We start from the raw sequence: 288,358 nt of genomic DNA on the forward strand, positions 1-288,358 counted from the left end.
TTGATTGTGAGGAGTTCTAGATCAGGTGAACAGAATGACTTGAGTTCCTGTATGTTGTTATGATCACACCACGTCTCTTTAATCATAAGGCATACACCCCCGCCCCTCTTCTTACCAGCTGGCTGCACCGACTCCGTTAGCGTCTCTTGAGTGAGCCATGTTTCCGTGAAGCAGAGAACGTTACAATCTCTGATGTCTCTCTGGAATGTTACCCGTGCTCGGATTTCATCAACCTTATTGTCAAGAGACTGGACGTTGGCGAGTAGTAAGCTAGGGAGTGGAGCGCGATGTGCCCGTCTCCGAAGCTTGACCAGGAGACCGCTTCGTTTGCCCCTTTTTCGGCGTCGCTTAGGGTCGCCGGCTGGGATCAGATCCATTGTATTGGGTGGAAGGCAAAACACTGGATCCGCTTCGGGAAAGTCATATTCCTGGTTGTAACGATGGTGACTTGACGTTGCTCTTATATTCAGTAGTTCCTCCCGACTGTATGTAATGAAACCTAAGATTACCTGGGGTACCAATGTAAGGAATAACACATAAAAAATAAAAAAATACTGCATATTGTCCTAGGAACGCGAAGCGAGGCGGCCATCTCGGTCGGCGCCGAGATAGGTTAAATAGAGGATAGTGTTACGGAGAACAATTGATGTCAAGTAAAGGACAGATGCAATCCTTGTTGTGTGTGTGTGTGTATGTACTGTATGTGTGAGTGTGTGCTTGCGGAGGTATATTTAAGCAATAAGGCATGAGGGTGTGTGGTATATGGCCAATATACCACAGCTAAGGGCTGTATCCAGGCACTCTACGTTGGATTCAGCCTTGCATGAGAACAGCCCTTAGCCGTGGTATATTGGCCATATACCACACACCCTCATGCCTTATTGCTTAAATATACCTCCGCAAGCACACACTCACACATATTGTTCTCCGTAACACTATCCTCTATTTAACCTATTGTCTTTTTCTTCTCTTCTATAATCCCATCGCTTCCACTTCCCCCTCATCTTCCCCCTCCTCAGGGATGCTGGGACCTTAGCGTGTAATCTCTGTCCCACCCAGTTTATAGGTCAGGGGATAAGCCCATAAAAGGGCATGACATGACAGATCTGTTCACTCCTACAATACCTCACTAACCCTCCTGTCCTCTGGTCTCTGATGAGAGTTGCTACATCCTAAATGGCACCCTATTCATGACAGAGTGCCTATGGCCCTGGTCAAAAGTAGTGCACTAGGTAGAGAATAGGGTGCCATTTAAGACACAAAAAGAGGTCAATAAGCAGGGTGGTGTACAGTATCAACAGTGTTACAGTATGTAACACTAACCCTAGCCTCAACCCCAATCCTATCTCTTTGACTGAAAGTAGAATCATCTGTTCGTAGTCTTTGTAGACAACACACCCTGTACTGTAACATCTTCTAAACAGACAGACAGCACCACAGAGACCTCCAGTGGTGACACAACATAACCCTGAGGAATCCCTCATATTTGACACAGATCTGGGATCAAATACATGGAAATATTTTCAAATACTTTGAGCGTTTGCTTGAGTCTGCAGTGCCAGGTGGGCAAGTTTGCAGATTTGTGACTTTTCTTTTGTCCATAGGGCTCTGGTTAAACGTAGCGCACTATATAGGAATAGGGTGCTATTTGGGACACAACCTATGTCAGTCAGTCCCCATGTGGAGGCAGAGCCCTGTAGGGCACAGGTGGTACAAATTATCCCCAGCTACAGGCAGCCTCAACCGGGTAGACAAACGGTGACACACCCCTCACAGGGCTGGATCTCTTCCATGGCCATGGGCAGGGCTGGGTAGTGGGCAGAAAGACAGGCAGCACCATGGGACCATATGGCTGCCCTGTATCACCAGCTACATATAGCTCCTCAGAGCCAGGGGTGAACGATGGCTCATCTTTCTCCAACAGATTATATAGATTTGGTGTGGGTTTTTTTTTGTCTCACTACTTCACAATTTTGATAAGACAATAGGTCATTAACTAAATACATTCTAACCCTGAAATGTGAGGTGTAGATTTGATGTGCATATAACTGAGACCTCTCAGAAAGTTCATAATCAATCACTTCTAAACTGATGCGCTGGCCCTTCATCCAGGAAATGTGGTAAAGCTCTACAAGGAAAAGGTAATACTCAAAATTAACCATGCATAATGACCCTCAGAAGAACCCGAGGCTCTGGAACCTGGTAGTTTAGTTGTGGGCTTTCAGCAGCAGCACTGGCAGACTGAGTGGCAGACCAGGGACCTCAGAGGTGGAAAATACCCCTGAAGACCTTCCAAAAAATCTCTAACAGCCTTTTCCCCCCTTTCCATAAATCCTTTGATATTTCAAACCTGAAAGCAGCTTCATATTCTTGATTCATCTGCCTGTACTGTACCCGTTTTAGTACGTCCCTCGTGTTGCTGACTACGTTTCCTTTCACAAATTAGATTCAGAGGAGCCTCTGCTTTATTCACAGTGGGATCGACATCAATGCCTCTCTCTCTCTCTTCCCCTGGCAGAAGGTACAGAGAGAACAGAGAGAACAGAGAGAGCAGAGAGAGAGAGAGAGAGATAGAGAGAAGAAAGAGAGAGGACAGGGAGAGGGGGAGAGAGGCCAGGCTGCTGGCGATACCTTTCCTAGCCTGCATTTGACTTAGTACTGTGCCCCCTGATAATGTCAATGTCGATCGATTAAGGGGCCTGGGTCAAAAATAGTGCACTATTTAGAGAAAAGGGTTCCATTTCGGGCGTGTCCAGAAAGGCCTTCTCTGCATGTTCTTCTTCTTATTTCCATCACACTGGTAGTATTCCCCTGAGTGCCTGGTTGTTTGACGAAGTGCTGAATAGTAACATGGCTCTAGCATGTTTCACAATCGTGGCTGTCAAGTGACAACTTTCTTGCTAAATGTATTATATTACATCATTGTAAAGGGCTTTCATCATGACATAAGTTAAATATGTTTCTATAACACATTGGATACATCAGTCTGTTGCAGGTTGGTTTCATTTAATATACTGTAATCCATCTCCCAAATGAGAGAATATATTTGTGTTGGAGGACTGTCCTGACAGACCTCAAGGGATGTGTCCCAAATGGGCCCTGGTCAAAAGTAATGCACTATATAGGGAATAGGGTGCCATTTGGGACTCATCCAAGGTGTTGGTGATTGGAGATTATGGAGTGGAACCCTGAGGGGACGTTTTGCATTTGTCAGCTGAAGGAGGTGAAGGAGGGAGGAAGGAGGGATGGAGGTAGGGAAGGATGGAAGGAGAGCTGGAGGGCCCCGTCTTTTCTCTCTTCACCTGAACTAATGGCCCTCGTCAGCCTGACAGTTCACTGATTACCGCTTTTGAATCAAGCCTTTTGAGGAGAATGAGTGAGAGAGAGAGAGAGAGAGAGAGAGAGAGAGAGAGAACAGCCAGGTCACCCATGATACAAGTCAGCATTCGACATCCATGTCTGAGAATGTCTGGAAATTACGTGGAAATCAGACACTAGGGGCAACAGTGAGCGCTGTTACCTTCAAGTAGGTTCCGGCTTTGCTTGGGAGTTGTGGACAGGGATGGCGGATGGGTGTAAGCATCTGCCTCTGGTTGCAAGTTCTAATCCTGCGATAGAAAGTTGTTTTTAATTGTTTTTAATTAAGCCCATCCCAAACCTTAACCATTCTGATTTAATGCCTGAACTTAACCTTATTTTTTTTTAACCTTTATTTAACAAGTCAGTTAAGAACAAATTCTTATTTACAATGACGGCCTACTCCGGCCAAACCCGGACGACGCTGGGCCAATTGTGCGCCAGCCTATGGGACTCCTAATCACGGCCTGTTGTGATACAGCCTAAATTCGAACCAGGTTGTCTGTAGTGACGCCTCTAGCACTGAGATGCAGTGCCTTAGACCGCTGTGCCACTTAAACACTTCAAAATTTGATGTTTGGGTTCAACTTTGAAATTGTACATTTGAGAAACATGTCTAATTTGGACATGAGACTGTGACAGAGAAAGGGGATACTTAGTCAGTTGCACAACTGAATGCGCTCAACAGAAGAGTGTTCTGCATTTAACCCAACCCCTCTGAATCAGAGAGGTGCGGGGGGCTGCCTTAATCGACAGCCGCGCCAGGGGAGCAGTTGTTGTTGGGGGTTAACTGCTTTGCTCAAGGATAGAACGGCATATTGTTCCACCTTGCCAGCTCGGGAATTTGAACCAGCGACCTTTCGGTTCCTGGCTCAACGCTCGTGTGAGAGAGAGAGAGTGGGAGATGGAGAAAGAGGTGAATAGAGAGAGCGAGGAGAGAGAAAAAGAGGGATGCGAGAGAGAGGAGCAAGAGAGCGTAGTATTGGAGGGGGGGGATGACAAGTTGAATAATTCAAATCAGACCACGAGCCGCTGGGAAGAGGTGTCCTCTCACAAACCACTCCATCTTCCTGACGTCCCTCCATCCCGCCATCCATCCATCCTTTCCTTTTTCCTCTCTCTCTCTCCCTCCCTCAACCCGGTGGAGAGGAGTGTGGTTTGGAGGGGAGGGGGTCAGAGTTCAGCCTGGGCAGTGCTTCTCAGGGGGAAGAAAAGGACAGACAGGTTGCTCAGAAGAGAGAACAGAACAAGAAAATACACTTTTTCTCACTTAGCCGCCTGCCACCATGGTACACTCTCCTTCCCTCATCTCCTTTCCATCCATCCTTCCCCTCTCCTCCTCCTCCCATCCTTTCCTGCTTTCAGGTGAAATTGATTAGGCAGGTCATTAGTCACCGTCCACTCACAGTCATTCAGTCTGCCAGCAGCTCACCACTCATCTACAGTCACTGCTGTAATTTACCACTCACTCACCTCATCTTCCCTGTGACTCATGCTAACACTGTTGTTGATGCTCGGTCTGGCTGTTATTACTTCACTCTCTCTGTGGGGAACAGGAGTGTGTAATCGCATCATTACCATCAATATCACCATTGTGATCATCGTCAACATCGTCATCATGGTCATCATAAACATCCTCATCATTATTATCATCATCAATGGTCATCATCAACATCATCATAATCATCAACCCCATCATCATGCTATGCTTTTGTTTTGCATGTCAATGTGACCATCAAGCAGCTGATGTTCTGAAAGAGCTGCAAAATCTGGAACCCTACAAATCAGCCGGGCTAGATAATCTGGACCCTTTCTTTCTAAATTGATCTGCTGAAATTGTTGCCACCCTTATTACTAGCCTGTTCAACCTCTCTTTCGTGTCGTTTGAGATTCCCAAAGATTGGAAAGCAGCTGCGGTCATCCCCCTCTTCAAAGGGGGGGACACTCTTGACCCAAACTGCTACAGACCTATATCTATCCTACCCTGCCTTACTAAGGTCTTCGAAAGCCAAGTCAACAAACAGATTACCCAACATTTCGAATCCCACCATACCTTCTCCGCTATGCAATCTGGTTTCAGAGCTGGTCATGGGTGCACCTCAGCCACGCTCAAGGTCCTAAACGATATCTTAGGTCATCTCCAGGTCATCTACAAGACCCTGCTAGGTAAAGTCCCACCTTATCTCAGCTCGCTGGTCACCATAGCAGCACCCACCTGTAGCACGCGCTCCAGCAGGTATATCTCTCTGGTCACCCCCAAAACCAATTCTTCCTTTGGCCGCCTCTCCTTCCAGTTCTCTGCTGCCAATGACTGGAACGAACTACAAAAATCTCTGAAACTAGAAACAATTATCTCCCTCATTAGCTTTAAGCACCAGCTGTCAGAGCAGCTCATAGATTACTGCACCTGTACATAGCCCATCTATAATTTAGCCCAAACAACTACCTCTTTCCCAACTGTATTTATTTATTTTGCTCCTTTGCACCCCATTATTTCTATCTCTACTTTGCACATTCTTCCACTGCAAATCAACCATTCCAGTGTTTTACTTGCTATATTGTATTTACTTCGCCACCATGGCCTTTTTTTTGCCTTCACCTCCCTTATCTCACCCCACTTGCTCACATTGTATATAGACTTATTTTTCTACTGTATTATTGACTGTATGTTTGTTTTACTCCATGTGTAACTCTGTGTTGTTGTATGTGTCAAACTGCTTTGCTTTATCTTGGCCAGGTCGCAATTGTAAATGAGAACGTGTTCTCAACTTGCCTACCTGGTTCAGTAAAGGTGAAATAAATAAATATCTGGATCTAGTTCTCCAAACTGTTCACTGACTTTATTTTCGTAAGACAAGATCCGCTCAAAAAATGTATCCTTCAGTTTTTTTTCTCATTTGTGAGATACAGATAGTTATTTCATAATATTTTGTCTTGTTCCAAGACACTGACTGTTGTCGATGAGATTTACTCATTATGTATCTAAGTGTACGTGATAATCACTGAGACAGGAAGGTGCTGGCTGCAAAGTTCCATTTCGCATACACACAGTTGATCTGCTGATGTACGCACACACACACACGCGCGCACACGCACACAGCCCAGCTTCCATCCATCTGTTTCTGCTTGTGAAAAAGAGCGATTGAAAACACATTTCTGTAATTTGGCGTGTTCTTTCAAATGGAAATAATCTGCAGTCCTGTTTTTCTTTCCAAAGGGAGGCACCCACCTCTATCGCCGGGCGGCTTTCAAGGTAAGATTGAGAGGACGTTTTTATTGCTCAGGTTTAGTTCTTTTCCTGAGGTAATTTTTCTTCCCCTCTTAACTTGATTTTGAAATGTTCGGGGCACAATGCATTTATAAACAGCACTTCTGGCTGCTTAAGGAACATCCATCACACAAAGCAGAGAGGGAAAAGAGAAAGAGGAAGAAGGAAGTTGCAAAACACTTTCCTTAAACATCCAAATAACAACAGGATTACAATAGGGAACGAGGACCGAATCATGCAACAAAGAATGCATTTCTCTACTCCTCGTCATCCCTCCCTCCATCCTTCTCTCTGTTTAGCAGCCCTTCCCTTCTCCTCTTCTTCTCCTCTATGAACGCAGAGGACATTGTGTTCTAACCCCTGCTGTGTGAGGTTAATTAGAGGGAGAGAGAGAGATAGAGGGCAGATTGGCGCTCAGATACTTACTGGCCAACCACACACAGAGTGACTTACAGTTAAGTGTATTAATCTAAAGATAGCTAGGTGGGACAACCACATATCTTGGTCATAGTAACTTAATTTCCCCTCAATAATGTAGCTATCAACAAAGTCAGGGCTAGTCGGTGAGGGGGGGGGGGGCACCGTGGAGTTGTCAACCTTCTTGGAAAGGTCTTGGAGCGGGCAGGGCTTCAAGGTCGAGGTTGAGGTGGTGTGACAGCATCCAAACCGAGAAATCTGCCAGGCACGCAGAGTTGCGTGTCACCACCTGGGTGTCAGAAGGGGGGAAGGAGAAAAGTAGTTGAGTGTCATCCGCATAGCAATGATAGGAGAGACTATGTGAGGTTATGATGGCGCAGAGTGACTTGGTGTATAGAGAGAAGAGGGGGCTTTGAACCAAGCCCTGGGACACACCAGTAGTGAGAGTACGTGGTGCAGACACAGATCCTCTCCACGTTACCTGGTAGATGCGGCCTGCCAGGTAGAATGCAATCCAAGAGTGTGCAGAGACGCCCAGACCTGAGAGGGTGGAGAGGAGGATGGTTGGTTTACAGTGTTGAAGGCAGCCAATAGATCTAGGAGGATGAGAAAAAGAGGAGAGAGCGTCAGCTTTGGCAGTCTGGAGAAGAACAGCCTCGGTTGATTGACCCGTCTTGAAGCCTGACTGGTTAGGGTCAAGAAGATTATTCTGAGAGAGATAGAGAAAGTTGGTAGGGACAGAACGCTCAAGTGTTTTGGAAAGAAAAGAAAGAAGGGATACCGGTCTGTAGTTTTTGACGTCAGAGGAGTCGAGTGTTGGTTTCTTGAGAAAGGGAGCGACTCTGGCCATTTTTGATGAGGGAAGTGAGTTGATGAGGGAAGTGAGAAGGTCTCCAGAGATGGTCTGGAGAGGAGGGGATGGGGTCGAGTGGGCAGGTTGTCGGGCATGGTCTTTGCATTTTCTGACCCATGTCACTGACAAATTGCAGAGGTGAGGTTTTCCCAGATGAGAACAAATTGATTTTACTGTTTCATGCGGCCTCTCCTCATTCAAAACATCTCTACTGAGCAAGGACACGGACGCCTTTTTCTCGAAATGTTTTGAAATGCAAGACATCTCATGCCACTATCTGCTCAGGCAGACGGCAGACCCAAAGACACAGACGGCCGAGGGAAAATATCAATGCCTTATATCCTCTATCACAACTCCAACACACACACTGAACACATCATCATAAAAACACACAGCTCAGACTGTAGGTTCTGGCAGAACCGTCCAAACTCACGCTAAAGTAGAGTTCCACTGAGGTCTGACTGGCAAGAGAGAGAGAAAACCCAGACTCCAGCCGGATCTAATCATGGTGGAACCAATGTGAAACAGATCTTAAAACCATGTTGCTTCTGCTCCGTTCTCCATTCTCTCTCACCTAGGTGAGACACACCGCCCTTCACACTGACGAGTGTAAATCTTCCTGTGTGTGTGTGTGGTTGTGCGTGTGGTTGAGTGTGTGTGTGTGAAGGCACGCCTGACACTTTTTTGGGGATAGGTAGATAGATTGTGCTATCTGACTGTGCTATCCCTGCCGGTTAGCTGGTTGTCTGAAGCCATCCCCCTCCTCTAAAGGGTAGATAGAAGATGGCAGCTTCACAGTCGTGTGAGAGCAGAAGAGGAGAGAGGGGAGCGTGGTGTTTTTACAGCCACAGGGTTTTTCATTTGCAGCCAGGGAAGACTGGGACAGAAATTGTCAAAAGTAGTGCACTACATAGGAGATAGGTTGCCCCTGTTGCTAGCCTGGCGGCTAGTCAGCCACACAAATGGCCGACACAGCAGAATTATCATTCTCGTCTCTTCACATCATTTAGCCTGTAGCGCTGTCCGTGTCAGCTACCTGGGTTTTACAGCAAAACCCCTCATTTCTCCTGTTCTCTCTGAGGCTAAAGAAAGAGAGCATGTGTGTGTGTGTGTGTGGGGGGGGGGGGGGGGGGTCAAATCAAATCACATTTCTTTGTTACGTGCTTCGTAAACAACAGGTGTAGACTAACAGTGAAACGCTTACTTTCAGGCCCTTCCCAACAAACGCAGTGAGAAAAAAAGATACCTATTTTTTTTTTTTTTTAAATAGCACAGGGAATAAATACACAATGTGTAACAATAACTTTGCTATACACGGGGTACCAGTACCGAGTCGATGTGCAGGGGTACGAGGTAATTGAGGTAGATATGTACATATAGATAGGGATAACGTGACTAGGCAACAGGATAGACAATAAACAGTTACAGCAGTGCATGTGATGAGTCAAAAGAGTTAGTGTGTGTTTGTGTGCATGCCTGCAGTGTGTGTGGTCTTTGTGACACTAAAGAGGACAGGCGGAGTCTCCTGTGTTGTGCTGCTCTGTCGTCCCAGCATGCTAGCCAAGAACAGGTCACCCTGGCTGTGTGAGAGCGACTGTTTACTAGATACTGCAGGGCTCAGGCCCAGCACTGCCCTGCCCTGTTGTGAGCACAGACGGGCTAACACTCTCTCTCATCACTCCCTTCTGCCTAGTGTGCGAGCGTGTGTGCCATGTGAGAACGAGAGAGAGAGGCAGAGCGGGAGAGAAGAGGGAGAGAAGAGAGGCAGAGCGGGAGAGAGTGGCAGAGAAAGAGAGAGAGGCAGAGAAGGAAAGGTAGAAAGCAAGAGAGAGATGGCTTGTTAGGGCTAGCTGGCGGCTCACGAGTTACAGTACCATGACACCGGCAGCTTAAAAAAACTAAATTGGTAAGGAAATAGGAAACAACTGACACACCAGGTAACGTCCTGACTCACCTGAGATCTCTTACAGGGCAGTGCTTGGAAGGAGTTTGTTTTCCTTAAGGTGTACCTAAATAGATGACATGCCGTAGTGCTGCACGGCACAAGAAAAAGTTATGCTACTCCCTCCACTACACCGGAGGCCCTCACCTAAAAAAAGCTGAAGTATTTGTTTTCTTTCTTTTTTCTTTTCGCTAAAGATTCCTCGGCACACTATTTTCTATGCCAGAGAAAACTGAATCATTGTTGGTTTTAAAAGGTTATTCCATTCCATATGCCTGTTTTGATCCCCAAAATTGACAAAAAAATACTGCTAAAAAAAATGTTGAGACTACTTAAATAAATGAAATGCTTTATGTTATTTAGGTATTCTTTTCTAGAGCTATTACTTTTAAAAAAGCGAGACATTTTCCCTAACATTTTTCACCGCTCAGTTTTGATAGAAATGGACATATTGTGGAAATTAATTCCCTTGACTAAATATTTTAATAGCATGATGCATGTACAGTACCTTGACTTATTCCACATTTTGTTGTTACAGCCTGAATTCAAAATTGATTCAATTGATGTTTTACACACAAAACCCCATATTGACGAAGTGAAAACAAGTTTAGGAATGTTTGCAAACTTATTGAAAATTAAATACAGAAATGTCTAATTTCCATAAGTATTCATACCCCTTTGCTTTGACACACAAAATTGAGTTCAGCTGCATCCAATTTCCTTTGCTCATCCTTGAGATGTCACTACAACTTGATTGGAGTCCACCTGTGGCCAATTCAATTGTTTGGACATGATTTAGAAAGAAGCACACCGGTCTATATAAGGTCCCACAGTTGACAGTGCATGTTAGAGCAGAAGGAACTGTGTGTAGATCTCGGAGATGGAGGCATATATCTGAGGAAGGGTATAAAATAGAGTGTTGAACATTTCCAAGAGCACAGTTGTTTCCATCATTGGGAAATGGAAAAGATATGAAACTACCCAGACTCCAACCAAACTGAGCAACCGGTTAAGGCAAATTATTCTGTGGTCTGATGAGATAAACATTTGACTCTTTGGCCTGAATGCAAAGCACTATGTCTGGAGAAAACCAGGCACAGCTCATCACCCATTTAACACCATCCTTACTGTGAAGCACGGTGGTGGCAGCATAATGCTATGGGGATGCTTTTTAGTGGCAGGAACTGGATATGGGAACAATGAATGGAGCCAAATACAGGGATATCGTTGATAAGTGCAAACAACCTTCGACTGGGGGGCGAAGATTGACGTTCCAACAGGACAAACACCCCAAGCATACAGCCAAAGCAACGCCGGAATGGCTTCAGAACAAGAATGTGAAAGTCCTTGAGTGGCCCAGCCAAAGCCCAGACTTGAATACCATAAATAATCTGTGGAACGACTTGAAGATTCCCCATTTAATTTAAGAGAGTTTGAGAAATTCTGCAAAGAAGAATGGGACAAAATCCCCAAATCCAGACGTGCAAAGCTGATACGGACATACCCAAGACGACTCAAAGCTGTAATCGCCGCCAAAGGTGCTTCTATAAAGTATAAAAAGGTGCTTCTATAAACTATAAAGACTCATGGGTGTGAATATTTACGTAAATGAGATATTTGTATTTAATTTTCTATACATTTGCAAACATGATGGGGTATTGTGTGTAGAGGGGGGTGGTAAAAAAAAAGTAATCCATTTTGAATTCAGGCTGTAAAACAACAAAATGTGGAATAAGTCAGGGGAAATGAACACTTTCTGACAGCACGGTATTTGTAGTAAATATCACCCAAGAGTTTTCTCTTGGGTCAGGCATGACATATCTTTATAACATGTGTAATACATGGTGGCATTTTTTGATAACGGTCGCATTATAGCCTGAATAAACAATATTAAAGATATCTATTATTACGGGTGTTTTGAATATCAAATGTCGGAGTGATATTAAAATAAGTTGACTGAGGACTGAAGAAAATGTGCTCCACGTTACAATAATCTTGTATATCTTGTATCATCTTGGCCAGAGGTGAACAGCAAAAGCACATCTGAGCCCGCACCCTCCCCATTAACCATTCAGAACGCCCCCACCCCATTTTCCATCATGGTTTTAATTTCCTGAAACTCAGAAGAAAGGAGTCTGAAGGATCCATGGAACATCATGTGTTTTTTGGTTTACACAGAAATCATATGCAGTTGTGGGGAGGGCACTGATTTAGCAACAACAGGTACTTTAATCATTTTTATGGGTAGTAGGAGTTTGCAGCCTTTCTATACATGTATATTCTCTGACCAGTTGTGTTGAGGATAAATCATATTGCTATCAGGCTGGAGGGAAAAGGTTGGAGAGAGCGGAGGGAAGGCGGAGAGGAGAGGGGAGAGGAGAGAGGCACAAGAAGAGAGGAGAGAGGGAAGATGGGAGAGGAGAGAGGGGAGAGGGCAGAAGAGTGGGAAGAGGTTCTGACAAAACAGAGGAAAGCCAGACTGCATAAGCACAAGAAGGGTACGTTACACAGTTGAGATAATGTTGGTAAAGTTTAATATTATCTTCAAATATTGACATTGAACGTTTTTCTCTCAGGTACAGGCGAATTATATTAGGAGGGGACAAGAATAGGTCATCATGATTTCCAATATGATCACGCTGCTAGGCCTCCCTCATCTTCCTCCTGGCAAATTTCATTGAAGCAACATGACCAGGCTGATTTGAAAGAACATCCTAGTTACTCACCTTATTAGAGACTAATTAGGCATCAGACAGAGACCAGCTGTTTAGCACGCCACCATTTGTGTGTGTGTGTGTGTTGGACGGGAAAACAAGGCTTTTGTCACCTGCAGTGAACTAGGTCATAATAGAGATGTTAAATGTTGAGGGCTTTGCGCACCTGGATTGTAAGATATTTGCACATTATTATTTTAAAGAATATTCAAGCTCTGTCCAGTTGGTAGTTGATCATTGCTTAGACAGCCATTTTCAAGTCTTGCCATAGATTTTCAAGCTGATTTAAGTAAAAACTGCATTTTTATGTATTTAACCAGGTAAGTTGACTGAGAAAACATTCTCACAGAGAGGAGAGGGGATGAATAAGCCAATTGGAAGCTGGGGATGATTAGGTGCCCATGATTGTATGAGGGTCAGATTGGGAATTTAGCCAGGAAACCCAGGTTAACACCCCTACTCTTATGATAAGTGCCATGAGATCTTTAGTGACCACAGAGAGTCAGGACACCCGTTTAATGTCCCATCTGAAAGACGGAACCCTATACTTTGGGATCTTTTTTTAACACCAGAGGAAATAGTGCCTCCTACTGGCCTTACAACACTTCCAGCAGCATCTGGTCTCCCATCCAGGGACCAACCCTGTTCATCTTCAGAGGCAAGCCAGTAGTGGGATGCAGGGTGTCAAAACTGTAACTAGGCCACTCAGGAACATTGAATGTCCAGTGTATATTTGTCCTTGTGTTTTTGGTTATTGTCCTGCCGAAAGGTGCATTTGTCTCCCAGTGTCTGTTGGACAGCAGACTGAACCAGGTTTTCCTCTAGGATTTTACCTGTACTTAGCTCTATTCCATGTATTTTTAATATTTCATATTTAACACTTTGTATTCAAGAATTAAAGTTAATTTCTTTTCCACAGTTTTACTTTAGTACCTTATTGCACACGGGATGCATGCTTTGGAATATTTGTATTCTGTACAGGCTTCCTTGTTTTCACTCTGTCATTTAGGTTAGTATTGTGAAGTAACTACAACGTCGTTAATCCATCCTCAGTTTTCTCCTATAACAGCCATTAAAATCTGTAACGGTTTTAAAGTCACCATTGGTGAATTACTTGAGCGGTTTCCTTCCTCTTCGGCAACTGAGTTAGGAAGGACGCTTGTATCTTTGTAGTGACCATCCAAAGTGTAATTAATAATTTCACCATGCTCAAAGGGATATTCAATGTCTGATTTTTTTTTTTTTTTTTACCCTTCTACCAATAGGTGCCCTTCTTTGCGAGGCATTGGAAAACCTCTGTGGTCTTTGTGGTTGAATCTGTGTTTGAAATTCACTGCTCGACTAAGGGACAGATATTGTATGTGTGGGGTACAGAGATGAGAGAGGTAGTCATTCAAAATAATGTTAAACACTATTATTGCACACAGAATGAGTCCAAGCAATTTGTTAAGGGACTTGTTAGGCACATTTTTACTCCTGACCTTTAGGCTTGCCATAACAAAGGGGTTGAATATTTATTGACTCAAGACATTTCACTTTGAAATGATGGGGTTTGTGTCTAGGCCAGTGACATAAAATCTCAATTGAATCCATTCTAAATTCAGGCTGTAACAACCAAATGTGGAAAAAGTCAAGGGGTGTGAATACTTTCTGAAGGCACTGTATTTTCTGTAGGAATGTACAGTAGTAGAGTCAAAGTAAAAGTTGTCCAAAATACAAAGAGTTATATAAATTGACAGATACCCCAAAACCGACTTATGTAGTACTTTAAAGGAGTTTTACTTAAGTACTTTACACCACTGCTGCCAATGAAACAGGATACCGGGCATCAGTTTGGACCTCAGGTTTTAAAATAAACAGCAGCGGCCGGTCAGACCTTGGGATCTAAAGTTGGGACAATGTTTTTGTTTCCTTGGATCTGGGCTGTGAAAGAGAGGAGGGACAGTATGAGAGATAGAGAATGAGTGAGAGGAGGAGAGGGAAAGAGAGAGAGAGACAGAGGGTGAGAGAAAGAAAGACTTTGGCCGAGTCACTCTCTCCATGGTAACACACCTTTGTGATTTTGTTTTTCTCCATGTGAGTCCCAAACCGCACCTGACTCCCTCTCTCCTTTCCTAAAAATACTCACCAAGAAATGTATATTGTCAAGTTAATGTATGTTGTCCACACTGGTGAAATTATAGAGATGTTATTTAAAAAGGATGGAAGGGTGGAGGAGAGGAGGATGGAGGTAGGACTCAGGAGGGAGGGACAGAGAGCAGAGAAGGTGGAAGGCAAGGAGGGAGGGGAGTGGAGGGGTGGAGGAGAGGAGGATGGAGGTAGGACTCATGAGGGAGGGACGGAGAGCAGAGAAGGTGGAAGCCAAGGAGGGAGGAGGGATGGAGGAGAGGGGGATGGAGGAGAGGAAACGAGAGGAGAGGGGGTTGGAGGAGGAGTTCTGTTAGTTCTTGTTGATTAGAGAAGCAGGATCTGTAATGATGCCAGGTGGCAGTGGGAGGGCAAGCTCTTGCATCAGGTCCAACTACTGGGTTCGCATCTCTGTGTGGCACACGCACATATATGGGCACGCACGCACACACACACACAGTGATGGAAAGAGGTGATTGGGTCAATGATTAGATGGAGAGCACTGTTTGAGTTCTCCTTGTGCCTGAGATCTATGTTGACTGACCTGCTGTCACAATGTATTCCTGCTAATTAACAGTATTATTAAACAAAATGGCAGAGGTTGAGCTGAACTGGAAGACAAGGATGTTGTCCCAAAAACAGGGCCCGGGGTAAAAAAAAAAAGTTGTTGACTACATAGGGGATAGGGTGTGCACTGTTAGTTACAAAGGGATCTACAACAGGCAGGAGGCTATAGTCCACAATCAGACTCCATCCATGCAACATAGCTAAATCCAGTCAGGTTTAAATCTGGGGTAATAAGTACAGATCAACACAAGGACTGACTGAGAGGACTAAGCTTGGGCAGGAGTGAAAGGAAAGAAAACATTTATTTCCCATAAATAATTTCACTTGTTCAGCTCAGGGTCTTTCAGATGTGGCTTTCCCTAGGCTATGTCCCAAATAGCACCCCATTGCACTACTTTTAGTGCACTATATAGGGAATAGGGTGCCATTTGAGGCAGTCTTATTCTTTGGATGGTAAACTCTCTGGCTCCAGGGGGCTTTTCCTTTCCAACCATAAAATGAGGGAACGAGTTGGAGGAAGAGAGGAGAGAACGCAGGAGGAGAGAAGGAGTAGAGACAAGCAAGAAACATAGCTCTTTTGTGATGCATGGAGGATCTCTGTGATGCTCCCAACCTAAATAGAAACTCAAACAACAAAACCAAAACAGAAGCAATGAAGAATATCTGCTCAACCTTAGTACGCCTGTCATTGTTATGGGCTTGTGATCTTCTATAAATTCTGGAAAGAGGGGTGAGATGAAGCGAGGGAGGAGAGGATTGTTAGAGGGAAGAGAGGAAGAAGAGTGGGATTAGAGATGGAGAGGGAGGAGAGCGGCACCAGGCCAAATGGCAAATATCGTGAAAAAAAGGTGCTAAAACTCAACTGTGCCACTTCGCACCTCAAGCCAGCGTGTTGAATTAACCCTTATCATAAACATTATGTTCTCGTGGAAAGGGCCTAAGTAACGACAGATGGTTAAGAGCATTATGGAGATAGCTGCCAAACGCTGTGTCCCAAATGGCACCCTATTCCCTTTGTAGTACACTACTTTTAACCAGGGCCTGTAGGCCCATAGTGCATTATATAGCGAATAGGGTTCCATTTGCTTCCCCCTACATTTATTCTATTAGTAGTGTATAGATGAGCTAGGCTAAATATTTACTGATATGTTAACTATACTTTGCATAAACTAATAATTCATCACAAACAGTGCTGGAGATTTTTTTTTAAAGTGGTGGAATTCCCCTATAAGAGAGTAGGCAAAATAGAGGAATCATGTCTATTTGATAAGAAACTTGAGGTAATGATAATGTGCGTGGCTGGCAGTTGCTTGGATTTGTTCCATTCTACTGTTGGATAATTTACTCTAATGCTGTTTACCCGGAGACAGGCTCTTACCCGGAGACAGGCTCTTACCCGGAGACAGGCTCTTACCCGGAGACAGGCTCTTACCCGGAGACAGGCTCTTAACCGGAGACAGGCTCTTACCCGGAGACAGGCTCTTAACCGGAGACAGGCTCTTAACCGGAGACAGGCTCTTAACCGGAGACAGGCTCTTAACCGGTGACAGGCTCTTAACCGGAGACAGGCTCTTACCCGGAGACAGGCTCTTACCCGGAGACAGGCTCTTACCCGGAGACAGGCTCTTACCCGGAGCAGCTTGACATGTGAATGTGATGCCAAGACGGACTCCTGGCTGTGATACAGAGTCACTCATGCATAGGAGTAACACACAAACACATAAGAGACCTGCTTTAAGACGGACTGGATGTGCAACAATTCTACCCACACCTGGGACTACCTACAGTTCTTTTATGTGTGTCTCTTTCTGCACGGTATTATGGATTATGGATGGTACACAGAAGAGAGGGGGAGGGAGGAGGGTTGCAAGGGAGGGATGAAGAGTGAGGAGGGAGAGAGCGAGGTGAAGAGGAAGAGAGAAACAGAGGAAGAGAAAGGAGAGAGCGGGAGAGTCAGAGCATCATACAGTGAGTGGGTGGTAGAGTGGGAGGAATCACATGTCGCGTATCAAAGCCCTTAGAGGGTAGACTGGGATGAGCTCAGAAGAGACTTCACAAACCGACTGGAAGTTTGGAGCTGCTGCAGTGCATCAGGAAATGTGGCACGCTAGTACACGCACAAATAAACACACAGTAGATCTGACATTGTTGTGTTCAGCACTGCGTGTGTGTTTGTGTTGGTGCGTGTGTGAAGAGACAGAAAACTGTGCCATCCTGCGCGCAGGGAGGAGACGTCAGTTTCAAAGTGTGCGCTGCCTGTCAGACAGAGACCCTGTGAACTTTGTGTAATGTTGAAGCAAACAAACGCCCTGCCCATCCAATGAAAACAACAGAACAGTGATGGATCCACAATGAGCAGAACAGAGACAGCTACAGTAACAGGTTGTGGTGTATACTGTATTGTGCTGTGATTTGCACCAAACTTGATCAAATTGGCCCTCATTCCTCTTTCGTCACAATCTCAAAGACATGCACGCGCTCAGACACGATCATGAGTACAACATGAAAGCTGAGATCTTGACATTTCTCATCCCCCCCCCTAAAAATAAAAAAAATAAGATCTGTAATATTATCATCTTCCACTTTACGAACTTCTACTGCATTGCAACATTTACCTGGAACCAACTCCGCAAATAGCACTGCTGGGTGACCTGAAAAGCCATAGTCAATCGATCAATAATACACTGCTCAAAAAAATAAAGGGAACACTTAAACAACACAATGTAACTCCAAGTCAATCACACTTCTATGAAATCAAACTGTCCACTTAGGAAGCAACACTGATTGCCAATAAATTTCACATGCTGTTGTGCAAATGGAATAGACAAAAGAAATTATATGCAATTAGCAAGACACCCCCCAAAAAGGAGTGATTCTGCAGGTGGTGACCACAGACCACTTCTCAGTTCCTATGCTTCCTGGCTGATGTTTTGGTCACTTTTGAATGCTGGCGGTGCTTTCACTCTAGTGGTAGCATGAGACGGAGTCTACAACCCACACAAGTGGCTCAGGTAGTGCAGTTAATCCAAGATGGCACATCAATGCGAGCTGTGGCAAAAAGGTTTGCTGTGTCTGTCAGCGTAGTGTCCAGAGCATGGAGGCGCTACCAGGAGACAGGCCAGTACATCAGGAGATGTGGAGGAGGCCGTAGGAGGGCAACAACCCAGCAGCAGGACCGCTACCTCCGCCTTTGTGCAAGGAGGAGCACTGCCAGAGCCCTGCAAAATGACCTCCAGCAGGCCACAAATGTTTAATTTACAAATCTGTAGAAACTATGAGAATAGAACGGTTCAGAACTTTAGCAAAACATCACAGCACAGTTGAAAAATATGGCAATTAGAAATGAAAACGGGGTGGTTTTCAGAGACAGATGGGAGGGGTTGAAGGTAGCTGAACGGTGGGACTAAAAACAACAACAAAAAAGATAACTAATGTAAAACATCCTGTGTCCGTAAAATGTATGTAGTATGTATAAGCTGGAAGTAGAAGCCCAAGTATTGTTGTCCATTAGTTTAGTCCAATTACGGGAGGGGTGGTAGGGTTTGGGGAAAATAAAGGAAAATATATTATAAAAAAATATATATTCACAAAAAATATATATGGGGGATTGGAAATGATGCAGACAATACAGTATATGTGCAATATTAAACCTGATCTACCCCCTCTCAAAAAAATATTTGGGGCTGATAATGAAAAAAAGTCTATGTGATGACATTCTAAAGCACGGTCTAGTCTGGTCTGTATGCCCGACACTGAGCTACAGAGACCACCAGTCAATGCCAAATTTCAGATGTCCATTTTACATGAGACAATCATGATGTATGTAGTCTGGAATAAGAACATTTAATACAGGACCTCAAACTACAAATTGTGGGTGTACTATTCAAATCAGACTGCACTTTACGCAGTGACACCATTAGTTATGTCGGCAAAACAAACAAGCCTGCAATTTACAGCAACCTGACTTGACTCACGCAACACCCTGAAATGACCCCTATGACTCAACAGCAACCAAGAGGAGAATCTCAATTGAATTTTCTTCATTCACTGAGTGTTCGTGCCTCCTTCTCAAAACCCATCCAACGTGATTTGAGAAGTTGAGGAAAGGAAATGGAATTGAGATTCTCCCATAGTATCTATCTGTGTTTAAGCATCATCCTCTCCACTGTAGAGGTGACAAGAACATACTTTATAAACAGTCTTTCAGCGCACTCTGTTGGAGAAACTGTGCAACAACATACCCTTGGAACAAAATACTTAAGCTACATACTAAATACACAATCAATTGACACATATGCATAAACCTCTGTTTTTAATCTGAGAGAACATACCAGACTTACCAGTTTTCTGTGTCATTGAGGGTTTAGGCATTATATGGAAACTGAAAGCCTAGGGATTAAAGAAAGAATGTGTATGTCCCAAATGGTACCCTATTCCCTATATAGTGCACTACTTTTGACCATGGCCCATAGGGTTCTGTTCAAAAGCTGTGCATTATGAAGGGAATAAGTTGCCATTTGTGACATATCCATTTAGATCATTTCAGGTGATAAAGATGTAAAACAACATCCTTGGATTTCATTTCAGTGTTTATTTCTCTAATATCCTTTATATCACAAAGAGAGTCTATAAAACACAGACTAATATTGTTCTGTATATAAACTGTACATAAAAGCAAGGCACTATACAATGTTGAATTTATAAGATTCTGTAAAGTCATGCCTGTAAAATACAACAATTCTCTTCAATCGGAGCACCTGAATGATGCAGGACAGCCTAGCAATGACATCAGAACGTGGCAGATGCATGATTTGTTCAATAAAATGGCAACATGCACAGTCTCTTGGGAAAGGAGCATTATTGTCCAACTACTTATCAACATATGACAACCTCAACATGAATATCAATACAATGTATTTCATTTCTTATCTCACAGACAATACTTAAAAGGCTTTTTATTCCTAATATGGAGTAAATATAAATAATTTATTCTAATGCGCAAATGCACAAAGAACAGCTTGCAGAGAGTCTGTTTGGGGTGTGTCAAACAGAGTGGTTCTCCTGCTCCCAGACAAACTGACAGACTGCTGTCGATACTGTAAAAGCATGGTCACACCCACACACACACACACACACACACAGACATACGAGCACGCAAGCACACACACACACACACAGACATACGAGCACGCAAGCACACACACACACACAAGCGCACACAGAGACATACGAGCACGCAAGCACACACACCCACACACAGACCCACACACACACACAGTGTGGATTTAAAAAAAACGGGTGCCGACATTACGTAAACATCCACTCAACATTCACTCACACGCACCTCTGAACTACCTACATTGAGAATTACAAAACAAAACTGATAACACATACAAATAAAATAAAGAAAAGATTAAAACTATACACGAGGCTGGCACAAATCTGTTGATCCTCACTCCTTCCACCACTGCATCTCTCCTCCTCTTCCCTCCCTCCAACCAGGGTAGGGTTCTCAGAAGTGTGTGTGTGTCCCAAGCCCTCTCCAGTCCGGAGATGAAGGGGTATAATGTTCAATTAAAAAGTTCTCAGTGGCGGGTTCCTGTTACAACTGAACCACGATGCACTGACCGTCGCTTGCTGATGATGTCATCCGCTGGTCAAGCCTTCTGTCCAAAGTACTAAAACAATCCTTTGGCTTTCTTCACGTTCACCTGCTTCCAACCTGGCAACACCTCATACTCATCCCTCGACATCTCCAGAGCGTTCTACAGGGGGGCCAAATACACATTGTTACCACACAATAAACACAAAATCTGTCAACCGCTATGTCAACTCTTGTGAAATTACTTTAACGCATGAACTGCAAAAAACAATATCCACAAGTAAATTCAAGGTCACAACATGGTCAGTGGTCCAGCTCATCACTCCAGGAGCATCTAGTACAGAAAACTCACACAGCTATTACTTAGTGAGTGGAAACAGACCAAACCATGCAAGAGAGGTTTCAGAGTGAGAGTGTGTTGATCCAGACACAGAGTGAGGAGGGTGGTGAGACAGAAAGCAACACACACCGGATTATGGGTGATGTAGTTAATCAGTCAAAGTGAGGATGCTGTGTACATATCTGGGGCCACCTGTGCTCTCAATTTAAAGAACTCACCTTCCCATAAGCCCCTACACCCTGGCAGAGTTAAACACATGATGAGTCAGAGAGAGAAAATGAGGACAGAAGGGGATGAAGGGATGGAGAACATATTATTTACATAAAAACACAGACAACAAAAAGTTCAAGGAGACTGAAGGACACGTCAGTGTGACTACTGTATGGATTTTAGAAAGAAGGACTGTTTTAGACTCGTTTGCCTTGACTACCAGTGTACAATGTTCCAGTATGATTCCTGGTCACACACACTGGAGAGAGTCTCATTATTGCAGGCAAACATAGCTCAACCACAGACTGAGTAGACATACCTGTAATAATATGGTTTGAACCAAGGCAAACCTAGACAAAAAAGTCATAATTCACCAGGGAGCTGATGGTACCGTAGGTGTGGGCGTGGCCTCACCTCAAAGTCATCATTGTCTAGGTAGATCTCCAGGCGTAGGGGGTCGACTCCCTCGGGTAGGGGCCGTGCCAGCAGGTCTGCCAGGGGGTAGGTGGTCTTACACAGCCGTGCCAACACATCCTCTACCAGAATTATCTGGTTACAAACCTCTGCCTCCTGGGACACACAAGGATATAAATACAACGTCATGGTCAGTACACACACACTTTCAAAATCAATCCCATCCCTATCCTCAGTACCCTGAGGGTTGCCAATTTGAAACCTCGGGATGGCCAGGAGGAAATCAGTCTGGATTAAGTCGGCAACAGGAGGAGTTGGTTACAATATAGATCTAATGGATATTTAGGTGGATGATAGGGATGTGTTTGGTGTAATGGGTATGGGATGGGAAACAGGTGATGGATAGGTGACCCACCCTCTCAGTGATCTCAGCTATGTCCTCTCTGTGTTCCCAGCATGGAAACATGTTGGTGAAGGTTAGAGGTTCAAGTCCCGCATGGATCAGATACGCCTTGGGTGGCTTCTTCTCATTCTTTTCTGTGGAGGGGGGGGGGCAACATTTTTTATGTTTAGTATAAATCAAACAGTTCCACATTGCCTCTCTCTTTTGATGATATACCTAGAACAAGGTATACCATCCTTGGCATGGTGTATGGCCAGTACTGACTGGTATGCCACTGATGAGGTGGAGAGCGTTCATGCGAAGGTGGTGACGTTCAACTCCTGCATTCAAACTGCACTTGAACGCATGCATGCCAATCATAAATAAGAAAAACATCAACACTGGAGAAGCTCTGGATGACCGAACAAACAAAGGCTGCCATCAGGAAAAGACAGAAAACATTCAACAGATGGGGAAAACCATGAAATGGAGAAAATACAGAAACACAGTGCAAATGCTTATCAAGGAAACAAACAAAAACTACTACAAAACTGAAATCCAGGACCAAAAGAAGAAAAATCCCAAGGAATGGTGGGACTTCATTAACAAAAGGACTGGGACCAAAGAAAACATCAGGAGAGAGCATACAGGTCGAGGGTTGAAGACGACGTGGCTGATGTTTTAAATGGCTTCTTTGCTGAGGCATGGACAAGCACTACACCTCTCGCCACCATCCCCCTGCCCATGCCTACCAGGCAGGTTGAGCTGTGCAGCAATGGCCAGATAAAGCAAGCTCTGATCAGACTCAGCCCAAGGAATGCATGTGGGCCTGATGCCATTCCAGCCTGGCTACTAAAAGAGCATGCCCTTGTCATCACACACATTGTTAACACCGCCTACCGATAGGGGACTGTTCCTGCTGCCTGGAAGACTGCCAATGTGTGTCTCATACCTAAAGTGTCAAACCCATGTACAATGAGATGAGTGTCTGGAGGCCCATCTCTAACTTCATGCCTTGGAAAAATCCAGAAGAGCTTCATCATGAAAAAACTCATGCCAACAGTCCTCTCTGAGTCCACGAACCAGTATGCCTACCTCCCAAAGCCAAGCATTACTATCCCTAGTGAAAGCCAAACACTCCTGGCTGACATCTTCAGACTCCAGAAAACCAAACAATGGTGAGGGTGTTACTTTTTGTCCAAAGCCTTTGATAGAGTAGATTACGCAAAGCTCCTGACATTGAACTGTCCAGGTTACTAGTCTGGCTCCACAGCTACACCACCGGAAGAAGGCAGAGGGTGATGGCGACTGGCACATTCAGCCCGTGATCAGAGGTGGCCTCTGGTGTGCCACAAGGGGGCGTGGTCTCACCATATCGGTTTCTCCTTGAGATGTCCACCCGAAAAGCTGTCCTCAGTGACACTCTGGACACTGGGTATGTAGATAATGTAGGGCTGTCCCGAGCAATACCACTAAACAGCATCCAGGAGGACACATACATGGGCTTGGAGGCAAACCAGCTGGAAGTGTGGGACACATCCAACAACATGCTCTTGAATGGGGAAAAAGTCTGGAAATCCAGATATGATTTTTAAGAGACCCTCCACAACCTTCACCACTCGTTCTAGATGGACAGGAAGTACCAGTGGCAACAACGTCCAAGTATCTTGGTTTTCATCTAGACTCGAACCTCAGTGGTGAGACACATGTGGAGCAGTCAGTGAGGAAGGCCTCAAAATGCCTGCACTTTTTTGACTGTTCTTGCCAGAAATGACCTACCCACTGAAGATCTGGTCACATAATACACAACACTGGTCAGGCCCTGTCTGGAATACGGTGGAGTGTTAGTTGGATGCAACAAAAAGCAGCAGGCCCAACTTGACAGGGTGCAGCGGAGGGCCCTGTGGATCATCTCCAGAGGTGAAGCAGTCTAACCACAGCTCCCGTCACTGCAGAGCAGGCTGCAGTGCACCTGGTGAAGGAAATGTACACTCTTGAACACCCTCTGCATGACCTGCTCCCTCCAAAAAGAGGCAACTACACTACCAGGCTCCTGAAAATAACCACAAACTGTCCTGTATAAGTGCACTTACGAACCGCCTGAAAAAACGACGCTCTAACCACTTTTGTCAGACTGTACAACAACTCTAGCTCATAAATGTTTTCCCTAAAATTATATTTTTAACTATCACATTTCAACATTTGTTTCCACCATGAAAACATTTCCTGTAATGTTTTATGTGTTTAGTATTCTATTTATGCCGTGTAATATGTATTTGAAGTGATTGCGTAGCAATTTTTTTATTATGTAAATTCTAAATTTCTTCAGTTTTATCTGTGAGCAAGATTCATTAAACTCAAACTCAACTAAGTCAATAGTAACACTTAATATCTTATAAGGGTTTATTTTGTTTGGTTTTGTTTCTCTTTTTTGACATTTTCAGTGGTATTGTTGACAAACACGCCCCCAGGTTCAGCCCCTGGTTCGACCGTGATCTTGCAGAGTTAGTCCACCTCAAGAATTGCATTTGGCGAAACGCTCGGCACATGCATACTCAGGGTGACTGGCTCTCGTTCAGGCAAATGAGAAATAAGTTCACTCAGGTTATCCGGAAGGCCAAAGTTAGTTACTTTAAGGGGGACGGCAGCCAAAGTTAGTTACTTTAAGGAGCAGATCTCTCTCTGTGGGTCTAACGGCAAGAAGTTATAGAAAACGGTTACTAAAGGAGAATAAAGGTCCTAAATGATGTCACCATTGCCCTTGATTCTCAGCAATGTTGTGCTGCTATTTTTATTTTCTTGGCCAAAACGGTAGACCATTCCATTCTTGTGGGCTAAGGAGTATTGGTGTCTCTGAGGAGTCTTTGGCCTGGTAAGCTAACTACCTCTCTCAAAGAGTGCAGTGTATAAAGTCAGAACATCTGCTGTCTTAGCCACTGCCTGTCACCAAGGGAGTACCCCAAGGCTCGATCCTAGGTCCCACGCTCTTCTCCATTTACATCAACAACATAGCTCAGGCAGTAGGAAGCTCTCTCATCCATGTATATGCAGATGAGAGTCATGCTCAGCTGGCCCCTCCCCGGATTTTGTGTTAATCGCTCTACAACAAAGCTTTCTTAGTGCCCAACAAGCTTTCTCTACCCTTGACCTTGTTCTGAACACCTCCAAAACAAAGGTCATGTGGTTTGGTAAGAAGAATGCCCCTCTCCCCACTGGTGTGATTACTACCTCTAAGAGTTTAGGTACAAGTACTTGAGGTACAAGTAGTACAAGTAGTATGGCTAGATGGTACACTGCCCTTCTCTCAGCACATATCAAAGCTGCAGGCTAAAGTTAAATCTAGGCTTGGTTCCTCTATCGTAATCGCTCCTCTTTCACCCCAACTGACAAACTAACCCTGATTCAGATGACCATCCTACCCATGCTAGATTATGGAAATATCAGTTATAGATCGGCAGGAAAGGGTGCTCTCGAGCGGCTAGATGTGCTTTACCATTCGGCCATCAGATTTGCCACCAATGCTCCTTATAGGACACATCACTGCACTCTATAGTCCTCTGTAATCTGTTCATCTCTGTATACCTGTCGCAAGACCCACTGGTTGGTGCTTATTTATAAAACCCACTCCCCCCTATCTGAGATATCTACTACATCCCTCATCCTCCACATAAAACACCCATTCTGCCAGCCACATTCTGTTTAAGGTCCCCAAAGCACACAGATCCCTGGGTCACTCCTCTTTTCAGTTCGCTGCAGCTAGCGACTGGAACGAGCTGCAACAAAACACTCAAACTGGACAGTTTAATCTCTTCATTCAAAGACTCAGTCATGGACACTCTTACTGACAGTTGTTGCTGCTTTACGTGATATATTGTTGTCTCTACCTTCTTGCCCTTTATGCTGTTGTCTGTGCCCAATAAAGTTTGTACCATGTTTTGCGCTGCTACGGTTGTTGTCATGTTGTGTTGCTATCATGCTGTGTTATGTGTTGTTGCCTTGCTATGTTGTTGTCTTAGGTGTCTCTTCATGTAGTGTTGTCTCTTGTCGTGATGTGTGTTTTGTCCTATATTTAGATATATTTTTTGTAAATAAGAATTTTTTCTTAACTGACTTGCCTAGTTAAATAAAGGTTAAATATAACAATAAAATAGTGTTCAGGTACCTGTGCAGTACTGCAGCACCGTCTCCATGGCACACTTCCTGTCTGCGTCCCAGCGGATACGGGCAGAGCCGGGGCTCTCGCTGTCCTGGGGCCACCAGCCTTGCCACAGGTAGACCTCGTGGTGGTTGTCGACCAGGAAGAGGGCTACAGGAAGATGAACAGGAAGTAATGTCATGATAGACATACACAATGAGAGCTCCAATCTATGTGACATGTTGTAGTGTAGTCTTTAGCCATGTTGTAAGATTTTCTGGTGTATGTGTATTAGGGTTGGGCAGTATCCCGATTTTCATACCGTCATACCGTGTCTGTACTACACGGTATTACTGAATGTGCACACAAGGGGCGCTATTTAAAAAAATGTAATAATAATAATAAATACATAAAAAAATTAGGCCGGTTGGACTGCCAAATTCTCTAAAACGACATTGGAGGCTGCTTGGTGTAGAAAAAATTATATTCAATTATCTGGCAACAGCTCTGGTGGACATTCCTGCAGTCAGCATGCCAATTGCACCCTCCCTCAAAACATCTGTGGTATTGTGTTGTGTGACAAAACTGCACATTTTAAAGTTGGCTTTTATTGTCCCCAGCACAAGGTTCATCTGTGAAATTATCATGCTGTTTAATCAGTTTCTTGAAAGGTCACACATGTCAGGTGGATGGATTATCTTGGCAAAGGAGAAATGCTAACTAAGAGGAATTTTAACACATTTGGGCACAAAATTTGAGCATAATAAGCTTTCTGTGCGAATGGAACATTACTGGTATTTTTTTTATTTCAGCTCATGAAACCAGCACTTTACATGTTGCGTTTACATTTATGTTCAGTGTAGGTTTTCTCCATTTGCTGCAAATCAACCTGCAATTGCCACGATAGCTAGTGTATCTCTATGGAGTTATATTATTGGGGTCATCACTATAGGACTAGCTTTCTGTTAAGATTAGGTCTCCATGAAATATACTGTCATTTCTAGAACTAGCTATATCTCTGAAATATACAGAATAATTTCCATTAACTGCAGTTTTGCAGAAAAGCACACAGCAATTGCAAGCTGTACGTACGTACATTCATAAATCCTTACGTACGTACATGCATACATACAGTTGAAGTCGGAAGTTTACATGCACCTTAGCCAAATACATTTAAACTCAGTTTTTCACACTTCCTGACATTCAATCCTAGTAAAAATTGACTGTCATAGGTCAGTTAGGATCACCACTTTATTTAAAGAATGTGAAATGTCAGAATAATAGTAGAGAATTATTTATTTGAGCTTTTAATTCTTTCATCACATTCCCAGTGGATCAGAAGTTTACATACACTCAATTAGTATTTGGTAGCATTGCCTTTGAATTGTTTAACTTGGGTCAAACGTTTCGGGTAGCCTTCCACGGGCATCCCACAATAAGTTGGGTGAATTTTGACCCATTCCTCCTGACAGAGCTGGTGTAACGGAGTCAGGTTTGTAGGCCTACTTGCTCGCACACAACTTTTCAGTTCTGGCCACATATTTTCTATAGGCTTTGTGATGACCACTCCAATACCTTGACTTTGTTGTCCTTCAGCCATTTTGCCACAACTTTGGAAGTATGCTTGGGGTCATTGTCCATTTGGAAGACCCATTTGCGACCAAGCTTTAACTTCCTGACTGATGTCTTGAGATGTTGCTTCAATATATCCACGTAATTTTCATCCCTCATGAAACCATCTTTTTTTGTTAAGTGCACCAAGCCCTCCTGCAGCAAAGCACCCCCAAAACATGATGCTGCCACCCCCGTGCTTCACGGTTGGGATGGTGTTCTTCGGCTTGCAAGCCTACACCTTTTTCTTCCAAACATAACGATGGTCATTATGGCCAAACAGTTATTTTTTTGTTTCATCAGACCAGAGGACATTTCTCCAAAAAGTACGATCTTTATCCCCATGTGCAGTTGCAAACCGTAGTCTGGCTTTTTTATGGCGGTTTTGGAGCAGTGGCTTCTTCCTTGCTGAGCGGCCTTTCAGGTTATGTCAATATAGGACTCGTTTTATGTCAATATAGGACTCGTTTAGATACTTTTGTACCAGTTTCCTCCAGCATCTTCACAAGGTCCTTTGCTGTTGTTCTGGGATTGATTTGCACTTTTCACACCAAAATACGTTAATCTCTAGGAGACAGAATGCGTCTCCTTCCTGAGCGGTATGATGGCTGAGCGGTCCCATGGTGCTTATACTTGCATACTATTGTTTGTACAGATGAACGTGGTACCTTCAGGCGTTTGGAAATTGCTTCCAAGCATGAACCAGACTAGTGGAGGTCTACAAATATTTTTCTTAGGTCTTGGCTGATTTCCTTTGATTTTCCCATGATGTCAAGCAAAGAGGCACTGAGTTTGAAGGTAGGCCTTGAAATACATCCACAGGTACACCACCAATTGATTCAAATGATGTCAATTAGCCTATCAGAAGCTTCTAAAGCCATGACACCATTTTCTGGAATTTTCCAAGCTGTTTAAAGGCACAGTCAACTTAGTGTATGTAAACTTCTGACCCACTGGAATTGTGATACAGTAAATTATAAGTGAAATAATCTGTCTGTAAACAATTGTTGGAAAAATGACTTGTGTCATGCACAAAGTAGATGTCCCAACGACTTGTCAAAACTATAGCTTGTTAATTAACAAGAAATTTGTGGAGAGGTTGAAAAACAAGATTTAATGACTCCAACCTATATGTATGTAATCTTCTGACTTTAACTGTGCATACATACATCCGTACACACACACACACACACACACACACACACACACACACACACACACACACACACACACACACACACACACACACACACATACATACATACATACATACTACCGTTCAAAAGTTTGGGGTCACTTAGAAATGTCCTTGTTTTATAAACAAAAGCACATTTTTTCTCCATTAAATAACATCAAATTGATCAGAAATACAGTTTAGACATTCTTAATGTTGTAACTGACTACTGTAGCTGGAAACGGCAGATTTTTTATGGAATATCTACATAGGCGTATAGAGGCCCATTAACAGCAACCATCATTCCTGTGTTCCAATGGCACATTGTGTTAGCTAATCCAAGTTTATAATTGAATAGGCTAATTGATCATTAGAAACCCCTTTTGCAATTATGTTCGCACAGCTGAAAATGGTTGTCCTGATTAAAGAAGCAATAAAACTGGCCTTCTTGAGACTAGTTGAGTATCTGGAGCGCAAGCATTTATGGATTTGATTACAGGCTCAAAATGGCCAGAAACAAAGGACTTTCTTCTGAAATTCACCAGTCTACTCTAATTCTGAGAAATTAAGGCTATTCCATGCGAGAATTTACCAAGAAACTTAAGATCTCGTTCAAGGCTGTGTACTACTCCCTTCACAGACCAGGCAAACTGGCTCTAACTAGAATAGAAAGAGTGGCAGGCCCCGGTGCACAACTGAGCAAGAGTACAAGTACATTAGAGTGTCTAGTTTGAGAAACAGACGCCTCACAAGTCCTCAACTGGCAGCTTCATTAAATAATACCCGCAAAGCATCAGTCTCAACGTCAACAGTGAAGAGGCGACTCCGGGATGCTGGCCTTCTAGGCAGAGTTCCGCAGTCCAGTGTCTGTGTTCTTTTGCCCATCTTAATCTTTTCTTTTTATTGGCCGGCCAGCATCCCGGAGCTGCCTCTTCACTGTTGACGTTGAGACTGGTGTTTTGCGGGTAGTATTTAATATATTTTAGATTAATCAAAGTAGCCACCCTTTGCCTTGATGACAACTTTGCATATATATATTCTTTTTTTTTTTTTGGGGGGGGGGGGGTGAGTATAAGCAACTGCTTAAAATGTAATTAGAAGTATGACTATAAGAAATCCAAGATGTGTCAAATTATATCCAGCTCAGGGCTCAAGCGATGCATTTGGTTTGCTAACTTGCTAGCTAAGTGGCTAGATGTCAAGCTTGTAACCAAGCTTCCTGGTTACAGAAGAGACAATCAATCCCTCTTGGATAATAATCCCTTTTTTTTTTTTTGCACAAAACAATTTAGACAACAGAGATCTTGATCCAAGAAGGGATTGAATGTCTCTGCTGTAACCAAGAAGCTTGGTTGGTTAGCAAGTTAGCAAACCAAATGCATAGCTGAAGCACTGAGCTGGATATAATTACAGTTGACATCTTAGATCTAAAAAACATTTATGGTATTGAAAATTATACCATCTGTATTTTGAAATATACCATTATACCATACACCAGGGTATCGCCCAAGCCTAGGTTGTATGTGTGTGTGTGTGTGTGTGTGTATATCCTGTACAGTACCTGGTTGAGAGGCAGTGTAGAGGTCCTCCTGTAGGAAGGGCAGTGAGTTGACCTCCTCCGTTATTCTGGCTGGGTAGAAGAACTCCATTGCAACAAACTCTCCAGACGTACTGCTCAGCTGGTAGAGACGAGGGGTGAAGTTGAACTTCCCTGGATCTGTGGATCAAAGGTTGAAGGTCATCACATCAACCAACCAGGAGGATCATGGACTACCAGAAATAGACCCTTAATTAAAGAAAATGACTCGAACCTTGGAGCATGCAGTCGTAGGCCTTCCTATCTCTCCTTCCCAGAGCTTCCCAGAATCCCGTAGGCTCCGCCCCCTCGTCACACTCATGGATGGTCACCTTACTGCTGCTGTGGAGCCCCGCCTCCAACGGACACCTGCATAAAAACAACTGGCTAAACACCTGTGGAACGGAACCATCAACTACACCAACTGTGACATAAATCCCGTTGACCTTGGAGCGTTCAACTAACTCATACCCAGGTACTGTATGGCTCACACACTCATGGCATGCATGCGCGCACACTGTTAAAAGACTTATGCCTGACCCAGGCTTATTGAACACAGTTATACTAATGAGATCAAATGATTCAATTGGATTGGAGACATTAACATTATTTAGACTTCAAACAAGTCATATCAGAGAGTGCTCAACATCAGTCTTCATGATGAGCCCTTTGACCTCTCACAGTGGCACGGTAGGCCATTACCCTAACCCTAACTGGACAATAACACGTCAAGGAGAATAAATGTGCCGTCTTCTGCCTGCCATGTCAGAATACTAGGAAAGAAATCGTTGTGAAGTGTTGTGAATGTTGGTACTCACTGTTCTTTGATCTTGTCGGCGGCAGTGCGCCCCACTTCGCGTGTGTGGAGCTGGGCCTTGCAGCCGTGCCACACATACATGGTTGCTTTAGAGACGCTGAGAAGCACCATAGAGGTCCGGGAGCGCAGACTGCTGCAGTGGCATGCTACCTCCAGCAGGTGGCCCTCCACCGGGACCTCCCCCCGCACACAGTACAACCGCCAGCCATCTGATTGGGAGAGAGGAGTAAGAGGTCAGAAAGATGAAGCCCTGGGATTGTAATAACCTATATAACAATGTAATTACATAGCAGTTTCTATGTAACGAAACATTGTTACTACAGTTAATACTATGCAGTTACGTACATATGCAGTTACTATGCAGTTACGTACAAATATAACAAACACGAACATACACACAACGTACAGACACCCCCACCGATGACAGGTGAAAGACCATACATAAATCACGCCTGTGGAGAAAAATATATTTTTTCATTGGGTTTCCATTGGAGTTCTACACCTCTATGCAGTTTCAAACATGTCATATCTAATAGACAAGAGCGGAAAGATAAGGCAAGCGTATCATCCATCTCTCTCTGACACACTCACAGAAAGAAAGAGAAAAAACAGTGGGCTGATCGGAGGAGAAAAGAGGATAGTAATAATGAGAGGGAAAGGTGTGGCTGGTAACTTACTCTGTGAGTTCTCCTCGTCCTCTTCTCTCTTCCCTGCATGGACCACCATCCCTCCGTTGAAACACTGAAGGAAACATGGAGGCTCCTTCCCCTGCTGCACCTGGACCTGTAAGAGCAGAGGAGAGAGTGGTTACATACACACACGGACAAGGAGGCGCGCGCACGCACACACACCGATGACTGTATATATGAATGGACAAAGCCATCGATGACATGACACCATTCATTCCTATGTGAAGACTCAACAGCGCATTGAAGGCAAATGGTTGTTAAGATGGCGTGCGTCTCATGGAGACATAACATGAAAAGTTTGACCTACTCCAGGAAGTGACATTGTAGGTACTTCCGGCGCCGACCAAGATGGCCGCCTCGCTTCGCGTTCCTTGGAAAATATGCAGTATTTTGTTTTTTTATGTGTTATTCCTGACATTGGTACCCCAGGTAATCATAGGTTTCATTACATACAGTCGGGAGGAACTACTGAATATAAGAGCAACGTCAACTCACCATCGTTCCAACCAGGAATATGACTTTCCCGAAACGGATCCAGTGTTTTGCCTTCCACCCAATACAATGGATCTGATCCCAGCCGGCGACCCTATGCGACGCCGTAAAAGGGGCAAACGTAGCGGTCTCCTGGTCAGGCTTCGGAGACGGGCACATCGCGCTCCACTCCCTAGCATACTACTCGCCAATGTCCAGTCTCTTGACAATAAGGTTGATGAAATCCGAGCACGGGTAACATTCCAGAGAGACATCAGGGATTGTAACGTTCTCTGCTTCACGGAAACATGGCTCACTCAAGAGACGCTAACGGAGTCGGTGCAGCCAGCTGGTTTCTTCACGCATCGCGCCGACAGAAACATACATCTTTCTGGTAAGAAGAGGGGCGGGGGGGTATGCCTTATGATTAACGAGACGTGGTGTGATCATAACAACATACAGGAACTCAAGTCATTCTGTTCACCTGATCTAGAACTCCTCACAATCAAATGTCGACCGCATTATCTACCAAGGGAATTCTCTTCGATTATAATCACAGCCGTATATATTCCCCCCCAAGCAGACACATCGATGGCCCTGAACGAACTCTATCTGACTCTTTGTAAACTGGAAACCACACACCCTGAGGCTGCATTCATCATAGCTGGGGATTTTAACAAGGCCAATCTGAAAACAAAACTCCCTAAATTCTATCAGCATATCGATTGTGCTACCAGGGCTGGTAAAACCTTGGATCATTGTTATACTAACTTCCGCGACGCATATAAGGCCCTCCCCCGCCCTCCTTTCGGAAAAGCTGACCACGACTCCATTTTGTTGCTTCCAGCCTACAAACAGAAACTAAAACAACAAGCTCCCTCGCTCAGGTCTGTTCAACGCTGGTCCGACCAATCTGATTCCACGCTTCAAGACTGCTTCGATCACGCGGATTGGAATATGTTCCGCATTGCGTCCAACAACAACATTGACGAATATGCTGATTCGGTGAGCGAGTTCATTAGAAAGTGCATTCACCATGTCGTACCCACAGCAACGATTAAAACATTCTCAAACCAGAAACCGTGGATTGACGGCAGCATTCGCGTGAAACTGAAAGCGCGAACCACTGCTTTTAACCAGGGCAAGGTGACCGGAAACATGACCGAATACAAACAGTGTAGCTATTCTCTCCGCAAGGCAATCAAACAAGCTAAGTCCCAGTATAGAGACAAAATAGAGTCGCAATTCAACAGCTCAGACACAAGAGGTATGTGGCAGGGTCTACAGTCAATCACGGATTACAAAAAGAAAACCAGCCCCGTCGCGGACCAGGATGTCTTGCTCCCAGACAGGCTTAATAACTTTTTTGCTCGCTTTGAGGACAATACAGTGCCACTGACACGGCCCGCTACCAAAACCTGCGGGCTCTCCTTCACTGCAGCCGAGGTGAGTAAAACATTTAAACGTGTTAACCCTCGCAAGGCTGCAGGCCCAGACGGCATTCCCAGCCGCGTCCTCAGAGCATGCGCAGACCAGCTGGCTGGTGTGTTTACGGACATATTCAATCAATCCTTATCCCAGTCTGCTGTTCCCACATGCTTCAAGATGGCAACCATTGTTCCTGTTCCCAAGAAAGCTAAGGTAACTGAGCTAAACGACTACCGCCCCGTAGCGCTCACTTCATTCGTGCTTTGAGAGACTAGTCAAGGACCATATCACCTCCACCCTACCGGACAACCTAGACCAACTCCAATTTGCTTACCGACCCAATAGGTCCACAGACGACGCAATCGCAACCACACTGCCCTAACCCATCTGGACAAGAGGAATACCTATGTGAGAATGCTGTTCATCGACTACAGCTCAGCATTTAACACCATCGTACCCTCCAAAGTCGTCATCAAGCTCGAGACCCTTGGTCTCGACCCCGCCCTGTGCATCTGGGTCCTGGACTTCCTGACGGGCCGGGCCCCAGGTGGTGAGGGTAGGTAACAACATCTCCACCCCGCTGATCCTCAACACTGGGGCCCCACAAGGGTGCGTTCTGAGCCCTCTTCTGTACTCCCTGTTCACCCACGACTGCGTGGCCATGCACGCCTCCAACTCAATCATCAAGTTTGCGGATGACACTACAGTGGTAGGCTTGATTACCAACAACGACGAGACGGCCTACAGGGAGGAGGTGAGGGCCCTCGGAGTGTGGTGTCAGGAAAATAACCTCACACTCAACGTCAACAAAACAAAGGAGATGATTGTGGACTTCAGGAAACAGCCGAGGGAGCACCCCACTATCCACATCGATGGGTCAGTAGTGGAGAAGGTGGAAAGTGTTAAGTTCCTCGGTGTACACATCAAAGACAAACTGAATTGGTCCACCCACACAGACAGCATTGTGAAGAAGGCGCAGCAGCGCCTCTTCAACCTCAGGAGGCTGAAGAAATTCGGCTTGTCACCAAAAGCACTCACAAACTTCTACAGATGCACAATCGAGAGCATCCTGTCGGGCTGTATCACCGCCTGGTACGGCAACTGCTCCGCCCACAACCGTAAGGCTCTCCAGAGGGTAGTGAGGTCTGTACAACGCATCATCGGGGGCAAACTACCTGCCCTCCAGGACACCTACACCACCCGATGTCACAGGAAGGCCATAAAGATCATCAAGGACAACAACCACCCAAGCCACTGCCTGTTCACCCCGCTATCATCCAGAAGGCGAGGTCAGTACAGGTGCATCAAAGCAAGGACCGAAAGACTGAAAAACAGCTTCTCTCTCAAGGCCATCAGACTGTTAAACAGCCACCACTAACATTTAGCGGCCGCTACCAACATACTGACTCAACTCCAGCCACTTTAATAATGGGAATTGATGGAAATTATGTAAAAATGTACCACTAGCCACTTTAAACAATGACACTTAATATAATGTTTACATACCCTACATTACTCATCTCATATGTATATGTATATACTGTACTCTATATCATCTACTGCATCTTGCCATCTTTATGTAATACATGTATCACTAGCCACTTTAAACTATGCCACTTTATGTTTACATACCCTACATTACTCATCTCATATGTATATGTATATACTGTACTCTATACCATCTACTGCATCTTGCCTATGCCGTTCTGTACCATCACTCATTCATATATCTTTATGTACATATTCTTTATCCCTTTGCACTTGTGTGTATAAGGTAGTAGTTGTGGAATTGTTAGGTTAGATTACTTGTTGGTTATTACTGCATTGTCGGAACTAGAAGCACAAGCATTTCGCTACACTCGCATTAACATCTGCTAACCATGTGTATGTGACAAATAAAATTTGATTTGATTTGATTTGAGGCTAAATCAGTGCCGCCCCTTCTTATTGAGTAATTCAAGTTGAAGGCCAACCGGGGTACTGCAGGCTGCAATTAGTAACTACATTATCCTTATAACTTATTCTGAATGCATTTTTAAATGTTTTTTATAAATCGGTTCAATGACATACATCTGGGGTAATAGAAGCAATTATTGGTACCATGATTGTCTTAATGAAAATATTGACATTTTTACATTAACTATAATGGGGATCCTGTTTTCTGCTAACCATGCCTGCAGTACAGCCTTTAACTTCAATGAGAGGGGGCAGTCATTTTCCCCTGGCGCGCACATGAAATGCGCACACACACACTACCTGTGCTCCTCTCTCCTCGTCCAGTTCAACAGTCATTAGCGCTGACGTTCCCTTCTCACTGACGGTAGAATTCCGTCCCTGCCAGAAGAAATAGGAACACTTCTCCTTCCCAGCTCCTGCTCTCCTCACCGCGTCCGGATTCTGCCTCCTCCCAACTAGGATCAACAGACAGAGACATGGATTCACAAACAACTCGAATGAGCAACTATAAATAGTTGTGACATACTGTTATGAGACTCGAAATTGAGCGCAGGTGCATCCTGTTTCCATTGACCATCCTTGAGATTTTTCTACAATTTGATTGATTGTAGATTGTAGAGGATCCTCTTAAAGACGAAGTTACAGGTCTGTGAGAGCCAGAAATCTTGCTTGTTTGTAGGTGACCAAATACTTATTTTCCACCATAATTTGCAAATAAATCCATTAAAAATCCTACAATGTGATTTTCTGGATTTCTTTTTCTCATTTTGTCTTTCATAGTTGAAGTGTACCTATGATGAAAATTACAGGCCTCTCATCTTTTTAAGTGGGAGAACTTGCACAATTGGTGGCTGACTAAATACCTTTTTGCCCCACTGTATTCCCACAGTTGACAGTGCATGTCAGAACAAAAACCAAGCCATGAGGTCGAAGGAATTGTCCATAGAGCTCCAAGTCAGGATTGTGTCGGGCATAGATCTGGGAAGGGTACCAAAAAACTTTATACAGCATTGAAGATTCCCATAAACACAGTGGCCTCCATCATTCTTAAATGGAATAAGTTTGGAACCAACAAAACTCTTCCTAGAGCTAGCCAAACTGAGCAATCAGGGGAAAAGGGCCTTGGTCAGGGAGGTGACCAAGAACCCGATGGTCACTCTGACAGAGATCCAGAGTTACTCTGTGGAGATGGGAGAACCTTCCAGAAGGACAACCATCAGGCCTTTATGGTAGAGTGGCCAGACTGAAGCCACTCCTCAGTAGAAGGCACATGACAGCCCGCTTGGAGTTTGAAGGCACTTAAAGGACTCTCAGACCATGAGAAACAAGATTCTCTGGTCAGATGAAAACAAGATTGAACACTTCGGCCTGAATGCCAAGCGTCACGTCTGGAGGAAACCTGGCACCATCCTTACGGTGAAACATAAACAAGAAAAATCTAGGCTGTAATCACTGCTTTAACAAAGTACTGAGTAAAGGGTCAGAATACTTATGTAAAAGTCATATTTCCATTTTATATTTTTAATACATTTGCAAAAATGTCTCCAGGTGACTGTCACAGGGAAGGAAGACCCAGAGTTACCTCTGCTGCAGAGGATTGGTTCATTAGAGTTACCAGCCTCAGAAATTGCAGCCCAAATAAATGCTTCACAGAGTTCAAGTAACAGACATCAACTGTTCAGTGGAGACTGCGTGAATCAGGCCTTCATGGTCAAATTGCTGCAATCAAAAACCACTACTAAAGAACACCAATAAGAATAAGAGATTTGCTTGGGCTAAGAAACACGAGCAATGGACATTAGACTGTTGGACATCTGTCCTTTGGTCTGATGAGTCCAAATTTGAGATTTTTGTTTCCAACCGCTGTATCTTTGTGAGACGCAGAGTAGGTGAACAGATGATCTCCGCATGTATGGTTCCCACCGTGAAGCATGGAAGAGGAGGTGTGATGGTGCTATGCTGTGACACTGTGATTTATTTAGAATTCAAGGCACACTTAACCAGTAAGGCTACCACAGCATTCTGCAGCGATACGCCATCCCATTTGTTTTGCGCTTAGTGGACTATCATTTGTTTTTCAACAGGATAATGACACAACACACATCCAGGCTGTGTAAGGGCTATTTGACTAAGAAGGAGAGTGATGGAGTGCTGCATCAGATGACCTGGACTTCACACTCACCCGACCTCAACCCAATTGAGACAGTTTGGGATGAGTTGGAAAAGCATTCCAGGTGAAGCTGGTTGAGAGAATGCCAAGTGTGCCACGCTGTCATCAAGGAAAAGGGTGGCTACCTTGAAGAACCTAAAATATTTTTTTATTTGTTTAACACTTTTTTGGTTACTACATGATTCCATATGTGTTATTCCATAGTTTTAATGTCTTCACTATTATTCTACAATGTAGAAAATAGTAAAAATAAAGAAAAACCCTGGAATGAGTAGGTGTGTCCAAACTTTTGACTGGAACTGTATATATTTTTATTATTATTATTTTTCTTTTTTGAATAGCACCCCGTGTGTGCACATTCGGTGTATCTGTGAAATCATATGCACGACAATGGTACATCAGTGTGCCTGTATCTGTGTACTATGTAAGATAGATGAAAGATAATACTCTATTACTGCAATCGGCTGGCATGTTTTGCAGCCCATACATTGACAGGTCCTATGGTCTCTCTCTCTCTCTGTGCGGAAGAGAACTAGCCGTACTACTGCTAACCACTAAAACTAAATCACAGCCACTTGCCAGCGCCCCTTTCGAACTCTCTTCCCACTAGTAGTGATATGAATTACTGTTTGTTTGCACTGGGCTGGCCCTGCCATGGCAAATTATAGAACATGGATTCCTACAGGTAGCTAGGCTTTTAAACAGCACGGACGGTATCCATGAGTTTATGTGATGGTTAATTATTACCCTAACATAGCGAGGGAGAGGAGGGGGGAGGGTGACAGGGGGCAATCTTTATATGGTCTTTACATGGAGAAAAAAAGTGTATAAATCAAAGAGGATATGTTCAAGCTTACTCAAAGGTCAGATGCGCTCAGTCTAAGAGAGGAACACAGGGTGTCTTTCCGTTAAATAACCAAGGTAAAATCCAGATTTTCAAACACCTGCACTGGTTTAGGGTGTGTCATCAGCGACAGTAGCAAAAGAGACAAAAAATAAATTAAATAAAAAGAGAGAGAGAGAGAGAGAAAGAGAGATAACTTTGTGGTGTGTGATGGTGTAGAGATGTGGGCAACGGTGGGTCGATACTAACCTGCTGTGCTCACCATGTACTTCCATTTCACCACATAGGTGTCTCCCTCATGGAACTGTCCGATGCTCTGCCTGGGCAGCCGGCTGTAGGATATGAGATATACTTTGTCAATTGTCCTTTAACCCAACCGCACAGAGTCACACACATAGTACGCATCCCAAATGGCACCCTATTCCTTATACAGTGCCCTATGGGCCCTGCTCAGAACTTACATGTAGCGCATTATGTAGGGAATATGGTGCCATTTGCTACACAGCCATACACACCCACCTGTAGTCAAACTCTAGTATGTGCCAGATGTCCACGGCGGTGGTGCTGATCTCAAAGTGCCTGCGGTCATCCCCCGCCACCGGGCCATAGCCCCGGCCCAGGTCCACCCCATCCAACACCGTACGAACCGGGGTCTGGAGCAGCGGCAGCATCAGGGAGGCATCATAGGCCCGCATCATGTTCTGTTCTGGGCTCTGCTGCTCCTGGGGGGAGGGGAAAGCAACAAAGAGGGTTTAGAAAGAGAAGGGTGAGTAGGGAGGTTAAGATGCGTGTGATGGTTGTTGTGAGGGAGGAGAGGTGGAAATGGGCGATGGGTTGTTGGAACAGAATTAGGTTTTGTTGTCTTGTCTAATTTGGCCAGTATTATGGCTTACCTTCTAATAAGGAATGCTTGAGAAGCTACAGGACAAAGGTTTGTAAGGAGGTGAACGAAATAAAATGTGTTAAAAACTATTTGGAGCTGTACCTTGTTGTTTTCGTTGAGGTGCTCCTGGCCGTTCTTGATGGTACCTTTCTTCTTGGAGTCTGTCCAGTCCAGGAACTTCTCCTTGAACAGGGTGGTCTCGTTGTGTTGCGTCAACCTTCCAAACATAGCCCAGTCTGGACGGCCCTGGCCTTTCCTGCACTCGACAGAGGGAGATAGCGGACATATGGAAAAGTTGAAATGGGAGAGGAGAGGTAGAGAGGTAAAATAGTTGGAATGGGAGAGGTAGAGGTGGAGAGGACAGAGGCTATTTGTAGCTTTTAATTTGATATTTTATTTAAAGGCCCAATGCAGAAGTTTTATATCAATAACATGTCTGTAAAAGATTCCCATTTAAATGGCAAACTTTTTCTAAGCAAAAAACTATTTCTCAAGCAATAATTTTGCTAGAACTTTCAGAGTGGTCTGAGTGGGGAGGGGAAAACTAGCTGTTATTGGCAGAAAGGAACTCTCTTTCTTATTGGTCTATTAACCAATTTACCACATGATGATGTCACTACGGAGAGCTAAAACACCTGCACATTCAAACCTGCTGATTAGAAGGTCCTGTGTAGATTGTATTTTCAACCAACAACTATCAGGAAATAACACTGATCAAATGTTTTCACAGTTTTACAGTGTTAGTTTTCACAGCTGTTGTACAATATGATATAAAACACAGGAAATAAATATGTTAACCTTTATTTTTCCAGGCATATAAGTTCAGAACTATTTCATATTTCCAATGACAACATGGCAAGTGCGATTAAAGAAGCCTACCAACTTGTCCATGGGCATAGATTTGTAAACGCAAATTAACTGAAAGTGGTGGACTTTAAAGAGAAATGTTTTCATGGTAATTATTATACTTTGTGTGTTGCGTGTTTGTGTGGGAGACAGAATATGAGTGGATATATAGCTGGGTATGAGTGTCTGAAACATACCTGAGTATAATTGTCTGTGAGCCATACCTGGGTATGAGTGAGTTGCACTCTCCAGGGTCCAGGGGGTTAATGTCACAGTTTGTGTAGTCGAAGGTTCCGTTCCACAGGTGTTTAGCCAGCTGGAAGGCAACTTTTCTCTGGGCCAGAGTCACCTCCTTACCGTGCCACACATACACCTCACTGCCAAAGTCAAACACCAACACCTATAGGAGAGCAGAGCAGAGAGGCAGCAATCAGTACCAGTTCAATGCTATTATGCACTTCAGCTCAAAATGGTCATTTGGAAGTGAGGAATTGTAGCAGGTCAGGTCAGAGTAGTGTACCTGTCAGTGTCTAACAATCTCTATTAAGGAGTTACAGCAGTGTCTGATCAGCCAGGTTCCTTTTTCTCTCTCTGTCTTAACTGGATTGGGATCCAGTCAGAATGGAAATCTAAATCCAGCCCAAACAATGTTAGTAGAAGTGATGTCTGACCTGTTTGGGGCTGAGCAGCGTGCATCGGGGAACCTTCCCCCAGAAGTCATCATCGGGGACCAGTTTGTCGTCCACTAGGCGGTAGATGCAATTGGTTTCTACGACGGCGCTCTCATACAGCTCATCCTCGTCTGGTGTCCCCGCGGCTACAGGAAGTTAGAAACGGTCACGAAATTCATAAAACTATCATCAATGTCAGAAACTGACGATACCGGGAAAACAGGGAAGCCTTTCTGGGTACCACTTCAGTTGGAAGGGCACCTACATAAGGACTTCATAACACATTCATAACCCCTACATATCACATTCATAAGAAGTTTCTACTAATTTGGGATTGCTATTACATAGCAAGACAAAAGGGGCGTCCGCCAAACGGATTAAAATATGAACAGACAGTTAAGCCTTACACTGGTAGCTGGTCTGTCCGCCCAGAATCTTCCAGAACTCCTTGGCAGCGTAGCTGTGTGTGTTGATACCCTCCTCGATCAGCTCTACATAGTTGGCACGGCAGCCCAGATCTCTCTTGGTCTGGATGAACTGGGCCAGCTCAGCAGCCTGAGAAAGAAAGACACAGACAATAAGAAAACGGTTCATTCGAGGACTAAAATAAGTAATTCACCACTGATGATTTGATGTGTCATTGTTCGACAGTTAGATATTTAGCTATTGGTAAATAGATATGTTCTTAGGAAGCATATCCTGAGATGGGCCTCCTATGCAAGAGTTTTGAACAAACCCCCAGGGGGTTTTGCAGGTTGACAAAGTGTAGTCAACTTTGTTCTAAGGGCTGAAAGAATCTGTTTGGTTTAGGGCAGATCAGATCTAATTGATTTCTAAAAGGTCAATGGGCATCTAGCAGATGCACAACTTTTAAAAACATTTTTTTAAAAGGTTTTAACTGAGAATCTTGTAAATAAAACTACTTGTAACATTGTTTTATGCTACTTGCTCCTAACAATGCAGTAAAATAAAACATTTTAATTAAAAAAATACAACAAATCAAGAAATCTCAGAATCCAATTAACAACCCAATTAGCACTAACAGTAAACCAAATTCAATCTATACATATATATACTGGATGAATTTACACAACATATACTAAGAATGATATGTACAGCAGTAGATAGAGTGGGCTATGTCAAGAATCCAGTATATAAATACATATACGGTGTATATAAACAGTAACTAAAATGCAATGTACAGTAGTAGAAATATTAGAATGAGCCATGACGAGAATGCAGTATTTACTGTAAATACACAGTACACAACCCCATGGCAAAATGGATAGAATTGCAGGAAATTAGCTTCCTAACCCGAGTCAAGAATATAAATATGCTATATGAGTCATGACCAAAAGTATGCGGACACCTGCTCGTCGAACATCTCCTTCCAAATCCATGGGCATTGATATGGAGTTGGTCCCCCCCTTCCACAAAGTTGGAAGCACAGAATCATCTATGGGCTATGTTACTGAGTATGTTACAGTCCTTATGTCTCTCTGAAAGGAGATCCTCGCCCTGAGCTAGTCTACTTTATTGTCCAGGGACTGAACGTCAGCAAGAAATATACTCAGAAGCGAGGGATGGTTTGCTCGCCGCCTGAGCCTGACAAACACCCCACTTCTCCTCCATCTTCTCCAGCATCAAAGTTTTGGTGCAGCACCCGGGATGAATGGGGCTGCCTCAGGAAGTCTAGACAAAGAAGCCAGGTCAGGAAAGTCGAATTTCTGGTGAGTGACCGCAATCTAACATCCCAAAAGTTATTTTCAAAAAGTAGGTAATAATACTAAAAACATTCACAAAAATAATGTAAGAAATAACAGACACAAATTTTTGCAAAGTTAGCTAGGAGCTAAAAACAGGGTGACCGTGTTTGTCAGCACCATCATTTCTAAAGAGCATAAGAGTCAAATGTAGCACGCTAGCAGCAACCAATCGAATTTGTTCTGCCCTAAACCAATCAAATTATTTCTGCCATTAGAACAAAGTGCACTACACTTTATGTCAATCTGCTTGGGGTTTTATAGTCTGAATTATAGTTTTTTTTAATAGAATTTTAGAATGAAGTCTGTGTTCCTCCTGGCCATACAGAGTTTAGAGTTCAGTTTGAGCAGAGTATGTCTAAAACAATGGCTCTAGGTCTGGGTTGATGTGTCACTGTGTGGCTTCCTGTTACTGCAGCTCCCCACACACACACACTTCCTGTGTTGCTAGCTCCCACTACAATGCAGTACATTAATCAAAAATAACAAGCAAAATAGTATTTACTTCCTACACGTGATGTAGCACACGCCTAATAATAACAAAGTCCCTTTAAACCTCACTGACAGATGGTTACTCGCGTTCATCTATGGAGTATAGAAACATACCTAATGTAACTACACTGAACAAAAATATAAACGCAACATGTTTATGTTTCATTAGCTGAAATAAAAGATCGCAGAAATTTTCCATATGCATAAAAGGCGTATTTCTCTAAAATGTTGTGCTCAAATTGTTTCGCATTCCACAGGCCACAACCAACAGCCTGATCAACTCTATGCGAAGGATTTGTGTCGCTGCATGAGGCAAATATTGGTCACACCAGATACCGACTGGTTTTCTGATCCTCGTCCCTACCTTTTTAAAAAGTTATTTGTGACCAACAGATGCATATCTATATTCCCAGACATGTGCAATCCATAGATTAGGGCCTAATGAATTTATTTAAATTGAGCTACTTCCTTATATAACTCAGTAAAATCTTTGAAATTGTTGCGTTGATATTTTTGTTCAGTGTAAATAAGACAACACTGAGCAGCAATCCTTACAATATACGTATGACAACATTGGTGCATGTGTTTTGATCAGTGTGTCTGATAAGCCTGTACTTTTATCATGTTACCCCTGCTCATGAACCAAATTTCCCTCTAGGGACAATAAGTTACATATAACACCAAGAGCAAGAAGACTGAATGAAAATTAACATGGCAGACTCACCTTGGCCTTCTCGATGACGTTGGCAAACTCTCCGGTCCAGACAAAGCAGTGATGGGGAGTGATGAGCAGAAAGCAATCCCCGCTGTTTAGAGAGGACGCTCTGGGCTCCACTAGTCTGGTCTGGACGTGCCGACGGCCTGGTTATTATAAACCAGACAGAAACAAACAAACACAGACAGACAGGCATATATTATCAAATGTTTTGATCTCGATTTTAACGGCATTTAAGAAGAAATCATTAATAGAGTCATTAACAGGGCTCGGGTCAAAATAGTGCACTATATAGGGAATATGGGTGCGATCTTGGACATTCCCTAAGGGTGTTTTTAAGATTAGAATACCACTTTAAATGTGGTCTGGTTGGTCTTATTGGATTTGGGCTGGATTAGGGAGGGGGGGAGGATAGGCGGGACAGGCTAGCCCAGGGTAGAGCGAGGTGACCTGGGTAACATGATTAAGCACCAGAGCTGCATGGAAGAGGTGTAGAGAACATTTTTACATTTTAGTCATTTAGCAGACGCTCTTATCCAGAGCGACTTACAGTAGAGTGCATACATTTTATTACATTTTTACATACTGAGACAAGGATATCCCTACCGGCCAAACCCTTCCTAACCCGGATGACGCTATGCCAATTGTGCGTCGCCCCACGGACCTCCTGGTTGCGGCCGGCTGCGACAGAGCCTGGGCGTGAACCCAGAGACTCTGGTGGCGCAGGTAGCACTGCGATGCAGTGCCCTAGACCACTGCGCCACCCGGGAGAAGGAACCAAAACAACCACAAAAAAACACAAAAACATCCTCTGGAAAAGGACACCCTTCAAGAGCATCCTTCGTTGCTTTGGGTAAAAATTGCCAATTAGGCCATTTTTCTCTGTGGACCCAAGCACAGCAGCACTAGGAAATGGGTTACTACTGTGACAGATGTGGCTGCAATAAGCAGTGCAAACAGGCACAACGTACACAATCCTTTCTTCTTTCCCCAGACTAGAAGACAACAAGGACAAAACAATGATATCATTTAGTCAATTAACATGCAGCAGCAGACAGCCATCTGCATCCCAAATGGCACCCCATTCCCTTTATTCCCAAAGGGCTCTGGTCAAAAATAGTGCGCTATATAGGGAATAGGGTGCCATTGAGGATGTAGCCAACGTTTTGCTGCTCACTGTTCTGGATGGTTTGCCTTAGCATGCTTGTTATAGGCTACAGTCTCCTTGATACATGGAAGATGTGCTTCCTGCCCTCAATATCTGTCTAATCTAGGCGAATGACCTCTCTGATGACTGAGGCTGCATCCCAAATCCCAAATCCCCTACATAGTGCACTACATAATGAATAGGGAGCCATTTGAGACACAGCCTGAGATATTTTTCTCCTCAATGTGACGCGACAGTCAAAGAAAACACTGCCTTCCTTCTTTGTGAAGATGAAACCATTATCAGAATACTACACATAAATGATTACTCCAGTCCCTTTCTTGTCATTGTAAGATGATATACTATGAGACTATCTGTTACTTTGTGTGAAATGTGTTTGGGATTCCAGCTCAGATTTATCCTCTAAACTGTTGTGTTTACTGTAGCATTGTTGACCTGCATGTCTCTCCAAAGAACTACTAGGAAATGGCAGTGGAGGGAGTGCGTGGTTGGTTTCAAGGCCGTTTCTTTATTTAACCTTGACTTTGATAGGGAGTCATGCTGAGACCAAGGATTATTTTACAGATGAGCCCTGTAATTACAGAAATACAAATGAATAAATATAAAAAGCAAAACAGATACAAAGCAATCATAGAAAACAAATACTCTTCATTCAAAATATCCTCAACAAGAACATTTGTCTAGAGCAGTGGTTCCTAAACTTTTTATAGTCCCGTACCCCTTCAAACATTCAACCTCCAGCTGAGTACCCCCTCTAGCACCAGGGTCAGCGCACTCTCAAATGTTGTTTTTTTGCCATCATTGTAAGCCTGCCACACACACATACAATACATTTATTAAACATAAGAATGAGTGTGAGTTGTTGTCACAACCCGGCTCGTGGGAAGTGACAAAGAGCTCTTATAGGACCAGGGCACAAATAATAATATAATAATCAATCATTTTGCTCTTTATTTAACCATCTTACATATAACACCTTAATTGTTCATCAAAAATTGTGAATTACTCACCACAAGTTACTGAGAAGGATGTACATAAATCTGCAATGTTGGATTGTATTGGAGAGAGTCTCAGTCTTAAATCATTTTCCTGGATGAGCTAATTTCCACCTTTTGTCTATTCCATTTGCACAACAGCATGTGAAATGTATTGTCAATCAGTGTTGCTTCCTAAGTGGACAGTTTGATTTCACAGAAGTGTGATTGACTTGGAGTTACATTGTGTTGTTTAAGTGTTCCCTTTATTTTTTTGAGCAGTGTATGTATTGTGTAACATGATGTTATAAGACTGTCATCTGATGAAGTTGGTCAAGGTTAGTGATTCATTTGATATCTTTTGCTGTTTTTTTTGCGATCGCTACCTTTTGCTGCTGATAAATGCGGTTGTGTGTTTGGCTATTGTGGTAAGCTAATATAATGCTGTATTGTGTTTTCGCTGTAAAACACTAAAAAATCTGAATTATTGGCTAGATTCACAAGATGTTTATCTTTCATTTGCTGTACACCATGTATTTTTCATAAATGTTTTATGATGAGTATTTAGGTATTTCACGTTGCTCTCTGTAATTATTCTGGCTGCTTTGGTGATATTTTTGATGGTAGCTGCAATATAAAACTATGATTTATACCTCAAATATGCACATTTTCGAACAAAACATAGATTTATTGTATAACATGTTATAAGACTGTCATCTGATGAAGTTGTTTCTTGGTTAGTGACTAATTATATCTCTATTTGGTCGGTTTTGTGATAGCTACCTATGCGGTAAAAAAATTAAAATATGCGGTTGAGTCTTTTGCTATTGTGGTTAGCTAATAGAAATACATAGTGTTTTCACTGTAAAACATTTTAAAAATCGGAAATGATGGCTGGATTCACAAGATGTTTATCTTTCATTTGCTGTATTGGACTTGTGATTTCATGAAAATTATGTTATATGATATCCCTGTGGCGTTAGGCTAGGCTAGTCAGCTTTTTTGATGGGGGGATCCCGGATCCGGGAGAGAGAAGCGGTAGAGGTTAACCTTCATTTAACTAGGCAAGTCAGTTAAGAACAAATTCTTATTTACAATTATGGCCTAGGAACAGTGGGTTAAATGCCTTGTTCGGGGAAGAATTACAGGTTTTACCCTGTCAACTCGGGGATTCAATCCACCAACCTTTCGGTTACTGGTCCAACGCTCTAACCACTAGGCTACCTGCCGCCCCGATCCCATCTGGACAAGATGAATACCTATGTAAGAATGATATTCATTGACTACAGCTCAGCATTCAACAGCATAGTACCCTCCAAGCTCATCATCAAGCTGGAGGCCCTGGGTCTCAACACCGCCCTGTGCAATTGGGTCCTGGACCTTCTGAAGGGCCGCCCCCAGGTGGTAAAGGCAGGAAGCAACATCTCCACCCCGCTGACCCTCAACACTAGGGCCCCACAAGGGTGCGTGCTCAGCCCCATCCTGTACTCCCTGTTCACCCACGACCGCATGGCTATGCACACCTCCAACTCAATCATCAAGTTTGCAGACGACACAACAGTAGTGGGCTTGATTACCAACAACGACGAGACAGCCTACAGGGAGGAGGTGAGGGCACTAGGACTGTGGTGTCAGGAAAACATACTCTCACTCAACGTCAATAAAACAAAGGAGATGATCGTGGACTTCAAGAAACAGCAGAGGGAACACCCCCCTACCCACATCGAAGTGACAGCAGTGGAGAGGGTGGAAAGATTAAATTCCTCGGCGTACACATCACAGACAAACTGAAATGGTCCACCCACACAGCCAGTGTGGTGAAGAATGTTCAACAGCACCTCTTCAACCTCAGGAGTCTGAAGAAATGTGGCTTATCACCCAAAACCCTCACAAACTTACAGATGCACAATCGAGAGCATCCCGTCGAGCTCTATCACAGCCTGGTACGGCAACTGCACCACCCTCAACCACAAGGCCCACCAGAGCCACTGCCTGTTTACACCGCTACCATCCAGAAGTCGAGGTCAGTGCAGGTGCATCAAAGCTGGGACCAAGAGACTGAAAAACAGCTTCTATCTCAAAGCCATTGGACTGCTAAACAGCAATAACTCATAGAGGCTGCTGCCTACATTGAGACCCAATCACTGGCCACTTTATTAATTGATCACTAGTCACTTTAAACAATGCCACTTTAATAATGTTCACATTACTCATATCATTACATTACTCATATCATAAACTCAGCAAAAAAAGAAATGCCCCATTTTCAGGACCCTTTTTTTCAAAGATAATTCGTAAAAATACAAATAACTTCACAGATCTTCATTGTAAAGGTTTCCCATGCTTGTTCAATGAACCATAAACAATTAATGAAGATGCACCTGTGGAACGGTTGTTAAGACACTAACAGCTTACAGACGGTAGGCAATTAAGGTCACAGTTAAACTTAGGACACTAAAGAGGCCTTTCTACTGACTCTGAAAAACACCAAAAGAAAGATGCCCAGGGTCCCTGCTCATCTGTGTGAACGTGCCTTAGGCATGCTGCAAGGAAGCATGAGGACTGCTGATTTTCTTTCTACCTCTTTCTTTCCACTCCTTTCCACTCCTTTCCTCTTTTGACCTTACCCTTCCCAGTTTTGACCTTACCCTTCCCAGTCACCTCCCACCCACAAGGTAAGCAATACACTTGACCTCATTTTCACTAGAGGCTGTTCTCACCTACTAACCTCACTGCAACCCCATCCATGTCTCTAATCACTACTTTGTTTCTTTTTCTCACCATATTTAGTCCAACCGTACCCACTCAGCCTCGACCCAGATGGTCATGTGCCGCCGTAATCTTTGCTCTTGCTCTCCCACTACTCTCTCTTCTATCCTTTCCTTTTGCCTCTTTTGCTAAATTCTTCTCCCTCCTGTCTCCTTAATATGCCTCTTCATCCTACTCTCCTCCCTTTCCGCATCCTTTGTCTCACTGTCCCCTTTCCTCTCCTCCCAGCTGATTTTATTAATTTATTTGGATCCCCATTAGCCGACCCCAATGGCGACAGCTAGTCTTACTGGGTGCTGACACATAACGAAAAAGCTTTAGAGATGTTTAGGACCAGTTTTTTACTGGCCACCCATTCCAAAACAGACTGCAACTCTTTGGTAAGGGCAGTGACTCCATTAGCTGTGGTTGCTGATGTGTATATGGTTGAATCATCAGCATACATGGACAAACATGCTTTGTTTAATGCCAGTGGTAGGTCACTGGTAAAAGAGTAGAGGGCCTAGAGAGCTGCCCTGTGGTACACCACACTTTACGTGTTTGACATTAGAGAAGCTTCCATTAAAGAAAACCCTCTGAGATATATAAGATAGACAGGTCTGAATCCATGATATGACAGAGGTTGAAAAGCCATAACACATACGTTTTCTCAACAACAGGTTATGGTCAATAATATTAAAGGCTGCACTTTCAGCCAACCATCAGTCATTTGTGTCAGTGCAGTACAAGTTGAGTGCCCTTCTCTACAAGCATGCGGAAAGTATGTTGTTCATTTGTTTACAGAGTAATAGCATTGTATTTGGTCAAACAGGCTAATGCTAAGATCTGGCAGCAAGCTGATAGGTCTGCTGTTAGAACCAGTAAAGGCCGCTTTTCCACTTTTGCGTAGCGGAAGTCTTTGGGCTCCCACCAGGCTTGAGGACAAAGACTTTCCTCTAGGCTCAGATTAAAGATATGGCAGATAGGAGTCAGCTACCATCCTCAGTAGTTTTCCATCTAAGTTGTCAAAAAATAAATATATATTTTACCTTCATTTAACTAGGCAAGTCAGTTAAGAACAAATTGTTATTTACATTGACGGCCTAGCATGGAACAGTGGGTTAACTGCCTTGTTCAGGGGCAGAACAACAGATTATTACCTTGTCAGCTCAGGGATTCAATCCAGCAACCTTTCGGTTACTGGCCCAATGCTCTAACCACTAGGCTACCTGCCGCCCTGTTAATGCCAGGAGGTTTATCATTATTAACAAATAACAATAATTTGTTTTTTGTTGTTCCGTTCTGTGGCTGAGTGATTCACTGCTTGCTAACAGAACAGGGCTGCGGACCGCTGAGCGGAATTCGAAACTTCCGGAGGACTTATCATCCTCCCACTCCCTCCTCTCTACCTTCCTTTCCTCTGTATCGCCTATTTCTGTCACTCTACATTCAAGCTTCTGCCTCCAACCCTGAAAAACTTCTCCAAACACCTTAATCCTCCTCCACCTCCTCTCCTCCCCCTAAGCGGACCACTGAAAAAAAGTTGACGACATCCGCTCCTCATTCACTCAGCCTACTGAGCCCACTCACACAGAACTACGTTTCCCTTACTCTCCCTTCTCTCTCCAGATGAAATCCTGCAACTAGTGATGTCCGGCCGCACAACAACCTGCCCACTTAACCCCGTTCCCTCCTGTCTTCTCCAGACCATCTCTGGAGACCTTATCCCATTCCGCACTTCCCTCATCAACTCATCCCTGACTACTGGCTGCATCCTCTCTGACATTAAGATGGCCAGAATCTCTCCCCTCCTCAAGAAACCAACACTCGACCACTCTAATGTCAAAAACAAGAGACTGTTATCCCTTATTTCTTTTCTTTCTGAAACACTTGAGTGCATGGTCTCTGACCAACGCTCTCATTATCTCTCTCAGAATGATCTTCTTGACCCTAACCAGTCAGGCTTCAAGGCGGCTCACTAAGACCACTGTCCTTTGTGTCACAAATGCTCTCCTTCTCTGCCAAAGCTGACTCGCTCCTCTGCTCCTCTGTCCCTCTCAGGGTTGGGCGTCTCAGGCTCTGCACACTCCTGGCAGGTCACTCCTACCAGGTGGTGTGGAGAGGATCTGTGTCTGTACCACGTGCCCTCACTACATGTGTCCCCCAAGCTCGGTTCTAGGCCCTCTCCTCTTTACACCAAGTCACTCGGCTCCGTCATATCCTCACATGGTCTCTCCTATTATTGCTTTACGGATGACACAACCACTTTTCTCCTTCCCCCCCTTCTGACACCCAGTTGGCGACAGGCCTCTCTGTGTGCCTGGCAGACATCTCAGCTCGACAAAACAGAGCTCCTCTTCTCTAAAATGCTAATTAAAAGCGTCACTGATAAAAATACATCTCAGTAGTCTGACAACTTGCTTAAGCAGGGAAGGAGAGGAATTTCCGCGCTTCAGTGCATTAACTGTTTTCCAGCATTTTGACAGAGCACAAGCAGAGTCGAATAAAAAAAAAAGTAACTTGATTTGGCTTTCTTAATTGCAGAGGTGCATCTATTTCGCAGCTGCCTGAAATGCTGCCAATCAGCTACAGAGTTTCTAGCTTTAGCACAGGCCTGATTTCTCATCATAAACAGATCTGTAAATTCTACAGAGAACCAAGGATTTGTTCTATTTTTGACTCCAAGGCATTTAAAAAGGGGGCGTGTGTCTGCTAAAAATCTAAAAATAGATGAAATAAATGCAGGGTCAGGCATAGAGAGTAATACATATCATAAAGAAACCTTTGGGCAGAAAATATGTTATAACCCCATGAAAGGTGAGAGTAACATACCTGTCAGTATCTAAACATTTCTGCTTAGAGGGTTGTGTGTGTGTGGGGCTAACCTGTAACGATGTACGCTGAGAGTCGGGAAGCAAGTTCAGGGAGGGAATCATTGAATAAATAAATTAAAACATAACACAAAACAAGAAACACAAACAACGCGCAGACACGAAACAGAAACAATGACGACGGGGTGAAGAAACCAAAAGGGAGTGACATATAAAGGGCAGGTAACAAAGGAGGTGATGGAGTACAGGTGAGTGTCATAATGCGTTGTTGCGCGTAACGGTGGTGACAGGTGTGCGCGATAATGAGCGGCCTGGTGACCTAGAGGCCGGAGAGGGTCCTGTTTTTGTTTTTATCTGGGCATGACTGACTGATGACCTTGGACCTTTGGTGGGGGGGGGGGGGTGAGCGGTCATCTGTCCATCTCACCTTTGACTTGCAAGAGCATGAGTTTCTTGTAGGGCACGGCGCTGTTGTTGGACATCTGGTCGGAGATGTTGACACTACGCAGGTTGACACTGCTGAAGTTCTCCTTACTGGCCAAACCCGCCAGAGCCACCTCAGAGAATCCACTATTTTTATTCACTGGAACAAAGAGATGGAGCCATAAGTTAGAGGAGTTATAAAGAAACACAATATACCATATAATTAGGAATCGGAACACTAGAATGGAAATGAACCTTCTTACGATGGCATAGATGTGGTAAGGGAGTCATTGGAACGCAGACGTTCTTAACTGTAAACGCAGTTGATTTGTAACGATGACATGAACATATGTTGGGGTTGACATCCATACAAGCATCATACGCAGATTTTTACCTCAAAACAATATGAAATACACATTAAAACAATAGCCTAAATGTATACATTTTGCTGGGGGGCAATGAGGCGACTCGGGATCTTTCCCCCACATGTTTCCATGGCAATTCCACTGTTTTGGTTGATTTCGATTGACCTCTTTACCGCATCTATAAAATGTCAGCCATTATGGTATGGAAGTTGGTCAACCATGGTTTGCCGGTGCAATGAATATGAAGAATGTTTGTTAACTCTCCAGACAGTTTTAGTGGAACGATTCCATTGTTTTCTAATTAACTGCCAATATGCCAACATTTCGTTCAAACAATGCGGTCAATCCACAGCCAGATACTGGCTGAAATCAGTTGACTTACAGACATGTAAGTATTGTATTGTATTGTATTGTATTGCAATAACACACAGCTTTCCAAGACAAGAATTGAGACATTTATGGCCTGTTTACACCAAGGCCATTTATCAAGGCCATTTATACAGAAAATTGGTTTTGGCATGAAAAGAGTGTTCCGCAACACAGCCCAAAGCACGTTACCCAACCAATAATAGTAGAAAAACAACAGTGAACATTTGAATGATTGCTCTGCACAATACCAGGAAATTAAGGCAAAGTTGCATCCATAATGCGCTCTAATTCCCTATGAAGTGCACTACTTTTGACCAGAGCCCCATGGGCCCTGGTTAAAAGTAGTGAACTACATACGGGAATACTGTGCCAGTTTGGGACTCAGACAAGGCTTTTAATGTAGGTCACTTTTACAGCGTTTACGTCTGCTATCCCAGAATGCAATGTGTGAATGTATTTATAGAATAGAACTACAGTACAAGGCCTGAGTACCAGCTCCTCCTTGACCTACTGAAGCTGCCAACCGCACTCAAACTCACCCATTCAGCCTGATTTCAATCAGTTAAAGTACTGTAGTGTAGGGAGGAAGAGAGTTATTAATATACGATTGAAAGTGTGCTCTGGAAAGTTCTGTCGTGGGAAGTGTTAGAGAATATTTTCTCATAGAGCTGTTGTGGTTCTGTTAATGTGTGTGTCTCAACCACAGTCTCACATACTGTAAAGCAAGCAATTTAAAGCACAGCACACAGCACCCACCTCTGCATAGACTGACAATGTATTTACAACTGAATACAAGCACAATCAGATCAAAAGCTTATTTCCCCTATATTCCTAGTCATCCAAACTCCCCCAACCACAAGCACTTTTGTAGATCTGAAGGGATGGATAGGTATAAGTTAAGCAATATGGCAAACACATATTGTGGACTAACCATAACCCTTCTAAGCCTTCATCCTCTTGCTCTAGATCAGGCCTATGTTGAGTCTCTGCTCTATGTACTCCCTCTCGTGTACTCACTCTTCTCTTGCTTCATCCTCTTGCTCTCCAGCAGGCCGATGTTGAGTCTCTGCTCTGTGTACTCGTGTCGGATGTCCTCTCTGGCCGCCAGCATCTTCAGAGGGTTCCTGGACGACTGGACGTTGCGCACTGGACGCACCGACCGCTTGTGCTCCACCATGGCTGAGGTCAGCCTAGGTCAGAAGTTAGGGTTCAACAGAAAGCAGGTGACGGGTTTTAACAGTGTTGACTCCTTCCTGACCTCTGCACTGTGTATGTGTGTGTGTGTGAGTGTGTGTGTGTGTGAGTGTGTGTGTGCGCACATGCTTACTTGGGCATCTGGGTACCGCCGAAGATGTCGTCAAAGTCGTCATTGATGTCCACCTTGCTGTTCATGTTGAGGGGCATCTCGGTCATGTGGCGGTAAAACTTGTCGAACATCTCATCATCCAGATTCATGACACCTTTGACCGTCTTCTTCGTCACTGTGATGGTGGATTCCTGCAGGCCGCCCACTGACGGGAGAAGCATGGAAGACAAGATGAGTCTTGACATGACCCAGTCACTAAGGCCTCAATAGACAGAGACCGTTGGTCACAATTCGCTCCCAACCCCTCCCCCTTGGCTTTAAATCTTCAATTTTTGCAGATCTGTAGGGTCTGGACAGGAATAAGCAGTGTAGTGGTGGAGCTTCCACCCTATTCCTTCCACCTTACAGATCTGCAAACATCCCAGAGTTAGTGCCAAAGCGGAGGGGTTGGGAGTGAATTGGGAAAGACGGAGACAGTGTACTAGAACAAGACACTTACCTTTACTGTTCAACCTGCCCAGGAAAGACTCCAGCTTATCGAGTTTCCTGTCCGACTCCAGGTTCATGTCCGGTTTGGCCTCGATCTCTGCAAAGCAACACACAAGAGTTACTCTATGAATGGAGAGAGACTGACATCTACACTTAGTCAGCACGGGAATAGGGTGCCATTTGGGACTCACATTTCAATTAAATCAGAAGACATGTCAATCACAATAGCAATGAAGATGACATCTGTCTCATGCATCAACACAGCGTTTAAGTTTGAGGGCAACCAAACACTATCCCGGGGATCATATTCTATCAGACATTGGTTGCCAGATAACATTGACCACAATGATTAATGTCACAGGGATTACACATGACAAGTACAGGCGATATGATGCACACAATACAACAGCAAAAGGAATTTTAAAACACCTTCAGTATCAGATAAATCCTCCATTTCTTAAAGAATAAAAAACAAAGACAATTGATTATAACCAAATGTTAGCATTGGCAAAATATGTATTGCACTGTGGTTCGATCGTGAGTCAAACTACACAGAGGCTACAATGGCTACGCAGTGATTGGATTACGTCGAGGTGATTCTTGACATATCAGTGTTAGTGTATTTTCTATTGAATGGCTATTGATACACACATTTTATGATGAAGATGAGTAATATAACATTATTCACAAGAACTCCTCAGTAGCGTTTACATTTGAGTCGGCATGCGTCTAATGACAGTAAAGGACATAACCCAGTCAAAACCTTTTACCCCAAACAACATAATGCAGTCACAACCAGGGGTTGGAACTGAAATTATTTTCCAATCGTTCTGAACAGAACAGCGCATTAATTTACTCGACACATTAGCATGGATAGAGAAGCTTGCTAGTTATTTACGTACATGTTTGATTGGTCAGATAAATGCATGCGTGAGATGAGACTGAAATCTCACCAGAGAGGAGAGATCGACGGCAGGAAGCCTAGTGGTTAAGAGCACTGGGCCAGTAACCGAAAGGTCTCTTGTTTGAATCCCAGAGCGGACTAGGTGAAAAATCTGTCAACATGCCCTTGAGCAAGGCACTTAAGTGTAATTGCCCCTTTAAGTTGCTCTAGATAGGAGCGTCTGCTAAATGACTAAAATGTCAAATGAGGGGTGGACAAGGAGGGGGCTCGGCTTGAACATCATGACATGACGTGAACTGGAATGTGTTATAACGTTACAGAGTTATATACTAGATATTAGGCATATTTTTGGAACAAAAAAATTACATGAACCGGTTCTCAAGATCTTAAAATAACAGTTCTATTCTGGAACACTAGAGATCACTTTCGTTCCAGGTTCTGTTTCTGTTCCTAAAATGTTTGTGTTTGTGTTCTTTTTCAGTTCTGTTCCCTGAACCGGTTCCAACCCCTGGTCAAAACTATTTACTGTAAATAATATTAAAGGAAAATTCCACCAAAAACAATCTTTTTGTATTTGTTTCAATAATCCATTGTTGACATAGTCCCAACCTGTTTTGCTTGCCATCAATCAAGGTTTCAAGATATGTAACTTTCAAAATAGAGAAATTATCCCCTTATGATACATTTTGCATCATATGATGCTGCGTTTTGTATCACATAATGCAAAATACATCATACATAGATGATTCCTGTATTTTGAAAGATAGTTTTTGGGTAGAGTTTCCCTTTAAGGTGACTCATAGACCAGAGAGGAGAGAGAGGTTGTTGTCCAATTATGATTTTTCCCTTTCTCACAAAAACGTGAACTCGTTCAATCCCACTCAAAAGTTTAAAGCTTTGGATTGGTATAATAAACATGGTAGACAATCTGTCCAATGCTTTTGAATCCCTGAGGGTGAGGGAGAAAGGGGAAAAACTGAATTGGGACTACTGACCTTCCAGGGGCTTGGAGATGGCAGGAGTGGTGTTCTTGGGTTTGGAAGGGAGAGACGTCACAGGGTTCAAGAGAGCAGAAGGAGAAGCCAGACCTGAAACACACACAGACAGACATTAACAATATAATTGGATATTCCACCACATGGAACAACAGAAGAGACCTGAAAAGTTAGGGCATAATGTAAATTAACTACTGTAATGTAGATCATGCTGCAGCTCCTATTTTACAGACTTATATATTTATATATATAGTGTTTGAGCTACTGTAGCGATACGCTAGCCACCCACCTAGCAGCAACAGTAGTACTGTAACAGTATGTCAGTGTTTGTGTTCTCTCCCCCCTCCATTTCTTACAGTAATGCACCGTGCTTCACTCAATCTCACTCAGCAGTAAACCTGACTGTACCAGGAACCGACAAGACCCTCTATAGTACTGCTAACTGGACAATAGGAGACCAACTATATAGTTTTCGGCCCGAGTGAAATACACACTGACTGCTGCTACTCTATGGGAGCTGGGAAGGCTGTAGGGAGAATTGTAGTCACTGGCTGCCAAAACAAACTGCAGGGTTATATGGAATGAGTGTAACTGAATTGCGAATTGACACTGAAGACCACTATCCACTGACTGACACAAACCCTGGCTCCGTGTGCGCTCAGATGCGTGTGCAAATATGTGTTTTTGTGCAAGTGTGCGCATGAATGTGTGTGTGCATTAGATGACCTGACCTTTCTTGACCATGCGTGCGGCCACAGTGAACTGTGTGGAGTCGTTAGCGGCCCCGTGGCCCTTGGACTTCCAGGCCTCTTCTCGGGCCACGATCAGCTGCTTCCTCTCATGGATAGACATCTCCATACGCTGGTTCTGGTTTTCTGTAGTCTCCTCTCCCCCTCCCATCCTCTGCTTGGAGAACACAGAGACATGGGGATAGGGAGACTCTGGGTGTATTCAGTGATGTGAAATATTGTCTGTGTCCCAAATGGCAGCCTATTACCTACAGTGTATTCGGGAAAGTATTCAGGCCCCTTGACTTTTTCCACATTTTGTTACATTACAGCCTTGTTCTAAAATGTATTTTTTTCTCCATCAATCTACACACAATACCCCATAATGACAAAGCGAAAACAGGTTAATAATTTTCAGCAAATGTATTAAAAATAAAAAAACAGTAATACCTTATTTACATAAGTATTCAGACCCTTTACTATGAGACTCGAAATTGAGCTCAGGTGCATCCTCCTTCCATTGATCATCCTTGACATGTTCCTACAACTTGGGGTCCACCTGTGGTAAATTCAATTGATTGGACATGATTTAGAAATATAGACAGGTGTGTGCCTAAGGTCCTACAGTTGATAGTGCACGTCTGAGCAAAACCAAGCCATGAGGTCGAAAGAATTGTCCTTAGAGCTCCGAGACACGAATGTGTCGAGGCACAGATCTGGGGAAGGGTACCAAAAAATGTCTGCAGCATTGAAGGTCCCCAAGAACACAGTAGCCTCCATCATTCTTAAATGGACGAAGTTCGGAACTACCAAGACTCTTCCTAGAACTGGCCACCAGGCCAAACTGAGCAATAGGGGGAGAAGGGCCTTGGTCAGGGAGGTGACTAAGAACCCGATGGTCACTGACACAGCTCCAGAGTTCCTCTGTGGAGATGGGAGAATCTTCCAGAAGGACAACCATCAAAACCAGCAGTCCATCAATCAGGCCTTTATGGTAGAGAGGCCAGACGGAAGCCACTCCTCAGTAAAAGGCACATGACAGCCGCTTTGAGTATGCCAAAAGGCACATAGACTTTCAGACCATGACAAACAAAATTCTCTGGTCTGATGAAACCAAGATTGAACTTTTTGGCCTGAATGTCAAGTTTCACATCTGGAGGAAACCTGGCACCATCCCTACATTGATGCATGCTGGTGCCAGAATCATGCTGTGGGGAAGTTTTTCAGCGGCAGGGACTGGGAGACTAGTCAGAATAGAGGGAAAGATGAATGGAGCAAAGTACAGAGAGATCCTTGATCCTGCTCCAGAGCGCTCAGGACCTCACTGGGGCAAAGGTTCTCATTCCAATAGGACAACGACCCTAAGCACACAGCCAAGACAATGCAGCAGTGGCATCAGGACAAGTCTCTGAATGACCTTGAGTGTCCCAGCTAAAGTCTGAACTTGAACCCGATCAAACATTTCTGGAGAGACCTGAAAATAACTGTGCAGCGACACTCCCCATCCAACCTGACAAAGCTTGAGAGGATCTGCAGAGAAGAATGGAAGAAACTCCCCAAATAAAGCTGTGCCAAGCTGGTAGTGTCATACCCGAGAAGAATCGAGGCTGTAATTGCTTCCAAAGGTGTTTCAACAAAGTACTGAGGGTCCAAGGGTCCAAATACTTATGTAACTGTAATAGAACTTTTTTTTTTTTTTAAATATATATTTTTCAATCCCAGAACAGCAGCAAAGGACCTTGTGAAGATGCTGGAGGAAACCGGTACAAAATATACATATATACACACATATAAATATATACACATACAGTTGAAGTCGGAAGTTTATATACACTTAGGTTGGAGTCATTGAAACTCGTTTATCAACCACTCCACAAATTTCTTGTTAAAAAACTATAGCTTTGGCAAGTCGGTTAGGACATCTACTTGTGCATGACACAAGTCATTTTTCCAACAATTGTTTACAGACAGATTATTTCACTTACAATTCACTGTATCACAATTCCAGTAGGTCAGAAGTTTACAAACACTGTGCCTTAAACAGCTTGGAAAACTCCAGAAAATGATGTCACGGCTTTAGAAGCTTCTGATAGGCTAATTGACATCATTTGAGTCAATTGGAGGTGTACCTGTGGATGTACACTGCTCAAAAAAATAAAGGGAACACTTAAACAACACAATGTAACTCCAAGTCAATCACACTTCTGTGAAATCAAACTGTCCACTTAAGAAGCAACACTGATTGACAATAAATTTCACATGCTGTTGTGCAAATGGAATAGACAAAAGGTGGAAATTATAGGCAATTAGCAAGACACCCCCCAAAACAGGAGTGATTCTGCAGGTGGTTGCAGACCACTTCTCAGTTCCTATGCTTCCTGGCTGATGTTTTGGTCACTTTTGAATGCTGGCGGTGCTCTCACTCTAGTGGTAGCATGAGACGGAGTCTACAACACACACAAGTGGCTCAGGTAGTGCAGTTCATCCAGGATGGCACATCAATGCGAACTGTGGCAAAAAGGTTTGCTGTGTCTGTCAGCGTAGTGTCCAGAGCATGCAGGCGCTACCAGGAGACAGGCCAGTACATCAGGAGACGTGGAGGAGGCCGTAGGAGGACAACAACCCAGCAGCAGGACCGGTACCTCCGCCTTAGTGCAAGGAGGTGCACTGCCAGAGCCCTGCAAAATGACCTCCAGCAGGCCAGAAATGTGCATGTGTCAGCATATGGTCTCACAAGGGGTTTGAGGATCTCATCTCGGTACCTAATGGCAGTCAGGCTACCTCTGGCGAGCACATGGAGGGCTGTGCGGCCCAACAAAGAAATGCCACCCCACACCATGACTGACCCATCGCCAAACCGGTCATGCTGGAGGATGTTGCAGGCAGCAGAACGTTCTCCACGGCGTCTCCAGACTCTGTCACGTCTATCACATGTGCTCATGTGCTCAGTGTGAGCCTACTTTCATCTGTGAAGAGCACAGGTCGCCAGTGGCGAATTTGCCAATCTTGGTGTTCTCTGGCAAATGCCAAACGTCCTGCACGGTGTTGGGCTGTAAGCATAACCCCCAACTGTGGACGTCGGGCCCTCATACCACCCTCATGGAGTCTGTTTCTGACCGTTTGAGCAGACACATGCACATGCGCTGGCTTGAGCAGCTTCCTTCACCTTCCTCATGATCATTGATGCCCCACGAGGTGAGATCTTGCATGGAGCCCCAGACCGAGGGTGATTGACCGTCATCTTGAACTTCTTCCATTTTCTAATAATTGCGCCAACAGTTGTTGCCTTCTCACCAAGCTGCTTGCCTATTGTCCTGTAGCCCATCCCAGCCTTGTGCAGGTCTACAATTTTATCCCTGATGTCCTTACACAGCTCTCTGGTCTTGGCCATTGTGGAGAGGTTGGATTCTGTTTGATTGAGTGTGTGGACAGGTGTCTTTTATACAGGTAACGAGTTCAAACAGGTGCAGTTAATACAGGTAATGAGTGGAGAACAGGAGGGCTTCTTAAAGAAAAACTAACAGGTCTGTGAGAGCCAGAATTCTTACTGGTTGGTACGTGATCAAATAATTATGTCATGCAATAAAATGCAAATGAATTACTTAAAAATCATACAATGTGATTTTCTGGATTTTTCTTTTAGATTCCGTCTCTCACAGTTGAAGTGTACCTATGATAAAAATTACAGACCTCTACATGCTTTGTAAGTAGGAAAACCTGCAAAATCGGCAGTGTATCAAATACTTGTTCTCCCCACTGTGTGTGTGTGTATATATATATATATATATATATATATATATATATATATATATATATATATATATATATATATATATATATAAAAATCTGCTAAATTTATAAAAACCTCTTTTTGCTTTGTCATTATGGTGTATTGTGTGTAGATTGGATTTACAAAAAATCAATTTTAGAATAAGGCTGTAACATTACAAAACATGGAAAAAGTCAAGGGGTCTGAATGCTTTCCGAATGCAATGTATAGTGCACTACTTTTGATGGACCCTGGTCAAAAGTAGTACACCACATATGGAATAGGGTGCAATATGGGACACACCCCTTAGGTGTATTCAGTGAGGTGAAACGTTCAGAACATGTAAGGTGGAAATATTTGTGCGGTTGTGGTGTGGTACTGACTATAATCACCATTCTCTTAATGTAGCACACCATTGAACAACATTAAAATCATACCCGGCATGCCCATAGATTTCCCTATTACAAAAATGCCTTGTCTACTATAGCATATCTACAGACTACCCTTTATAAAAGTGCCTTCAATTCATATGAATTGACTGGTTCGACAGACGTGAAAAAATGTACAGTGTATGGGATGAAATGGCATGAATGCACAATATTCGTTTACAGTTCATTTAATGAGAGAGAACCCAATCACATGACAGAATGAAGCAGAGCATGGGAGTTGGACGACCATGTCAGGACGAGCACAAAACGAAAGCAACCACACAAATATAAACATCGAGAACAAGTTAATTCACATGAGTACACACACAGACACACTCGATTTCTGCAGCCAACATCAAAGCTGTACCGTCTGCACTGTAAGCCCATGATTAGCGCTGAAGTAGGCCTATATACAGTATATCTGTGAGTGAGTGACTGTTGGACTATTGGAGCGGGTGAATGGTTCACCTTCCTTCTCCAAGGGTGCCTTTCATCGCTAACAATAGAGGGACTGGTCACTCTGGACAAGTGGGGGCTGAAGATTCCAGACAAGTGGGGGCTGTTGACTCTGGACATAAAGGGACTGGTAGCTTTCACATGACCGGGAAGATGTGTAATGGGCGGAGGAAAGGAAAGAAGAGAGAGGGTGAAATGAGAGGAATGACTGAAGGACAGAGAGGAGAGGATGCAGCCTAGCTAGAAGATGTGACATTTCATCTCACCATCACCATAGAGTGTCAAAGCTATGTAGCGTCACATCTATTTAGCATCATGGGCTACAGTACCAGTCAAAAGTTTGGACACACCTACTCATTCAAGGGTTGTTATTTATTAGAATAATAATTTAGACATCAAAACTGGAATCACGTAGTAGCCAAAAAATAGTTAAACAAATCTTAACATATTTTAGATTCTTCAAAGTAGCAACCCTTTGACTTGATGCCAGCTTGGCATTTCTCAACCAGCTTCATGAGGAATGCTTTTCCAAAAGTCTTGAAGGAGTTCCCACATATGCTGAGCACTTGTTGGCTGCTTTTCCTTCAATGCGGTCCAACTCATCCCAAAACATCTCAATTGTGTTTAGGTCAGGTGATTTTGGAGGCCAGGTCATCTGATGCAGCACTCCATCACTCTCCTTCTTGGACAAATAGCCCTTACACAGCATGGAGGTGTGTTTTGGGTCATTGTCTTGTTGAAAAACAAATGATAGTCCCACTAAGCGCAAACCGTATGGGATGGTGTATCGCTGCAGAATGCTGTAGTAGCCATGCTGGGTAAGTGTGCCTTGAATTCTAAATAAATCACTGACAGTGTGACTACCACAGCACCCCCACACAATCACACCTCCTCCTCCATGCTTCACGGTGGGAACCACACATGCGGAGATTATCCGTTCACCTACTCTGCGTCTCACAAAGACACGGCGGTTGGAACCAAAAATCAAAATGTTTTACTCATCAGACCATTTCCACCGGGCTAATGTCCATTGCTCATGTTTCTTGCCCCAAGCAAGGCTCTTCTTATTGGTGTCCTTTAGTAGTAGTTTCTTTGCAGAAATTCTGTAGCAATAGAAGTAATGGTGCATGATGAGATGTCTGCCGTTTTACGATCTCCTAACCAAATGTGCTAATGTGTGTTTTTTTGCGTTATTTGTAACTTATTTTGTACATAATGTTTCTGCCACCGTGTCTTATGCCCGAAAAGTGCTTCTAGATCTCAGGACAGCGATTACTCACCCAATACTGGAGAAATACTTTTTCTTTCACGAGTCGGACGGGAACGATTTACTTCAGACGCTCGACAAGGCCCTCATCCCCGTCATTCGCATGAGAAAGTGACGCAGATATCGGAGATGAAGGTCTGGGTGCCTTGTAAGGATCCGACGTCGAGCGGGTAATCTCCCCTTACCATCGATCCTATTAGCCAACGTACAATCAATGGAAAATTATCAGACAAACTACGATCACGTATATCCTACCAACGGAACATTAAAAACAGTAATATATTATGTTTCACCGAGTCGTGGCTGAATGACGACATGAATAACACACAGCTTGGCGGGTTAAGCTTTTTCGGCTGGATAGGACAGCGGCCTCTGGTAAGACAAGGGGTGGCGTTCTTTGTATATTTGTAAACAACAGCTGGTGCACGAAATCTAAGGAAGTCTCGAGGCTTTGCTAGCCTGAGGTAGAGGATCTCATGATAAGCTGTATACCAAACAATTTACCAAGAGAGTTTTCATCTATATTCTTCGTAGCTGTCAATTTACCACCACAAACCGATGCTGGCACTAAGACCGCACTCTGTATACGGCCATAAGCAAACAAGAAAACGCTCATCCAGAGAAAGTGCTCCTACTGGCCAGGGACTTTAATACAGGGAAACTTAAATCCGTTGAACCTAATTTTTACCAGCATGTTAAATGTGCAACCAGAGGGAAAAAACTCTAGACAAGCTTTACGCCACACACAGAGATGCGTACAAAGTTCTTCCTCGCCCTCCATTTGGCAAATCTGACCGTAATTCTATCCTCCTGATTCCTGCTTTCAAGCAAAAACTAAAGCAGGATGCACCAGTGACTCAGTCAATAAGAAAGTGGTCAGATGAAGCAGATGCTAAGCTACAGGACTGCTTTGCTAGCACAGACTGGAATATTTTCTGGGATTCTTCCAATGGCATTGAGGAGTACACCACATCAGTCACTGACTTCATCAATAAGTGCATCAATGACATCATCCCCACAGCGACAGTACGTACATACCCCAACCAGAAGCCAGGAATTATAGGCAACATCCACATTGAGCTAAAGTGTAGAGCTGCCGCTTTCAAAGAGCAGGACTCTAACCCGGAAGCTTATAAGTAATCCTGCTATGCCCTCCAACAAACCATCAAACAGGCAAAGCATCAATACAGGACTAAGATTATTTATTTACCTAGGCAAGTCAGTTAACTTCTCTAGGATAGGGGGCAGCATTTTCACTTTGGATGAATAGCGTGCCCAGAGTGAACTGCCTCCTCCTCTGTCCCAGTTGCTAATATATGCATATTATTATTACTATTGGATAGAAAACACCTTCTGAAGTTTCTAAAACTGTTTGAATGATGTCTGTGAGTATAACAGAACTCATATGGCAGGCAAAAACCTGAGAAAAAATCCGAACAGGAAGTGAGAATTCTGAGGCTGGTCGATTTTCAACTCATCGCCTATTCAAATCCCAGTAAAATATGGATCTGCTTGCACTTCCTACGCCTTCCACTAGATGTCAACAGTCTGTAGAACGTTGAATGAAGCCTCGACTGTGATGTGGGGCCGGAAGGCAGCCGTTTCAGTCAGTGGTCTGGCAGATTGCCAGTTCCTGGTCATGGGCATTCCACATGATATTGCCTTGCGTTCCATTACTTCTGTAGACACAAAGGAATTCTCCGGTTGGAATGTTATTGAATATTTATGATAACAACATCCTGAAGATTGATTCTCTACTTAGTTTGACAAGTTTATTCGACCTGTAATGTAACTTTTTGAAGTTTTCGTCCGACGTTCGCCTGGACCTGCGCGAGCGTTTGGACATGTGTACTAAACGTGCTAGCAAAAATAGCTCCTTGGACATAATTAATGGACATTATCGAACAAAACAACAATTTATTGTGGAACTAGGATTCCTGGGAGTGCATTCTGATGAAGATAATCAAAGGTAAGGGAATATTTATGATGTAATTTCGTATTTCTGTTGACTCCAACATGGCGGAGAAATGTTGTTTATATCTGAGCGCCGTCTCAGATTATTGCATGGTTTGCTTTTTCCGTAAAGTTTAAAAAAAAATCTGACACAGTGGTTGCATTAAGAACAAGTGTATCTTTAATTCTATGTAAAACATGCATCTTTCATCAAAGTTTATGATGAGTATTTCTGTTATTTGATGTGGCTCTCTGCAATTTCTCCAGATATTTGAGGCATTTCTGAACATGGCACCAATGTAAACTGAGATTTGTGGATATAAATATGCACATTATCGAACAAAACATACATGTATTGTGTAACGATGTCCTATGAGTGTCATCTGATGAGGATGTACAGTATAATAGTCTCTAAAAGGAAAAAATATTACCACCGTCTCTTGCGCATGTTGTTTTCCTTTCATAATGCATCCTTATTTACAAAGCTATTATTATTATTATTAGATATTCTCACAGCGCACATTTGTAAATCCCAAACTCTACCTACATGTACATATTACCTCGACTAACCGGTGCCCCCGCACATTGACTCTGTACCGGTACCCCCTGTATTTAGCCTCCCTATTGTTGTTTTTCTGCTGCTGTTTAATTATTTATTACTTTTATTAAATTTTTTACTTATCTATTTTTAACTTAACACTTCTTTTTCTTAACTTCTTAAATCATTGTTGGTTAAGGGCTTGTAAGTAAGCATTTCACTGTAAGGTGAAATGTCCCCTGTTGTGACAAATACAATTTGATTTGAATTCGACCATGAAGGCCTGAATCATTCAGTCTCCTCTGAACAGTTGATGTTGAGATGGGTCTGTTACTTGAACTCAGTGTAACAATTAATTTGGGCTGCAATTTCTGAGGCTGGTAACTTATCCCGAACTTATCCTCTGCAGCAGAGGTAACTCTTGCTCTTCCTTTCCTGTGGCGGTCCTCATGAGAGCCAGTTTCATCATAGCGCTTGATGGTTTTTGCGACCGCACTTGAAGAAACTTTAAAACTTCTTGACATTTTCCAGATTGACTGACCTTCATGTCTTAATGTAATAACGGACTGTCATTTCTCTTTTCTTATTTGAGGTGTTCTTGCCATAATATGGACTTGGTCATTTACCAAATAGGGCTATCTTCTGTATACCTCCCATACCATGTCACAACAAAACTGATTGGCCCAAACGCATTAAGAAGGAAAGAAATTCCACAAATTAACAAGGCTCACCTGTTAATTGAAATGCATTCCAGGTGACCACCTCATGAAGCTGGTTGAGAGAATGCCAAAAGTGTGCAAAGCTGTCATCAAGGCAAAGGGTAGCGACTTTGAAGAATCTAAAATATATTTAGATTTGTTTAACACTTTTTTTGGTTGTTGTCTTCACTATTATTCCACAATGTAGAAAATAGTAAAAATAAAGAAAAACCCTGGACTGACCAAAATGGTACTATATGTAGCGTCACAGCTATCACGCAACAAAGCTATGTACCGTCAAAGCTACAGATGCATAGAACCAAAGCTCCAGAAGCACTGACCGTCAAATCTATAGTAGCTCATAAATAACCATGCTCTTCATTGGCAGAACTAGGCGTTTGGAAGAGTAGGCATGTTTTTAAATAGGCCATGAAAAAAAGTTGCCTCAGAATGGTGCTGTGGCGGTAGGACAGGGAGAGCAGCAGCCGAGCAACATCATTACAATGGCTGCAGACATATGGATAGCACTTTAGGAGTAAGGACAACTATAGAGACCTTATAGAACTGCAGGGTAGCGGATTTAACACACAAGCTCACAGCAAAAAAACAGGGCTGGGCTTTTTTTTGAGAGAGTATACAGTAATGGATATAGTGAATAATATGCATCCATATAGTAGATGCGCTTGCAATGCAAAGCCTACAGATGCATGATCTTTGGTGTAGATACTAAGCACATTATTACTCAATAACACTAACTGTATAAAGCAGGTAGGTAGGCTATGCAGGCTGGCTATAGTATGCAGGTCAAACTGGATGCATGATCTCACCTGGCGGTAATGATCAAGACACTGACTAATATCATTGTCAGGGTGATCAGGAGGAGAGAAAGTGGCGGTAAAGACGGGCTCCTACGGAGGGAGGGCCATGGAAGACAGACAGAAAGGTCAAATGGAAAGAATCAATGACAGAGGGGAATAAAAATTAGATGGGATACCATCAACCCAATATTTCATAGAGCTGCATATGCAACTGTACTTTGACAGAGGTTTGTAAATGTGGATTGTTGTCATAGCCTGCCCGCACAACTTCATCCAACACAAACAATGTCATGCAGTTTATGAGTCTGGATTTAAATGGCTGTACAGACAGGGACTACGAGCTGGTGAATTGGTTTCAGAATTACGCCTGAAACCAAGGCTGCCACCCAAATGGCACCCTATTCTCTACATAGTGCACTACCTTTGTAATACATTGATAGGGTCGCACATTTCTGGACACTTCACCCAAAATCCCAGGTTTTTCAAGAAATCCAAGTTGGAAGATTCCCAAAATCAGGTGGGAATAAGCAGGAAATACAGGAATCCTCCAAACAGGATTTCTGGAAAACCTGGTAAAGTTACCGGAATTTTGCGACCCTATGTAAAACAGAGTCCACACCCCTGTCATTAGTGCCTTATACCCTCAAGCATCAATACTACTGTGTATAAAACACCATACCACCAACACACCAGGGTATGTGTTAGGTTCCCCGCTAACACACTGGTCTTACCCAGAGCTGATCAGACACAGCCAACTCATTAATCAGCATCCCTTCTTCCTAAAGAAGCACAACCAGGAGAAAAAGGACAAGTGTTGTCTGTAGACAAAGTTGTCATCCGATTGGCTGAGGCTAAGCTAAAACGTCAACCTCTACCTCAGCACACCATACACTTTAACTGACTATTGAGATGTTGACTTTGAAATACAAGCTATATTCTTGTCAGGTGTCATTTAAACCAGGGGTTCCCAACCTTTTTTCCCCCCATGGCCCCCTTCCCTCCCCCTATATTAAATACAAACACCAGCTTTATTTTAGTTTAATTTAAGGGACCTAGGAAAATGAAGCTCATTTCCTGCAATTTTACGTGGTTTAACAAGTTTAATTACATCTTTTAGGTACGAAGACAAAGAAAATTAAGTCTCGAGCTGGTTTCCCCGAATGTTATTCCACTACCAAATGTTTTATGATCACTTATATGAACATTTAATTAAATATGCTCTTTTAGAGAAAGTGATTAGATCAATTGATAGTGACAGAGTCACACATTCCCAATCTGCCAAATCAAGACGCATACACATACACCATATGGGGGGGCGATGCCCCTTAGGTTGGGAACCCCTGAATTAAACAACGTTTTTAGGATCACCACACAACTTTTTTTTCACTTTCGGTTGAGTCCCTGAAGTTGCTGTGAGCTGTACCTTTAACATTTTAAGCAATGATTCAGTGCAGTTCAAGCTCTTAATAAGCACGGACAATGACATCCTAGAAAATAATCTCATAAAGGGGTTTCCTGATTTCTAATTGCTACTGTACTGTAGGCTACAGTATATCTCCTTTGACGTCAGAAGGACATGGTTTTGATTGAGCTTCCTGGCCAGGCTGAATGGGAGGTTGAAAAAGAGACTGAAAACAAAAACATCGATCCTCGACCTCATTTGAAGCCCCTAAGACTGGCTTATTTCAGTTGATTCACTGCTCTTCTCTTCTATGCTTTGATCCTAACTTTATACATTGAGTTTCCTCACCGTTCTTCTCTTACTCTACAGAGTTAAAAGATCAGGGCCCATATTCATAAAGCGTCTCAGCGATGGAGCGTCGACCTAGGGTCAGACCCACCCCTGTGTAATCTTATTCATTATGATTTAAAGGAAAAAAGTACTCTAAAAGAGCACTCCTACTCTAAGATACATGATGAATACAGACGACTCAGGCCTGACAACAGCCTCCTTTTGGATTCATGAGGCGGAAAGAAAATCAAGTTTATCGCAAAATCTTCAGAGGCTGTCATAACTTGACAAATGGCAGCTGTCATCGCATGTGTAATCTATCATAAAACTAATTCCCCTATATACTGGTCTTGACGAGAAAAATGTTTACTGCCGGGGGCGGTTCTCTTCTGCACTGTTCCACCAATCCGGTAAATGTGGAGGAGGAGTTAAGATGGAGTGTCGCCGAAAGCAGAAGTCGAGTCACAGGCTCTCTTTTCATTTCCCCTGAAACCGGAACGTCCAGTTGTTGGAGACTCGGCAGAGGTTACCATGTGGAACACAGGAATGTTTTCGTTCAGTTAGGTCAATTACACCCGTACTGTAAAAAAAACTGACAAAGCAACGAAAAAAATAGGATTGGTGAGCCAAAACAAAACATGGTATTTCTGCTTCGGTGGAAGGGCAGAGAATAGGCGAGGTTGTGAATAGTTCTAAACAGAGAGGTAAGTGTAAAAATCTCCCCACTCCACTTAAAAACCCTCACGCAACATAACTACAGTGCGCATGCAGAGATTGAAATAAAGGTTTATTTTGAATGAAAAAAATACATGCAAATCGAAGGAAGACAAATAGATAGAATAGGAGAAATTACATAGAACATGCATTGGTTATTGTAGGCTAAAGACAAGATACAGAAATGACAACAAACATGCATTAGATTCTTATCCTACACTTCATGTTTGCCAAATAAATGTGCACACATTTATCAATTAATACAATTCCTGATACTGCTCAGGAAGTTATCTTGACCAGAATACCGGATTTAAGGAAATGATGCCAACCTTAATCTGGTCTTCTTAGTATTACATTTACTTGGAAATTACTGTACAATGTCTTCAGAATACACACATGGTGAGATAGCCATTTAGACAACGAACTTAGGTTTACAGAGTATGGTAAAACAGTGTAAATACAGTTCTACTGATATAGGCCTACTACTCGTTTCCAAAATCAAAACAACCACCAATGACTATCATATTTGAGAGTAAGTGCAGTTTACTCTCAAATAAACTGCACTCAATAAGCTTATAAGCATGATAAGAAGCATGCTTTATAAGTGATTCCAACATGACTGAGATGAAAAGGAAAAAGACATACAGACACACACACACAATATCGATGACAATACACAACCCCTCTGTTTAGAGATATCCACAACTGTGTATTGATATGAATTTACAACCAGTTCATATTAAACCAACAATTTGACTTTATTCATGGTTCATTGATACAAGTTAAAGGTGTCTAAAGGCGATAACTGAATGAAGCGACAACATCAGCACATGGCAAAAGCATGAATTAATTTAGGCTCTTACAAGTGTTCTTACAATTTCCCCTTTTGGGATTACTTGATTAGAAAAGTTGGAAGCAAATGAAGGTGTTTGTGATTTCCCCCAAAATATGCCTTAAAAACGGCCTGATTGACTTTTTCATCGCATAAAAGTGTCAGCCAAAATACTTTAACCATGTGCTTGTGAAGAGTCATTAGTAGGGGTATAGTTTTCTGTTGATAGAGGAGCGTACCGTAGAGTATATACAGTAGTGAGTCAGGTTACCTTCTTGAAGCTCTGCTCCACCTCCCATAGCTGAGCGTGACGCTCTGACACGGCCACCTTCCCCACATCCTGCTTCCTATTAATCCTGTTCCTCCAGTCCTCCTCGCCACTCTTCTTCAACAGGGCCAGTCTGGGGGGGTTGGGAGAGAGATGTCAGTCTCGGTTCTGGTTGCATAACACGAAGACACACGCAATACAGCACGCCCAGTGGATTGTTTGAGCCACCTGTCCAATATAAAAGGTCAATTGGATCAATGACAACAAGCTGTGAGAGAGCTGGAGAGATGGATGATAAAGCGTTCCCCCTATGGTCTCAGCTCAGTCATAAGGTCAGAACCTAGACTCTGCAAGCGACGTCCATTATTTAGAGTTTGGAATCTTGCTCCTATTCTACAAGGAGCCAATCAGAGCGCCGGGATAGTCTGGATGCTTAAAACGACTCCATGTTTGGGTTTAGTGCGTATCCTCCAAAAGTGTGAAATGGCAACCCATTCCCTGTATAGTGAACTACTTTGACCAGTAACACAATCAAAAGTAGAGCGCTATATATGGAATAGAGTGCCATTTGGGACACAGGCGCACAGAACAGAGCTGAGAATAAACAGAGCAGACTAGAGCAGGTCAGACCACGGGCACACTGGTCAGCCTTAGCTATGGATCTGGACCATAGCTACCTGATGGTGATGGTCAGTCGTGATGAAACCCGAGTTGGGAGTCTGCTGCCAATGTTTGATTTAGCTTCATTTCAAATCTCTACCAGAGGAAGAGCTGTAGGAGTTTGTTCTTATACTCATCATCAAAATAGTAAATTGTACCATTGGCAATGGAGATATTAAATAGACTTCATACACCACATGGCCAAAAGTATGTAGACAAACCTTTAAATTAGTGGATTCGGCTATTTCAGCCACGCCCGTTGCTGACAGGTGTATAACATCGAGCACACAGCCATGTAATTTCCATAGACAAACGTTGGCAGTGGAATGGGCCTTACTGAAGAGCTTAGTGACTTCCAATGTGGCACCGTCATAGGATGCCACCTATCCAACAAGTCAGTTTGTCAAATGTCTGCCCTGGTCAACTTCAAGTGCTGCTATTGTGAAGTGGAAGCATCTAAGCGGAAAAGTGGAAGGCCACACGAGCTCACAGAATGGGACTGCAGAGTGCTGTCATGGGATCCAACACTCTACCGAGTTCCAAACTGCCTCTGGAAGCAACATCAGCACAGGAACTGTTCGTCGGGAGCTTCATGAAATGGGTTTCCACGGCCACAGCTGCGCACACGCCTAAGATCACCATGTGCAATGCCAAGTGTTAGCTGGAGTTGTGTAAAGCTCGCCGCCATTGGACTCAAACAGTGATAAATCACACTTTGCCATCTTGGTAGTCTGACGGCTGAATCTGGGTTTGGCGGATGCCACCTGGGAGCCTGACCTAATCGCCCAACATCAGTGCCCGACCTCACGAATGCTCTTGCCTAAACGGAAGCAAGTCCCCGCAGCAATGTTCTAACATCTAGTGGAAAGCCTTCCCAGTGGAGGATGTTATAGCAGCAAAAGGGGGACCAACTCCATATCAATGCCCATGATTTTGGAATGAGATGAGCAGGTGTCGACATACATGCAGTGTAGGTAGAAATACTGTATTCAGCAAATTCAATCAAGCCACAAATAGGCACATACTGTAAAGTTTAAATATACTACAGAGTGCTGACAATTAAAAGCAAAGATACAATCCCCTAACTGGCTAACTCCTACTGTTCCCCCTCACACCTACGCTGCTACTAAAATTATTGTTGATTTTTACCACTACGATTTTGTTCATTGACTGCCATTATCATTAGTATCTATTTATCCTGGTACTGCTCACTATTAGTCCTGTTCACATGTATACATCGACACCTCAGTACCCCATAATGATAAAGTGAAAACGTGTTGAATATGAAATACAGAAATATCTCATTTACATACATAAGTATTCACACCCCTGAATCAATACTTTTTAGAAGCACCTTTGGCAGCGATAACAGCCGTGAGTATTTCTGGGTAAGTCTCCAACTGCTTTCCACATATTATTTTTAAAATTCTTCAAGCACTGTCAAATTGATCATTGCTAGACAACCATTTTCAGGTCTTGCCACAGATTTTCAAGTAGATTTAAGTCAAAACGGTAACTCGGTCACTCAGGAACATTCACTGTTTTCTTTGTAAGCAACTCCAGTGTAGATTCAACCTTTTTTTTTAAAGGTTATTGTCCAGCTGAAAGGTGAATTCATCTCCCAGTGTCTGGTGGAAAGTAAACTGAGCCAGGTTTTCCTCTAGGATTTTGCCTGTGCTTAGCTACATTCCGCCACTACTGTGCATGAAAATATGGAAAGTGGTACTCAGTAATGGGTTGTATTGGATTTACCCCAAACATTAAACTTTGCTTTGCCACATTACTTTAGTGCCTTGTTGCAAACAGGATGCATGTTTTAGAATATTTTTATGCTGTTCAGGCTTCCTTCTTGTCACTCTGTCAATTAGGTAAGTATTGTGGAGTAACTACAATGTCGTTGATCCATCCTCAGCTTTCTCCAATCACAGCCATTAAACTCTGTAACTGTTTTAAAGTAACCATTGGCCTCATGGTGAAATCCCTGATCAGTTTCCTTCCTCTCCAGCAACTTAGGAAGGACGCCTGTATCTTTTGGGTGTGTTGATACACCATCTAAAGTGTAATTAATAACTTCAACATGCTTTTTTAATTACATTTTTTTTTTTTTTTTTACTCGTGAACTTTTCTAGCCTTGCCATAAACAAAGGGGTTGAATATTTATTGAGCCAAGACATTTCAGCTTTTCATTTTTAATTACATTGTAAAGATTTCGAAAAGCATAATTCCACTTTGACATTATGGGGTATTGTGTCTAGGCCAGTGACAGAATCTCAAGGTAATCCATTTGTTATTCAGGTTGTATCACAACAAAATGTGGAGTAAGACAAGTGGTGTGTATACTTTCTGAAGGCACTGTATATATTATAATTCTTTATATACTCCTTTTACCAGTCACTTTTCAGCCCTGTGTACATGTATATCCACCTGTCACGCCTACACTGGCACTCTGCACACACACTAACACCCTCACACACCAACCGACCACTTATGCTGTTGCCATACTGTTTACTATTATTTTTTATCCTGCTACCAGTCACTTTCTCCTAACCGCCCACCTAAATGAACATACTGTATATAGCTTCCCGTCTTATCTCTTATGTTTTCTGTATTATATATTTATGTAAATTATTTATTATACTAATATTGATTACTGCACTGTTACAAGTTAAGCATTTCACTGTACTTGTGCATGTGACCAAACTTTAACTTGAAGGCAGACATTCTACTGTAAGCAGAATCACATAAATCCAGATCATAGTCAAAGTCACAATGGGACGGTTTCACGGACACAGATTAAGCCTGGCCCATAGGGCTCTGGTCAAAATGTGTGCACTATATAGGGGATGGGGTGCCATTTGGGACACATCCCTAGTAGGAGACAGGACATAGTGGTCATAAAGCCTGGGCCAGTGGTGCCCTCTGCTCCGCTCAAAAACACCCCTATGTCCCAAATGAGTGGGCGTCCAATGATGGATGCATCATGCACTTCATGGATGATTCAAGAGGACAAACTCAATTTTGCACACGCACACACGCACAGAGTTTTGAAAGGACGAGGTGGATCTACACTCTTCAGTGTCAGAAACACACACAGACACACACAGCTTTTGCTAGTCGTTGGAAGCAAATGTTGTTCCATTATGTCATCAATCAATTTAAAAGCCAATCAATGGCCAGCTTGTTGACATGGAGAACTGATAGGAACATGCTTATGTAATTGATTGGATGTGCGAAACCATCACCGGTCTGCAATACTGATGGATCGGAAACATTTCCATTCCTTGAACTAGATTTAAAAATCACAAATCCACATATTCTGCATTCCCCATTTGCTACAGAACATGACAAAACAACACGGACTACAATTGACAGCTAGTTACAGTAGTTCATAGAGACTAGCTACAGTTGAAGTCAGAAGTTTACACAGATTTAGGTTGGAGTCATTAAAACTCGTTTTTCAACCACTCCACAAATGTCTTGTTAACAAACTATAGTTTTGGCAAGTTGGTTATGACATCTACTTTGTGCATGACAAGTACTTTTTCCAACAATTGTTTACAGGCAGATTATTTCACTTATAATTCACTGTATCACAATTCCAGTAGGTCAGAAATTTACATACACTAAGTTGACTGGGCCTTTAAACAGCTTGGAAAATTCCAGAAAGTGATGTCATGGCTTTAGAGGCTTCTGATAGGCTAATTTATATAATTTGAGTCAATTGGAGGTGTACCTGGGGATGAATTTCAAGGCCTACCTTCAAACTCAGTGCCTCTTTGCTTGACATCATGGGAAAAAAGAAATCAGCCAAGACCTCAGAAATGTCCTCTGATCTGATGAAACAAAAATAGAACTGTTTGGCCATATTGACCATCGTTATGTTTGGAGGAAAACGGGGAGGCTTGCAAGTCGAAGAACACCATACCAACGGTGAAGCACGGACAGCATCATGTTGTGGGGGTGCTTTGCTGCAGGTGGGGCTGGTGCACTTCACAAAATAGATGGCATCGTGAGGAAGGAGAATTATGTGGATATATTGAAGCAACATCTCAAGACATCAGTCAGGAAGTTAAAGCTTGGTCGCAAATGTGTCTTCCAAATTAACAATGACCCCAAGCATACTTCCAAAGTTGTTGCAAAATGGCTTAAGGACAACAAAGTCAAGGTATTGGTGTGGCCATCACAAGCCCTGACCTCAACCCTATAGAACATTTGTGGGCAGAACTGAAAAAGCATGTGCGAGCAAGGAGGCCTACAAATCTGACTCCGTTACACCAGCTCTGTCAGGAGGAATTGGCCAAAATTCACCCAACTTATTGTGGGAAGCTTGTGGAAGGCTACCCGAACCATTTGACCCAAGTTAAACAATTTAAAGGCAATGCTACCAAATACTAATTGAGTGTATTCTGTCCCACTCCTGTCCCACTGGGAATGTGATGAAAGAAATACAAGCTGAAATGAATCCTTCTCTCTACTATTATTCTGACATTTCACATTCTTAAAATAAAGTGTTGATCCTAACTGACCTAAGACAGGGATTTTTTAATCGGATTAAAATGTCAGGAACTCCAAAGTTCCTCTATGGAAATGGGAGAAACTTCCAGAAGGACAATCATCTCTGCAGCACTCAACCAGTTAGGCCTTCATGATAGAGTGGCCAGATGGAAGCCACTCCTCGGTAAAAGGCACAACAGCCGCTTGGAATTTTCCAAAAGGCACCTAAAGACTCTCAGGCCTAGAAGGCCAGGATCCCGGAGTCGCCTCTTTACTGTTGACGTTGAGGCTGGTGTTTCGCGAGTACTATTTAATGAAGCTGCCAGTTGAGGACTTGTGAGGTGTCTGTTTCTCAGACTAGACACTAATGTACTTGTCCTCTTGCTCAGGTGTGCACTGGGGCCTCCCACTCCGCTTTCTATGGAATAGCATTCATTTCTCAGAACAAGAATAGACTGACGAGTTTCCGAAGAAAGTTATTTGTTTCTGGCCACTTCAAGCCTGTAGTCGAACCCATAAATGCTGATGCTCCAGATACTCAACTAGTCTAAATTAGTCCAGTTGTATTGCTTCTTTAAATCAACACAACAGTTTTCAGCTGTGCTAACATAATTGCAAAAGGGTTTTCTAACAACATTAACAATGTCTACACTGTATTTCTGATGAATTTGATGTTATTTTAAAAATGGACAAATAATTTGCTTTTCTTTAAAAAAAACAAGGACATTTCTAAGTGACCCTAAACCTTTGAACGGTAGTATATATATATATATATATGGGGGATTGGAAATGATGCAGACAATTACAATCTATTTTCAATATTAAATATTAAAGCGGATCTATCCCCGCCCCCGAAAACAGCAATAATAATAAAGTGTCCCAGTTCTTCCATGGTCTGCATACTCAGACATGTCACACATTGAGCATGTTTGGAATGCTCTGGATCGACATGTACGACAGCATGTTCCATTTCCCACCCGTGTACGACAGCATGTTCCAGTTCCCGCTAATATCCAGCAACATTGCACAGACATTGAAGAGAAGTGGGACAACATTCCACAATCCACAATCAACAACCTGATCAACTCTGTGCGAAAGAGGTGTCGCGCTGCATGAGGCAAATGTTTGTTACTCCAGATACTGACTGTCTTTCTGATGCACGCTCCTACCTTTTTGTTTTAAAGACATCTGTGGCCAATAGATCTAGGTCTGTTTTCCAATTCATGTGAAATCCGTAGGTTAGGTCCTAATGTATTTATTTCAGTTGACTGATTTCCTAATATGAACTGCAACTCAGTAAAATCTAAGAATTTATTGCATGTTGCGTTTATATTTTTGTTCAGTATAATTTCCTCCTTATCAGAGAGATGAGGAACGGGGTTAGAGCTGAGCAGCTCTCTCCCTCTCGCTCTTCTGCCGACCATCACTGCTGTCTTCCTCCTTGGGTGCTCACAGCTCTAACCAACCAACCTACCTACCGCCCAAAACAAATCCCTTTAACTCACGTCAAAACGCACCCAGTGCTACCTCGCTTTCTCTCTCACTCTTTCCTTCCATCTCTCTTGCAACCTACATTCCACAATGAGAGTCAAGGTGAGTCTCTAACTCTCTCCCATCTCTCTCGAACATACTAACATAAGAACAAAAAAATAAAACACTACATCTTATCATTTTGACCTCATACAGATCAAAAAGTCCACAACCATAAAAATACTGACCGAGTCAGTGTCAATAACCAACATGAGTCAACAACAATTCAAATAATGCATGTGTCTGTTGCTGTCCTGTCTGACAGACTGAAACAAACAGGACTACACTGCATTCAAACACACAGCCCAATCAGACAATGATTCAGAGAATGTCATATGCTCACACACATACTGTACAAAGAATGACCAAAACTGCCTTGCCAAAAATGATTAATTACACTTAAGATCATGTATCAATACACCCAGTCACTACAAAGATCAAGGCGCCCTTCCTAACTCAGTTGCCGGAGAGGAAGGAAACCACTCAGGGATTTCACAATGAGGCCAATGGTGACTTTAAAGCAGAGTTTAATGCCTGTGAAATGGGAAACCGGAGGATGGTGAGCAAAAACAAGCTGTCTAGAGATAAAAGGCTTTCCTTAATCAACCAGGGTTTCTTTGATGAGAAGAAGAAAAGGAACTCACCTGTCTTTGATGGACATCTGTCTCGCCGACATGGCTTCTGAGAGCTCTATGTCCTCTTGCTCCGACTGGACGAGGCTGTGTGTGTGTCCCAGACCACTGCTGCCGTCCGCGTGTGTGTCCGCGCCGCCCAGCTCCCGAGCCTGAGGCAGCAGTGTGTGTGGAGAGAGAGACGCACTCCTTAGCTGCTCTGCTGCTCTCGATGATGACACACTAGTGTCTGGCAGCTCTGCACACACACAGGAAGGCGTTAGGAGAGCTCCCCTAGCACAATCATGTTTGCAAACACACTTATCAAAAATCTCTAAAACAGCTGTAGAAAAGCGTAACACTCTCAATGTTAAAACACTCCGCCCTGCTGCTCCTCTAGATGTGTACAGCAAACCTCCCTCTACAGAAGCCACACCATAAGAGAGTATCTCGCTCTCGACTGGTCCGTGCCCTAACAGGCTGCGGGAAAAGCCAAACGCTGATACAGAGTGACAAGACAAAACAGGGGAGAGCTTGCTAGAGTCTGCGCCCACAGTGAATTGTAAAATAAGGGAAAGCTTGAAAACCACAGACACTGCGTGTGAACATAATTCATAGACATGCAACACAGGAAGTCTTTGATGAGAGATACAGCATCTCTGGTATATCTGCAGCTTAACACTTAAGTTTACGCCGTGTCGTAGCATTGGCTATGTTGATGTTTTTTTGCAAGTAGTCTACATGGATTTACTTTACAACAGGAGCCATAGTGGGTGTACCAAGGGGGAAATAAATTAATTTGATTGAGCTAATGTGATCTGTCAGATGGTCAGCATAGGAAATAACTTCATAACTCTCTCCCACAAACACACAGCCAAGCGATGATCAGAATTATTGCCACCATTAATAAAGAGGAGCAAAAAAGACTGTATAAAATAAATAACAAATACTGAGGTAAATTGTATGCTGAAAAAAATGGAAATTATACTAACACAATTGCTCAGAGAAATAGATTGTGTTTAAGTAATAAAACGAATCTAAAAAACATTGGGGTTAAAATGATTGACACCCCTGTTTTCAATACTCTATCACCCTCCCGTTACGAGGATAAAGACACCGAGCCTCTTTCACAATATAATGAGATTGGAGAACACGTTGGGAGAGACGTCAGACCATTACTCTCTACAGAATCTTTCCAGATCCTTGATATCCTTCGTTTGTGCTTATGGATTGCCCTCTTCAATTCAAACCACTGGTTTTCAATGGGGTTTAAGTCCATAGACAGAAACAACCCTTCCTCCCTCACACTCTTTGACCTTTTGTTGTGTTACAGTCTGAATTTAAAACAGATTACATTTATATTTTGTAGCTGGCCTTTACACAATACCCCATAATGTCAAAGTGGAATTCTTATTATTATTATTATTTTTTACAAATTAAGGTAAAATGTATTGAGTCAATAAGTATTCACCCCTGTGTTATTGGGAAGCCTAACTATGTTAAGGAGTAAACATTTGCTTAACAAGTCACAAAATAAGTTGAATGGACTCACTCTGTGTGCAATAATAGTGTTTAACATGACCTTTTTTTTATGACTACCTCATCTCTGTACCACACAAATGATCTGTAAGGTCCCTAAATCGAGCGGTGACTGAATCTTCAATCAAACACAGATTCAACCACAAAGACCAGGGAGGTTTTCGCAAAGGGCACCTATTGGTAAATGGGTTAAAGTAAAAAAAAAAATAGAATATCCCTTTGAGCATGGTGGAGTTAGAATTTACACTTAGGATGGTGTATCGATACACCCAGTCACTACACAGATACAGGCGCTCTTCCTAACTCGGAGAGGAAGGAAACCGCTCAGGTATTTCACCATGAGGCCAATGGTGACTTTAAAACAGTTAGAGTTTAATGGCTGTGATAAGAGAAAAGATGAGGATGCATCAACAACATTGTAGTTACTCCACAGTACTAACCTAATTGACAGAGTGAAAAGAAGGAGGCCTGTACAGATAAACAATATTCCAAAACATACATCCTGTTGCAACAAGGCACTCGAGTAATACTGCAAAAATAATGTGGCAAAGGAATTCACTTTTTGTCCAGAATACAAAGTGTTATTGGATTTGCCCCAAACATACAACACATTACTGAGTACCACTCTTAATATTTTCAAGAATAGTGGCGGCTGTATCATGTTATGGGTATGCTTGTAATAGTTAAGGACTGGGAGTTTTTACGGATAAAAAATAAACAGAGTGGAGGTAAACACAGGCAAAATCTTAGAGGAAAACATGGCTCAGTCTGCTTTCCACCAGTCACTGGGAGATGAATTCCGCTTTCAGCTGGACAATAACTTAAAACAGAAAGGCAATCTACACAGGAGTTGCTTACAAAGACAGTGAATGTTCCCGAGTGGCCGTGTTACAGTTTTAACTTAAATCTGCTTGAAAATCTATGGCAAGATCTAAAAATGGTTGTCTAGCAATGATCAACAACCAACTTGACAGATTTGCAGAATTTTGAAATTAATAAAATGGGCAAATTTTGCACAATCCAGGTGCGGAAAGCTCTTAAGAGACTTACCAAGAAAGCCTCACAGCTGTAATCGCTGCCAAAGATGATTCAAACATGTATTCTCAGGGGGTTGAATACTTTTTTAATCAATATATATTTGTTTACAAATATTATAATTATTCTTCCACTTTGATAATTTAATCCCACGTTTTAATACAACAAAATGGAAAAAGTAAAAGAGTGTGAATACTTTCTGAAGGCACTGTATGTATGCATGTATAGTTGAAGTCGGAAGTTTACATACACTTAGGTTGGAGTCATTAAAACTCATTTTTCAACCACTCCACAAATGTCTTGTTAACAAACTATAGTTTGGGCAAGTCGGTTAGGACATCTACTTTGTGCATGACAGAAGTAATTCTTCCAACAATTGTTTACAGACAGATTATTTCACTTATAATTCACTGTATCACAATTCCAGTGGGTCCGAAGTTTACAAACACTGTGCCCTTAAACAGCTTGGATAAGCCCAGAAAATTATGTCATGGCTTTAGAAGATTCTGATAGGCTAATTGACATAATTGGAGTCAATTGGAGGTGTACCTGGGGATGAATTTCAAGGCCTACCTTCAAACTCAGTGCCTCTTCGCTTGACATCATGGGGAAATCAAAAGAAATCAGCCAAGACCTCAGAAAAAGTAGACCTCCACTAGTCTGGTTCATCCTTGGGAACAATTTCCAAACACCTGACTGTACCACGTTCATCTGTACAAACAATAATACGCAAGTATAAACACCATGGGACCACGCAGCCGTCATACCGCTCAGGAAGGAGACGCATTCTGTCTCCTAGAGATGAACGTACTTTAGTGCGAAAACGGCAAATCAATCCCAGAACAACAGCAAAGGACATTTTGTGAAGATGCTGGAAACCAGGTACAAAAGTATCTATATCCACAGTAAAACGAGTCCTACAGCGACATAACCTGTAAGGCCGCTCAGCAAGGAAGAAGCCACTGCTCCAAAACCAACATAAAAAAGCCAGACTACGGTTTGCAACTGCACATGGGGACAAAGATCGTACTTTTTGGACAAATGTCCTCTGATCTGATGAAACAAAAATAGAGCTGTTTGGCCATAATGACCATCGTTATGTTTGGAGGAAAACGGGGAGGCTTGCAAGTCGAAGAACACCATCCCAACCGTGAAGCACGGGCAGCATCATGTTGTGGGGTGCTTTGCTGCAGGAGGACCTGGTGCACTTCACAAAATAGTTGCCATCATGAGGGGGGACAATTATGTGGATATTGAAGCAACATCTCAAGACAGGAAGGTCAGGAAGTTAAAGCTTGGTCGCAAATGGGTCTTCCAAATGGAAAATGACCCCAATCATACTTCCAAAGTTGTGGCAAAATGGCTTAAGGACAACAAAGTCAAGGTATAGGAGTGGCCATCACAAAGCCCTGACCTCAACCCTATAGAACATTTGTGGGCAGAACTGAAAAAGCATGTGTGAGCAAGTAGGCCTACAAATCTGACTCCGTTACACCAGCTCTGTCAGGAAGAATTGGCCAAAATTCACCCAACTTATTGCGGGAAGCTTGTGGAAGGCTACCCGAACCATTTGACCCAAGTTAAACAATTTAAAGGCAATGCTACCAAATACTAATTGAGTGTATGTAAACTTCTGACCCACTGGGAATGTGATGAAAGCAATAAAAGCTGAAATATATCATTCTCTCTACTATTATTCTGACATTTCACATTCTTAAAATAAAGTGGTGATCCTAACTGACCTAAGACAGGGAATTTTGACTCTGATTAAATGTCAGGAATTGTGAAAAACTGAGTTGAAATGTATTTGGCTAAGGTGTATGTAAACTTCCGACTTCAACTGTATGTGTGTGTGTGTGAGCAAGCGTGAGAGAGAGAGGGGAGATTTTCTAAGAATTTGATGTGGATTTTTTAAAGCATGAGCGAAAGAGAGTGAGAGAAAGTGAAAGACTAACAGAAAAGACAACCCTTCCTCCCTCTTTCCCCCTGTCAGACCACAGCCCCTGAACTATATGTCATTTAACTACATTTTTGTTGGTAGTTGAACTTAAATCTTGTTAGTGTTTTCAGTAGTTAATTACTTTTTTGCTATGTAGCGATGTAGCCAACTACTGGAACTACACACAAACGATAATATGGGTGTGCAAGACTTTCCTTTCTTTGTCGGCACCAGACCTGCCAGAATTCTCACTTGAAACATTATTTTTTTTCTGTTAACATCTGACTGCAGAGTGATCTGTTCTTGCAATTTGTACTCCATGACATTTCGATATGATAATTGATCACTATATTTTTCTTAAGGGTAGCTTCAGTGTAGCTGACTTATTCCAGTGTAAAGTAATTGGTAGCTTGGTAAACTATATTTTCAGAATAGCTTCTGCTTACCAGTGCTGATGACCTTTGACCTGTGTCTGTCTGGGTCCTGGAGGTCTAATGATGACTGTCTCAGATAGCCCCTCTGCTCCTGGTGCTGCCTGTGGTCCTGGTGGAGACCACCACCACCACCACCACTCTCTGACCCCTTCAACACACGCTGGGGCTCCACACCCTCACCATCACCCATCCTGGCCAAACGCTGCTCCTCCTCCCACTCCCTCCCACCATACCAGGCCTGAGGCTGGGGCATGGAGGCCTTTCTGACACCTCCCTCCGGAGAGGGCAGCTCTCTCTTCCCTCCCCACAGATCTCCCTCTTCTCCCTGGAGGAGGATGGTGGTTGTGTCAGCCTGGTGCGCCTGGAGATCCAGAGAGGCTTGGTGGTGGGGGCCAGGCACAGACCTCCAGACGGCATTGGAGGGTTCTGTGATCTGGGTGGGAGGGCTAGGGTGGTGGGGGATGGACCTTTCGTAGTACCCAGGGTTGGGTGCCTTGGCTGGGCTACCCCCGCCCCCAGTGGCTAAGTGGATGTCCCCTGCGTGGTCTGTGGAGACCGTGGCCCCAGGTCTGAGGGCAGATGAGGATAGCTGGCCCAACTTGGCCCCGTTATGGATCTGGGTCGAGGGAAAAGAGGGAGAGCGAGAGAAAGAGAAGAGAGCGGGATGAGAGAGGAGGAGAGAGAAAACAAAGTCAGCTAGAGTGGACAAGAAGCTCCCTCAGCAGATGAGTCCGTCTGCCCAGCAATAGTGAGGCAGCAGGCTAACCAACAGACAATGGAACTCTAGATAATGCTGATTAATCACAGGCTGACCCACTGCACTTCCTGTGAGGATCAAAAGGACTGCAGTTTGCCTAGCCAATCACAGCCCACGTCACAAAGCCATGCCCAACCAATCATGTCCACCCACCCTCTGACAACCACAGAGCACAATGAGTCCAGGGTCATATTCACTGGGCACCAAACAAAAGCAAAGGTAGTGACGTTTATGTTTTTGGTTACAAAACATTTTGCTACGATGTGCACTTATGAATGCGACGCAGCTGCAGCAACAGTCTGTGAAGCAAAGGATGAGTTCAGACACACACACACACTCTCCCTCCCGCTCTATTCACAGAATCATGCTCTAATAATAACACTGAATCAGTAGACATCGACACAATCGTCCATTCATTTAGGATTGACCCTCAAACGTCAATTTTCAATGGACAAAAAAACGACAATTTCTCTGTTTATCAAGAACGCTAACATCTAAAGTCATTCACTTTTAGGAATCATCTCGTCTTCGTTGTTACATCATTTCCATATCCTGTTGTGGTATAAACAGAATTCCTCATCGCCTAAGTCGAAGGACAAACCTAGAAATCACTTTTACATCACACATAACAGAAAACTAACTCATGCATTTCCTCTGAGGTAATCTGCTCAGATTACAACAATGTACTGTACATTTACAGTGTTGTACTCTTTATGAGAGGAAAGTAGGCAGACCTCAATGCTGTCTGAACAAGCTGTTCTCAAACGTTGATACCATTTAGGAGTGAATAATATTAAGACCTTACTGTCTGTGTCAACCCTATATTGTATGGCTCACTAACTAGAGTCTCAAGAAGCCCATTCCTTCATTCGTCCCTCTTTTTCAGTCACAACAAGCTTGTTTCTAACAGTGACTGGTGAGAGATCAACATCGGCTGATAAACTGCATTCAGTCCATCCCTCCATTCAGAGAATGAACAAGGGGGCAGCTTTTTATTCTCTTCCCTTTTCCTCTCCTCTCCCACAGAGGGTCTGTTTATGCCTCAGTGAAATAGCGTCTGCACCCCAAATGGCACCCGATTCCCCATTTAGTGCACTACTTTGGACAGGGCCCAAAAGTAGTGCAACAGTGGAAGCTGCTGAGGAGAGGACGGCTCATAATGATGTCCGGAACGGAGTAAATGGAATGGCATCAAATACATGTAAACCATAAATGTGATACCATTCCACTAATTCCGCTCCAGCCATTACCACCAGCCCGTCCTCCCCAATTAAGGTGCCACCATCCTCCTAGTGTAGTGCACTATATATTGGGAATAGAGTGCCATTTGGGAGAAACCATGCCCAGCCTTCGTCCGCACATCATCACACAACAATCTCTTAATTGACATCTGTTAGGTGAAAATTATCTGTTAATTGAATGATTAGAATATTCCGCCCTGAAATATATAATTGTATGGAATTGATTGGAATGTATAAAATCATAATCAATAAATATGTAGTCCTAGTCAGAATTAGGGTAAAGACAATATGTCTTTATGATATTTTAAACACAGAGTGTCTGAGCTTGGTGCCGACCTGACTAGAGATTTGGGAGAGAACGGGGAGTACGGCTCAAGGACAAGGTCACTAATCTCTGTCGGCTGGGTAGCAGGACATGTGTGCGCGTATGGTTGTGTGTGTGTAAGTGTGTGCGTATGGTTGTGTGTGTGTATGTGTGTGCGTATGGTTGTGTGAATGTGTGGGCGTGAGAAGTCAGTATAAAATGTATTGTTTTGTATTCTTGACCTTAGAACGTTCCCGTGAATAAACCTTTGACTATTTTAGCTGGGCCTCTGTCTGTTTCATTCGACCAGGATCTTACAAATTCTGGTTTGCAGACTGAGGAATATAATTAAATTGGGTTAAATACCTTGAGAGCTAAATTCTCTTATCAACATCACAGGCCAATCAGGGAGATAGCACTTGTGTCTTGTGCTCTAATTAAAATCGGGCTTTCTTAAAAAGCTGCTACGGCATGCGATGATATTGCATTTCACTTTCAAATGAAGCAGCCTCGGATTCATTAGAAGAGCATCAGCAAATGATCCATAGATTTTCTAAGTAATTGTATGCTATTGCTATTTTATTCACAGAACTAACAAAAGCAAAAAAATAATGTTTACTAATGAATCTGATCTTTTAATTTTGGTCACGCACATAACAGACAAAGCTGGTGTTGCCAAGAGCCAAGCATAGCTCCAGTTGCATCAGCCTCCACTCCCTGGCCACCCTGCCGTGGGTTGAGCCTTACTTGTGTGATGTCACACTGGCCCCCGTCACCTAGCTCCTGCTCATCACAGGGGTCAGTGTCTAAGTGCTCCTGGACCAGAGAATACACACACAGTCTCACACACTTAGGAAAACAGTGTGTGTTTGTTTTTTATATTAAATGGTATTAAACACACAATGGGTGATGTTGAGAGTCAATAAGGGGATAAGAGGCTTGAATCAATATTGAACTAGATAAGGGACAACACTATGTAAGAAGGGTTATAGAAGTATATGATTACAGCAACAATCACTACGGCCACGTCACACACCGAATACAGCCAGAACCCCTCCTATAATATCTGCTCCATTGTCTCCCTACCTGCTCCAGGTCTCCCAGGGTAATGGGCTGGGTCTGGTAACGAGCGTTGGCCCTGCGCCCCCTGCTATCAGGCCTGGTGCGGATCACCCTGGTGGCTGGCTGGGCCAGTCTGTTGAACAGAGCCATCTTCTCTGCCAAGCTTAAGGTGGACAGATCCGGCTCTGCGTCCCCCTGGCCCTGCTGGGTTTTTGGATTTGATTTACTTGACACATGTCGATACAATGCATTTAAAACCATCGAAAACACAAACTTTTAAAAATGTATGTTCTGGCTGGAAGGCAGGATAGCATGCTGATGATGATACATACACCAGATAATAAATATATTAAAACAATATACATCATTCATGAATACATACATGATTCTGGGCCTGGTTCTCCTCAGGAGAAGAAGTCTGGAGGAGCTTGGAGGTTCGCTGCGCCTCCCTCTGGACCTCTAGGGCATTATGGGCCTGCCTGGCCTGCTCCCTGGCTGCAACACTCTCCTGTGAGGACGCATGCAGGCTGGGAGGAGGAATTACACACAAATAGGGAGATGGGGGGGGGGGGGGGGGGGGAATGAACAGGAGGGCAGGCTAGTTCACGCAGGCCAGGGCCATGCTACACAGACAGAAAGGGTGTACAGTCCAGTGCATAGCCTACAGTGTGGACAAATACAGTATCATTGTATTGACCGCTTGACAAAGCACAATTTCTATGCTCCATATTTTGAGAGGTTGCAGGAGATTCTGGATACCACAAAATTGACAATGGTGTAACAGCATAACGTGTAGAGAAAAGAGACAATTGAGTAATATATGCAACAGACTTTACATGCAAGTTGTTCCCTCAAAATACACAAGGGGGTGCCAAACATCCAAACAACCCTCCTGACCTTGTGGGAACAGATTGATGGTTGAAATTTCCGCAAAGGTTAATATAATTACACAGACAAATACTCTGTTCGGACCAAATGCTAGTCAGCGTCCATCAACAATATCTCCGTCATGATGATGGAGCCAGTAAACAACCAACGATACATTCAACCAGTGTACTGTAGCTGTTGTGGTTAGGTTATATAGGTTTATAGCCTGGTACCAGATCCGTTTGTGCTGTCTTGCCAACTCTGACCACGGGAGTTAGCAAGACAGCACAAACAGATTTGGGAGCAGGCTAATTAGGTTCGTTCCTGGGTTAGGATAACCCCTGAACTCCCATAGGCTGCTAATGCCACACGGGTGTGCTCACTTCCGTGCCTGTGTACCTGTATGGTGTCAGTTGGCTGCTGGACTAGAGTGGGGCTAGGGATGAGTGCTCCCGCCGGTATACACTTTACAGTGACAGTATAGAGAGTCGCAGAGACATAGGGTGACACAGAGGGGACAGAGACCGAGTCGTACAGAGACAGAGGTGACAGCGGGAAGAGAGATGGGAGACGGAGGAGAAGAGGAGGTCCAGATGATTCTTTTGAATGGAATTCCCTTTTAAAGCGGAGATCTGTGAAAGGTGACACAGAGCCACTGGGCGACTCGGGCGCATTTGTTTTTGTTAAGTTTTTGAAACAGAGAATTTTAGCATTCAGCATTGATATTAGAATCTAGCATCCAAAGTGTAGTACATACTCTGTTCTACTGCGCGTGCAATGATGAGCAAATGATGTCAGATGAAGAAATGTAATTGTTGTTGTAATATCGCAAATGGCTGTGAAAGTTTGACCGCTAAGGATTACAGCTTTAAATTAAGGTAGTTCACTTCCCAATAGAATAGTGAGTATCATGTAAACGGAGTGTTAATAAGCTGCTATAAACTGTTCATACTGTGTTAAGTGTTTATCAGCTTCAGTGGATCCTTACTATGTTTCAGTGTCAAGCCCTTGGAGAGTCAAACCTGTGTGACCGTTTTAAGGCAACGTGACGCAAGGTAGAAAGGTAACAGCCGCTTTCTCCACCCTCTTTGTATTAATCAACTGACCGGAACCAGCAGGCAAATCACAGAGCATGTTCTTAATCAAAACACATGACCCTGCCTTACTGGAGTGGGAATTACGGACTGTGGCTTTCAAATCAACAGTTGTCTCACAAATGGGGGCGGTGGGGGGGAGCATGGAGAGGCAGGTATAGTTGGGACTTACGTGGCAGCAATGACAACCTCCTCAGTAGTGACTGGCTGGGTATGGGAGCGGTCCTGGGTGCGTCTCAGTCGCCTCTCCATGGCCACGTTCCGTGATGGGGGTTTTGGGGAGCCCCCATCCGTGTTCCTCTCCAACTCCTGGGGAGGCCATGCATGGAGACCAGAGTCATCTTCCATGTTTTCAAACCAATTCAAAGCACAAACTCTGTTTTAAGGGAATAGATTGATACTTCAATAGAAAAGAGTAAGAGAATAGAGAAATCCGTTGGTTTTAGATAATCCAATGGAAGATAAATTAATTCAAATATAATTCAAATACATCGACTAGAGAAATATGTTCAGTTAACCAGAGACTCTGGAGTTACCCAAGTAGCTGTTGCAAGGTTGGATATTGTAAACCTTAACAAAGAGGCATTTGCATAGAGAGTGGACGTTGTCTTACGATATGAGGAAAGAGTTAATCATGATGTAGCACAAGATGTTAGCATGAGACAGATTGATACAAGAAAGCACATGATCGCCGTGCTTGACCTAGCCTGAGTGCCAGTCTGTTTCCGCTCTCTTGCCAACTCCTAATGGAATTATCATGCCAATGACAGCAATGGAGTTATTACTTGAAATGCTATGTCATTACTATGACTTCATTAGCTAATACCTTGACAGTATATTCCACATGCGAGTTGGCCAATTGATTTTCCATACAGAATCTTCTGTCTCACTGCTTAAGTAAATTATTAGAATATTTCTCTCTGTCTGTCTGTGTCATGCCCAACACCAGCTTAGAGTCAGCTCACATCAATGTGTGGAGTAACTGAGTCAGAGGAGGAATGCTGCGTGTATTTGTGTGCATGCGTGCGGGCATGCGTGCGTACATTGCTGCTTGTGTGTACATGCGCGTGTGTGCATACATCTAAAATGTCCACTCATTGCTACCTCCAAGCAAGGTAAACACAGGTGAGAGAAAACACCAAAGCAACATCGTGTCCTTTCATACCCTGAAGAGAGAACGCTTGGCTGCAACACTCAGCTTGGCCCGCTCATCCAATTTCTCTTCATCAGCTAGAGAGAGAGAGACAAAATAAGGGAGAAAGAGGGGAAGGAAGAGAGAGAGAGGGCAAGATAAATATCACAAGGAAAATTCCAAGTGTCTCAAATAGAGCGAGAGTTTGAGAATCTTGAAAATCAATTCCCATAATAAAACAGCATGCTTGAATCCTTTAAAACCTACTTAGTGTGTTCCACCGGTAGTGAAGTAAGTACTAAATGCCAGTCCAATGGCTGCAAATTGAGTTAGATCTCACAGCTTGTGCTGTGAAGTACTACAGGCCAAAGGTTTATAATCATCATGATGGTCACCATCTGTAATGTCTATAGAACAAAGACAAGCGAGACTTCCATGTGGTGTGAGTGACTGCAGTGTGTCTGGGAGACAGAGCCAGACATACAGTGTTCCCCCTATATTAATTTAGCAGCAGTTGCCCACCATTATATTTTTTAAAAAACAAAGTGCCTTCAAGAAAGTATTCACACCACTTTACTTTTTTCACATTTTGTTGTTACATCCTGAATTTAAAATTGATTAAATGTAGATTTTCTGTCACTGGCCTACACACAATACCCCATATAGTCAAAGTGGAATAACGACTTTCCCAAAGCGGATCCTTTGTCTGCACCTCCCAGGGCATTTGAACTGATTCCAGAGGCCGACCGAAAACAACGACGCCGGAGGAGAGGGTATGCGCGCATACCACCCACCGCTTCCGAGTATATTACTCGCTAATGTCCAGTCCCTAGTTAACAAAGTCGACGAAATCAGGGCAAGAGTTGCTTTCCAAAGAGATATCCGGGATCATAACATACTCGGTTTCACAGAAACATGGCTAGCTTGGGACATGCTGTCAGAGTCAGTACAGCCAACGAGATTCAGTGCATCGCGCCGACAGGAATAAACATCTCTCCGGTAAGAAGAAGGGAGGAGGTGTATGTTTCAAGATTAACGACTCGTGGTGAAATTGTAACAACATACAGGAACTCAAGTCCTTTTGTTCACCTGACCTAGAATTCCTCACAATCAAATGCCGACTGAATTATCTCCCAAGAAAACTCCCCTCGGTTATTGTCAGAGCCGTTATATCCCCTCGCAAGTGGATACCAAGACGACCATCAAGGAACTTCAAACCTTATATCCTGAGGCTGCATTTATTGTAGCTGGGGATTTTAACAAAGCTAATTTGAGAACAAGGCTACCTAAATTCTATCAGCGTATTGTTTGCAGTACACGAGCGAGTAACACGCTCGACCATTGCTACTCTAACTTCCGCGATGCATACAAGTACGTCCCCCGCCCTCCTTTTGGCAAATCCAACTTGTTGCTCACCTCCTATAGGCAGAAACTAAAACAGGAAGCGCCCGTGCTTAGGTCTATCCATCGATGGTCTGCCCAATCGGATTCCACGCTTCAAGGTTGCTGGGATATGTTCCAGGTAGCCTCAGAGAACAACATTGGCGTATACGCTGACTCGGTGAGCGAGTTTATAAGGAAGTGTATAGGAGATGTGACTATTAAAACCTTCCCTAACCAGAAACCATGGATTGATGGCAGCATTCACGCAAAACTGAAAGCACGTACCACCGCATTTAATTATGGCAAGGCAACTGGGAATATGGACGAATACAAACAGTGTAGTTATCCCCTCCGTAAGGGAGTGTGGTGTCAGGAAAATAACCTCTCACTCAATGTCAGGAAAACAAAATAAATTATTGTGGACTTCAGGAAACAGAAAAGGGAGCACCTCCCTATCCACGTCGATGGGGCAGCAGTGGAGAAGGTGGAAAGTTTTATGTTCTAGGTGTACATACATATCACCGACAAACTGAAATGGTCCACGCACACAGACAGTGTGGTGAAGAAGGCGCAACAGCGCCTTTTCAACCTCAGGAGGCTGAATAAAGTGTGGCTTGTCACCGAAAACCCTCTCTAACTTTTACAGGTGCACAATTAAGAGCATCCTGTCAGGCTGTATCACCGCCTGGTACGGCAACAACCACAAGGCTCTCCAGAGGGTGGTGCGGTCTGCACAACGCATCACCGGGGGCAAACTACCTGCCCTCCAGGACACCAACAACACCCAATGTCACAAAAAAGATACTCAAGGACAATAACCACCCAAGCCACTGCCTGTTCACTCTGCTTCCATCCAGAAGGCGAGTTCAGTACAGGTGCATCAAAGCTGGGCCGTAGAGATTGAAAAACAGCTTCTATATCAAGGCCATCAGATTGTTGAACAGCCATCACTAGCACAGAGAGGCGGCTGCCTACCTACAGACCTGATATCATTAGTCACTTTAATAATGCCACTTTTAGAATGTTTACATATCTCGCATTACTTATCTCATATGTATATACTGTATCCTACACTATCTATTCTATAGTATCTATTGCATCTTAACCGCTCTGTCACTGCTCATTCATAGATTTTATATTTATATATTCTTATCCCATTCCTTTACTAAATTGTGTGTATCAGGTTGGTTGTGGAATTGTTAGATATTACGTTTTGTTGTGGAATTGTTAGATATTACCTGATAGATACTGATGCACTGTCGGATCTAGAAGCACAAGCATTTCACAATAACATCTGCTAACTGTCGGATCTAGAAGCACACTCACAATAACATCTGCTAACCATGTGTATGTGCCCAATAAAACTTGATTTGAGCCCAGATCTACCCAGCACTGGTCTACCCAGCACCTAATTGACAGAGTGAAAAGAATGAAGCCTGTACAGAATACAAATATTCCCCAAAATTCCCCTAAAATAAAATTGGCAAAGCAATTAACTTTTTGTCCTCAAAATAAAGGGTATGCAGGTAATCGTTAAGAAATTGTGAGTTTTTCTGTATACAAAATAAATGGGATGGAGCTAAGCAGGCAAATTGCTTTCCACCAGACACTGGGAGATGAATTCACTTTTCAGCAGGACAATAACCTAAAACACAAGGCCAATCTACACTGGAGTTTCTTACCAAAAAGACAGTAATGTTCCTGCGTGGCCAAGTTACAAGTTACAGTTTTCACTTAAATATACTTGAAAAGCTATGGCAAGACCTGAAAATGGCTGTCTAGCAATGAAAAACAATCAATTTGACAGAGCTTGACGAAATGTCAAAATAATAAAACGGGCAAATGTTGCACAATCCAGGTGTGGAAAGCTCTTAGGCTTAACCAGAAAGACTCACAGCTGTAATGTAAATTAGATTTCTGTATTTAATGTTCAATAACTTAGCAGCATTTTCTAAAAACATTAGGTAAGTAGTATTGTGGTTGAGAAAATAAAATGGTTGAGAAAAAAAAAATCTATGTAATCATCTTTGAATTCTGGCTGCAACACAACCAAATGTGGAATAAGTCAAGGGGTGTGAATACTTTCTGAAGGCACTATATATATATATTTCTGCAGAGACACACTTTTAAATGGATAGTTGTTGGCTCAATAACTGGAAGTATGAGAACTAGCACCACCAGACCCCGCCCCCCCAGCCCCACCTCTACCCCTGCCGAAAACATTCCTAGGGGAAACACTGCATACAGGTGTGATCTGAGAAGGGTTACGGGGAATGGCACCCTATTCGCTATGTATTGCACTACTTTTGACCAGGGCCAACAGGGCTTTGGTCAAAAGTAGTGCACTACAAAGGGAAGAGGGTGCAATTTCGGACACAAAAGAGAAACACCACAGAACATCACTTTGAAAGCATCCCCTTTGGCTGACGCTGCGCTACACTGCTGACTGACTGAGGGTGGGTATTAAACCATGTGTGTGAGTGTGTGTGTGTGTAATTATAGGAACCAGATGGATGTATAGTGCTCTGCTCTGTAGAACCATAGCTGTGTTATGTACAGTTGAGAATGACACAAATATACATTTTCACAAAGTCTGCTGCCTCAATTTGTATGATGGCAATTTGCATATACTCCAGAATGTTATGAAGAGTGATCAGATTAATTGCAATTAATTTCAAAGTCCCTCTCTGCCATGCAAATGAACTGAATCCTCAAAAAACATTTCCACTGCATTTCAGCCCTGCCACAAAAGGACAAGCTGTCATGTCAGTGATTCTCCTGTTAACTTCTCGTGGATAGGGAAATCCAAATTTTCACATTTGGATGAAAAGCGTGCCCAGAGTAAACTGCCTCCTACTCAGTCCCAGATGCTAATTTATGCATATTGATATTGGTATTGGATAGAAAACACTCAGAAGTTCATAAAACTGTTTGAATCATGTCTGTGACTATAACAGAACTTATTTGGCAGGCAAAACCTGTAGATTTTCAGTTTTTTATTTTTAGGTCTCTTTCTATTCATTGAGTTTTCATTGGGAATCGAGATTTCTAAGGGACCTTCCTGCAGTTCCTATCGCTTCCACTGGATGTCAACAGTCTTTAGAAATTGGTTGAGGTTTTTCCTTTGAGAAATGAAGAAGTAGCCATGTTCAGAATGAGGCTCCAGTGAAGTGTACTGTTTGTTAGAGGTGCGTGACCAGAAAGCATGCTACACATTGTTTTCCTCCGGTATTGAACACAGATCATCCCGTCTTCAATTTTATCGATTATTTACGTAAAAAATACCTACAGTTGTATTACAAAAGTAGTTTGAAATGTTTGGACAAAGCTTCCAGGAAACTTTTGAGATATTTTGTAGTCATGTTGTGCAAGTTGGAACTGGTGTTTTTCTGGATCAAACGCCCCAAATAAATGGACATTTTGGATATATATCGACGGAATTAATCGAACAAAAGGACCATTTGTGATGTTTATGGGACATATTGGAGTGCCAACAGAAGAAGCTTGTCAAAGGCATGAATTATATCTTTATTTCTGCATTTTGTGTCGCGCCGGGAGGGTTGAAATATGATGGTCTGTGTTTGTTTGCTTGGTTGCTATCCTCAGATAATAGCATTGTTTGCTTTCGTCATAAAGCATTTTTTAAATCTGACACGTTAGCTGGATTCACAACAAGTGTAGCTTTAATTTGGTATATTGAATGTGTGATTTCATGAAAGTCAATTTTTTATAGTAATTTATTTGAATTTTCACTGGATGTTACCATCCCACATATCCCAGAGAGGTTAACACAGGTGTGAGTGTTGACGAGGACAAGGCTGGAGATCACTCTGTCATGCTGATTGAGTTCGAATAACAGACTGGAAGCTTCAAAAGGAGGGTGGTGCTTGGAATCATTGTTCTTTATCTGTCAACCATGGTTACCTACAACGGGAACACGTGCCGTCATCATTGCTCACAGGCAAGGATATTGCTGCCAGTAAGAACGCACCTAAATCAACCATTTATCGGATCATCAAGAACTTCAAGGAGAACGGTTCAAATGTTGTGAAGAAGGCTTCAGGGCGCCCAAGAAAGTCCAGCAAGCGCCAGGACCGTCCCCTAAAGTTGATTCAGCTGCGGGATCGGGGCACCACCAGTACAGAGCTTGCTCAGGAATGGCAGCAGGCAAAAACAAAACATCGATATTTTGGGTCCATGGCCAGGAAACTCCCTAGACCTTAATCCCATTGAGAACTTGTGGTCAATCCTCAAGAGGCGGGTGGACAAACAAAAACCCACGAATTCTGACAACCTCCAAGCATTGATTATGCAAGAATGGGCTGCCATCAGTCAGGATGTGGCCCAGAAGTTAATTGACAGCATGCCAGGGCAGATTGCAGAGGTCTTTAAAAAGAAGGGTCAACACTGCAAATATTGACTCTGCATCAACTTCATGTAATTGTCAATAAAAGCCTTTGACACTTATGAAATGCTTGTAACTATACTTCAGTATTCCATAGTAACATCTGACAAAAATATCTAAAAAGACACTGAAGCAGCAAACTTTGTGGAAATTAATATTTGTGTCATTCTCAAAACTTTTGGCCACGACTGTACTGTGAGCACCAATAATAACTAAAATGTTTTTCTTTCTCCTTTATGAATCATACACTATATACACAAAAGTATGTGGACACACCTTCAAATTAGTGGATTCTGCTATTTCCGCCACACCAGTTGCTGACCAGTGTATAACGTCAAGCACACAGCCATGCAATCTCCATAGACAAACATTGGCAGTAGAATGGCCCGAACTGAAGATCTCAGTGACTTCAACAAGTCAAATAGCTGCCCCGGTCAACTAAGTGTTGTTATTGTGAAGTGAAAATGTCTAAGAGAAACAACGTCTCAGCCGCGAAGCGGTAGGCCACACAAGCTCACAGAATGGGACCACCGAGTACTGAAGTGCGTAGCGCGTAAAAATACTCTTCCTCAGTTGCAACTCACTACCGAGTTACAAACTGCCTTGTTAAGCAACATCAGCACAACAACTGTTTGTCAGGTGCTTAATGAAATGGGGTTCCAATGCCAAACAGCCTAAGATCACCATGCACAATGCCAAGCGTCAGCTGGAGTGGTATAAAGCTTGCCGCCATTGCACTCTGGAGCAGTTGAAATGCATTCTCTGGAGTGATGAATCTCGCCATCACCACCTGACAGTTTGACGGACGTCAGGAGAACGCTACCTTCCTGAATGCATAGAGCCAACTTTAAAGTTTGGTGGAGGAGTAATAATCAATGTCTTTAGCAATGTTCCAACATCTAGTGGAAAGCCTTCAAAGAGTAGAGGCTGTTATATTAGGAAAAGGGGGAACAACTCCATATTAATTCCCATGATTTTGGAATGAAATTTTCGATGAGCCCATTTCCACATACTTCTGGTCATGTAGTTTAAGTTTAATAATAAGCCTTGCATCGTTAAGCTTATATGATTAATGGGAATCATTAAAACAAAAATGACAGACATGTTCTTTAGCGGAACGCAAACATATTACATTTATTCGATGGCATGTACCTGTTCAAAGTAATCTACAAAAAGTTCAAAAATAACTTACCTTCAGTGCTTGGTAGATCTGGGCTCAAACAAGACCTTCAGGAGAAAAGGCAAGAAGAAAGAAAGAAAAAACACATTAATAATAGACAATCAAATCAAGTTGTTGGAAATCGATGGCAAATGACTGCTACTGTGAGTATAGCTACCCAGAGATGAGAGATTGAGAGCAGAAAGAAAGCACTAGATTTTCCCAGCAGTAGAAACAGAGGTAGCGTGATAGGTGGTGTTTAGGATATTAGGATATTAAACAGAATGTGTCCCTAACGGCACCCTATTCCCTATTTATGTACAACTTTTGACCAGGGAACAAATAGCTCAATTCAAATATAGTGCACTACATAGGGAATCGGGTGCCATTTGGGACATAACCACAGAAATCAGAGTTTCTAACAGAGAGAGTTGCCCAATCTAAGGCATTACAGACTGCTAGACCTTAAGAGTAAACAACAACAATAGGAGTGATTCATTCGCCCTGGCGAGCGTAGAGAGGCGAGCGCTGGTCACATGGAGTGTCCACTGCCAGGATACACTCAGCAACCACAAAGTAGACCTTTGGGTTCTAATCTCCTGTCACGCTCTGCTGCCCGGCCAGAGAGCTTAGAGTCTGTGCTTAGGCCATCAGAGATTGGAGGACTAGAAGGGAGGGAGGGTGAATCGATAGGTTTCTGGATGAGCCTGTGTGTGTGTTAAAGTTGAGTCATTAAAGCTCGTTTTTCAACCACTCCACAAATTTCTTGTTAACAAACTATAGTTTTGGCAAGTCGGTTAGGACATCTACTTTGTGCATGACAGAAGTAATTTTTACAACAATTGTTTACAGACAGATTATTTCACTGTATCACAAATCCAGTTGGTCAGAAGTTTACATACACTAAGTTGACTGTGCCTTTAAACAGCTTGGAAAATTCCAGAAAATTATGTCATGGCTTTAGAAGCTTCTGATAGGCTCATTGACATAATTTGAGTCAATTGGAGGTGTACCTGTGGATGTATTTCAAGGCCTACCTTCAAACTCAGTGCATCTTCGCTAGACATCATGGGAAAATCTAAAGAAATCAGCCAAGACCTCAGAAAAAAAGTTGTAGACCACCACAAGTCTGGTTCATCCTTGGGAGCAATTTCCAAACGCCTGACGATACCACGTTCATCTGTACGAACAATAGTACGCAAGTACAAACACTATGGGACCACGCAGCCGTCATACCGCTCAGGAAGAAGACGCGTTCTGTCTCCTAGAGATGAGTGTGCTTTGGTGCGAAAACTGCAAATCAATCCCAGAACAACAGCAAAGGTCCTTGTGATGATGCTGGAGGAAACAGGTACAATCTATATCTGTATTTATATCCACAGTAAAACAAGTCCTATATCGACATAACCTGAAAGAATGCTCAGCAAGGAAGAAGCCACTGCTCAAAAAAGCCAGACTACTGTTTGCAACTGCCCATGGGGACAAAGATCGTACTTTTTGGACAAATGTCCTCTGATCTGATGAAACAAAAATAGAACTGTTTGGCCATAATGACCATCGTTATGTTTGCAGGAAAACGATGGGGTGCTTGCAAGCCGAAGAACACCATCCCAACCGTGAAGCACGGGGGTGGCAGCATCATGTTGTGGGGGTGCTTTGCTGCAGGAGGGACTGGTGCACTTCACAAAATAGATGGCATCATGAGTAAGGACAATTATGTGGATATATTGAAGCAACATCTCAAAACATCAGTCAGAAAGTTAAAGCTTGGTAGCACATGGGTCTTCCAAATGGACAATAACCCCAAGCATACTTCCAAAGTTGTGGCAAAATGGCTTAAGGACAACAAAGTCAATGTATTGGAGTGGCCATCACAAAGCCCTGACCTCAATCCTACAGAAAATGTGTGGGCAGAACTGAAAAAGTGTGTGCGAGCAAGGAGGCCTACAAACTTGACTCAGTTACACCAGCTCTGTCAGGAGGAACGGGACAAAATTCAAAATTATTGTGAGAAGGTTGTGGAAGGCTACCAAAAACGTTTGACCCAAGTTTCAATTGTTTAAGGCAATGCTACCAAATACTAATTGAGTGTATGTAAACTTCTGACCCACTGGGAATGTGATGAAATAAATAAAAGCTGAAATAAATAATTCTCTCTACTATTACTCTGACATTTCAGTCTTAAATATAAAGTGGTCATCCTAACTGACCTAAAACAGGGCATTTTTACTAGGATTAAATGTCAGGAATATTGAAAAACTGAGTTTAAATGTATTTGGCTAAGGTGTATGTAAACTTCCAACTTCAACTGTATGTGAACACATGCTGTTGATTTAGAAGAACTCACGTCAGCCTAAACAAACACTTCCTGCACACTAAACCCAATATGATCTATATACTGTAGTCTTTTCCCATGGGGAGTGATGAGGGAGGACACTTCACTCTCCATAATTTCCTTTGCTGGCCAAGCAATGAGTTGAGCGAGATGGATTTACTCCAGACACCCGAACAGGCCTTCATCCCCGTCATTCGCAGTAGAAAGAGACGGAGGATTCGCGGAAGGAGATCGGGGTGCCATGTGAGAATCTGGCGTCGAGTGGCTAATCCGCCTTTGCCATCGGTACTATTGGCCAACGTAAAATCTGTGGATAATAAAGTGGACAAACTACAAGCACGTATATCCTAACAACGGACATTAAAATCTGTAATATCTTATGTTTCATCGAGTCGTGACTGAACGACAACGTGAATAACATACAGCTGGTGGGTTGTACACTGTATTGGCAGGATAGAACAGCAACCTCAGAGTATCTCATGATAAACTGTAGACCACACTATCTACCTAGAGAGTTTTCATCTATATTCTTTGTAGTTGTCTAATTACCACCACAAACCAATGCTGGCACTAAGACCGCACACAATGAGCTGTATACGGCCATAAGCAAACAGCTCATCCAGAGGTGGTGCTCCTCGTACACGGGGACTTTAAATCCGTTTTACCAAATTTCTACCAGCACGTTAAATGTGCAACCAGAGAGAAAAAAAGAAAAAAAAAAACTTTATACCAACTTTACTCCACACACAGAGACGTATACAAAGCTATCCCTCGCCCCCCATTTGGCAAATCTGACCATAATTATATCCTCCTGATTCCTGCTTACAAGCCAAAATTAAAGCAGGACGCACCAGTGACTCGGTCTATAAAAAAAGTGGTCAGATGAAGCAGATGTTAAGCTACAGGACTGTTTTGCTAGCACAGACTGGAATATGTTCTGGGATTCTTCCGATAGCATTGAGGAGTACACCACATCAGTCACTGGCTTCATCAATAAGTGCATTGAGGACATCATCCCCACAGTGACTGTACGTACATACCCCAACCAGAAGCCATGGATTACAGGCAACATCCATAGTGAGCTAAAGGGTAGAGCTGCCGCTTTCAGGGAGCGGGACTCTTAACACGGAAGCTTTTAAGAAATCCCACTATGCCCTCCGACGAAACTTCAAACAGGCAAAGGGCCAATACAGGACTAAGATCGAATAGTACTACACCGGCTCCGATGCTCGTCGGATGTGGCAGGGCTTGCAAACTATTACAGACTACAAAAGGGAAGCACAGCCAAGAGCTACCCAGTGACACAAGCCTACCAGACAAGCTAAATTACTTCTATGCTCATTTCTAGGCAAGTAACACTGAAACATGCATGAGAACATCAGCTGTTCCGGATGACTGTGTGATCATGCTCTCTGCAGCCGATGTGAGTAAGACCTTTAAACAGGTCAACATTCACAAGGCCGCAGGGCCAGACGGATTACCAGGACATGTATTCCGAGCAGTCTTCACTGACATTTTCAACATCTCCCTGTCTGAGTCTGTAATACCAACATGTTTCAAGCAGACCACCATAGTCCCTGTGCCCAAGAAAACTAAGGTAACCTGCCTAAACAACTACAGACTCAAACCACTCACGCCTGTAGCCATGAAGTGCTTTGAAAGGCTGGTCATGGCTGGCATCAATACCATTATCCCAGAAACACTAGACCCACTCCAATTTGCATATTGCCCCCGCAGATCCACAGATGACGCAATCTCTATTGCACTCCACACTGTCCTTTCACGCCTGGACAAAAGGAACACCTATGTGAGAATGCTATTCGTTGACTACAGCTTAGCGTTCAACACCATAGTGCCCTCAAAGCTCATCACTAAGCTAAGGACCCTGGGACTAAACACATACCTCTAACTGGATCCTGGACTTCATGATGGGCAGTCCCCAGGTGGTGAGGGTAGGTAACAACACATCTGCCACGCTGATCCTCAACACGGGGGCCCCTCAGGGGTGCGTGCTCAGTCCCCTGCTGTACTCCCTGTTCGCTCATGACTGCACGGCCAGGCACGACTCCAACACCATCATTAAGTTTGCCGATGACACAACAGTGGTAAGCCTGATGACCGACAACGACGAGAGCCTATAAGGAGGAGGTCAGAGACCTGACCTTGTGGTGCCAGGACAACAACTTCTCGCTCAACGTGATCAAGACAAAGGAGATGATAGTGGACTCCAGGAAAAGGAGGACCGAGCACGCCCCCATTCTCATTGACGGGGCTGTAGTGGAGCAGGTTGAGAGCTTCAAGTTCCTTGGTGTCCACATCATCAACAACCTAACATGGTCCAAGCACACCAAGACAGTCGTGAAGAGGGCACGACAAAACCTATTCCCCCTCAGGAGACTGAAAAGATTTGGCTTAGGTCCTCAGATCTACAAAATGTTCTACAGCTGCACCATCGAAAGCATCCTGACTGGTTGCATCACTGCCTGGTATGGCAACTGTTCGGCCTCTGACCGCAAGGCACTACAGAGGGTAGGCCCCAGTACATCACTGGGGCCAAGCTCCTGCCATCCAGGACCTCTATACCAGGCAGTGTCAGAGAAAGGCCTTCAAATTGTCACTCCAGCCACCCTATTCATCGACTGTGCTCTCTGTCAAATGGCTACCCAGACTATTTGCATTGCCCCCCCCCCCCCCCTATTTTACACCGCTGCTACTCAGTTATTATCTATGCATAGTCACTTTAATAACTCTACCTACATGTACATATTACCTCAACTAACCGGTGCCCCCGCAGATTGACTCTGTATCGGTACCCCCTGTATATAGCCTCGCTATTGTTATTTTACTGCTGCTCTGTAATTATTTGTTACTTTTTGAGGTATTTTTCTTAAAACTGCATTGTTGTTTAAGGGCTTGTAAGTAAGCATTTCACTGTAAGGTCTACACCTGTTGTATTCGCTGCATGTGACAAATACAATTTGATTTGATTTTAATAAAAAGGCAACACATCTTACTGTACTTCAGGAACAGTACATGCGGCCGGAGAGAGAAAGCATAGGTTTCTGGATTAGCCTGTGTGTGTGTATGTTCCTTCAGAGCAGACTAGACCCTCTATACGTCTTTACCCCTGAGAAAAGATGAGGACTAATTCCTTTTGTTGGCCATGCATTAGCCACAGCACACACAACCCACAGTACCCATCAGACCGGTGTCTCTCAGCGGTGGTGATGGGCTGGGTCCTAAACCTCTGAGGTCTTTCTACTCTCTCCAGGCGAGATGTAGAGTCTGGGCCTGCGCCCCCTGTCCCTGTCCCCCTCCATGGGACCACTGTATTGTCCCGCACCCCTCTCCAGGGGACCTCCGTCCCCCCTGGGTACACCCACTTTATTTCCTCCCCTCTTTGGAGCACAACAAAGAGATGGAGAAGGGTCGGGGCGATGAAGAAAGGAAAGTGAGAGAACAAAAGTAAGAGCAGGAAAATAGTAATTTAAGAATTGAAGCATAGTTTATTTGTTTCACCACACAGAATCCCAACCCCTGGTTTTATAAATGGAGGAGCAATGAAGGCCACACTCATGCAGAAGTTTGCTTGATTGGCCACTATGTTGTGTTAGACACACACGCGCACAAAACTGTCCATCAGGTAAGCCCCAAGAGAAAGCAACAAGTCAAACCTCCTCCTGCGAAACACACTACTGCTAGCGTTAGTGATTGGATGAGAGTTTCTATAGAGTAGAAGAATCAAAAAGATGATTGCAGTCAGGAGGTTGGTGTTAGCTAGGTAGTGCATGGCAGTGAGTGAGTTCTAGATAGAAGCCAGCAGCAGTTCCCAGCAGTATGCATTGAAGAAACTATACTGTATCAGCTTTTAGATGAGTGTTTCTACATGTTAAAAACAGTGAAACAAATCACACTGATTATCATTTTGTGTTAGGCAGCGGATGACTGAGTTCCAAACAGAGAAGCCAGCCGCAGCTCTTAGCAGAATGCATTGTAGAGCAGCACTGTATTAGAGAACTACCTACAGCTCAGGTTTCCTGACGACTGGGGCAGTAGCAGTCGTAGCACTTTCCAGGTAGGAGTGACGAAGCTTGGCCACAGAGACACGAGCGTCCCTGGTCTCTAGTGGGCTCTGGTCTCTATTTCTAATCCCATCTTCAATGGCTCCCCTCCGCAGGCCTGCTGCCTCTTTGACCGACCATGGCTCCTGGGCCCTGGGGATGGAGCCTCTAGGGGCCCCATGGGGCCCAGTGTCGGATGAGGAGCGGATGGAGATGAAGGCATCAGTGGTCATGGTGGTGGTGGTTGGGCCTCCTCCCCTGTTCTGGATGTGGGTAGAGGCGGGGACAACGCCTCTCTGGATGTAGATGGCGTTATCACTCCACGGTTGTTGACCCTTCTCCCTGGAGGCTCTGAGCTCTGCTCTGACCTCGGCGGCCTGCAGGCGGGTCATGGGTTGTTCCGTAGGTCTGATTGGTTCGGGGTCTGTGTCCGACTCCCCCCATCTCATCCTGGTTCTCTCACCCCCTCTTCCCATGTACCCTCCTCTGGGCTCAGCCTCCCTCCCCTGTCCCACTCCCTGGACTCCTCTGATCTCTGACGGCAGCACAGCTTTCCTGCTCTTCAGTAGTCCCTCAGTCTTCACCTCCTGTCTGCCCTCCCTAGGGGCTCCCCTCTTCTCCTCTTCTTCCACTTCTCCCTCCATCTCCTCTTCCTCCTCTGGCGGAGGCTGTTGGGGCTGCTGTGCCCCGGAACCAGGGCCAGTAGTCATGGACAGATAGCTGGGGTCATCACTCTGCCCAGAACGGGTGAGCTGAGGCTGGTGGTGAGAGTAGGACTTGGGGCCTGGAGGGTCATTAGTGGTATACGCCGGAGCCTGGGGGTCATGGTGGTAGGCTGTGGAGCGGGTGGTGATCTGGGGGTGTCTCCTGTACAGGGGGGCCTCGGAGACATGGTGGCCCAGCTCTGGACTCCTCTTTCGAACTCCCTCATCCCTGGCCAGTCTTTCCCTAACTCTGATTCTTTAGGGAGAGACAGAAGGTTTACAACACGCTCCAGTTTGTACTGAAACTCAGAGAGTGCAGAGAGATAAATTATGGTAAAATGCCCAACACATCCCCTTCCCTCAGCCACAAACATACCCTTGCTCCCCATCCCTCCCTCACCTCCTCCCTTCCTCGCCTCCTTCCCCTCTTATTCAAGCGTGGCTCCATTTAGAGAAAACGGTCAAAATGTCATCAACGATATAACTCAGAAATATGAATGTAATACCATCTGACCAGTGAGATACTAATGAGAAACACATGATGAACACCAAGTCGCCAAACTTAAACAAACAGGGAATCAATTGGATGCAGAGCATAGACAGATCACATGCTGGATGATGGTGGGGTCGGTTGGTTGACAACACGCTAGGCTACAGCTGTTGTCAGGTGGTGGCTAATGCTTTTTCCAACAGTAGTTAAATATAAAACAGTAGCTCTTTCCCATAAGACTTGATTTTGTGGTTCTGGGAGAGTTAAAGCCAGCAATATTGTACAGGTTAATCTCTCTGGAAGGCGGCTAGCATATGGCATAAAAACACTCAGCTCTTGAGCATATTCCTATAGTACATCTAAGATGTTCATGGAACAGTTGACAGAGTGCCCTCTCCTTATTTCCCTTTCTTTCTTCACTGGCCTCTACTACTCAAGGTCTGGGAAGACTCTTCCACAGCAGTCTTCCACAGCTGAGCAGGCCTGGGCCTGGATTCACATAGCATATCTTCAGAAGAAATCTCTTCTTAACTGCCACTGTTCCCTTAAAGGCCCAGTGCAGTCAGCAACGTGATTTTCCTGTGTTTTATATATATTTCCACACTATGAAGTTGGAATAATACTGTGAAATTGTGAAAATTATGATAATGCCTTCTTAGTGGAAGACTTGTTTGAAAAGAATGCCTGAAATTTCAGCCTGTGTTGGTGGGGTGGGAGCTTTGGCCTGCCTGGGGACATCACCAGCAGTAAATTAGTTTGACCAATAAGAGAGTTCCAAACCGCTCTGCCAATAACAGCTAGTTTTCAGTTTTCTCCTCCCCACTCAGACAATCCTAACAAAAATCTTACTTGAGAAATTGCTCTTTGCTAAGAAGCTATATGGTTTATTTTTGACCATTTCTATCGAAAATAATCACTGTAAGGTACTTAAATGTTACCCAGAAATTATTTGATATCGAGATGAAAATGGCTGCATTAACTATAGACTTATGAGGAAAGTTAAGCAAAGTTACTATTCCTCGTTTTGTGAATATGGTGGGCTGTGAATAAGGCCTGGCTGTGGAAGGTTAGCTCAGTCTGCTTTTCTCCTCATCTCTGAACGACACATTCCTTTATGACTAAATCCAGTAATCAGGTTTAGTGGGTCAGAAATGGTCTACTATGATGTCAATGTCTTGAATATGGAAATTTAGTCAGCGTAACTCTACTGGACTCCATTGTCTGTCTGTAATCACAAGGTTACTACTGCTTTGAGCCCAGATCCAATGATCTGATTGTTGAAATCTAGAAAAAGGAAATGAAGAGGAGCTAACGGCGCAAACAGCAATACCTTTTCCAGCTCTAATTTCACATTTTCTCTGACTGTGTGTGTGTGGGCCTGAGGGAGAGAGGATATATTACTGGATATATCTGCTGAGTCAAGACAGAGAGGAGTGGGGGATGAGTCGTGACTAAAATGTTTTTCCCCCCCCCACTGTCTGACTCCCAGCATCATCCTCCCCTCTCCCTCAGTCTGGCCTAGTCAGCAGAGAAACAGGGAGAAACAGAGAGAGTACCTCAATAGAGCACTTACTGTAAGTAACTTTACCAATCTATAAGTAAGTCATTGGGAAAGAAACATCTGCAGTCATTGGACAACCTGAATGGAGGTGGGGAGGGGGAGAATTTGGTCAATGAAATGAAACCACAGCAACACCCATTAATGTTGATGGGGGGTGATGTCAGATGCAACAATGCCATGATGGGATAGGTTAAGAGATGGGAATGTGGAGGGAAGGTCAGACACACCCTGTACCTGGAGGGCCAGTTGATAAGGGACTGGGTGTTGCCTGCCGAATCAGTCTGGAGGAACCAATCGCTGGGTGGTTTCACTTCCGGGCTGTACCAATGGGACGGGAGTTGCAGTGAGTCAGTGACACACTTGGGCTATGTCCAAAATGGCACCCTATTATTCCCATGTAGTGCATTACATTTGACCAGAGCCCTGTGGAGCTCTGGTCAAAAGTAGTGCACTATATAGGGAATAGGGTGTAATTTTGGACGCACCCTGGGTGAGTGAGTGGCTAGCGGCTAGACTCCCCAGCGTTTCACTTGTAGCACACACACACACGATTGACTTCGTATTGAACATCTGCCTGGTACTTCAATGGATATCCCATTCTCTAGTAGTCTAGTGCAAGCTCTGTTATGATACTGGTATTTGGAGAAATGTCAACAAACGATGAAATATGAAATAAATCCTCTCCAGGAACGTTAATCAAAATGAACAAACTGTACATCAATTGGGGCTTATGAAAATAATAGGACCATACAGACCAGTGGAGGCTGCTGAGGGGAGAACGGCTCATAATATTGGCTGGAACGGAGCCAATGGAATGGCATCAAACCATGTGCTTGATACCATTCCACCGATTCCTCTCCAGCCATTACCATGAGCCCGTCGTCCCCAATTAATGTGCCACCAACCTCCTGTAATACAGACATAACACAAAACAGCAGCATGCATTGCAATGCACACAGTGTACTGTACATGTTCAGTGCCTTCATAATAAGTTACATGGACTCACTGTGTGAAATAATATTGGTTAACATGATTTTTTAATAACTACCCCTCAGTCAGGTAGTGAATTTCAAGCACATATTCAACCAGTCCAGGAAGGTTTTCCAATGCCTCGCAAAGACGGGCACCACTTGGAAGATATATATATATATATATATAAAAAAAAAGAAGAATGAATATCCCTTTGAGCATGGTGAAGTTATTAATAAGGCTTTGGATGGTGTATTTATACACTGAGCACTACAAAGATAGAGGCGTCCTTCCCAACTCAGTTGCCGTAGAGTAAGGAAACTGCTTAATAGCATTAATGCAACAAAACGTGGAACAAGTAAAGGGGGTTGAATACTTTATAAAGGCAATGTATATGGGAAAGAATAGGTATACAGTCAACTGATGTAGCCTATTGTAAACACGGCATGTGCATGATTTGGTCCTAAAAAAGGAAGGCAAAAATCCCAGTGTAGTCCTGTCCCATGTGGCTACATAGTATATGTCCTTCCTTATCTGTCTTACCGATATCCAGAGCCATAACTTCCTAGTATAGAGGGCTGTACTGGATTGAGAATAGGCATTTGACTTATATCTAGTCTATGCACAAAGGAGAGATATTTAAATAAATAGTCATGGGTCTTTCTGTAGAGGAGAACAAAAGGAAGGAAGCAGGGTGTCGTGGGACGATATGTGACCGACCGGCTTGAAATATGATTTATTTTTATTTTTTACATTGGATAAAAGTAGAGACTCAGAGGCCTCCCGGGTGGCGCAGTGGTCTAGGGCACTGCATCGCAGTGCTAACTGCGCCACCAGAGTCTCTGGGTTCGCGCCCAGGCTCTGTCGCAGCCGGCCGCGACCGGGAGGTCCGTGGGGCGACGCACAATTGGCATAGCGACGTCCGGGTTAGGGAGGGTTTGGCTGGTAGGGATATCCTTGTCTCATCGCGCTCCAGCGACTCCTGTGGCGGGCCGGGCGCAGTGCGCGCTAACCAAGGGGGCTAGGTACACGGTGTTTCCTCCGACACATTGGTGCGGCTGGCTTCCGGGTTGGAGGCGCGCTGTGTTAAGAAGCAGTGCGGCTTGGTTGGGTTGTGCTTCGGAGGACGCATGGCTTTCGACCTTCGTCTCTCCCGAGCACGTACGGGAGTTGTAGCGATGAGACAAGATAGTAATTACTAGCGATTGGATACCACGAAAATTGGGGAGAAAATGGGATAAAATTAAAATTAAAAAAAGTAGAGACTCAGAGCTAGAAAATGGTATATCATCGCAGTGCTAGCTGTGTTACTAAAGATCCTGGTTTGATACCGGGCTGTGTTGCAGCCGGCCACGACCGGGAGACCCATGAGGAGACGCACAATTGGCCCAGCGTCGTCCGGGTTAGGGGAGGGTTTGGCCGGCCGGGATGTCCTTGTCCCATCGCACTCTAGCGACTCCTGTGGTGGGCCGAGTGCATGCATGCTGACACGGTTGCCAGGTGTATGGTGTTTCCTCCGACACATTGGTGCGGATGGCTTCCGGGTTAAGCGTGCATTGTGCCAAGAAGAAGTGCAACTTGGTAGGGTTGTGTTTCGGAGGACGCACAGCTCTCAACCTTTGCCTCTCCCAAGTCCATACGGGAGTTGCAGCGATGGGACAAGACTGTAACTACCAATTGGATATGACGAAATTGGGGAGAATTTAAAAAACATTTTTTTTAAAGAAAATAAATGACAGAGCGAAAGAGAGAGGATGAGAAAAAAGAGAGCTAGTGAGTGATAGACAGCTATCCCTCTGCTCCATGACCTAAACCCTAAACTCTTTCTCAAAGCAGGCGGTTTGGCATAGTGTTGCTGGCCTTCATCAGTCCCAGCTGTGTCTCTGTATGCTGTCATAGTTCTGACCGAGGAGTCACACAGTGCGCCCCGTAACCCAACACCCCTTCTGATGGTTAATGCAACACGGCTGCTGCTAAGATTTGAAACCCGAGAGTGAGAGACAGAGACAGCGAGAGAAAGTGAGAGAGAGCGACAGAGGAGGGAAAGAGTAATGCCTGGTGGGATGTGGAATATAAAGGTCCCCCTTAGTGAGTCAACATTTACTACCAGCAGGGTACAGCTAGGACAAGAGCTGGCTGTTAAAATAAGACTGATGGACTGAGGGGAGGAGTATGAAGAGCACTGGAAAAAACATTGGAAAATGCAATGTCTCCAGGCACCGAACTGCATTGGCCAGGACTGTGAATGCCAAATTAAGAATTCCTTAACTATTTGGTGAGGATATCTAACATTGACAGTGCCATTTTTTAGAACATGACACCATTAGTTTCACATCCTGAAATAAAGGGCTTTGGGTGACTGGCTCAGTCATAAGCTGTGGTCGAAAACCCATACTAACATACTGTATACTACATACTTAATGAGTATATACTGCATACTATTGGTTCATATTAGTATACTGTAAACGAACACTATCCTTTCAGTTGAGCGTACTAGCTCTTCGCTGTCTACCGGAAGTTGATGCTGTTGCTATGCAACCTTTTGCTAGCTTGTTAGCATAACAAATTACTAGTTAGACATTTAACGACTTCAGGTGTGTTATTAAACACAATCTGGAGTGCCAGAGTGCGTGTGTTGTCAGATTGTAAATTCTGAGCATCTCGCTCTGGGAGCTCACACTGGACCCTCGGGCTGAGGAGTAGGGTTGATTTGAGCATTCTGACCGTACAACTGCAGTCAAGCACCTAAGCTAACGTTGGCTAGCTAGCTAGTTAGTTCCAGACACAAATGAGACGACTCTGATCATTTTACTCGCCCTAGCAGAGCCGGTTAGGCATTCATGTGCTGCTGGCAACAATTTAATTACTTTTTTTAGCCGACATTTACAGACACCGGCCATATTCAACGGGTGTTGAGCGCTAGTAAATTAATTGCGCTCTGGTACACTCAGAGGAGAGTGCTCTGAAATAGATTAGATAGCCAGAGCGAATTGTCAGCCAACATAACGTGTAAAGGTAACTTATTTGAAAAGTCATTACTTAATTACATTGTTCAACATTTTCTTAACATTTGTCATAATTAGTTAAAGCAATGATTTTGTATCCGCTCTCGTCGTACTTGGCTGCATATTTTCCGCCATTTTCTTCAAATCTGAAAACGATATGAAGAGTCACGCCCATTTCCTGAAGAATTGCATTATGGGCCCTAAAGTACCGAAATAGTGTTCTCTGCGTGTATACTTCATATTTTGGCAAATTTAGTACGACATCCGGGAACTTTTGGCATACTAACTATATCCATGCTATGTCCAATAAGCATACTACATACTTAATTCACGTCACAAATAGTATGGTTACTGCGGTTAGTATGAGGATTCGAACACAGCTCTAGTCTGATAACAACTGAGCAATTATAGTAGATTCTTAATATAATTTTGACTTCAACTATATCCCCAAAGCAACTCCTTTTATCTAGTCAACTTATCATCTTAACAGTACAGGTTGTTGTTAAACATGAAAGACATGCAGCAGCAACATCAATGCCTGATCTGAGGTCAGTTCAGATTTAAGTTCTCTCAGTCCCAGCTGCGTGTCTGTTTGAACCCTTTTGGACTGACTGAGGCTGCCTGCGCTGCACTTGAATTCCACTCCAGACAACTGCTCTGGGTTTAGATTGCTGTTTGAAATAATGTGTGCGTCCCAGTAGTAGTGCACTATATAGGGAATAGGGTGCCATTTGGGACACAGTCAATGTTCCTGCCAAGAGCACGACTTTGTGAGGGGGCGAGCGATGAGTGTGCTGCAAGCCTAATGGATGATGTGTCATCTTCCAGTCCCAAACGCAGCCCACCCATCCTTCCATAGGAGGACATTATGTGTGTGTGTGTGTGTGTGTGTGTGTGTGTGTGTGTGTGTGTGTGTGTGTGTGTGTGTGTGTGTGTGGGAGATACAGAGACTCTCTCTCCATCTGTTATGTTTACAGTAGGGGGACAGAGAAAGAGCAAGGCAGATCTAGACATAGTGTAGGAGGTAGGGACACTCACCCCTGTCTGCTGAGGATGTTGTGGGCCTGTTGCTCTATGAACAGGTCCCCAGGGGGCACCTCCTGTTTGGGGGAGGGCAGCAAGGACTTCGTCTTGGGTGAGCTGGGGGGCAACCCCATGATGATGTTGTGCTTAGCAACGGGCACTTTGGTAGAGGTCGACGACGTCACATCCATGTAGGTGGAGGAAGATGGCGGCTGCGGCTCGGGGGCTTTGATGTTCCTCTCCTGCTGAGCTGCCCTGCGCTGGTTCTCCAGGTTCTCCACCCTCTCCCTCTCTGTGAACGAGTCGACCCTGGGTCGCCCCTGGCCAGGCTTGCCGTAGACCTGTGGTGGGGGGGCCACTCTACCCACCCTGGATCTAATGGATGTGTAGGAGTGTTCGTCCCCCACAGACTCTGCCCTGCAGCGTGTTTCTGGGCGTGTGTAGCCCCGTTGCCTCGCAGAGGAAGAAACCAACTCCTTGCGTCCACAGGAGGCACCGTATCGGGAAGAGAAGTGGTCGGTGACAGTGGTGTCTGGCTCTTGGTCCAGCGAGATACCATAGCGCTCGGCCAACTGCCGACGCCTTTCTGCCTTGTAGCGGGCGATCCGCTCCACCTTGGAGTCCAGGTCGGTACCAGCGAGGTCTGTGGGTTCAGTGAGGACGGTCTGGGTCTGTTCCTCGGGTCTGCACCGGGCTCTGGACTGCCTCTCTGGAGCAGTGACCTGCTGATGGGTCATCATCTCTGGACTCTCCATGTCCTCCTTACTGTAACGTTGTACTGTGACTGGGGATAGAGGGAGAGACCATTACTGCTTCAGACTATTACATTATGTATGGACTAAAACACTACGCAAGTAGTATATAATGCATGACGTCAATGTATATCTTGCAAATGATTTAATACTGTAAGCAAATATTGATCAAATTCATAATAAAAAGCATTGGTCAGGTCTCTTTATTGAAATGCTATATGGAGCTCTAACTATGCTCTAGATCTGTCATTCTGTGGGTTGCGTAAGTAGCTGATGCAGCCATGTAGAAACTCCAGGTACAAGTTTAGTGAGTAGGTGACTGTATTCTGGTGTGCCTAGGCGTCCCTGTCCTCACTGACACAGGATACTCTGTGTAGTGTGTGTGTGTCCTCACCGACACAGGGGTCACAGGTGTCCGGGGCGCGTGTGTAACGGGGCGTGTCTTCCTCTACCAGCCGATTGGTCACCAGGCCTGGGCAGCTGGGTAATATGGCGGGATGCACCTCGCTCTCTATGCCCTCCAACCGCCGGGCAATCCTCTCCTTCCTACACAATCAGACACAGAGTCAAATACGCACACAGTGACACACGCACACACAGTGACACGCGCACGTTCTCATCCATCACGAATGTCTCGGTTGTACCTGTTCATTTCCCAGTCACAGCTAGTGCTTGGGCTGATGCCTTCAAAACGCTTCCTTAATTCTGAAACTGGACAGATGAAAACACAGGTAGGTTAAACAGGATAAAACTGGAAAGTAGAGAATAAAGTTTATTCAATTCAGTAGTCATTATAAGAGAGAGACACACTTCACAGCAAATGAGGATGGACAGTTTAAGCTCACATTAGCCAACAGAGTTTACTGTAAATTCAAACCGATCTGGTACAGGCTACTGTCACATCTAGAGCAGGGGCGGCAGCGTAGCCTAGTGGTTAGAGCGTCGGACTAGTAACCGGAAGGTTGCAAGTTCAAATCCCCGAGCTGACAAGGTACAAATCTGTCGTTCTGCCCCTGAACAGGCAGTTAACCCACTGTTCCTAGGCCGTCATTGACAATAAGAATTTGTTCTTAACTGACTTGCCTAGTTAAATAAAGGTAAAAAAAAAAAGAATAGATCTCGGTTTGTTTGTGGGTCTTGTTATAAGGAGGTGACGATTCCTCCAGTAGCAGACTCTGTTCTCTACGACACAGTGACAAATCGCTGAGAGACACATTCACAAGGAACTGACAAAATCTGCATCCCGCTTCGATAATAGAAAGCGTCCAATCTGCTACTGACTAATTGACTTAGCGAAAGAAGTGGTTACACTCTGAATCTTTCATGTGATTGATCGAGACCTACATAGAGACCGAGAGATCACACAAAATTCACCCACACCCATAGGCTGTGTTTACACAGGCAGCCCAATTCTAATCTTTTGGGCAAATATTAGCGAAAGATCTAATCCGATTGTTCAAAATACTAATTACAGGCAAAAAGAACAGAATTGGTCTGCCTGTGTAAACACAGCCAGAGCAGGGCAGTCAGGTAATGGCCTATTGGGTTGGACTGAACCAGACTGCCCCTTTAGGAGGACAGACAGAGTCCTATCCATGAGCTAGTAGGAAAGGAGCTGCACTGTAGTCAGGATAAACAGAACAGTACAGTCTAGAGCTTGTTATGCGTGTTACTGCTGGACACCACATGTAATAAAGCAACTTTTCAATCTTTTCTACAACAGCCGAAGATGTAACATGTGTTTCCCACAACATCACACGGAGAGAATAGTCGCTAAGTGCATCGCTGGAGCATGTGTCGATACTGATAGGATCGAAAGAAAGGTAGAGCTGCTCTTGGATCAGCTTTCTTCATTCAAATCTTTCCTTAACATTACAATTATTTCACAATAACGACAACATAGAGACAACATAGAGATATTACGACCTACAGCTGCAAATATTAAGGCAGCTTATTCTATACTCACCCAATAAATTGCACTAAAATCACAGATTTGGCACATCATTGTGCACATGTCAGGCTACTCAAGAAATATATTGAGACAAATTACAGACACGAGCCTACAATTATCAAAATATAACAATTGATGGAACATGAAATCTATTTCAATATGATTGAAATAGGCCTAAAGCCTACTGATTATATTTTAATGCACTCATCTCAGTTTATTTGAAACATATTTTTATTCATTGCTTCTTTGTAACACTTGCAAAGAGAACTTTGTATTTGTAGTCAACTTTGTTCTGAAGTTAATCAGATGCGTAACCTTTATTTAACTAGGCAAGTTAGTTAAGAACAAATTCTTATTTACAATGACGGCCTATACCGGCCAAACCCAGATGACGCCGGGCCAATTGTGCACCGACCTATGGGACTTCCAATCACAGCCGGTTGTGATACAGCCTGGATTCGAACCAGGGCGTCTGTAGTGACGCCTCTAGCACTGAGATGCAGTGCCTTAGACCGCTGCGCCACTGTGGAGCCTGAGAGATGGATAATCCATGTGATTCTACGTTTAGCGGAGAGCAAAAAGCATCTAACGACGCACTTAGCTGTTCTACGAGTGGTCTGGTAATCGTCTTCCTCTGAGGATTGCCATTATACAGTTACACAATAGACATCACTTCCCTCAAACCCATAACTCTGGGAAAGTATCCTTTGTCCGAGAATATGTCCCAAATGGCACACTATTCCCTATATAGTGCACAACTTTAGACCGGAGCTAAAAGGGCTCTGGTCAAAAGTAGTGCACTACATAGAGAATAGGGTGCTATTTGAGATGCAAGCATTGTCAGATAGAGTCATGTGTTTCATGCAGCACAGCATGCTGAAACAGAAAGCCCTAAGTCACCTTTAGGGAGGCTTGCCAAGAGATGTACATCTATATCCTTGGTGTTCTTGGCCAGGTTGTTTTTCTCTTCGGACAAGAACACTTTCCGGAAGCTGCAGAGGGGCACAAATAAACACAGAACAGCTCAGTCAGTCATAACCAATTATGTATATAAACACTAGATTGCTGATGCTATGTAGAGTCGTGGCCAAAAGTTTTGAGAATGACACAAATATTCATTTTCACAAAGTTTGCAGCTTCAGTGTCTTTAGATATTTTTGTCAGATGTTACTATGGAATACTAAAGTATAATTACAAGCATTTCATAAGTGTCAAAGGCTTTTATTGACAATTACATGAAGTTGATGCAAAGAGTCAATATTTGCAGTGTTGACCCTTCTTTTTCAATACCTCTGCAATCCGCCCTGGCATGCTGTCAATTAACTTCTGGGCCACATCCTGACTGATGGCAGCCCATTCTTGCATAATCAATGCTTGGAGGTTGTCAGAATTCGTGGGTTTTTGTTTGTCCACCCGCCTCTTGAGGATTGACCACAAGTTCTCAATGGGATTAAGGTCTGGGGAGTTTCCTGGCCATGGACCCAAAATATCAATGTTTTGTTCCCCGAGCCACTTAGTTATCACTTTTGCCTTATGACAAGGTGCTCCATCATGCTGGAAAAGGCATTGTTCGTCACCAAACTGTTGCTGGATGGTTGGGAGAAGTTGCTCTCGGAGGATGTGTTGGCACCCTTCTTTATTCGTGGCTGTGTTCTTAGACAAAAATGTGAGTTAGCCCACTCCCTTGGCTGAGAAGCAACCCCACACATGAATGGTGTCCGGATGCTTCACTGTTGGCGTAACACAGGACTGATGGTAGCGCTCACCTTGTCTTCTCCAGACAAGCTTTTTCCGAGTAAAGTATTTTCAGTAATAGGCTTTTTACATCAAGGTCGTAGATCCTGTTGATCTATTCACACTGACTCAAATCTACGGCACTAACATACCAAGTAAGACCTGTTATGTCTATTGGTGTTACTTCTATCCATTACCATTGTCTAGCCATTGTCTACATGTTACGTCTATCCATTACGATGGGAAGAGAATACCGTTGAAAAATATCCAGAGGGCCGTTGGCAATAGAGTGGGTTGGACTTCAACGCGAAACAGTTGTGGCATGAAATATACAACGAGACTATCTGAGGGAAGGGGCCTTTGAAAAGAGGAACTCATCCTTTTGGGTTTTAGTAGATGAACGAGCGCATTACATTGCAAAGAACACGACACACCCAGTTTGCTGAAGTATTTCATCATTTGCGTAAAGGATGACAAAGATCATGGACAAACAATAACGCAAACGGATACTGTGGTCCCGTGTGGCTCAGTTGGTAGAGCATGGCGCTTGCAACGCCAGGGTTGTGGGTTGTGGGTTCAATTCCCACTGGGGGACCAGGGTTCAATTCCCACGGGGGGACCAGGATGAATATGTATGACCTTTCCAATTTGTAAGTCGCTCTGGATAAGAGCGTCTGCTAAATGACTTAAATGTAAATGTATACTGTAAACGTAAAGAACTGGTTGGATACTAGATGTACAATATATGTATGCGGAGCTGTGGAGTCATGGGTGGCAGAAGGGTGGAATATTTGACACGAGGACAAAACGTTGACACGATGCAATCACACCAATGTTGCAGTGGCGTTCACTCTAGAGTGACCTTACCCTTCACTTTCTCACTACGCTTGGACACTTTCCCATTGGGAATGCTGTATAATGTACACACAGACACCCACAGGCAGCATACACAGGCTGAAGAGAGACTATTACATGTGCAATGATACTGTATACAGAACCGAAACAATACACAAATATTGATATTATCCATGAAAATAGCATCTTACCTAAGAGCCCTCTTCTGTAAAAGTCTCGCCTTCCCAAGTTTGACAGGGGTCTCACTCCCAAGTTCTAGAGAGGAGAGAGAAAACACAATTTAGACTTTAAGACTATACTCAGTTCTTCATCACTTGAGTGAGAGGAGACAGGGCCATTGTGAATGGTCCAACTTTACACATTTGAATGACCAAACATTAAAACGAGTGTATTCAAGGCATCTTAAGGTCATTCAACAACATTTCTCGATGCATGACATTAGTCAAGTGGACTTGCAGCACTGCAGAGGAATTAAACACATTAGAAAACTAAAACATGTTTTATTGAATCATGTTGAACAATAAGATGTGTGCAGCCTTCGGGTTGTAATAATGGGAACAATGTCACTGTGAGCGCATCAAAAATTGCACCTATTCCCTATATACTGCAGTACTTTTCAATAGAGCCGCAGACCATTGTTTATTTGAAAATGAAACCAGGTGAGACTTGAGACAGCTAACTCACAAAGAAACACGCACGCACACAGTAAATTGCGGTACAGCTCTTTCTAAAGTGCCTTGTCTCTATGATGGTCACAGCTCAAGGCGTTAGCGGTTTGATTGCTTTTCATTGAGACGGATTGGATTCTTTAAAGTCTGATCACATGTAGGGCTGGCACAATTACGTATAACCATGTAACCAACGGACACGGCCGGATGTGATGAAGCCTGGATTCGAATCAGGTACTGCAGTGACGCCTGTTGTACTGAGATGCAGTGTCTTAGACCACTGCGCCACTCGGGAGCCCTTTGTGCGTTTAAGTCCGTTTCTGTGGAAACATGGATTCTTTACAAAGTGAAACAAGCAAGGTGCTGTAGCAAAAAAGTATTCAGTTGCCTAGGGAACGCATCCCAGATTGCCTGCACCAGCACACAGAAATAGAATGAATAAAACTGGCTTGGAACCTCTAACCCTGGCACTTTGACTGAGTACATGTGTACACTCGCAATGGCTGCCGGGTATTGTGATGCAATAATTTCCATGGTAATGTAGAATGTTCATTCAAGTGATGTTAACTGATGTGGCTCATGCAATGGAAGGTTATTTTTTCAATGTCAGTTGAGTTGAATCAACAAATCACAGCACATATTGATGGGGACACTTCCTGATTTTCTCCTATGGGTATGGCCGCCAGTCCACCCATTATGCCATCGTGGACTTAAATGGGGACGGCCGTTATATTCATTCTGTCTATGGCAGCCCGTGCAGGCAGGGGCGGAGGAGATCAAATTTCGCACATTTTCTTGTTTCATAGATTTGTTCTATTGTGCTTTTCGAACAGTTAAGACCACGGTCACTTGGCTGCCCAATTAAGGTCCTCCAAATTTCCATGAACATCACAGCCCTAATCACGTCATGGTTGTTTCTTTGCGAGTGTGTGGCAGCGCCTACCAACTCTACCCAATAGAAGCCTCTCTATGAGAGCAAAATACAGAGGAGATACAAGCAATTCAAATTAAATACATGGTAACCAACCCTCACACATAGGTGACTGATGAGCCTTTTCTTACTTGCCATCACGACACAGGGGCATCGAAGTGATAAGTGCCAGCCACCATCATGGCAAAGACAGTTGTCAAGCTCTGCCCTAATACAACACAAACATCATAGTTCCTATGAAGAGAGCAGCAGCCTTGAATATGTGCAACACAATTTTAGACATAGAAACACAAAAACAATGGAGACCGTTTAAAGTCAATGTGGCGGAAGCATGGCCATCAAGTCTTGAATTTGCTTTGACATACAGAATACTTCAGAAAGTATTCACACCACTTGACTTTTTTCACCATTTTGTGGTGTTACATCCCGCATTTAAAATGGATTAAATTAAGATTTTGTGTCACTGGCCTACACACAATACCGCATGTCAAAGTGGAATTATGTTTTGACATCTTTACAAATGAATGAAAAATGAATTGCTGAAATGTCTTGAGTACACCTGCTCGTCAAATATCTCATTCCAAAATCATGAGCATTAATAGGGAGTTGGTCCCCCCTTTTCTGCTATAACAGCCTCCACTCTTCTAAGAAGGATTTCCACTAGATGTTGGAACATTGCTGCGGGTACTTGCTTCCATTCTGTCACAAGAGCATTAGTGGGGGTCAGGCACTGATGTTGGTCAAATAGGCCTGGATCACAGTCGGCGTTACAATTCATCCCAAAAGGTGTTCGCTGAGGTTGAAGTCAGTGCTCTGTGGAGGCCATTCAAGTTCTTCCACACCCATCTCGACAAAACATTTCTGTATGGATGTCGCTTTGTGCACAGGGGCATTGTCATGATAAAACAGGAAAGTGTCTTCCCCAAACTGTTGCCACAAAGTTGGAAGCACGGAATCGTCTAGAATATCATTGTACGCTGTACATTTTCCGTTGCTGGAACCAAGGGGCCTAGCCCTAAACATGAAAAACAGCCCCAGACCATTATTCTTCCTCCACCAAACTTTACAGTTTGCACTATGCAATCGGGCAGGTAGCGTTCTCCTGGCACCTGCCAAACCCAGATTCGTCCGTCAGACTGCCAGATGAAGCGTGATTCATCACTCAAGAGAACGCATTTCCACTGCTACAGAGTCCAATACCGGCGAGCTTCACACCACTCCAGCAAATGCTTGGCATTACTGATAGTGATCTTACGCTTCTGTGCGGCTGCTCGGCCATGGAAACCCATTTCATGAGGCTACCGACGAACACTTCTTGTGTTGATGTTGCTTCCAGAGGCAGTTTGGAACTTTGTAGTGAGTTTTGCAACCGATGACAGACCATTTTTATGCGTTATGCGCTTCAGAACTCGGCGGCACGGTCTTTGAGCTGGTGTGGCATACAACTTCATGGCTGAGCCGTTGTTGGTCATAGACGTTTCCACTTCACAATAACAGCACATGGTTAACCCGGGCAGCTCTAGCAGGGCATAAATTTGACAAACTGACTTGTTGGAAAGGTTAGAAGAGATGTCCACATACTTTTTTTGTGTGTGTGTGTGTGTGTGTGTGTGTGTGTGTGTGTGTGTGTGTGTGTGTGTATATATATATATGTCAAAAGTCGCAAAATAAGTTGCATGGATTCACTGTGTGCAATAATAATGTTTAACATGATTTTAGAACGACTACCTCATCTCTGTAACACACACATACAATTATCTGTAAGGTCCCTCAGTACAGCATTGACACAGATTCAACCACAAAGACCAGGGAGGTTTTCCAATGCCTCGCAAAGGGCACCTATTGGTAGATCATTTAAAAAAAGCAAACATTGAATACAGTGACGATTTTAGCATGTAAATCTTGGTGGGGCAAACTCAAACTGCCAGCAAAGCCACAACACAACACTAAACAATACATTAATTGCACTATAAAGGTGACAAACGGTGCTCACAAACTGTTAGGGCCTACATAAAGCTGTCCCAACAGCAGAGCTTTCTTTTCAGCACCGTGGAGTGAATCATTACAACTGCTACACCTGGATATCAGCGGAGCCTTGTCTGGCAGCGAAACACTTATTTCAGTCAATATGGCTGACTTGCTTAAACAAATGTGGTTTCTACTGACAATTGAGATATACAAACTATGGCATAAGGAGACGACGAACGGAAAAAAGAAAATCCGTAATTTCAATTAAGAGAAACTATTTGTTCAGCACTTTTGAAATGTACAGCGACAGTATTATACCTGTACACCAAGTCAGACCTGAAGGATTAATAAAGGGGACATATAAGCAGACAATGAAAGCTCTTACAATATTTAATGGCATTTCTCTAAAACAGGCTATAAACTACATGTGCATCACCAAATCAGAGAAGTAAGCTAAGTTATTAGGGTGAGGCACACGGGCTACAAACAGCTTACTACACAACATACACTTAGTATTACTTTCTTAGCTACAGTATACATGTCTCCCTGGCATATTACATCATTTATGCAACAGTATACAATACATTTTTGGACTCACCTTGTTGTGATGTGCTCACTTGAAAAGGAAGTTGGCGCAGCAGTCCTTGCGGGCAAATTTTGTCATCAAACTTTGTCAAAGTCTTTCATTCTCTGGAGATTAAAGTGCTTTCAAAACAACAGGGAACTAAGGAGGAAAAACGAGGTCGAATCATGACGTCAGTGATCTTCAGGTCGAAGCTCTAGAAAAGAGGCCTGAGTTCCCGACTTGGAATTCCGAATTGGATGACTGTTCAAAACGTATTTTCCCCAGTCAGAGCAATTTTTTCCCCCCCAGAGTTCCCAGTTGTCTTGAACGTGGCAGAAATCATACTGGATTGACAGCATGGCCAATGTAATCAAACTTTTCTGGCCTATGGTGTTGAATGTTTATCCTTTTAAGCTTGGAAAAGAGACCTTTAAACCCAGACTTGAACCACACAGCCACTCCACTGAATAGCAGGCTAGTGATTGCATTGCAACACTTGCAGTTAGCCACTGATTCCTTCCAAACCACTCATTGTTGAATTTGCGATTTCCAACTTGTTGTGTAATGTCCAATGGTCGATGAGCACCGATACATTTGATCTATAAATTGCGAGTAGATTGTCGACGTGATTCATGACATTAACTGCTTGTCTAGCTTGCTAGCCATGATTTTGAAAGGATGATGTTGACATGATCAGTCCAATCAAAGCTACGGTAGATGTAACATGATTTGATGTCATTCTATCTGTGGCCAATGACCTTGAGCCTTTTTGGATGGGCACTTCTAATGTAACTCAAGGGGCTTGAATTTTTCAGTACTCCCCGTAGATTTTGCGGTGACGTAGTGTACCCATCTGTGAGCCAATCATGGCACAACTAGATAACATTGCCAACCCCAATGTTCAGTATTTTCCGCTGGCTGCCCCTCCACCACAGAAAGCAAAGTTTTCAAACCCCTTGACTTTTTCCACATTTTGTTAAATTACAGCCTTATTCTAAAATGGATTAAAAACTATTTCCTCACCAATTTACACAAAATACCCCATAATGACGAAGCAAAAACTGAAAAATAATATTTACATAAGTATTCAGACCCGTTGCTATCAGGGTAAGAATTGAGTCAAAATTGACTATGCATAGATGATAACAACAGAGAGTAGCAGCGGTGTAAAAGACGGGGGGCAATGCATATACTCTGGGTAGCCATTTGATTAGGTGTTCAGGAGTCTTATGGCTTGGAGGTAGAAGCTGTTTAGAACCTCTTGGGCATAGACTCGGCGCTCCGGTACCGCTTGCCGTGCGGTAGCAGAGAGAACAGTCTGTAACTTGGGTGGCCCATTCCTGCTGACAGAGCTGGTGTAACTGAGTCAGGTATGTAGGCCTACATGCATTTTCAGTTCTGCCCACAATTTTTCTGTAGGATTGAGGTCAGAGCTTTGTGATGGCCACTCCAATACCTTGACTTTGTTGTTCTTAAGCCATTTTGACACAACTTTGGAAGTATGCTTGGGGTCATTGTCCATTTAGAAGAACCATTTGCGACCAAGCTTTAACTTCCTGACTGATGTCTTGAGATGTTGCTGTTGCTTCAATATCCACACAATTGTCCTCCCTTATGAAGCCATCTATTTTGTGAAGTGCACCAGACCCTCCTACAGCAAACACCCCCACAACATGATGCTGCCACCCCCGTGCTTCACGGTTGGGATGGTGTTCTTTGGCTTGCAAACCTCCCCCTTTTTCCTCCAAAGATAACGATGGTCATTATGGCCAAACGGTTCTATTTTCGTTTCATCAGACCAGAGGACATTTCTCCGAAAAGTACGATATTTTTCCCCATGTGCAGTTGCAAACCGGAGTCTGGCTTTTTTATGGCCGTTTTGGAGCAGTGGCTTCTTCCTTGCTGAGTGGCCTTTCAGGTTATGTCGATATAGGACTTGTTTTACTGTGGATATAGATAAGTTTGTACCCGTCTCCTCCAGCATCTTCACAGTGTCCTTTGCTGTTATTCTGGGATTGATTTGCATTCTTCACACCAAAGTACGTTCATCTCTAGGAGACAGAACGCGTCTCCTTCCTGAACGGTATGACAGCTGCGTGATCCCATGGTGGTTATACTTGCGTATTATTGTTTGTACAGATGAATGTGGTACCGTCAGACATTTGGAAATTGCTCCCAAGGATGAACCAGACTTGTGGAGGACTACAATTGTTTTTCTGAGGTCTTGGCTTTTAATTTTCCCATTATGTCGGGCAAAGAGGTACTGAGTTTGAAGGTAGGCCTAGAAATACATCCACACCTCCAATTGACTCAAATTATGTCAATTAGCCTATCAGAAGCTTCTAAAGCCATGACATAATTTTCTGGAATTTTCCAAAGCTGTTGAAAGGCACAATCAACTCAGTGGGAAACTTCTGACCCACTGGAATTGTGATACAGTGAATTATAAGTGAAATAATCAGACTGTAAACAATTGTTGGAAAAATTACTTGTGTCGTGCACAAAGTAGATGTGTAGGTGTTCCTTTTGTCCAGGTGGGAAAGTGCAGTGTGGAGTGAAATATAGATTGCATCATCTGTGGATCTGTTTGGGCAGTACGTAAATTGGAGTGGGTCTAGGGTTTCTGGGATAATGGTGTTGATGTGAGCCATTATCAGCCTTTCAAAGCACTTCATGGCTACGGACGTGAGTGCTACGGGTCTGTAGTCATTTAGGCAGGTTCCCTTCGTGTTTTTGGCCACACTATAGTGTTCTATGGTGGTCTGCTTTAAACATGTTGGTATTACAGACTCAATCTGGGACATGTTGAAAATGTCAGTGAAGACACCTGCCAATTGGTCAGCACATGCCTGGAGCACACGTCCTGGTAATTCGTCCGGCCTTGTGAATGTTTATCACGTCAGCTATGGAGAGCGTGATCACACAGTCGTCCGGAACAGCTGATGCCCTCATGCATGCCTCAGTGTTGCTTGCCTTGAAGCGAGCATGGAAGTGATTTGGCTCGTTTGGTAGGCTTGTGTCACTGGGTAGCTTGCGGCTGTGCTTCCCTTCATCGTCTGTAATAGTTAGCAAGCCCTGCCACATAAGACGAGCATCGGAGCCGGTGTAGTATGATCAATCCTAGCCCTGTATTGGCGCTTTGCCTGTTTGATGGTTCGTCAGAGGGCATAGAAGGATTTCTTATAAGCTTCCGGGTTAGAGTCCCGCACCTTAAAAGCGGCAGCTCTATCCTTTAGCTCAGTGCGAATGTTGCCTGTAATCCATGGCTTCTGGTTGGGGTATGTACTAGAGGTCGACCGATTAAATTGGCGCCGATTTCAAGTTTTCGTAACAATCGGAAATCGGTATTTTTGGGCGCCGATTGCCGATATATATATATTAAAAAAAATGTACACCTTTATTTAAATCTTTATTTAACTAGGCAAGTCAGTTAAGAGCACATTTTTATTTTCAAAGACGGCCTAGGAACGTTCAGGGGCAGAACGACAGATGTTTAACATTGTCAGCTTGGGGGATCCAATCTTGCAACCCTACAGTTAACTAGTCCAATGCTCTAACACCTGATTACATTGTACTCAACGAGGAGCCTGCCTGTTAGCGAATGCAGTAAACTAAGGTAAGTTGCTAGCTAGCATTAAACATCTTATAAAAAACAATCAATCAATGACTGTCATTGCTCCAATGTGTACTTAACCATAAACATCAATGCCTTTCTTAAAATCAATACACAAGTATATATTTTTAAACCTGCATATTTAGCTAAAAGAAATCCAGGTTAGCAGGCAATATTAACCAGGTGAAATTGTGTCATTTCTCTTGCGTTCATTGCACGCAGAGTCAGGGTATATGCAACAGTTTGGGCCGCCTGGCTCATTGCGAACTAATTTGCCAGAATTTTACGTAATTATGACAACATTGAAGGTTGTGCAATGTAACAGGAATATTTAGACTCATGGACGCCACCCGTTAGATAAAATATGGAACGGTTCCGTATTTCACTGAAAGAATAAATGTTTTGTTTTCGAGGTGATAGTTTCCGGATTAGTCAAAGGTATATGGTTTAGAGAGAAATAGTCGATGCGTTATAATTCCTGTAATAACTTGCGGCTGAATTTGAAAGGGGTTCCTTCGTTATTTTACCGCTCATGTCTTCCATAGAGAATGTCTTGATCTACTTCAAATAAGGTCTGTTTTGTGCAGGCTTAAACCGCCTCAACGCTTTGATACCCGTGTAAATCTCACTAGGATAAGGTAACGTTTGTCAACATATTTTCATAAATCCACTATACAATTTTTTTTTATCTTCGCTTATATTTAGCCAATATTGATCAGAGTTACCTTGTCCTATGTATATCTACACAGTTATAAAATTGGCACGGTGATGTAAGCCTACACAAAACACAGACCTTATTTTAAGTGAATCTAAAAATATTCTATGGAATAAATGAAGGAACCGCTTTTCAGATTTTGCTAAAAGGTGTCATGGGAATTATGACTCGCACTTTGGTTGTCAATTCTTACCATGCCCTTATTAAAATAGGATTTCCTGCATATAGAAATTCAAGTTTTTGTTTTCAACATTCATCACAGGTAACTTAAACTATTTTTATTCAAACAGTTGAGAGTATTTGTCTCCTAAGCAGACTCTTCAGTATCATTGTCACTTCAGAGCTGTGTGTGTGTGTGTGTGTGTGTGTGTGTGTGTGTGTGTGTGTGTGTGTGTGTGTGTGTGTGTGTATTTATGCATTATATTAAGTTCAAATAAGTGTTCATTGAGTGTTGTTGCACTTGTCATTATTACAAAAATGTGTGTATGTGTGTGTGTGTGTGTGTGTGTGTGTGTATAGTATACATACACTGCTCAAAAAAATAAAGGGAACACTTAAACAACACAATGTAACTCCAACAGCACATGCACAACAGCATGTGAAATTTATTGTCAGTGTTGCTTCCTAAGTGGACAGTTTGATTTCACAGAAGTGTGATTGACTTGGAGTTACATTGTGTTGTTTAAGTGTTCCTTTTATTTTTTTGAGCAGTGTATATATATTTTTTTTTTAATAAAATCGGCCGATTAATCGGTACCGGCTTTTCTTGTCCTCCAATAATCGGTATTGAAAAATCATAATCAGTCGACCTCTAGTATGTACGTACAGTCACTGTGGGGACAACGTCCTCGATTCACTTATTGATGAAGCCAGTAACTGTGGTGTACTCCTCAATGCCATCGGAAGAATCCCGGAACATGCTCCAGTCTGTGATAGCAAAACAGTCCTGTAGTTTAGCATCTGCTTCATCTGACCACTTTTTTATAGTCCGAGTCACTATTGCTTGTAAGCAGGAATCAGGAGGATAGAATTGTGGTCAGATTTACGAAATAGAGGGCGAGCTTTGTATGCGTCTCTGTGTGTTGAGTAAAGGTGATCTAGATTTTTTTTCCCCCCTCTGGTTGCGCATTTAACATGTTGATAGAATTTAGGTAAAACTGATTTAAGTTTCCCTGCATTAAAGTCTCTGGCCACTAGGAGCGCCGGCCTCTGGGTGAGCAGTTTCCTGTTATCTTATTTCCTTTTACAGCTGACTGAGTGCAGTCAGTGCCAGCATTCATCTGTGGTGGTAAATAAACAGCCATGAAAAGTATAGATAAACTATTGGCAAATAGTGTGGTCTACAGTTTATCATAAAATAATCTACTTTAGTCAAGCAAAATCTAGAGACTTCCTTAGATTTTGTGCACCAGCTGTTTACAAATATGCACAGACCGCCCTGTGAAAATAGCGAAAATATATTTATTTGTCAAACAGCAGTCAAGCAACGATCATCATGTCACCAGAACAAGACAGACAATATTTATTGGAAAGGAGCATCAAGATCACCATGCACTTTCAGCACCCTGTGAAGTTCATCGTAACTTATTTCATCTGTAACCTAATAAACTGCAAGGTTTCCCTAGTCATAGTGGGCAGACCACACACACACACACCATATTGTCTCGTGACTTCAAGTTTACTTCGATGTAATGGTTATTATATCAATTTTTGCACATAAAGACATTTCCACCACCTTTTCTAGCGTAATTCATTTTACAGACACAAAACTATCCCACCATGTCGAACGAACAAATTACCTGTCGGCATTTAAAAAATATTACGAAGCTTCCTGTTTCCATTATAGCTGTCATTATTATTTTTCATACGGTATGACTTTACGCACATAAAAACTGTGGATGGAAACACGGTTAATTATGTAGGCAAAACATTTTAACTTTAACGGGACTGTATACTCCATTTTAAGAATATACAGTACTTATTGGTTCTTTACTGCACACCAGATCCACTGATGACGCAATCGCAATTGCACATCACACTGCCCTTTCCCACCTGGACAAAAGGAACACCTATGTGAGAATACTGTTTGTTTACTACAGCTCAGTGTTCAACACCATAGTTCCCACAAAGCTCATCACTAAGCTAAGAACCCCGGGTATAAACACCTCCCTCTGCATCTGGATCCTAGACTTCCTGTTGGACCACCTGGGGGCGGCAAGGGTAGGCAGCGCTGATCCTCAACATGGGGGCCTGCTTAGTCCCCTCGTGTACTCCCTGTTCACCCATGACTGTGTGGCCAAGCACGACTCCAACACCATCATTAAGTTTGCTGACGACAACGGTGGTAGGCTTGATCACAGACAACGATGAGAAAGCCTATAGTGAGGTGGTCAGAGACCTGGCACTGTGGTGCAAGGACAACAACCTCTCCCTCAACGTGAGCAAGACACAGAAGTTGATTGTGGACTTCAGGAAAACGAAGGCCTAACCCCCCCCCCCCCAATTCACATAAACAGGCTGTAGTGGAGCGGGTCGAGCGCTTTAAATTCCTTGGTTGCCACATCAACAACAAAAATATCATGGTCCAAATGCACCAAGATGTGAAGAGGGCACAACAATGCCTATTCCCCCTCAGGAGACTGAAAAGATTTGACATGGGTCCCCAGATCCTCAAAAACGTCTACAGCTGCACCGTCGAGAGCATCCTGACCAGTTGCATCACCGCCTGGTATGGCAACTGCTCGGCATCCGACTAAGGCGCAACAGAGGGTAATGCATACGGCCCAGTACATCACTGGGGCCAAACTCCTGCCATCCAAGACCTCTATACTAGGCGGTATGAGAGGAAGGCCACAGAAATAGACAGACTCCAGCCACCCAAGTCATAGACTGTTCTCTCTGCTACTGCAGGGCAAGCGGTGCCGGAGTGCACAGTCTAGGTCCACCCCCACCTTTTTTTTATCACTGCTGCTACTCAGTGTTTATTATCTATGCATAGTCACTTTACCCCTACCTACATGTACATTTATCTCAATTACCTTGACTAACCTGTACCCCCGAACTTTGACCGGTACCCCCTGTATATAGCCTCACTATTGTTATTTTATTGTGTTAGTTAAGAAAATATTTACTAAATAAACATTTTCTTAAAACTGCATTGTTGGTTAAGGGCTTGTAAGTAAGCATTTCATGGTAAGGTCTACACCCGTTGTGCTCGGCGCATGTGACCACAGTTAACCTGGTCACTAATCTGCTTGTGCTGAAGCCAACTCCTATGGTCATTATCATGGCATGATAACGACCATAGGAATTGGCAAGACAGCGCACACAGGCTATACCACACTATCACTGCAGTGTAAAACCCCATTTAGCTGTTGACATCCTAGTGTTAATATGGTGCTGGATGAGTCAACATGTTGTAGCCTACAGGGGGCATAGAAGGCCATCAGATGCATGCCTGTGTTACTTTAACAGCCTCAATGACAGCATGCAGGTTTAGAGCAGAGGAAACTTTAGCCAAATAATAGCAGGGTGCTTCAATGCACTACACATTCCATACACACAGGCAAAAAACCACTAAGATGATCACAGACATCCCAAACCCTTTGATGTTAAAGATGTAATCTACAGGCCTCTAGGGATGCTATACTGTTAAAAGAACACTATATGCACGTAGACAGAGCTATTAAAGTTGCCCTGCGCTAGTAAAACATGGGGACGAACTGATTTCATGATTCAATGGAGTCTCATAGGCATACGCCCCCCCCCCCCCCCAGGTCTAAGCTGAGATCTCAAAAGATCATAGCATAGACTTCTCATACCACTTTATGGGGTGGCAGGTAGCCTAGTGGTTAGAGCGTTAGGCCAGTAACCGAAAGGTTGCTGGATCGAATCCCTGAGCTGACAAGGTACAAATCAGTCGTTCTGCCCTTGAACAAGGCAGTTAACCCACTGTTCCCGGGTAGGCCGTCATTGTAAATAAGAATTTGTTCTTAACTGACTTGACTAGTTAAATATAAGGTTCAATTAAAAAAATGTCATGTTTAATCAAATGTATGTGCTTAACTTCAATAGGTACAGTGCCTTCAGAAAGTATTCACACCCCTTTACTTTTTCCACATTTTGTTGTCGTACAACCTGAAAATAAAATGCATTAAATTGAGATTATTTGGTCAAATGGTCTGTCTACACATACACCCTATACTGTCAAAGTGGAATTACATGTTTTCTGACATTTTTGCAAAGTCATAAAAAAATGAAAAGCTGAAATGTCTCGAGTCAATAAGTGTTCAACACTTTGTTATTGCAAGCCTAAATAAGTTCAGGAATACAAACCATTGTAAAGTCCATAAGTCAAGCAGTACATTTCAAAAACAGATGCAATCACAAAGACCAGGGAGGTTTTCCAATGCCTCTCAAAGAAGGGCATCTATTGGATATATAAATGAGACATTAATATCTCTTTGAGCATGGTGAAGTTATTAATTACACTTTGGGTGGTGTATCAATACACAGTCACTACAAAGACACAGGTGTCCTTCCTAACTCAGTTGCTGGAGAGGAATGAAACTGCTCATTGATGCCATATTTCATTTTCAATAAATTTGCTAAACATTTCTAAATACATGCTTCACTTTTTCATTATGGGGCAGTGTGTGTAGATGGGTAAAAACATTTGAATACATGTTGAATTCAGGTTGCAACAAAATGTGGAATAAGTCAAGGGGTTTGAATACTTTCTTTAGGCACAGTAGATCTGATCCTGAATGCCGATTGGTTGAAACCGCATTAGACGTCATTTATTTCATGATAAACCTACTGTGTTTGACGGCGAAATGCCCGTTTACTGTTCTATAAGTAAGTTCTTTCTTGCTACAGGCTCTATACACTAATGCTAATACTTGGAGAAGGCAATAATCCCACGTTGGGCTTATTAAGTAAGTGTGTGCAGAAAATACTCACTCCATTCAAGAGCATATGTCCCTGCTGAGATGGGATTACCCTGAGCAGAACAGCCCGCGATTAGAGAGCGCCCAAAAGGAAATGTCACTAAAATGACAACAGGATCACTTACATTACAACTCCGACTACCCTCCCTGCTACCACAGTTTGTGTGTTGAAAATGCCTAACCACTTGTAATCTCTCACATGCACTTCAAACACGCACACATACCCCACCAGACACGCCACTATGGGTTTAATCACGGAACCCAATACAAAAACTGATTTAATGCATCGCTCAGTTATGTATAGAGCCATGTTATCGTGAAATGCTCTGCCGCAAGAGGTTACTCAGAAAAAAAGCAAGTCTAGCTTCAATTTCTTTTTTTTTTTAAACATTGCATCAGTGCCTCTCCTCCTAAAGATCTAATTTAACTGTACTGTATATAATAATATGAATTTTTATCTATGAATTGTGTGTAAACAGTATTGTTGTCGTCTCTTGGTGTCTTTCCAATATATTTTACCAATAAAAATTAAGGGTTTTTCTTTATGTTTTACTATTTTCTAAAGTGTAGAATAATAGTGAAGACATCAAAACTATGGAATCATGTACTAACCAAAACAAAGTGTTAAACAAATCAAAATATATTTTATATTTGAGATTCTTCAAAGTAGCCACCCTTTGCCTCAATGACAGCTTTGCACACTCTTAGCATTCTCTTAACCAGCTTCATGAGGTAGTCACCTGGAAAGCATTTCAATTAACAGGTATGCCTTGTTAAAAGATCACTTGTGGAATTTTATTCCTTCTTAATGTGTTTCAGCCAATCAGCTGTGTTGAGACAAGGTGGGGTTGGTCTACAGAAGATAGCCCTATTTGGCAAAAGACAAAGTCCATATTATGGAAAGAACATGCCAATTAAGGAAAGAGAAACGAGAATCCATCATTACTTTAAGATATGAATGTCAGTCAATACGGAAAATGTCAAGAACTTTGAAAGTTTCTTTAAGTGCAGTCGTAAAAACCTCCACAGGACAGGAAGACCCAGAGTTACCTCTGCTGCAGAGGACAAGTTTATTAGAGTTAACTGTACCTCAGATTGCAGCCCAAATAAATGCTTCAGAGTTCAAGTAAATGACACATCTCAACATCAACTGTTCAGACGAGACTGCGTCAATCAGGACTTCATGGTTGAATTGCTGCAAAGGAACCACTTCTAAAAAGATACCAAAAATAAGAAGAGACCCGTTTGGGCCAAGAAACACGAGCAATGGACATTAGACTGGTGGAAATCTGTCCGTTGGTCTGATGAATCCAAATGTGAGATTTTTGGTTCCAACCGCCATGTTTTTGAGACGCAGTGTAGGGGAACGGATGATCTCCGCAAGTGTGGTTCCCACTGTGAAGTATGGAGGAGGTGGTGTGATGGTGTGTGGGTGCTTTGCTGGTGACACTGTCGGTGATTTATTACAGGCAAGGCACACTATTTATTACAATTCAAGGCACACTTAACCAGCATCGCTACCATAGCATTCTTTATTACCCCTTTCCTCCCCAATTTTGTGGTATCCAATTTGGTAGTTAAAGTGTTGTCTCATCGCTGCAACTCCCGTACGGACTCGGGAGAGGCGAAGGTCAAGAGTCATGCGTCCTGCGAAACATAACCCAACCATGACCCAACACACACATCCAGGCTGTGTAAGGGCTATTTGACCAAGGAGATTGATGGAGTGCTGCATTAGACGACCTGGCCTCCACAAATCACCCGACCTCAACCCAATTGAGATGGTTTGGGATGAGTTGGACCGCAGAGCGAAGGAAAAGCAGCCAACAAGTGCCCAGCATATGTGGGAACTCCTTCATGAACGTTGGAAAAGCATTCTAGGTGAAGCTGGTTGAGAGAATTCCAAGCATGTGCAAAGCTGTCACCAAGGCAAAGCATGGAAACTTTGAAGAATCTCAAAAATAAAATATATTTTTTATTTGTTTAAACACTTTTTGGTTACTACATGATTCCATGTGTTATTTCATAGTTTTGAAGTCTTCGCTATTATTCTTCAGCGTAGAAAATAGTAAAAATAAAGAAAAACCCTTGAATAAGTAGGTATGTCAACTTTTGACTGGTTGTGTACACACACACACACATTCATAAAGTATTCAGAACCCTGGCTTTTTCCACATTTTCTTATGTTACAGCCCTATTCTAAAATGGATTGGGGAAGAAGAAAAAAATCCCTCAATCTACACACAATACCCCATACTATCAACGCAAAAACAGGTTAAGAATTTTTTGCACATTTCTTAGAAACAGAAAACTGAAATATTACATTTACATTCAGACCCTTTACATCACTACTTTGTTTTAGCACCTTTTGGCAGTGACTACAGCCTCGAGTCTTATTGGATATGACACTACGAGCTTGGCACACCTATATATGGGGAGTTTGTCCCATTCTTCTATGCAGATCCTCTCAAGCTATGTCAGTTTGGATGGGGTGCGTGGCTGCACAGCTATTTTCAGGTCTCTCCAGAGATGTTTGATCGGATTCAAGTCCGGGCTCTGGCTGGGCCACTCAAGGACATTCAGAGACTTGTCTCGAAGTCACCCCTGCGTTGTCTTGGCTGTGTGCATAGGGTCCTTGTCCTGTTGGAATGTGAACCCTCATCCCAGTCTGAGGTCCTGAGTGCTCTGGAGCAGGTTTTTACTTATGTAAATAAGGTCTATGTTTTTATTTGTATAAATTTGCTACATTTTCTAAAAACCTGTTTTGCTTTGTCATTATGGGGTATTGTATGTAGACTGATGAGGGGGAGAATTATTTACAAAAGTTAAAATAAAGACATGAGTAGGTATCCAAACTTTTGACTGGTACTGTAGAACATTTATTTAAAATGTAATGTAATATCTTATATTGCTCGTCTACTAATGTTCTGTACATTGTCATGTATTTGTACGTTATTTGTGGACTCGAGGAATAGTATCTGTTGCATGTGCAGCAGGTCATGGGGTTCCTAATAAAATAAAAACCCACACCCAAACACAGGCGCCCACCTGCCCTGACCTCCCTCAGGTTCTGCTACAAGAGACAAGGTAGTCAAAGGAGGATGTGACATGAGAGACTTATAGAGTAAAGAGAAAATGAGGGAGAGGTTAAGTTTATTCAGAAAACCAAGGAGGGGTAAGTCAGGTGAGACTGCGCCAACTAAAGACTTAAACCTCTCCCTACAAACAGAGGACTTCCAGTAGATACTACTATAAGCCAATAATAGACAATCAAGACAACGAATGGCTAACAAAGCCTAGTCTTATTCCATTAGCAAGGGCATTGCATGTGTAGCCATTGTGGAATCTTTAGTTGTGTGCCAGTAGTAAACGGCTAATCAAATGACTGATGGCTAAGTATATGGAGTGTACTGGAGACTTTGGGCACAGTTATGTGTGGTCAATGTGCTGTAACAACCTGAACCCCAAACACAAAATCTCCCACCAGACCAAAATGGCATGCTATTCCCTACATAGTGTATTACTTTTGACCAGAGTCCTATGGGCCGGGTCAAAAGTAGTGCACTAGGTAAGGGGAAAAAGTGTGCCATTTGGGATGCAACCTACTGGGTTTGAATGGCTGGGAACCCATCCTGGGATACCACCAGGAACATATGTTGTGAATTCTCAGCCAGTTAACCAAGCAGAACCCCCATTCAACACTCAGTTCAACACTCTGGAAGCATTATTGAGAGGGTGAGAATGGTATACAGCTATGAGAATGAGAAACGTCGGCTACACAAGCACACACAAACAGTGTCTGTCACACACACACACACACACACACACATAATATGCCTTAACATAACTCTCCAAAATAAACCTCAGACAAAGTAGAGTCCAGAAATAGCTCTCCCTCCTCCTGCAATCGGCGAGTCCCTCATCTCGGCTGCTACTTCCTTGGAGGCTACAGCTGCAGACAGCGCAAGGAAAACTGGAAACTGGGGCAGTTAAAAGAGAGCCAGTGTTGCCTCACTATCCTCAGCCCCAGCCCACAATCCCAACCCTATCCTCAGTCCCAGCCTCTCTCTTACCTTGGCCGCAGAACTTGACATGGCTCAGGTAGTTTGAGATCCATGGGTTTGCGCTCCGATACATTTTTGCAAGACCAGGTAGGTACAGCGGACAGATTGAAATAAAAAGAGAGCTGGAGAGAGAAAGTGAGAAGTGCTGAGGTCCAACCCACAGGCAGGCAACTGACTGCAAGGTGATGCAGAGAAACAAACGCAGGCAGTAAGTGCCCCGGGATGAGCAGAGAGAGAGAGAGAGAGCGAGAAAGGAGGGAGTCAGGTAGCATAAGGGAGAGGGACAGGGACAGAAAGACAGGAGAGGGAGAGAGCTGAGCAGAAGTAGTAGTACGTAGTAGCGTCGGCAGTGTAGCGTTTGAGTGGAGCTTTGAGGCTGTGGCTACGACGCTAGGCTGAGTCTCTTGACAGCTCCCCTCTAGTCTCCTCCAGCACAGGTTGCAGGCATGCAGGGAGACAGGGGCTAACTAAAGCTGCTCAGTGCCTGCTAATCTGATTACAGCCAAGAAATTAGCTAGTCTAGGCCCCATCGCTACACTACAGATTGGACCTGAGAGGCTGGACATCCCTCTCCTACAGAAACTCAGAGATAGAGAGGTGAAAAGATAGGGAGAGAGAAAGGTATAGCCAGGAAGTACGAAGAGTGTGCTGCTGTGTTCCCTTGGTCTAGTGACAAGACAGCAGTGGGATGCTACAGAGCGAGAGAGGAGAGAGAAAGAGAACGGGAAATCAGCTGCGATGGAGCTCAGATCATGGGATTGTCTGTCTGACTAATCGTATCATTATGGTAAATACTCTAGTAATCCATCCCCAGAGTAGGCAAAAGAGGAGCAGTGTGGGAGGGAAAATATTGATTTATAGTCTGACAGCTTCTCACACACACTCACATAGGGAGACCACATAAAGTGAATGAGATTGAGAAGGATACATGTTCAGACGTGCAGAATCACACAATAACTGATAGTGTACACACACAGAGAGACAAAAACAATTACCTTGATTTCTCAGCCAAGAAATTAATGTGATGTGTCTAAACACATCCTACTTGAACCCAGGTGTGATGTGGAGTGTTCTTAAGGAGAGGATGAAAGACATTCGATCAGTTTATTAGAGGTGGCAGGTTTGCTAACTGCCTGTTACTCAGCACACTATTGTCCCTCTAATCACTCTGACATCAATGCAAATGTATTCGAAAATCTAATCAAATACTTCATGAGCCCATGAGCTCATGTTGCGCAACATTTCAATAGGCTATGCAATTGCGCGAGAAAAACAGTGATGGCCTCTACTGAAAAGAGGAAGATCAGCTTTCTCTATAGGCTAGGCCTACTATATAAAATTTTTACCTTTCCTAATATTAAGCACATTGCGTATATTTACAACAGGAGTATAGCCTACCTGGCTGGCATGAAAATAAACCAAGGGGAAAAGCGTCCTCCATTCGCTATTTAAGCGCAAACTGTTGATGACATTTTCCCAGCTGCCCCTGTTGTTTCGATGCAGGGGCATAATAATGGTCCATTGTAAATCGAAACAAATTTCACACATATATTATTTAGTACATGTAAAGACAAGATGAAATCAACAATAATATGATGGGTGGCAATATTAGCCTATCACTTGTGAATGATGCCCGGCATAAGAAACAACACCTCATGTAGCCTAGCCCATATGCCTATAGCGGCCAAATAATGTCTTAAAATGAAGCACATGAATCCGCTTTACAAGGGGTGTAGAGCCTAACTGGCATACATAAGCAGCGCGTGAGTTAAGTTTGGAGAAGATAATGTTCACCATAAAATCACCTTTATAATAAAAACATTAAATTCAAATTGCATTTGCGGTCACTTTTGATAAATGGTGTTTTCCGCTAATGGAAAATGTGCGCTTATAGCCTACTACCATGGGTGCATTGCTGTGTTTATAATGTGAAGAAATAGCCTAATAGTTTAACAACATTTTAACCTAAACGTTCTGATCTGTTGCGTCAGCCACATTGCATAAAATGTTTTTTTTATGCTAGTGGTTGTATTAATTTGGGATCTATCGCATCCCACAACTATACCAGATTATGTTTGGAATTTTTATTTCTCGCACAGAATAGGTCGACCTTTTTACCATGGGGGATAGTAAATTGACATAGGCTAGTGCTTTTGTTGTTCGTTAGGCCTACTCATCTTGTTGGCTGACGAAAAGTAAATATGGACAGTTACGATATCTTCAATATGCACCTCGGAATTGGATAAGGACGCACATTAATGCGTCCCCCGATGTGTCTCCCTTCACTTGTAGCCTGTGAGAAAGACACAATCAGGTGATGGAGCGCGCAGCACTCAGCGAGAAGGGCACACCAGCCATTGGCCGCAAAACGCATGGATTTTTTAGGGTGCATTACGGCCACACAAAGGGGATGCCGGCTAGAAATTTTAGGCATTGTCAAGTACTTGTCAAATTGTGAATGAGAGACTGATGTGTACACCCTGCGCAAAAAAACAAAGCAAATTCCACGCCTTTCAAGCAACTTTTTTCAAATCATCATTAGTTGCATCATGCAGCCTTTCAATGTATTAAAAATCAAAAAACATATAGCCCAACAGTAATAACTCTAAAGTAAACATATACGAATACCTATTTCTTTGTTAACCGCTCAAAACAGAATAGCCGTATGAGAAAATCTTGTCTGCGAAATGAACTAGTGTAACCCACAGTCATATGGCATAGCCAGATGAGGACCTAACATAAGGACAACTCAGAGTATGCTATTCTGTTCTTCTGAAATATACTACATTTTCTTCTTATCATGCTTCTTTAGTCTAAAATAAATAATGGATTTATTGTGAAGATGAAGGCTATATTACATGGACTTAGACTTCTTAAAATGTAGACGTACCAAAAGCCAGCATCAGTGGAAGCCAGGAGATGCTAAATGTGTTTATGCTAATTACCAGTCAATTACCGTGAGACCGACAGTTATTTGCTTGGCAATCACCGGCTGATGAAATGTTGTGATCGCCACAGCCCTAGGCCGCATGCACACCAGACGCACTTCAGACCTCGCAAGTCACACCGTGGGTGAGACAGACAGCTATACGTTTGTCTGTAGTCTACATGCTAAGCTAGTAACCATATCAACCTCAGTAAAAGTTGCCAGCTGACCCGACCTGCTTAACTTGTACTGTAAACCCATTTATTTTCAAGTATGTAGCTAGGTGAATTGCATACCAATGAGACATGGAAATGGCTAAAGAGAAACATCTACTGTAGCCTACACCATACCAAAGCAGAGAGAAACTAAACATTTTCTTGAAAAGGGAAACATTTCAGCTCTACTGTCTCTAGTGGCAGCAGGACGCCGCAGCAGCTCAGCCATAAAATAAACCATAAGCACCCCAGGCCGACACAGCAGTGTTCTCACTGACACTTAACATTCATCCCATATGGACTGAGGAGGAGTTGAAGAGGACTGGGGTCTGTCACTGGAGAAATGCAGTATGGAGTCTGTGGAGAGGCCTGGGAAGAAACAGACATTGGCCATGCTCTGGTGTTCATGCCTCTACTGCTGGCTCCAGACCTGGGTTCTAATAGTACGGTTTATTTTCCGATATTTGAGCGTTTGATTGAGCCGGTCTAGTGTCCCAAATGGGGCCGGGTTTGTACTTCTGAAACTATTCCATCGGTCCCATTCTCCCAGGTAACCTCATTCAAGTGCAGCCAAATCATTTTAACGAAAACAAAATACTACTTGAACCCAGGTGTGGTTGGGTCACACAGAGGGACTTGGTGGGGCTAACAGCCTAACAGAGAACAGGAGAACAGAGCCTTCTGAACCACCTTTATCATGGAAAACTATCACCATCTGACGCATACCAGACCTGCAGACTAACGTCCTTATTATTATCATCAGTCCCAGCTTCCACCCCCCCATCCCCAGCCCCATCTGTTCGATGGGCACAGTCAAAGCCTTGGGAAAAAAATGCATCTGTACGTGATTTACTCACCTCGTTTTAGGATGACATCAGGACTTGAAATGACTTGGTGGTGAAGCCCATCATTAAATATGACGACCCTACCGTGCCAAAGGATGGGCAGGTAGATTCAGGCTCTGCTAGAACACATGCTAGAACACAAAGTCTGAGCCCTGTTCATGTACTGTAGCTAGCTCTGTGATTACCAATGTAGTTCAGAATCACAGAGACAGTTAACTAGCGCAGTCCCAGATTGGTTAGTGCAGTGTAGCCAACATAACAATGACTGACCATAGGAATTGGCAAGACAGCACAAAACAGATCAAGCTTATAAGTTCAAAATGCGGACACGCGCATGTTCATGTGTAATTACACGCCTTACAGACAAACCTTGCTGCTCCGCATTAGGAGGGATTACAGGTCATTCAAGCCAAAAGGTTACCCAATATGGCAACCGCATCCCAAAACAAATCTTCAAGGTAAACCACTAGAACACAATGTTAGTCTATGTAGGCCTAACTTCAGTACCTGTACTGACAAAGATCAAAATGCCATGTTTTAAAAAAGATATGATTGACTCGATTCCAGTACTAAGAGCATGCTGCTCTGTTCCCTTGGCCCAGTGACAAGGCAGCAGTGGGATGCTACACACACACAGAGAGAGAGATAGAGATTGTAATACTAAACAAATGTCAGTAATTTGACAGGTACACAGAAGTTCTCTTAGGCAATCCAAGCAAATCGCTTTTTGTGGGGGATCTTGAAGAGAAACAGGCCATCGATGAGACATCAGCGCCCCCGTATCCACAAAGCATCTCAGGAAAGGTCCTAGGAATCCTGTTCTAACCCATTTTAAGACAACAACAAAATCCCAGATCAGAGTAGGTTTTAGGATGGACGTTAAGACACTGACCAGACAAGGTCTGAGCCAGGAGTAAAATCAACTGAAAAAAAGTGGCCCTATGCGAGTAATCACAACGGTTGGAGTTACCGCAAAGGAAAGCGATGACGCTCATTGACATGGCTGAAAAAATGGGGAATAATCAAACCGCAAGCTGTGCACGCTTCACACAAAAACAATGAATGTAACTGTACATCAAATGTTGCAATGGTAAAACGTTTTATAATCATTTTCACCTGGAAATCCCTTTACAATGTGATATTGCGCTACAAAAGGGATAACTTGAAATAACACGTAGGTTAACTAAATCGAAAGGAAAAATGTGATTACTTACCAGCCTGTGGTTATAAGTATTTAGACATATTTATTTATGGACTGATCATATAGAAACATTCCTGCAACAATTCCAAAGCAATTGTATGTGGCGCAGCAACCACTGACTCACTGCCTTTTTTTCTATTATCAAGACACCTGCGGGTAAACTCCTAACTGGTTAGAACAGCTCATGAGTTGTCTTACATATCTGTCAACTAGGTGGGACTCACGACTAAAGAGAGTAAGCGTAAAATGTCTCTTCTCAGCACTTTTTCTACTCTGAGATGCTTTATGGATACAGACCCAGGTCATCATAACAGCACATGTACGCCTGTCCACGCCTCCCCGCCAACCATGCACAATACTGATGACTCGGTATCACATTAATTCAACATAGAAGACTTGTATTATTGCATACGGTGAAACCGGTGATTTTTATACAAACACTTCAAAAGAGATCCAGCGACAGTGTGGCACTTTAAATGACCCCTGCCGTTTCAAGCCCGGTGATGAAGTGTGTGCATGCTTGGGTGTGTGTGTGAAATCCTGGAAGTTTACACGGTTCGTTAAATCATTTGTAGTGAAGAAGGAAAACTTCAGCAGGTTTGTCTCAAACTCTGGACCCAGGCCTCTCTCAGAAATAGTCCAGATATACTGGTTACTCCCACAGGACAAATATCCCTCTCTTCTGGCAAGTTAACAAATGGAGGGGACCAGCACATTTGGCTCTACAGACAGATAGCAGTGCTCAGCCCTTAAATTAATACAGGGGGTAGAAAATGAAAGGTAAAGATATTCAGATAATCACACTCATGCTTGTACAGAACTGGGATGGAGGGAGGCCATTGTTTTATAGAGGACATACGGTAGAGATAAGGTACAAGGCAACACTGATGACTTCAAAGTACACCTTCAACCCGGCAGTTGAGCCTGTGTCCCAAATGGCACCCTATTCCCTATGTACAGTAGGTAACTACTTTTGAGCAGGACCCATATGTCTCTGTTCAAAATCTATGCACTACATGGGGAATAGGGCGCCATTTGGGACACAAACACAACGGGGAAGTATTTGGGACTGATACATTTCCTCAGACAGCTCTGAAAGGACCACGGGTCCACGTTTACTTTATCGTTTTCCTGTTATAAAACGGTCCTTGGACAGTTAGAGAGAATTGCACAAGGTCAGACATGCTCCCTTCAAAATACACACTCAGACGCATGCATGCTGACACAGTGTGGACGATAGTTGGACCTTGTTGTAGCCTGCTCACTGTTCTATCTACCCTAATAAGGCGAGATGTTGCCCAAGTGGCTGGGCATGTACCTTCACTGTTTACTGGCTGGTACCCAGGCGTGGTCTGGCCTTACCCAGACCATCTCTATAGGGTCCATGGCCAGTCACAATACCCAGGTATCAGTCCAAAAGACCAGACCATGGCAATGTCCAAGACATTGAACGTAAACATTTCGTAAACATTTCCAAAAAGACCACGGCCTCTACTTACTGTACCCAAGCCTGGTCTTCAACATAACTGACACAAATAGGAGGCCAAAGATAACGCCGTCCCAACACCATCATTGGAACACACACAGCTAGCCATGCCCTGTTGCCTCCCCCCTGACAGGCTAACCCAAAATAAATCAGATAAGTGTGCCTAATGGGCTCAATGGCTCAAGGCGGAACGATCTCTGAAGAGCACCATCGACTACTACCCCCACGGTGGTGGTCAAGAGCATGCAGCTTGAGAGTTGAAACCTGACATGCGATTTTAATTTACTGTACACAATGAGAAAAATGTGCACCCAGGTACACAGACATTTCCAGAGAAAAACACAGAAAACACAAACAGAAGTTCACTTGTGATATTGGCAGCTCTATCAAGTGAGATACAACATTCAGTACCAGAATACTTCGCTGATCCAATTTGCCAAAGTATTCCATGTGTTATTACATTTTATTACATTTATTCCCATTATGTTCCATTCTCACCACACCATCTTCCCGGGAACTGTCATCCAGTTGTTTAGTGTATTGGAAGAGCTGGGACTAGGAGAGATGTCGATACTGGAAACACTTAGTATCTCTTTTCCATCCACTGAAGGGCCAGAAAGGTCAACAGAACACAAGGTAAGCCAGCGGGTAGGAGACTGTTCCCTTGGCATACCAAACCAACTGTAGCACCAGAAGATGCTGCTGGCAAAGATAGAACACCTATTCCCAGAGACTGGAAACTCAATTAACAAAAAAAAGGAGTGGCCCAAGGGTGGATGCCAAAGGAAAACAGTAATACAGTCTTGCTACCAGTAACTGACCACGTTTAATGAACCTTTGACAGGTTATTTTGGCACTATTTTCTCAGCTCTCTTCCTACAAGGGGAAAAGGACATGGCCATAAGCAGCCTAATTCAATAGGAGGTATGGCACAAACAGTCAAGACCAGTTTAAATGGAACACTCAAATGAAAGTTGTTTCCCAAATTCCAGTCCCCTTGTGTCCTGACCATTGTCTTCATGTACCACTGTGAATCTGACCTGTCAACAGGTTCCATACCCAACACCTGGCAGATAGCTGATAGTTAAGCAATAAGGCCTGAGGGGGTGTGGTATATGGCCAATATACCATAGCTAAGGTCTGGTCTTTTTTGCACGACGCAACGCGGAGTGCTTGGATACAGCCCTTAGCAGTGGTATATTGGTCATATACCACAAACCCCAGAGGTGCCTATTGCTATTATAAACAGTTTACCAACTAAATAAGAGCAGTAAAAATACATGTTTTGTCATACCTGTGGTATATTGTCTGATATGCCACAGCTGTCAGCCAATCAGCATTGAGGGCTCGAACCATCCAGTTTCTAATCTACAATATACCCAGCCTTCTGCCGAACAGCCCACCAAGACCAATAGTCCTGGCCCCGGTTTCCCGATAGCGATGGAACGTAGGCTTACGAGTGTTTTAACGATGCATCTTTCCTACAACGGCTGAAGATGTAACATGTGTTTCTCAAAACAACACTGAGAGAGAACGTTTGCTAAGTGCGTCGTTGAGGCAGGTGTCGATACTGATAGGATCGAAAGAAAAGCGGCGCTGCTCTCGGATCAGCGTTCTCCCTTTCAAAAATGACCCTTAACGTTTGAATTATACCACAATACTGACAGCAGATCAGCTCCTAGAGAGATTAAATCGCACATGCTTACAAATATTGAGATGACTTATAATCCTTACCCTATAATAAATGTACTAAATCAAGATTTGGCACATCATTGCACCCTTTACACATTGTGAAATATATTGAGGCAAAAATTAGACCAGCGTACAGCTAAATAAAACTCAATTGAATAAACATGAAATTGATTTCAAGTCATTGAAATATAGGTCTATGTAGCATGCACTCCATTTTTCTTTTAATAGTCATCTCTGTTTTCATATGAAGCATCTTTACATCCTTCACTTGTTCGTAACAATTGCAGACATTGGCAACTTTGTATTTGTAGTCACATTCTTTCTGAAGTTATAGGCGGTCACAGAAAGACCGATAAAGATCTTGATTTTTTATTGACAATTACATGAAGTTGATGCAAAGAGTCAATATTTGCAGTGTTGACCCTTCTTTTTCAAGACCTCTGCAATCCGCCCTGGCATGCTGTCAATTAACTTCTGGGCCACATCCTGACAGATGGCAGCCCATTCTTGCATAATCAATGCTTGGAGGTTGTCAGAATATGTGGGTTTTTGTTTGTCCACCCGCCTCTTGAGGATTGACCACAAGTTCTCAATGGGATTAAGGTCTGGGGAGTTTCCTGGCCATGGACCCAAAATATCGATGTTTTGTTCCCCGAGCCACTTAGTTATACGCTACCGTCCCACCTGCCCATAAGAAGTTAATGAAGCTGCCAGTTGAGGACTTGTGAGGCATCGGTATCTCAAATTAGACACTAATGTACTTGTCCTCTTGCTCAGTTGTGCACCGGGGCCTCCCACTCTTTCTATTCTAGTTAGAGCCAGTGTGCGCTGTTCTGTGAAGAGAGTACTACACAGAGTTGTAAGAGATTTTCAGTTTCTTGGCAATTTCTCACATGAAATAGCCTTCATTTCTCAGAACAAGAATAGACTGACGAGTTTCAGAAGAAAGTCCTTTGTTTCTGGCCATTTTGAGCCTGTAATCGAACCCACAAATGCTGATGCTCCAAATACTCAACTTGTCTAAAGAAGGCCAGTTTTATTGCTTCTTTAAATCAGGACAACAGTTTTCAGCTGTGCTAACATAATTGCAAAAGGGTTTTCTAATGATCAATTAGCCTTTTAAAATTATAAATTTGGATTAGCTAACAACGTGCCATTGGAATACAGGAGTGATGGTTGCTGATAATGGGGCATCTGTACGCCCATGTAGATATTCCTTTAAAAAATCTGCCCTTTCCAGCTACAATAGTCATTTACAAATGTAATAATGTCTACACTGTATTTCTGATCAATTTGATGTCACTTTAAAAATGGGCAATTTTTTTTGCTTTTCTTTCAAAAACAAGGACATCTCTAAGTGACCCCAAAAATTTTAACAGTAGTGTATATATACACACAGTGGCTTGCAAAAGTATTCACCCTCTTGGCATTTTTCCTATTTTCTTGCCTTACAACCTGGAATTAAAATAGATTTTTGGGGGGTTTGTATCATTTGATTTACACAACATGCCTACCACTTTGATCCTCAAAGTCAATACTTTGTAGAGCCACCTTTTGCATCAATTACAGCTGCAATTCTAGCAGCTTCGCACATCTAGCCACTGGAATTGTTGCCCATTCTTCAAGTTGGATGGGTTCCGCTAGTGTACAGCAATCTTTAAGTCATACCATAGATTCTGGGCTTTGACTAGGCCATTCCTAGAGATTTAAATGTTTCCCCTTAAACCACTCGAGTGTTGCTTTAGCAGTATTCTTAGGGCTATTGTCCTGCTGGAAGGTGAACCTCCGTCCCAGTCTCAAATCTCTGGAAGACTGAAACAGGTTTCCCCTCAAGAATTTCCCTGTATTTAGCACCATCCAACATTACTTCAATTCTGACCAGTTTCCCAGTCCCTGCCGACGAAAAACATCCCCACAGCATGATGCTGCCACCACCATGATGCCAACACCACCATACACCCCATGGTGTTCTCGGGTGATGAGAGGTGTTGTGTTTGCTCCAGACATAACGTTTTCCTTGATGGCCAAATAGCTCAATTTTAATCTCATCTGACCAGAGTACCTTCTTCCATATGTTTGGGGAGTCTCCCACATGCCTTTAGGCGAACACCAAACGTGTTTGCAATTTTTTTTCTTTAAGCAATGGCTTTTTCTGGCCACTCTTCTGTAAAGCCCAGCTCTGTGGCTTAAAGTGGTCCTAGGAACAGATACTCCAATCTCCACTCTGGAGCTTTGCAGCTTCTTCAGGGTTATCTTTGGTCTCTTTGTTGCCTCTGATTAATGCCCTCCTTGCCTGGTCTGTGAATTTTTTGTGGGTGGCCCTCTCTTGGCAGGTTTGTTGTGGTGCCATATTCTTTCCATTTTTTAATAATAGATTTAATGGTGCTCCGTGGGATGTTCAAAGTTACGGATATTGTTTTATAACCCAACCCAGATCTGTACTTCTCCACAACTTTGTCCCCGGCCTGTTTGGAGAGCTCCTTGGTCTTCATGGTGCCGTTTGCTTAGTGGTGTTGCAGACTCTGGGGCCTTTCAGAACAGGTGTGTGTATATATATTTAGTGGCTTCATAGCAAAGGGGATGAATACATATGCATGCACCACTTTTCCATTAAATGTTTTTTTAAACAAATTATTTTTTTCATTTCACTTCACCAATTTGGACAATTTTGTGTATGTCCAATTTAAATTACAGGTTGTAATGCAACAAAATAGGAAAAATGCCAAGGGGGATGAATACTTTTGCAAGGCGCTGTACACACAGTATCATTCCAAAGTTTGGACACACCTACTCATTTAAGGGTTTTTCTTTTACTATTTTCTACATTGTAGAATAATAGTGAAGACATCAAAACTATGGAAATAACACATATGGAATCATGTAGTAACCCCCCAAAAATGTTAACAAATGAAATATTTTATATTTGAGGTTCTTCAAAGTAGCCACCCTTTGCCTTGATGACAGCTTTGCACACTCTTGGCATTCTCTCAACCACCTTCATGAGGTAGTCATCTGGAATGCATTTCAATTAACAGGTGTGCCTCCTTAAAAGTTAATTTGTGGAATTTATTTCCTTATTGCGTTTGAGCCAGTAAGTTGTGTTGTGACAAGGTAGGGGTGGTATACAGAAAATGGTCTTATTATGTCCATATTATGGCAAGAACAGCTCAAATAAGCAGATAAACGACAGTCCATCATTACTTTAAGACATTGAGGTCAGTCAATACTTTAAGTTTCTTCAAGTGCAATCGCAAAAACCATCAAGCGCTATGATGAAACTGGCTCTTATGAGGACCGCCACAGGAAAGGAAGACCCAGAGTTGCCTCTGCTGCAGAGGATATCAGGGCGCTTTGCTGGTGACACTATCAGAGATTTATTTAGAATTCAAGGCACACTTAACCAGCATGGCTACCATAGCATTCGGAAGCAATACGGCATCCCATCTGGCTTGTGCTTAGTGGGACTATCAATAGTTTTTCAACAGGACAATGACCCAAAACACACCTTCAGGCTGTGTAAGGGCTATTTCACTAAGAAAGAGAGTGATGAGTGCTTCACATTCCAGATTCACCTGGAATGCTTTTCCAACAGTCTTGAAGGAGTTCCCACATATGCAGAGCACTTGTTGGCTGCTTTTCCTTCACTATTCGGTCCGACTCGTCCCAAACAATCTCAATTTGATTGAGGTCAGATGATTGTGGAGGCCAGGTCATCTGATGCAGCACTCCATCACTGTCCTTCTTGATAAAATAGCCCTTACACAGCCTGGAGGTGTGTTGGGTTATTGTCCTGTTGAAAAAACAATGATAGTGGGACTAAGCCCAAACCAAATGGGATGGCGTATCACTACAGAATGCTGTGGTAGCCATGATTCCATATGTGTTATTTCATAGTTTTGATGTCTTCACTATTATTCTACAATGTAGAAAATCATAAAATAAAGAAAAACCCTGAGGTGTTCTAAAACTTTTGACCGGTAGTGTATATATAAAATACTGTATAAATAAAGAGCTATACTGGTCAACAGAAAGTGCACAATTTTCCTTTTAAATCAGACAATAGAGTTTTCCCAATTCAAAGCTCAACTATATCTGTGCATATCATCTATTACTAAGAGGTGCTCAGACTGTCACAGAGGAATCAAGTTCCTGGGCTGGGTTAGGTTAGTTGCTGATCAGCTCCAAGTAAAACAGGCAGGTTCTGGTAGGGAATTGGGAATGTTCAGCAAGAACCGGAATGGGTACTATAAACCAGTTCACTTCCAATAGATAAAGATTGGGCCCGCTAGCGATCAAATTGATAAGAGCTATCCATCCAACTATCAACTCAATTCGCCTGTGTACTCGAAAAAACGCATTCTTTTTGACTTTGGGCAAAGGGTAAAGTCCACAAAATGCAGTACACTCGGTTTGCTGCAGATTATAGTTTTGGAAACAGAAAACTGTATGGAGATCAAATGTTTAATAGATGAGATTATTAGCAGAATTACGGCCAAAACCCATGTCTTTCCATCTTCTTCCACTGACGGCCACTGGGCTTGCTCTCATCCCCATACTTGTTAGTGAATGGAAACACCAACCAGATGCTTCACATTTATACATCCGATTAAATATCTGGCTCATTGTTCTATCTGTGTCCAGGCCTTGCACATGACGTTCACATTACAGTACATAAAGAGCAGCCAAACACCTTGTCACCTCACTAACAGAGGAGAAGAGGCGTAAAATGATCATCCCATTGTCATCGTGTCTATATTTACTCTGATGAGAACTAAGTGTGGGTGGAGGGTTCAAACAAAGAATGGGATGAAACTGACCGAGAGCAACTGACCATAACTAAAACTCAATGAGGACGGCTGTTCTGTCTTCTCTGGACTCACACTGGGACAATACACCCATTAAATGAATGTTGACCGTTATAGGTTCAAATCCCAGGAAAAGTACTCAATAAGTCAGCAAGCAACACAGAGCCTAAATAGTCACCAGGACACACAAAGCTGAACTGACCCCCATCACCTGCCACTCAGAGACGTTTTCTCATCAAACAGTACCCTCTGGTGTTCACCGACAGGTACTGGCTGAGAATCCCCCTTTACTTAGCCAACGGCTGGCTCAACAATAAAATGAATTAACTATATTTCAAAATATATTTTTTTTTATTGATTTGTTCATCTTTGTGCTACAAACGTAAACCCTGAAGCTGATTTATGTTCTGTCAGTTGGTTGGGAAATGGGGTCCTGGGCATGAGGCCAGAGCTTTGAGGTTGTTCAGCACAGAGGCAAGACGCATCGCTTTGTACTTTCTCTCAGTGGGTTAGCAACAGTTAGCTTAGAAGACAGAGGAGACTGACTCACAGGCTAATTAGCTGAGGGGAAACATTAGCACTTTCGTAGCCAACCAAAACGTATGCCCGGTGTACACTACACGACTTTCAAAATCGTAACGTCGCTGAGCCCCTCACATTAAACTAACAGTCTTTCCTGTGGTTATTTTTGCCAACGTAAATGGTGCGCACACTAAACGTTCTGGCACAGGCAGGGTGTCACTAGGGTTGAATAATTTGGTCACCCCTCATAACTTAGCCTACTGTTCTGACTTGTTGGTGCACGGCCTACAGGCCTGTTTTAGAGAAATGTAATTGAATATTGTAAGAGCTTTCATTGACTGCTTATATAACCCCTTTATTTATCCTATGCTTCTAACTTGGTGTACAGGGAGAATACTGTAAGAATGGCCCATGTTCTGAATTCTGTCAATGTACATTTCAAAAGTGTTGAACAAGTAGTTATATTGACTACGTCCGTCCTACAGTAGCTCGCTCATTAAGGTCTTAATTGAAATAACGGATTGCCTCTTTTGCGCTTGTACAAACTATGGCATAAGGGAACGACATCTCAGTTGTCAGTAGAAACCATATTTGCCTAAGCAAGTCAGCCATATCAGCTATGTTACTTTTAAAAAAGCAGTACATGAGGCTGAGTTAACTGTTTTGCTGCCAGACAAGGCTCCGCTGATAGCCAGGTGTAGCGATGGTAAGAGTTCACTCATGGTGCTGAAAAGACAGCTCTGCTGTAGGGACAGCTTTATGTAGGCCCTAACAGTATGTGAGCACCGTTATAGGGCAATTAATGTATTTTTTAGTGGTATTGCCGGCAAGTATCTAAAAAGTAGATTTTTTTTGCCCCACCAAGATTTACATGCTAAAATCTGTGGGTCTGAATAAGGTCTGAATAGGTCTGCCTGCCCGCTCTCTTGGCTGCTGTATTTAACATTAGGCAAACAAGAACTTGCATCCCTCTTGGAATAGTCTATTGGTATAAGAAATGCAAGAACCAAAAATGTCTAGCTAACTACTCTAGCTTTGCATGCATGGGACTCCAATAGCTAAGGAGCATGTTTTAAAGGAGAGGCCAGCAGACCGCAGGTGCATGCGTACTGTGCAAGAGACAGAGTCTATCAATTATAAGCTTATTATGAATAACCCATCATTCATTAGCTAAATATAAGGCTAATACTGCATTGAATTTATTACCCAAAAGAGGTAGGCTAGGATACATAGAGATGTATATACACTGAACAAAAATAAAACGCAACACGGAACAATTTAAACGATTTTACTGAGGTACAGTTCATAAGGAAAATCATTCAAATTAAGTACTCATTAGGCCCTAATCTATGGATTTCACATGACTGGACAGGGGTGCAGCCATGGGTTGGCATAGGCCCACCCACTGGGGAGCCAGGCCCAGCCAATGGGAATGAGTTTATCCCCACAAAAGGGCTTTATTACAGACAGAAATACTCCTCAGTTTCATCATCACCTGTCCGGGTGGCTGGTCTCGGGAGATTCACGCAGGTGAAGAAGCCGGCTGTGGAGGTCTTGGGCTGGCGTGGTTACACGTGGTCTGCTTTTGTAAGGCCGATTGGACGTACTGCCAAATTCTCTAAAATGACGGTGGTGGCTTATGGTAGAGAAATTAACATTCAATTATCTGGCAACAGCTCTGGTGGACATTCCTGCCATCAGCATGCCAATTGCAGGCACCCTCAAAAGATGAAACATCTGTGGCATTGTGTTGTGTGACAAAACTGCCTATTTTAGAGAGGCCTTTTATTGTCCCCAGGACAAGGTGAACCTGTGTAATGATCATGCTGTTTAATCAGCTTCTTGATATGCCACACCTGTTATGTGGACAGATGATCTTGGCAAAGGAGAAATGCTCACTAACAGGCATGTAAACAAATGTGCACAAAATCAGATAAGCTTTTTGTGCACATGGAAAATTTCTGGGTCTTTTATTTCAGCTCATGAAACCAACACTTTACATGTTGCATTTATATTTTTGTTCTATATACAGTACCTGTCAAAAGTTTGGACAAACCTACTCATTCATGGGTTTTTCTGTATTTTGACCATGTTCTACATTGTAGAATAATATTGAAGACATCAAAACTATGAAATAACACATATGGAATCATATAGTAACCAAAGTGTTAAATCAAAATACATTTTATATTTGAGATTCTTCAAAGCAGCTACCCTTTGCCTTGATGACAGCTTTGCACACCCTTGGCATTCATTGAAGCAGCTTCATGAGGCAGTCACCTAGAATGCATTTCAATTAACAGGTGTGCCTTGTTAAAAGTTAATTTGTGGAATTTATTTCCTTCTTAATGCATTTGATCCAATCAGTTGTGTTGTGACAAGGTAGGGGTGGTATACAGAAGATAGCCCTATTTGGTAAAAGACCAAGTCCATATTATGGCAAGAAATGCTCAAATACGCAAAGAGAAACAAGAGCCCATCATTACTTTAAGACATGAAGGTCAGTCAATCTGGAAAATTAAGAACTTTTAAAGTTTCTCCAACTGCAATCGCAAAAACCATCAAGCGCTATGATGAAACTGGCTCTCATGAGGACCGCCACAGGAAAGGATGACCCAGAGTTGCCTCTGCTGCAGAGGATAAGTTCATGAGAGTTAACTGCACCTCAGATTGCAGCCCAAACAAAAGCTTCAGACGTCAAGTAACAGACACATCTCAACATCAACTGTTCAGAGGAGACTGCGTGAAATCAGGCCTTCATGGTCAAATTGCTGCAAAGAAACCACTACTAAAAGGACACCAATAATAAGAAGAGAATTGCTTGGACAGAGAAACGCGAGCAATAGACATTAGACCGGTGGAAAACTGTCCTTTGATCTGATGAGTCCAAATTTGAGACTTTTGGTTCAAACCTCCGTGTCTTTGTGAAACAGAGTAGGTGAACGGATGATCTCCGCATGTGTTGTTTACACATGAAGCATGGAAGAGGAGGTGTGGTGGTTCTTTGCTGGTGACACTGTCTGATTTATGTAGAATTCAAGACACACTTTGCCAGCATGCTTACCACAGCATTCTGCAGCGATACCCCATCCTATCTGGTTTGTGCTTAGTGGGACCATCATTTGTTTTTGTTCAACAGGACAATGACACAAAACACCTCCAGGGTGTGTAAGGGCTATTTGACCAAGAAAGAGAGTGATGGAGTGCTGCATCAGATGACCTGGCCTCCACAATCACTTGACCTCAACACAATTGAGATGATTTTGGATGAGTTGGTCCACAGAGTGAAGGAAAAACAACCAACAAGTGCTCAGCATATATGGGTACTCCGTAATATATATGGGTACTCGGTCACCTAATAATCCCCAGTTTACAATTGGCTCATTCATCCCCCTCTCCCCTGTAACTATTCCCCAGGTCGTTGCTGTAAATGAGAACGTGTTCAGTCAACTTACCTGGTAAAATAACGGATAAATAAATACAAAAATAAAAAAGACTTGTAAAAGTATTGCTCATAAAGCTGGTTGAGAGAATGCCAAGAATGTGCAAATCTGTCATCAAGGCAAAGGGTGGCTACTTTGAGGAATATAAAATGTATTTTTATTTGTTTACTACTTGTTTGGTTACTACATGATTCCATATGTGTTATTTCATAGTTTTGATGTCTTCACTATTATTCTACAATGTAGAAAATAGTAGAAATATAGAAAAACCCTTGAATGAGTAGGTGTGTCCAAACTTTTGACTGGTACTGTATCTATCTATCTATATCAATCTTGAACAGGATTATCTATTTTGGATGCAATTTGAACGGAATTGCTGTAGAAAAAGACTGCGTGGGAGTGCTCGCACGTGCACTGATTTCAATTAATGATATTCGAGTGATAAGCTGTTTTAAAACTCTGCACCTACAATTTAAAAAATATAGTCTTTACAATAAAAAAGAAATAAGGTGACCTCCGAAAGCCAGATGGAGATGTGTAAATTAGACGTGCATTCGGTCCTTATATTACTGTAGAATAGGCTATGCTGCAGCAAATGTAGGCCTACCTGTCACAAGAAAAAAAGTTCCCATGATGGGATGATAAGCCTACATGCATACCGAGATGGGCTGTCGGTCTCCACCCTGAGCGTTGATGATTGATCATGCGGAGAGCAGAGAGAAGGCACATTTAGACATTGCATAGAATTTAACAGTTCCATTTCACATCACGCTGTTTATATAAATCATTTATTTATAATTTCCTGGTTTCTCGCAGTTATTTATCCCGGGAAAGGGGAGTGGTTTTGGGCGATAAATCTCGGCAACCTGGTTCCCGCCATTCAACCCTAGGTATCATGCACTACAAGATTTTTCACTCGGTCGTGAAGATTCTCGATACCGCTACGCTGTCTCGTGAAAACGATGTGATGATGTGGATAGATTGTTAACATACGTAGAACGAGTTGTAGCTCAAAGCAGCCTAATAAACGTTCAGTCAGACATTAATGCTTGCCAGACTAAAAAAAAAATCGAACCAATTGAATAACATTTCTTGTGAATTTCAGAGCTGTAACGATTTGAGACTTTGGCTTTGGTTAAAGGCAAGTACAAACGCATTGGCCTACTAGTAGTAGCCTGGTCATCGATCCTGCTCGAGAGTACACATTCTGGGTGATGCGAAACATCGCCTCACTGGCTTCTTCTCTGGCGAGCTCTCATTAGCTGCTGCTGATCACCGTTCTCAAAACCTTTGTTCTAATAAAAATCAAACCTGTTTGAAAATATCGGGACATCTGGCATCGCTCAAAGACGGGATCAGTAGACACATAGTGGAGAGAGTTGCGAATGAGATTTCAATTTAGCTTTGTGTTGAGGCAGGGCAGAATGCTAATTACAAAAATTCCCAGAGTTGATCACATGGGAACAGTCAGCACAACAGAGACTGAGACAAATTGTCCAGTCACAGCAAATAGCTAGCCAACTACCCTTTTGTTTTTCCATAACACCAGCAAATGTACCACAATGCCTGAGACGATGGTGACAAAGTGGAAATATTTGCACTTATAAAACTAGCACTCCTCCGCTGTGTGATACACACTACTCTAAAGACAACCATGCCAGAGTGTACTCAAAGGCAATTGTGTGGAATACAAAGTCCATAGCATTTAGCACAACAAAAACTCCTCAATTAAAACATTCCTCTTTGCAGGACCTTCTTCAGACCATCGTCCCTGGACTCTTCGAGCACAGGGCCAAGCAGACTGGATCCTCTCTCCTTGCTCTCCCTTTGTCTATTCCTCCCCCTCTGTCGGCACAACCAGGTTCCCCATTCACACAGCGCACTGAGCATGAGCACCCAGGCCCCATTGAAGTGAGACACAATGAGAACCCTGTTTAAATCGTGTCTTCAAAACAAAAGACGAAAACAGATAAACACGGCACGTCCTCATGCCAAATATCAATTCAACTTTAGGGATGGGTTGGACAATACCAAGCCTTGCAGTTTCTTTTCAAAGTGTACTTTGAGTGGCAATTACACAGACCACATCTTGGCTCTGGCCAAAATGAAAATCGCAGCAGCTCCTTTCAGATTTCAAATAGGCTCTTCCTCGCACTCCCCCCACGATTATTATGACACATCAACATTTCCACCATGACCCAGAAGTGCACTTAGGCACTGCTTACTCAGCAACCAGGGGAGCCAAAGCACTCTGATAAAGAAAAGAGTATCCCTTTTCAAATACTATACAGATATACTCCCATCTCAACCCCAGTAACCCACCACGCTTCAGACAGACTGCCTGGGTGTATGTGTGTGTAAGTTCACCAGTTGCTGCACAAGACGCTGTGGATTGCACAATTCCAACAAAATACAGCAACCCCAAATGGAAGCAGACACAGAGAGACAAAGCTGCAGAAGACATAAGCCTTCAAAGAACTGGTGCATAGAGGGAGAGAGAAAAGGAGAGGTTTTTGGGAGCCATGTGTGTCAGAGCCTCTTATCTGAGCAGGCTTTCAGTGCCGACAGGAGGCTCTCCCTCCTCCCCAAAAACACCCACCCCTCTCTGACCTAAATGCTTACTCAACAGACACCAAATCAGTTACACAAACCAGACCCCTTCCTATCCCACCACAGCCTGCCACTTTGCTCGGCAGCCCCAGGCCCGCCACAGCAAATAAATTACATTTAACAATGCATTAACAAGCAGAGATATGTCAGCTCAAAATATGGATGAACAGTAGTAACAAGACAAGACACAGAGACAAGGAGAGAATGAGAGGAGGAGGCCCAAAAAGGCTGCTGCGTCTGGTAACCCTAAAGAGCCACGGAAGCCTACCTTTCATGATGCCCTTGTCTCAGTGAACGCTGTAGATTTGTCCTCTGACAAACAGCCTCCGATGCCAGATTGGTCCAGAGTGGGAAGAGAAAGAAAGAGGAGAGAGAGGGAGGCAGGGCAGGACTAAGTCACATGACAACCAGACTGGGGGAGAAACTAACTGGCGGTTCCCAGTTCCTGTGTGCGTCCCAAATGGCCCCTTATTCCCTATATACTGCACTACTTTTGACCAGAGCATTATGATACCTGGTCAAAAGTAGAGCACTATAAAAGGAATAGGGGGCCATTTGGAACACACACCTATGCCAGCCAGGCCAGGGCTCCCCACCAGTAACCACAGCCAACACGACCCACAAAGCCACGGGCGGTGACAGGGTTTGGCGGTGACAGGAAAAGGTTGGCCTGCTGTCACCTGTCTATTCGGACGGCCATTAGACAGCTAGTCTGCATCCGAAATGGCAGACTAGCTGATGACGAAAACTATTCCCTATATATTGCACTACTTTTGACCAAAACAAAGTAAGAAATATGGTGCTATTGGGACACACCCTTAGTCTGCTTTGTGTTTCTCTCTGGCCCTTAGGATTCTGCCCAGAGAAGAGTTAACCAATCAACAGGCTGAACTGTCGTTGGCGCAATGGAACTCGTTATCGTTGAGAGAAAAGGAGAGCAAAAGGAGTCATTGGCTAGAACAATCTCCATGGAAGGAGGGATGGATGTGGGTCAACTGTAAGAGATGATGAGCCAAACAGAGGGACAGTAAAAAGAGAAGGAAAAAACTATAACAAAAGAGGAGAAAACAACTTTCCCACATGGATGGATGCCAACACACAAACAGTCTACGCTCACTGTCCTGCAGTAGACTGTTCCTGTCAGATGTGAACAAAGCTTCTCATCCAGGTCGAAGGTCAGAGGTTAAGTGGGGTCTATGTCGCCCAGGTTACTGATATTAATGTGCCGACACACAGATAGGCATTCAAACCACAGAGGTTTTTTTTTCTTATAAGATAATTCACCATTTGCAGAAGGGGTCAGGTTTGCAAACAGTCAATTGTGTAGAAAACTAAAATGTCAGCAATGCAGTTTGTTGAATATGGCAATCAGCCTAAAGCTCACAAAAAAACTTAAAAGATCTGGCAGCACTGAAGATAAGGACGGAGTAAGAGGTTCTGAAGGGGCCTACTACTGGAATGGTCTTTAGATAAGGGAGCGGAGCAGAGCAGAGACTGAAGGACAGGCAGGCAGGCTCTCTATCAGCTTTACAGTGTAAAAATACCAGCTCTCTCCGTTTCACAAGCTGTCGTTGTCCTAAAAGGGCATCCTTTTCCCTTTAACGTGCACTACTTTTAACCAGAGCCAAATGGGCCCTGGTCAAAAGTAGAGCACTAAATAGGGAATCGGGTGCTATTTGGGACACACTATCTGTTGGGGCAATGTAAAAATACCAGTGCTCCCTCTGTCTCTCTGCAGTAACAGTGTGGATAAGCAAGCAAGGCGACTGCATAAGCAACTAACACTTCACAAGACTTAGCCTTCTTCCGGCAACAGTTTGTCAATGACAAATTCTAAGTCGGAAGAAACAGTTTACCAAATCATACCATCATTTCTATGTTTGGTTCTGTAAAAATTGGTGAAAAACAACAGAAGTTTGGATGTGTTATGGTAATGACCATTGGATAGGACTGTCCTACAGCAACTCTTCTTTCCCAAATGAACAGGAGGAATGTATCATAAACAAACATCTGGTATCCTGAGTATTCGGTCTGTGCGAACGCAACGCATGAGAGATGGGTGCTAAAGCGCGGATTTGGGGATGTGTGATAGACAGCCTTTGCAAGTCTAATCTGCAATTATACTGGTCTATACTTGTCACATTAAATGTACAGAACTTATGCTCAATAGCATTTCAAAATGTTATTGAGCATAAGCTCTGTACATTAAGGAAATAGACGCTTGGTTCAAATAGAATCCCGTCTCTAATAAGCGGCGGTTGTGTTCAGTGATTGAAAATAAACACCCAAGCTATGAATTGAAGTTTTACGATAGTCTCCCATTGACATCAATGCACGACTAAGTGAAAATTAATCTTAAATGGAACTTAGGATTTGCCCCTAAAAACTCTCAGATCAGTGGGAATGACGGAAACTAGATAAGGAGGACTGGATCCATTTAATATCCCCCACACATTAACGACTAAAACAAAAGACACATCCAGGTCTTCGTCAGGAAGCACTGCAAATCATATTATCTGCAACTCAAAATTGTATTTGTCACATACTTGTGATTATTTGAAAATTGTGCACCCAACATAGGCAGCTACTGCCACTTTAAGAACTAGAATGAATTTGATCACATGTTGTGATTCTCACCAAATATGTTGTTCTTACACTATTCAAACACCATAATCAAATAAACAGAGTATGAAGCACTTAGCCTATAGATCACATATTTCAAACAAATAATAGTAACTACATAAGTCCACACATATTTTGGAATTTCTCTGCATCCTTGACAATCGCTAAACAATATCCAAAATCGCGTTTTTCCCCACAAATCTGCACGTCATCATCTTCTCTCTTTTTGTGGCACCAATGTGAGTGGTCATTTCAGGGGAAGCAGCGTTGCAGTATAGTGTGTGGTGCGGGAATTGCGAACTTCGGGAGCTTTGTGTTCACATTGCCCTAAAAAAAGGGAAACAGACCCTGGAATTCAGGCGAAACGAACTCAGACCACCTCTCGAAATGTTCTCAGTTCATTACGGGGGCACTTTTGAGGGGTCTTATTTCCTTTGGAGTGTTCATAATGCACAAAAAAATTAAGAGAACCACAATGAGTTCACAAAACAAGGGTGAAAGAGGCCAACTGTGAAAACACCCTTAGTGTCTTTGCTTATGTCCTGTACACTAATATCTCCCAGTCTCTTCATCTCGCACTGACAGACACCAGAGTATCTGTGTGTACAAAGTACAAACTAGTGTGTTCAGGACTACAATAGAACAAAAATACAGCATATTTCCGTATGGTTTTGGGCTATGAGATTATGCACAACGGATTCAGAATAGGGACAGATTGGGAACGATGACAAGGCAATGTGACATAACATGTCAACCAGTGGAGGGTCCTCAGAGGTAGAAGGGAAGGACCATCCTCCTTAGTAAATGTCATAAAAATATTGAAACATGAAAAAGTTAAACTTTTTAGATAAAACTATACTAAATATTTTCACATAACCAAATAATTGATTAAAACACACTGTTATGCAATGTAGTTTACAGTAGCCTCAACAGCACTCTGTATGGTAGCACAATGGTGTAGTCGGAGTACAGCTAGTTTCTGTCCTCCTACAGTGGTTCTTCCTTTAAAAGTTACGAGCTTATGCCGCAACTGTTAGTGGTAGATGGTAGCATTCTGTGATTGCACCACACTATCAAAAGGGGGAGTTAGAACGCTGACCTATCAGTAGTCTAAACTGCGGCACAAATGTACTATCTTTTGCAAATTAATGGAGTTATCAGTCTGAGAGTCTCTTTTCTCTGGCACTAGAGTCCTGCATCAGGCAACAACAACAAAAAACTGTCGGTGGTCCTGGAGTTAAGAGAGAACTTGGGTAAATACAAAAATGGGGGAAATACACTTTTCTCTCCCTCTAAAAACAGAAATAAATCGTCAAATAACAAACGGGCTTTACTTACAAATTAGTAAGAATGTCTTACCCCATGTTCAAGAATGGGCTTTATCCAGATTACAACCGCTCACTTTGAAAATGAAATTTCCAAAATATATATTTATTTTTTTCATCAAAAATACCAGCAACAGTGTGTGAAAACCTTGTCAAACGTTTTCTGTAAGTCTTCACCTCTGTCATTGCCAACAAAGGGTATCTAACAAAGTATTGAGATAAACTTTTGTTATTGACCAAATACTTATTTTCCACCATAATTTGCAAATAAATTAATTGAAAATCCTACAATGTGATTTTCTGGATTTTTTTTTCTCATTTTGTCTGTCATAGTTTAAGTGTACCTATGATGAACATTACAGGCCTCTCATCTTTTTAAGTGGGAGAACTTGCACAATTGGTGGCTGACTAAATACTTTATTGCCCCACTGTATATCTTTAGAGTTTAGTCGGGAGATAGTAACTCGTTAAATAACTTTTCCCGTGGTGCCCCAGATTACTATTTAATTAATTGTTATATGATTAATTGAATTGTGTTATAATTGAACGTAGTATGTAATTATTTTATAAAATATCAGTCAAACACATTAATGATAGTCACAACAACGGTTTCATTTAAGGACAAAAAAATTGACAGCTGTATAGATTGCAAAACAGTTTGAAAATCTCTTCCCATGTACTGATTCCATGGCACATGGTTTATGAATTGACACGCAATTTTCCGTTGTTCCTGAAGGCCCTAATCTCCTCACTTAATAAATGAATAGAGATCCTGGTCATGGTGCTACAGTATGTTGTTACATCATAATCAAAGTGAGGACAATCACCGATCTGCTGTATACTTATGACCTATTGTAAACTGGAGTCTCACCTTTCCAGTACTCCTCACCCCGCCCCAAATGATATTGTGACCAAAGAGAACAGACAAAATGGACATAGTTTTCATCAAGCCAGCTTGTTTCTATGGTCCTACCCATTCCAGGGACTGTAACCACCAGAGGACTTGAAAACAATGTTTCCATAACGTACTGCAGGCCTAAAACCTAAGGGTTTAACCTTCTGAATGAACTTCTCTAGGGTAGGAGGCAGCTTTCAGAATTTTGGATGAAATGCATGCCCAAATTAAACTGCCTGCTTCTCGGGCCCAGAAGATATGATATGCATATAACTGGTAGATTTGATTAGAAAACACAAAAGTTTCCAAAACTGTTAAAATAGTGTCTGGGAGTATAACAGAACTGATTTGGCAGGCGAAAACCTGAGAAAAATCCATTCAGGAAGTAGTTTATTTTTTGGTTTTATATTTTTCTATTCAATGCCATTACAGTATCCATTGACTTAGGACTCAAATTGCAGTTTCTATGCCTTCCACTAGATGTCAACAGTCTTTAGAAATTGTTTCAGGCTTGTATCCTGAAAAATGAGGAAGTAAGAGCAGTCTGAATGAGTGGACCCTAAAGTGTCACAGAGCTTTTTCATGCGCGCGACCGAGAGAGTGCCTTTCTTGTTTACCTTTTAAATTGACGACGTTATTGTCCGGTTGAAATATTATCGATTATTTAGGCTAAAAACAACCTGAGGATTGAATATAAACATCGTTTGACATGTTTCTATGAACTTTACGGATACAATTTGGATTTTTTTTGTCTTCCTGTTTTGACTGTGTTCTGAGCCTGTGGATTACTGAAGAAAACGCGCAAACAAAACAGAGGTTTTTGGATATAAAGAGACTTTATCGAACAAAAGGAACATTTATTGAGTAAATGAATGTCTGCTGAGTGCAACCATATGAAGATCATTAAAGGGATTAATTTTCTCTCTATTTCTGACATGTGTAACTATTCTACTTGGCTGGTTACTTTTTGTAATGATTTGTCTAGTGGGCTATGTTCTCAAATAATCGTAAGGTATGCTTTTGCCATAAAGCATTTTTTTAAATCTGACACCGTGGTTGGATTCACAAGAAGTTAATCTTTAAACCTATGTAAAATATGTTTTGTTTTCTGAATATTTATAATGAGTATTTCTGTATTTGAATTTGGCACCCAGCAGTTTCACTGGCTGTTGAAGAGGTGGGACGCTAACGTCTCACATACCCAAGAGAGGTTAATGATTATATTGAAGATATTAAGAAGTGGCTTCTTAATGAGTTCCGAGAGCCGATTTGTTATCCAATGATAATAATAATAATAATTATTATTATTATTAACCCTGCATTATAATTATGAAAAGGCACTTGGATATTAGATATGTTTTCAAACAAGTATTTTTCACAAGGGCTATTAGCAGAACAACAGACACGATGTGGTCCCAAAAACACCTTTCTGACATAGGGTCCAGCATATCTCTTGATGTCACTGAATGTCTCGCCAGCTTTGATTCATGCCTGGGCCTGCAGCACGCAAAGGTCTTTGTTTGTCAAACAAATCATTGGGTAGAAACTACAGAACAGTACAAAACAAGAGAACACACATGGTTAATGTTCTGGAGAAAAAAAGAAAAAAAAAAAACACAAAAGTTTGGGGTCAATAAGAAATTACCTTGTTTTTGAACGAAAAGCATTTTTTGGTCCATTAAAATAACATCAAATTGATCAGAAAAACAGTGTAGACATTGTTAATGTTGTAAATGACTATTGTAGCTGGAAACGGCAGATTTTTTATTGAATATCAACATAGGCGTACAGAGGCCCATTATCAGCAACCATCACTCCTGTGTTCCAATGGCACGTTGTGCTAGCTAATCCAAGTTAATCATTTTAAAAAGGCTAATTGATCATTAGAAAACCCTTTTGCAATTATGTTAGCACAGCTGAAAACTGTTGTCCTGATTAAAGAAGCAATAAAACTGACCTTCTTTAGACTTGTTGAGTATCTGGAGCGTCAGCATTTGTGGGTTCGATTACAGGCTCAAAATGGCCAGAAACAAAGGACTTTCTTCTGAAACTCGTCAGTCTATTCTTGTTCTGAGAAATTAAGGCTATTCCATGCGAGAAATTGCCAAGAAACTGAAGAACTCGTACAAAAACACCAGTCCCAACCTCAATAGTGAAGAGGCAACTCCGGGATGCTGGCCTTCATTTCTCAGAACAAGAATAGACTGACGAGTTTCAGAAGAAAGTCCTTTGTTTCTGGCCATTTGTTTCTGTGCCCTGTTAGTGGTAGATGGTAGCATAACCAGTGCCTGCAACCTGGTTCAGGTTATCAGTCAATCTACCAGGGTAGTTACAAACAGCACAGGAATGAAATCATCAACATGTATTGATCACATCTTTACTAATGCTGCAGAAATTTGCTTGAAAGCAGTATCCAGATCCATCACATGTAGTGATCACAATATAGTAGCCATATCTAGGAAATCCAAAGCTCCAAAGGCTGGGCCTAATATAGACTACACGTTTTATAGTGATTCCTATGATGTCAAGAATATCTGGTTGGTCCGTGGTGTGTAATGAGGAGCAAACAGACACTGCACTTGACACATTTATGAAATTGCTTGTTCCAGTTGCTAATAAACATGCACCCATTAAGAAAATGACTAAAAACGGTTAAATCCTTTTGATGAGGAATTTAAAAATTGTATGGTTGAGAGGGATGAGGCAAAAGGAATGGCAAATAATTCTGGCTGCACAAACATATTGCAAATTGAGAAATCATGTGACTAAACTGAATAAAACGAAGAAACTACACTATAAAACCAAGATAAATGAAATAAAGAATGATAGTAAAAGCACCTTATATTAAATTCTGGGAAAAAAGGCAAACTCAGCACCATCATTCATTGAAACAGATGGCTCATTCGTCACAAAACTCACTGATATTGCCAACTACTTTAATTATTTTTTTAAATTGGCAAGATTAGCAAACTTAGGCAAAACATGCCAGCAACAAATGCTGACACTACACATCCAAGTATATCTGACCAAATTATGGAAGACTAACATTGTAATTTTAAATCCCATAAAGTTAGTGTGGAAGAGGTGAAAAAATGCTTGTTGTCTATGAACAATCACAAGCCACCGGGGTCTGACAACTTGGATGGAAAATTACTGAGGATAATAGCGGAAGATATTGCCATTCCCATTTGCCACATCTTCAATTTAAGCCAACTAGAAAGTGTGTGCCCTCAGCCTTGGAGGGAAGCTAAAGTCATTCCGCTACCTAAGAACAGTAAAGCCCCTTTTACTGGCTCACATTGCCGACCAATGAGCCTGTTACCAACCCTTAGTAAACTTTTGAAAAAATTGTGTTTGACCAGATACAATGCTATTTTACAGTAAACAAATTGGACAACAAACTTTCAGCATGCTTATAGAGAATGATATTCAATGAGCACAGCACTTACACAAATGACTGATGATTGGCTGAGAGAAAATGATGATAAAAAGATTGTGGGGGCTGTTTTGTTAGACTTCAGTGCAGCTTTTGACATTATCGATCATAGTCTGCTGCTGGCAAAACGTATGTGTTATGGCTTTACACCCCCTGCTATATTGTGGATAAAGAGTTACCTTTCTAGCAGAACACAGAGTGTGTTCTTTAATGGAAGCCTTTCCAACAAAATCCAGGTAGAATCAGGAATTCCCTAGGGCAGCTGTCTAGGCCCATTACTTTTTTCAATCTTTACTAATGAATTGTATGTGGATGACTCACTGTACATGTCAGCTATTACAGTGACTGAAATGACTGCAACACTTGGTTTCACAGTGGGTGGCAAGGAATAAGTTAGTCCTAAATATTTCTAAAACTAAAAGCATTACAATTTGGGACAAATCATTCACTAAACCCTAAATCTCAACTACGTCTCGTAATGAATAATGTGGAAATTGAGCAAGTTGAGATGACTAAACTGCTTGGAGTAACACTAGATTGTAAACTGTCATGGTCAAAACATATTGATACAACAGTAGCTAAGATTGGGATAAGTCTGTCCATAATGAAGCGCTGCTCTACCTTCTTGAAAGCACTGTCAACAAGGCAGGTCCTACAGGCCCTAGTTTTGTCGCACCTGGACTACTGTTCAGTTGTGTGATCAGGTGCCACAAAAAAAGGACTTAGGAAAATTGCATTTGGTTCAGAACAGGGCAGAACGGCTGGCCCTTGGATGTACACAAAGAGCTAATATTAATAATATGCATGTCAATCTCTCCTGGCGCAAAGTGGAGGAGAGATTGACTTCATAATTACTTGTATTTATGAGAGGCATTGACATGTTGAACGCACTGAGCTGTGCGTTTAAACTACTGGCACACAGCTCAGACACCCATGCATACCCCACAAGACATGCCACGAGGTCTCTTCACAGTTCCCAAGTCCAGAACAGACTACGGAAGGTGCACAGTACTAAATAGAGCCATGACTACATGGAATTCCAGTCCACATCAAGTAACTCATACAAGCAGTAAAATTTGATTTAAAAAAAAGATTAAAAAAATAAATAAATAAAAATAAATCACCTTATGGAACAGCGGGGACTGTGAAGCAACACAAACATAGGCACAGACACATGCATACACACACGTACATATGGTTTTGTACTGTATATACACTGCTCAAAAAAATAAAGGGAACACTTAAACAACACAATGTAACTCCAAGTCAATCACACTTCTGTGAAATCAAACTGTCCACTTAGGAAGCAACACTGATTGACAATAAATTTCACATGCTGTTGTGCAAATGGAATAGACAACAGGTGGAAATTACAGGCAATTAGCAAGACACCCCCAATAAAGGAGTGGTTCTGCAGGTGGTGACCACAGACCACTTCTCAGTTCCTATGCTTCCTGGCTGATGTTTTGGTCACTTTTGAATGCTGGCGGTGCTTTCACTCTAGTGGTAGCATGAGACGGAGTCTACAACCCACACAAGTGGCTCAGGTAGTGCAGCTCATCCAGGATGGCACATCAATGCGAGCTGTGGCAAAAAGGTTTGCTGTGTCTGTCAGCGTAGTGTCCAGCATTTCACAGAAGTGTGATTTTTTTTAGCAGTGTATGTGGTAGTGGTGGTGTAGGGGCCTGAGGGCACACAGTCTGAACATATTGTAAATTTGTAAAATTGCATAAACTGCCTTAATTCTGTTGGACCCCAGGAAGAGTAGCTGCTGGCAGCAGCTTAATAGAAATACACACAGTTAAATGGTGAGCTGGGTGGGGTGGGGGGTAAAGAGAGAACAAGAGAGGAGACAGTCTAGGGGAAGGAGGGAGAATGATTAAGGACGGACCGTTTGAAGTAGCTGAGGACAGAGCAGGAATGAGTGCATAGGTTACCTGCAAAAGCAATTTGAACCCCGTTCCTAGGAGAGAATGTAGAAAACAAGAACATGGACAGAGAGAAAACAGGGAATTCCCTAAACTCCCTCCCCTACTTGTTCCTAAATCAGATTAGGATGTGTCCAGAATGCCACTCCGCCCTATATAAAGGCTGACCAAACTGACGTTTGGTTTGGCCCGCCAGGACCACTAGGGGGCCCCCAACCAAAATAAAGTCAGTCAGTCGGGGTCTTAACTCACTGTTTAAAGATAGCATAGTAGAATGATCAAATGTTGAAATTTCAGGTTGTTTAGTTTTCCTCTTGTAATGTCAGTCACTGAAAATCAATTAGCCCATGACAGCTAACATTGTATAGATTGCTAGGTAAGTTAGCTGGCAACTAGACTATCTAAACCATGTAGTAATCATGTGGCCAAATTACTGACTGTGCAACAATGACTGCGTGGCCGTGCATGACTCCAACCCCATCATTAAGTTTGCTGACGACACAAGGGTGATCACCGATCACCGACGATGAGACAGCCTATAGGGAGGAGGTAAGTGACCTGACAGTGTGGTGCCAGGACAACCACCTTTCCCTCAAGGTTAGCAAAACAAAGGTAGTGCGTACGGCCCAGTACATCACTGGGGCCCGAGCTCCCTGCTATCCAGGACCTCTATACCAGGCGGTGTCAGTGGAAGGCCCCAAAAAATTGTCAGACTCCAACCACCCATGTTATAGACTGTTCTCTCTGCTACCGCACGGCAAGCAGTATCGATGCATCAAGTCTGCAACCAAAAGGATCCTGAGCAGCTTCTACTCCCAAGCCAAATTACTGCTAAATAGTTCAAATATCTACCTGGACTATCTGCATTGAGCCCCCTTTGCACTAAATATTTTGACTCATCATATATGCTGCTGCTACTGCTTATAATCTATACTGTTGCCTAGTCACTTTACCCCTACCGAAATGCACATACCTACCTCAATGACTTTGTGCCCCTGCACATCGACTCTGTACTGATACCCCGTGTATGATACAAAGTTATCGTTAATCTTGTGTATTTATTTGACGTGGTATCTTTCTATTATCCTTCTATTTTTCTTTGCATTGTTGGGAAAGGCTCATAAGTAATCATTTTAATGTTAGTTTAAAATGTTAGTCACTCACTCAGACATCATATAAACATGGCATTTTATGGCAAAATGTGTAGAACTACAGGGAATTACCATTAAAAACGACAACATTCTCTCTCTCCATTGGCTAAATGAGTATAATCATATTACATTTGTTTTAAAACTGCTAAGTTTGATCTCTGCCACGTGTAGAATTGCAGGACATGAACTTTAAAGCAGAAAATGGGGGGGGGGGTGTCACTAAAATGTTTCGCCTGCGAGGTGGAAATCATATGGTACAATGGTAATACTGGTAATCAGAATGTATTGCTTGGTATCAAGCAATATGGCCACAAATTGATTGTGTGTAATTTTATGCTAACTTTTAAAAAATCTATTGTTTCAAGACCCTAAAAATGACACTGAACTAAAATATAAATGTAACATGTAAAGTGTTGGTCTCATGTTTCATGAGCTGAAATAAAAGATTGCATACACACAAAAAGCGTATTTCGCTCAACTTCTGTGCACAAATTTGAACATGCACCTGTGAAACAGTCGCTAAGACACTAACAGCTTACAGACGGTAGGCAATTAAGGACACTAGAGGTCGTTCTACTAACTCTAAAAAACACCAAAAGAAAGATGCCCAGGGTCCCTGCTCACCTGCGTGAACGTGCCTTGGGCATTCTGCAAGAAGGCATGAGGACTGCAGATGTGGCCAGGGAAATAAAATGCAATGTCCGTACTGTGAGACACCGAAGACAGCGCTACAGGGAGACAGTACGGACAGCTGTTCGTCCACGCAGTGGCAGAACACGTGTAACAACACCTGCAGACGATCGGTACATCCGAACATCACACCTGCGGGACAGGTACAGGATGGCAACAACAACTGCCCAAGTTACACCAGGAATGCACAATCGCTCCATCAGTACTCAGACTGTCCGCAATAGGATGAGAGAGGCTGGACTGAGGGCTTGTAGACCTGTTGTAAGGCAGGTCCTCACCAGACGTCACCGGCAACAACGTCGCCTATAGGCACAAACCCACCGTCGCTGGACGAGACAGGACTGCCAAAAAGTGCTCTTCACTGACGAGTCGCGGTTTTGTCTCACCAGGAGTGATGGTCGGATTTGCCTTAATCGTCGAAGGAATGAACATTACACGAGGCCTGTACTCTGGAGCGGGATCGATTGGGAGGTAGAGGGTCCATCATGGTCTGGGGCGGTGTGTCACATCATCATTGGACTGAGCTTGTTGTCATTGCAGGCAATCTCAACGCTGTGCGTTACAGGGAAGACAGCCTCCTCATGTGGTACCCTTCCTGCAGGCTCATCCTGACATGACCCTCCAGAATGACAATGCCACCAGCCATACTGCTCATTCTGTGTTTGATTTCCTGCAAGACAGGAATGTCAGTGTTCTGCCATGGCCTGGAAGAGCCCGGATCTCAATCCCATTGAGCACGTCTGGGACCCGTTGGATCGGAGGGTGAGGGCTAGGGCCATTTCCCCCCCAGAAATGTCCCGGAACTTGCAGGTGCCTTGGTGGACGAGTGGGGTAACATCTCACAGCAAGAACTGTCAAATCTGGGGCAGTCCATGAGGAGGAGATGCACTTCAGTACTTACTGCAGCTGGTGACCACACCAGATACTGAATGTTACTTTTACATTTTGACCCCCCCTTTGTTCAGGGACACATTATTCCATTTCTGTTGGTCACATGTCTGTGGAACTAGTTCAGTTCATGTCGCAGTTGTTGAATCTTGTTATGGTCATACAAATATTTACACGTTAAGTTTGCTGAAAATAAACACAGTTGACAGCGAGAGGACTTTCCTTTTTTTTGCTGAGTTTAGGTCTGACATGCTCATCTGACAATAGGATATGGGTTCAAACAGAGTCCAGAACTATTTTAGTAAAGATTTAACATAATATCTCCACCGCATCCCCATACATACATGACCAGTTCCAGTTAAAACTGCTGGGGGAAAAAGGATACATTAAAAAGGGGGCTAGTGAGTTACATCTTTGTTTGTGGATAGTGGGGGTGTTTGGTCATGGCCCAAAAAGACCGTCAGACTTGGGAGAACAAGGTAATTGAAAAATCATGTGGAGATTCCATGCTACATGGGCTGGGGCTCATACACACACACACAGCTCGGATAACCCTTCTGAACAAACAAGAGAACCCCCTCACATCCCCCCCCCTTGACATCCAGCAGCAGTGGTTGCCATGGTGCCAGGGTAATGTTTAGAACCCCTACTCCACATGGCTGCGGTCTGTTGTTGATCCACCAACTGCATCACCGTGGAGACATGCCACAAATGATGTCATTGACAAATGTAGCGATTGACGGACATACTTGAAACAGCGAAAGAGAGCTACATAGAGAGAGGCTTTCTAGAGTTGAAGACAGCCATGACCCCAGCAAGATGACTTAGCCAACTTCCTACTGTGAGAACTAGAGCCCGCAGGCTATACAGTCAACCTCAGTGAAGCATATAGGCCTAGTACTCCACCCTGGCAAGAGGTGCTTTCTTAGCAGGTGGTGATTTGACTTAGTCCTATGTCATCCCAGGTTCAGAGCATAGGGGAAAGCTGACATAACAAACCTACTATGAACACCGGAGCCTGCTATTACAGTCCCTCGTTCAGTGTTTTGATGCTTTAGTCTAATCTAAGATCTCAATGTGATTTATGGCAGAGGCAGACACTAGCAACCGTTTATGCAGTGATCATTAGTCAATACAACACAAACATCTGAGTGCCTGCCAGCCTGAAACCCAGGAACTGTTTAATTGCCTTTGTCCCTCGCATTAGTGAACACTTAAAGTAGACAATGTGTGTGCAAACTCCAGATTATTTGGGCTTGGGAGGGAAATAATATGGCTTGCAAATAGCATTTAGTCCCATAAATGTGAATACCACACAAATGAATGGACCTGGAATTATGGCACTCAGGATTTTCCTGGATTTATGAATGTCTCCAATGAGATACACCGTTTTCATTATCTTTTACAAAATGTTTGGTTACCGTGCACTAATGAACATGACCCTGCTGTTTTCCCAGGACTGGTCAAGCACCAGGCCCTCTACTGCAATGCTGCTGTTGTTCAGTAGTTTCAAAGCAGATCAGGAATGCCCTCTTACCTCTTGGACAAGTCATCTACACTAGCTAACTACATGCAGTTCCTCAATGTACTCACAGCAAACCAATTGGGTTCATGTGGTTGGTTTTATGTGATAACTTGGGTGGAACTGAGAATAATTATTTCTGTACATAGTTGTAAATTGCTTGGGGAGATTTCAGGATTAACAGCCGACCTGCTGTAGCATTATTCATACATTGTATTTTGGATATCGTTGGACTTTTGGAGAACACACAGAGAGGTGCTGTTGTTTGAGGGATTTTATACAATGGGTGGGTCTAATCCCGAACGCTGATTGGTTAAAAGCGCATTCCAGCCGGTGTCTATTCCACAAGTTACCACCAGCTAAATCTATGAAGGCAAAATACCCATTTACTCCGTTCCAGCTGATCCACTGTCTCAACAGCCCAGCCAGGCAATTTAGAAACTTGCTCTCCACTCATAAAAAGCATCTAGACATTATCTCACATTTCTTTTTAAACTACCATTTAGTTTATAACAGTGGAGATTTGTATAAACCTTGCTGTCTGTCTCTCCGACATTTGCAACATTGTTTCAATATTCAAATTAGATCTCCAGCTATCCCATAGTAATGAACGTGTCGGGAGTCAGGATGAGAGACAGGCAGGCAGCTGGCAGGCAGCTTTTCTCAGCCAGTCAAAATAATGAATCAGTAGCATTTTTTTATATACATATACATATATATATACACATATACACACACAAAGACATATCAATAGAAGACAGGTAGAACAAAACGAAGTGCAACTAGTGTTAAATGTGTTGTTGGCTAGTTCCTCTGAACAACAGTGTCCTGATGAGAGAGCACATTTTCTATGCCAGGCAAAATCGCGCCTCATTAGCTCATTGTTATGGATGTATCCAAATAAATGTCACTAGAAAACAGCTTAAACAAACACAAATGCAGCTCCTTTGATGTTATTCTGGCTGCATTACTTTTTGACATGACTGTAAGTTAGCCATAGTTGGCTAGATAGCAAGCAAGGGATAAGTGGCTGGCAATGGAACATTTAGAACGAACGACTGGGTCGCGTCAATACAGTAGATGCAGAACAAAACACTGAACAACTGGGTCACATCTCTGACAACTAAACGACCAGCCGGCTTGGGTAGGACCCCTAGGTTTGTGTCAGGACTATATCTTCTGGAAGGATGAAATGGTATGAATAAATTCATCAAAATAATGTTTAATGAAAATGTGTAAATCATTATTTGAATATGTTGGGAACCCATCGTATCAAAGTGATAATGCCCTCGAAGCCGGTGTTTGAAGGATATATTGGCACTTGACTTTGTCTCGGGCCTAACAACACATCCTCCAAATACCAGCTTGTCAGGCATGATCACTTAAACATTCTGTACGTATCAATCAACATTAACGTCCAACATCAGGGCACTCAATGTGCTTCCAATCCCACCAACGAGAGGGTCTGTGTTAGAGGAGGAGAGGAGGCTGAGGGCCTGTGAACCCCAACGAACTATGTAACCACTGCTACAGCAGAGCAGTTCCTCACTGACACAGAGGTTGAAACTCTGGATAGACATACTGGGCTGACAGGCAAACACAAAGGTTGCATCCCAAATGGCACCCTTTTCCCTATACAGTGCACTAGTTATGACTAGAGCCCTTTGGGCCCTTATCAAAAGTAGTGCACTATATAGGGGAAAGGCTGCCATTTGGGACAGCCATTAGGCTCTCCTGTTTCTACCACCACACCACAGACAATTAGGGAGTCATCCAAAACAGTGCTCACCATGGAGTCATACTATGGCCTAGCTCCAGTCATCGCTTTCATCTGACGCCATATTACTAATCCTCTGTTAGTCTTCAGTTCAACAGACAGCGCTAAAGATTTCGGGGCGGCAGGTAGGCTATCGGTTAAGAGAGTTGAGCCAGTAACCGAAAGGTCGCTGGTTTGAATCCCTGAGCTGACTAAGCACGTTATTCCAATTGCTTCTGTAAGTCGCTCTGGATAAGAATGTCTGCGAGACGTCAGCAAGTAAAAGGAGCTGATCTTGGACTACAGGAAATGGAGGGCCGAGCACGTCCCCATTCACAATCAACGTGGCTGTATTGGAGCATGTCGAGAGCTTCAAGTTCCTTGGTGTCCACATCACTAAGGATCTATCATGGTCCAAACACACCAACATAGTCATGAAGAGGACACAACAACTCATCTTCCCCCTCATGCCAAAAGATTTGGTATGGGCCCGCAGAACCTCAAAAAGTTATACAGCTGCACCGTGGAGAGCATCTTAACTGGCTGCATCACCGCTTGGTATAGAAACTGCTTGGCATCGGACCTCAAGGCGCAACACAGGGTAGTGTGTAAGCTCCCTGTCATCCATACCAGGCGGTGTCAGAGGAAGGCCCTAAAAATGTTCAAAAGACTCCAGCCACCCAAGTCATAGACTGTTGTCTCTGCTACCACACAGCAAGTGATACCGATGCGCCAACCAACAGGACCCTGAAAAGCTTCTACCCCAAAACTAAATGAGACTGACAAATAGTTGTTATCCAAATAGCTATCTGCATTGACCCTTTTTGCACTAACTTTGACTCATCACTTACGCTGCTGCTACTTTTTATTATCTATCCTGTCACAGTCACTTTATTCATAGTTATATGTACATATATAGTACATGTAAACATGTACACATATATATCTACCTCAATTACCTTGTAGCCCTGCACATCTACTCAGTACTGGTACCCCATGTATATATCCAAAGTTATCATTACTTGTATATTTATTATTACTTTTCTATTTTTTTTCTCTGCATTGTTGGGAAGTGCCCGTAAATAAGCATTTCATGGTTAGTCGACACCTGTTATTGTATTTGAAATGACTAAAATGTAAGTCAAGGACAGCCCCAGTGGCTGATTTCAGTGGTGAAATATGGTGCCAATGAACTTGTATGGAGTAGAGAGGAAGATAAAGGAATAACAGTTCAAATGTTAATGGAAGAACATCTCTGGGAAAAACATGTGACTCATCCTCAACTGACTCATCCTGTTTTATTAAAGTTATTATCTTGATAACTTTAGATTCATCTTTGAGAGACAAAAAAAGTTATATCTAGCAATCATTTATTCCATACGGTTGTCAGATCAATTCTAACAGTAAACAAACCAAGGATACATTTTGTAATAGTCCAGAAAATAAAAAGCAAATAATTTGCAGACATCATAACATGGATATTCAGCGAGACAGATTGACATCACTTCTTGACTGACTGTTAAAGAGCAAAAAAATAAATAAAAGTATTTACGGCTACTTCACTGCATGCTTGTGGTGCTTTCCTAACCTGACAGTACAGTTGCTTGGGGTACAAACATAGAAATAGAATCTCATTCTAGTTCAGTGGTAGAATCATCATCGTTATCAGCATCATATTGTTTGCAAAACTGCACCATAGGATGGGGCCCTGGTCAGAATGTATGCACTATATAGAGAATAGGGTGCCATTTGGGACGTACACACACTCTTCTCCAGTTACTATGGAGAGTCAAGGCTGGGTAAGTAGTGACTGCACCACCCATTCCTTAGTAATAAGATCATATCACAAACGAAGGTAAATACTAGTAATAATATGGCCCTCATCACCTCAGCCCAGCCATCCATCCCATTCCCCTATACTGATCAAGAATGATGTTCTCATCTCTGACTGAGGTCGAGCTACTGACACACACAAGAGGAAAGTATTAGCCTTCAAGACCACTTCCAAGTGTGAAGTAGTACAACAACATAAATCTCAAATATAATAGGAGGGAGTCTTTGTAATTAGGCTACGGAGTAGTTCTTTATTTTGGCAGGTACTGTTATACCTACACTACCTGCCAAATAAAGGAGGAATAACATAGCACTCTAGTTTATTGGTCTTGGTATTCTACCTTGAACTTGGGCCGACAACAACAGCGTCTGAAATTAGTTTGTGAAAACAGGCCTAATGAGCATTGAGTCCTACATATGCAGCAGTCAGTCAGTTAGCAACATGCTCAAGAGCAAGACAGGAAGAGGACATGAGATCAGAGAGACTTACAGTAGAATGGAGTAGCGTCCCAAATGGCAGTATTGCCTACAGTGCCTTCAGAAAGTATTCACACCCTTTGACTTATTCCACATGTTGTTGTGTTGCAGCCGGAATCCTCACCCATCTACACACAATACCAAAGTGAAAACATGCTTTTCAAAATGTTTGCAAATTTATTGAAAATTGAATACAGAAAAGTATGTACAAACACCTGAGTCAATACTTTGTTGAAATACCTTGGCAGCAATTACAGCTGTGAGTCCTTCTGGGTAAGTCTAAGAGCTTTCCACACCTGGATTGTGCAAAACTTGCCCATTAAGCTCTCAAATTGGTTGTTGATCATTGCTAGACAACCATTTTCAGGTCTTGCCATAGATTTTCAAGTAGATTTGTGTGAAAACTAACTCATCCACTTAGGAAAATTCACTGTCTTCTTGGTATGAAACTCCATTGTAGATTTGGCCTTGTGTTTTAAGTTATTGTCCTGCTGAAAGGTGAATCCATCTCCCAGTGTCTGGTGGAAAGCAGACTGAATCAGGTTTTCCTTTGGGATTTTGCCTGTGCTTAACTCCATTCCGTTTCTTTTTTATCCTGAAAAACTCCCCAGTCCTTAACGATCACAAGCATACCCATAACATGAGGCAGCCACCATCCTGAACTTATTTAGGCTTGCTATAACTAAGGTGTTGAATACTTATTGAATCAAGACATTTCAACTTTTAATTTTGCATTAATTTGTAAACAATTTCAAAAAACAATTTGACATTATGGGGTATATTTTGTATAGGCCAGTGACAATCCATTTTAAGTTCAGGCTGTAACAACAAATTTACTCCTGCAACTGATGGGCATTAAACCTAGGTAAACCCCATCCATAGGCCTATATACACAAAAATATGTGGACAACACTTCAAATTAGTGCATTCGGCTACTCCAGCCCACACCCGTTACTGACAGGTGTAGAAAACCAAGCAAACAGCCATGCAATCTCCATAGACAAACATTGGCAGTAGAATGGCCCGTACCGAAGAGCTCAGTGACTTTCAACGTGGATGCCACCTTTCCAACAAGTCAGTTTGTCAAATTTCTGCCGTGCTAGAGCTGCCCTGGCGAACTGTATGTGCTGTTATTGTGTGTTCATGTTTTTAATCACAAAGCTTTAAAAGAAGAGGCTGCTAAGTACAGAATGAGGTCCTGCTTGTGTGTATGCCTTTAGGGTTAGACCACAGCAAAGAACATCAACGTATAACATGCAGTCTTATCTCGCAAGAGATATAGGCTAGCCGCCTATTGTTAGGCCCATTCCCCTGGACTCCAGTCCTGGATGCCAATTCACTTGCCATAGATCCGTGCATCGCGGCTCAGGTTAATTGAACAATCAGGGCATGGTCCAAATGTGAAGTGTTTAGATAGCGTACAGTGCGCAATCAAAGGGGTGCGCTGCATGTTTTTGTTGCACTACCGTGCAATGTTAATTAATTAGTTGATTGATTGCACTTATGGACAAAACTAACAGCCCAACAAAGAATGCGTTGAAACATTAACATTTTCAAATATTTAAATTAGTCATTTGGTGAGAGGAAAAACAAGCCGTTAAATGAACTTACCATGCCACTTTGTTGAATTTGAAACGATATGACAGGTTATGGCTGATGTCCCCAAATATTCTGATGTGAAAGTTATTTGTCCACTGCTATTTCTAACAAACGCTAATGTTTGCGAGAGAAATCTCATCAGGCGTTATTATACACTTGAACATCAATTTCCCAAAGTATTTAGAATGTCAACTCTCCACACGCTCTAATTTATTATTCAAAGTCATCTTCAATCACCTAAGATCGCCTACTGTTTCTTTTAGAAAAGTAAATACGAACGCTGTCCGGAGAGAAACTGACGATGCCGAGTAGTCTTGCTCAATCGCAAACTCTCGTTGTATAGGAACGCAAGTACGACTGTAATTCACTTACGCCTGCTTCGCAGACTTCTCCACTGTTGCCTTGTGCTCGTAGCTTCCGGGCAACATGAACCATTTCTTAAAGGAGCAGACCTATCAGGACATGGTCCAAAGCTGTGGCGCCTTTGCAAAGCCACTCAAAGTCACCTGTATAGACTAGACACACCTCTTGAACCAACGAACATAATCATTCAGATTAGCCAGGTTGAAAAGGAACCACACACACACACACACACACACACACACACACACACACACACACACACACACACACACACACACACACACACACACACACACACACACACACACACACACACACACACACACACACAGGACCAGCAGGGGAGAGGCAAAGTACCTTGGCCTGAAATGACTGATGGGGTCAATATGATTGCAATGGACAATCAATGGTCAGTCTTAGTTAATGGAATGCAGTAGACCAGACCATAGGTCCTCTTTCCATTACAATGTCCATAAATAAACCCGAACAATCACACTGCAGTATACTCAGACACTGCCCATCTGTCACACACTTTACATTGCTGTCTCTGTGGTATGTACTTTGTTATTGACACATTAGGACATGCAGCATCACCTTCCAACATAATGACTGTGTATGGAAACAAATAAACAACAATCAAAATATTTGACTTTACTCATGCCTTTACTATTTGTCTATATTTTCCCATCAGTGGGATTTGATTCGCTGTCCATCCCTGTCCACTCCACTCCACTGGGCAGAGAGTCTCATCTTGGCCAGGGACAGGTCAACAGGGGAGGGGGGGTGTTGCTAGGAGCAACCGGCTGGTTGCAAACAAATGGAGTCTTCAGTCATGTCTTTGGACGGGGCCCTTGTTAGTCAGAGGGTAACACTTTACATTAAGGTATACCCTTTAAAGGGATTTATAAGTACATATATATGGTGAATAAACAGAATATACAGACTAATAAATATAATATAGAAGAATTTACACATAATCTACATACAGTATAATACAGCTATCATGGCTGTACACTACTTGAAATATTATTGTTATTTGTACCTTTATTTAACTAGGCAAGTCAGTTAAGAACACATTCTTATTTACAATGACGGCCTACCAAAAGGCAAAAGGCCTCCTGCGGGAACGGGGGCTGGGATAAAAAAATACAACAACAAAAAAAATCTGACAAAACACACATCACGACAAGAGAGATACCACAACACTACATACAGAGAGACCCAAGGCAACAACATAGCATGGCAGTAACACATGAAAACACAGCATGGTAGCAACACAACATTATATTGGGAATTATATTATGCAGATGATATGGTGGCATAGATAGAGGACCCTTTGTTTGCAGGGAATTATAATTCCGAAGAAAATGGGTATTTGTGTTACATAGCGAGCGCTATCAAAATGGCATGACAATAAACAATAGCAAAAGATCACAGGGAAGTTATACATAATAGAGTCAAGGCATGGAATAAATACATATGAAAGATTACAAGTTACAGTAAATCTGAGACCGACGTGTCTCAGCTATCAAAGGATGGAGAGACAGACAGACGTTGTAATTTCCTTCATGTCACTGTGACTTTCTTATGTTGCGGTGCTGATATCAAAGAATACTTGGAGCCTGACGGTGTGCGTGTGTGTGCGTGCGTGCGCGCGTGCGTGCTATTCCTTAAAAAATGCACTACTTTTGACCACAGCCCTATGAGCCCTGTTTAAAAGTAGTGCACTATAAAGGGAACAGGGTGCCATTTTGGACTCATCCTGTGTTTCTAAATCCACCCTAAATCTGAAAGAAATATAGCCAGTTAGATGCCGTAAATAATGTCAGCCTTCAAAGCTATGGCTCTCATGCGGATAAGGAGCAGTTTGACAACAATTCCATTTGGCGTTTAATACACAAGAAACATGCAGTATGTGTCCCACAAGCAAAGGATTGTTCAGCTGTGTAGGATGACATTGCACGGATGGATTTTGCATCAGTACCCAAGGTGCCTGGGGTTGAAGAGCAAAGGGAACCAGAACAGTTGAGACACTACAAGTTGCTGTGAATGTTGGATGTATGGCCAATAACATTTGAAGTGGTTCAATGGCACATGAAAGCAGCTGTCACGAATATCACCGAATTCTCCCGTTCGGGTGGCGCTCGGCGGTGTCGTCGCCGGTCTACTAGCTGCTACCGATCCCTTTTTCCCTTTTCGTTTTGTTGGGTCTAATTGGTTTCACCTGTTCCTTGTTTGGGGTTTTGGGTTGGGGTTATTTAGTTCAGTTAGCCCACTTGTGTTCGTGCGGGATTATTTTGCTGTTTTTGGTCAAGGAGTGTTCCTGTTTTTTTGGATTGTACGCTAAACAGCGTATGTGCCTGTGTAGTACATTATTGGAGTGTTGTACGCCTGTGTTCGCCGTCACCCTCTGTGCGCGGTGATTGTACAGAAATAAAGTTTTTTTTCAGAATCCTCTGCTCTCTGCGCCTGACTCCACACTCATCACTCTACGCACCATTACAGCAGCTGAATTATTAGTCAAAACTGGTATAAATAATTTCAACATGGGTCCTTAGTTCCCCTCTCCATGCCTGTATAAGGTGAAAAGATGATCATGATGACATGATGTACCCAGCTTGGGTTGGAATCTCTCTGTCTCTCTGTCTGAGTCACAGACACATGCTGTATCTCAATGACAAAGAACAACACGTATCCCTACATATATTACTAGTCTGACTGTCTGTCACCCTGACTCTTGTCTGGTAACCTGTGTGTGTGTGTGTGTGTGTGCGTGTGTGTGTGTGTGTGTGTGTGTGTGTGTGTGTGTGTGTGTGTGTGCGTGCGTGCGTGCGTGCGTGCGTGCGTGCGTGCGTGCGTGCGTGCGTGCGTGCGACTTATTAAAGACAAGACTAGAATAGCCCGGAGCCTGAGATTCACACTCCCAGACAGACAACAGCAGACGTCATGTACTGCAAATTACGTCTGCCAGGCTCCTTGGAACGCGACGTGTAGGTGTGTGTGTGTGTGTTAAATATGCCAGTCTCCTTTGAAGCGATGACTGTTTTCAGCATGTAGAAACCACTTCGGGGGTAACACAACAGACACATTACAGTATGACTGTGTCCTCATAAAGGTTTCAAACAATTACATCTGAACAAGTCAACAATGCGGCTTTTAAAAATATTGAGTACGCTGTCTTTGAAGAGGTCTTGTTGAATCCCTTGCTATATTATAGTGTCTTGACCAAAATATCTGACCCCTAGCAATAGTTCATATTCAACTTTTCTTGCCCTCCCTCTTTTGTGTAAACTCGTCATCACACATTTTTACCATATCGTGTAAGATTTGGTAGAACTGTGTCATTTTAACTTGCCCTCGTTAAATAAAGGTTAAATAAAATAAAAAATGAAGGAACCACAGAGTTTCAGAGAATTCTGTCCCTTTCTCTCTGTCTCTGTCTCTGTCTCTGTCTCTGTCTCTGTCTCTGTCTCTGTCTCTGTCTCTGTCTCTGTGTCTGTGTACATGCATGTGTGCGTGCTCTCCCCCCCCATTCTGTTTCTCTCCGACTGCCTGGTAAGCTCCAGTAATGAGGTCAAGCTAGCAGTAGTGGCTACACTACAAGACCTCTTTCATTACAGCATTTCTACTACAGTATGTCATGCAGTGGGCACTGTTATTATGTACCTCATATGACAGTCTCTTACATGAATAGTACAAATCTTATTTAGAGTCCTAAATAGAGATATATCGCTCTGATCTTTTGTTATCTCATCAAAAAATTGAAAGAAGAAGCCAACAAAGAGCACCCTATTCCCCATTTAGTGCACTACTTTTGACTAGGATCAACAGTATAGCAGTATAGGGAAAAAGGGTCATAGAGCTCTGGTCAAAAGTAGTGCACTATTTACTTACATACTTAGTCCCCTTCGTTCCTATGTGGAACATAAGGCTTCCACGATAGAGTGCCACTGCTGCCGATCTTCTGTCTTTTTGGGGATGGTTTTCCATGACAGGCCACTGTCCTTTTCCCATCTGCTGTCCAGTGAAGGGCTGTCTTTGGGAATGCAGGCTCATTCATTCGGCATACATGCCCTAACCATCTCCATATTTTGATTGTTTGGGGTAATTGTGATGCTGTTTGTCTTTTATATTGTGTGTGGCCAGTAAATGCCCAGTACCTTCCAGAGACATTTGTTTTGGAAAGTCTCTAGTTTTCTAGACAGTCTGGATGTTACCTTCCAACATTCAGAGTCGTACAGAAACACACAGAACATTACTATTGAACAGGCAAAGTTTGGTTTTGATGTGAGTTGTTTTTATTTCCATATTCCACATATTTCCACATGCCAAAAGTGTACAGATCTTAATTTGAGCCAGTTTGCTGCAGCAGGAAAATAATTATTTGAATTACTATGTGTAGTATAATTAATGGACAATTTTGTAAGGGTTGTTACATTTTTTTGTTCGGGCAAATCAAGTCTGAAATACCAGTGGAAATAACAAACTTTAGAAGCTTTTTTAAAACTCAAATACACTCTAAGTTTGCATTTCCTGCCGTGCAGGAAAATTCTCAACAACAAAAGAGTGATCAAATTGAGATCCTACATCTGTATGTTGCTTTAATGATCCGAGTGTTGACATCCTTCTCTGAATCTCCATCATCAGTGACATTGCTGCCTAGGTAGAAGAATTCTTGAACTTCCTCCACCACTTCTTCATTTATGTTAATGTGTGTGTCTGTCTTGTGGCTTTTCTTAATTTGCTTGTTTTTCTTTTAACTGATTTTCAAACCAATTTGGAGGGATGGGTTTGTGAGCTTGTCAACCTTTCCTTTCATGTCAGATAGTCTGCCGGAGAACAGGGTGATGTCATCTGCATAATCCAGGGCTTCCAGAGTTGAGTGTCCATCTGATACACCTCTTTCTGTTTTTTCAGGGTCTGTGTCATACACCAATCAATGGCGATTATGAACTGGGTGGGGGAGAGAATACATCCTTGTTTACCACAAGTGTTTACTCCAAAACTGTTGGTTACGTGTCCATTACAGACAACCTGACAGCGAAATCAGTGTACAAGGTCTTGATGATGTTGAGGGAGGGATTCCATAGTGGCAAAGTATTTTCCATATTCGGTGGAGACTGTCAAAGGCCATTTCAGAATCAATGAAGGTGGTGTATGTGGGGCTGTTCAGTTCAATACTTTGATCCAGTATTTGGCAGAGTGTGAAGATGTGATCTGTGCAGGACCTCTCTTCTCTAAAAGCGGCTTGTTCTTGTCTCATATAGTGCCTTATGTACTGTAGGGAATAGAGTGCCACTTGGGACATAACCATTTACTTTAAACATTACTTTACTAAATCATGCTTAAACAAAGTTGCGAAACAATAGATATTCGTACCCAATTTGTATTTTTTTCCCCCTTCGTGGACAAAGCCAGAACCCACACAAGTTATGAGGCCATTCTGAACAATACTGTATTTCCTTTCACATGACAGGTGAGAGGAGTGGCGAAGCGGAACAGATCGTGCGAAGCAAAGACAATGCTTCTGTGGAGAAAAGACAGTTTTAGGACACCCACCTCATCATTTGAAAGGCTAATCAAACACTCATATTTTTTTTCGAACCTTGAGAGGTGAAATTTCTTTGAGCAAAACTTTGAGAAAATTGCTGTGGTCGACATACACTGGCCACTCATGGGCCAAAGTGTCATCCGTCCACATCTTTTGTTTCAATTCAATGAGCCTAAGACAGCAAAATTAGACATTGTTTGGGGCCAACAAGGTTCTCTAATGAGTATAATTCGGAATAAATCTGAGCGGTGATTATACAGTAATTAAGTTTGAACTTTTTCCTTCCATTGTGGTGTTCTTCTGTCAGCTAGCTGCTGTTCTTTTATTTCTGTGACAGGATCAAGCAGGATTTGAGAGTTTACATCTCTGGTAACAATCACGTTCGCTCTCTCTCTCTGTGTAGTTCTATCCCAGGAGGTGCGAAAAAATTGTTTGGCACTGAAACGCCATATTACAGTATATCACTGTGAACTTTGCCTCCCTTTTTTTTATGTTTTCACAAACCAAAGCACAGTGAATGTGAGATTTTCTGAGGTAGTGCGGTTTAGCTCATGTGGTTCCCTTTGAACTGTAATGGCAACAATGTGTTTTAAAGGTGTAGTATCCAACTGAGGCTTACAAGTGCCTAAAATGGTCTTCACTATGTTCTAGGATGTAACTGCTCACTAACTTCAAGTTCTAAAGCTCCTGTACTCATCAGACCCATGACAATGCTGACGATAGTTGTCACTCCTTGGAGATTACATACACCATCTCTTATGTCAAATCAAATCAAATTGTATTGGTCACAAGAGATACATTTAGCAGATGTTATTGCGGGTATAGCGAAATGCTTGTCTTCCTAGCTCCAACAGTGCAGTAGTATCTAACAATCCACAACAATACACATACATCTAAAAGTAAAAGAATGTCTCTCTTTTTGTTCTGCTGGTGCCCCTACCGGTTGATGGATCTGGGCCTTGAGTGGATCTGACCTGAGCTGAGCGATCTGGCAGACAGGCAGTGGAATGGGAAAGGGCACATTTGGACACATATTTGTGAGTCTCAAATGGCACCCTAATCACTGAATCACTGCCCTATGAGCCCTGGTCTAAAGTAGTACTTAGGGAATAGAGTGTCATTTGGTATGCACTTATTGAGTAGGGAGGCTGTTGGGATGAATGAGATGCGCTGTGTGTATGTTTGCGTTGACCTATTACAGGATGGATGGATGTGGGGCCTAAGGGGCAATTAATGTCCAGACTGCCTCTGTAAATGTCTCCTGTGTATTATAGAAAACTCCAGCTCGTTACTGGGCAGAACAAGCCTTTAATAGCTTTGGTAAGGTGCTTAGCTGGCAGGGGAGCAAGAATATTCAGGATAATATAAAGGGCTGGAGTAATACAGTATATATCTAGTGTCTTGATTTGAAAGAAACCCTATAAAACACAGGTAATGATACGCATATGTTTTACGTTTATAACTTGATATCAGAGCAATACTTGTTTGCTTGGTACTGTGCAGTATAGGGTCAGTATGTCAGCTGATTATGTTATACTGTAAGACAATCTTCAAAGACGAAATATTCTAATGCCATTTCTTTTACCCAAAATGTTAATTGTAAAACGTATATGAAACAAATAGGTTTTTAGGTTGTTGTTTTCTTAAACTAAAAAGATGTGAAATCTCCTGGTTTGTGATTTTTATGAATGCTGGTATTTCATTTAATGTTCAAGATCTTGGGGAATAACTTTGATAAAAAAAAGACTTTTTTCTGAAGACAAGTTTTAGAATACTTGCATGTGACCTTAACAATTATATATATATATTTTTTTTCTCCATTTAAACTAGCTGTGGAAATTTTGGAAGACTTCTGCGCTGTGTAACTGAGGATTTTCTTTTGTAAAAGGTTAATTTTTTAAAATAAAATTACAAAGAACAATGATACGAACTTACCAATAAATGTTTACAGCTGATAGTACAAAATATTCAATAAATATTGTTCAATAAAAAGCAATTGTTCTGGTGAACAATGTCATAAACGAAAATAGGAACGACAATGTTAACTAATTACAAATTCAACTACATTGTGGGTACAGTCATATGTATTACCATTTACTAAGATATTAACATGGCCCTTGGCATCGTCATATCAACTGTTACAACATAATACATTTACATTTCACATTTTAGTCATTTAGCAGATACTCTTATCCAGAGTGTCATAGTTAGTGCATTCATCTTAAGATAGCTAGGTGAAACAACCACATATCACAGTCATAGTAAGTGGATCTGGGCCTTTAGTCAGTGCTAGTAGGAAAAGTCAAGTGCAATTTTGATATATATTTTTTTACAATAACAAGTCTAACTTCCAACCAGAGACCCTGTTAATTGCATACATTCTTACTGTATGTATCCAAGTAACAAAAACATTATAGAAACCTTTACGGTGTTGCCAGACAAACCTATTACATAATCATTCATGGTTGGGTCTGACGTGTGAAGCCTATAGCCAGCGACAACATATACAGTTTCTTCAAAAAGTATTCAGACACCTTGGTTTCCCACATTTTGTTGTGTGACGAAGTGGGATTAAAATTTATTTTAGCCTTTTTTTTCAACGATCTACACAAAATACTCTGCAATGTCAAAGTGGAAGAAAAATTCAAACATTTGTGAAAGAAAAAAATATTTATGAAAACTATAACACTGATATATCTTGATTACATAAGTATTCAACCCCCTGAGTCAATAAATGTTAGAATCACCTTTGGCAGCGATAACAGCCGTGAGTCTTTCTGAGTAAGTCTCTAAGAGCTTTCCACACATAGATTGTGCAACATTTGCCCATTATCATTTTTTTATTCTTCAAGCTCTGTCAAAAAGGGTTGTTGATCATTGCTAGACAACCATTTTCAGGTCTTGCCATAGATTTTCAAGCAGATTTAAGTCAAAACTGTAACTCGGCCACTCAAGAACATTCGCTATCTTCTTGGTAAGCAACTCCAGTGTAGATTTAGCATTGTGTTTTAGGTTATTGTCCTGCTGAAAGGTGAATTCATCTCCCAGTGTCTGGTGGAAAGCAGACTGAACCAGGTTTTCCTCTAGGGTTTTGCCTGTGCTTAGCTCCATTCTGTTTCTTTTTATCCTGAAAAACTCCCCAGTCCATAGCGATTACAAGCATACCCTTAACATGATACACCACTTTTCTTGAAAATATGAAGAGTGGTACTCACTAATGTGTTGTATTGGATTTGCCACAAACATAACACTTTGTATTCTGGAGAAAAAAAAAGTGAATTGCTTTGCCACATTTTTTGCAGAATTACTTTAGTACATTGTTGCAAACAGGATGCATGTTTTGGAATATTTTTTATTCTGTACAGGCTTCCTTCTTTTTACTCTGCCATTTAGGTTAGTACTGTGGAGTAACAACAACGTTGTTGAGCCATCATCAGGTTTCTCCTATTACAGCCATTAATCTCTGTAACGGTTTAAAGTCCCCATTGTCCTCATGGTGAAATCCCTGAGCGGTTTCCTTCCTCTCCGGCAAGTGAGCTAGGAAGGACGCCTGTATCTTTGTAGTGACTGGGTGTATTAATACACCATCCAAAGTGTAATTCATAACATCACCATGCGCAAAGGGATATTAAATTCATGCTTTTTTTAGTATTACCCATCTACCAATAGGTGCTTATCTTTGTGAGGTATTGGAAAATCTCCCTGGTCTTTGTGGTTGAATCTGTGTTTGAAATTCACTGCTTGACTGATAGACCTTACAGACAATTGTATGTGTGGGGTACAGAGATGAGGTAGTCATTCAAAATCATGTTAAACACTATTATTGCACAAAAAGAGTCCAATGCAACTTATTATGTGACTTGTTAAGCACATTTTTAACTCCTGAACTTATTTAGGCTTGCCATATCAAAGGGGTTGAATAGTTATTGACTCAAGAGATATCAGCTTTTCATTTTTTTATTAAGTAGTAAGAATTTTGGGAAACATAATTCCACGTTGACTTTATGGCTAGTGAAAAAAAATCTAAATGTTATCCATTTTAAATTCAGGCGCTAACATAACAAAATGTGGAAAAAGTCAAGGGGTGTGAATACTTTCTGAAGGCACGCTAGATGACACAGAGTTTTCTCATTGATTCACTTACAGCCTAGACTGATTGTGTCATCACCACAAACAGTGTTACTGTATTCTTCTCTATAGAGGAAAGGTAATAGATTAGGTGAGTGGTTCAGTCCTGGGCAGGTGAGCAAGCATTGTCTTATTAGATCATGATGATGGACTATGGTACAACTATCTATCACATGGCCTCTAACACAAGAAAAAACTATTGCTTTGTGTAATTCTTCCCCTAAAGCCACATTTGATAAGTGTTTGAGGTACGCCTAGCCTAATAAACTACTGTCTCAGAATGTGTTCTCTCGTAAATTAGTGGGTGTGATTGATAGATGAGAAATAACAAATGTATGACAAATGTTCTTCATCATACTTATTGTGTGTTTGTGGCCACACACAGACAGTGTGGTCCATTACACAACTGCAATTGATGTCCCTTTTCAACCGAAATATTTAGTTCGAAATAAACCCAACCAAACACAATGGAAACGTTGAGTGATGTCTTGGAAAACTTAAACTGCGCAAAATGAACGATAATGACAAATATGATGAATAATGGAAAGGGTTCTGAGAGGCAGTGAGGCTCTCCCATAGAACAATACAGTTCCAGAGAACAATGTAGTCAGTCCAGACAATTTAGGCTGTCTGGAAGCAAAACGGATTGGGCTTAAGGGAAAGGGAGAGAGAGAATGAAACAATGCTTTTGGATTGTTCAGAACAGGAAATAGCATGTGTGTATTTATTGACAAGGATGTGCGTATGTACAGTATGTAATAATATACCCATGTTTCATGAGCTGAAATAAATGATCCTGGAAATTTCCCATACGCACAAAAAGCTTATTTCTTTCAAATCTTTGCGCACTGTAACGGTTGTCCTCCTCCTCTTCGTCCGAAGAGGAGGAGTAGGGATTGGACCAAAGCGCAGCGTTGTTATATGACATAATGATATTTATTAAAGTAAAAAAACGAAACACGAAAATACTTCAACAAACTACAAAACAAATAAACGATGTAGACAGACCTGAACTAAAGAACTTACATAAACACGAAGAACGCATGAACAGGTACAGACTACACAAACGAACGAACAAACGAAACAGTCCCGTGTGGTGCACAGACACAAACACGGAAGACAATCACCCACAAACAGTGAGAACAGCCTACCTTAATATGGTTCTCAATCAGAGGAAACGTCAAACACCTGCCTCTAATTGAGAACCATATCAGGCAACACATTAAACCCAACATAGAAACACAATACATAGAATGCCCACCCCAACTCACGCCCTGACCAACTAAACACATACAAAAACAAGAGAAAACAGGTCAGGAACGTGACACGCACAAATTTGTGTACACCCCTGTCAGTGAGCATTTCTCCTTTGCCAAGATAATCCATCCACCTGACAGGTGTGGCATATCAAGAAACAGCATGATTAACAGCATGATCATTACACAGGTGCACCTTGTGCTGGGGACAATAAAAGGCCATTCTAAAATGTGCAATTTTGTCACAGCACAATGCCACAGATGTCTCAACCTGAGGGAGTGTGCAATTGGCATGTTGACTGCAGGAATGTCCACCAGAATTTAATGTTAATTTCTTTACCATAAGTCGCCTCCAATATTGTTTTAGAGAATTTGGCAATACCTCCAACTGACTGCAGTTCGGCATCGTAACTGACTTCAGTGGGCAAATGCTCACCTTTGATGGCCACTGGCGTGCTGGAGAGGTGTGGTCTTCAAAGATGATTCCCAGTTTTAACTGTAGACAGCGTGTATGGCGTTGTGTGTTAGTGGTTTGCTGATGTCAACGTTTTGAACAGAGTGCCCCATGTTGGCTGTGAGGTTATGTATGGGCAGGAATACGCTAAGGACAACGAACACAATTGCATTTTATCGATGGCAGTTTAAATGCACAGAGATACTGTGAAGAGATCCTGAGGTCCATTGTCATGTCATTCATCCGCCGTCATCACTTTAAATTTCAGCATGGCCCCATGTTGCAAGGATCTGTACACAAATATCCCAGTTCATCCATGGCTTGCATACTCACCAGACATGTCGCCCATTGGACATGTTTGAGATGCTCTGGATCGACGTGTACAACAGTGTGTTCCAGTTCCCGACAATATCCTACAACTTTGCACAGCCATTGAAGAGGAGTGGGACAACATTCCACAGGCCACAATCAACAGCCTGATCAACTGTATGCGAAGGAGATGTGTTGCGTTGCATGAGGAAAATGGTGGTTACACCAGATACTGACTGGCTTTCTGATCCACGGCCCTACCTTTTCTTAAAGGTATCTGTGACCAACAGATGGATATGAGTCATGTGACATCCATGGATTAGGGCCTAATACATTTTTTTTCAATTGACTGATTTCCATTAGGAACTGTAACTCAATAAAATCTTTGAAATTGCTGCATGTTGCGTACATATTTTTGTTTAGTGTGTGTGTGTGTGTGTGTGTGTGTGTGTGTGTGTGTGTGTGTGTGTGTGTGTGTGTGTGTGTGTGTGTGTGTGTGTGTGTGTGTGTGTGTGTGTGTGTGTGTGTGTGTGCGTGTGGGTGTGGGCACACATGCATGTATGTGTGGAGGGGGATAAAATAGGGTGTAAATGGTGTTGAAGAGATTGAGTCTGGCTCCACACTGGGGCTGTAAGTGTCACATCGTGTCTGCTGCTTTGCCCTTCTCTTCTCTTCTCTTCTCTTCTCTTCTCTTCTCTTCTCTTCGTAGCGTCATGAGGTGCCAGTTCCAGGGTGGTCCAGATGCTTACACTCATCTCTCCGTCAGCATTTTACTGTTGTCAGGGGGATTAGGCAGATTTAGGGCCACGTCAGGCACTCTCCTCCTCCTCCTCCTCCTTTCCCTCCTCTTCCTCCTCCTCCTCCTTCTCCTCCTCCTCCTCGTTCATCTCGCATTTTTTCTTCTTTCCTCTCCTCTCTTCTTCCTCCTCGTCCTCCTCCATACCTTCTTCTTCCTCCTCCTCTCCTCTCCATTGCCTATGGTTTTCCCCTCGTCTCCTTTCTTCCTCATCCCTTCTTTTGGCTACGGTATGCTGATTGCTTCCAGGAATACTCCAGTCTTGTGTCTCTACTTTAATGCCACTGATATAAATGCCCTTTCCAGTCAAGTTTGAAGGACACGCAATTCACAGTGGAGGAGTATGGTCCTCATCTGTCTCTCAACCTCAAACAAACAATTTGATTCCTGTGATGATTGATATTCAACTGGAAAGTGTTTGGGAAAATACGTTATTATGAGCAATCATTATCATTATTTCTATCAGTATGGTGGATTCTAGAAAAATATCAACCAATAGATAATGTCGTGAGATGTCCTCTATAATTACAGTCTCCTCTGATTGTTGGCATGGTATGGCATTTACTGGTACGTATTTTGATATTGGATGTTTTGTGTAGCCTGGTCCCAGATCTGTTTGCACTGTCTTGCCAACTCCTAAAGACATGATGTGGCAATGACCATATAAGTTGGCAAGAAAGCACACACAGATCTGGGACCAAGCTATGATCAAAGTAAGTGGCCTCTTTGATGTGGACATAGGGCCAACCTGGCTACTCCATTGGCTGTTGGGGTTCCATCCTGTCACAGCTGCTTGTGGGCGGAGCCATCCCCACTAGGGAGAGCGGTGGCGCCATGGTGACTTAAACAGTTCATGTGGCCAGACTTTGGATGACAGCTGACCAATTGGCTCACTGAAAAGACTAACGAGCCCCTTCTGCCATTGACTGTCTTTACCATGGTAACATGGGCTGATCAGTTCATCTCAGTGCAAGGTGTGGTCTTTTTGGAAAACATAGGCAGCTTTCACAAACAGTACAGACTGATGACATCCAGTACCAATTTTCAAAGTGACTTGAGTGTTTCTGTGCTCACTTTTTTTGCAATGGGAAGTCTTTGCAATGGACAATTTCCTGATGTACATGCTGGTGTGAATTAAGAGAGATTTTGACACCATGGTCTGATACTTTCTGTGACTTCAGACTGGATCAGAGGAGCGCAGGTCACATGATCAACCTGCGAAGGGGTAACAGTCTAACAGAGGTCACTGTGTTAACATGGTCATTGGGCAATTATGTGGAGTGGAAAACCCCCAAAACAGCCAACTTAAATAACATTCTCTGTGTCTCAAATGCCACCGTATTCCCTACATGGTTCCCTACTTTTGACAAGGGCCCATATGGAATAGGGTGCCATTTGGAATGCAGAACAAAAACCCTGAAACAGTGGACATAAACAACATTATTTGCTGGCAGAGGATGAAGCAGCGAGTCAGATCATATAAATGACACTTACAGTAATAAAATGTTAAAAGGGTGGAAAGAGTGTCTATTCCTGTTCCAAAGCAAATTGCTCTGGATAATTAACCTACAGTATATGGGTTGCTGAAGAAAGATGGGCATAATACAAGGAAGAGGAAAATCTGTCTGTTCCAAAACCTTTGCTGCTTGGTTTAAGAAACATAATGTGGTTTCAACAAATGCTGGGCTGTAATGGTTTAAGGTTCTGACATTTTATGGCATATCTACTTAGCGTACATGCACAACAGAAACCATGCAGTTATAGCAACAAACCCTGGACGGTATAGTCCAACTAGAAACTAAGCCAAAACATATAACAGGTACTGGAACCATTTCCAGACTTCATTTGGTAAAGTTGTTAGTCAGTCTCCAAAGGATTCACCTTTTCACCAATGAACCAGTTCCCCCTGAATTTTATTCATCATAGTATAAGTAAGTATGTAACTTGTTATCGAAGGTGACTTACAGTACATTGAGTGCATACACTTTTAGTATGTGTATGTGACACAGGAGGCTGCTGTGGGGATAATGACTCATAATGATGGCCGGTTACGGAGCAAATGGAATGGCATCAAACACCTGGAAACCATGTGTTTCATGTATTTGATACCATTCCGCCTACTCCTCTCCAGTCATTACCATAAGCCCGTTCTCCCCAATTAAGATGCCACCAACTTCCTGTGGTATGTGATCTCTTCTGGAATTGAACCCACAACCCACAAAAAAACATATTTTTTAAAATGTTATCTTTATTCAACTAGGCAAGTAATTTAAAGAACAAATTCTTATTTACAATGACAGCCTACCAGGGAACAGTGGTTTAACTGGGGGCAGAACAACAGATTTTTACACTATCTGTCTGCATATTTAATCACATAAAGAGAGTTAGAATTTGGAAGATATTCAACACAAAATATACAAAAGACATTTACATAATAAACAAGCTAAACTAAACACATTCATAAGCAGCGTGTGCCAATAAAGGAGTGGAATGTAACATAGCCATTGGCTACTTCCATTACTAGGCCTATACAAGATTGTGGAATAAAATGTTTAGTTCAATTGTTTTGTGAACTATTTTCCAAAGATGTCCGCCTAAAAACCCAAACAACCCTGTCCCTTTCTTTTATTCTTCAGAATCAGAACCAGATGAGGTTCTCTGTCCATTTGATAAACCCTATTCTGTTTATTATTCTCCATTACCACTTTACCAGAGCAAAGCAGCACGTTTCGTTCAGCGCAGAATCAAGGCTCTCTCAGGACGGAGAAACAACAAAAATATGTTGGTTGAAGAAAGTGTTTGTGAAGCTGGCATGACTCGGACCAGAGAGGAAAACAAAGACATGTCAGAGAGAGAGAGAGAGAGAGAGAGAGAGAGGAGAGAGAGAGAGAGAGAGACAGAGAGAGAGAGAGAGAGAGAGAGAGAGAGAGAGAGAGAGAGAGAGAGAGAGAGAGAGAGAGAGAGAGAGAGAGAGAGAGAGAGAGAGAGAGAGAGAGAGAGAGAGAGAGAGAGAGAGAGAGAGAGAGAGAGAGAGAGAGAGAGAGAGAGAGAGAGAGAGAGAGGGAGAGGGAGAGAGAGAGAGAGAGAGAGAGGCTGGTTATGTCACTAATGGATATTAAATGGCCCCCATTCAAGCCCTTGACCTTGGCTTCACCGCACTTGAAAACTCTGCAACATTCCCTCTGCGGAATGATGTGTGAGTGTGGAACAAAAACAGCTGTTTTATAGCAGCCAGCACAACACAGGAACCAAACTTGTGCAATGACTTTTTTTTTACATTGAAGCAAAACATTAGATCATGATGTGATAACAGTTTCAGTGAACCGGGGCCACATCTTGACAGACAGCCATGATTCAGCTGTAAAAACACAGAAGGGAGGAGATTTGGTGTGCGAACTGATGACAGCTCATAATTTGCAGATAGTTGTTGACCCATCAACCAGGAACAAGGGGCAGGACAATTTGTGACTTGTTTTGGTAATCACTGGCTGTATTGGAGGAGGAGTGGTTTCACCTCTGCAAACAGCAATTAATGTTAGTTCTTTAGTCTCCCCTGGTTTCTCAGCAGCAACTATAAGCGGTTTTGTGGCAAAGCTAAGACCGTAGCCGAAATAAAGACTGTTCTGAAAAGTTCTTTGAGGAAGGAAAGAGAGGAAGGCTCCACATCACTCTCTCACTTGAGTATCTTACCTAGTTATTTACAGATTTTCTCATTTTGCTCTTGTGTAGATCTATCAACTACGTGTGTGTTTTCTAAACCTGTTCGTACCTCTGGATGCAAACCTTCTAATTTAGTGTACCCTGCGCGCACAACCTATGAGGAATTCCAGGTCTCTGGCAGTGTTTGGAACCAACGATCTGTGGTCAAGAACGCCGAGATCATCTCAGCCTATGCTGCCCTTCAGTCCGTTGACTTTTTGTCCCTGACGGAGACATGGCCCACCCCAGAGAACACTGCTACTCCAGCTGTTCTTTCTTCATCTGACTATGTTTTCTCTCACAGTCCGAGAACATCTGGTCGTCGCGGTGGTGGCACAGGTCTACTCATTTCTCCTAAGTGGAGATTTTCTCTCGCCTGTCCATCTCCTCATTTGAACATGCTGTCACTTTCACTTGTCCACCCAAGCTTGACATTATTGTCATCTATCGCCCACCAGGTGCCCTTGGAGAGTTCCTGAATGAGCTTGACACCTTGATAAGCTCATTTCCTGATTATGGCTCACCGCTCTTCGCACTTGGCAACTTCAACTTCCCGACGTCTGCTTCAATGAATTTCTTTCCAACTCTATCTTGCAACACCTTGCCTCTTTTGATCTTACCCTTTCCCAATCCCCTCCAACTCACAAGGCAGTCAATATGCTTGACCTCATCTTTACTAGAGGCTGCTCGCCTACTAATCTCACTGCAATCCGTCTCCAGGTCTCTGATCACTACTTTGTTTTTCCTTTTCTGTCTCCCTTTCCTCCAACCCTAACCACTTAACCCATACACAGATGGTCGTTGGAATCTTCACTCTCTCTCCCACTATTCTCTTCTGTCCTATCATCTCTCCCTTCTGCTAAATCCTTCTCCCTCCTGTCTCCTGATTCTCCCTCTTCAACCCTACTTTCCTCCTATGACTCGCACTTTCCCCTTTCCTCCCGTCCGGCTCGGCCCTCCCCTTTTGCTCCGTGGCTGAGTGACTCATTGCGAGATTACAGAACAGGGCTTCAGGCAGCTGAGAGAAAATTGGGGAAAACTAAACTTTCGGAGGACTTATCCTTTCACTCCCTCCTCTTTACCTTCTCTTTCTCTGTATCCTCTGCTAAAGCCACTTTCTACCACTCTAAATATAAACCTTCTGCATATAACCCTAGGACACTATTTTCCACCTTCTCCTTCCTCCTTAAAAAATAGCAAATCAGAATGATCTAAGCTCAACTGTGAATGGTCCTGTCTAAAAAAAAATGTGTCAAGCCAGCATACGTCATTAACAGAAACAACTTGAATTGTTCCATCTCGTTGTGTTGTTGTCCTCCAGTGGCTAGCTAATTTAGGCCCTTTCCTAAATTAGCCATGGATGGAGATAGGGATTCGGCCTTGTAGTTTTACTTAATTCTCCATATTGGCCAATGATTTTAACGGCGATTCTGATCCAACCATTAATTCATACATTGTTGTGCCCCTGGTCTGAGAGGATGGAGGTTTGAATATGTACAGTAGCTAGGTGTAGAAGGCTAATGTTAATTCGCTAACGTTGCCCATGAATGGAAGTTAGGCTAATGAGCAAGCATTTTAGCCAGGTAGCCTAGGACAACAGAAAATGTAAGCGTATGACTGTATGACTCTTTCATCAACATGAGAGGAGGATGGCATTAGCATTTCTCTACAAGTAGGATGAATCAACATGTTTTTCTACTTGCACGAATGTGCACGCACACACACACGCCCGTGCAAAAAGAAATCAGAACCATGGACTGCCACATCATATTCATCTTATGTCGATTGGACTAAATTGTTTTTGGTATCTTTTATTCGTCACTGTATTAGACTAAGCAGGGGTGAATTGACATTGTTTAAGTTGAAATGGTGCTGGAATAGTGGAGGCAGCTCAGTGGGGGGGGGGGGGGGGGGGTTGGGGGGGTTGGCTTCCCCAGTGATTTCACCCATGCACTGTTACTGCCTCACATAGAAAGCGGCGCATGTCCTAATCCAGGCACTTGTATTCTCCCGTCTGGACTACTGCAGCTCGCTGTTGGCTGGGCTCCCCGCTTGTGCCATCAAACCCCTGCAACTTATCTAGAATGCTGCAGCCCGCCTGGTTTTCAACCCTCCCAAGTTCTCTCCCGTCACCGTGCTCCTCCGCACACTTCACTGGCTTCCAGTGTAAGCTCGCTTCCACTACAAGACATGGTGCTTACCTACTGTATGGAACAGCAAGAAGAATTGCCCCTCCCCAACTTCAGGCTATGCTCAAACCCTACACCCCAACCCCAAGCACTCCGTTCTGCCACCTCAGGTCTGTGCGATTTACTGTCAGACCTGGGCCCTGACAGTAAATCGCAGTAAGACAAAATAATGTTCTTCCAATAAAGGTCCAGTTGCAGGGGCAACAAATACAAAATCCATCTAGACACCGTTGCCCTAGAGCAGGTATTCCCAAACTGGGGTACCCCCAGGGGTACGCACAATGCCATCGGGCGTACGCCAAATAACTCACATTTAAAATATTTTTTTTTTCACATTTTCAAACAGTACATTTATATTTTCCAACGGGGCTATACATTTGGGTGAGTTTCTTTTCTCGCCTGAGTAGCCTCGTTTCCCTCCAAAAATAAAATTAAACCATCGTTCAGCTAAATAACAACACAATGTCAAATACAGGTAGCCTAGTCAAATATTTAACATCCAATCACATTAAGCGTTACTCTCTTGCGGGAAACCTTCACTCTTGGGCAGACATTTAGTAACGAAACACGACAATTTGAAAAGAAAAGCCACGGGAGTTTTTGGAGTGAGAATAAAGACCACTTTCGAGTAGTAAGACATGTATAAAAGCAACAGATACCATTAATAAGAAGGGGCTAGAAGCATCTTATATGGTGAGCTACTGATGGGCTAGGACAGGCAAGCCCCATACTATTGTGGAGGACTTAATTCCTCTTGCTGCCGTGAATATGGCTGGAACAATACTGAGGGAAAAGGCCCAAAAAACTATACAGTCAATTCCTTCATCAAACAAAACTGTTTCACGACGCATCAGTGACATGGCAGGAGATGTTTTGAAACAATTACTGCTTCGCATACAAGCCAGTAAATTATATGAATTACAGCTGGATGAGTCAACAGACATTGTCACGAATCTCGCCGAAGATGGTGCCTCTTCCTGTTCGGGCGGCGCTCGGCGGTCGTCGTTACCGGCCTACCAGCTGCCATCGATTCTTTTTCTTTTGTTTCTGTTAGTTTGGGCTGATTGGGTGCACCTGTTTTGAGTTTAGTTTGGGGGGTAGGCTATTTAAGGGCAGGTAGCCCGCTGGCTTTTGTGCGGGCTTGTTTCTGTTATTTGGTGTTGGATTGTTATGTGGATTTTATTATTTTCTCTGGACAGTTTAGTCCGGTGTTTTTGGACTCGTTTTTCATGCGCCCGTGTGTTGAGGGCATGATCGTTTTCCCTGTCAACTGGAGAATAAATCCACTTTCTTGAAACCCTGCTCTCTGCGCTTGACTCCTCCACCCAGTACTCCTAGCAGCTCTGACAGACATGGCAGGCCTGGCACAGCTCCTGGTATATGTCTGTTAAGTTTATGGGGGGTCAATTAAGGAGATATCCTCTTCTGCAAACCACTGGAAACCAGGACAACATGAGAGGATATTTTTTAAGTACTGGACAGCTTTGTGACATCAAATGGACTTTGGTGGTCAAGATGTGTTGTTGTCTGTACTGATGGCGCAAAAGCCATGACAGGGAGACATAGTGGAGTGGTAACGCACGTGCAAGCAGTTGCTCCCGATGCTACTTGGGTACACTGCAGCATCCACCGAGAAGCTCTTGCTGCCAAGGGAATGCCTGACAGCTTGAATGACGTTTTGGACACTACAGTGAAAATGGTTAACTTTGTTAAGCAAGGCCCCTGCACTCTCGTGTATTTTCTGCATTATGCAATGATATGGGCAGCGACCATGTAACGCTTTTACAACATATAGAAGTGCACGGGTTATCAAGGGGCAAAGTATTGACACGTTTTTTTAAATTGAGAGACAAGCTTGAAGTTTTCTTCACTGACCATCATTTTCACTTGTCTGACCGCTTGCATGATGACGAGTTTCTTACACAACTAGCCTATCTGGTTGATGTTTTTCTCGTTTGAATGATCTCAATCTAGGATTACAGGGACTCTCCGCAACTACATTCAATGTGTGGGACAAAATTGAGGCTATGATTAAGAAGTTGGAGCTCTTCTCTGTCTGCATTAACAAGGACAGCACACAGGTTTCCATTATTGTATGATTTTTTTGTGTGCAAATGAACTCAAGCTTACGGACAATGTCAAATGTGATATAGCGAAGCACCTGAGTTGGGTGCGCAATTACGCAGGCACTTTCCCGAAACAGATGACACAAACAACGTCATTCATTGTCCCTTTCATGCCCTACCTCCAGTCCACTTATCGATATCTGAACAAGAGAGCCTCATCGAAATTGCAACAAGCGGTGAAAATTGAATTGAATCAGAAGCCACTGCCAGATTTCTGTATTGGGCTGCGCTCAGAGTATCCTGCCTTGGAAAATCACACTGTTAAGGCACTGGTGTCCTTTGCAACCATGTACCTATGTGAGAGTGGATTCTTGGCCCTCACTAGCATGAAATCTAAATACAGGCACAGACTGTGCGTGGAAAATATTTAAGACTGAGACTCTCCACTACAATCCAACATTGCAGACGTATGTGCATCCCTTCAAGCACATCCTTCTCATTAACCTGTGGTGAGTTATTCACAATTTTCGATGAACTAATACGGTTTTATATGTAAGATGGTTAAATAAAGAGAAAAATTATTGATTATTATAATATTATTATTTGTGCCCTGGTCCTATAAGAGCTCTTTGTCACTTCCCACGAGCCGGGTTGTGACAAAAACCCACATTCATTCTTATGTCTAATAAATGTACCGTATAGTGTGTGTGTGGCAGGCTTACAATGAACAATGTTTGAGAGTGCGCTGACACTGGTGCTAGAGGGGTACGCAGCTGGAGGTTGAATGTTTGAAGGGGCACGGGACTATAAAAAGTTTGGGACTCACTGCCCTAGAGCACACAAAAAACTATACATACCTTGGCCTGAACATCACCGCCACAGGTAACTTCCACAAAGCTGTGAACGAGCTGAGGGACAAGGCAAGAAGGGCCTTCTATGCCATCAAAAGGAACATAAAATTTGACATACCAATTAGGATCTGGCAAAAAATACTAGAATCAGTTAAAGAACCCATTGCCCTTTATGAGGGCAATGAGGTCTGGGGTCCGCTCACCAACCAAGAATTCACTAAATGGGAAAACACCAAATTGAGACTCTGCATGCAGAATTCTTTAAAAATATCCTTTGTGTACAAAGTAAAACACCAAATAATGCATGCAGAGCAAAATTAGGTTGATACCTGCTAATTATCAAAATCCAGAAAAGAGCCATTAAATTCTACAGCCATTCTACCACACAAAATGTGGTGAAAGCAGATGCTTCTGAAACTAATAAAAAATAAGTTTTATCTGTAAAATACTAAAGATGTACGTAAAATGCATGTTTGACGTATTTTTAGAAATAACTTTTTATCTATGATAAAAAAGGTACAATTCCCTCTGGGCAAGTCTGGAGAATACATCTAAAGATAACCACACAAAATGTGGTGAAAGCAGATGCTTCTGAAACTAATAAAAAAAAAGTTTTATCTGTAAAATACTAAAGATGTACGTAAAATGCATGTTTGACGTATTTTTACAAATAACGTTTTATCTATGATAAAAAAGGTACAATTCCCTCTGGGCAAGTCTGGAGAATACATCTAAAGATAACCACACAAAATGTGGTGAAAGCAGATGCTTCTGAAGCTAATAAAAATAAGTTGGCGTGTGGGAAGAGTCTGACTTTCTGGAAATTGTAATTAAGGACAAGTACACTAAATTTAGACTACCAAACGCCAAAGCCTATTTAGACCAAATCACCATCTCTTTAAATTAGGTTACTAAATATAGCCCAGTTTGTAACATTCTCCATGAAATGGCCTTTGAAAGTATGTCTAAAATATTGTAGTGGGATTGGAAATGGATCTATGTCCATTTTAAAGTGGTTCAAGTTCATACAAATTTTCATTAAGCTTTTTACAGTTTTATGTTTACTTTTTGAAAATATAAATGTTAATGGACAAAAATACCAACATATCTCAAAATTGATAGGTAGATGCAAAAATGTAATTTCCGCCTGTGGTGCCTGGCTTTAAACGTCAATGGGTTTGCTCCAGCCAAGTCAGAGTAATCGCTTCAATTTGGAACCAAGTAGTCTAAAGCTTTCGACAAGGGGAGACTTATGAGGACAATACTGATGACTTAGATAGAAACATGTAATATTAAGCTATTGCATATCTTGCTGGTAGTCATATCAAACGCCAAATGAGATGTCACCACCAGGTCTTATTAACCATATCAGATGGCCTCAATAACTCTGAGGAAGTTCCATCCGCCCCTCCCCTATAAACCCCCACAGCTGTCTGGCAACAGCCCTCAGATCTGCCAGTCCCCTGAGACTGGAGAACAGCAGAACGAACTTCCTCTCTGTGCCAAACACCTGGACGTCAACTGACTCTGGCGCCATGTCTTATTTTCAGTTGTCAGAAAGTGAAAACAGCCACCGCTCTGTTCGCTCTAGGCCTTGTGTTTTTGCTGTCTTTCCCAGACAAAATAAAATATGGTGATTACATGAATCTGATATGCCAGGCCAAGCAGTAATCACCCTTTTACATTGAAGTGAGAATCTTTTTTCTGAATGTAATTTTTTTTAATGCACAAGTGGAGATGTTTTAATCAGTTGGTGACAACTGGGTCTGATAGTCAGAGTGGGGAAAGTGGGCAGGTTCCATGACTGGGAACAGGGCATCTCTAATCTTGTGATCCGTAGCATACATAGATAGGCACATCGAGTGCATTCCAAATTGCACTTTTAACCAGGACTCCATATAAGGTGCAATTTCGGACTCGACCATCCTGTAGGCTACAACTACGGCTACCCACAATGCAGCAGGCAGGCAGGACCTACACACAATGGCAATTGATTCCATGTGACCAATCACAACAAAAGACAAAATACCCATTGAGCTAAAAACCAGGGAAGGAAAGGTGTAACTGTGGTCAGTTCGCCTATTAGGCTGTGAAACCTACTGTAGATTACAGGCATACCATACGACTCATACATACTGCTAATATGTTTGCCTATTTAATGACTCTCAATCTGACGATGGATGGGGCCGAGGCATTCTGTTTCCTATCAGTCCCTAACACGGTCCGATTGTGGCGCTGGTCCTGGGTCTGATCTTTAACCCCTTTTACTATGGAAAGTGTGAGGTTCAGTAGTACAACTGAGACAGAAAGGCAAGATACAATAAGGCAGGATACAATAACAAACAACCATGTGTGGTACCACCAAGGCCCGGGTAGCGACTTTAGACTAGAAAATGAACAAAACACAATATTCTCGCTGATGTTATGAACTTAGCTAAACCTTATTCTGAGATAACCTATTATTGCATTGTCATATCACAAGCAGGAACTGATCAATTAATGTGTTTGCGTGTGTGTACTGTATATGAAGAGTTTATTTCCAAAACAGAATATCCACACATTTTTCACATTTGTGTTTTTCACTAGAAATGATTGCTTATGTGTACCTTCATGTGTATGTAAAATATTCCTGTTCTCAGATTTTTTATTCATAGATTTTAGATGTGTATTAACATGTGTTTTCTTTGCAAAACGCTATATATCCATTGTTTAGCTGTAATGGAATGTTCTCATCCTGTGTAATTGACAGTGATATGTGGTCGCTCTGGATAAGAGCATCTGCTAAATGACTAAAATGTAAAATATAAATGTTTTACATTTAAAGCTCAAATTACTGTATGGAATTAGATAAATATATATATATATATATATACAGTGTATTCGGAAAGTATTCATACTCTTTCACTTTTTTCATATTTTGTTACGTTAGTCTTATTCTAAAATTGATTACATTGTCCCCCCCCCCCCTCATTAATCTACACACAATAGTCCATAATGACAAAGCAAAAACAGGTTTTTAGAAATGTTTGCTAATTTATAAAAAAATTAAAACTGAAATATCACATTTACATAAGTATTAAGACCCTTTATTCAGTACATTGTTGAAGCACCATTGGGAGCATTTACAGCTTTGAGTCTTCTTGGGTATGACGCTACAAGCTTGGCACACCTGTATTTGCGGAGATTCTCCCATTCTTCTCTGCAGACCCTCTCAAGCTCTGTCAGGTTGGATGGGAGCGTCACTAAACAGCTATTTTCAGGTCTCTCCAGAGATGTTCGATCAGGTTCAAGTCCGGGCTCTGGCTGGGCCACTCAAGGACATTCAGAAACTTGTCCCGAAGCCACTCCTGTGTTGTCTTGGCTGTGTGCTTCGGGTCATTGTCCTGTTGGAAGATGAACATTCGCCCCAGTCTGAGATCCTGAGCGCTTGGAGCAGGTTTTCATCAAGGATCTTTTCCTCGATCCTGACTAGTCTCCCAGTCCCTGCCGCTGAAAAACATTCCCACAGCATGATGCTGCGACCACCATGCTTCACCGTAGGAATGGTGCAAGGTTACCTCTAGACGTGGCACTTGTTATTCAGGCGAAAGGGTTCAATCTTGGTTTCATCAGACCAGAAAATCTTGTTTCTCATGCTCTGAGAGTACTTTAGGTGCCTTTTGGAAAACTCCAAGTCATGTGCCTTTTACTGAGGGGCTCCGTCTGGCCACTCTACCATAAAGGCCTGATTGGTGGAGTGCTGCAGAGATGGTTGTCCTTCTGGAAGGTTCTCCCATCTCTACAGAGGAACTTTGGAGCTTTATCAGAGTGACCATCGGGTTCTTAGTCACCTCCCTGACCAATGCCCTTCTCCCCCGATTGCTCAGTTTGTTCGGGCGGCCAGCTCTAGGAAGAGTCTTGGTGGTTCCAAACTTTTTCCATTTAAGAATGATGGAGGCCACTGTGTTCTTGGGGACCTTCAATGCTGCAGACATGTTTTGGTATCCTTATCCAGATCTGTGCCTCGACACAATCCTGTGTCGGAGCTCTACGGACAATTCGTTTGACCTCATGGCTTTTTTTTGCTCTGACATGCACTGTCAACTGTGGGACCTGATATAGACAGGTGTGTGCCTTTCCAAATCCTGTCCAATCAATTGAATTTACCACAGGTGCACTCCAAACAAGTTGTAGAAACTTCTCAAGGATGATCAATGGAAACAGGATGCACCTGAGCTCAATTTCGAGTTTCATTGCAAAGGGTCTGAATGCTTTTTCTGTTCTTTATTTGTAATAAAATTGCAAACATTTCTAAAAACCTATTTTCGCTTTACCATTATGGGGTATTGTGTGTGGATTGATTATAATTTTTATTTATTTATTTATTACATTCTTATCGGCAGACTAAACAGCCTTGGTTTCTCAAATGACTGCCTCGCCTGGTTCACCAACTACTTCTCTGATAGAGTTCAGTGTGTCAAATCAGGAGGCCTGTTGTCTGGACCTCTGACAAGTCTCTATGGGGGTGCCACAGGGTTCAATTCTCGGGGCGACTCTCTTCTCTGTATACATCAATGATGTCGCTCTTGCCTCTGGTGATTCTCTGATCCACCTCTATGCAAACGACACCATTCTGTATACATCTGGCCCTTCTTTGGACACTCCGTTAACTAACCTCCAGACAAGCTTCAATGCCATACAACTCTCCTCCCATTGCCTCCAACTGCTCTTAAATGCAAGTAAAACTAAATGCATGCTCTTCAACCGATCGCTGCCCGCCCGTCCAGCATCACTACTCTGGACGGTTCTGACTTAGAATATGTGGACAACTACAAATACCTAGGTGTCTGGTTAGACTGTAAACTCTCCTTCCAGACTTATATTAAGCATCTCCAATCCAAAATTAAATCTAGAATCGGCTTCCTATTTCGCAACAAAGCATCCTTCACTCATGCTGCCAAACATACCCTCGTAAAACTGACCATCCTACCGATCCTCGACTTTGGCGATGTCATTTACAAAATAGCCTCCAACACTCTACTCAACAAATTGGATGCAGTCTATCACAGTGCCACCCGTTTTGTCACCAAAGCTCCATATAATACCCACCATAGCGACCTGTACGCTCTCGTTGGCTGGCCCTCGCTTCATACTCGCCGCCAAACCCACTGGTTCCAGGTCATCTACAAGTCTCTGCTAGGTAAAGCCCTGCCCACTGGTCACCAGAGCAGCACCCACCGTAGCACGCGCTCCAGCAGGTATATCTCACTAGTCACCCCCAAAGCCAATTCCTCCTTTGGTCGCCTTTCCTTCCAGTTCTCTGCTGCCAATGACTGGAACGAACTGCAAAAATCAATGAAGCTGGAGACTCATATCTCCCTCACTAGCTTAAAGGACCAGCTGTCAGAGCAGCTCACAGATCACTGCACCTGTACATAGCTCATCTATAAATAGCCCATCCAACTACCTCATCCCCATACTGTATTTATGTATTTATCTTGCTCCTTTGCACCCCAGTATCTCTACTTTCACATTCATCTTCTGGTCATTAATCACTCCAGTGTTTAATTGGTATATTGTGATTACTTCGCCACCATGGCCTATTTATTGCCTTACCTCCCTTATCTTACCTCATTTGCACACACTGTATATAGACTTTTTTTCTACTGTATTATTGACTGTATGTTTGTTTATTCCATGTGTAACTCTGTGTTGTTGTATGTGTCAAACTGCTTTGCTTTATTCTTGGCCAGGTTGCAGTTGTAAATGAGAACTTGTTCTCAACTAGCCTACCTGGTTAAATAAAGATGAACTAAAAAAGAAAAAAAAACATTTCATCAATTTTAGAACAAGGCTATAACGTAACAAAAAATGGAAAAAGTGAAAGGGTTTGAATACTTTCCGAATGCACTGTATATTGACGTCATAAATGTAGTTATTTGTTACATTTGACCGTATAAAACCTATCAGTATTACTTACTTATCTAATGGTGAGGCAGAAATATAGCATTTTGCCAAAAAAGTATTATTCAAATCAAAGGCCCTCTAATCTTTTCTATTTTTACCAACGATCTGCCACTGGCATTAAACAAAGCATGTGTGTCCATGTATGCTGATGATGCAACCATATACGCATCAGCAACCACAGCTTATGAAGTCACTGAAACCTTTAACAAAGAGTTGCAGTCTGTTTTGGAATAGGTGGCCAGTAATAAACTGCTCCTGAACATCTCTAAAACTAAGAGCATCTGGTACAAATCATTCCTTAAGTGCTAGACCTCAGCTGAATCTGGTAATGAATGGTGTGGCTGTTTAACAAGTTGAGGAGACTAAATTACTTGGCGTTACCTTAGATTGTACCTTAGATTGTAATCTGTCATGGTCAAAACATATAGATTCAATGGTTGCAAAGATGGGGAGAAGTCTAGTCGTAATAAAGAGATGCTTTGCTTTTTTGACACTACACTCCAAAAAGCAAGTTCTGCAGGCTCTAGTTTTGTCTAATCATGATTTTTGACCAGTCGTGTGGTCCAGTGCTGCAAGGAAAAACCTAGTTAAGCTGCAGCTGGCCCAGAACAGAGCGACACGTTTTGCTCTTAATTATATCAGAGGGCTGATATAAATACAATACATGCCAGTCTCTCTTCGCTAAGAGTTGAGGAGAGACTGACTGCATCACTTCTTCTTTTTATAAGGAACATTAATGTGTTGAAAATCCCAAATTGTTTGCATAGTCAACTTACACACAACTCTGACACAGACACTTATCCCACCAGGCATGCCACCAGGGGTCTTTTCATAGTCCTCAAATCCAGAACAAATTCAAGAAAACGTACAGTATTATATAGAGCCCTTATTGCATGGAACTTCCTTCCATCTCATATTGCTCAAATAAACAGCAAACCTGGTTTCAAAAAAGAGATAAACAAAAAACAGATCTTTGGCACAATGCCTCTCCCCTATTTGACCTAGATGACCATATTGGTCATAGTGACCATATCCCCCGTGCATCCCGCAAAGGCGGAGGTGTTGCTAACATCTACGATAGCAAATTTCAATTTACAAAAAAAAAAATGGCGTTTTCATCTTTTGAGCTTCTAGTCATGAAATCTATGCAGCCTACTCAATCACTTTTTATAGCTACTGTTTACAGGCCTCCTGGGCCATATACAGCGTTCCTCTCTGAGTTTCCTGAATTCCTATCAGACCTTGTAGTCATAGCAGATCATATTCTAATTTTTGGTGATTTTAATATTCACATGGAGAAGTCCACAGACCCACTCCAAAAGTCTTTCGGAGCCATCATCGACTCAGTGGGTTTTGTCCAACATGTCTCTGGACCTACTCACTGCCACAGTCATACTCTGGACCTAGTTTTGTCCCATGGAATAAATGTTGTAGATCTTAATGTTTTTCCACATAATCCTGGACTATCGGACCACCATTTTATTACGTTTGCAATCGCAACAAATAATCTGCTCAGACCCCAACCAAGGAGCATCAAAAGTCGTGCTATAAATTCTCAGACAACACAAAAATTCCTTGATGCCCTTCCAGACTCCTTCTGCCTACCCAAGGACGTCAGAGGACAAAAATCAGTTAACCACTTAACTGAGGAACTCAATTTAACCTTGCGCAATACCCTAGATGCAGTTGCACCCCTAAAAACGAAAAACATTTGTCATAAGAAACTAGCTCCCTGGTATACAGAAAATACCCGAGCTTTGAAGCAAGCTTCCAGGAAATTGGAACGGAAATGGCGCCACACAAAACTGGAAGTCTTCCGACTAGCTTGGAAAGACAGTACCGTGCAGTACCGAAGAGCCCTCACTGCTGCTCGATCATCCTACTTTTCCAACTTAATCGAGGAAAATAAGAACAATCCAAAATTTCTTTTTGATACTGTTGCAAAGCTAACTAAAAAGCAGCATTCCCCAAGAGAGGATGGCTTTCACTTCAGCAGTAATAAATTCATGAACTTCTTTGAGGAAAAGATCATGACCATTAGAAAGCAAATTACGGACTCCTCTTTGAATCTGCGTATTCCTCCAGGGCTTAGCTGTCCTGGATCTGCACAGCTCTGCGAGGGCCTGGGATCGGGAGAGACACTTAAGTGTTTTAGTACTATATCTCTTGACACAATGATGAAAATAATCATGGCCTCTAAACCTTCAAGCTGCATACTGGATCCTATTCCTACTAAACTGCTGAAGGAGCTGCTTCCTGTGCTTGGCCCTCCTATGTTGAACATAATAAACAGCTCTCTATCCACCGGATGTGTACCAAACTCACTAAAAGTGGCAGTGATAAAGCCTCTCTTGAAAAAGCCAAACCTTGACCCGGAAAATATAAAAAACTATCGGCCTATATCGAATCTTCCATTCCTCTCAAAAATTTTAGAAAAAGCTGTTGCGCAGCAACTCACTGCCTTTCTGAAGACAAACAATGTATACGAAATGCTTCAGTCTGGTTTTAGACCCCATCATAGCACTGAGACTGCACTTGTGAAGGTGGTAAATGACCTTTTAATGGCGTCAGACCGAGGCTCTGCATCTGTCCTCGTGCTACTAGATCTTAGTGCTGCCTTTGACACCATCGATCACCACATTCTTTTGGAGAGACTGGAAACCCAAATTGGTCTACACGGACAAGTTCTGGCCTGGTTTAGATCTTACCTGTCGGAAAGATATCAGTTTGTCTCTGTGAATGGTCTGTCCTCTGACAAATCAACTGTACATTTCGGTGTTCCTCAAGGTTCCGTTTTAGGACCACTATTGTTTTCACTATATATTTTACCTCTTGGGGATGTTATTCGAAAACATAATGTTAACTTTCACTGCTATGCGGATGACACATAGCTGTACATTTCAATGAAACATGGTGAAGCCCCAAAATTGCCCTCGCTAGAAGCCTGTGTTTCAGACATAAGGAAGTGGATGGCTGAAAACTTTCTACTTTTAAACTCGGACAAAACAGAGATGCTTGTTCTAGGTCCCAAGAAACAAAGAGATCTTCTGTTAAATCTGACAATTCATCTTGATGGTTGTAAAGTCGTCTCAAATAAAACTGTGAAGGACCTCGGCGTTACTCTTGACCCTGATCTCTCTTTTGACGAACATATCAAGACTGTTTCAAGGACAGCTTTTTTCCATCTACGTAACATTGCAAAAATCAGAAATTTTCTGTCCAAAAATGATGCAGAAAAATTAATCCATGCATTTGTTACTTCTAGGTTAGACTACTGCAATGCTCTACTTTCCGGCTACCCGGATAAAGCACTAAATAAACTTCAGTTAGTGCTAAATACGGCTGCTAGAATCCTGACTAGAACCAAGAAATTTGATCATATTACTCCAGTGCTAGCTTCCCTACACTGGCTTCCCGTTAACCTGTTGGGGATGGGGGCGCTGTTGAGACTATTTATGCTAATTGGGTAATTCTTGAAACGGCTTACCACAAAATCCTTGATCGTACAATATGCATATTATTATTATTATTGGATAGAAAACAGTCTATAGTTTCTATAGGAGTTGAAATTTTGTCTCTAAGTGGAACAGAGCCCATTCTACAGCAATTTCCCTGACATGGAGTCAGATTTCAGAAATGTTGGCCACTGTTCTGAAGTCAGTTAAAAGGGCACTGTTATTGCTATGACTATACGGACACTTCTTACGTCTTCCCCTGGATGCCTTTACGTGATGACGATTCCAATGGGGTCGATTGCGCGTTCACAGGCCCTATAAATTAAAAAACCCTGTAGCTAGCAAGTCTTTTCTTGGTGCGTAACGCGCGTGGAGGACACCGACCGCTCCTGTTCCAAGCGTTAGTTTAGCCTGTTATATTTCTCCGGTCATCTTTTCACTCGTTATAGGAGTTAAAAACATCATAAGGTAGTTAATTTAAAGCGTTTTATAGCAATTTATATCCGTTTAGTGCGATTTTGGGACATTTATTTTTGAAACGATGTGAATTGCTGGGCACGCTTTTCAGTTCATCCCGAACGCAGTTGGCATTTCCACATGGCAAGAGGACAGCTTTCCACCAAAAGACGATTACTCCCAAGAAAGGATCCTTTGCCCAAGATACTGATGGAAGAACAGCTCAAAGTAGGACATTTTTATTATGATAAATCGTGTTTCTGTCGAAACATTTTAGTGGCTTAGGACGCCATGTTTTTTGACGTAGCTTCGCTTGGCGCAAACTGTATTGAAAAGTAAGGATAAATTAAAAAATGTAATTCCGCAATTGTATTAAGAATTAAATTGTCTATCAATCCCTGTCCACCCTATATTTTTTAGTCACGTTTATGAGTATTTATGTATAAGAGTAGATCACTGTCTAAGTGGCGCAAGGACATTTTCTGACCAGCTGAGCTACATTTCACATTGTCTAACCATGATTTTGGTGGCTAAATATAAACGTTTTCGATCAAACTCTATATGGAATGTGTAATATGATGTTACAGGAGTGTCATCTGAAGAATTCTGAGAAGGTTAGTGAAAAAATTAATATATTTTTGGCGATGTTGACGTTATCGCTCACTTTGGCTAGAATCAATGCTGGGCTGCTATGTGCTATGTGCTATGCTAATATAACGATTTATTGTGTTTTCGCTGTAAGACACTTAGAAAATCTGAAATATTGTCTGTATTCACAGGATCTGTGTCTTTCGATTCGTGTATGCTGTGTATTTTTACGAAATGTTTGATGATTAGTAAGTAGGTAAACACGTTGCTCAATGTAGTTTTTCTATTCCATTTGTGACGGTGGGTGCAATTGTAACCTATGCCATCTACCTGAAATATGCACTTTTTTCTAACAAAACCTATCCCATACCATAAATATGTTATCAGACTGTCATCTGATGAGTTTTTTTGTTGGTTAGGGGCTATAAATATCTTAGTTTAGCCGAATTGGTGATGGCTACTGGTGTTGGTGGACAAATAAAAGATGGTGGATTATGCTAATGTGTTTTTAGGTAATAGATGTACATCTTTACATATTGTGTCTTCCCTGTAAAACATTTTAAAAATCGGACATGTTGACTGGATTCACAAGATCTGTGTCTTTCATTAGCTGTATTGGACTTTAATGTGTGAAAGTTAAATATTTAAAAAAAATATTTTTTTTGAATTTCGCGGCACTGGTTTTTCAGTGGGGGGGGGGGGGGAGTGCCGCTAGCGGCACGCTGATCCTAGACAGGTTAAGGCAAGGGCTGATTTCAAGGTTTTACTGTTAACCTATAAAGCGTTACATGGGCTTGCTCCTACCTATCTTTCCGAGTTGGTCCTGCCGTACATACCTACACGTACGCTACGGTCACAAGACGCAGGCCTCCTAATTGTCCCTAAAATTTCTAAGCAAACAGCTGGAGGCAGGGCTTTCTCCTATAGATCTCCATTTTTATGGAACAGTCTGCCTACCCATGTGAGAGACGCAGACTCGGTCTCAACCTTTAAGTCTTTACTGAAGACTTATCTCTTCAGTAGGTCATATGATTGAGTGTAGTCTGGCCCAGGAGTGTGAAGGTGAACGGAAAGGCTCTGGAGCAACGAACCGCCCTTGCTGTCTCTCCAGGGCCGGTTCCCCTCTCTCCACTGGGATTCTCTGCCTCTAACCCTGTTACTGGGGCTGAGTCACTGGCTTGCTGGTGCTCTTTCATGCCGTCCCTAGGAGGGGTGCGTCACTTGAGTGGGTTGAGTTACTGACGTGAACTTCCTGTCTGGGTTGGCGCCCCCCCTTGGTTGTGCTGTGGTGGAGACCTTTGTGGGCTATACTCGGCCTTGTCTCAGGATTGTAAGTTGGTGGTTGAGGATTTCCCTCTAGTGGTGTGGGGGCTGTGCTTTGGCAGAGTGGGTGGGGTTATTTCCTTCCTGTTTGGCCCTGTCCGGGGGTTTCTTCGGATGGGGCCACAGTGTCTCCTGACCGCTCCTGTCTCAGCCTCCAGTATTTATGCTGCAGTAGTTTATGTGTCGGGGGGCTAGGGTCAGTTGGTTATACCTGGAGTACTTCTCCTGTCTTATCCAGTGTCCTGTGTGAATTTAAGTATGCTCTCTCTAATTCTCTCGTTCTCTCTTTCTCTCTGAGAACCTGAGCCCTAGGACCATACGTCAGGACTACCGGGCATGCTGACACCTTGCTGTCCCCAGTCCGCCCGGCCTTGCTGCTATTCCAGTTTCAACTGTTTCTGCCTGCGGTTACGAAACCCCTACCTGTCCCAGACCTGCTGTTTTCAACTCTTAATGATCGGCTATGAAAAGCCAACTGAGATTTATTCCTGATTATTATTTGACCATGCTTGTCATTTATGAACATTTTGAAAATCTTGGCCCTCTCTAATTTTCTCCTTCTCTCTTTCTCTCGGAGGACCTGAGCCCTAGGACCATACGTCGGGACTACCGGCCGTGGTGACTCCTTGCTGCCCCCAGTCCGCCTGGCCTTGCTGCTATTCCAGTTTCAACTCTTCTGCCTGCGGTTATGGAACCCCTACCTGTCCCAGACCTGCTGTTTTCAACTCTTAATGATCGGCTATGAAAAGCCAACTGAGATTTATTCCTGATTATTATTTGACCATGCTTGTCATTTATGAACATTTTGAAAATCTTGGCTCTCTCTAATTTTCTCCTTCTCTCTTTCTTTCTCTCGGAGGACCTGGGCCCTAGGACCATGCGTCGGGACTGCCGCCCGTGGTGACTCCTTGCTGTCCCCAGTCCGCCTGGCCTTGCTGCTATTCCAGTTTCAGCTGTTCTGCCTGCGGTTATGGAACCGCCACCTGTCCCAGACCTGTTGTTTTTCAACTCTTAATGATCAGCTATGAAAAGCCAACTGAAAATTATTCATGATTATTATTTGACCATGCTTGTCACTTATGAACATTTTTGAACATCTTGGCATAGTTCTGTTATAATCTCCACCCGGCACAGCCAGAAGAGGACTGGCCACCCCTCATAGCCTGGTTCCTCTCTAGGTTTCTTCCTAGGTTTTGGCCTTTCTAGGGAGTTTTTCCTAGCCACCGTGCTTCTACACCTGCATTCTAGCTGTTTGGGGTTTTAGGCTGGGTTTCTGTACAGCACTTCGAGATATTATCTGATGTACGAAGGGCTATATAAAATAAAATTGATTGATTGATTGATTGAGATAGTTTGCATTTATATGTAGGCTACGTGTGCCTTTTTAAACATGTATGTAGTTCTGTCCTTGAGCTGTTCTTGTCTAATGATGTTCTGTGTTATGTAATTCTGTATTATGTTTCATGCTTTGTGTGGACCCCAGGAAGAGTAGCTGCTGCTTTTGCAACAGCTAATGGGGATCCTAATAAAATACCAAAATACCAAATGAAATGTTATTGTTCACATACACTATATGACCAAAAGTAGGTGGACATCTGCTCATTGAACATCTCATTCCAAAATCATGGGCATTCATATGGAGTTGCCCCCACTTTGCTGCTATAACAGCTTCCACTCTTCTCAGAAGGCTTTCCACTAGATGTTGGAACATTGCTGCAGGGACTTCCATTCAGCCACAAGAGCATTAACCTGTTTGGGCTGCAGGGGCAGTATTGAGTAGCCAGATAAAAGGTGCCCATTTCAAATGGCCTCGTACTCAATTCTTGCTCGTACGATATGCATATTATTATTACTATTGGATAGAAAACACTCTCTAGTTTCTAAAACCGTTTGAATTATATCTGTGAGTAAAACAGAACTCATTTGGCACAAACTTCCTGACCAGGAAGTGGAAAATCTGAAATCGATGCTCTCTTCTAGGTCCTGCCTATAAATGGGCATGATACGTATTAGTATACATGCACGTCATACACCTTCCCCTGGATGTCAAGAGGTTTTGAGAGAAGAAATGGAGTGTTTATCTTGGTCTGAAGTGGAATGAATCCTCTTGGAATGACGTGTCACCCATTTCCTGTTTTCCGGAAGGCGCGGGGGTTGGACCTGGAATTGCCTTCTAAAAAGCTTTCGTTATAGGCGACTACTATCTCCGGCTTTGATTTTATTTGATACATGTGACAATACCATCGTAAAGTATGTTTTTTCAATATAGTTTTATTAGATTTTTGAAATTTATTCGGGACGTTAGGCATGTTGCGTTGTGTGCCTTTGTTCAGAAAGGAGAGCTTCGCGCCACTTGGCTAGTGCGCTTGCTAATTCAAGAGGGAAAAAGGACGTTCTAAATCCAAACAACGATTGTTCTTGACAAAGGACACCTTGTACAACATTCTGATGGAAGATCAGCAAAAGTAGGACCCATTTTATGATGTTATTTCATTTATCTGTCGAACTGTGTACTATTAGTTTTGCGCCCAGGTTTTGGGCACTCGGTCGCCATAACGTAAGCCTTATGTGGTAATTAAGTTATTTTTAGAATTCTAACATGGCGATTGCATTAAGAACTAGTGTATCTATCATTTCCTATACAACATGTATGTTTTAGTTATGTTTATGAATAGCTATTTGGTGAGAATATGTGTGTCAGAAAAAGTGTCAGATAAAAATCTGGACGTTGTGGGAAAAAGTAGCTACGTTAGCACAATGTATAACCACTGATTTCAGCTCTAAATATGCACATTTTCGAACAAAACATAAGTGTATGTATAACCTGATGTTATAGGACTGTCATCTGATGAAGAATATCAAGGTTAGTCAAAAATTATATATCTTTTACTGGTTTGTTACGATCGCTAACTTTTGCTGCTGGGAAATGGCTTGTGTTTCTGGCTATTGTGGTAAGCTAATATAACGCTATATTGTGTTTTCGCTGTAAAACACTTAATAAATCGGAAATATTGGCTAGAATCACAAGATGCCTGTCTTTCATTTGCTGTACACTATGTATTTTTCAGAAATGTTTTATGATGAGTATTTAGGTATTTGGCGTTGGTGTCTGTAATTATTCTGTCTGCTTTCGGTGCAATTTCTGATTGTAGCTGCAATGTAAACTATGATTTATACCTGAAATATGCACATTTTTCGAACAAAACATAGATTTATTGAATAACATGTCATAAGACTGTCATCTGATGAAGTTGTTTGTTGGCTAGTTTGGTTGGTTCTTGGTTAGTTAGGTTGGCTTTGTGCTTGCTACCTGTGCTGTGAAAAATGTCTGTCCTTTTTTGTATTTGGTGGTGAGCTAACATAAATATACGTGCTGTTTTCACTGTAAAACATTAAAAAAATTGGACATGTTGCCTGGATTCACAAGATGTGTACCTTTCACTTGCTGTATTGGACTTGTTAATGTGTGAAAGTTAAATATTTCTAAAAAATATATTTTGAATTTCGCGCCCTGCACTTGAAGTGGCTGTTGTCATATTGTGGGCGGCCTCGGGCTTGCAGCCAGAAGAAGTTTTTAACATCGTCAGAAACTGATGTTGGGCGATTAGGCCAGCTCGTAGTTGCCGTTCCAATTAATCCCAAAAATGTTTGATGTTGTTGAGGTCAGGGCTCTGTGCAGGGCAGTCAAGTTCTTCCACACACCGATCTCGCCCGAACCATGAAAAAGAGCCCCAGACCATTATTCCTCCTCCACCAAACTTTACAGTTGGCACTATGCATTGGGGCTGGTAGTGTTCTCCTGTCATCTGCCAAACCCAGATTTGTTTGTCGGACTGCCAGATGGTAAAGCTTGATTCATCATTCCAGACAACGCACTTCCACTGCTCAAGAGTCCAATGGCGGCGAGCTTTACACCACTCCAGCCGACCCATGGCATTGTGCCTGGTGATTTTAGGCTTGTGTGTAGCTGCTCGGCAATGGAACCCCATTTCATGAAGCTCCCAACGAACAGTTATTGTGCTGACGTTGCTTCTAGAGGCAGTTTGGAACTCTGTAGTGAGTGTTGCAACCGAGGACATACGATTTTTACACGCTACGTGCTTCAGCACTCGGCGTTCCCGTTCCGTGAGTTTGTGTGGCCTACTACTTCTCGTTGTTGCTCCTAGATGTTTCCATTTCACAATAACAGCACTTACAGTTGACCGGGACAACTCTAGCAGGGCAGAAATCTTACAAACTGACTTGCTGGAAAGGTGGCATCCTGTGATGTTGCCACGTTGAAAGTCACTGAGCTATTCAGTAAGGCCATTATATTGTCAATGTTTGTCTATGGAGATTGCATGGCTGTGTGCTCGAATGTATACACCTGTCAGCATCCTGTATGGCTGAAATAGCCAAATCCACAAATTTGAAGAGGTGTCCACATTCCTTTGTACATATAGTGTATTTAGCAGATGTTATTGCGGGTGTAGCTAAATGCTTGTTTTGTCTCTCTGAAATGAAACCATCAAGTGATATATTTTAAATAAATATGTCTGTCATTGAACATGTCATGATTAGGTAGTGAAAAAAAACACACTAATCACTTTCATATATTCTTTAAACAATAAAAGCTCATTTACCAACATTTCTGAAAATGTATATTTTATTGAACCTTTATTTAATTAGGCAAGTCAGTTAAGAACAAATTCTTATTTACAATGACGGCCTACCAAAAGGCTTCTTGCAGGGACGGGGGCTGGGATAAAAAAATATATACACTGCTCAAAAAAATAAAGGGAACACTTAAACAACACAATGTAACTCCAAGTCAATCACACTTCTGTGAAATCAAACTGTCCACTTAGGAAGCAACACTGATTGACAATAAATTTCACATGCTGTTGTGCAAATGGAATAGACAAAAGGTGGAAATTATAGGCAATTAGCAAGACAACCCCCAAAACAGGAGTGATTCTGCAGGTGGTGACCACAGACCACTTCTCAGTTCCTATGTTTCCTGCTGATGTTTTGGTCACTTTTGAATGCTGGTGGTGCTCTCACTCTAGTGGTAGCATGAGACGGAGTCTACAACCCACACAAGTGGCTCAGGTAGTGCAGTTCATCCAGAATAGCACATCAATGCGAACTGTGGCAAAAAGGTTTGCTGTGTCTGTCAGCGTAGTGTCCAGAGCATGCAGGCGCTACCAGGAGATAGGCCAGCACATCAGGAGACGTGGAGGAGGCCGTAGGAGGGCAACAACCCAGCAGCAGGACCGCTACCTCCGCCTTAGTGCAAGGAGGTGCACTGTCAGAGCCCTGCAAAATGACCTCCAGCAGGCCACAAATGTGCATGTGTCAGCATATGGTCTCACAAGGGGTCTGAGGATCTCATCTCGGTACCTAATGGCAGTCAGGCTACCTCTGGCGAGCACATGGAGGGCTGTGCGGCCCCACAAAGAAATGCCACCCCACACCACGACTGACCCATCGCCAAACCGGTCATGCTAGAGGATGTTGCAGGCAGCAGAACGTTACTCCACGGCGTCTCCAGACTCTGTCACGTATGTCACATGTGCTCATGTGCTCAGTGTGAACCTGCTTTCATCTGTGAAGAGCACAGGGCGCCAGTGGCGAATTTGCCAATCTTGGTGTTCTCTGGCAAATGCCAAACGTCCTGCACAGTGTTGGGCTGTAAGCACAACCCCCACCTGTGGACGTCGGGCCCTCATACCACCCTCATGGAGTCTGTTTCTGACCGTCTGACCGTTTGAGCAGACACATGCACATTTGTGGCATATATATATATATAGAGGACAAAACACACATCACAACAAGAGAGACACCACAACACTACATAAAGAGAGACATAGCATGGCAGCAACACATGAAAACACAGCATGGTAGCAACACAACCTAACAACAACATGGTAGCAACATAACACGGCAGCAGCACAACATGGTAGCAGCACAAAACATCGTACAAACATTATTGGGCACAGACAACAGCACAAAGGGCAAGAAGAGATGGAGATAAAACAGTCCAGTTTGAGTGTTTATATATGGCATTTTGGAATGAAACTCTTCATATATATATTTCCTGGTATATGGGATTACTCAATGAAGTACCAGAAGTACTACTGGTTTTCCATTAAGCCTCTATTGACTTCCATTTGTCTGTGTTTAAATGCACACTGCACTCAGTTTACTCATCCTATTGCCCCATAACATGACAACTGTACTATCCTGTAACTAGCTTGGTTTTTATGAAGTCACACTGTAAAGCTGACACTATAGATAGAATATGGTAAGAATTGGTATGTAAACATTAACGGAAGATACACAACAGTTCATTATTTGTTAACCTTTTGAAGACAGGACAATCCGTTCATGGTAAGATGAGTCAATCCCAGGGAGGGAAGTACACTACATGAGACTGCATGAACAAGAGGAAATAACAAACATCATTGTTATATTTGGACGTTCAAATGCTGTTCATATGCCAACGAGGCTAGCTTTGATCATGTGCGCATCCCAAATGGCACCCTACTACCTAATGTGCACTACTACTTTGGGCCCTTGTCAAAAAGTACTTATGGGTTCTAAAATGGTAGAGTACAGGCAGGCCTACGTCGCTGACCCTGTTTGAATAGACCTGTTGTTCTTCTATAGCTGAAGTACAGCACCATGCAGCTACTAGACCAGTTATATACCTTGTCCAGCACCATGGACAGATTCAATCACGGCCTACCTTCAAGGAACCATGTGCGGTGTAGGGTAGGTTCTTTAGGTTCTCTCCTTGCTTGAAATGTGTCAGCCAAATATCTCACTATTTTCACCTGCTGTACTTTTATTATACTGTCCAAGTCATTTTCATCACTATATGTTGGCTAAACATTGATATGATTGACATGTCACTATTGCTGTTACTTGCTAGGCATATTAGGTTTTGTCATGGCTGGTGGGTTGGGGGCAATTGTAACGCGTTGTTAAAATGACCCTGAGCCAAGCAGCCAAGTTATGATTTGTATTTTATTTCAACTTTAGGATTTTATGTATTCTACATGAATTATACAAAAACTAACTTTGAATAGCCGTGGGTTCCTGTGAAGTGCTAAATAACTTGTAAACTAATATCATTTGGTCACCATCTGTCTATTCAGATGTTTTGAGAGGAACCAAATGACCATGCAAAAACAGGGCTGTTACTGTAAATGTTTGTTACATACTTAAAAATAATTATATTTTAGGCTAAAACCATTCCATATGTCTTTGATAATATGATCATTCATAAACATGAATGCTTCTGAAGTTAAGTGAATGTATCGGTTTCTTTTTTAGTTGTTACCTTTGACCTCAGCTACATTTACAACTGTCCCTGGCACATACAGGGGCAAATGTAATGTCCAGACTTTTTGGATTAAAATCAGTATTGTGATCCAAATGTCAGACATATAAATGGTATGAATGGTTAGGAGACAGATGTAAGTTACTGACATAAAAACATGACTGGTCTAGTTCAAGTGGTCTCTGAGCAATAGAGTAAAATACAATTGCCCCGTCTCCCCTAGTTTGCACTGCCAGAATAGTGTAGTTTCGAATATTTGAGATAAAACAGATAAAAATTCATCTTGAATTCATCATGAATACATCTGTAGGATTCACTGACTGTCTCTTTGTACTGAAACCAAATAGACTGTACATATACATATTTCTCCAGATATTAGCACTAGAAGTGCCAAGGCCTTCATTTTGACTGCCTTCTGTTCTAGACTAAATGCCAAAACGCTACTTTTTCAAATCTTCCTGCAGAGTCACTTGCAGGTAAGATATTTGGATTTCTATAGTATCAGAAAGAGCAGATTTGGAGGTTTTCAAAACACTTACTGTACCTTTGTAAGATATGAGCTCAATTTCAAAATATCACATTTTCCAAGAATAACCTTGCAGCAGATCACCCACAGTAATATAAACTAATGAAAATGCTATTGTGTTCTTTGAAATAGATTTTTTTCGTATTCTAATGTTACCCAAGACCTTCATTAACACAACCAAAATATAATTTTCCCGATAGCATATATTAAATCTATTTATTATACTGTTAAAATGTTACAGTCAAAATGGCTGCTCATTGGCGTAGTAAGGGGCTAGCGAGGCCCAGAAGTGTTAATACAAAACAGAGGCATAGCTAACGTGCAAAGTTTATTTAATAATCTGCAATGTTATACAACAGAAGCACACTATGACTGTATGTATGCTCATTTTTAACGATCATACCATGAATACAGACAAACATGTGCCTTTAAACACAGAGTTCCCTTTTTAGAATACTCAAAAAAATACCTTGCTTTCATTTGAAATACTTGCCGTAAAAATTTGAAAATAAAATATGCATTATATGAAATATATAACGGCTGCTTATCAGGTATACTATAGTACCAAATGCAATTATATGCAAATACCTTTCTCCCCATAACATCTGACGCATTACATGCAAGAACAAACAAAAAAATGGATGCCTGTATGCGTCTACAAAAAAAAGATGTAAAGACAGTATGAAATTAGAAAATATCACAGCAAGATGTGCAACAATAGTCTATGCTATAAATACCTTGCAGTACAAAAGGTATATTACAATGTCCACATAACTATAGTCCACCTGGAACCCAGCCTAGAGTTACAGGGAAGGACAGAGTGTTGGTAGTGTAAACCATAGAACTAGAATAAATTTGAAGTCAAATTATTCTTAGAATTAGAATCATTCTAATTCTAGGGTATCAACATTATCCTGTGCTTGATATCAGGACTCCAGTATCACAAACTTAAGCTCAAACTGACTTCCTGCTTATGCATGTCTTGAACCAGATCAAGTAACATTCATCCATACCATGTAACTTCAAACAAGGGGTAAAGAAAATAGCAGTATGTTTGTAGCAAGCAGACAAAAATGTATTTTTTTATGTTAAGTCTTTATACACAGAAAACTGTTTTGGTTCAGAACTAGATCTTTCAACCAATACTGGTTGACTTGCATTTAGGCTTATGTAATATGCAAGTCAGTTATTTTAACGAAAACATCAAGGTGTATAACAATTTGAAGTAAATTCAAAAGTGAAGAATTCTTTGCCAGCTTACAAGGCGTTTGATATGTTCAACGCTTACATTTTTCAGGTTCATGAATTTACGTTTTACAGTTTATATCAGAAAAGTAATTTCAAAAATATATATTTTTGATTTCCAAAATACCTAAAAAATTTCTTATCCATATACAATTAACAATGAATTACAACATGTCCAGTTGAAATTAAGAAATTAGCTTAGTTACAGTAGATAAATTGTACATGTTGAACACAAATAAACATTGGGTACATCCCAAATGGTACCCTATATCCTAAATAGTGCACTAATATTGACTTTTTCCACAGAAACAGAAATGTGTACAAGGCACACTGAGATGTTACGTCTGTCTATCATTCATTGCAACACCAAATTCATTAGTTACAAAAAAATATATATTCACATTGACTTATGTGAGCAAATGAAATTGCAGGGTTAATTATAAACCTTTAACATTTGAAAATATATTTAAAATATAAGTTTTTATTTTGTACAGTATGAGGTGTGATTAACAAACATAAATACATTTGTGAAATGAAATGCTGCTACGATTGCTGATGCTGAAAAAACAAACTAACCTGTCACAGCACCCTGACACAGTCTTGACGCACCCTGACACAGTCTTGACACACTTTGGCACAGTCATGTTGGGGGTGTGGCACTGTAAATATAATGTAACGGTCCTCACATTCACCCCTGAGGGATACCACCAATGCAAAACCACCAGCAACTCACAGACAGGTGACCAATAACATTACTAAGCAGTGCAACCCCTGGTACTCTTAGTACCAAATGGTACAGATTTAACACATGGATGTGTAATGAGATCCATTTCTTAGGCCCCAGCCCAAATGAACCCCTAGACCGTAGTGCATCTAAGGGTCGTTCTGGGATTGGGCCTTTAATACACAGGCTCTCGGCTGCTCACCCAAAGCAGCCCCAAGAGAAGCCCTGTGCAACAACAGTATTGCTCTGAGTGACAAACACCACAGTGTTATATACAGTTGAAGTCAGAAGTTTGCATACACTTAGGTTGGAGTCATTAAAACTCATTTTTCAACCACTCCACAAATTTCTTGTTAACAAACTATAGTTTTGGCAAGTTGGTTAGGACATCTACTTTGTGCTTGACAAGTCATTTTCCTAACAATTTTTACAGATTATTTCACTTAGAATTTACTGTATTACAATTCCAGTGTGTCATAAGTTTACATACACAAAGTTGACTGTGCCTTTAAACAGCTTGGAAAATTGCCGAAAATGATGTCATGGCTTTAGAAGCTTCTGATAGGCTAATTGACATCATTTGAGTACCTGTGTATGTATTTCAAGGCCTACCTTCAAACTCAGTGCCTCCTTATGTGACATCATGGGAAAATCAAAAGAAATCAGCCAGGACCCCAGAAAAAAAATTGGAGACCTCCACAAATCTGGTTAATCCTTGGGAGCAATTTCCAAACACCTGAAGGTACCACGTTCATCTGTACAAACAATAGTACGCAAGTATAAACACCATGGGACCACGCAGCCGTCATACCGCTCAGGAAGGAGATGCATTCTGTCTCCTAGAGATGAACGTACTTTTGTGCGAAAAGTGCAAATCAATCCCAGAACAACAGTGAAGGACCTTGTGAAGATGCTGGAGGAAACAGGTACAAAGGTATCTATATCCACAGTAAAACAAGTCTTATAATCGACATAACCTGAAAGGCTGCTTAGCAAAGAAGAAGCCACTGCTCCAAAACTGCCATAAAAAAGCCAGACTACGGTTTGCAACTGCACATGGGGACAAAGATCATACTTTTTGGAGAAATGTCCTCTGGTCTGATGAAACAAAAATAGAACTGTTTGGCCATAATGACCATTGTTACGTTTGGAGGAAAAAGGGGGAGGCTTGCAAGCCGAAGAACACCATCCCAACTGTGAAGCACGGGGGTGGCAGCATCATGTTGTGGGGGTGTTTGCTGTAGGAGGGTCTGGTGCACTTCACAAAATATATGGCATCATGAGGCAGGAAAATTATGTGGATATATTGAAGCAACATCTCAAGTCAGGAAGGTCAGGAAGTTACAGCTTGGTCGCAAATGGGTCTTCTAAATGGACAATGACCCCAAGCATACTTCCAAAGTTGTGGCAAGATGGCTTAAGGACAACAAAGTCAAGGTATTGGAGTGGCCATCACAAATCCCTGACCTCAATCCTATGAATATTTGTGGGCAGAACTGAAAAAGTGTGTGCGAGCACGGAGGCCTACAAACCTGACTCAGTTACACCAGCTGTGAGGAGGAATGGGCCAAAACTCACCCGACTTATTGTGGGAAGCTTGTGGAAGGCTACCTGAAACGTTTGACCCAAGTTCAACAATTTAAAGGCAATGCTACCAAATACTAATTGAGTGTATGTAAACTTCTGACCCACTGGGAATGTGATGAAAGAAATAAAAGCTGAAATAAATCATTATCTCTACTATTATTCTGACATTTCACATTCTTAAAATAAAGTGGTGATCCTAACTGACCTAAAACAGGACATTTTTACTCTGATTAAATGTCAGGAATTGTGAAAAACTGAGTTTAAATGCCTTTGGCTAAGGTGTATGTAAACTTCCGACTTCAACTGTATACATTTACCCTGGCCCCAGATCTGTTTTGCTGTCACGCCAACGGTCACGGCAATTTCAATATAGGAGTTGGCAAAAACAAGTCTGGGACCAGGCTATTCTCAATCTGATCCAGCCTGACATATAAGTACATTCTCAGGCCTCACGGCCAAGCCACAAACACACAAGTGTAGAGAACAGGAGAGACGTATCAATTGGTAATTACATCTCAAGAGTATAGCTTCAAAATCAGATTCTTCTTTGACATATACACAGAGTATACCAAGCATTAGGAACACCTTCCTAATACTGAGTTGCACCCTCTTTTGCCCTCAGAACAGACTCAATTCGTCGGGGCATGGACTATATAAGATGTTGAAAGTGTTCCAAAGGGATGCTGGACCATGTTGACTCCAATGCTTCCCACAGTTGTGTCAAGTTGGCTGGATCTCCACTGGGTGGTGAATTGTTCTTGACACACATGGGAAACTGTTGCGTGTGAAAAACCCAGCAGTGTTGCAGTTCTTGACGCAAACTGGTGCGCCTGGCACATACTGCCATACCCCCGTTCAAAAGGCACTTAAATGTTTTGTCTTGCCCATTCACCTTCTGAATGGTATACATTCCATGTCTCAATTGTCTCAAGGCTTAAACATCCTTCTTTAACCATTCTCCTCCCCTTCATCTACTCGATTTGAAGTGGATTTAACAAGTGCCATCAATAAGGGATCCTAACCTTCACCTGGATTCACCTGGTCAGTCTATGTCATGGAAAGTGCAATTGTTCTCAATGTTTTGTATACTCAGTGTAAGTTTCAACACAGGTAAGAAAATATACAGTTTTTCAGCAACAAACATCACAAAAGTCTGTTGGAACAAAACCTTAAAGCCTCAATTATTATTTACATTTGGTGTACGTAGGTAACACTGATTGTAACACGAGACATTTGTCTTATTGTGGTTTCGTCTTAAAGTATTTGTTTGTGATTGAAAAGCATAAGCACTTCTTTACATTCATAGGAACCACAGTGCTGTTGTATTGGGAGACAGTCGATGGCAGACATGTAATTCCAAGAAAACCAAAGCCGCATTCCAAATGGCACCCTATTCCCTATACAGCGTACTACATTTGACCGGGACCCTAGTCAAAAGTAGTACACTATAAAAGGTAATAGGCTGCCATTTGGGATGCAAAAAAACAACACAAAAACAAAATACCAGACAGGACAGGGTAGGAGAATCACCCCGTTAAGCAACAGTGGTTGGCTCATGACTGGAAGCGTCTGGAAGGAGAGGAAGATGGTGAAGAGGAGGATGTGGAGTGTGAGTAGAAGGATGAAGGCCAGAGGACAGATGGGTCCCAGTAATCGTCTTGTTTGGCAGTCGGGAGGCCATTGGCGCACCAGGTCAGAGTCAGGCAGGCATATTATGGACTGTTGCTGTTGCTTACACAATGCTTGTAGTGGTGAAAAGGGGGCACAGTGGTTGGGGGGGGGGGGGGGGGGGGGGGTCATTGAGTGAGATTAAGTTTCGTCCTTATTCCCTATATAGTGCAGTACTTTTAACCAGTCCCCATAGAGCTCTGTTCAAAAGAACTATATAGGCATTAACCAAGGCATTGACTGGAAAGTTGACGGACGGATGGGCGGACGGACGTAGCGGTGATCAAAGCCGATTCCCCCAAATGTCGAAGGTATTCGTAGAGGTCAGAGGCTACACTCTCTCCACTCGACTAGGATCATAGGAGTCTGAGGAGAAAAAAATGACATCAATCACAATCCAGTCAGACATTCATGATGATATTCCATATACAGTAATGAGGGAAATCCTTACTGCCAGTCTGTCTGTGCGATCAAGCCAATTCTTGGTCACTCGTTATCATGCCAAACTGGCCGAGCACAAACAGATCTGGGAACAGACTAGGGAAATCCATCTTATCTCTAAAACAATGTTTCAGTAAGTCCCAGTGTCTGTGGATTCCCAGCTCACACAATGGCTTGGCTTGTCCTTCCCTCCCTTCTTCCATCCACACCCGCTAAACCAACCCCATGAAAAGCTCGTACAGCTGGGATAACTGCTAGGTTCTGGAGTGGTTTACGCCCCCCCCCCCCCCTCTATAAATACACCTAAATTGTCCATTTGGGTCAAAATGTCACAAACCCAACAAGAGCAGAGTTTGCATCCCTACTTGTTAATCTGACAATGTTCTTAGTGCATTTTCCAGTAGTATGTATATCAATTTTTTTCTAAATTCCATCCTGATCCTTCATGTTACGCTAGGATGATAGCTCCCTCTTGTGATAAACATGATCAAATGCAGCTTTAAATAAAACAGGAGAAAAATAGTTTTACACAAAGATGAAGTATACAAAGTACTAAACATACATGTGTATATTGTAGATTTTGTGATTATTTTCCCCCAGTGTATGAAAAGTCCTATATAAATATGTAACAGTTACATGTATTATTGTTAAAGGCTTGTGTGTGTGTGTCCATGTTCCTACCTGAGAGCAGCTCGTCCTCCTCTAGGGTTGTAGAGGAGCCACAGGAAGAGACACTGAAGCTCAGGGGAAAGGTGATCTCTCTTTTGGCCACCGTGCCGCTGCGAGGCATGGGGACAGGCTTGGGGAGGAGAGGAGGTTTCACTGGCCTGGACACCGGTTCTGGCCGAACCTCCTGTTGCTGTTTTTTATCTGACTTTTCACTCCTCTCCTCCTCTCTTTTCACCTCTGGCTCTTTCTCTTCCTCCTCCACTTGCCTCTCTGTTTTCTCCTCCTCCTCTGGTTCTTTCTCCCCCTCCTGCACTTCTCTTTCCTCTTCCTCCTGACTCCCTCTTTTCTCCTCCTCCATTCTCACCTTTAGCTCTTTCCCCACCTCGATTGTCAACTCTTGCTCTTTCTCCTCTATTTTCAACTCCTCCTCCAGTTGTTTCTCCTCTCCCGACACTATCCTCTCATCTTCTCGCTTGTCTGCCCTGTATATCTCTTTCCCCTCCGGCTCCGGCTCTATCCTCAACTCTTCCTCTTCCATCTCTTCTCTCTCTCCCTGGCTCATCCCCTCATCTTTGTCCTGCTCAGCCTCTACCTGTACTACTCCCACTACCTCTGTCTCCTGCTCTGGCTCTCCTGAGTCTAAACTCCTGATAAGCACGCAGGAGACTGAGAACACCTCATCCAAGTGGACCATACCCTTTGTGCAGCCTGGCGACATCGAGGATGAGAGCCTGGGGGAGGCCCCACCAACGTGCCCCTTCCTCTCCCCTCCTCCACCCACACTCAGCAAGCTAAAGGCCAGCTCCTCGTCTGGGGTCACAGGCAGAGACAAGGGGAGGCTGCTAGGGGGAAACTCTGGCAGGTCCAGCATCATGGAGGGGTGGCATAATCTCTCTCTGTCTCCTCCATCATGTTTGTCCTCACATACTGATAAGCTGGCATCCTTACTGGGTCCTCCTCTTGTCTCCTCCTCTTCGTCTATCGTCTCCTCTTCCAAGGTAACCACGGATACCTGTACCTTCATCACTTGCTCGTACCCTCTTCTCACATGCTTTGTATCTCTGTCTTCGTCTGGACTGTGCTTCAGTGTTTCTCCTATTAGAGTTTCATTCTCTGGGTTGGCTCTGTGCTCCTCTGCTTTCTGTTCGACCCCGCCTAGTGATTCCACAGCATGTGCTCCTTCTGGACTGAGTTCCTGGGTCTCTCTCTCAGTCTCTGTGCTGTCTCTGTGCTCCTGTGTTTCACCTATGACAGGTTCTCCCTCATCCTCTCTGTACTCCTGCCTGTCCTCCTCTCTCTCCTCTACAACCCCCTGCCGTGACACCTCCTCTCTCTGCTCCTCCTCAACCCCCTGCAGTGACTCCTCCTCCTCTCGTTGCTCCTCCTCTCTCTCCTGGACCATCCCCCGCAGTGAATCCGGGGCTACGTCTATCCCCAATATCCTGGCTGCTCTCTGCTCCATTGTCTCGTTCTCAGGGATCCCCTTGGCACACTTCACCTCATATAGATTACTCAGGTCCTCTGTGGGCATGGTGTTTGCCTTCTCCTTGATCAGCAGGGTCTCCAGGTGTATATCTGCCAACGTAGCCTCGTTACGCCAACTCAGAGGATCGGAGCTGACGCTGTATCTGTAGCCGTCATCCTCAAACGCAAGCGCTGCCTCCCTAGTCAATCTGCCGATGTGTGGTGTCCCCTGCGACCCTTCACCTCTGGGCGACCTGCTGTTCTCACTCCGGGCCCTGCGGATGCTCAGATTGGGCTCATGCCCCCTAAATCTGGGTGGCACGATGGGCACGTTATCCTTCTTTACCTTCCTCCCCCCCTCCACTACTTTAGTGGAGCCAAGCTCTTCCTTATTATTGCCATCACTGATGTGCACAACCTCAACCTGGTTGTTCTTGGCAAAAAAGTATCCGTCTCGGTTCTCCCTTGATAGCTGTACATTCGGACATAGTTCATTGTGGTCTAATGGTGTGATCAGTGTGAATGGGCGGCCACAATGCAGGCCCCGCTCTACGGTGCCTCCAGGGACCTCAGTGGAGACGGTGAGCCCCACGTCCCTCAGTAGAGACTCCTTGGCGACGGAAATGTCCTGCTCCTGCCTGTAAGTCAGTCTGGAGTCATAGGTTACCCTGGAGTCATTGTGGCAGTTGTAATCTTTGAAGCCAGTGGACTCTGTTAGGGTGGCAGTGGGAACCATGTCCTCTCTCTTCAGTCTGAGGATGCTAGTTCTACTCTGGGGCTGGGGCCTGGAGAAAGCACTCCTCACCTCCCTGTAGTCGGGGGCAATGGTAGAGCCAGGGCCCCAGCTGTCTAGCCTTGGCATGATGGTAGGGATGTTGTTGTTGGGTTTGTTATTCAGGCGCTGGTCTGGAAGGCTAACTGTCTCCCTCTCAGGGTCCAGATGTGGAGGGGCTATGTGCTGATGTTGTTGTTGTTGTTGCGTGTCTTCCCCGCTCAGCTCCATGATGGTCCTGTAGACCTCGTCCAGGTCGTCTATACACTGGTCGACACTGGTTCTCCTGGGCTGGACCTTAATTTTCTTCTGGACCTGGGCTACATCTACGCCTGCAGCCTTGTTGAAACTCTCCAGCTCCTCAATGGCGTCCCACGGCCGCCGGCTCACCGGCTTCAGCAGGAACTGGCCGAATGCCACCTGGCCCTGGATGTTAGCGTTGGCACTGACTGGGGGTTTGGTGGTGTTGGAGGTGGTAGTACCAGTCTTCCTGGATGTGGAGGTCTGTTGGTTTCTCCACTCCCCAGGCACAGGGGGTGGAGGCTGGGGCGGGAGTGACAGGGGCTGGGCCGGGCTGATACTGAGACAGGAGAAGGCGCTGTTGCTGGACGGGTGGAGGTTTTTCTGGCCCTTCATGGGATAGTCCACACCGTACGAGCCGGAGCTGCAGTCGGTACCTGCATCGCTGTCCATGGTGGTATCGGAGGCTGGGTGGCCTGTCTCCTGCCCCCCCTGTCCTCCCTGACCCTGTCCTCCAGGGGAACTCTGAAGCTGACCTGTCCCCCCAGTACCCCCAGGACCCTTCACTGCTACGGGTGAGCTGGTCTGGGTCTCTTGGTTCCTGTACTGGTCCCCGGGCCAGGAGCCGGCGTAGCACAGCTCCTTGTCAGCACTGGCCTGGAGTGACCAGGCGTCTACTATCTCCTTCCTCAGAGGACCCTTCCTGGTGCTTCTCATTGAGGTGAAGCTGCTGGTGTGCGAGGGGGGTTTGAGACCCATGTCTGATAACGACTTGCTACAGAGGCTTTGGCTGTTCTCTGATTTGGATTGGACCACAGTGTTTTGGTTGTCTACTGTGGCGATGACGCTCACGATTGGCAGAATACTTGGCAGACTGGCAGGCATATTCTCGTTATTGTTCTGGTCTGCTGCTGAGATTGAGTCTTTATTGGTTTGTTGCATGTGGATGGGGACAGACACCAGGCAGAATATGGTCTCACTGTGAGCCTTCCTCTTAGAGTTCCTGTTGAGGTTGTCTACTCCTGAGTCTCCTGGAACTATCTTCTTCACCTGTGTGATGGTTGTTTCCGAGAAGCCCTGATCTGAGCTGGAGCTGTGACACACTGGCGGAGCAGGGGCCGGTGGCTGGAAGGCAGAGGGACCACCTTGGTTTGGTTTAGGATTATACCTGTTACAGTTTTGGGAAGTTGCTGCTGGGAAGTCATCTAGTGAGCCAGTCTCTTTGTGCAAATCACAGTGCTGTTGCTGTTGCCGCCACCTGTTATTGTTATTGTCATAGTCGCTAGGAGACCTCAGCGGCACGGGACTGGCCGGGTCTGGCGTGCTGGCAAGTGGCGGCGGGGCCCCCGTGGAAGCGGACGACAAAAAGGCACTGTCATCAGACGAGTGGTCTGACACGGTGACACCGGGAAGCTCGGAGGACGTGGAGTTACGGATGTGGCGGATCTTGTCGGCGTCCGTCGTGGAGTCGCCTCCGCCGCATGGAGACGAGTTTCCTCCCACGGACACATGTCGGAGGCGTGGGTCGTCGAAGGGGATGTACTGGATGTCAGGACCCAGGACCGGCTGGTGCTGCTGCTCACTGTAGCCAGTGTAGTGCTGCTTTCTGTGGGGTGCACTCCTCTCTCTGTGAGGCTCCGGCCAGGACCCTCCTCCACCGGTGTGTCTGCTACCAAACCAGGGGTCTGGGGTCCCACGCATCTGCTGCTTCTGCTGCTGCTGGTACATCTGGTGGTACCTGATAATAACACATGATCATTTATTTCACTTCTAAGTTGTACATTGCATTTACATTCATTTGGTCATTTAGCAAATGTGTCTCTATAGCGCTATTCATTACAGAACATAATGTCTAAGTGCTTCAATAGCAAATGAAAAAAAGCTATATAAAATCATGAGTAGGTAAGCTACATAATTTGTTACCTGTAGTTGACAGGGACCTCTCCATAGCCCCTGTGACCTCCATGGCTTCCTCTCATAGGTCGAGGAGCTCTCTTGGGGGGATACGATGGGGGACAGATATACCCCGGAGGCTCCGTGCCAGACCCCCCATCCTGTGTATAATAGTCCAGCCTGGGGTCACCTATACTGGGGTGAGGAAGGGGGGTTCTGTCCCTGTCCTGGGGCTGGGGGGTTGATGCTGCTTCTGGGTCTCCTGAGAGCGTTTCGGAGCTCCCCCGGGTCTGCTGGTGAACCTCGTAGGACGGAGGTCGCAGGGGACGGCTGTACCGGACCTTTGGTACTTGAGAAGCCTGACTCACCTGGCTGACCTGGCTAGTCATACTCGTCTGACTGGAGGGTCTGTTGTCATTCTCAGGCCACCTGTCGCTGTCCCCTACCCTGGCCTGGTTGTGGTTATATATGCTGTAAGGGTCATAATGAAACCCTGGGTGGCCGTTGACCCTCCTGTGCACGCCCTGCCCAGGCCCGGACCCAATAGACCCAGACATTTCCACGTACTGCAGGCTGTCCGGTTGCAGCATCTTGGGCAGAGACTGGCACTTCCCTTTGTTCCTGGGACCTATTACAACCACAGCACCGTCCGGTGTGCGGAGGTGCCGCTGCTGCAGATACTGCTCCTGAGCCTGCGACCACCTCTCGCCCTCGCTGTCGGAAAGCTGGCAGGAGAAGCTCGCCACGGCGGGCCGCCACTCGTCCATGCCCAGGCTCTGACACTTCCTGTCCACGGCGGTCATCCTCCACTGCTGCAGTGCTGCCTCTCTCTGCCTGGAGCGGGCCTGGGCCTGAGCTTGGGACTGGGCTGCCCGGCTCTGCTTCTCACGCTGCTGGCAGTCCTCTGGGGGCACCTAGACAGAGGACAGAACCACGATGGTCTTTGGTCTCGTTCCCAAATGGCAACATAATCCCAATATAGTGCACTACTTTTTAGTGCACCCATGGGCTCTGGTCAAAGGTGGTATACTATAGAGGACTATTTCATTTTGAATTGTTAAACAATCACATCAAAGAATCAAATCACCTCCTGTCTCTGCTGCTGCTGCACCCCCTCTGTCCTCCTACAGGTACCACCTCCTCGGGGCTCTCTGAAGTCAGCGTAGTCCAGGAGAATGCTGAAGTCCTGGCCCCTCCTCCTCCAGTAGGACAAGTCTCTGGGGCCCCTGTGATGAGAATACACGCCTCTGGACCCCTCACAGAACCTAGAACACAGAACGCACAGTATCAGAACCTAGAACACACAGTATAACCTAGAACACAGAACAGACACAGGATTAGAACTTAGAACCAATGGTTCGCTCACGGACCATAGAACACACACAGGACACATCAGGAATAGTTCTCCAGTAGATGAATGTGATGACGTGTCTGTCGTTGAGCCCCTCTACCACAAGGGGGAGGTAGACCACCACAGACAGGCCACCACTAGACTACTAAAGTCAGTCTGCTACTGATAGTGCACTGCATCTGAAGACTTCATAACAGCATATCCGATTTGCAGAACAATACACTGCGTTTAATCATCATCATCTCTCTCTGCAAGCTCAAAATCTCAGTACCTCATTCCTACTGAACATGTTAACGAACATGCACTGTGTGTGCACCCTATGGACTGAGGGAGGCTGATTTTCCATCCATGATCTGATCTGCCCTTTTCATGTAATGTCAGTACAGGCAGGCGTGACCATTAGGTAAGTTCCACTGCATCCCATAATATAGTATAGCCTAGTTAGCCCATCATCAGCGGATATTATCTGCACCTCCTAGTGGAAAGATTAGGAATGTTCCATATGTACATTCTAAAACGAAGCTAAAAACACCCCAGCAACAACAATTTCAAAAAGTGGCACATTTGATTATCTTACATTTTCAAATCAAATGCACTGTTTGGACTTGAGGCGAGGGTATGGGATATGCAGGTTGTATTATGTTGCCTAATATCATCAACGTATCCTGGATATCTTAAGGTGAATGCACCAATTTGTAAGTCGCTCTGGATAAGAGCGTCTGCTAAATGACTTAAATGTAATGTAAATGACTGTATTCCAGGTCAAATGACTGTTCTATAAGCAAATTGTACATACTTGAGTGGCATTGGGCACTGATATCATAGAATTACATATAGAATGAATGAAGCTATAGGATCTCTATGACTGATGTATGCTATTAACCATCCTGTATCTACAGAGCTATACAATACACAGGACTGGCACTGCAACTAAGGCTACTCGAGCTGACAAGGAGAAAGGCAGAGACGAAAGAGAAAGTGTCTCTGTAAAAATCAGACATTTTAACACTCAGGGACATTCCCCGGGAAAGGTTTCCATTGCATAACCCGTGAACTAACTTAAATATAGCAGCCAGCATCTCTTCCTCGCATAGCCTACATATTTAAATGCTGTGTGCATAAGGGAGGTTCTATGTGTGGTGACTAAGGGTGAGGCTATCGATACGACGGGCAGACATCCCTATCTGTCTGGATGCGTCCAAAATGGCACCCTGTTCCCTATACAGTGCACTAATTTTGAACAGAGCTCAATGGATCCCCTTTACGTCCTGGTGAAAGGTAATGCACTATATAGGGATTTAAGGTGCCATTTGGGATGCTGATTCTGTCTGTAGAACCGGGCATGCTCAGACGGTGGTGCTGGGGTCTATCAGCAGTAGCAGCAGCTCAAGTCTGTTTACAACACAACTGTCCCATGTGGCAGATTAAGACTCCAGAACACATTACCCCAACTCCCTGTCTACTGGCTTTATAGAGAAGAGGAGGGAGGGAGGCAAGAGCATTACCACAACTCCCTGTCTACTGGCTTTATAGAGAAGAGGAGGGAGGGAGGCAAGAGCATAACCCCAACTCCCTGTCTACTGGCTTTATAGAGAAGAGGAGGGAGGGAGGGAGGCTAGAGCATTACCCCAACTCCCTGTCTACTGGCTTTATAGAGAAGAGGAGGGAGGGAGGGAGGCAAGAGCATAACCCCAACTCCCTGTCTACTGGCTTTATAGGGAAGAGGAGGGAGGGAGGGAGGGAGGCAAGAGCATAACCCCAACTCCCTGTCTACTGGCTTTATAGGGAAGAGGAGGGAGGGAGGGAGGCAAGAGCATTACCCCAACTCCCTGTCTACTGGCTTTATAGAGAAGAGGAGGGAAGGAGGCAAGAGCATTACCACAACTCCCTGTCTACTGGCTTTATAGAGAAGAGGAGGGAGGGAGGGAGGCAAGAGCATTACCACAACTCCCTGTCTACTGGCTTTATAGAGAAGAGGAGGGAGGGAGGCTAGAGCATAACCCCAACTCCCTGTCTACTGGCTTTATAGAGAAGAGGAGGGAGGGAGGGAGGCAAGAGCATTACCCCAACTCCCTGTCTACTGGCTTTATAGAGAAGAGGAGGGAGGGAGGGAGGCAAGAGCATAACCCCAATTCCCTGTCTACTGGCTTTATAGAGAAGAGGAGGGAGGGAGGGAAGCAAGAGCATAACCCCAATTCCCTGTCTACTGGCTTTATAGAGAAGAGGAGGGAGGGATGGAGGCAAGAGCATAACCCCAACTCCCTGTCTACTGGCTTCATAGAGAAGAGGAGGGAGGGAGGGAGGCAAGAGCATTACCCCAACTCCCTGTCTACTGGCTTTATAGAAAAGAGGAGGGAGGGAGGGAGGCAAGAGCATAACCCCAACTCCCTGTCTACTGGCTTTATAGAGAAGAGGAGGGAGGGAGGGAGGCAAGAGCATTGCCCCAACTCCCTGTCTACTGGCTTTATAGAGAAGAGGAGGGAGGGAGGCTAGAGCATTACCACAACTCCCTGTCTACTGGCTTTATAGAGAAGAGGAGGGAGGGAGGCAAGAGCATAACCCCAACTCCCTGTCTACTGGCTTTATAGAGAAGAGGAGGGAGGGAGGCAAGAGCATAACCCCAACTCCCTGTCTACTGGCTTTATAGAGAAGAGGAGGGAGGGAGGGAGGCTAGAGCATTACCCCAACTCCCTGTCTACTGGCTTTATAGAGAAGAGGAGGGAGGGAGGGAGGCAAGAGCATAACCCCAATTCCCTGTCTACTGGCTTTATAGAGAAGAGGAGGGAGGGAGGGAGGCAAGAGCATAACCCCAATTCCCTGTCTACTGGCTTTATAGAGAAGAGGAGGGAGGGAGGCAAGAGCATAACCCCAACTCCCTGTCTACTGGCTTCATAGAGAAGAGGAGGGAGGGAGGGAGGCAAGAGCATTACCCCAACTCCCTGTCTACTGGCTTTATAGAGAAGAGGAGGGAGGGAGGCTAGAGCATAACCCCAACTCCCTGTCTACTGGCTTTATAGAGAAGAGGAGGGAGGGAGGGAGGTAAGAGCATTACCCCAACTCCCTGTCTACTGGCTTTATAGAGAAGAGGAGGGAGGGAGGGAGGCAAGAGCATTACCCCAACTCCCTGTCTACTGGCTTTATAGAGAAGAGGAGGGAGGGAGGGAGGCAAGAGCATAACCCCAACTCCCTGTCTACTGGCTTTATAAAGGTAGGTAGGTAGGGAGTTGGGGGGAGGACATTACCCCAACTCCCTGTCTATTAGAAGGAGAGGAAGAGGGAGTGTGGGAGGGAGGGAGAGTGGGGAAAGGGAAGTAAGAGAGAAAGGGAGCAACCTCCCAATGCAGAACTTCTTGACTGACGGAGTCTACCTTTTCATCAATCTATTTGTTCCAAACGAGCTCTGTGCAGCAGACTCACCCGCTATCTGTCGTGAGAGAATCGCCCAAGGAGTGCGCGTCACCTTGGTTACCGCTGTCGGCTTCCCTCCTCTGTGGTTGGCTATTCCTGTCCCTCCCACCTTTGGTTGGGGCCGGTGGCTGGGGCCGCCTGCTGGTGCTGATGCTGTTGCTATACACATAGAGCCCTGGCCCAGACTGTATCTCATACCCGTTCACTGTTCCTTGACCACCACCGGACCGGCTCTCTAAGATGGAGGACGGGTCGCCGTAACGCTTGTTATCGTAAGAGGACGGGGTTGTGGGGGAGGCGGCAGGAGGGGAGGTCGAGGTTTTTTGGGGCAGTTTGTATCCATGCGAGATGAGCAGGTCATCCACGCTGTACATGGTCGCATTTGTTTTGCTGGTGTTGTTTTTGGGATGAGGTTGTGGGGGACTGGTAGAGGGGGGCGTCACTCAGACCTGGTTCCTAGACGCAGCGACAGGAGCCCGAGCACAGCTGCGCAGCTGATGAGGCCATCACTGGGAAAACAGGAGAGAAAGAGAGAGGGGGGAGAGTTAGAAAGAGTGAAAGGGAAGGTGCCATTAAAATAATTATCCCTCTGTCTCTGTGTCCTTCTCTTCAGAGAACTGCCCGACTGGACGGAGGCGAGGAGAGAAGAGGGGAGAGAACGAACCAACCACTCTGTCTGCCTCCTTCTCCTCGTCCCTCCTCTCCTCTCCTCTCTGCCCGACAACAGGACTCCCGTCCCCTCTCCCCATTATTTTTCTGTCCTCTCTTCACCCCATCCTTCCTTTCCTCTCTGCCCCAAAACAGGACTCTCTCCATCTCAGTCCGAGACAGAGCTCTGATACTAAGCCCGCCATATGCAGACAGTGGGAGAGGAAAATCGACGACACTAGTCAGAGCAACCCAAAATATAATTATTATCATTACTAATGACTAATGATAATAGTAATAACGGTGCTCGTGATAAATATAACGTACTAACTATGCAATAATAACTGAAGTAATAAGGACAGTGTTCCCTTTAGACCTGAGGCAGCGGTTGGTTGGCGAGCCCATGTTTGGTAAATCAGCAGTGGGGATTGGGAGAGTAGTCAGCGTTGCAGTGGCTCTTGATGTAACAGTCTTAGCGGTGCTCCCCTCATCTTGCGTGCTTCAGCTTGCTTGCACCACCCGGACTGTGTGTGTGTGTGTGTGTGTGTGTGTGTGTGTGTGTGCGTGTGTGTGTGTAAGTGTGTGTGTGTGTGTGTGTGTGTAAGTGTGTGTGTGTGTGTGTGTGTATATGTGTGTGTGTGCATGTGTGTGTGTACATGTGTGTGTGTGTGTGTGTGTGTACATGTGTGTGTGTCTCGGCCTCTATCCACATCGAAATCCTAATCTGGGGCGTAGCTTTAATAATTACCCACCCAGCTAGCCAGCCATGCAGCTCCAGAAAGCCCTGAGGGTATTCCCGAATCATGCGGAATATGCCTGAAAGCCTGGGTAATATGAGTGGATTACGCTCTGCCTGTATTGTACTGATCTCTGTAAGTGATGTTTACAACAGCGTACTACTGGACAGATATTAATGACAGTCTTCGTGTCACTCTATCCCAAACAAGAGTTAGCCTAGTTTATACCAACACATTCTGGGATTAGCCCCATGAGTACAGATAGGAGGAAGAGCCTGTAGTAGTGTACTACTGTAGAGTAAGTTAAAACATGTTTATAAAGTATTCCTACATTACAACATACTACGCATTGAAAAATGCACATGTAGCCTAGGCCTACAGTATGCAGCTTTTGCAAAGTCTTGAAGACCAGGCTCCGCATTCACAAAGTGTCTAGGTGTGCTGATCAAGGATCAGTTTTCCCTTTAGTTTTAGATCATAATTACAGTGGGGAGAACAAGTATTTTATACACTGCCGATTTTGCAGGTTTTCCTACTTACAAAGCATGTAGAGGTCTGTAATTTTTATCATAGGTACACTTCAACTGTGAGAGACGGAATCTAAAACAAAAATCCAGAAAATCACATTGTATGATTTTTAAGTAATTAATTTTAATTTTATTGCATGACATAAGAATTTGATCACCTACCAACCAGTAAGAGTTCCGGCTCTCACAGACCTGTTAGTTTTTCTTTAAGAAGCCCTCCTGTTCTCCACTCATTACCTGTATTAACTGTACCTGTTTGAACTCGTTACCTGTATAAAAGACACCTGTCCACACACTCAATCAAACAGACTCCAACCTCTCCACAATGGCCAAGACCAGAGAGCTGTGTAAGGACATCAGGGATAAAATTGTAGACCTGCACAAGGCTGGGATGGGCTACAGGACAATAGGCAAGCAGCTTGGTGAGAAGGCAACAACTGTTGGCACAATTATTAGAAAATGGAAGAAGTTCAAGATGACGGTCAATCACCCTCGGTCTGGGGCTCCATGCAAGATCTCACCTCGTGGGGCATCAATGATCATGAGGAAGGTGAGGGATCAGCCCAGAACTACACGGCAGGACCTGGTCAATGACTTGAAGAGAGCTGGGAACACAGTCTCAAAGAAAACCATTAGTAACACACTACGCCATCATGGATTAAAATCCTGCAGCGCACGCAAGGTCCCCCTGCTCAAGCCAGCGCAAGTCCAGGCCCGTCTGAAGTTTGCCAAAGACCATCTGGATGATCCAGAGGAGGAATGGGAGAAGGTCATGTGGTCCGATGAGATAAAAATAGAGCTTTTTGGTCTAAACTCCACTCGCCGTGTTTGGAGGAAGAAGAAGGATGAGTACAACCCCAAGAACACCATCCCAACCGTGAAGCATGGAGGTGGAAACATCATTCTTTGGGGATGCTTTTCTGCAAAGGGGACAGGACGACTGCACCGTATTGAGGGGAGGATGGATGGGGCCATGTATCGCAAGATCTTGGCCAACAACCTCCTTCCCTCAGTAAGAGCATTGAAGATGGGTCGTGGCTGGGTCTTCCAGCATGACAACGACCCGAAACACACAGCCAGGGCAACTAAGGAGTGGCTCCGTAAGAAGCATCTCAAGGTCCTGGAGTGGCCTAGCCAGTCTCCAGACCTGAACCCAATAGAACATCTTTGGAGGGAGCTGAAAGTCCGTATTGCCCAGCGACAGCCCCGAAACCTGAAGGATCTGGAGAAGGTATGTATGGAGGAGTGGGCCAAAATCCCTGCTGCAGTGTGTGCAAACCTGGTCAAGAACTACAGGAAACGTATGATCTCTGTAATTGCAAACAAAGGTTTCTGTACCAAATATTAAGTTCTGCTTTTCTGATGTATCAAATACTTATGTCATGCAATAAAATGCAAATGAATTACTTAAAAATCATACTGTGTGATTTTCTGGATTTTCTGGAGTAGGAAAACCTGCAAAATCGGCAGCGTATCAAATACTTGTTCTCCGAACTGTATATGGATGGGGGACCTGATCCTAAATCAGAACTCGTACTTTGAGACACTTGATAGCCCCTGATTGGAGACATTGTGTAGCTGTGTTGCCCCGTCTTCCACCTGAGCATTAGAGTCTGTAGTGATACTAGCTAGGTTATTACGTGTCTCTCTACTCTAAATATGTGAAATGCTGCTCTCTCTCTTTGTATGATCAGCCCTCTAATGCGATTATCTTTCTCATTTAAAACTTTAAACCTGTTAGTATTAGGGGATTAACTCTTGGCTCTGGTTCAGTGATACTTTCTCATGTTTAAATGTTGAGTATTTTACATGGACAGGCACATTTCTCTAAGTGAGTATGGTATTTTCCAACATTGCAGAAACGAAATACTGGATTTGATTACTGATGACTTAGCTCACTGTCAAATTCAGCTTAAACTGCAAACTTGTTTTCACAATCTTAAATCCAAAATGATGCAAAGTCTCTATTAAATAGGCCTAAACAACACATGTATCCAAGCCTTGCCAGATATGACACTATGTGCAAACCACATTTGAATTGCAAACCACATTCCATCTGTACGAATGCTATATTCTAACTGCTAGGCCTAAAACGTGAGTGGGTTCAATAGTTTAACCAGCCTAGCCGTAGAGTTGTCTGTGATACTCCCTTCATGTATTGCAGGAAACAAGTGAAGTGATAAACCACCCTGGCCATTAGCAAAAGAGACTTTGTCCTAAACGGCACCCTATTCACAGTGCAGTACTTTTTTACCAGATCCCTATGGTTAAGGAGATCATGATGTAGGAAACTGTGTGCGAATTGGGAAAGAGATCAGATCAGATACCTCTTGATAAAATCAGTGTTACACACCCTTTACTCCCTTCCTGCACATTAATAACCCCTTCAGCCTCTGGTTTATCAGCTGTTTACTTCAGACACACACACACACACACACACACACACACACACACACACACACACACACACACACACACACACACACACACACACACACACACACACAGTGTAATTCAGAAATGTCATAATATGATCAAAACTGAGTATGATCCATAACATATGCTGCCTGCTGCCCTATCTAAGACCTATTTAAAGTCCTAAACTCAGAATCGTAATTCCTGTCAGTCAGTTAGCATCTCTAAATGGGGCTTATCTTCACCATCATAAGTCAACATCGAGATCAGGATTTCCTCTCCGTTCGTGACACTCCTTCCCTCATGTCCCATGTCGAGCTCAGTTTAAATACCAGGGCAATTACATAGGAAAGTCAGCCTGAGCATCCACAAATAAATGTTGTTATTCCCGAATGAAACTACATTCACAATTGTCCTTAACATCAATATGCTGGAGTACAGGCTTTATTTGAAACGTTTAAGTTGGAAATTGTATGAATTTTGACCATTACAGAGTAGGATGCCAAGTCTCCAGTAGAGGTCGACCGATTATGATTTTTCAACGCCGATACCGATTATTGAAGGATCAAAAAAAAGCCGATACCGATTAATCGGACGATTTATATATAATGACAATTACAACAATACTGAATGAACAATGAACACTTTTAACTTAATGTAATGCATCAATAACATCTATTTAGTCTCAAATAAATAATGAAACATGTTCAATTTGGTTTAAATAATGCAAAAACAAAGTGTTGGAGAAGAAAGTAAAAGTGCAATATGTGCCATGTAAAAAAGCTAACGTTTAAGTTCCTTGCTCAGAACATGAGAACATATGAAAGCTGGTGGTTCCTTTTAACATGAGTCTTCAATATTCCCAGGTAAGACGTTTTAGGTTGTAGTTATTATAGGACTATTTCTCTCTATACCATTTGTATTTCATATACCTTTGACTATTGGACGTTCTAATAGGTACTTTAGTATTGCCAGCCTAATCTCGGGAGTTGATAGGCTTGAAGTCATAAACAGCGCAATGCTTGAAGCATTGCGAAGAGCTGCTGGCAAACGCAGGAAAGTGCTGTTTGAATGAATGCTTACGAGCCTGCTGTTGCCTACCACCGCTCAGTCAGACTGCTCTATCAAATCATAGATTTAATTATAATATAATAACACACAGAAATACGAGCCGTAGGTCATTAATATGGTCAAATCTAGAAACTATAATTTCGAAAACAAAACATTTATTCTTTCAGTGAAATACGGAACCGTTCCATATTTTATCTAACGGGTGGCATCCCATTAGTCTAAATATTCCTGTTACATTGCACATCCTTCAATGTTATGTCATAATTACGTAAAATTCGGGCAAATTAGTTTGCAACGAGCCAGGCGGCCCAAACTGTTGCATAAACCCTGACTCTGTTGCACAGAACGCAAGAGAAGTGACACAATTTCCCAAGTTAATATTGCCTGCTAACATGAATTTCTTTTAACTAAATATGCAGGTTTAAAAATATATACTTGTGTATTGATTTTAAGAAAGGCGTAGATGTTTATGGTTAGGTAGACATTGGTGCAACGACAGTGCTTTTTTCCCGAATGCGCTTGTTAAATTGTTATGGATAGGGGGCAGCATTTTCACGTTTGCCCAGAGTAAACTGCCTGCTACTCAGTCCCAGTTGATAATATATACATAGTATTAGTAGATTTGAATAGAAAACACTCTGAAGTTTCTAAAACTGTTTGAATGATGTCTGTGAGTATAACAGAACTCATATGGCAGGCAAAAACCTGAGAGAAAGAAATCCAACCAGGAGGTGGGAAATCTGAGGTTGGTCGTTTTTCAACTCATTCCCTATTGAAGATACAGTCGGATATGGGTCATGTTGCACTTTCTAAGGCTTCCACTACATGTCACCAGTCTTTAGAACCGTGTCTGATGCTTTTACTGTGAAGTGGGGCCGAATGAGAGGGGAATGAGTCAGAGGTCTGGCAGAATGCTTTGAGCTCGTGACGCTCGTTCACGTGAGAGCGCGCTCTGTTCCATAGCATTTCTACAGACAAAGGAATTCTCCAGTTGGAACATTATTCAAGATTTATGTTAAAAACATCCTAAAGATTGATTCTATACTTCGTTTGACATGTTTCTACGGACTATAATATGGCTTTTCGCCTGAACTTTTGCCTGGACCTGCCCGCACGTCATGAGCATTTGGATTGTGTACTGAATGCGCGAACAACAAGGAGGAATTTGGACATAAATGATGGACTTTATGGAACAAATCAAACATTTATTGTGGAGCTGGGATTCCTGGGAGTGCATTCAGATGAAGACCATCAAAGGTAAGTGAATATTTATAATGCTATTTCTGACTTCTGTTGACTCCAACATGGAGGATATCTTCTTGGGTTGTGTTGGTCTCTGTGCTCCGTACTCAGATTATTGCATGGTTTGCTTTTTCCGTAAAGTATTTTTGAAATCTGACACAGCGGTTGCATTAAGGAGAAGTATATCTTTAAATCTGTGAATAACACTGGTATCTTTTATTAATGTTTAATATGAGTATTTCTGTGATTTGATGTGGCTCTGTGCAAACTCACAGGATGTTTTGGAGGCAAAGCCAAATGTAAACTGAGGTTTTTGGATATAAATATGAACTTGATCGAACAAAACATACATGTATTGTCTAACATGTTGTCCCGGGAGTGTCATCTGATGAAGAATATCAAAGGTTAGTGATTAATTTTATCAATATTTCTGCTTTTTGTGACTACTCTCTTTGGTTGGAAAATCGCTGTATGCTTTCTGTGACTAGTTGCTGACCTAACATAATGATATGTTCTGCTTTCGCCTAAAAGCTTTTTTGAAATCGGACACTGGTTAGATTAACGAGAATTTTATCTTTAAAATGGTGTCTATGTTTGAGAAAATTGAATATCTGTTGATTGAATTTGGCTCCCTGCAATTTCATTGGCTGTTGCCGAGGGGTTCAGTGGAACCGCAGTCCTAGACAGGTTAACTTACCCGTTTGGCGAAGTAGGCTGTGATTCAATGATAAATTAACAGGCACCGCATCGATTATATGCAACGCATGAAAAGCTAGATAAACTAGTAATATCATCAACCATAGTGATTTTGACCAAACGGGGTGAGATCTTGCGTGGAGCCCCAGATCGAGGGAGATTATCAGTGGTCTTGTATGTCTTCCATTTCCTAATAATTGCCCCCACAGTTGATTTCTTCAAACCAAGCTGCTTACCTATTGCATATTCAGTCTTCCCAACCTGGTGCAGGTCTACAATTTTGTTTCTGGTGTCCTTTGACAGCTCTTTGGTCTTGGCCATAGTGGAGTTTGGAGTGTGACTGTTTGAAGTTGTGGACAGGTGTCTTTTATACTGATAACAAGTTCAAACAGGTGCCATTAATACAGGTAACGAGTGGAGGACAGAGGAGCCTCTTAAAGAAGAAGTTACAGGTCTGTGAGAGCCAGAAATCTTGCTTGTTTGTAGGTGACCAAATACTTATTTTCCACCATAATTTGCAAATAAATTCATAAAAAATGTGATTTTCTGGAGAAAAAAATTCTCATTTTGTCTGTCATAGTTGAAGTGTGATGAAGTATGATGAAAATTACAGGCCTCTCTCATTTTTTTAAGTGGGAGAACTTGCACAATTGGTGACTGACTAAATACTTTTTTGCCCCACTGTACCTGTCTATATAAGGTCCCACCTTTGACAGTGCATGTCAGAGCAAAAACCAAGCCATGAGGTCGAAGGAATTGTCCGTAGAGCTCCGAGACAGGATTGTGTCAAGGCATAGATCTGGGGACGGGTACCAAAACATTTCTGCAGCATTGAAGGTCCCAAAGAACACAGTGGCCTCCATTCTTCCATAAATTGAAGAAGTTTGGGGCCACCAAGACTCTTCCTAGAGCTGGTCGCCCGAACAAACTGAGCAATCGGGGAAGAAGGGACTTGGTCAGGGACGTGACCAAGAACCCAATGGTCTCTTTGACAGAGCTCCAGAGTTCCTCTGTGGAGATGGGAGAACCTTCCAGAAGGACAACCATCTCTGCAGCACTCCACCAATCAGGCCTTTATGGTAGAGTGGCCAGACGGAAGCCACTCCTCAGTAAAAGACACATTACAGCCCGCTTGGACTTTGCCAAAAGGCACCTAAAGACTAAAGACAAGATTATCTGGTCTGATGAAACCAAGATTGAACTCTTTGGCCTAAATGCCAAGCGTCATGTCTGGAGGAAACCTGGCACCATCCCTACTGTGAAGCATGGTGGTGGCAGCATCATGCTGTAGGGGTGTTTTTCAGTGACAGGGACTGGGAGACTAATCAGGATCGAGGCAAAGATGAACGGAGCAAAGTACAGAGAGGTCCTTGATGAAAATCTGTTCCAGAGCGCTCAGGACCTCAGACTGGAACGAAGGTTCACCTTCCAACCTGACAACGAACCTAAGCACACATCCAAGACAACGCAGGAGTGGTTTCGGGACAAGTCTCTTCCAAACAATAGAGAGAGAAAGAAAATAGACAAATGATAGAAAAGTAAAACATGTAATAATACAAATTGATACACAATGAGTAACGATAACTTGGCTATATACAAGCGGTACCAGTATCAAGTCGATGTGCAGGGGTACAAGGTAACTGAGATAGATATGTACATATAACTACGAATAAAGTGACAGATAGTAAACAGTAGTAGAAGCGTATGTGATGAGTCACAAAAAGTGCAAAAAGGGTGAATGTCTGGGTAGGTATTTGGTTAACTATTTAACTAACTATTTAGCAGTCTTATGGCGTGGGGGTAGAAGCTGTTCAGGGTCCTGTTGGTTCCAGATTGGGTGCATCGGTACCACTTGCCGTGCGGTAGCAGAGAGTACAGTCTATGACATGGGTGGCTGGAGCCATTGACAATTTTTTGGCCCTTCCTCTGACACCGCCTGGTATAGAGGTCCTGGATGGCAGAGAGCTCGGCCTCCGTGATGTACTGGGCCGTCCGCACTACCCTCTGTAGCACCTTGCGGTCGGATGCCAAGCAGTTGACATACCAAGCGATGATGCAGCCAGTCAAGATGCTCTCAATGGTGCAGCTATATAACATTTTGAGGATCTGAAGTCCCATGCCAAATCTTTTCAGCCTCCTGAGGGGGAAGAGGTGTTGTTGTGCCCTCTTCACGACTATGTTGGTGTGTTTGGACCATGATAGATCCTTAGTGATGTGAACACTGAGGAACTTGAAGTTCTCAGCCCCATAAATGTGAATGGAGGTGTCCTCTGTTTCCTGTAGTCCACGATCAGCTATTTTGTTTGTCCATTCTGTGAGCCGAAGTTGGGATTTGCGTGCAAATGTAACATCATAACGCTGGAATCACCCACCAGTAATTCTCTTATTGATATCAAACAAAAACCACGACAGCAGAAGCTAGCCCACAACAATGGCCCACTTTGATTCCCTCTTTCCCTAACAACAATAACATTGTGTTTTGTTAACAATGCGTACATTGTGTTAGTGTGTGAGTTAGATGGCGTTAGAGATCGTTCAAGATCCTGGCAATAAATCAGAACTTTGTTACTTCTGCTGCTGATTCTTGAATAGTGCAGATCTGGTACTTTTTAATAATTTTTACTCTTTCGAAACTAAATGAATTATCTTCTTTATGGATAACATATGTAGACTAGCTGCTCAGTAAGCTAAAAAATTATCTAAACCATATGCAGACCAGACCAGACCTGGCATTACACAGAACTGTACTCTCATTCTATGTAGCCTAGTAGGTGAAATGTGAAATGAATGTAGCCAAATCCCAACTACTTGTTATATTACTAGATAGCTTACAAATACTAGTGTCCAATTAATAAAGTAGGTAAGGGGGTAAAACATTTTTTTTAATTGTATATCGATACTATGACTCCAAGTATTGATTTGTTAAAAATGACTTACTTCTTGCTAGGTAGTTAACGTTAGCTTGCACAAGTCGGCTGTACCTGCACCAAAACACTGGTAGTTCTCATCCTTTAGCTTGTTCTCAATATTCTTTAAAAATGTTTTAAATGGTGTGCCAACATGTTTGGAGTACTTTTATCTCCCCCCCAAAAAAAATTCTCATGGCTCTCACTTGTTCCACTGCAGGAGACATATAGTGAGCAAAACATTTGGAATGTCAAATCACTATAAATCACAATCTCGAATCACAACACATACAGAATCAGAACCTAAGTATCGTGATAACATCATATTGTGAGGTCCGTGGCAATTCCCACCCTATAATAAAGCAGGGTGTTTTCTTTTAGAGTAAAGTGTGCTTCTGGCAAGGGCAAGACTTGTTTGTAATGAAATAAATAATAGGCATTTTTAGATCATCTTGGAGAAGAGAAGAAGGCATCTGCCCTGACTGGTGGCTAGTGGCTACAATACCATGGATGCATCCCAATTGGCACCCTATTCCCTATATAGTGCACTACTTTTGTTGAAAACCCAAATGGGACCTGGTCAAAAGTAGTGCACTACATAGGGAATATGGTGCCATTTGGGATGCACACCAGAAGGTTGGAGGAGGATGATGACAGTTTCCAGGTTGACAGTTTGGTGTCAGATCCTTATTCATGGCCTCAGTAGGAGGGAGGAAGAGATGGAGAGGAGAGAGAGCGAGATTAATTGAATTGAGAGAGAGAGGGAGATATAAGAGAGAGAGAGACCTGGATTAGGGATGAAAGGACACAGATGAAGAGCCCTAATCAGGAAATTAAGGTTAGGTCTACAGCTACTTTAAATAACAAAAACATAACAAAAACAAGCAACAACAGTGCAGTCTAGATTGATGGTATCCAACAGATAGCTTAAGCAGAAAGGATAGTGGACTGTAGGCCTGTATAAAGAATGTGTTAAGCTGTTTCTACTTGATAGCCCTCGATAAAAAAAAGTTTCACATTCAAAATATCTGCAGGCAGACATACGCTCACATCAAAACAATTTTGTTGAGATGACAACATCTGGCATTATCATTATAGCTCTGGGCGTTAGTAAGTTTCTGGAACTGAACCCTGACAAGGAATGAATGAAGAACAAATTGGTCTTGGTTACTCATTCCTAAATAATCCTTAGTGAATAACTATTAATGTTTCTTCAAGTTATAGACTATCTACCTGACTACTTAAAGTGGCTTGTGAAAGTATTCACCCCCCTTGGCATTTTTCCTATTTTGCTGCCTTACCACCTGGAACTAGAACGGATTTTTTGGGGGGTTGTCTCATTTGATTTACACAACATGCCTACCACTTTAAAGATGCAAAATATGTTTCATTGTGAAACAAACAAGAAATAAGACCAAAAAAACGGAAAACTTAACATACATAACTATTCACCCCCCCCAAAGTCAATACTTTGTGGAGCCACCTTTTGCAGCAATTACAGCTGCAAGTCTCGTGGGGTATGTCTCTATAAGCTTGGCACATTCTTCAAGGCAAAACTGCTCCAGCTCCTTCAAGTTGGATGGTTTCCGCTCGTGTACAGCAATCTTTAAGTCATACCACAGATTCTCAATTGGATTGAGGTCTGAGCTTTGACTAGGCCATTCCAAGACATTTAAATGTTTCCCCTTAAACCACTCGAGTGTTGCTTTAGCAGTATGCTTAGTGCCATTGTCCTGCTGGAAGATGAACCTCCATCCCAGTCTCAAATCTCTGGAAGACTAAAACAGGTTTCCCTCAAGAGTTTTCCTGTATATAGCGCCATCCATCATTCCTTCAATTCTGACCAGTTTCCCAGTCCCTGCCGATGAAAAACATCCCCACAACATGATGCCACCACCATGCTTCACTGTGGGGATGGTGCTCTTGGGGTGATGAGAGGTGTTGGGTTTGCACCAGACATAGCATTTTCCTTGATGGCTAAAAATATAGATTTTAGTCTCATCTGACCAAAGTACCTTCTTCCATATGTTTGAGGAGTCTCCCACGTGCCTTTTGGTGATCACCAAATGTGTTTGCTTATTGTTTTCTTTAAGCAATGGCTTTTTTCTGGCCACTCTTCTGTAGATCCCAGCTCTGTGGAGTATATGGCTTAAAGTGGTCCTATGGACAGATACCCCAATCTCCGCTGTAGAGCTTATCTTTGGTCTCTTTGTTGCCTCTAAATAATGCCCTCCTTGCCTGGTCCGTGAGTTGATGGGCGGCCCTCTCTTGGCAGGTTTGATGTGGTGCCATATTCTTTCCATTTTTTTTAAATAATGGATTTAACTTCTCTAGGGTAGGGGGCAGCATTCAGAATTTTGGATGAAAAGCATGCCCAAATTAAACTGCCAGCTGCTCATCCCCAGAAGATAAGATATGCATATGATTAGTAGATTTGGATAGAAAACACTCTGAAGTTTCTAAAACTCTTTGAATCATGTCTGTGAGTATAACAGAACTAATTTTAGCAGGCGAAACCCAGAGGACAAACCATTCAGATTTTTTGTTGTTGTTGAGGTCACTCTTTTCAATTAGTTTTCATTGGGAAACCAGATTTCTAAGGGACCTTCTTGCAGTTCCTACCACTTCCACTGGATGTCAACAGTCTTGAGAAATTGGTTGAGGTTATTCCTTTGTGTAATGAAGAAGTACGGCCATCTTGAAGGAGAGTCATTCGAGGTGTCCTGTTTGTTAGAGGCGCGAGACCAGAAAGCTAGCTATAGTTTTAATCCTGTATTGAACACAGATCATCCCGTCTTCAATTTTATCAATTATTAACGTTAGAAAATACCTAAAGTTGTATTACAAAAGTAGTTTGACATTTCTTGGCAAAGTTTACAGGTAACCTTTGAGATATTTTGTAGTCACGTTTGAGCAAGTTGGAACCGGTGTTTTTCTGGATCAAACGCGCCAAATAAATGGACATTTTGGATATACAGTGGGGAGAAGAAGTATTTGATACACTGCCGATTTTGCAGGTTTTCCTACTTACAAAGCATGTAGAGGTCTGTAATTTTTTATCATAGGTACACTTCAACTGTGAGAGACGGAATCTAAAACAAAAATTCCTGTAGATCTTGACCAGGTTTGCACACACTGCAGCAGGGATTTTGGCCCACTCCTCCATTTTGTTACTCAGCAGATGTGTTAAAAATGGAGTTCAACATTTCTTTTTTTATTTCACCTTTATTTAACCAGGTAGGCTAGTTGAGAACAAGTTCTCATTTGCAGCTGCAACCTGGCCAAGATAAAGCAAAGCAGTTCGACACATTCCAACAACACAGAGTTACACATTCAATAAACAAACATACAATCAATAATAATACAGTAGAAAAATCTATATACAGCATGTGCAAATAAGGTAGGATAAGAGAGGTAAGGCAATAAATAGGCCATGGTGGCAAAGTAATTACAATATAGCAATTAAACACTGAAATGGTAGGATGTGCAGAAGATGAATGTGCAAGTTGAGATACTGGGGTACAAAGGAGCAAGATAAATAAATAAATACAGTATGGGGATGAGGTAGTTGGATGGGCTATTTACAGATGAGCTATGTACAGGTGCAGTGATCTGTGAGCTGCTCTGACAGCTGGTGCTTAAAGCTAGTGAGGGAGATGAGTCTCCAGCTTCAGAGATTTTTGCAGTTTGTTCCAGTCATTGGCAGCAGAGAACTGGAAGGAGAGGCGGCCAAAGGAAGAATTGGCTTTGGGGGTGACCAGTGAGATATACCTGCTGGAGCACGTGCTACGGGTGGGTGCTGCTATGGTGACCAGTGAGCTGAGATAAGGCAGGGATTTACCTCGCAGAGACTTGTAGATGACCTGGAGCCAGTGGGTTTGGCGACGAGTATGAAGCGAGGGCCAGCCAACGAGATCATACAGGTCGCAGTGGTGGGTAGTATATGGTGCTTTGGTGACTAAACGGATGGCACTGTGATAGACCGCATCCACTTTGTCGAGTAGAGTGTTGGAGGCTATTTTGTAAATTATATGGCCGAAGTTGAGGATCTGTAGGATGGTCAGTTTTACGAGGGTATGTTTGGCAGCATGAGTGAAGGATGCTTTGTTGCGAAATAGGAAGCCGATTCTAGATTTAATTTTGGAAATGTTTAATGTAAGTCTGGAAGGAGAGTTTACAGTCTAACTAAAATAGTGTTGGTCTATGAATTGGGCTGCTATTAGATTATGATAGTGTTTCACAGTATTACTTACCCGCCAGTGTAGTGATTGGCTGTAAATTTTGCCTATTGATTTCTCCCGAAAGAGCGACATCGGTTGTCAAAAGCGGTTGGGAAAGCGGTTCTGACTTTGTGGCTGTGGTATATAGCTGAAATCTCTCTGCAATTTCCTGGTTGCTAAATTTCAGTTTATGTGAGAAAAAAGCACTGAATTGTGTGGGGAATCATTGTACCATCTAAATCGTGGTGAAATATATTTTCAATAACAAAAAGTATCGTTTTTACCGCTGTTTGAAGCAGGTGGACCAAAACTGAAAGTGAAAGGCTCAACTCGCGCTTGACAACAGATGCCGCTCCGCTGGGAGAAATCAATAGGCCAATATCACAACACTGGTGGGTAAGTAATACTGTGAAACACTATCATTACACTATTACCGGAGATATATTATAGACATTTTCTGAAATTACAATGCAAAATTCAAAAAAATACTACGTCCTTTAAGGTAGGCTTGATTGAGCTATCCTGTTACAATGGAACTAACAGAATATTTGCAAAAGGGCCAACCACATCCATCTGGCAGGGTAAAGAAAACTGTAAAAGTATTTGAAAGATTTTAAATAGTATTTGAACACAGGTCTAGCAGAGACCCAGAGGAGGACATCCCATCTGCTCCCTGCCTCAAATATTCCTTCAGAGGAGCCACAATTCTGTATTGATCCAAACATCATTGGAAACCTGACCAGACCACTAGGGGAGGGGCCAAAAACATTTGCTAACAGCCTCCTTATTGTTTGGCTTTGTGACATCATCGTCCAGCGGACCCCGCTCGGCGCTTCCTGAGGATGTGCGTCGATGGCTTGAGGGAACAGTGGCAGTGTCGCAAGTGTTTTCCAATCAGCTTTCTCTACAGGACAAACCTGTAAGTTTCTCTGAGACGCTGTGGCGAAGGCTGAGAAGGAGTGCTTCTCAAATGGCACCCTATTCCCTATATAGTGCACTACTTTTGACCAGGGCCATGGACCTGAGCCCAAATGGAACAAATGGCCAAACACAGGGCCATATTTCATCCACACCGTTACCCCAGTACAGAATAATGTGGGGCTCCCTCCGCTATAACTCAGAGAGGGCCGGGTGGTGTGGTAGTGTGACAGGGAAACTATCCGGTCCCCTCTGTCACGAGCCCAGCCCACTGTGTCCGCTCTCTCTGTCTCAATCCTCTCTTTGCCTGTCTGTCTGTTTCTCAGCCTTGTATTAAACAACTGAGGGTGAGGGACCCTGGCTGGAAAATGTGTAATACGTCCATCAAATCAAACTTTATTTGTCACATGCGCCGAATACAACAAGTGTAGACCTTGCCGTGAACTGCTTACTTACAAGCCCTTAACCAACAGTGCAGTTCAAGAAGAGTTAAGAAAATATTTACCAAATAAACTAAAGTAAAAAATTATAAAAAGTAACACAATAACAAGGCTATATACATGGGGTACCGGTACTGAGTCAGTGTGCAGGGGTACAGGTTATTTTGTACATGTAGGTAGGGGTGAAGTGACTATGCATAGATAATAAACAGTGAGTAGCAGTAGTGTACAAAACAAATGGAGGGGGGGGGGGTGGCTCAATGTAATAGTCCGGTGATTAATTGTTTAGCAGTCTTATGGCTTGGGGGTAGAAGATGTTAAGGAACCTTTTGGTCCAAGACTTGGCGCTCCAGTACTGCTTGCCGTGCGGTAGCAGAGAAAACAGTCTATGACCTGGGTGACCGGAGTCTCTGCCAATTCTATGGTCTTTCCTCTGACACCGCCTATTATATAGGTCCTGGATTGCAGGAAGCTTGGCCCCAGTAATGTACTGGGCTGTACGCACTACCCTCTGTAGCGTCTTACGGTCATATGCCAAGCAGTTGCCATACCTGGCGGTGATACAAATGGTCAGGATGCTCTCGATGGTGCAGCTGTATAACTTTTTGAGGATCTGGGGACTCATGCCAAATCTTTCCAGTCTCCTGAGGGGGAAAAGATTTTGTCGTGCCCTCTTCACGACTGTCTTGGTGTGTCTGGACAATGATAGATCGTTGGTGATGTAGACACCAAGGAACTTGAAACTCTCGACCCGCTCCACTACAGCCCCGTTGATGTTAATGGGGGCCTGTTCGGCCCGCCTTTTCCTGTAGTCCACGAACAGCTCCTTTGTCTTGCTCACATTGAGGGAGAGGTTTCACCACGCTGCCAGTTCTCTGACCTCCTCCCTATAGGCTGTCTCATCGTGGTCGGTGATCAGGTCTACCACTGTGTCGTCAGCAAACTTAAATGGTGGTGTTGGAGTTGTGTTTGGCCACGCAGTAGTGGGCGTACATGAGGGGACTAAGTACACACCCCTGAGGGGCCCCAGTGTTGAGGAGCAGCATGGGAGACGTGTTTGTTGCCTACCCTTACCACCTGGGGGCAGCCCGTCAGGAAGTCCAGGATCCAGTTTCAGAGGGAGGTGTTTCGTCCAAGGGTCCTTAGCTTAGTGATGAGCTTTGTGGGCACTATGGCGTTGAATGCTGTGCTGTAGTCAATGAACACCATTCTCACATAGGTGTTCCTTATGTCCAGGTGGGAAAGGGCAGTGTGGAGTGGGATTGATATTGCATCATCTGTGGATCTGTTGGGGCGGTATGCGAACTGGAGTGGGTCTAGGGTATCTGGGAGGATGCAGTTGATGTGAGCCATGACCAGCCTTTCAAACCACTTCATGGCTACCGACGTGAGTGCTACGGGGCGGTAATCATTTAGGCAGGTTACCTTTGCTTCCTTGGGCACAGGAACTATGGTGGTCTGCTTGAAACATGTAGGTATTACAGACTCAGTCAGTGAAGACACTTGCCAGGTGGTCCGCACATGCTTTGATTACGCGTCCTGGTAATCCATCTTGCCCTGCGGCTTTGTGAATGTTGACCTGTTTAAAGTAGAGGTCGACCGATTATGACTTTTCAATGCCGATACCGATTATTGGAGGACCAAAAAAAGCCGTTACCGATTAAATCGGTCGATTTTGATATATATTTGTAATAATGACAATTACAACAATACTAAATGAACACTCTTATTTTAACCTAATAGAATACATAGATAAAATCAATTTAGTCTCAAATAAATAATGAAACCTGTTCAATTTGGTTTAAATAATGCAAAAACACAGTCTTGGAGAAGAAAGTAAAAGTGCAATATGTGCCAAGTAAAAAAGCTAGCTCTTTGCGAAATGTGTGAAGACCATTTCTTCCTAACAAAGAGTAATTAATTTTCCAGAATTTTACATAATTATGACATAACATTGAAGGATGTCCAATGTAACAGCAATATTTAGACTTATGGGTGCCACCCGTTTGATAAAATACGGAACGGTTCGGTATTTCACTAAAAGAATAAACGTTTTGTTTTCGAAATTATAGTTTCCGGATTTGACCATATTAATGACCTAAGGCTCATATTTCTGTGTGTTTATTATAATTAAGTCTATGATTTGATATTTGATAGAGCAGTGTAACGGTCCTGACCAGTTTTATGTTGTTTTTGTATGTGTAATTGGTCAGGGCGTTAGTTTTGGGTGGGCAGTCTATGTTATCTGTTTCTATGTTGGTTTTGGGTTGCCTGGTATGGCTCTTGATTAGAGGCAGGTGGTTTGCGTTTTCCTCTGATTAAGAGTCATATTTAGGTAGGGCGTTCTCACTGTTTGTTTGTGGGTGATTGTCTCCTGTGTCGTTGCATGTATTTACCATACGGGACTGTTTGGCTGTTCGTTTCGTTTCGTTTCGATGTCGTCTGTTTCCTGTACGTGAGTTTATGTTTAGTTATGTAAGTTTATGTTCAGGTTTCGTCAACGTCGTTTTCTTGTTTTGTAGTTTTGAAAGTGTTTTGTTTCGTTTCGTGTTGCCATCGTATTTATAATAAAGATGGCTTATTTCCCAAATGCTGCGTTTTGGTCTGAAGATCCTTCTCTCCTCACCTCGTCCGAGGATGAGGAGAGAGACAGCCTTTACAGAATCACCCACCACGCTAAGACCAAGCGGCAAGGGAAAAATAAACGGAGTAAGGGACAGGAGAAGAAGGAGCAATGGACATGGGACGATTTATTGGATGGAAAAGGTGTCTACACATGGGAGGAGATCCTGGCTGGTAGAGATCGCCTCCCATGGGAACAGCTGGAGGCACTGAGGAGAGCAGAGGCTACCGGAGAGAGGAACCGGAGCTATGAGGGAACGCGTCTGGCACGGAAGCCAAAAAAGCCCGTAAGTAATTCCCAAAAATTTCTTGGGGGGGGGCTAGGAGGTAGTGGGCCAAGGGCAGGTAGGAGACCTGCGCCCACTTCCCAGGCTTACCGTGGAGAGCGGGAGTACGGGCAGGCGCCGTGTTACGCAGTAGAGCGCACGGTGTCTCCTGTACGAGTGCATAGCCCAGTGCAGGTTATTCCACCTCCCCGCACTGGTAGGGCTAGATTGGGTATTGAGCCAGGTGTCATGAGGCCGGCTCAACGCGTCTGGTCTCCAGTGCGTCTCCTCGGGCCGGCATACATGGCACCGGTCTTACGCATGGTTTCCCCGGTTCGCCTACATAGCCCGGTGCGGGTTATTCCACCTCCCCGCACTGGTCGGGCAACCGGGAGCATTCAACCAGGTAAGGTCGGGCAGGCTCAATTCTCAAGAGAGCCAGTACGCCTCCACGGTCCGGTATTTCCGGCGCCACCTCCCCGCCCCAGCCTAGTACCTACAGTGTCTACACTACGCACTAGGCTACCAGTGCGTATCCTGAGCCCTGTTCCTCCTCCACGCACTCTCCCTGTAGTGCGTGTATCTAGCCCGGTGCCTCCAGTTCCGGCCCCACGCACTAAGCTACCAGTGCGTCTTCAGAGCCCTGTACACACTGTATCTTCTCCCCCTACTAATCCTGATGTGCTTGTCCTCAGCCCGGTGTCACCAGTGCCGGTGCCTCGCATCAGTTACAGAGTGGGCTTTGAGAGTACAGTGTGCCCTGTCCCTGCTCCCCGCACTAGTAGGAAGGTGCTTATCATTAGCACGGTGCCTCCAGTTCCGGCACCACGCACCAGGTCTACAGTGCGCCGTATCCGGCCAGAGCCATCCGTCTCACCAGCGCCATCTGAGCCATCCGTCTCCCCAGCTCCATCTGAGCCATCCGTCTCCCCAGCGCCATCTGAGCCATCCGTCTCCCCAGCGCCATCTGAGCCATCCGTCTCCCCAGCGCCATCTGAGCCATCCGTCTCCCCAGCGCCATCTGAGCCATCCGTCTGCAATGAGCCTGCAAAGCCGCCCGTCTGCCATGAGCCTGCAAAGCCGCCCGTCTGCCATGAGCCTACAGAGCCGTCCGCCAGACAGGAGCCGCTAGAGCCGCCAGCCAGACAGGAGCCGCTAGAGTCGTCCGTCAGACAGGATCTGCCAGAGCCGCCAACCAGACAGGATCTGCCAGAGCCGCCAACCAGACAGGATCTGCCAGAGCCGCCAACCAGACAGGATCTGCCAGAGCCGCCAACCAGACAGGATCTGCCAGAGCCGCCAACCAGACAGGATCTGCCAGAGCCGTCAGAGAGCCATGAGCAGCCAGAGCCGTCAGAGAGCCATGAGCAGCCAGAGCCGTCAGAGAGCCATGAGCAGCCAGAGCCGTCAGAGAGCCATGAGCAGCCAGAGCCGTCAGAGAGCCATGAGCAGCCAGAGCTGTCAGAGAGCCATGAGCAGCCAGAGCCGTCAGAGAGCCATGAGCAGCCAGAGCCGTCAGAGAGCCATGAGCAGCCAGAGCCGTCAGAGAGCCATGAGCAGCCAGAGCCGTCAGAGAGCCATGAGCAGCCAGAGCCGTCAGAGAGCCATGAGCAGCCAGAGCCGTCAGAGAGCCATGAGCGTCGAGAGCCGTCAGCCTGCCATGAGCGTCGAGAGCCGTCAGCCTGCCATGAGCGTCGAGAGCCGTAAGCCTGCCATGAGCGTCGAGAGCCGTCAGCCTGACATGAGCGTCGAGAGCCGTCAGCCTGCCATGAGCGTCGAGAGCCGTCAGCCTGCCATGAGCGTCGAGAGCTGTCAGCCTGCATAGACCTGCCAGAGTCCCTCAGCCAGGATCTGCCAGAGTTTATCAGCCGGGACCTGCCCCTTGTCCCGGTGTTGCCCCTTGTCCCGGTGCTGCCCCTTGTCCCGGTGCTGCCCCTTGTCCCGGTGCTGCCCCTTGTCCCGGTGCTGCCCCTTATCCTGGTGCTGCCCCTTATCCTGGTGCTGCCCCTTGTCCCGGTGCTGTCCCTTGTCCCGGTACTGCCCATTGTCCCGGTGCTGTCCCTTGTCCCGGTGCTGCCCCTTGTTCCGGTGCTGCCCCTTGTCCCGGTGCTGCCCTTTGTCCCGGTGCTGCCCCTTCTCCTGGTGCTGGATGTTTATTTAGGGGATGTGAGTTTTAGGGTGGGCATTGGGAGGGGAAGACAAAAACGGGGAGTGACTATGGTGGTGTGGGGACAGCGTCCAGAGCCGGAGCCACCACCGTGGTCACCTGCCCACCCAGACCCTCCCCTGGACTTTGTGCTGGTGCGCCCGGAGTTCGCACCTTGAGGGGGGGGTTATGTAACGGTCCTGACCAGTTTTATGTTGTTTTTGTATGTGTAATTGGTCAGGGCGTTAGTTTTGGGTGGGCAGTCTATGTTATCTGTTTCTATGTTGGTTTTGGGTTGCCTGGTATGGCTCTTGATTAGAGGCAGGTGGTTTGCGTTTTCCTCTGATTAAGAGTCATATTTAGGTAGGGCGTTCTCACTGTTTGTTTGTGGGTGATTGTCTCCTGTGTCGTTGCATGTATTTACCATACGGGACTGTTTGGCTGTTCGTTTCGTTTCGTTTCGATGTCGTCTGTTTCCTGTACGTGAGTTTATGTTTAGTTATGTAAGTTTATGTTCAGGTTTCGTCAACGTCGTTTTCTTGTTTTGTAGTTTTGAAAGTGTTTTGTTTCGTTTCGTGTTGCCATCGTATTTATAATAAAGATGGCTTATTTCCCAAATGCTGCGTTTTGGTCTGAAGATCCTTCTCTCCTCACCTCGTCCGAGGATGAGGAGAGAGACAGCCTTTACAAGCAGTCTGACTGAGCGGTGGTAGGCAGCAGCTTGCTCGTAAGCATTCATTCAACAGCTCTTTTCTGCGTTTGCCAGCAGCTCTTCGCAATGCTTGAAGTACAGCTCTGTTTATGACTTCAAGCCTATCTACTCCTGAGATTAGGCTGGCAATATTTTATTTTATTTTATTTTGATCTCTTTTAGTCCCCATTTGGACTAATCTTCCAAGAGTCCTTAAATATTAAAATACAATTTATACTACAAACACATTTTCACATATAACACACTATTACAAACATACATAATATACTAACATAATGACCCAATAAATACTCAATCTAAAAAATATTGATTCTTCATCTACTATAGTCCCACAACATTTCTATGTTTTAAAATAATGTTTACATTTATATATTGAAAGGTTTCTAGTTTGCTCAGTTAATTCATTCTATTTCTTTATTGCTCTAAATCGAAATGTTCTTTTGCCTATTTCTGTCACTGTCACGCGGGACTAGGTGGGTGAAAGAATCAGACGCAGAGAGAGAGCCGCTTGGGAAAAGTATTCCTTTTTACTATTTCACAAAAAATAATAAGCCCGAACATCCAGGGCGCAGAGAAACACTTGAAAAACCCAAAACACACACACGTAACCAAAAGACAATCCCGCACAAAACAAGGGCGGGTCAAACTCCTAAATATAGGGAAGCTCATTTACGAAAACAAAAACCACAGGTGCAACTAATAAGACAAAACAAACAGACAAACGAAAAAGGGATCGGTGGCGGCTAGTAGGACGGTGACGACGACCGCCGAGCACCGCCCGAACAGGCAGGGGAGCCAACTTCGGCGGAAGTCGTTGACTTTTATTAATGTATTAATTTAAAATAAGTGTTCATTCAGTATTGTTGTAATTGTCATTATTACAAATATATATAAAAATCGGTATCGGCGTTGAAAAATCATAAATGGTTGACCTCTAGTCTACTCCCCACTTCAGTTTTAAAACGAAACATGCAAAAGCATTGGTAGAATCTCGTTGTTCCAAAAGACATTGCCAATGCAAGCATATAATAACATTTACAGTGTAAAATACTTCTGGGAACGTATTGAAAAGCCTCTGTCTGAAACATTAGCAGGTTAAAGCCCCTGATATACAGTTCTCTGCAGTTCCCAAAATAATTGCATCAAATATGACTAACTCTCCAGCACTATATCCAAGGAGATGCTGTTTTGTTTTTTGACACATAGAAATAGTATTATGGAACGTTGACTTGAATGGAGATGTTCCATTCTAGTAATTATATTTCTGTTTTTGACCCTGTCCACTGCTCAGCTTGTCTTTACATGGTCATTAGTTCTCATCAATGTTCTGGGGCAACCTTGAGATGACAGAGGCATGGTTTATCAGACAGAACCACTGTGATCAAAGGATTAACACACTACAGTACACGAACCCGCAGCTAATCAGGTATGGACAGACTTGGCAGGCAGCTGAACACTGAAAGAAGAAAGGATCAAAACAACTTCTCAGACAAAATGTCCAGAACTCAACATGAATGACTGATATCACGACCTGACTGATGTCATACTCTTTGATAAGGCACAATCTGTGTCAGCTGCTATCTTATGAACTACTCAATAACATCCTACAGAACGAGTGCAGGTCAACAGACCAAAAAGTGGTGGTGGGGGGGGGGGGGGGGGTCTCTCTGGCTAACTGACTTACTGCTGTATGGCTCTTTGAGATAAGTGATGGAAACTGAATTGGTACGGTATGAGTCACTTAGCCAGGCTACATCCATGCAACGCCTTTGGAACGCTGTGGTTGTGCTGACCAGACGTTTCCTTTCCTCTCCGCTAGTACTGCCGGAATGAATGAGCCACTTCCCTCTTTACCCCCGTCTCCCGGGGGCATCCAACGGGGGCATTACTTTCTCACACCAACCCTGCCAATGAAGGGTATGTGTCAAAGCGCACACTCACACTCACACTCTCTCGCTCAAGCACACGCACACACACACTGAAACTCAAACCCCAGAAGACAAACTTGTTTAGGTGCATCTCAAGGAGTTTCTCCCTCTCTATTTACATGGTGAGTGTCTGTTCTGTTCTCTTTCAAAAACTTCAGTGACGTTACCAAAAGACAACAACGTGTCAATCTAAGAATGCCAGAGAAATAAGATTGTAATAACATTATTACAAACGTAACTGAAGAAGTCAGAGCTAACATTAACCTCTCACACTGCCTGTTGTTTGAGTATCTGTTCTCTGTCTAGACAATGCATTTTAGTCTACTGCTTCATTTTAGGCGGCAGATAGCCTAGTGGTTAGAGCGTTGGGCCAGTAACCAAAAAGTTGCTGGATCGAGTCCCTGAGCTGACAAGGTAAAAATCTGTCATTCTGCCCCTGAAAAAGGAAGTTAACCCACTGTTCCCCGGTAGGTTGTCATAGTAAATAAGAATTTGTTCTTAACTGACTTGCCTAGTTAAATAAAAATCTAACTGTTGTGAATCAATTATCACTTATAATGTCGCCGGACGGGATGGCTGCAGTTTTATGGGCTCCTAACCAAGTGTGCTATTTTGTTCGTTTTTTCGCATTGTTTGTAACTTATTTTGTACATAAAGTTGCTGCTACCGTCTCTTATGACCGAAAATAGCTTCTGGACATCAGAACAGCGATTACTCACCTTAATGAGTCTGACAAAAAAGGATATACTTGCTTTCCGGAGACAAGGCCGAAATCCCCGTCATTTGCGTGAGAAAAAGGCGGAGACACAGAGGGAGAAGGTCAAAGGTGCCTTGTGAGGATTCGGAGGCGAGTGAGTAAATCGCCACTAACATTGGTTCTATTGGTCAACGTGCAATCACTGGAAAACAAACGCGATGCTCTACGGTCGAGACTATCCTACCAACGGGACATAAAAAGCTGTAATATCTTATGTTTCACAGAGCCGTGGCTGAACGACGACACGGATAATATAGAGCTGGTACAGTTTTCCTTTCTTCGGCAGGACAGAGCAGCTATGTCTGGTAAGACGAGGGGCAGGGTTATGTCTACTTGTATAACTGCTGGTCCGCGATGTATAATATTGAAGAAGTCTTGAGGCATGCTCGCCTGAGGTAGAGTACCTCATGATAAGCTGTAGACCACACTATCTATCAAGACAGTTCTCATCTATATTATGCGTAGCCGTCTATTTACCACCACAAACCGTTGCTGGCACTAAGACCGCACACAACGAGCTGTGTAAGGCCATAAGCAAACAAGAAAATGCTCATCCAGAAGCAGTGCTCCTAGTGGCCGTGGACTTTAAGGCAGACAAACTTAAATATTTCACCTAAGATTTACCACCATGTCACATGTGCAACCATGGGAAGAAAAAAAAACTCTAGACCACCTTTACTCCACACACAGAGACACATACACAGCTCTCCCTTGCCCTCCATTTGGTAAATCTGACCATAATTATATCCTCCTTAATTCCTGCTTACAAGCAAAAACTAAACTAAAGCAGGAAGTAACAGTGACTGGCTCAAAATGGAAGTGGTTAGATGACGTGGATGCTACGCAGCAGGACTGCGCTCCCGAGTGGAGCAGCGGTCTAAGGCACTGCATCTCAGTGCTAGAGGCGTAACTACAGACACCCTGGTTTGATTACAGACGGTATCACAACCGGCTGTGTTTGGGAGTCCCATAGGGTGGTGCACAATTGGCCCAGCATCGTCCGGGTTTGGCCGGTGTAGGTCGTCATTGTAACTACGAATTTGTTATTAACTGACTTGCCCAGTTATAAAAAAGGTTAAAAAAATTAAATACATTTTGCTAGCACAGACCGGAATATGTTCTGTGATTCAGCCAATGGCATTGATGAGTATACCACCTCAGTCACCGGCTTCATCAATAAGTGCATCTACGACGTCGTCCCCGTACAGTTAAAGTCAGAAGTTTACATACACTTAGGTTGGAGTCATTAAAACTCGTTTTTCAACCACTCCACAAATTTCTTGTTAACAAACTATACTTTTGGCAAGTCAGTTAGGGCATCTACTTTGTGCATGACAAGTCATTTTTCCAACAATTGTTTACAGACAGATTATTTCACTTATAATTGACTGTATCACAATTCCAGTGGGTCAGAAGTTTACATACACTAAGTTGACTGTGCCTTTAAACAGCTTGGAAAATTACAGAAAAGGATGTCATGGCTTTAGAAGCTTCTGATAGGCTAATTTACATAATTTGAGTCAATTGGAGGTGTGCCTGTGGATGTATTTCAAGGCCTACCTTCAAACTCAGTGCCTCTTTGCTTGACATCATGGGAAAATCAAAAGAAATCAGCCAAGATCTCAGAAAAATAATTGTAGACCTCAACAAGTCTGGTTCATCCTTGGGAGCAATTTCCAAACACCTGAAGGTACCATGTTAATTTATACAAACAATAGTACGCAAGTATGAACACCATGGGACCACGCAGCCGTCATTCCGCTCAGGAAGGAGACACATTCTGTCTCCTAGAGATGAACGTACTTTGGTGCGAAAAGTGCAAATCAATCCCAGTACAACAGCAAAGGACTTTGTGAAGATGCTGGAGGAAACAGGTACAAAAGTGTCTATATCCACGGTAAAATGAGTCATATATCGACATATCCTGAAAAGCTGCTCAGCAAGGAAGAAGCCACTGCTTCAAAACCGCCATAAAAAAGCCAGACTACGGTTTGCAACTGTACATGGGGACAAAGATTGTACATTTTGGAGAAATGTCCTCTGGTCTGATGAAACAAAAATATAAATGTTTGGCCATAATGACCATCGTTATGTTTGGAGGAAATAGGGGTAGGCTTGCAAGCCGAAGAACACCATCCCAACCGTGAAGCACGGGGGCGGGGCATCATGTTGTGGGGGTGCTTTGCTGCAGGAGGGACTGGTGCACTTCACAAAATAGATGGCATTATGAGGCAGGAAAATTATGTGGATATATTCAGGCAACATCTCAAGACAGGAAGGTCAGGAAGTTAAATCTTGGTCGCAAATGGGTCTTCCAACTGGACAATGACCCCAAGCATACTTCCAAAGTTGTGGAAAAGTGGCTTAAGGACAACAAAGTCAAGGTATTGGAGTGGCCATCACAAAGCCCTGACCTCAATCCTATAAAAAATTTGTGGGCAGAACTTGTCTAGCTAGCTACATTTTTCTTACAGTTAAAAAAGTCACCACCGCCAGCATATTTCAATGACGAGGAATGGGTCACAAAACTTGATTACCTGTGCGACATATTCAACCTGCTCAACGAACTCAATCTGTCACTTCAGGGGAGAATGACAACGGTCTGTAAGTTTGCAGATAAAGTGGCTGCATTCAAAGCCAAACGGGAACTGTGGGGACGGCGAATGGACAGGGGCATATAATTTGACATGTTCCAAACATTAGCAGGGATTTTGGGGGCGACTGAGACATCTTTCTCCCAGGTGGTGCACAATCACCTAGCTTCACTGTCAACGGAGCTTGAGCGTTACTTCCCAACCGCTAAAGACTCACGAAGTGCGAAGGAATGGATCTGCGACCCATTTGTGAATGTCCCAGGTGAATCGTCCATGTCCATGCAGGAAGGAGATCAACTCCTTGTGGTTGCAAATGACGGTGGCCTTAAAAGTATGTTTGAGATAACTTAATCTCTACCGACCTTCTGGTTTTCAATCAAGGCTGAATATCCTGAGAGAGCCACAAAAGCACTTAAAACGTTGCTTCCATTTCCAACATCCTATGTCTGCGAAGCTGGGATTTCCGCAATGACGGCAACAAACGAAATTAGAGAGTAGACTGGACACAAGGAACATGTCACTGTCTAACAATCAACCATCTTGTTGCTGGGAAACAAACAATGACATGGTGAGTTGCAATGTTTTTATTATATGGTCATTAGATAAAAATATGCACGTTATGTTTTTATAATATATATATTTTATAATATCACGTTAGGCCTACAAAATATTGTCTATATGAGACCTGTCCGTGGTGCAAAAAAGGTTGGGGACCGCTGCTCTAGAGGACACTAAGGGAAAGGTCAAGAGAAAGATATTGGCTGGCTTTCAACACCCCCTATACTCCATTCGAATGCTTTTCGTTTCATATGGCCTGGTACATCTGTATGCATAATTTTCCATTTATACACAATCACAATAGGGCTTTGGTTTTCTCATTGGTGATTTTACAAGCCGATCTTAAAACGTAATGTGTGGACTGGTCACCACTCAGTTATAGAGGTTATTATTACTAATATTATAAAATCACTAGACTCATTACATAGGCATAGTTACATTTGGCCTTCATTATCAGTGTTTTCCAGGAAGCAGACCTTACTTTTCTCCATGTAATCCAAGATAAGTGACGCCTGGCAAAACTCTCTTCCTCTTTCCTTTCCTTCAACCCCACTCCTCTCTCCCTAAAGGTTATATTGAGTTCTCCTCCTAGGTGACAAAAAACAGACCCAGTATGTGGGAATAAGAGGCAGTCAAGTTTTCATACAGCATCACAGAATGAGCCATGGGCTAGACAATCTGAAATGTCAGAATGAAGTTTAACAAGTCATTACCCTGTTCATTCTTTGTGCAATACTCATCATGGCCCTCAAGTTGCATATAGGTATCACCATCTTGCTATGTTTTTGTTTACTCACAAGAGGACAAGAAATACAAACGGACCTGATGGTCCTCATGCTGCAGTGGTAGACTGAACTAACAAGCAGTGTGGCCGACTAATATGAACGTATTAAAAATGGAGTAGCCTATACTATCCTTGTTAGTTGACCATGAGCATCCATCCCATCAGTTCTTGACCTTGTCCCCTCGCGCCTGTTATCATCGCCATAGCTCATTTCCCTGGGATTTTACACTTCAGCACGCGCAGGTTCTCCCCCTGTCTGTCAACACAGTCAGTGTCAGTCACATACAGTCAGTGTCAGTCACATGCACATCGCCTACAGCTCAAATCTGTAAGTAAATGTCTCTATTGTTGTTAAATTGTCACTATTAATCCACCAGCATAAATAACTCTATTGTAGAACGAAACGCTTTAAAGGTTAAACGTTTTTAAAGTTCGACGAAATGGGACAAATGTGTAGTGATGATAATAGTGATGATTGGTTGTTGTTGTAAATGTGGACGCACATGTGAATGAGAAGACGTTGCAGGTGCTACAAACATCAAAGCTAGCCGCCTGCATTTGACATACCAACCGTATCCCATTGCTGGGTCATTGCCATTCTCACTGCCATTTGTTGTTAGTTACAAATATTTCAAATATAACTGCCCTGTGAAGATAGCAAGATTGAAGGCGTTCGTGCTCACTGGATTAAACGCTGTAATGTTAAACTTTAGGAAAAACATATACCATTTGCTAGATAACTCTCTTGTACAGAGAGCCACAATGTTTGTTATTCTAATCTTCAGCAAGCTATTGATAGCTGGCTATATTGTAAACCCGTGAAATGTTGCTAAATGTTCAGTATAGCTTGCTAGGTATGTCTGAAGCGCCGTTGCAGGTAATGCTTCAGCGAGGCTAGCTAGCACTCAATATGGAAGTTGAAAAATAAATCTGTAAATGGTCATTCCGTTCGTGGTCCCCGTTGCTCAGTCATCCCTTCCCCAATTGTATCCTATCTTTACATCCCGTTTTATTATCGGCATACAGTGAGCTAACTACAGATCAAATGCTGGCAAATGCAGCAGATATTAAGATCACCAGCCAGACAGACTGAGGTTGCAAATTGAGGCATCCTTAGCAGAATGCCAAAAGCATTCTTCAACCCTTCTCTGCCTCTGCCGAATATGTATCCAGCGGACACAGCTAAATATTACTCGATACCATATCAAATTCGTCGTTTTCTTGTATTACATTTCACACATAGGCTACGGCTATCATCACCCTGAAAATACGCATGTATAGACTTTTTTACCTTGGAGATGCGTAGGGTCGCGTTGCCGTCTCGTACTAGTTCCCTGCACTCAGCATCTACGGCTGAGAGACCTCTGTGCTGTGGGGAGTATTTGCAGCGTGCCTATTCGGGGGCGGCACCTTGAGGGGCGCGGTAGTAGACAGTTCCCCAGCGCCCTATTAGCAGCAAGGGATATATTTTCACCAGTAGTGCTGCTGGATGATTTTGTGTTTTAGGGTTGCGACAGATTTTTTTCACTTTTCAATTAGCCTAGCTAACTAATTGAGATCATAATAGTAGCCTTAGCTAACAGTTAGGTAAGTAGTTACTAACTTTTATTTTGCCCTTATCTAACGAACTCCATGCCATTGGGAAACTAATTGGTAAAACACAAGGTAATAAAACCTTGCAATTAAAGGTGTACTATGCAGAAAGCACCCTGCCATTTCCTGGTTGCTAAAGTTTGAACAGTTTTCCTAATTTCAGTTTGTGACAAAACAAGCAAATATAGTGTCAAATGTAAACCGCTTAGAAATATATTTTGCATAACCACAATTATTGTATTTTCAGCTGTTTGAAGCTGATGTAAAAAAAACTAAGTAAAAGACTCAAAAACTAAATTTAAGAACAGGAAGAATAGAAATAATATAGATATTCCACTTCTTAGACTGCTTTCAATGAGAATGACAGATCTATAACTCACGTGAATTTAACACACAAACACACACACAGAGAAATACAGTAGGAGTACACCAGCAATCGCGCATCCATACACACACACCTGAGTGTTTTCATTGCTGAATGTTCACAGATGGAGAGTTGTTCTCTTTTTTCCACCACATAGAAGAACAGAGAAACCAAAAGACCCCCATAATATTGACACAGATGTTGCAAATAACTGAATCCCCAAAAACTGAGGGAGGGAACTGGCATTTTCTTTCTGCCTCAACCTGTGTATTCCCACAACAGAAAGAATTCCAGTAGTAGGCTATAACGTCTGTGATTCACCCATTCTAACGTTTCAATATAGGTCTATTGCCTAATTTATTTGTAATGGCCCTTCTGCCTGCTGTTACTATGCTCCCTTGGTGATTGACCCAACTATATGCTCATGTTTACAGAGCCAGTGTCCTAAATGGCACCCTATTAGAGCCCTATTGGCCCTGGTCAAAAGTAGTGCATTATATTTGGGACAGCCAGAGTCTGCCTTAAAGGGATACTTAAGGATTTTGGCAATGAAGCCCTTTATCTACTTCCCCAGAGTCAGATGGACTACGTGCAGTTTGAAGGAAGTTGCTGACTAGAGTTAGCGCAATTGCTAATTAGCACTAGCACAATGATGGGAAGTGTATGGTAACTGCTAGCATGCTAGTAGATACCATAGACTTCCAGTCATTGCGCTAACGCTAGTTAGCATTGGCTTCAGGGACTACCTCTAACTTCCTTCATACTGGATGCAGACAAATAAAAATGGTATCCAAGAGTTCATCTGACTCTGGGGAAATAGATAAACTGCTTCATTACCAAAATCCAGAAGTATCCCTTTAACTTCAAATTACTTATCTGCTTCATGTAACCTAGCCATTGTTTGAGCCTGTGGCGAGCGGCCCATAGTCATCTCCTGTGGGCCATTATATATGTAAGAACAACATTAATACGGCAAGTCATAGTGTGTGACAAGGGACCCACCATGGTCTCTATTGTATGTGTATGTATGTGCAATAAAACCCTTGTAAATAATTACCGTAGGTCTATACCACAGCTGTATAGATAGAACCTTTGGCTGACATGTAGACTTTGCTGAGACCTGGCTCTCTGAATTGGAGGAGAGAAATTGGAGATACAAGCTGAACAGAGGAGAGGAGAGAGAGGCTAATCTCATCCACCACCCGGCTCTAGCAATTGAGCCTGGGGATGAGGTTATGGGATTTAAGATTATCAAATCATAATGGCCTCTATATTATCAATTCCAGTACATAAGCTTATATAATACAAAACAAGATATATAAATTATGAGTTTGACAGTGTCACTGAAGTTCATTGGTTTGTTTTGAACCAATCTGTTACTCATTGTTCAGGTTATGTCTTTGCCTTGCTGTCTTTATATCTGCACTCAATTTTCTTGCTCACTTTGTTTCATGTTGTAATAACTATATGTTCTTAAGATGTGATGCACTGTAATATGCAACAAGCTGGATTCAGATGGTGATATAATGCCTGGCCTTTGTGCTCGATGCTGAGTTCTGGCATGCATCCCAAATGGCAGAGGAGAGGCATTTGAACCTCAAATTTTTGGGGGGGCAGAAATGCCTTCTGGAACATGTGGATTTCATGTGCCTTAATAACAAACTTTTATGCAATCTGTAAATACGGATCAAATTGTTAAATTACGAGCCTAGTTGGTTCAGCCACGGAAAAAGACAGGAACCTTTCACGCTAGCCATGATTGACTGACATAATGGATGGGCTGGACATTCCGAGCGATGAATTTGGATTGGTCTGCCATGTAGCAATCTTCTGTCTATAGCATGAGCTGGTCAGTATGTGTTGGTAATTATTTCTAACACAGCTTTTTTGAAAGATATCACGTAGTAGATCTACTAAAGTGTTACTCTCTTCTTTCTGGAGGACCGAGTTTTGAAATCAGTGGAATGCCTGATGGAATTAAAGTATGATAGAAAATCTGGCGTTTGATTGAAAATATGCAGAGGGCGTCAAAAACCGAAAACACAGAAGGCTGTTGTATAAAACATCTGTCTCCTGATTACACCTTCAAACGAAGGGCAACCATGGCATCTGTGACAGAGCGGGAGAAGCATCTATGTATATGGGTAAGATTGTCTAGCTAGCTACATTTTCAGATATTTTACGTTTCACATTTTGTCATGAAGTTGTTTTCATTTCTGTCACACCCTGACCATAGAGAGCTTTTATTCTCTATGTTGGTTAGGTCGGGGTGTGATTAAGGGTGGGTCATCTAGGTGAATTAGATTTCTATGTTGGCCTAGTATGGTTCCCAATCAGAGGCAGCTGCTTATCGTTGTCTCTGATTGGAGATCATATTTAGGTAGCCATTTTCCCATTGTGCTTTGTGGGATCTTGTCTATGTATAATTGCCTGTGAGTATTATTTACAGCTTCACGTTTTGTTGTTTTGTTCTTTTAGTCTCTCTTCCGAAATAAAGGATGGAAACATACCATGCTGCATCTTGGTCCGCTCATTTCAACGAACGTGACAATTTCAAGTTAGTGTATTGTTCGCTAGCTAGCTAATGTTAGCTGGCTGGCTCGCTAGCTAGCGTTACGTGTATGATCTGTGTAGGAATATTATTTATATCTCAGAGCCATTTGTATTGCTAGTTATAGCCTAATATTAGCTAGCTAGCTAACATTGAACCTGCTTGGTTAGCTACTTGCAGATTCATGCAGGGTAGTAACATTATGAGTTGGGATTATGGTTCATTGTTTAGCTAGCTAGCTAGTTACATATCTAAACAAAAGACGCCACTTTTCAAGTAACCATTTCACTACACCTTCTGTGTCCTTTGCATGTGACAAATAAGCTTAGAATTCATTTGACATATTATGTGTTTACTAGAGACGGTAATGTGAAGAACATGACATGCACCAAAGTCCAATTAGGATATAATGTTAGGCTAACTAGACCGTATCCAAGTTTTAAAAAATCTCTTATAAAATGCCCTGCTTTTATTTCGTCACACAAAGCTATTTTCTGTAATTGGCTCACAATTGTTTGTAAACAATGATCTTGTAGTGAGGTTATTTTCCTGCAATAATGAAGACAAATGAGCTGAAGTGAAGACGTTGTCAGCTATATGATATGGTCATTATTTGAACAAGCTAGAAACGGACCAAAACATTGCTTAGAAAGTTGCTTTTAGTTGCCTGGTTTGCTAGATTGACATATACTAAATTCATTTTTAAACGTGTGGGTTTATTGGTGTTAAAATATACTAGTTATGCTATTTTTGGACTACCAGGCTGCTGATGCCATGCACCCTGTAGTTTTTGTGTTTATACTATTTCATAATGACAGCATCAGTCAAGTTTGATGTCAGACGACAATAGAATGTTCATGATGTCACTGCGACAACTGTCGATAAACGTAGAATAAACCAGCCTTTAGTCTTGAAATCTTTGGTTGTTTAGTATATGACCTCACATGTGAATCCTTAAACAGATGGGTGGGGCTAAGGCTTAAGAGGATGTGAACGATGTACACAAAGGAGAGCTCTCCAGTAGATGTACCAAACATTGAAGGTGTCACGCCCTGGCCTTAGTTATCTTTATTTTCTGTAATATTTTGGTTAGGTCAGGGTGTGACAGGGGGGATGTTTGTGTGTTGGGTGGTTGTATGGTATAGGGGGATTAGGTAGAGTAGATGTGTTTGAGTGTAGGTGTCTAGGTATGTCTATGGTTGCCTGAATGGTTCTCAATCAGAGACAGCTGTCATTCATTGTCTCTGATTGGGAGCCATATTTAAGGCAGCCATAGGCAGTAGACTTTTGTGGGTAATTGTCTATGTCTATGTTGCATGTTAGCACTTAGTCTTTTATAGCTTTACGTTTGTTTTCGTTCGTTTTTCGTCTTCCAAATAAAAGAAGATGTATTTTTCACACGCTGCGCCTTGGTCCACTCATTGTCCTCAAGACGATCGTGACACAAGGGCCTCAAAATTAAGGTTAGAAGTTTATCAACTTTCAAAGAATAATTACTTTCCCATTGTTCCTCAACTGTAGTGTATGATATACCATTTTCTAACTCTGAGTCTCTACTTTTATCCAATGTAAAAAATAACATTTCAAATTTTGCTACATGAGACCAGATCGAGCCGGTCGATCACATATGATCTTTAACATAGCGTAGCTCAGTGCCACCTGGCAAGCATGTTTATCCTCTCTCAGTGATCTGCCTCGTTCAGTTCTAGACCAGTATTCGTAAAGCATCTCATAGTAGCAGTGCTGATCTAGGATCAGGTCCCCCCTGCCCGTATAATCTTATTAGTTATGATCTCAAAGATCCTAGATCAGCTGTTATGATAGGGGGGAGGTTAATGGTAGGACATAGACAAACACACTATCCAGGTTACACTTCCACACTCCATTCCCCCAGGGTGCAACAGCAACCTTGTCCAAGTGCTGCCAATTAGGGTGATCAGTCAGAGTGCCAGCTTGGAGAGCCATGAGGCTGCTGGTTGATTTTGTGGTCTTAAGGCCTTTTGTTTGGTTTGAGTCTTTAGTTTCCATTTTGTATGTTTATTTTCGTCACCATCTGAACAACTAATAATCCGCTTGGGCTCGCCAACCCAAAGGCATCAAGACAGAGCTGGTCCTGGACCTAAGGTAAAGTTTCTGTCGCTCTGGGCACATGTGCATTCAACGCGGACCAAGATGACAGAAATCTGTAAGTCATTGAGAGAGGACATCAGTTCAGTCTGTGAATCCATGATAACAATGACAGAGAAATCAGATTATCTCGAGGAACAATCAAGGCAGAAAAAATGGTTGTGGACGGAATTTCAGAATATCCACATGAGACCTGGACGGAGTCTGAGGACAAAGTGAGGGAAATTATCTCGGAGAAACTTTAGATGGACCACAGGAAGATTGAGGTGGAGCGCGCCCACAGAACTGGAAAACAGTTGTTGTTGATAGAGCAGTAACAATACAAGGCTATAACATCTGTAGAAGAGACAGGAATGCTTATGGGGGAGGTGTTGCTGTATATATTCAGAGCCATACCTATGTAATGCTTAGAGAACATCTTATGTTAAGTGTTATTGAAGTGTTGTGGTTGCAGGTTCACTTGGCACATCTAAAGCCTTTTCTTTTGGGGTGTTGCTATAGGTCACCAAGTGCTAACAGTCAGTATTTAAATAATATGTGTGAAATGCTTGATGTGTGTAAACAGATGTCTACTTTCTTGGGGACCTGAATATTGACTGTTTTTTATCAAGCTGTCCGCTCAAGAGGAAGCTTCTCACTGTAACCAGTGCCTGCAATCTGGTTCAGGTTATTAATCAACCTACCAGGGTGTTTACAAACACTACAGGAACAATATCATCCACATGTATTGATAAACATGTTACTAATACTGTAGAACTTTGTTCTAAAGCTGTATCCATACCGATTACTGTAAAAAAAAATTCTAAAGCTGTATCCATACCCATTGGATACAGTGACCACAATATAGTGGCTAAATCCAGGAAAGACAAAGTTTTACAAGCTGGGCCTAAAATAATGTATAAGAGGTCACACAAAAGATTTTGCTATGACTTTTACGTGGATGATGTTAAAAATATTTGTTGGTCTGATCTGATTAATAAGGAGCATTGAAACACTACACTTGATGAAATTGCTTCTTCCAATTATGACGAGGAATTGAAAACTGTATGTTTTAAGAGATGGGGTAAAAGGAGTGGCTAATAAGTCTGGCTGCACATCTGCCTGGCTGACTTCCTGCTAATTGAGAAATTATGTGACCAAACTCAACAGAAGAAGAAGAAACTGTATTATGAAAACAAAACAAAGACAAATTCAACTCCGTTGTCAGGATTGTGTGCGGAGAAGTATCGGAGTCAAGCGCAGGACACAGGTGTTGAGCGAAACCACAGTATTTTACTCAAAATATAGGCAAAGGTTCCACAAATGGAAATAATCACAAACACACACGTAATCATCACAACCACTAACGCACAAACAATCACGGACAAAACAGAAATGAAAGCCAGAGGGTTAAATAGGGAACATGGTGGGGGAATTGAAACCAGGTGTGTATAATACAGACAAAACAAAACAAAACTGAAAAATGGATCGATGGTGACTAGAAAGCCGGTGACGTCGACCGCCGAACACCACCCGAACAAGGAGAAGTGCCGACTTCGGCGGAAGTCGTGACAGTACCCCCCCCCCTGACGCGCGGCTCCAGCCGCGCGACGACACCGGCCTCGGGGTCGACCCGGAGGGCGAGGTGCAGGGCGATCCGGGTGGAGACGGTGAAACTCTTGTAACATGGACGGATCTAGAATGTCCTCCACCGGTACCCAGCATCTCTCCTCCGGACCGTACCCCTCCCACTCCACGAGGTACTGAAGGCCCCTCGCACGACGTCTAGAATCCATGATGGCCCTTACGATATACGCCGGGACCCCTTCGATGTCAAGAGGGGGCACCTCAGACTGCTGGAGCGGACCAGCCACCACCGGCCTGAGGAGAGACACATGGAACGAGGGATTAATACGGTAATCAGGGGGGAGTTGTAACCTATAACAAACCTCGTTCAGTCTCCTCAGGACTTTAAATGGCCCCACAAACCGCGGACCCAGCTTCCGGCAGGGCAGGTGAAGGGGTAGGTTTCGGGCCGAGAGCCAGACCCGATCCCCCATACACCGGGGCCTCACTGCGGTGGCGGTCGGCACTCGCCTTTTGTCTTCTGATGGCCTGTTGTAACCGCACATGGGCAGCGTTCCAAGTCTCCTCTGAGTGCCGAAACCATTCATCCACCGCAGGAGCCTCAATCTGGCTCTGATGCCATGGTGCCAGGACCGGCTGGTAACCTAGCACACACTGAAACGGTGATAGGTTGGTAGAGGAGTGGCGGAGGGAGTTTTGGGCCATCTCCGCCCAGGGGATGTAAGCTGCCCACTCCCCCGGCCGGTCCTGGCAATAGGACCTCAGAAACCTACCCACATCCTGGTTGACTCTTTCCACCTGCCCGTTGCTCTCGGGGTGGAAACCTGAGGTAAGGCTTACCGAGATCCCCAGGCGTTCCATAAACGCCCTCCAGACTCTAGACGTAAATTGGGGACCCCGATCAGAAACTATATCCTCAGGCCCCCCGTAGTGCCGGAATACGTGGGTGAACAGAGCCTCCGCAGTTTGTAGAGCCGTAGGGAGACCGGGCAAAGGAAGGAGACGGTAGGACTTAGAAAACCGATCCACAACAACCAGGATCGTGGTGTTACCCTGCGACAGGGGGAGATCCGTCACAAAATCGACCGATAGGTGTGACCACGGTCGCTGTGGAACGGGAAGGGGTTGTAATTTCCCTCTGGGCAGATGTCTAGGTGCCTTGCACTGTGCACATACCGAACAGGAGGAAACATAAACCCGCACGTCCTTAGCTAAAGTGGGCCACCAGTACTTCCCAGCAAGGCAAGGCACCGTCCGACCGATACCAGGATGACCAGAGGAGGGTGACGTATGAGCCCAACAGATCAAACGATTGCGGACATCAAACGGAACGTACATACGCCCAGCTGGACAGTCAGGTGGAATGGGCTCTGAACGTGACGCCCGTTCGATGTCCGCGTCCACCTCCCATACCACCGGTGCCACCAGGCGAAAGGCTGGAATTATGGGAGTGGGATCTGAGGACCTCTCCTCTGTATCATACAGCCGGGACAGTGCGTCTGCCTTAACGTTCTGGGAACCTGGTTTGGACTTTCCACCGTAGTGGCACCTAAGGAAACACCGACACACCTCCCTGAACACTGACAGGACCATCCCTTGAGAGCCCTCTGTTGCCACGAAATAATCGGATCATGAGAGGCTAACCAGGGAAGACCCAACACAACAGGAAACGCAGGAGAGTCGATCAGGAAGAGACTAATTCTCTCCTCGTGATCCCCCTGCGTTCTCATAGCGATGGGCGCTGTGACCTCCCCAACCAGCCCCGACCCCAAAGGACGACTATCTAAGGCATGTACAGGGAAGGGAACATCAACAGGAATAATAGGGATCCCTAGGCTATGAGCCAAAGAGCGGTCGATAAAGTTCCCAGCTGCGCCTGAATCTACTAGCGCCTTATGCTGGGGATGCGGGGAAAACTCAGGAAATTCTATAGGTAACCACATGAGTGCAACAGAAGGCTCTGGGTGAGTTCTGTGCCTACTCACCTGAGACGACCCACCAGTGCTCCGGCTGCTACCTCGACTTCCAGGAGAAACACCCCAGCACCGGACAGCAGTGTGCCCTCTGCGTCCACAATTGGTACATGGAGTGGTTCCCCCTCCGGTCTCCCTCCTATCAGCCCCTCCCAACTCCATAGGGGTTGGATCTAAGGAGCTGGGTAATGGAATGGGCGGACCCCGATCTAGACGCCCGCGGGAGGCCAACAGGTTATCCAGCCGGATAGATAAATCCACCAGCTGGTCCAGGTTGAGAGTGGTGTCCCTGCAGGCTAGCTCCCTACGAACGTCCTCTCGTAGACTACACCTGTAATGATCGATCAGGGCCCGCTCATTCCATCCCGCACCAGCGGCCAGAGTACGGAAGTCCAGGGCGAATTCTTGAGCGCTCCTCATCCCCTGTCTTAGATGGAACAATCGCTCTCCCGCCGCTCTCCCTTCAGGTGGATGCTCAAAGACTGCTCGGAAGCGGCGAGAGAAGTCATCATAGTTATCCCGGGTAGAACCTTCTCTTCCCCAGATGGCGTTGGCCCACTCCAGGGCTTTACCAGTCAGACAGGAGATGAGGGCGCCCACCTTCTTGTGTCCCGAAGGGGACGGATGAACAGATGCCAGGTAGAGCTCCAGCTGTAGGAGGAACCCCTGGCACCCGGCTGCTGTTCCGTCATACGCTCCTGGGAGCGAGAGCCGAATCCCACTGGGTCCGTACGATGGAGGGATGGACGGTGGTGTAGGTAGAGGTGCGGGTGGAGGTGCTGGGGTATGATATACTGGGAGACCTCCTCTCTCCCATCTGTCCATTGTTTGCAGCACGCGATTCATGGCTGTCCCTAAACTATGCAACATGGTCGCGTGCTGTTGAACCTGCTCTCCTACTGGGAGAGAAGGGCTGGCTGCGCCTGCTGACTCCATTTGAAGAAGGTCCGTAATTCTGTCAGGATTGTGTGCGGAGAAGTATCGGAGTCAAGCGCAGGACACAGGTGTTGAGCGAAACCACAGTGTTTTACTCAAAATATAGGCAAAGGTTCCACAAATGGAAATAATCACAAACACACACGTAATCATCACAACCACTAACGCACAAACAATCACGGACAAAACAGAAATGAAAGCCAGAGGGTTAAATAGGGAACATGATGGGGGAATTGAAACCAGGTGTGTATAATACAGACAAAACAAAACGAAACTGAAAAATGGATCGATGGTGACTAGAAAGCCGGTGACGTCGACCGCCGAACACCACCCGAACAAGGAGAAGTGCCGACTTCAGTGGAAGTCGTGACATCCGTCTTTCATTGAATCAGATGGCTTATTTGTCACAAAACCATTTGATGTTGCCAATTATTTAAATGATTACTTCATTGGGCAGACTAATGCTAAAAATGAACACTGAGTCATCAAACTCATGAATATTGAATATTTATAAAGTTAGTGTGGGAGATGTGATTTTTTTTATTTTTTTTTAGCATTTTAGCAGACACTCTTATCCAGAGCAACTTACAGCAGTGAGTGCATACATTTTCATACTGGTCCACCGTGGGAATCGAACCCACAACTCTGGCATTGCAAGTGCCATGCTCTACCAAGTCAACAATGACAAACCCAACGTAAACATGTCAGCACTTATTGTCCAGCATTTGGTTGGCATATACTATAGGCTAGGTCTAGGGCAAGTTCTCAAAAATAACTCAATAAAAATCTAGCCTAGTTTGTAAGATAATTTATACATGTTTTGAGAGTGTACCACTTTTGACTAAGAATTCATTGCGAGGGTTCAGATTTCTCTTCTTGATTAAAGAAATGTGCTTAAATTGGCCGAGCTATACAGATATTGGATCTTAATTTGATCACTGTCACAGGAAATTTAAAACATGTAATGTATTTTAGGTTTGAAAATGCTTCTGAAGTTTGTAATTTCCACTTTGAAATTTCAGACTTGATTGTCCCTTATGAAAAATAGATCAACCCTACAAAAATGTCCATTAATTATAATCCACATAATAATTCACATATCCTGTTGTTTCAGGATAATTTTTTTGCTGTAGTAAACTTGCTCAAATTAAGGTCCTACATCTGTAATAACTAACCTCATGCAAGGCGTCCTCCGTGCACCAAAACCGTCCATTTCCCTTCAGAGGCCTTACTCCGGACCTATAATTTGAACAGACTATTTTAGGAACCTAAGACTATCCTGTGGCTACTCTATCCTCACAATCTATCACAAAGAACCACAAGACGTCCCAAACCAACCCAAACAATCAGGCCATAGTACTAGTCCAGACACAAATCTGCATCCCAAATGGCACCCTATTCCCTATGAGCCTTTGTCAAAAGTAGTGCACTATATCAGGAATATGATGCCATTTGGGACACAAGCTGTTTTTCCCGGTACTTTCCAATGGTCATCACTTTTGATTGCCTTTGACACCAATGTCCGGTGAACCAACCAGCACCCTTTGAAACTACGCTCAACATTTCTGACATGGTCTAGCTGCAACACAACAATGTGCTACTGAGTTATTATCTAATACATGTGGTTGACGTAAAAACAACAAAACAAAATCTCTCGATACCTTTTAAAAGTATGTTGAAAGATGGGAATGATCCATTTTGTGGACGATACATGAATGAGAAAGGAAGAATGATGTAACCTATCCCTCACTATCTAAATCTACTCATTTTTTTCCTCCGGAAAGCTCGTCTTTTATGAAACTCTGCTTTTCACTACTGCAAAATTTAAATAAAACTATTTCTAAATAGAGCAACTGCGTAAATCAATATGGTACAAACGCACAGTTTGTGTGCCAAATGGCACCCTATTCCCTATAGTGCAGAACTTTGACCAGGACCCATACGCAATAACACCATCTGTCATGTTGTATAATGGCCACAGTAGATGTCTGGTAGTGTACCCCCACTGAACCATTTTCAGGCCTCCTCGGGCATGTAATAAACCCATAATCAAACTAGCTCTACACCAACAAAGCAAATCCTTAAATGACTGGGTTTCACAGAGGTAAGCGCCTCCTGTAACAGATAACAGATGGAGTGGGTGGGAGGGAGGGAGGGAGGGAGAGAGAGAGCCCAGCAGTATGTGGTCCGTCTCTGGTCTGATCCTGAAACCTGCCCTGAGCCATGCCTGGGTTCAAATACTATTTTTAATAATTTGACACCGCATGCTGGCTAATGCAAGCGTTTAAAGTATCTGTAAGATTTTTAATATTATTTGAACCAAGCTATTACCTGAGTCCAGCTTGGTGGTGCAAAGTCACCCAGAGAGGCATCTACTCCAGAGATCAGAGGGCTGCAGCTGTGGGATCTGATTATTGTTGTAAGGTAAGGGATCTGTGGAGATCTGTGGAGAGTGGGGGCACAGGGGATACTCAACACAGGGAGAACATGTAAAGCTCCTCACCTCTGAACCGTCAGTGCAAACAGCTGCTTATTGTTGATACTGCAGTCACTTTGATCCACTTCCTTGTGAAACAAGCCACACAACCGCAGATTCATAAGCTACTGAGCTTCTGTTCTGTGGGGAAAGGTAATTACAGTATCTACGCAATCTACAGTCTCCAACATATTCTACTATTTGTGTCTCAAATGGTACCCTATTATATATAGAGTATTCAGTGCTGTGGAAAAGTATTTTCCCCCTTTCTGATGTTCTCTATTTTTGCTTATTTTTGATACTGAATGTTATCAGATCTTCAACCAAAACCTAATATTAGATGAAGGGAACCTGAGTTTACAAATAACAAAACAAATTGATACTTTATTTTAGTGCCAATTGTAAAGTTTGGTGGAGGACGAATAATGGTCTGGGTCTGATTTTCATGTTAGTTCCAGTGAAGGGAATCTTAATGTTACAGCATACAATGACATTCTAGATGATTCTGTGCTTCCAACTTTGTGTCAACAGTTTGGGGAAGGCCCTTTCCTGTTTCAGCTTGCCAATGCACAAAGTGAGGTCCATACAGACATGTTTTGTTGAGATCGCTGTGGAAGAAATTGACTGGCCTGCACAGAGCCCTGACCTCTAATACCTTTGGGATGAATTAGAACGCCAACTGCGAGCCAGGCCTAATCGCCCAACATCAGTGCCTGACCTCACTAATGCTCGTGGCTGAATGGAAGCAAGTCCCCACAGCATGTCAGGTTTTGGCCAAGACTGTTCGGGTTTTGGTCACTAGATGTTCCCATTGCACCTTTTTTGTACCTTTTGTTTTTCTTGCTCTAATTATTGTTTGCACCTGTAGGTCATTCCCTTGTTAGTATTTAAACCCTGTGTGTTCCTCAGTTCCTTGTTCAGTGTTTGTAAGTTAGCACCCAGCCCCAGCCCAAGCCTTGTTTTATACAGATATTTCTCTTGTTGGATTTTCCAGAGGTGTATTATTTGAGTAGTCTTTTGAGGTTTGTTTTTCCCTGCTGTTTTTTACCACTTTGTGGAGTTTCTTTTGTATTTTGGAGGATTTCCATTTTGTGCCTCTTGGCTTTATTTTTGGACATTGTGGATTTAGTTTCTTTGCCTGAAGATTTTGTTCTTTTATTAAACCACCATCTCTAGTACTGCTGTGTCTGCCTCATCTTCTGGGTTCTGACGATTATTAGTGACTGTTTCTCGCACCGGGTCCTGACACAGCAATGTTCCAACATCTAGTGGAAAGCCTTCCCAGAAGAGTGGAGGCTGTTATGTGTTCTAAATCCCACCTAATCATCTCTCCTCCAATATCAGAGATGTGTAGTTCCTAATCTGCATATTGTTATTATAGAGCCCATCGGAAAAAGGTATTAGATTCACCATTAACTGATTACAACATTAACATACTGTAACACCTGACTTAATTACTTTTGTTTCCACTTGGCCCTAAACCTATTACTTACATGATAAATTGTTACAGTACTTAGTTGGAATGCAATGTGTGTGTTTATGGACTTCTGTGATCGAAAAAGCCTTGGCCTCATGCATGTCAACATCAGAAGCCTCCTCCCTAAGTTTGCCTTACTCACCGCTTTAGCACACTCTGCCAACCCTGATGTCCTCGCCGTGTCTGAATCCTGGCTTAGGAAGGCCACCAAAAACTCTGAGATTTCCATACTAAACTATAACACTTTCCGTCAAGATAGAACTGCCAAAGGGGGAGGAGTTGCAATCTACTGCAGAGATAGCCTGCAAAGTTCTGTCATACTTTCCAAGTCTATGCCCAAACAGTTCGAACTTCTAATTTTAAAAATTAATCTCTCCAGAAATAAGTCTCTCACTGTTGCCGCCTGCTACCGACCCCCCTCAGCTCCCAGCTGTGCCCTGGACACCATCTGTGAATTGATCGCTTCAGAGTTTGTTCTGTTAGGTGACCTAAATTGGGATATGCTTAACACCCCGGCAGTCCTACAATCTAAGCTTGATGCCCTCAATCTCACACAAATCATCAAGGAACCCACCAGGTACAACCCTAAATCCGTAAACATGGGCACCCTAATAGACATTATCCTGACCAACTTGCCCTCCAAATACACCTCTGCTGTCTTCAATCAAGATCTCAGCGATCACTGCCTCATTGCCTGTATCCGCCACGGGTCCACGGTCAAACGACCACCCCTCATCACTGTCAAACGCTCCCTAAAACACTTCTGCGAGCAGGCCTTTCTAATCGACCTGGCCCGGGTACCCTGGAAGGATATTGACCTCATCCCGTCAGTTGAGGATGCCTGGTCATTCTTTAAAAGTTACTTCCTCACCATATTAGACAAGCATGCTCCGTTCAAAAAATGCAGAACCAAGAACAGATATAGCCCTTGGTTCACTCCAGACCTGACTGCCCTCGACCAGCACAAAAACATCCTGTGGCGAACTGCAATAGCATCGAAGAGCCCCCGCGATATGCAACTGTTCAGGGAAGTCAGGAACCAATACACGCAGTCAGTCAGGAAAGCAAAGGCCAGCTTTTTCAAGCAGAAATTTGCATCCTGTAGCTCTAACTCCAAAAAGTTCTGGGATACTGTAAAGTCCATGGAAAACAAGAGCACCTCCTCCCAGCTGCCCACTGCACTGAGGCTAGATAACACGGTCACCACTGATAAGTCTGTGATAATCGAAAACTTCAACAAACATTTCTCAATGGCTGGCCATGCCTTCCTCCTGGCGACTCCAACCTTGGCCAACAGCCCCGCCCCCCCCGCTGCTACTCGCCCAAGCCTCCCCAGCTTCTCCTTTACCCATATCCAGATAGCAGATGTTCTGAAAGAGCTGGAAAACCTGGACCCATACAAATCAGCTGGGCTTGACAATCTGGACCCCCTATTTCTGAAACTGTCCGCCGCCATTGTCGCACCCCCTATTACCAGCCTGTTCAACCTCTCCTTCGTATCATCTGAGATCCCCAAGGATTGGAAAGCTGCCGCTGTCATCCCCCTCTTCAAAGGGGGAGACACCCTGGACCCAAACTGTTACAGACCTATATCCATCCTGCCCTGCCTAGCTAAGGTCTTTGAAAGCCAAGTCAACAAACAGATCACTGACCATCTCGAATCCCACCGTACCTTCTCCGCTGTGCAATCCGGTTTCCGAGCCGGTCACGGGTGCACCTCAGCCACGCTCAAGGTACTAAACGATATCATAACCGCCATCGATAAAAGACATTACTGTGCAGCCGTCTTCATCGACCTGGCCAAGGCTTTTGACTCTGTCAATCACCATATTCTTATCGGCAGACTCAATAGCCTCGGTTTTTCTAATGACTGCCTTGCTTGGTTCACCAACTACTTTGCAGACAGAGTTCAGTGTGTCAAATCGGAGGGCATGTTGTCCGGTCCTCTGGCAGTCTCTATGGGGGTACCACAGGGTTCAATTCTCGGGCCGACTCTTTTCTCTGTATACATCAATGATGTTGCTCTTGCTGCGGGCGATTCCCTGATCCACCTCTACGCAGACGACACCATTCTGTATACTTCCGGCCCTTCCCTGGACACTGTGCTATCTAACCTCCAAACGAGCTTCAATGCCATACAACACTCCTTCCGTGGCCTCCAACTGCTCTTAAATGCTAGTAAAACCAAATGCATGCTTTTCAACCGTTCACTGCCTGCACCCGCACGCCCGACTAGCATCACCACCCTGGACGGTTCCGACCTAGAATATGTGGACATTTATAAGTACCTAGGTGTCTGGCTAGACTGCAAACTTTCCTTCCAGACTCATATCAAACATCTCCAATCCAAAATCAAATCTAGAGTCGGCTTTCTATTCCGCAACAAAGCCTCCTTCACTCACGCCGCCAAACTTACCCTAGTAAAACTGACTATCCTACCGATCCTCGACTTCGGCGATGTCATCTACAAAATAGCTTCCAATACTCTACTCAGCAAACTGGATGCAGTTTATCACAGTGCCATCCGTTTTGTTACTAAAGCACCTTATATGACCCACCACTGCGACCTGTATGCCCTAGTCGGCTGGCCCTCGCTACATGTTTATCGTCAGACCCACTGGCTCCAGGTCATCTACAAGGCTATGCTAGGTAAAGTGCCACCTTATCTCAGTTCACTGGTCACGATGGCTACACCCACCCGTAGCACGCGCTCCAGCAGGTGTATCTCACTGATCATCCCTAAAGCCAAAACCTCATTTGGACGCCTTTCCTTCCAGTTCTCTGCTGCCTGCGACTGGAACGAATTGCAAAAATCTCTGAAGTTGGAGACTTTTATCTCCCTCAACAACTTTAAAAATCTGCTATCCGAGCAGCTAACCGATCGCTGCAGCTGTACATAGTCCATCTGTAAACTACCCACCCAATTTACCTACCTCACCCCCATACTGCTTTTATTTATTTACTTTTCTGCTCTTTTGCACACCAGTATCTCTTCTTGCACATGATCATCTGATGATTTATCACTCCAGTGTTAATCTGCTAAATTGTAATTATTCGATTTATTGCCTACCTCATGCCTTTTGCACACATTGTATATAGATTCTCTTTTTTCTACCATGTTATTGACTTGTTTATTGTTTACTCCATGTGTAACTCTGTGTTGTTGTCTGTTCACACTGCTATGCTTTATCTTGACCAGGTCGCAGTTGCAAATGAGAACTTGTTCTCAACTAGCCTACCTGGTTAAATAAAGGTGAAATAAAAAATAAAATAAAAAATGGAACCAGATCAATGTGGAAATGGGCCCATGTTGCCTCCTTGGCATGGCCTCTGTAGAATTACAGGAAGGGTTGCGTGTTCTTTCATGTAACAGCAAGGTGATACTTGGAGCATGAAACTGTTCAAACAGGCCACTCGGACGTTAAAACATACATAGTGATTCATGGAGCTTTCTAACTAGTTCTTGAAGAGAGCTGTTTGTGTTTTTAAAGGGATGACATATTTCATTTCACTCATGGTGGAAAGGTCTCGTCTTTATCAATGTAAATCAACTGAAATGCCTTACGGTAGCTTCTTGTGTTGTTGTGCAGCATCTTTAGTCCAACATTTTTGGGCCAGATTTTTTTTTTCATGGAGAACCCCAGAGTTCTCATGTTAACCGTGACTGCGCGGGACCAACATGACATCAATTCACTGCATTGTCACATAGTGATTCCCCTAGCTGCCTGGGTTCTCTCTCTTCTCTGTGAAGTGCTCTGTCTGATGTCATCTCTGGCACAGGACGTATTGTATTGGATATGCCACACACACACACAGACACACACACACACTGAGAGACAATTAGCCATGCTGTCTAGGCAAAGACACTTTCAGACAGATGACTTAAATATCACATGCTAGAGATCACATCTGAGGCGAAGCCATGAAAGTAGTAAAAGTAGCAAGAGAAAGCACTGCAGAAAAAAACATGTCTTTACTTTAACATCTTTATTAACTTCAGATAATAAGTTATTGAGACTTTCACATAAAGTCTGTCCCAAATGACATCTTATTCCTTATATAGTGCACTGTTTGACCAGGGCCTACACTACATGACCAAAAGTATGTGGACACCTGCTTATCAAAGATCTCATTCCAAAATGATGGGCATTAATATGCTAATAGACTCTCTCGAGCAGGGGTTCCCCAACTCTTTTGAGTCGTGACCCACCAAAAGGGTTGAGCGGTGAAAAAAACCCACAGACAGAAGACAAAGTAAAACATAGATTAATAATACCTTCAAAACATTTAACTGAATATAGATTTAAGCAGGGGTGCAACTTTCACTGGGGACCCCACATTCTGAAATTTCATTTTTGTTTTATAATTGGAATGTGATATAAAATGTGGCAACGGTGTGCTTATAGGACCATGCGGACGCCTCCGAGCATCGGGTAGGCTGTTTGGAATGTTTAAGTAAAAAAAAATAAAAAAAAACGAAAGTTGCGTCCCTGGATTGAAGTATGGGCTCTTGTGACCAATTATATAAGATGGACTGTATAATGAAATTATAACAATGCAGGAGTTTTTCTGGATGAAAAACAAGTTTAGGTGCTGCGCGTGACAGGGGGTGTGGCAATGGGCTGAATTCTGTAGGCCCTGGGTACAAAAAAAGTGAGGCCTTCATCATGGCAGCGGAGAGAAGATTATTTTTCAGATTAATCTGCTAATCTACAAATTTTGCCATGGAGCTGAAATAAAAGTTTGCAGTTTTAACGCAATTTCTGGCAATTCTATACATTTAGCTTTTTTTGCTTTTATTTAAAATAAAATAAAATCCCACATTTTGCAAACATAATAGATTAATTCATATAAATACTTTTTACATTAATACATGGGTTCATCACTAGGCTACTGACGAGGATTTACACATTTAATAGTGTCCATGGAAGTTTTTGTAGGTCAATTTGTTTTTTTTAGTCCAGCTTTCTTCTTTTTAATTACGTTTTCATTTGTTTAAAAATAATGTTTGAGGGGACAAAAATATATTTTGTAGTCATCATACATCTTGTCTTCCAAATCTTATTGTTCACAATGTTCAAAAGTTAGGGGTCACTAAGAAATGTCCTTGTTTTTTAAAAAGCAAATTATTTGGTCCATTAAAATAACATCAAATTGATCAGAAATACAGTGTGGACATTGTTAATGTTGTAAATGACTATTGTAGCTGGAAACGGCAGATTTTTTTTATGGAATATCTACATAGGCGTACAGAGGCCCATTATCCGCAACCATCACTCTTGTGTTCTAATGGTACGTTGTGTTATACCAGTTTATCTTTTTAAAAGGCTAATTGATCATTAGAAAACCCTTTTGCATTTATGTTAGCACAGCTGAAAACTGTTGTGCTAATTAAAGGAGCAATAAAACTGGCCTTTGTTAGACTAGATGAGTATCTGAAGCATCAGCATTTGTGGGTTTGATTACAGGCGCAAAATGGCCAGAAACAAATAACCTTCTTCTGAAACCTGTCAGTCTATTCTTGTTCTGAGAAATGAAGGCTATTCCATGCGAAAAATTGCCTAGAAACTGAAGATCTCATACAACGCTGTTTATTACTCCCTTCACAGAACAGCGCAAACTGAATCTAACCAGAATAGAAAGAGGAGTGGGAGTCCCCGGTGCACAACTGAGTAAGAGGACAAGTACATTTAGAGTGTCTAGTTTGAGAAACAGACGCCTCACAAGTCCTCAACTGGCGGCTTCATTACATAGTACCCGCAAAACACCAGTCTCACGTCAACAGTGAAGAGGCGACGCTGGCCTTCTAGGCAGAGTTGCAAGGAAAAAGCCATAACTCAGACTGGCCAATAAAAATAAAAGATTAAGATGGCCAAAAGAACACAGACACTAGACAGAGGAAGATTGGAAAAAAGGTGTTATGAACAGACAACTAAGTTTGAGGTGTTCGGATCACAAAGAAGAACATTCGTGAGACTCAGAAAAAATGAAAATATGCTGGAGGAGTGCTTGACGCCATCTGTCAAGCATGGTAGAGGCAATGTGATGGTCTGGGGGTGCTTTGGTGGTGGTAAAGTGGGAGATTTGTACAGAGTCAAAGGGATCTTGAAGAAGAAGTGCTATCACTCCATTTTGCAACGCCATGCCATACCCTGTGGCTGGTGCTTAATTGGAGCCAATTTCCTCCTACGACAGGAAAATGACCCAAAGCACAGCTCCAAACTATGCAATAACTATTTAGGGAAGAAGCAGTCAGCTGGCATTCAGTCTATAATGGAGTGGCCAGCACAGTCATTGGATCTCAACCCTATTGAGCTGTTGTGGGAGCAGATTGACCGTATGGTACGTAAGAAGTGCCCATCAAGCCTATCCAATTTGTGGGAGGTGCTTCAGGAAGCATGGGGTGAAATCTCTTTAGATTACCTCAACAAATTGAGAACTAGAATGCCAAAGGTCTGCAAGGCTGTAATTGCTGCAAATGGAGGATTCTTTGAAGAAAGCAAAGTTTGAAGGACACAATTATTATTTCAATTAAAAATCATTATAACCTTGTCAATGTCTTGACTATATTTTCTATACATTTTTCATCTCATTTCATGTATGTTTTCATGGAAAACATGGACACTTCTAAGTGACCCCAAACTTTTGAACGGTAGTGTATATTATTGTCCACCATAGATCTTTAGTATTGTCATCCACGTGAGTGTCAAAAACACAGTGAAAGACTTTCTTGGGATTTATACATACATCGAAATCATTACTTCTCATCAGGTCCCATATTTACTTAGTTCTGTAGCAGTTCAATAAAAGGTGTTCTAAACTCTCATCACTACAATTCGGCATAGGACAAAATGTACTTTCAACAAAACAGCTCCACTTTACGACAGCACACACTGGTAAACGTTGTACAGAAATCAACCATGCAGTATCTCTGACATTTTCTGACAATTGTGTACTGAGTAAATGTTTTATAAGTTCTTTAGTTTCTGCTGGGGTCAGGTTGTGGTATGCAACTTCACCACCGTACATTTCATCAGATATCAATTGTATAAATAGTTTTGTTTGCATCACTATTCCAGTTAATATTCAAATGTTGAAAGTTGTCAGTAAAGTCACCATAGCACAACGTGTGATGAGGTACATTTTTTTCTTGATTCCCACCCTTGCAGGTCACCCAACCGAAGGACATTTCTAGCTATAGCACTTGCAAAAATATTACAAAATTAAATGTTTAACTTCACACCTACGTTCACTGCATCGAGGCCTCCTAATTCTTTACTCTAAAAAAGAATATCTTGCTTTGTTACCTTCCTATTGGAACCCCATGTTAACCAAACACATGCCTTATTGATCCTTATGATGCAATGATCAGTGAGGGGGAATATAATGCTTAGGGACATTAGCTTTGATAAAATACACATCTTAAAAAGATTTATTCTGCATTATAGAGCTGAGAGAAAATGTTGCAGTTTTATGCAAATTTCCTGCAATTCTACTCATTTCCACATGGCTAATGCCCATGACATGGCTACCCAGTGAAGTTCACTGTTGAGGTGTTCTTCTCTTCACCACAGACCTCCTACAGACCTGGAACGGTGCTCCTTCAGGCCTTCCACAGAGCAAAACAACATCCATGTTTGGAGAGGTTAGATTCCATCAGGATCAGCATAGAGAAAAACAACAAACTCTTTTAGACATTTTGGCTTGGCTTCTATGCCCTCTGTCTTTACCTTTGCAAACCAAAGCACACGCATTCATTGTAGCTCAACAAAAAATAACATTGTCATATTTTCCTCCTGAAAAGTGATTTAATGTTCAATTGAGCCTGAAAACCCTGGTGGGCTTTTGTTTTTCTATTCTCACACAGCACGTCTCCCACACGTTCCCTAACTCATACCTCTCCCTCTATCTGGTTCCTGCAGGTCATGGTGTTGTGAAATAAATTGAGGCTTTGTGGTACACTTGACCTGCAAGATACTGTGAATGTTGGGGGGGCCACAATGGAAGTGCATTTCATGCTAAGCGATAGCCCCTGTGTGTTAAATGACATGCTTCCATTATTGCAGAGCAGCACCTGTGTTCAAATAGTATTTGTTTTCTTTCAAATACTTCAGATGTGTGTGATTGAGTTTGCATGGCGCAAACCCTACCTGATATGGCACTCCAGGCATGCTCAATTAAACATAAGTTATTTGAAAGACACAAAAAAAAAAGTATTTGAACCCAGGCCTGCTGCTGCAGAGAGTACAGAGCCAGACTACTACTCCCAGTTATAAACCTCCACATCTGGCATGTAGAGGGAGGACAAGGACTCACTGGTCTAGACTGGCCGGGGGGGTGCAGATAGGCTGACACTATAATTAGTCACCCCATAGATACTGGGAAAAACAAATAGCGACCTGGGAGAGTCCTAAGAGTTCCTAAGAGGCCAGGCGGACAGAGTGTCTCCCTCCTTCTATCGAAGGAAAACATTGGAGTGCATCCCAAATGGCACCCTATTCCCTACATAGTGTACTACTTGTAACCACTAGCAATATGGCTCTGGGCAAAAGTAGTGTACTAATAGGTGCCATTTGGGACACAGTCATGGTAAAAGATGGGGAGAAAACTGACAGAGGGAGGAATCCCAACTATGTCTCATGTGTACTGTACCTTGGCCCTAACCCATGTGGGTCATCAATCTACTGTACGTGTGCTTTTTGTCAACCTCTAAGGAGTGAACAATGCCCCTAACTACTTTTGACCAGAGCTATGGGCCCTAGTTAAAAGTAGTGCACTGTATAGAGAATAGGGTGCCATTTTGGCCACACCCTGTGAGTGACGGGAAGAAGGGTCTATGGGGGGACCACCTGGGCTCTGTCTAGCAACACTATATATGTTGGGTGACCACATGTCCCAGATTGTGCAGGACAGTCCCACATTTGGCCCATTGTCCCGCAACAAAGGGTATGATATAAGGATATAATACTGGTGATGTTAAACACTTCTCCAATCGTTGTTGAGATCTGAACAAAATGTTTTCATGGAGACTACACTGCCCCGTAAAATCATCGCTTTGTCCCACATTTGGGTATTTTGAATGTGCTCACCCTATTTATAGCGGATCATTAGTATCATTAGTTGTCAGTTGTAAATTAATGAATGCCTGGTAGGCTGGTACAGAGAGGAAAGGTGGAAGGTTTCAACATCAACAAATGGCGTCAACCACAACTTCAAGTTGTTCTGGAATTTTACCCCAGCTTCGATATGCACCGCTTACACCTCCTTTGGCCGCCTTTCCTTCCTGTTCTCTGCTGCCAATGACTGGAACGAATTGCAAAAATCGCTGAAGTTGGAGACTTATATCTCCTTCACTAACTTCAAACATCAGTTATCTGAGCAGCTAACCGATCGCTGCATCTGTACACAGCCCATCTGTAAATAGCCCATCCAATCTACCTACCTCATCCCCATATTGTTTTTATTTACTTTTTTGATCTTTTGCACACCAGTATTTCTACTTGCACATCATCTGCACATCTATCACTCCAGTGTTAATTTGCTAAATTGTAATTACTTCGCTACTATGGCCTATTTATTGCCTTACCTTCTCACGCCATTTGCACACACTGTATATAGACTTTTTTTCTCTATTGTGTTATTGACTGTACGTTTGTTAATTCCATGTGTAACTGTGTTGTTGTTTGTGTCACACTGCTTTGCTTTATCTTGGCCAGGTCGCAGTTGTAAATGAGTACTTGTTCTCAACTGGCCTACCTGGTTAAATAAAGGTAAATAAATAATTTTTTAAAATACTATAAATTCCACCCTCTAACCCTTAGAGATTTCCTTGAAATCTTTTTTTTTCTCTCAGCATGGTACAGGCTATTATTGGATATTGTCAATTAAAGATGAACTATGCAGAAATCGGTCCGCCATTTCCTGGTCGCTAAAATATATATTTTTGCCTAATTTCAGTTTATGTGACAAAACAAGCAAGTGTAGAGTGTCATAGGCCATCTAAACCGCTGTGAGATAGTATCTTTTCCATAATCAAACTATTGTATTTTCAGCTGTTTGAAGCTTGTGTACAAAAGCAGAAGTAAAATACGCAAAAAATGTAACGTCTGAATGGGTGGCATAGAAATAGTGCACATAGAACAGTTATACCGCTTCTTAGACTTGCTTTCAATGACAATGGCAGATCTATAACACACAGTTCTATGTGAATTTTGTTGGGTTGCCCAAAAAGTTACATATTGCTGCTTTAAGTCCATGTGAGTTGATTTATGTCTGACTGATGTTGAGTATTATGGTAGTGGTCTCTGTAATTATTATGTTAGTGAGCCTTAACCATTAAATGGTCTTCATCTGTCCACCCCGTTCGGTGTCGGTGTGAGGGGGCGTTACCCCCACAATAGAATTGACTCGCTTGTGTTGTGTTGCCCTAGTCAGTGCTGTATCGAGTTCTCTCATCACATGTCAGTGGGGCCTTAGTACATTGTGGGGCTGAAAGGCTGGGCTTCACCAGCTCACCACCCTCCACCCTGGTAAGGTCCTGGGGATCGGGGGCTGTGCCTAGTACCAGCTAGGACAGGGGTGACATCACTCACAGCACAAACATAATTTTAAACATCAGTTAGCTCCCTCTTCTCTCCTTTGTCTCCCTCCTAATGTTATTATGTTGCCCCATCTTTCCCTCCTATATCTCACTTTCTATGTATTTTTAAATGTTTGACCCATGTGAATACCTACATGCCTACATGCATATTCAACCACATACACTATATATACAAAAGTATGTGGACACCCCTTCAAATCAGTGGATTTGGCTATTTCAGCCTCACCTGTTGCTGACGTGTATAAAATCGAGCACACCGCCATGCAATCTCCATAGACATACATTGGCAGTAGAATGACCTTACTGAAAATCTCAATGACTTTCAACGTGGGACCCTCATAGGATGCCACTTTTCCAACAAATCAGTTCGTAACATTCTGCCCTGCTAGAGCTGCCCTGTTCAACTGTAAGTGCTGTTATTGTGAAGTGGAAACATCTAGGAGCAACAACGGCTCAGCCATGAAAGTAGTAGGCCACACAAGCTCACAAAACGGACCTGCCGAGTGCTGAAGCGCGTAGCGTGTAAAAATCCTCTGTCCTCGGTTGCAACACTCACAACAGAGTTCCAAACTGCCTCTGGAAGCAACGTAAGCACAACAACTGCTCGTCGGTAGATTCATTAAATGGGTTTACATTGCCGAGCAGCTGCACACAAGCCTAAGATCACCATTCACAATGCCAAGTGCTGGCTGGAGTGGTGTAAAGCTTGCTGCCGAATCTGGGTTTGGTGGGTGCCAGGAGAACGCTACCTGCCCCAATGCATAGTGCCAACTGTAAAATTTGGTGAAGGAGGAATAGTGGTCTGTTTTTTTTTTTCATGGTTCGGGCTAGTTCCAGTGAAGGGAAATCTTAATGCTACAGCATACAATGACATTCTAGACAATTCTGTGCTTGCAACTTTGTGGCAACCGTTTGGGGAAGGCCCTTTCCTGTTTCAGCATGACAATGCCACCGTGCACAAAGCGAGGTCCATACAGAAATGGTTTGTCGAGGTCGGTGTGGAAAACTTGACTGGCCTGCACAGAACCCTGACCTCAACCCCATTGAATACCTTTGGGATGAATTGTAACGCGGACTGCGAGCCAGACCTAATCGCCCAACATCAGTGTTCGACCTCACTAATGCTCTTTTGGCTGCAGTCCCTGCAGAAATGTAATGTTCTAACATCTAGTGGAAAGCCTTACCAGAGGAGTGGAGGTTGTTATAGCAGCAAAAAGGGGACCAACACCATATTAATGCACATGGTTTTGGAATGAGCTGTTCAATGAGCAGGTGTCCACAAACAGTACATGACGAAAGGTATCTCTCCATCAGCATATGAAATAAAGCTGACTACATAACGCAATGAAAGGTCACAAACACGCAGCTACATCTCACTGGACTTTTGCTTAGCTAAGTCCAGCTCCCATCCATCCACTGCAGCCATGAGTATGTGAACACACACCCACACAGTTGGGGTTTTCCCACCCAGATGCCAGTGGGGCATAACAGCCCTGTACCACTTCAATCTGCCTTTGTAAAACTCTGACTAGACTGTATCATCAAATCTGAGCCAAGCAGGACCACCAACATAGTGCCTGGCCTTCCTTTGTAGCCCGGTTTAGTGGTTTATACTCCCCCATTTACTGAGGACTACAGGGTTTTCTGGGCTGCTTACGTCTGCGGCAAACAGTGTAAAATACCTTTGAAAATGTTGAAACTTACACCAAATCAATGTTTTGATTGTAAGGTCAAATATGGGAAAAGGAAATTTCATTGAGAACTTCATCTTGTTTCGGTTATGTGGTGTTATGTGGGTGATGCGCCAAGCACAATGTTGCAGGTCAATAAAAAGACAAAGAAAGGGCCAAAGACAAGGATGCCATTGACGTATCCATTAAATTAGCTTAACAAAGCAAGAGCTCTCTCTCACTCTCTTTCTCTCTCTTATTCTCCCCCCTCTCGCGTCTTCTCTCTCTCTATTAATTATGGCCTCCACAGGTTGTTGTCAACAACTGCTCTTCATTACAGTCAAACTGTGACTTTTAACTGTTTGTCCCCACCTCCCTCACACTGGACAGAATCTACGACCACACACACACACACACACACACAATCTACGACCAGATACACCCATTCCCTCCCTGTGGGAGCGGAGCCAGCAGCGATCCCAAGCCACATTCCCAAAGATAAAGTCATGGGGAAAAGAGAGAGTCCTATCTGAGCCGTGTGATACCACCACTACAAACAGAGTGGTGATAACAAAATACTATAAATACTAGAGCTCAAGACAGACAGACAGACATCTATTGATAAGCATCCCCTGTTTTGTTCTGCAAACCAGTCTGTCAATCACATTTTTCCTGATGATAATTGAATGCTATATGTAATTCACTTTTTAAGCCTGCTTGACTTGTGACTTTGACTTACTGACTTAAGCCATTTTCCTCTTTGAGGAGCGTAGGTCATTCTCAAACTTCCTCTTTCACTTAACTTGCGACAGCACAGACATTCTATTTGGTTCAACTCACTCCTATGTAGGTTTGAGAGACTGTAGGAGTAATGCTGGGTTGTAGGACAGTCTGATACAGTAATTACTGTTCTTAGAAGAGCACACCTCCTCCACAACATTACTCATGTAAATATGACTGATGACTGGGAGAGTTCATGCAAAGTGCTTCTGAGCCCTCAATTGAAAAACACCATCTGAGCCGGACATTGAACCTTCCACCATGTGATGATGACAAAAAGTGTATCCCAAATGGCACCCTATTGCCTATTTAGTGCACTACTGCATGGCGTATAGGGCCGCTGACCAAAAGTAGTGCACTTTATAGGGAATAGGGTGCCATTTGGGACACAGTCAAAGGCAAGTTACCCTAATCACTGTTCTGTTCCACTCTCCACCAGCCTCCCCATCACCCCGACCCCTTAACCCTCTATCTCCTCCAAAAACAAGCCATCCAGCCATCCATAACAAACAATGTTGTGCTCCTTATTTGGGTGGAAAATCAGATCAAGGTTGTGATTTGGGCCTTTGATAAGTTGGAAATGAGTGAAGTTGTCCCAGAGGTAGAGCATGTACTGCAGGAGTAATGCATTGCTAAGGGACAAACAGCCCTGATTCATGTCTGACACACTTCATTTCATGCGTTCATTCACTCACTGTCTTCCTACATCCCAAATGGCATCCTATTCCCTTGTATAGGGCTATCATAGGGCTATCAGTCCTGGTCAAAAGTAGTGCACTACATAGGGAACAGGGTGCCATTTGGGAAGCGTGCTTAGTCTGAAAACTATTTCAGAAGCATTTCAGGGCCAGTATGAAGCCTATAGTCAGCTAGTGACAAAAATAGACAATCTGAAAGGGTCTGTAGTGTCACACACGCCCGCACACACACATGCACTTTCTCTATATATTTCTCTCTCTCTCCCTCTTTCTCCCCCCTCCGAGGGGTCAGGGTATAATCTTGGGGGCAGGGTGGTCACTCTCATGGGTCATCGCTCAGAGACTCTCCAGGCCTCACAGTACTAACTCTGGGGGCGAACAGGGTCACTCGTTTGTGTGCTTGAGCAATGACACACATTACACTAATCTGAGCTTTACGAACCAACAAAACAAACAAACAGGTACTTTTTAATGAGAAAATGTGGTGGGTGCCTTTGTATAAGTCGTGTTTGAAGTAGTAATTAAAAGAGATTTTAGTCTTATTTAGTCTGCAGCCGATAAGGAAAATAAACGGAGAGCTGCAGCTCTTATCTCAAATCAAGCTCATTGGCTGGACCTCAAACCCAAACCACGCATCATAGATTTAAAAGACCACAATTATATGCACATGATTATATATGTATGCTGCTATATGCAGAGCACCAGCATTAAAGTGTGCGATTAAAATATGTGACTATGCAGGTAATGGTATGTGTACATTCACACAAACACATACAGACTGACAAACACAGGCATACAGTGCTATCGGAAAGTATTCAGACCCTTTCCATTTTCCACATTTTGTTATGTTACAGCCTTATTCTAAAATGGATTAAAATATTTTTTCCCCTCATCAATCTACACACAATACCCCATAATGACAGAGCGAAAATATTTTTTTAATTTTTAATTTTAGTAAATATATTACAAATTAAAAACAGAA

At 43.2% G+C, this 288,358-nt stretch overlaps 2 protein-coding genes across 11 annotated transcripts; both read right to left on the minus strand.

Moving 5' to 3' along the window:
- Nucleotides 1-19,816: 19,816 nt before the first annotated feature.
- Nucleotides 19,817-174,036, minus strand: LOC129859466 (supervillin-like). 10 transcript variants are annotated; one of them, XM_055929291.1, is made up of 40 exons: nucleotides 173,646-174,036; nucleotides 116,485-116,548; nucleotides 114,605-114,696; nucleotides 112,398-112,464; nucleotides 112,148-112,299; nucleotides 111,017-111,785; nucleotides 106,239-106,322; nucleotides 103,214-104,209; nucleotides 96,887-96,921; nucleotides 89,940-90,004; nucleotides 88,947-89,083; nucleotides 87,196-87,340; nucleotides 86,838-87,017; nucleotides 83,462-84,065; nucleotides 78,536-78,761; nucleotides 71,211-71,340; nucleotides 57,738-57,909; nucleotides 57,007-57,099; nucleotides 55,537-55,563; nucleotides 55,118-55,204; nucleotides 54,640-54,823; nucleotides 54,330-54,502; nucleotides 52,583-52,738; nucleotides 44,444-44,580; nucleotides 41,872-42,019; nucleotides 41,465-41,610; nucleotides 41,018-41,193; nucleotides 40,050-40,203; nucleotides 39,584-39,786; nucleotides 39,314-39,396; nucleotides 36,351-36,505; nucleotides 32,184-32,289; nucleotides 31,508-31,715; nucleotides 30,925-31,058; nucleotides 30,675-30,830; nucleotides 26,356-26,499; nucleotides 22,227-22,348; nucleotides 21,812-21,967; nucleotides 21,406-21,426; nucleotides 19,817-21,010 (listed from the first exon to the last, which is right to left on the minus strand). In XM_055929291.1, the coding sequence occupies exons 1-40, from the start codon at nucleotides 173,770-173,772 to the stop codon at nucleotides 20,924-20,926; spliced, it is 7,101 nt and encodes a 2,366-aa protein (XP_055785266.1). In that variant the 5' UTR covers nucleotides 173,773-174,036; the 3' UTR covers nucleotides 19,817-20,923. The 10 variants fall into 10 exon arrangements, with proteins under 10 accessions (XP_055785266.1, XP_055785265.1, XP_055785271.1 ...); XM_055929290.1 differs by having other exon boundaries at nucleotides 57,738-57,912; XM_055929296.1 differs by lacking the exon at nucleotides 173,646-174,036 and adding an exon at nucleotides 153,780-153,887 and having other exon boundaries at nucleotides 57,738-57,912.
- Nucleotides 174,037-220,255: 46,219 nt separating this feature from the next.
- Nucleotides 220,256-259,935, minus strand: LOC129859469 (uncharacterized). The gene is made up of 6 exons (XM_055929301.1): nucleotides 259,857-259,935; nucleotides 230,388-230,887; nucleotides 226,707-226,884; nucleotides 225,650-226,533; nucleotides 221,263-225,464; nucleotides 220,256-220,506 (listed from the first exon to the last, which is right to left on the minus strand). The coding sequence occupies exons 2-6, from the start codon at nucleotides 230,750-230,752 to the stop codon at nucleotides 220,472-220,474; spliced, it is 5,664 nt and encodes a 1,887-aa protein (XP_055785276.1). The 5' UTR covers nucleotides 230,753-230,887; nucleotides 259,857-259,935; the 3' UTR covers nucleotides 220,256-220,471.
- Nucleotides 259,936-288,358: the final 28,423 nt, after the last annotated feature.

Source organism: Salvelinus fontinalis, chromosome 7, assembly GCF_029448725.1.
Source record: "Salvelinus fontinalis isolate EN_2023a chromosome 7, ASM2944872v1, whole genome shotgun sequence".
In the NCBI taxonomy this organism is placed as follows: Eukaryota; Metazoa; Chordata; class Actinopteri; order Salmoniformes; family Salmonidae; genus Salvelinus; species Salvelinus fontinalis.

Bases quoted from the DNA above. Each gene is read 5' to 3' on its own strand.
- LOC129859466 (XM_055929290.1), bottom strand. From the start codon at position 173,772: ATGAGATTTCTCTCGCAAACATTAGCGTTTGTTAGAAATAGCAGTGGA. The intron at 71,341-78,535 runs GTGAGTTCCTTT...CAACCCCCCCAG, and splicing joins CAGATGTCCATCAAAGACAG to ACTGGCCCTGTTGAAGAAGA. The intron at 44,581-52,582 runs GTGAGATGGACA...TATAATAACCAG, and splicing joins CATGCTCTTGCAAGTCAAAG to GCCGTCGGCACGTCCAGACC.
- LOC129859469 (XM_055929301.1), bottom strand. From the start codon at position 230,752: ATGTACAGCGTGGATGACCTGCTCATCTCGCATGGATACAAACTGCCC. The intron at 226,534-226,706 runs GTGATTTGATTC...TCCTCTGTCTAG, and splicing joins AGCAGCAGCAGAGACAGGAG to GTGCCCCCAGAGGACTGCCA. The intron at 220,507-221,262 runs GTAGGAACATGG...TTTTCTCCTCAG, and splicing joins GGAGGACGAGCTGCTCTCAG to ACTCCTATGATCCTAGTCGA.